Below are 288,358 nucleotides of genomic sequence, written 5' to 3' on the forward strand. Positions count from 1 at the left end.
TACTGTCTTTATCTTATTTTTGTATGGCAGATTCCATTGTCTAATACATTGCTCTAACAGCGATTTTATGCAAAGCTTGACATGCTATGTATTAATAACCTTAAAAAAAAAAAAAGGAAAAAATCCCACAATTAAAATAAATCTAGCATAAGTAAGGAAGGAGAGTTTGCAGACACATCAAAAAAGACAAAGTAATATTAGTACAGATATCCTCACAAGAAAAATTGAGAGTGTATAGACAATATTTTGCTGGAGGCGGGAATGGGATATGTTGATGCCATACACTGAAAGGAATCCTGCCTACCTGTCTGGCCAAACTTCATTACCATGTTTATTCTCCAGTTTTATAACTTTAAATTCTATTACCATCTACATACAAATATATTTTTCTAGACCTCTCTGATACCGACTTTTAGCATATTATCTGTAAATGAAATCTCTTTGACTTTTTTCTTTTTTTTTCAAAACCAGCTTCAAAACAACAAACTTCTGAGACATGCATATCACACAGAGTATAACAAATTGATTAAATTGCCTTCTTCTCAGTCTATATCAAAGCATAAATACTAAGCATATACGACAATTATTTTTAATCTTTACTGATGCTTGATATTTTGCTGTTCACCATGTGGAGGGGTGTCCCTATTTGCCTTATTGTTCCGTGTCCTACTTGTTGAAGGTTAAGCAATCTATACCACTATTTTTTTTCATTATCAACAGTAGCCTGTATCCCACATCTCAGTGTTCCTAAGTTTGTGTATCAATTCTTCCCACACATACAGCATTTGGGAATAATTGAAGGGACCAACCCAAAGGTTTGTTTTTAGTTACTGCCCTAAAAAATTTCTTGCACCTTGTTAAAGTTACTAGCAGTGTATTTTTAAACACATTTGCAATTAAGTCTATGCATGATCATCTTCCAATACTAGCAGTGCCACCATTTCCTTCCTCAAAGGCTCCCACTGCCCCCTTGAAGACTAACAATCCTTCAGATCCAGAGGAAAAAATGTTCCTGCAAGACTTCCTTAACCAGCTGCAGTCTGAATATGCCACGCTGGTAAATCCTGGTGAAATGAGCAAGATATCCCATCTCCTTCTGGCAGAGGGCAAGCAGTGCTTCCAGGAGCAGCTGCCAGATGGAGTGTGATGAAGCAGCCCCTAGAATAACTTGGAACTCAGGAGCAGCCATCAGAAGAAGGAGCAGAGGAAGGAAGCCTCAGCCAGTGCACGCCCTTTCACAGTTTGCACTGTGCTGCTTCTCCCCATGCTGGAGTCATTCATTCACTCTGCTTTCCAGCTTCTAGGAAGTTGTTCTAAGCTTCTGAAGTCCAAGGTTTTTTTCCACTCTTTTTTCTGAGGATTCACTGGCAGAACTAGATGCAGAACTACAGGGGCCTGTCTCCTCTGTTCAGAGAAAAAAAAAATCCATACCTTCTTCAAAGACTTTCCTAGTGCCACCATGCCAGAAAAACACATGGAATGCGCAATCTTCTTGAATGCTTGTTTCTCATCCAGTTTTTCTCCCCTCCCATAGTTTCAACCAGTTTCTTTTCCTTCCCATAGTTTCATAGATTTTCTCTCTGCTTCCATTTTCCTCTAATAAACCAGTGATAACACAGGATCATTTTCTAACTGCAAGTACATGGTTAATTATAGGAAATAAGGAGATTTACTTTGCAAGCCATAGGAAATCAGTAAATAGCTGTGACATTCAACAGAGGGACTGCTCTGTCCTCTTGACAAAGAAAAAGCGAGAGTAAGTAGGGAGCATCATAAGGTTCACTCACCACAAAACCCCCATGTGGTAAAAGAACAGCATATAGCATATGTAGGGAGAGCACATATAGTCTCTATAGGTTTGCAGGAGGCAGAACACCGCTGTGTGCTCTCTGCCCCATGTTTGAGAGTATGTCCTGTTTGACAAGCAGTGGGTATACAGCTGCTTAACCATTTGGTTTAGTTTGGCTTGATATCCTGTGTTGTGTCAATTATTGGTGTGATGTGCTTGGTGTGGTCTGAAAGCAATAGAGGAACCAGAGCTAAGGAGAGACCTCCAATTCTTTCCTGAGCCTCCTCAGCTCTGTGAAGCTGCCCTACTAACACTCAAAAGTGATGCCGACATCTCCCTAGACCTCGACAGTTTCTCTTTATTTTACTTTTAAACTCGTTAAGGCAGACGGGACTAAGTTCCTTGCCAAGATAAAACTTGTGAACTGGGGTCATTCTATCACTGCTTTATTCTCTTGGAAACCCACTAACCTTCAAGCAGCTTCACAAATGTGTCCTGCTTCATAGCTATTGCAATTTAACCAGTGAGTCTTTGAGTGATACAGACTGGCAAGACAAAAAAATCATATTACTTCTTTATTTTTCTCTCTCCAGATTCATAATAGTGAAACTGAGACAAGAATTTAAATCAGTGGAGTCACTTTATTTTTATATTTTTCTAATGCAGGAACTTTTCACCGGGCCAAGAGAAATAGATTGTTGATGTACTTATGAGAGCGCTGCACACAAAGTGTATTCTGATATCATCTTTCAGATTCACCAAAGAACATTTGTCATCACTTCTGATGGAATGAAATTGTGGTTGCATCCAGGGCATTGGCTGAGGAATAAAAATGTGGAAATTCATGCAGAAAATACTAGTACCAACATTAGCATGCTGAAGAATGTAATGATGCAGAGACTTTGTACAGACAGAAATACAGTATAATCTCTGCACAAAACTTTTATTGTCCCCATGCAAATTAAAGGGAGATCAGAGGATTTTATGGTATGGAAGTAGCAGTAAAATAAGGGTAGCATAATAAATCTAAATCTAAAATGAAATTTGGGAAAACTTGAGTACTAGGTAAATTTAAATGTTTTACTTCATAAAATTAAATTATTCTGATTTTGGCAAATTTTTAGGTTTTGTTATCAATAAGGAAAAACAAGCCTTGAAATAGAAATGTGCTCAATTCCTCTCTGATTTCCAGTTCCTGGTCAAACTGCACTATTAAAATTTTGGCCAATCAACAAGTATCTCTTCTCCCTTCCCTTTCTGGCCTCCTTTTTCCCCAAACCAGTAATTATTGGAGGCTGTCAGTTGCCTCCCATTTCTCTCCTACATATTTTCTCAAGGCTTGTCCACCGTACAGAAATTTATGATACAAAGAGCTGTGCTAGGCTTCTAAGGATGCTTGTAAAACACTTCACATCCATACGCCAAAGTGCTCCAAGTGGTTTGTATTTCTGCCAAAAAACACTTGGACTTTACTTGTGCTCAGCAAGGGCTAAACTTGGATTGAGGCCAGTGGGGACAGCACTAAAGGAGATAGGATACAGCACTCATGCTGCAGCCCTACAGAGGCACTCTGTACATTTCCAGAATCCATCCCCTGTCAGAGCTACACTGGGAACTGGGAGATGGCTGCCCAAAGGGCTCTGCAGCTGAAAAGCCTTGGGGATGTAAGCAGAAATGCTCCTATTCAGAACAGCAGTCAGCAGGATACCTCTGGATATTACAAATAGTTAGCATTTAAATCAAGGAACCGAGATAAGCTTAATAAGAACCCTTCTAATTATCAGGGTATTAGTAAGGAAGTGAGAAAATGACACAAGTAATAGAAGGGATTGCTGCTGCTCACCCCCTGCCCTGCCTGTCGTTCTCAGCCATGCATGCAGTGCTCTCCCTACTCTCCTTTCAGTCAAGATCTAGAGAAGCAACATGAAGAAAAGAGGGAGGAGGGGGGAAACTCACATTCAAAATAGCAGCAAAGAGCTCTTCTGCAAAGTGTGTCTGGAGAAGAGATACAAAAAGATAAGAGATACAAAAGATACAGCTGGCAGCTTGCACTGCTTTACTGAAATAATGAGAGTAGGGTTGTACAAACAGCTACCTAAAATGGGCATTATTAGATTTTTTTTATTAGGGACCGGGAGGGAGAGCAAGGACAAGCAGCACTTCCTTGTGCTTTGTTCTTGTCACTTGACAGCTTTTTTGTCCTTGAAATATTCTCTCAGGGGGCAAGGAGTACACATGATTCCAAGTCACTCCAGGATTGGAAGAAGAGGGTGAAGCTCAATGGATCAAGGGACATGTGTCGGCAGCAAATTTAATTGTTTAAAATAATCTAGAATAATTTTGCCAAAAAAGCAAGATTTAATTGTAGAGAAGAATTTAAACTAAAATTAGAAGGGATTTTAAGTGTCATTACTTAATTCCCCACATAACATATTAGGCACAGGACAGGGAATCCTGATTTAACCTAATGATGAGCAGACTGACCAGATTTTCAAAGTGAAATAATGGGATTCCTGTGGGGGAAGGAGCTGTGTTCAATCACAGAGATTTGGAGTGAAAAGCAGTGCAAAAAAGGAAAAGACTGCCAGCTTCCCTTCTCCCATGCTGTACTGCCCTACCTCTCCTCTACTCCATTTGTGAGCAGCACAGATTCCTCACTGGATGAGCCTCATGACAGCAAGTAACAAACAGTAATGTTGATGAGGACAGGCAGCAACGCTGGGTTTGTTGTGCTGATGAGATTAACTGGAGAGGAGGCAGAGCTGAGCCAGGATCCAGTTTGCCCATACAAGAACTCCCTGTTCAAGAGCTGATGGCTGCATTAAGGGGGGCAAGATACACTGGGAGATACCTTTACATTCACACATATCCACAATGTACTCACACAGAATTAGACCAACCTCCTCATTGTGTTGTGCAGGCCACTCCACCAAAAAAGCCTTATTTCACCCTCTAATGGATTAATCATATTCTTTCATTGATAACTATCAGAAAGTCTCCATCTTGTGTGTGCTGACATCTCATGTCAATCTCAACAAACTTGAGATTTTTCAAAAAGCAAAACTGTTGGATTTTGGCCAGCCATCTGAATCAGCATCCTTGTCTGAGGGCACAAGACATCTTCACCTCAAAAGCAGCTGGGACGTGGTGAGGGGCTCTTCAGCTCTGTCGTGGTTTGACATGGAAGTAAATTCTTTCAGGAAGTTGGGTCAAACCAATGAGTGGTCAAGTTTGGATATTGGCACCTAAAGTGACCACTGAAGGTATGGATACGCCTCTGAAAACACAGGGGGTTAAAAGCAGGAGCTCCCAAGAGCTCGCTCTCTTTGGTTCCGGTCAAGGTGCTGTGCAGACCTCCCCTGCCCAGCCATGGGCTGGGTGGGGGAGGGGAAGCCATGAGGCCTGGTCGAGGTGAGCCGAGGGGTAGAAGGACTGGAACCGAGCCAGCTCCTGTGGACGGAAGGGTGGAGAGAAGCGGAGATGTCTTTGTCATCCCCCCACCAGAGGGAAGAGACAGAGAGTCCGGACGGCACCTGTAGCTTTTGAGGAGAAGGAGGGGGGGGAAGGTGCTCAGCCTTGGCCTTGGGAATGGCTGCTGGGCAGAGATTTCAGCCGTCCAGGGAGTCTGAGCTTTTAACCCTTTCCTGAGAAATGAAGGCTTTGTAAAATATTACTCCTCCTTGATTTGAAGTAGAGGAGAGACAGTCTGGGATCTGAGATGATGGAAGAGGAAATTTTTGAGTGGAAGGAGATGATGGAGTGGCTTGTGGCTGGACTTTTCTTGTTAGCCATAGACTGAACCAAATTCTCCTGACAGAGGCTGCACATAGGGGAGTGTGTTGGTGTGCCAAGAGACTTGTTTCAGTGATTAACAACAGAGGAGTGGAGAGAACAGAGGAGAGTTGGAGAAGGTGTGGAGAGGCCCTCTGTCTTCGAGGAAGAAGAAGAGGAGAAGAAGATCTCTGTTCTTGGACCCTCAGCCCCAGGGGAAAATGGGGGGGACTGTAGTCCCAAGATGAGAAACTGAACTGTTGTCTCTTTTGGTCCATGGCAAAGCATCCTTAAAGGAGCCCTATGAGCAGTCTGTCCATGCACAGTGGTGAGAGCACTGTGACATGGAAAGGAGAGTGTCACCATGGCAGATTTTCTCCGGGCGGTTGCCATGTGTGACATGGAAACACAAAGGTGGCAATTGTGTTTCCTGGGGGGTCTGTGGTACGGGAGAGACTCCTGTCTCCCTTGAAGGACCGAGTATTTAAATATCTGAAGGGTGGCAACTTGATCAGGATCCTGGGTGGTGTCTCACTGTTGGGTTTGTTTGGAAATTAGGTGGGAGGAGGAGTGTTTTGGAAGGTCTTCATCCAGGATTTAGTGTTTGTAGTTTTTATAGTAGTAGTAGTTTAATAAAGTTCTTTTCTTTGTCATTAAGCTTGGGCCTGCTCTGCTCTGTTCCTGATCACACCTCACAGCACTTATTTAGGAAGGTGCATTTTCATGGGGGCACTGGCATTGTGCCAGTGTCAAACCATGACAAGCTCTTTCTTCTTTCATTTGAACCAAGGCCTGCTGACCTAGCAGGTTGTCTGTTAGCTTAATGAATCATCCTTCAGAGGAAACTTCCTTATTTCTCTTCTCTGTTCTCCCTTTCTCAGATGAGCCTCTCCTCCCAGACTCTCAATTATCATAGACATTCTCATTTTCTCTGCCTCTTGTTCTGCCCAGGAGACACCTGTCCAAGTCCTGGACTGGTGGTGGTAAATACCTCCATATGCTTTACACACCTTATACTATCTGTCACTTCAGTTGTTGCATAGGATATTGTACATGTTGGATGATAAGCTTTCCCAAGTAGTAATGAAATTTTTATGTATTGGTTTTTTTCCTCCTCTAGTATCCTTCTTTTGCACATAAACAATGAAAATACTAAAGCCTCTACAGTGAACTGGGACAATTTAATATCTAAAAAGAATAAGGCCAGGCTTGAAATAAGGCTTTCAGTTTCTACAACAGATGTAAAACATGGGGGACTGATGGGACAAGCTGGAAATATGTTATGATGGTGAGCTCACAAGTAGATAGCACCTCTGAGACTCATTTGGTATACAACAACGCACTAATGCCATCCTAGAAAAGATACAGCTGGGGTATTTAAAAATGCACTTCAACACTACATTTTGCTGTTTTGTTTTGCCTCCTGTTTGTAAAATCCAGATCTTGCTGCTCTGCTCCCCACAAACACAGTACTTGGTCTCTTTTGCCCGCCCAGGCAAACAACACCACCACCACCACCAACAACAACAACAATAAAAATAATAGTCACAGCAATCACAATATTCACCATTAAATTTACCAGTTCAAGACTTAATTACTGTAACCATACCTTTTTTGATCTCACTAAAGTCCACGTTACTTCTATATGCTTACAAGGATGTTACTGATGAAATCATCCTTGTTTACACCAGTGGTGTAAAACACTGGTGTTCACAGCAATGCTATAAACATTCCTGTTTGAATGCATTTGCCTCCCATTTCTTTGCTACACTGACCCCCAAGTCTGCTTCCCACTGTTTTATCTGACTTCAGTATTTAGCCACTATTTACTCTGAGTATGTTACACCATCTTTGGAAATCCAGAACTCCCACTACTTTCACTGTGCTTGCTGTAACGCTCCAAACACAGACCAGGTCCAGGCAGGGCTCTCTCAGAGACCACCTCTTTTATTTAAGTTCTGCTAGAGGTTCTTTTAGGCGAAAACATGGACTTGACTTGCTCAGCATGGAGAAGGGAAGGCTCTGAGGAGACCACAGAGCAGCCTTCCAGTACCTAAAGGGGACCTGCAGGAGAGCTGGAGTGGAGTATAGTGGGCATGTAGTGATAGGACAAGGGGGAATGGCTTCAAACTGAAAGAAGATAGGTTTAGATTAGATGATAGGAAGAATATTTTTACTGGGAGGTTAGTGAGACACTGGAATTGGTTGTCCAGAGAAGCTGTGGATGCCCCACACCTGGATGTGTTCAAAGCCAGGTTGGATGGGCCTTTGAGCAACCTGGTCTAGTGAAAGTGTCCCCGCCCGAGGCAGGGAGGGTGGAAATGGATGATCTTTATGGTTTCTTCCAACACAAACCATTCTACGGTTCTATGAAAAATGTTGTTCGCTTCAACAAGAGGAAATGAAAAGCAAAAAGAAAGAAAAGACCAATGTTTTAGCCTGAACCAGCTGCTCCCTGACAGTAGATAAGAGTCACCCAAATAAGCTGCTGATTTCTCCCACACTTTCAAAGGCAAAATGTCTTAATAAAAATGCCAATGAAGACCAAGCCTGTATTATTTCTCATACAATTCATCACTGTCACAGAATGGTGCCTAATGGATACAGAAGGGATAAGCAGGAAGAAGTCTATATTTTAAGCTGCATTTTGAATATCACTTGTCATTATAAAAGTTGAAACATTTGCAGTAAATATTTCTTCATATTTATCTGGAGATCTAGATGAAAGAGAAGGAAACATAATCAGGACACAGGACATCTCAATGTTCACAGAATCAAGGAATCTAGCTACGTGAGTCTGACCCAGGAATGTGAAAGCATAACGTTAGAAAAGAAATTAGACCAATCTTTCTGTGATGCACTGTAAAATGTCCGACATTAGGAATTTTGCTATACTTCTTGAAATAAAAAAGTTTAGATTCAGAATTCAGACAAAAACACTTTTCTCATTGTGAATTACAAGGATATCAGTGTTAGGATGCCATATGTTCTTACACCAGAAATGCCTCAGAGTCTATCATAATTTTCAAAAATTCTTCCTAATAGACCATTAGAGTAACAACAGCTTACCTCAGCTAAGTACAAACTTGTCTGCTTCTTTTCACAAGGGAAACAATATGTTTCTCAGAAAATATTATGCTGTTAGTATAGTTTCCCTGAAGACACTCTGAGGGTCACCATGAAGGATGTTATATTGATACAACTGTCTTTGTAAATGTTTTTTAATCTCTAAGTGTCCCAGGCAAATTCAATATTTGATTAAGAGAGAGATACTCAGTTATTTGCAACGTTTACTACTGCCTGAGTAAAACAAAATGCCACAACAATATTGCTGCAAGTACTGGAGGACTGCAGAAATGCCTTCCAAGGACACAAGAAAGATCAGTGATCCAGAGAAGTTCCCATTTTACCATCTATTTTTCAAAAATTTCTCCCACTTTTACTGCTGAAATTAGAAAAAAATAAAAAGGTTGTTTCTTGTAAACTGAAGCATTTTGTCTAACTTAAAAATATATCTTTCACTTTGGTTTGGATGTTCTCATTTGCACATTTTGCATTGTCATTTTTTACTTAATTTTTAAAGGCAAATCCAAATAAACATTAACTAAACATTAAAATATTTTAACCTTCAAATAAAATAATAAGTCAAATTCAGCAGAACTTTCTGAAAGGTTTTAGCCATTCTCAAAAAAGCATTTTCTAGCAAACGCCATTTGACAAGCATTCTCAACTCAAAAGATCTCCATTGCTGCTCTCTGAGCTAGCATCACTAAGAAAACCAATTCACAGATTATCAGCTATTATGAAACCAGAGATGCTCAAAATATCAAGAGATTTGGTCAGTTTCCCTTACTCTTCAGCTGGCAGCAGAGGGAATCCAGCCACAATGCAGTTGGGATAACAATAGATTTTCAGCAAACTGGGCTGCTATGCCAAAGCCCTGCAGATCTTCCTGACCACTGCCGTCACTCCTGCTGCTGAGTGGGTGCCACTGGGAGGTCAGGGGTGAAGAACACAGCTTGTCCCCACATCCATTGCAGCAATGAGCCTCCCTCCCCGTGGCTACCCTTTGTCCCACCTCTGCCCATCCCAGTGACAGGAGAGGATGTTGGCCTGTCCCCACTTTTTCTGCCCTCGGGTAGCATAACTCTGTTTTTGCTATGCAGCTGAGAAGCTGCAAGCTGGCGCTGCGCCAGATGTGCTGTATTGCTATGCTTTGGAGGTTTTCACAAGGATGAAAGAAAGCATTTAGGGAGGTTCCAGAAACGATGCTGATGGCTGCCATGCTAATGCTTGTAATGAATTCTAAATTGGTAATGGGACCACTTATGGATAACTAAAGGCTTATTCACTCCTCTGGATATCTGTATTTTTTCCTTTACTACTCTTTGCTGGATTTAGTGCCACTATTCACTTGGCACTTTCTCTTCTCCATTTTTTTCAAGTCCTTTTACTTTTCTACTGTCATTTCTCATGCTGTTCTATTCCTCTAAAATTATAATCTGTCTGCACTTATTCTAGTGGCCTTACTGCAGCAAATCTATGCCCTACTAATCTCTAGATACCATTCCTAGTTCTCTTTTACCATACGGGACATAGCACTCAAATTGCACGATTTTGAAACAATGCAGTATGGATAATAACATTTCTAGGACAATAAAATTTCATTTTACTTCTACTGAAAAAAGCAGACTTCATTCATACCACCTCGGGATGGGTGGTATAATGACAAGTGGTAAAATAATAGGTGGTACAATAACAAAGGATTGCATTAATGGGCAGAAATCATAACTGACACAGACCTGTAGTTTTTGGATGATGCAGTTTTAAATGATGTTAGTGTTGATTTTGGTGTGTCATTTTGCCTTAGGAGATATGTGTTAAGTATAAAGGTTTGTAGTTAAAATTCTTTGAGGTGCAAGACTTCTCTGGAACATCTATCATGTCAGCAGAACTGCTAAAGTGTAACTCTGGTCAAAAAAAATGACACTATAAAAATTGCATCTATCATGTACCCTATTTATTTTCCCTTGGTGATTTTCAGATTAAATCTGCTCAGTTTAAAAATAAAAGAGACTTTTTTTAAACTGCTTTTTTATCCAACCATCTATGTTGCCTGTTCAGCTTCTGCCTAAAAAAAAAAAATGAAACCATGTTCCTTCTATTCCATACATCATTTTCCATCCACTCACAACAAAAACTCTCCAGCTAAAATACACGTTATATTTACACAGTTATGAAATTAATCAGAACAAAGCATATATCACTCACCTTTCAGATTAAAGTAAAACTTGGGGTTTTTTTTCCTAACCAGTAAGCCACAAACATGTATACATGACATGGAGTGATCAAACTTGACATTTTCACAACAGCAAACTGAAGAATGTTTCACACTAAATATATAACTACATGGTACATGCTACACATTAATACAATATACAAAACATATAACTACATGCTACACACTTAGGCCTCTATATATAAACAGACACACATGTATGTGTATGTATGTATGTATACATGTAATACATGCCTGTGTATTTTATATCCCTTAAATACTTGTGCTGATACCTTCCTAAAATGTCCTTCCACATTTAGGAAAATTTGGGAAAAGTACAGTACCAGCCTTTACCAGCACCAAATGACTGCAGCCCTGCACTACTTTGTCTGTGTTGAAAAGCATTAGGATTATTTGTATCATTTCCTACCTCTCTTATTCACTCACTCATAATTCATTAACTCTGTTTTGATAAGCTGAATTTTGTCAAATTGTGTATCTTTTCTATTTATAAGAGACAATACAGTTACCTAATCCTTGTTATCACTCCATAGAATATGAATAATCATGTTATAAAAGATGCTATACCACAAAATGGATTTGGCTAGTTAGCAGGTATTTTTTAGCTAGTTAGCTGGTATTTTTCACATGGCAAAGAAATAATAAACATTTGTGTATTTGAAAAACAAAGTAAAACAAAGCAAAAAACTACCATAGAGAATGCTGCATTTAAAATACCAGGATTATGGAGAAAGCAAGAAATGCAGGAAAAAAGAATATTTAAGAAAAAAATTAACTCTACTTCATCTTCAGCATTAATGGCTAGAATGGCAATCAGATTATCTCATTTCATGAATGAAGTATAGCTAAATGGCAGTGAATCAACGCAAGGCAAAGGTCATGCAGCTAAACAAAATATACTTTGTACAGTGTGCTTCGCCATGTTTGAGTTCATTTTGGCCACAAGTATGTGCGAGCAGTTGGTCAACCTGACTCAGCTTTGGAGGAGTCCTTTGCTTGTATCAGATTTCTCCACAACTTTATTTGTGAAATGTCTTTTCTATCAATAGTATTTAATGACGTAAATCTAGTGATGGTTCATCCCTCCATCACAACCTAGAGAAAAATGACATCATCATCCATTGTCATCACAACATTATTGCAGGAAGTTATCTGGCCAGGAAATAATCAATCCAATCTTTAGGAAATAATAATAATAATAATAATATTAATAATAATAATAATAAATATTCAGCACACATCCTCAATAATGTAATCTACCATATGTACATTCAATCTGTTTTTCACTCCTTTTGCTGGGTTGCAGTCTTTATTTTCCAGACAAGATTTGGGGTGGAGCCAAGGTAACTGAAAAATCACCTAAAGCTCTCAACTGATGACTAGTGGGTGGTGGTATTATTCTTCAGACACAAGGGCAGTTTTATGACAGACGTAAAGCTTGTCTGTGAAGGAGACACAACTCTTTAGGGGTGTCTGCAGGACTATCAATTAAGCTACCACATGAAATAATGGCCTTTACAAATCTTGCCACTTTCTTCCACAACTGCATGTGATCAATGTTAATCATTTCATTTAATGTAGCACTGGAAGGTGAAGGGGAGAACAGGAGCTGAGATAGAATTTAAGCCTCAATTTGTCTATATCAGTGGTTGGCTTACAATATGGTCTTAATGTATTTGTGTCAGTTAATAAATTGCTATAAAAATTTACAATAAAATTGAGTTAACGCTGACAGCATATATCTGAAATCTATACTAAGACATATTCTTACACTGTTAAAAATTAAAACTGTATAGGAAATAGTTTAATCATCATGAAAAATGTCAAGATTTTATAATCTCTTCCCACACCAAATCAAGAAAAAAAAATTAAGATCTCAAGAATATTCAGTACAATCCAGCTCAATTTAAACAATTAATTCAACAGTATAATAAATTTCAACAATTAACTTATTTAAAAGATTTAATTAACTTAAACATTCAATTGAAAAATTATTGCCTCATAAAATTATCGATTCTATTGTTTTATAGACAGAGCTTTGTTTTGCAATTTTTTAAACTACCAATTTCTTGCCAAAACAGAATCTTCCACGGGAAGTTGCTCTGCTCGAAAATCATGCTCAACAAAGACCTCTGTGTTTTTCTACCCAAATCCATCATACACTATATAGTCAAAATAGAGCTTAGAAGTACATGTACATAAATAAAAAATGCTAAACATTAGTTCTAAAACCCAAACATCAGCTATGGACAACAGAGGAACCAAATCAATGAATTACTGGTCTATGATGTTGAGTGAAATAGTACAATAACCCCAGGTCATAACTGAGGCATTCGTCTGGATCTTCACCTTCGGTGGAATCTTTATTAAAAGAAATTACTCCCCAGAACACATAAAAGTGCCTTTTTCTTCCTCTTTATGGTAAAACAGGAGCCCATGTGGCTGAAGTGTCCATGTTAGACTTCCTCACCACTCGCTACCCTTTCTGTATATCCCCAACACATGCTCTCTTTGGCCATAAATACTCTCTCATAGCTCTTCTCAGCACACTCTGTTTAAGTGTACACCTACACTGCCACTCTTCCTTATCCTGTGTTTCTTACCTCTGCTATTGTTTGAACTACCAATAAAAATACAGGGCTGAAACTTGCTTTCATTAGAAGCAGGTGCTTTTTCTTAGTTAAAAAAAAAGAATAATTCTCCATCAAAATGGCTGCTGCTCCCCACTGCCTCCAGTAACACTGATGCTAAGACATGTATAAAGACAGAGGCTTCCTCCCCTGAAAGAGGAAAGTGTTTTTGGAATGATGTTCGTAAAAAGGAATTAGATGTTGAAATGTGTATCTGCTCAGATAAGTGTAGTCATAGATTCATTCTGGCTGTACTCCAAGCTAGGAAGTTGTGCGTGTGCTTTGGCTTGGCAGCCAGAGAGGCAAATTGGAAGAGTGTTAGTTAATACACTCTGCTTTTCAGCTTTCTGCTCCAGGTACATCTCTAGACCAGGCTGACTCATATTTGGGAAACTCAGAAAGAAAGAAGGGAAAATAGTAGGAAAATCTGGTACAGTTGACCCTCAGCTACAAACAAAAAGATTTCAAGAAACAAGTTCCAGAATTAAAAAAAAGTCCCTGATCTGGTAGGAAATTTATGGCAAATCTCACTGTAATGCACTTATTCACAAGTAGCAGCATATTAGCATTCATAAGAAGTATCACGTTAATATTCATAAACAGCATCATGTCATCTTAAAGTAATTAAAGGAATTTAAGTGGTGAAATTCTTAGAGTTTTAACATGTTAGCTGTTAGACAACTTAATGATAGCAAGAACTGTGGCCCAGCTTTGATTGTCAAGTTGCAACATCTCACTGCATGTGCAAGTGGGGACATTTGTGGGACGCGACTTCAGAGATGACAAACAGCAGCCTCAGAGTGACCAGTCCTCTTAATAACCTCCAGCGTAACCACACAGAGACCCATCTTACATCTGATTTATCTGGGTGGCCCTGAGCTTGATCATCCTCCCCTCTTCCGCTCCTTACTGCGAGACATGGGGATCTGGGAGCCCTTAGATCACTATTCCTCACCTATTTCTTGCACATTCTCTTTTCCTCTGCTACATTAGTTTCCATGGACATAGAGAATAACAAGCAACCCTTGACATATTTGAAGTTTGTAATCATGTCCTTTCCCTGTCTCTTTTCCTTATGGAAAATATCTCACGATGCAGTCTTGCCTGGAACTTGAGGTGTTTCAAATTCCGGATTACATTCATTTTTCTGCTTTTACATTGAGAACTGAACTCAGTCCACCATCTAATACACTATTTTTATTAAAAATACTGCACTTTTCCTGCATCCAAGTATGTACAGCAAGATTTCAATTCCACACCCCTTTTTTTTTTCTTCCTTCACATAATACATTTAGATTTCATGATGTTTAAAAAGAAAAGGACTAATTCTGTGCAATGGAACTCCAAATACAACCTTCCCTGATTTAAAACTCAGGCTTGGGTTCTCTAGGAGTGATGTCCTCTTGTGTTGTTGCTAGTTGGGATGCTTAACCTACCTCCTACTTCTAAGATTAAGAGGCAGCCAAAGGTACACCCACTACCTGGATGAAACAGTATGATGAGCAGCTGTAAGCATTGCTCAGTTTAATCCTCTTGACCTAAGGCTGTCACTATATCACTGCAGTTACACCTAGCTAAATAAAGCACATTGCACAAGCTTAGTTTATTTTTCTCAGACCAAAACTGGGTGCAAGTTGGTTTACCAAGCATTCAAAGTAAAGGCTAAGAGGTAGTTAAGAGGAAATTTGGGTATATGCCGAACCTTTTATCTTTTTCTGCTTTTCTGTATTCTGTGAATGAATGAATGAATGAATGAATGAATGAATGAATGAATGAATGAATGCCTAAAGTTGAGTAATTTTTACCAAAAGTCCTGATCATAGGCTCTTTGACAGGGAAGACTTTGCATTTGCTGAGTATAAATAGATCCATAATGCCAACACTGCTGAGAATAAAGAGCTATGGGACTCCAAGGCTTCATCTTCCATGATGGGTAAGGGAAAACAAGCCTATCACTTAATGGATATCCTAGCAGGATCTAAAGCACAGTTTGTCATGCAACCATACCAACATGCTTGGATTTTCTGTGCCAGACACTTAAAAGAAACTTGGGCTAGTTTGTATGTAGTCCATAAATATCAGATTTCACAGGAAATACATAACCATCTTTCTGAGAGCTACTTGCCAGTGTGGTTTTGAATAATACGAATAACTCAGGTTAAGCACATCAGATGCAAAAACCTTCATGGTAGAGAGATAATGGTGTGATATGACAGCAGTCAGTGCTGATTCAGAGCTGTATGCAGTATGCAGCATCACTGGGTAGTCCACAGAAGCAGATTAGCTGGTAGAGGCACCATGCTCCCCTCTCTGGATAACACACACAACTGAGACGGTCTAATGCAAGAAATTGAGCCCTTCCATCCTCTCAGCAACCTTCCCTAGAGATTGTACATCTTATGTTTCCCACAGAGAATAGATTACCTCCTTAAGTCCCCTTTCTTCATGTAATACTAGAACTTAGGGCATGTCAACATATAAATGCATAATTAGAAAAAAAAGAACATAGATAGAAAAAGTTATTATGCACACCTACCTGATCTCCAAACACTAACAGTTTTGGGTTTGCAGTTTTCTTTTCCCAGACAAATACAAAATTTAGTTTATACAGTGGCTTCTGTGGGTGGAAGGATACAAAAACATGAGTAAAACTGGCTTTCTAACAAATGTTAGATTTGAGGTTGGGTATACTTTAATCTCTTTTAGGAATTAGAAATTCTCCTAGATTTTACTTTGTTGTTGAGCAATAATTTCTTCAGTACAAGATGAAGTGATAGGAAAGTCTAAAAGCAAAAGCAATGTACAGAAAAAATAGTCTTTAGAGCTGAGTTTCACAGCCTCAGCCATCTTGAGGGATGCTGTTTTATTTGCCTTTTTAATATACTAAATCTTAAAGGATTATTACTTCTAGTAACATTATGAACATGACAATTTCTCTGTATGGCAGTTTTATTAGTGGAAAATGTGAAGATGTTTGTGGCAATGGTTGAACAGCATGTGACTGGACAGCCAGTACAGAGAAGTTTATGATATACTGGCAGCAGCCAGAACAGAAAAATGGCCACTGAAGCATCAATGATAAAAAATTTTCTAAGCAAACAGATCTTCCAGGAATCAATAATCATTAAGTTCAAGCATTAAAAAAAATCAACAGTTCAAGAAAAATGTCTGGATTTGATATTTTTAAAAGGAAATCTTATTGCTGCTCTCTTTAGAAATTAATTTCTGTATTGAAAAACAAGACTTGTGAAACTTAGAGAGGACTTCTTCTGATCATATTATGGACCATGTGAGAATATACTGGAAGTAGAAAGGAGAATAATTTTGCTGTTCATCCTTCCTCAAGTTTAGAAGGAAAGAGGGTCTCTTTTTAATCCAGTTGTTCACTGTTTACAACTGATATTTTTTGTAAAGTTGTACTGCATAACAGAAAACTAGAAGAAATGTGAGAAGGTACAGAGGCAATATTGGCTTATTTTTTTAAGATGAATCCTGTGCCTTAACTACCTTTACAACTTTAAAAAGTAACACAAAGTTTCTAGACTCTACATCTCTCTCCTTCAGACCATGCTTTCCACGCCATAGCTCCAGCTTAAACATTTACATTTGCTACATACATGCCAACAAAATCCCTGACAAGTCTAGTGATGAGATGGGAAGAATGATTCAAAGGGAGACTTCAGTGTTTTGAATGTGCTAGTATTTATTGTTAGCTTCTCAATTAGAAAAAGACATATTTCAGTCAAATTGTGAAAATCAGCTTAATTGTTTTGTTATTATAAAAGTTCTTTCTTCCCTATGATGGAAACCTTTCCTCTATTCTGGCCTTGTGAACAAAGGCAAACAGGAGTTTTAAAATCTTTTAGACTTGTATTAAATAGCAGGTGTGTGGAGTGAAGACGGAAGAGATACTGAAGATCTAACAGGCTCACATGTAACTTAAAGAGCTGAGATTAAAGTGGCCTATTTAACATAAATTTTACAACAAAGTAATACAAAATCGTAGCAGAGGTTTTCAAGATTCTTTATGGGTGTTCTTCTGTATTTATTCACTTAGCCGCCAAAAGCTTTTTATATGGACTTGTATGTAAGTTATTTTTTAAATAAAAGTTTTTTATGGCAGTTCCAAGTTGTCTGCTTTTATTTAAACTTCATCAGAGTGTTCCAAAAATAACTGTAATGTAAGTACTTATCAGAACTCAAACAACGTAAGTCAACATTTATTTCAAGTACTATGTCACAAGTGGACTTCTGGAAAGTCCTGTATTAAGTCTTAATGTTACTCTAACTTTTCTAAAATTTGGGATTTATGAAATTTGAGAATACACAGGACGGCATCCACTCAATTTACAGAGCCTCCTTTTCTTGGTTGTCTTAACAAGTTCATTCAACCATAACATCTCTTGTAGTATCAGTCTTAACAGGTCAAATCTTATCAGTCCAGAGATACTCTTGAAAATAGAATCAACATAGTCCCTGTTCACCTTCCTTCTTGAAGATGAATAATAACTTCCTACTTTCACTCCCCTTGTGCAGTATAAAGATTCTTCTTTGTTTACACAGTGCTCAGAACAAAAAGGCCCTAAACTCAGCAGGAGCCTGGTAAGCAGTAATAAAGCAGTAATAAAGGCATGTCAAAAAGCATTTTGGAAAGTTCATTATTAAGCTGCACTTATGTTCCATCTTCCATGGAAATTTTGTATAGTCTTTTATAACTTTTGGATATAAATAAGAGTGGGAGGAGGGAAAATCAGCCCACAATTTTATTTTTTGTTTTATCTAATGCCGAGTTATTTTGGTTTAAGTTCCTTGAGATTTCATTGCATTACAAATACAGTATAGGAAATAGATGGAGAAAAAACTGTGCAGAGAAGAAAACAATTGATGAGAGAGAGTGAACACAGAACATTTAATGAATATGAGCTTTTTTCTATTAATTTGTGACCAATTTTTAGACTTGGGTCAGACTGAAGAACTAATTTTGCTATGAAGACATAGATAGACAGCATAAAATGAGGAAATGGCTTCTTTCCTTGAAGTGTGCTCAGACTAAATAAAGTTCAGTTTGGTAACACTAGAAAGTACAAGAAAGCTTATACTTTTCTCTTGAAGAATTAAGGAGTTCAAAAAAAGACTCCAGGATGCCTGAAGAGACCCCAAGTGTAGGTACTAAAAGAAAAACCTCCATTAATGTTTTCATTTCTATTTCTTGACCTAAGAGGAAAAGTTGGAGGAAAGACTAGAGGCTAGAACATTATGGCACTTTCAGGTTTAAAGCATCTACAACAAGAAGATACCATCTATGAAAATGCACAAAACAAGATAGGTTTTTCCCTTGTTTCTTTTTTTAACCTGTTAAAGAAAAGGTGTCCCAGTTTGAGATGAATTTGTGAGGAAACTGATTTTTTTTTTCTCAGAATGAGATTGCAGATCACTGCGAATTATTGTTTAATGTGAATAGGACCATCTGAAAAAACCCCAACATTCTAGCTAAGCAGTTTGTTCAGTTTTGGTCCACACCTTTCTTATAACACTACTTAACCTTGGTTTTAATGCAAAGCTAGAATATATTGCCTACTTTTATCAAAAGCCAAAAATAACACAGCACTCTCTATTTTTCTGAGCAAATATTGTTAAAGCTGGGAGAAGGGAAATAAAACTGACCTGACCAGAATGAAAAATTGCGCTGCAATTAAAGACACTGCTGTGGTAGAGAGAGAAAATAAGAAAAAGGAAAAATACAGCAGCATGTAAGAAATAAACAGCAATTAGTGAATGAGACTATTCCTGCTTAAAATTGGTATTTAAATCTTGGAAGAAGATCAAGCAACTTTCTTGTAGCATTCCTATATTAACATGTACAATGAAACTTCATATCAGCAAATTGCAGCATAAAGACGTTAACGTGTAATGCTACCATAAAATAGCATGAAAAAGTCTTAGAGGGGAAAAGAAAGGAATCTGGGGGAGAAAGGTTTTTGCAGTTACACAAAATTATTTTGTCTCGTGTATTTGGCAATAAAGATTTAAAATTTAACAATGAAAAGGACTGTTAGTATTGCAGCTAAAGTTCTAAGCAGAGGTACTTATATTACTTAGGTTTCTTCTTATTAATGTTAGAACTCTTTTATTACACAGAAAGAGACAGACAAATCCTGTAGAATAACAATATGTTTGCTTAAAAAGTGTATTTCTGGTATAACAAGAATGCTTCTCTAAGTACTTTATTGACTTTTAAAATGTTAAAAGTGTTCTCTGTTCCAGAGGTAGAAGTTATATTAATATTAATCTAAAATCTTCCTAATATTTATTTTGCTTAAAACAACAAAAGTTGGAAGAGTTTGTTTACTGTAATGCATAATAATACACGTGTCTCCAAAATGTCTTTCAAAAATGTTTTTCTTTGAGCTGGCAAAGCCCCCACTCTCTCTGGCAATTGTTTCAAACCCCATCCTATGTGAAGGCCTACTTTAGCTGATATTTATGTGATTTCCTTCATGGACATTGTAGGGAGATCACAGACCAAAATCCAAGTGTTTGTTTTTCATTCCTAATAGCAGAAAGATTTTAAACATGAAGCAATCACTCTCTTCTTCAAGAAAGGTAATTTATCTCTTCCCTTAGCACAGTCAGATCCTGGAGACTTGCCACTTCAATTCCCTGAGATTTTATAACCCACACTACAATATTCAAATAAAATTTTATTGTATTGTGAAAAGGGGAGGGAAGAAGAAAAACTGTGTTAGCACTGATTGAAGTTGAAACTTCAATCTTGAAGGTCAGGGAATTCAAAATAGCTTCTTATATTATCTTTATTCAGCTTCAGTGTATGAACATGTAAAATTTTCTTCTCAGACAGCTGTGTGTTCATGGAACAAAATACCATTTTAAACAGTTTAAAAATAAACTAATATCAAGGTGATCAGGATTTCACTTTCAAAAAAATTGTGTAAAATGTGATTGACTTTTCCTTATAGATCATTATGGTAAAGCTGTGTGTTCCTTGCCCATGTTGCTTGGCAGGGAAAGTTGGTAGTGCCCAAAATAACTGAATCAAGAAAACTTAGACTTGTTACCAAAGGTATTAACAGTATGATTTCCAGTAAAGCCTGTAGAAGCTGAGATTGTGAAATCCAGACAGCTTATTTAAAATGCACCCATTTCAATTGTCACACATCAAATTGAAAGGTAGCTAAACTGTCTATTAAGTCATCAAAGCAAATCAAATGCCTACTGTCTTAGCATTTCCAGTGTTTTCCCTAAAATTAAACTTTTGTACGTTCTTTAAAGACAACAGTAATCATGTCATTGCTTTTGGACATCATGTCCAAAGCTGAGCATGTTTTTAAAATTAATCCTATTATTCTGTCAGACATCTCTCTCCTTTCATCAGTTGAAAAAATAGCCTCCCGTAGAGAGTAAAATCTTTTTTTTATCATTTCAGTGCTAGCTACAATTAATTTTGTTATTTTAAAGAACTTACCCTCTTACTGAAGAGACCTGAAGAAAAAATGTCTTCAGTTAAAAGGACACCTACTGTCAGCATTGTTAGTCTTTTATGAAAATTACCTCATGTTGTGCCTTTTCAATTTAATTTTTTTTTGTGAATGCAGTATGTAATTTATACACACACATGTGAGTGGCTGGATCACCGTATAATAAATATTAGATTTTATTTTCTGCTATAAACAAATTGATTGCCTATAGCAACATGTCGCTTCTAGACTGATTAAGAAAAAAATAACTACAGGAATCTTTAACACAAAAAATTCAACACCAGCCAGCTGTCCAAGTCTAATCACCTTGGCTGCATTTGTTTAATAATGTAGGAGAGAGTTCCTCATGCTCCATTTGCTCAGAATGTAAGAGATACTTTCAATGGAGTTGAATGAAAATTAGGCTGAATTTAAGGAATTAGGATAAATCCTGGCCAGAGAGGATTAAGGCAAGTGAAGGAGCATCTAAAGGGTAACTAAAGTGCAGTACAGTAAAGGGCATGTTGTTCATTCCCTGCAGCTGGGGCCAGAGAAATGGCAGATTCTCAGGTTGTGACCAATATAAGAAAGAAAGTTAATAGAAGTCCATGGACCCTCTCCTAGCAGTAAATGTTACTTGAGCTTCACCAAGGAGAAACAGGGTTCAAATGTGACCATTAAGTATATGCTCAAAATATTCACCTCTCCTTTTCTTCTGATGACCTGTGGATTTTATTAGCTAGCTCATCCTAACAGTAGGCTTCTTCTGTGAGTCAAATAAACTGCTATCCCAGTGCCTGATTTCCAGTGCATTTAAAATTTCTGATTTTTTTTTCTCTATACAGTGCCTGATTCAACATGTAAGGAAACTTAAGGCTTTTATAATAGAGTATTACCAATGGGAAGAATTTGGTCATAAAGGTAACAATGTAATGGAGGTACAGATTCCCTGGGAAGGCCTGAGACCTTCCCAGCTTCAAGGTTACTAATTTTTATGGTGATTACAGAAGTAGTTTTGGTAGTTCCATGTTTGAGATGTTGGCAAGGCACTTAAAAAGTTATCGCTTAATGACTTTAGTATAACACAAATAATTTTTTTTTTTTTTTTTTTTTTTTTTTTTGCTTTTTGGGAATTTATTTTAAGATTTATTTGCTCTGTAAGGACTAAGGAGATCAATAAAGAGTAACAGAATTGATTATTACATGGTTAGAGATCTATAAAACTATTATGGTTGTGTAGCTAGATGACTGTATTGACTGGCCAGAGTTCTATTTCTGATTCTTCCATCCAACACAAACAGAGAGTAAATGGTTTTTTTTTTTTTGTTTGGGTTTTTTTTTTTTTTTTGAGGTTGGGGAGGGAAAGAAATGTTTGGTTTTAGTCTTTTTTTTGTTTTATTTTGGATTTAGATGAATCATTACCTGGGTGGAGTGCCACATGGTAATAGTATTATTATTTCATTTCTGTTTGGTTTGAAACAAACAAAATCCTTCATTTCCTTCATTGATATCATATTCAATATTTTGCATTAAGTATTTTCTTTAGACCCAGCATGACATCAAGAAAATGAATGCTCTCCTCCAGTTGACACCAGGAATATTTAAATTTTTTGCTAGGATTGTGCAAAACGTTCTTAAAATGTATGGGCACCATACTCCATCATGACTTCATATAGCTAGGATAATGTACATTATTTTGCACTAAACACTGACATAATTCTAGTCAATGGGATTTTGCCTTGTAACAGTACTTAATTGGTGTAAAACCACACTGACTCCAACAGCTTAAATGATCTCACTAAGTGGCATTGAGGTTAATTTTAATCTTGATTCTGTATTTCTGTGGTTTATGGGGCTGTGCCCAGTTTTTAGAAAAGAATGAGCCAGGGGAGAGCCACAGCAGTCAATAAAATAAACTTTCTCAGTAGTATAATGATACTTCCTGGTACAGGTTTTAGCAAACTATATTGGGTAAAAATCATCTGAAGAAATGGTTCACGTTCACCTTTCTGGGGATGCACATGTAATTGACCATACACAAGATGGTCAATTAAAAAACATGAATCAGTTTCAGCAGAGCAATTTAGCAATATCAAACCCAAGTGGGTCTGTGTCACTTTAGGCACCAGCTTAGAGTAGTCTCACGTTAATGAGATTATTTTAATGGTAATTATTTTTTCAAATGTGCCACTCTGTAGTCTGAGAAACTGCACCATGGTACAATGTCCTACCACACACCTCTATCCTACATGTTTTGGTTCTCAGTGGAGGATAGTCCCTGAAGAAAAGAATTTCAAACTTTGACTCAGACTTACACTCTCCTTGTGTTTTTGGTATCCATTAATTTTGCCATTTCTGTTTTTGAATTGCTTTGAGGACACTTGACAAAATCTTGAATAACGCTGTGAATATAAATCTTATTTATACAAATAGGCTGTGCCTTTGCAACAGTAATTTTATAGCAGATGGATACCAGTATTGCAGTATTGTGTACCTTGAGATGTCATGGTCATTTGGCTCATGAAAGAGGAGCAACAGGCTCCCTATGAATTGCATTGTATAGTTGCATTCTCAATTTCATTACAACTTGTAGAGGGATGTATATGACTGACCCTTACAAGGTTTCAAGCCTGCATCTTTTAAAATCTTCATCTACAGGACAAAATATTTTTTCAGGTTGCCACAGGGCCTCATCAGTTATTAAAGAAGGTCCCCTAATATTAATGTGGAAACATCAACATTGCCACAAACTGGGGTTCATCTTCAACAGTGTTCAAAGCCAAGTCTGTTCTCTGGGTAATCTAGATATTAATGTTGCTGAGAATTCACATCTCACTAGGGAATATCTGATTTATTTTCAGTTCCCCAGCATATGGTGCTTTCTCTGTGTTCCACAGACAGCAAAAAATAATAGTTTGGCTTAATTTTGCTTAGTTTAAAATAGGAAATAGCTCTTGGCCCACTTATGGTTAAATGTTGAAATTTTCCCAAGGATATGTGGAAGGAACTGTTTTATTCAGAAGGAAGGAAAGGAGGATTAAACGTTTGCTGTGGGAATGTGCTATAGCCAGTGCTTGTCCCCACAGTGACAGTAGCAAAGCATGGGGCCATCCTGCCCAGCCTTTTGCTGCAGATTTCCATTGGCATAATTTTTCACTCATTTTCTTTATTTTGACCTCTTCCTGACTCTTTTTATCCAGTTTGATCTCTTGGTCCTATCACAAGAAGCCATTTGCTTCTCAGTTGTCTCTTTATGGCTCTCTTAGAGCAAATATAATAATCCCCCAAACAGATCTTTTTTTCTTTCTTTTTCTGTAGAGATGTCTGTTTCTCAGTGGAGAAAAAGGTACCCCCTTTATGCAACCAGCAGCATGAAAGAAACATCCCAGGAACCTGGAGACCTCTCTCCATAATATCAGTGCCAACAACATAAAACAATCCTTTCCCCTTTTCCCACCTCCCTCACAGTTTTTGGGGAGCCATTCCCAGATACTCTTCTACCTTAGCCTTTCGTTTGATATCTCTTGAGAGGCTGAACTGTGTTTGAAATTATTTTCTTCTTCCTAAAGCTTCTGTGAGAGCAGCTGATTGTTCAACCAGGAATGTGTTAGACTGGGGGCTAGGCAAAAAAAAAAAAAAAAAAAAAAAAAAAACCTGCAAAAAAAACCAGTCCTCAATTTAAGGGTTGCTACTACCCTTAAAGCTGTTTTTACTTTTTAGGATGTTACCCCAAGACAAGACTCTCCTGAGACACAGAAGGATCTCACTCAAAGCAGACAAGGGATAAACTGGAAAGAAGAACAAGGGTGCTCTTTATTATGATCTTTTCCCCATCCTACTCTCAACCATAGATGGATTCTAGCTGCTGGAAGAGTAAAGGCAAATACCAAATATCTGAACAAGCACAGGAGAGTTTTTCTTCCTTGGAGTCTGTGCCCTTAGTTTTCAGCTCTTTTTTATTATACCTACAAATAATTTTCAAATACACTGTAAAATTAATTGCATTTTGCAACAGCTGTTTAAGGCCAAGCAGTTTTCAATGTCCTCCAATGTGTCTGAATTTTCTCTGCAATGTGATTTTGACTGTTTATGTTATGGAGCAGATCACCTTGAGTACCACCATGCAGCACAAACAGGACAACCAGGAGATCAGGCCCAGTCAGCCTGAGTTCATCAAAGCCAGGTGCTGCTCGACTGGCCTGATCTCCTCTTATGACAGTGTGACCCACTGAGTGGATGAGTGGAAGGCTGTAGATGTTGTCCACCAATGCTTTAAAAAAGCCTCAGACACTGATAACCACACTATTCTTCTGGAGAAACTGGCTGCTCATGGCATGGGTGGGTGCAGCGCTCACTGGGTAAAAGAACCAAAACTGTTTGGATCTTTAGGCCCAGGGAGTGGTGGTGAATGGAGTTACATCCAGCTGGCAGCTGGACTCAGAGCTGGGGCCAGTCCTGTTTCATATCTTTATCGGGACTGAGTGAGTCCTCAGTCAGACTTAAACAAGTCTATGATTCTATTAAAATATTGCCTCCAGCAGCAAAATTATTGCCAGACTTTTGTTTCCCTACCATTCCTTGAGAAGAGACAATATTGTGAGTAGAGATGTTGAGTCATTATATGGATGTGTGTGGAAAGTAGGAAAAAAGCCACTGAAAGAATTAACCATTTCCAAAATTATATGTTGCTCCAGTCCAGGCTGAACTTTATGGTGTTTACACAGTACCCTGACTCTAGGGAAGCAACAGCACCGAGAAGGAACAGATGTAAAGCAAAGTAATATGCACAAATCTCCAAGCCAATACAAGGCCTGTAATTCTTTGCATACAATGCAAAGTAACAGCCAAGGATCATATCAATTGTGTTTTTGATGGATAACTGAACAATACAGAATTCTTTGGTTTGACACAACTAAGATCCAGACTCCTCACAACTGTGGTACATTCATCATCATAAGTTCTGTTCTCCTCATCCTTCAGTTCTTTTGTTGCCATTTCTTAGCCATTGAGACAAGGACTCCTATTTGGAGGGATTTCATCACTATTTCTGAATGCCTTGTGTGTGTCTACAATTTACTGACTCATCTCCAGGTGGGATTACATATTCTTTTCTTCAAAACTTTAAGATATGTTCAAGCTGAATCAAGGGGGACATGGCTGTTTTAATGGATATGGAAACTCAACATTATTTATCAGCACTCCTGGCTTCCCAAGGATATTTATTTGCAAAGGCAATCTGGTGATGACTCCAAATCAGTGTCAGGAGAGAAAACGGAGACATACAAAGTGATGAGCGTGGGATGGAAGTGGAAGACTGCCAGGAGTGGAACTGCAAAGAATGTATTTACAAAAGCTTCGGTGCAAAGGAAAATGAGGGTTTTTCCTGGCCCAAGAGCAAAGACTGAAGGGCGTATTTCTGAGCAAAGGATATTATTCTGGGAAACTGGTACTGATGGGGGGTCATCTGGTCATCACACTCAAAGCAAGGGTGTGTTGCAAGGGTTAATACGATCACTATATCTGCTAACATGGGAGCACTGAGTAGGAGTCTGGTACATATATTACTTCTGTTTTTCAAATTACTACAGCTGGTGGTAAAATATAGCATGCAGTTCTAGTACCAGTATTTCAAGCAGCATGTTAAAAATTAGAGGGTCAGGGAAGAACTGGAACATTTATTAAATTATTGGGAACTATGTATTTAATGAAATACTCAAAGACTTTGATTTAGTTAGCTTAATGAGGAAAAGCTTCATGTTATCAAAGGTAACTGGTCTCTTCCAATACAGTGAAAAGACACATGAAAAAGTTAACTCTTTCAGTGCTGAAAAAAGTAACAAAAGTGAATGCCTAGAAATTACACAAGTTAGATAAACATAGCTTACTCATTACTTCCCTGGAAGGGTTTAAGGCCAGGTTGGATGGAGTTCTGAGCAATCTAGTCTAGTTAAAGGTGTCCCTGACCACTGCAAGGGTATTGAAACTAGATGACCTTTAATGTCCCTTCCAACCTAAACCATTCTGATTCTATGACATTAACCTGCAACATTTTTAAAGAGAAGGCTAACCATCCACTTAGTACAGGCAACACTAGACTTTCCAACAGCAGCAATTTTTAAATGAAAATCGGATTTTTTTTTGTAGAAAATAACAAATATCTAATTAGGCAGTAACTTCTGCTTTGTTTCCAAAGTAACAATTTTAAGGCAAATCACAAGCATGCAGGAAGAATGCCTGACAACAAACCCTGTGAGGCATTTTCAGTATTTATTTTTCTCCACAAACTATTCTTGGCTATGCAATAGCTGTGGTACAATGTAGGTACCACGGCTGTAGCACAAAGCTCAGCGCTGGACGCAAAATCCTTCTGCAAATCAAAGTGAACACTTGGGTGTTTAGTCTGTGCTGAGCTCCCTGCTGTTGCCTGCAGCTCAAGAACTGTGAACAGACGAGGTTGTAGCAGCAGCAGCTCATAGTGCATCCTCTCCACAGTGGTTCAAAGAAAGGCCTAGGTGGAAAAAGTGTCTGTCCCTGACTTGTGAAGTAAGACTTCTCACAGAAGAACCGCATTTCACTAGGAAAATATAACTAGCAAGACTTGCCACTCTAAATCAAGCTTCTGTGTCTGCCTCAAAAACATTGTCTTGCTCTGCACAAGTTCTTGGCCTTGTTAGGAAAACTACTAGGTAATATTTTTAAGCCTGTTCTTTGATGAAGTCAAAATAAATTATTAAAATGGCCCCTTCTGACTTAAGAAAATATAAAAAACCAATTAATATGATCCACTAGCAGTGGAGAAAAAGAGATTTTATTTTAAAGCCAAAGAACTAAAGTAATAGATTTTTTTGATTAGCTAGTTAGTTGTTTTCAGAATCTGCACATGTATTGAATTGTGATCTTTAACACAAAAAGTAAATTAGGGCTACAGTTAAAAAAAAAAAAAATCAATTCTTAACTTCAACTCCTAAATACTTTTTTTAAGACTCTGGGAAAAAAACAGACCAACTTTCAAACTTCACAAGCCCTCAGGAACTCCCACTGATCCTGAGGTGAGAAGCAGCAAAGGGGCGTTTATAAGCAGGAAGAACGCAGATTTAGGGTTTTGACAAAGGAGCTCTGTCTCATCTTGCCATGACAGTTGTTAACACCTTAATCCAAACAAGGCTCCTGCTCCGTGGCCTCAGAGTCACTATGCCATTTTCTAATCCACTGACTGGCAGCTACCTGGGGGCACCGCTCAGCTCTTCAGCTCATATCGCTGTTGAAGCATCTGAACCAACAAACTGGTGAAGAGGGGTACAAGCACATGTTGCCCTCAGCTCTGAGGATGGAGACCTCTTGGGAAGAGAAAAGGTGGGCAGCTGTCAACAGCTGCAAACCACGGTGCCACAGGAAAAAGCCCTTTTTTTTGTATCTTTGTTTTGTTTTATTTGAAGTTGCAGACACAGCTGTGCCTGCAGAGATCAGACTTTTCACAGGACACACCTGGCACCGTGAGGACAAAAACCCAAGTCTCCAGGCTGCCAAGGGTCTAATGTAACCAAGGGAGAATATTCATCCCCTATGAATAAAACTTTAGAGACTTCATAAAGTTCAGGTTAATGATCCGGTCTTGTAAATTCAGATAGCATTTGGGGATGATTCAGGCTTGCATTGCTGCAAAATATATAGAAAACCTGCAAAATTTCATTTTAAAGATGAAAGCCATTTTTGAGTCTTGCTAATGTAAAAATGATTCAAAAAGTACAAGTATTTTTTTTTAAATCATCAGATTTTTCTGCAAGTATGTAAAATATTTCTCCATGGCTACTTCACTGCATGTCTAATTTTAACTTGGACTGAATTTTTGCAGAAAATTTGTAAATGCTCTTAGTAAGAGTACTACTGTTATTATTAATATACTTGTCAATAAAAACAATTTTTCAGATGCTTGAATCGGCAATTCCCTAACTTTCTAGCTGTTCTAAAATTCTGAATTCTTCTGCAGCTTTTGAGTACATTGTCTGAAAGGGGAATAACAAACACATGAATATAGACAGCACCTACTCTCTCTCCCATGCTTAATCCAACAGGAAGCATTGGAAATTTCAGAGCATTTCTTACATTCTCAAAATAAGGCACACTGACTTGTTCTATGAAGATGGCTTGTTTGCAAAATTTTTGCAAAACAGCAGTTGTTGGGGGAATAGGAGGTATATTGGATGCAGATGGGTCTGTCAGGGGATATGGCTGTGAAACTCTTCTGAACTGTAACAACATAATTTTCGGATCTGTAAAAATGCCAGATTTTGGCCAACTTTAACAGCAATTGAAAAAGGCACAACCTCAATGTAAGGATCATGCTCCTCCCAAAGTTAAGCTCTCTGCTTCAGAGCCTGGAGTAAAATACCTGAAACGGCAGCAAGAATTTTTCAACAAAACAAAAGTTACGTATTTTCCCTGATCTCATTCTTCTAAAAGGACAAAGAATTTTTCTGAAGTTTTCAAAAAGCACTTGGCTTGAAACAGAGAATTAAAACTTATTAACTAAAATAAAGGAAATACTATAGCAAATGAAAATAAGATTTGGTGGAAAATATTAGGTATATCTAAATATAGGAGTTAAAAATTCTACTTAATAATGAAAGTGACAATCCACATGACAGCTCTCACAATTTTATTAAAGCAAATTATTATAATTTCATTAAATTAAATTATTATCTGTCTTTGCTTGTTTACTACAAAAAACTAGGGTTACAGTTTTTTAATTTTTATTACCAAGAAGTCAAGAATAGTAAGATTTATCTTTTGGAAATTTCTTTCTTTCTTTTTTGTAGGTGTTACATACATACCTCTTCTGAGAAGTCAACAACTTCATTCACACCAGTGAATTCTGGTTATGGCTAAAGAGGGAGTCTGGGACTCTGCAGAATGCATAAATCAGAAAAAAAGTCGAGACTTCTAATCCCAAGGCAATAAAATTATTACTTGATATCATTGGAAAGCAAACCAAGAAAAAGGAAATACTAAATACCATAAATAATTTTTTTAAGTATTTACTAAAGCTACCTTTTTAAGAAGCTAGCTTTTTAAGAAGCAAGAACCTGCTGGCCTGATCAATATGAAGCAGCTCTGTGAAACTGTAAAACTTTCTTTTGTGGAGATTAGAAATCATCATATGCCCTTGTTAGAAGTCATCATCCTTTCAGCCAATCATCAGTTACAAGTCGATCATCCTTTCTCACACCATATGATTAAAGCCTTGTTCTGGAAAAGTTGTTTTTCTTTTTTTAAGATATCCCACTGAATAGAGATGCTATGCTGATCCAAAGGTCTCTATCTTGATTTTCAATAGAAACTCTCCATGCCAAACAGCTTGAAGGCAGTGGGCAGTGATGCTAAATGAGATTCCTGGAAGAATGAAGCACAAGCAATCAGCTTGAATATGTTGATCCCAGATCTTCACACTAAGGGTATAAACATGAAGCCAATTACACAATATGCAAGTATACTGTATCACATCTGGATTATATACGCTCAGCTTCTTCTCTGTAGAGAAATGCTCTACAAAATTCATTAGCAATTAACAGAAATATAACTATGGTGACAGATACAATTTAGCTACTAGAAAGGGAAAAGAAAATCCTTTTCTATAAATCACATATATATGTGTGTGTATGTGTATACACATACACACACACACATACACAATGCTGTATATCTCAGAAAAAAGCGATTAATGCTGCTGAGGCTTGCTAAAGCAGAAACAGATCTGCTGTATGCTACATTCTTCTATCCTAACCCAGCTGATTTTCAAATGTGAGCATAACAGCACACTAATGCTGCGGCTGTAGTTACCTTTCCATGTCTTTCATTGCCTTGATGTAAGAAAAAACTGGAAAAATATGTATAGCAATGCATCTTAAGTAATGATAGGGCCAGAAAAGCCCACCAGGATAAACTGTTCAAGTTCGGTAAGGAATTGCAAGATACAGTCAAATAAATATTACTTACTTACTGCTAAGACCACCTTTTTTTCCCTCTTTCTGATATGTCCCTAAATAAAATGATAATTAGAATCTTTTGGGGTTTTACTTCACATAGGTGATCAATATGAAAAAGTATATTAAAAAACCCAAACACTCAGACCAAATAATTCAGTGTCATACTTATTTTACTGAAGTTAGAGAAAGACAGCAGCACTAACAATAGCATTTAAATTATTCTAATTTTTAAAATATTTAAGCTATTTTTGTTTCTGTGCCACTCAGTTTTTCTTACCCACTCGATTCTATCTACATAAAACTTCTTTCTTCTTGGCCATACATGATTATTTACTTCCTAAAGCAATAAATCATTTTCATGTGGTGCCAACAACTAACAATCTTACTATTCAGAAAAATCTCCCTCCCCTTAGGAATTTTCAGCTACGGAGAATATACAAATATGCTTTTTCCCCATTGCCTGTCACAGACTACTCAAAATAAATTTGGAGTCTTAGGATGACAACAGAATCCAAGTTAAAAACCACTGTTTTAAAAGCTTGGATTTTTGTTTTTGTTAGTACTTCTTTCTTTTCTGTTAGGAGAATTTATCTGGATTAGCTGATGGTGTGTGCAGCCTTTGTGTCATAGTAAAAAACATTCACTGCTTTTTCCACCATTGTGATAAAACTCATTAACAAGCATTGGATGTCCTCAGACCCATCAATTGTGTGATATGGTTTTGGTTTTTTTGTAAACAAATAAAAGTATTTCTTCACGTGCCATGAAGAATACAAGAAAACTGGGCAAAAACTAATATGCCCTTATTACTTTTGCTCAATGCATTTACACTTCCATCTTGTAAATACTCAGACATAAGAACAGAGGTATGCCTGTGTGCAGGGTAAGTCGCTAAAATCACATACATAAATGTCAGATAAGGGCTTAAACTGTCGGTAAAGTACTTAATTTGCATAATTTGAATTGAGGAGAAGAGTAGTAGTGACAGTACCTGGCAGATTAAATGTAAGAATAGATTCACAAAGGAAAGGGTCTCCTTTTCCAAAATATTTGAAGCCATGAGCAGTCTAGTATGTTCCAAATTGAAAGCATTCATTTTTTTACAGACTTTTTATGAACCTTAGGAATGAAAATTAATTTGGACAAGTTGAAAGAGAAACTCAACTCCATGACTAACATGGGAATTACCCTAATCCTCTCTTCAACTCAATCATGGAATTTTAACAAGGTTTTTCTAGAAACCCTTGAGATCTCCTAGCTTGAACATTAACTTATGTCCACTATTTTCATACTAGTTAAAACACATAAATGCAATCTGAGGCTGAATTAGGAGATCAACTTTTTGAGTTCTAAATCACTTGTTTGAATCTTAGCCAGAAATTGCAGCTTGCTGGCTTTTGCATGATATACATGAAAAAAAGTTGACGATCTCAGCAGCAGCATGAACTCTGAATTTCCAGCCATGCCTGCTTAACGCTAGATTATTTCTGTGTGGGGAAAAAAAATTTTAAAAAAGGTGTTCTCTTGGGCCTATGCTACAGATTAAGGATTCCCTGAGGAGTCATTCACGTTTGGAAGCAACAAGTTTGTCCTCTGCTCTACCAAACAAATGCGTCTCACCATAAAGAGATGTGGTGCAGAGATTATACCTCAAAAGGTACTACTCACCCCTGCTCTCTTATCTCTTTATCACCATACCCAGAAGTAGGGAACTATGAGCCATAGGAAACTTTTGGTTTTAAGTAAATGAGGGAAGGCCACTGCTTGATTCTAATCTGTTCAAGGCTGGAAGATTCAATAAAATTATGTTGGTGAGAGCAATTTTTCAGCCAGTGTTACTAATCCTGCCAAGTAAATTTAAAGGCAGCAGTAGAACCATAAGAAGCATCAGCCAGAGCTCAGATCTGGTAACTTTCCAGATATGCTGCAGAACCTTTAGTTTTTTCAGGCCTTTAGGGATGGATGGGTTGAAGGATGTGAGGGGCCAGGCTCATTTAGGTGACAGGTAATTATTCTCATCAGACAGCTGGTCTATGGAGTCGTTTATAATGTGTGCTTTGCATTCTGTAAAACACTTGTAGAAGTGAATAAATGCTCAAATACAGCCATTAGCAAATGCTAATATTTTTCCTACCTATCAGAAAATACAAACAGGAATCTGTTACTCAGGGAAAGTTACTGCTTCATAAGCAAATCCAAGCATTTCTCCTTAGAATTGCTAAAAAGACCGAACACATGCTCCGTCAGGTGCAAAATTGGGAAATTTGTCCTTGTTACAGGATATAAACATCAGCTGCGCCCTTCTTGCTTACTTTCCCTCAGGCTTTGGTTAAATCTTAATCCAGAAACTCATGACCAGCCGTAGTTTCCTCCTCTCATTGTTCTTCACAACTCTTAGGATCGGTACAATTGCACGGGCTACAACTTTAAAGAGGGAGCGGGAAGGGAGGGAGGTGGCGGCGGGGGGGCGGCTGTTTTGCTAGTTGAGGCCGCCTCTGCTCGGCTGAGTCTCGTTTGGTGTTTAAGCCTTGCAGGTGGTGTCTGGCTCGCCCGGTGCCCGGGCTCTGCTCTGCCCCGCGGAGGCGGCGGGCGGCGCGGCTGCGGCTCCGGCTGCAGGCACAGGCGGGCGCGCATCACCCCCGCGGCTCCGGGGCCTTCTCTCCCTCTGCCCTGCCTTGGGTGCGCAGCTGCATCGCAGCTCACGAGTGACCGCTGTTTTCAATTCCCAGGCTAACGAAATCGGCATCGTAAAAGCACGTACTTACCCCGCCTTTACCCGACAAAAATACAAAGGCAAATCCACTGTTTCCTTTCAAAACATTGAGCATGACAGTTTGCATTATTTTCTAAAGGAGGGGGGGATGTTGGGAAGAGTATTTTTCTTGCAAATTCGGGTGTAAAGATGCTTTAAAATAAATAATGCACCATTTTGAATGAACGCTTCATGAGATTGCTCAGGGGCCAATACCTGCGAATCCTCCCCTTACTATGTCCCAGGATGAAAGCTCTGAAGCATAGACACAAAACAACTTTGCCGAGGGTGGGCGAGCGAAAATCCGTGCCAGTTCGGCAAGTGACCCAGCACTTGGTACTTGCTTCTGTAACAGCAGCACTCCCCAGCTCCGTTCTGCACGCTGATATTTTTGGACCCGCGGACTGCCAAGATTTTGAAAACATTTGCTAATAAAATTTAGCAGGTAGTTTAGAAAAAGAAACACGGACTGAGCGGGACGGAAGGTCGCTAAAGGAAAAAAAAAATTAAAAAAAAAAAAGAGGAAAGCTAGGCAGTAACAGCTGAGCGGAACTTGCCAAGCCGCCAGCACCGGGCGGCGGGCAGGGCCGTCCCACGGCCCCCGGGCTGGGCACCAGCGGCGCCCCCGCAGCTTCTCGCTGCACCGACTGTGCCCCACCGAGCACGGCGGGGACAGGTCCTTACTTCCCCAGAAAGTTCTCGCCCCCCAGACCATTGCAGTACACCAAGTGTGTGGGTTGGAATTTATTTCGTTCCACCGCCCTTTAGCTCTTGGCGTGGCAGGGTCAACAGGCGCTAGCGCCTACCCCGGTGCCCCCAGCGCCCGCTCTCCGGGGACCGAGGAGGGGCAGCACTATTCGCAGGCACAGCGGCGAATTTCCCCGGCGCTCACTGAGCCGTGCCGTTCCCATTGGCCGTGCGGCCGGCAGGGAGGCGGAGAGGGAGCTACAGCAGCAGACAAGCAGGCAGGCACCGGGCGACCGCGTAGACAGGCGCACGGCAGGCAGAGGCTGCTGGGGTATTGTTATCATTGTGCTTCGGCGGAGGACTTTGCCTGCAGGGGGAGGAGTGGAGGGAGGAGAAGAAAGAGGGAGAGAGAAAGTGCGGGGCGAGCATGCAGCAGGGCTGGGGCCGGCGAAGCGGCGGTGCTGGCGTGCCTGGGTTGAGGCGCTGAGAGGAGCCGCCTGCCCGAGCTCGCTGGGGGGCACCGGCGGGAGGAGCGAGGCGGGCACGATCCAGGCGTGGGGAAGGCTGCCAGCCGAAGGGAGCCGCCGCCGCACCGGCCTCGCAGCAGCAGCAGCGATTACTTCTTTCTTATCTCCCAGCCTTTTGTTCGCCCATCCTCCTCCTCCTCTTCCCTGCCCACCCTCTGCACCGCGGAGGGGGCTCGGCCGAGAGACAAGCAGGCTGACCCAGAGCTGAGTTTCACCCATCCTCCGCCCCCCGCTCTCTCTCCCTCTGCTGCATCGCTGCCCATGAGCTAGAGCGGCAGCCGGCTCCGGCAGGCGGGGGCAGACGCCGACCGCAGCTCCCGGCAGCTGCCGCTGCCCGACCCTCCCCGCCGCTCCCCTCGCCCCGCTCCGCGGGCTCCAGCCGCGCTCCGGAACTGCTGGGGGCCGCCCTGCCGCCGCCCCTTCTCGCCTCCATGTGCCGGGTAGCGGGAGCGCCGCCGCGGATCCTGCCGCCGCTGGCGCTGATGCTGCTGGCGGCCCTACAGCAGGTAAGCACCGCCGGCGGGGAGCGGGCCGGGCTGCGGCTCTTTGTTCCCCTGCGGGCGGTGATGCCCAGGGAAGGCGGGGGAGCCGGGGGGAGAAGGGGGGGGCGGGGGAAAGAGCAGGCAGGCTGGCTGCGCTTCGTGGTGGGGGTCTCGGGTGGGGGCAGTAGGGGAAAGCGGCCCCGCCGCCGGGGTGCCCCGGGGTGGCTCGTGGCCGCTCGTGCAGAGCCACCTGCTCGGGGCAGCCCCGCCACCGGGCTCCGCGCCGCAGGGAGCGAGAGGGAGGGGGGAGCCCCTGCTCGGGGCCGGCTGAGAGGGAGAGAGTGGTCCCGAGACGCGAGAGGTGATGGGGGCACCGATCCCCCCTCATTCCCGAGAGAGCAGGTGCCGCGGGACGTGGTGGGGAGCTGGCCGGTACCCGCGCGCCTGGTAGGAGCACGGGAACTCGGCCCCGCCGCCAGCGCGGGGGACAAACTACCGGAGTGGGGGACGGAGCGAACATTCCCCCCTCCTTCCCGCGTGATGAAGGGTGGGCTGTGGTGCCAGAGAGGTGTGGGGCAGAAAGCAGCCCCCGCGCCTCGGCTACCCCCGGCTCCCTCGCCCGCTAATCCCTTCCCCGGGAAGAATTTAATCAGCCTCCGCCTGGGCGCTGGGCTTCCCCACCCCCTGCCGCTAACGGGAATTTCCACTGGGACGGGCTCGGGCCCCGAAGTGTTTAATTTATTATTACGAAAGTCCTGCTGCTGCCTGCCCCGGCGGCCTTGCCGGGGCGCTCCGGGCGGGTGACTGACGGGGTCCCGGGCAGGTGGTCGTGGGGCAGCGCCGGGCACCGCCAGCCGCAGTGTGCTCCTAGTGGGGTGCAGAAAGTAGAGGTCTGGGGCGAGATGGGAGTGACCGGGAGGATTTGGGGAGGATGGGGAGACAACAAAATGGATCCTGTTGGGGCAGCAGGGGCAGTGCCCGCGGGGTGATGGCTGGGCTCCCCTCCGGCGGCGAGGAGCGTGCGGAGCGGGAGCGGAGCCGGGGCACCCGGTGGGTTCCCCGTTCGTTTTGTGCTCGCTGAGCTCGTATCCGGCGCGGCGCCGGGGGTGGAGAGGGCGGTAAGTCCGAGGGACAGATGGCGCAGATCATCGCCTCTTAATGGTATTTACGACTGGGGCATTTCTGTCGGGCCGTGGGAGCGGGTTGAGGCGAGGCCGGCGGCGGGGCCGGGGTGCCGGGGCGGGCAGGGCGCCCTCCCGCCGCGTCCGCAGCGGCTGGCGCAGCCACTGTCCATGGTGCGGTCCCGCTGCCTCCGCTGCACCGGGGGCGGGAGGAGCCCGCCCGGCCTCCCGTCTCCTCTGCGCTTCTCCGTCTCTGTGACGCTCCTGTCCCCTCACGGGGTCCCCCGACAGTTGAGTCCTTCACACAGTTTCTGAGGCGCTCTCAGGGGCTGATGACTTGCACCAGGCGAGCGAGGTGCTGAAACGCTGCTCCACGGCAGCCGGGGATTTTCCCTTGAGTCCTAGGAGGACGCGCGGCAGGGTGGCTGGCGTGGCACGGGAGTGTCCGGCTGAGCATGAGCGGCTGCATGTGATGGCAAGACACCCTGTTCAGAAACTTGTGTGTGCCACTTACCGGCTGTTGTTGTGTTGGTTTTTTCGTGTGGGTTTTTTTTTTTTTTTTTTTTAAGTCCTTATGTGCTGTTTACTGTATGTGCTTTCAGTTCTATTTAGTCTTCCTATCTCAATAAATCTTTAAAGCACAAAATCTGCAGTAAGCTTTTATTCCATCTTTTTTTTTTTTTTTTTTTTTTCTCCTTACCCAAGGCAGGTTTGAAATTGAAGCGCAGGCTATGAATTAAGGACAGGAACTAGCCGTATTGCTTTTATGTATCATTCAGTGTCACTGGCACGTTATGGTTGGGGAATCCAATTTCCCCCTTGTTTGGGTATCCATTAAATCAGGTTAGGGTTGATTTTTAATAGTGTGTTACAAAATTGGAACTTGAGTATGAAATCAGATTTATAGACCTGTGTCTGTACAACACTTTCATTTTAAGAGCTCTTTTTTCCTCCCCCCTTCTTCCATCATGCATACTGCAAGAGCCTTCAGCAGCTAGGTGCACTGCTAACTTTTTTCCCCTATGTCACACCTACTGCTTTTGGTTTGTAGGAGGTTATTTGTATTGAGTTCTTCTGAGATGTTGAACCTTTTCACTCAGTTTTTCCTCTCTGCAAAACAGCATCTATCCACCTTTATTTTCTAGAGTTATTAATCCATTTATTTGTTAGTGGTGTAAACAACCTGGCATTATGGAATACTTGAAATAATTGTAACTGGAGCCAGATTTTAAGGGCAGATCTGTGGATGTTGTTTATGTACAGGAAATACGACTTAAGAGTTTTGGCAGTGTATAACCTGCACAAGAAAGAAGAGAAGGAAAACTGCACTCTGTTTTGCTGGTTAGTATATCAGTATGAGTCTGGGAGTATTACATGAAAAAAATCCTGACAGAAGGTAGGATGAAAGGAGTGAGTCTCGTTTTTCTGGCTAAATCAACAATTCCAATGCAACAAAGGAATGGGAAAGCCTGTATGAATTTACAGGAATGAAACTATTATTAGAAGTAAACTGGAATGCAAATTAGAAATAAAGTGCTCAAAAAGGGAATATATTTCTTTACATATAAGCTGATTGAATAACTACGTGGATGTTGTCTTTTCTAAATCAAAGGCAAGTAAACAATAAAGCAGTTTTTGGAGCCTTTTGAGCTTAGGTGACTGGTTTGAATTTGAATTATGATGACAGAGGACGTAAGTTATTACCCTCTGCAGGCAATTTTGGTATTATTCCAGGTCTTAGCGAATGTATCCAGGTGATAAAGCTACTAACCTAAATGACACTCCTGTTAAGCTGCCTCAGCTGAGAATCCAGCAATGGCATTTCTTGCCAGCTCTACCCCTCTAGTAATTACCCCCAGCAGTAAAAGTCTCTGGCAGAATTGGGGTGAGGAATAATAACGTAGTTTTGTGTAGAAACAAGCAAGATCCCCTCTTATGGGTACATCTTCTGTGTCTCACAATATACCTGTGTCTTAGATTTATTTTTTTTATCTGTTTAAGCATGAGTTTTACAGTGTCTCTGATAAATGACTCCATTAACAGACACCAACACCATTAACTCCTTTCAAAGTACACTGAATGTAGTGAATTTAATGCATTTTGTAACACGTTCATAAGCCTCTGACCAGAGTAGTTATGTGGAGTATCTCAGGCTTTTTCTATGTAGATTTTCATGTTCTGGTTTACTTTTGTCTTCAAAGATTCCATTGGAAAAGTTAAATGTGGCAGGGTGTTTCAGCAGAGAGCTCTCCAATCCTTCTCTGTCTGGTCTAAGTAATAGTGATACCACTGACACATCCTCAAAATTCAGATAATTGCAGAACTGACTTTCCTTGGATATTAAGCTGAATATATTACCTAAATATATATTTTTTAAATATTTCTTTAAAAACTCCTTTTTGCATCTATTACAGATAAGGTTGTGTAATTCAGTGTGTTTTTTGAATTTTTAAGTCATTGGTTGACAGAACAGGAGATAAGCAGAATTTTTTTAATACACAAAATTATCTGGGCAGATACTGTAGCAAGTTCATGTACCAGAAGGCATATATTCTTATGTTGTTGATCTATGTATTTTTAAGAAATGTTTTTTTAATAAATTAATAAATAGAGAGCCTTCTACTGCTCTCTCTCTTCCTGGGTAGTACTGCTACCTAGGCATGCAGCTCAGTGTGCTGGAAAGATTGATGTGTAGTTTTGATACCAGCTTTTAAAATATTGCCCAAAATGATCATATTTCTGAACTATATCTAGTTAAGAGTGTGTAATTCAAAAACTTCTGTTATTTTCCTTTCTGTTTCTAGAAGTTGAAGGACCTCCCAGAAACATCATTGGAAGAACCCTGTCATGTTCTATCTTACTTGTTTTCTTTGATGCTTTTATATCAATAATGTAATTTATTACTTCTTTTAATAACTGAGCACTAACACATGAGACAGCTTAGTTGTGACAGAATTGCATGTTTATATTTAAAAATAGCTTGAGGAAGCTGTGAGTAAAGTTATTTTTACTCAATACAGACAGTATTGTGTAAGGGACTTGTCATGTGGTAAGGAAGAGGAATTTTTGAATGGCTTTTCCTGCTGAACAAAATAATTTACCAGTTAAACTCTCTTTCTGTTTCTCACTGGTTTTGTAAGTGCTTTTTTAGGGTAACAAAAAAGTTCAGAAAGCTTGCAATAGTTTCAGTAGTTACCAGCATTCCCATTAGGATAAGAGCACAACTTATTTTAAACAATGTACACACACAAAGCACAAGTCTATTCCCAAAGGCTGTGCAATCTCTAGTGTTCCCTGGAAATTTTATTCTAAATTCTTGTTATAAAGGGTAAGAAGAAGAGTAGCCTGTGTGCTTTTGTTAACCTAGTAGCACCAGTTGTGCGTAAGGTTCAGTGAGACAGATCACAGAATAAGCTGATGATCCGATAAGCATCATCAAGTCCAGCTCCTGGCCATGCACAGCACCATCCCCAGGTCTCACCATGTGCCTGAGAGCATTATCCAGTCTTTGGGTGGAGAGTAGTAAAGGCAAAAAGAATACTTGACATCCTTTGCAGGAGCAGTGGTAAAGCACTTCTCACCTGCCAGTGACTGAGACTCGCTCGTTGGCCAATAGTGCCATACAGTGAGGTGAATTCTGAGAGAAAAGAAACATACATTATTGCAGGATGAATTTAAGGAAGATCTGTATTTTCCTCAAGATCATTTGTAGTTTATGAGTGAGCTGAGAGGGACCTTTTTCACCTGGGTGTTGGACCATGTTGCTGTTCACCTTGAGAGGTGTATAATCCGTGTATGCATGATTCATCATTTGATTTGATCCTGCACTTCTTGCTGAAAGATCATGGGAGCTCTGTCTGATAAAGAAGGGAAATTAGGCTATTTTTAAATGCCTTATGAAAACAGATACAGTATCAGCAGCTTCCAGGATGGAAGGTGATTCGTTGCCAAATCTTTTCAGCATTTCACTTAAAGTATTTGGTTTTAGTCAGTATTCGTATATTTAATTAAATACCATGTTTCCAAAAAGTGTGTTTATCCTCTCCTCTAGGCACTCCTTGACATATTTAAGAAATATGTTTTTACCAACAAACTTCTCTAGGGACTCTCTCATTCCTTATAATTAGCATATAATTATCACCCAGCAGCTGAAGACATAGTTAAAATTTTGTGATTCCCCCCCAAAGAGGCCTTGCAAGGCCTCCCCCAAAGGTCAGAAAAATGCAGCATCCTCCTGTATGGAATAGCAACAGCTTTATGGGCTGAGATGTTCAGTGTGAGTAATACAATGGCTGTTACCAAATCAGAGAGATGTAGAGAAATTAGAATGTGTGCTCAAATACAGGATATATTTTTTAAAAAGTTATTATTAAAACAATTATTAAAACTTACACATAAAGAAATTTTAAGATATCCTTCTCTGAGCTGTGGCTCACCTGAAGACCCATGTGTTGTGGAAGATGCAGCCACCCCAATGTTCTCCTAGTTAAGGGAGGGGGAAAGTCCAAACTTGGATCATGGGTTTGAGCTATATGGGGTATACTAAATAATTGTCTCAATTTTTAGTAGAGAAAATTAATATTGTCTCCCATTGAGGGTTAAAAGGATAGGCTGTGAACATGGTTTGTAAAGCTGGGGGATGAACAGATGCAGAGCAGGGCTTGGTGGTGCTGGTGGATGAGAGGCTGGACATGACCAGAGACTTTTTACATGGGCATGTAGAGATGGGATAAGTAAGAATGGCTATAAACTGAAAAACAGTAGGTTGAGATAGTTTCTCTTCACTGGGAGGGTGGTAAGACAGTGGAACCAGTTGTCCAGAGAAGTTGTAGATGCCCCATCCCTGGAAGTGTTCAAGGCCAGGCTGGACAGGGCTTTGAGCAAGTCCCACTGGTTTAGTGGAAGGTGTCCCTGCCCATGGGCAGGAAGGGTGGAACTAGATAACTTAAATGGACCCTTCCAACTCAAGGCGCTGTATGGTTCTATGAACCTTTGGTGGTTTAAGGCAAGTTACTCTAAACTGGATAGTAGCATAAAAGTTGTAGATTCTCTTAATTGGGGAAGGTGCTTGAGAGCTATACGTGTTGGTTTAAGAAATTGGATTTTCTGGTCTAAAATCTTGTGGTTCATGAGGTAGAACACTAATGAGAAGTGAAGCCCTTTCTGCTGTAACTGAATGACCTCTGGGAGGATGTGGCCTGGCACCCACTTTGGAAGCTTTTGGCTTCCAGAACAATTTGAATGAAAGGCACTTTTCTTTTTCTCTGGTTGCACTCTATGGTTGAAAACAAATTGTACTTGACTACTTTTGCTGAAGTACTGAGTACTGTGAGAGCATAAACTGTTGGCAGCTTTGTTTGCAGCAAGTTGGGGATTTAAGAGAGTTGCTGAACGTTTTGAATTCTAGTATCTAAAGCTTTTTGGAGAGGTTTCTATCATCCAGGGTGTCTTTCTTATGCTTTATGACAGTAAGTAGAAACTCGTTGCTGAATAATACCACCTCGTACATCATATCCCATTGTGTCAGATAATGTCTGTACACAAAACTAAAAATGGACAGAACAATCTCAAGAGTTTCTGGAGTCCTCTAGAACCTACATTGCAAGTGAGTATTGGGTATCATCCTGGTTTTCAGGTTAATGAAGAAACACCCAACTTTAAACACAGTCGCAAATGTTTCTGTGATCTTTGCTTAAGTTGAATATTACTGTGGTAGTTGTAAATGAATGTTGGTTATTAAGGAGGAAGAGCTCAAATACCCTGTTCTTGCTTCATCATACATATAATTATATCAGACATTGTTTTGAACTTCACACAATAATGTCCTGTGAATTGGCTAGACTTGGCAATTGGTAACTGTACTGTGTTCGGGTATACTGTGTAGTATGATATTTTCTTTGATACATACCCTATACCCCACTTGGTTTCTCATTTTACTACCTAGGCTTCTTTTCCTATGGAACTAAGTTACAATGATTATAAAATAAAACAGTCTTTCAAAAACAACTTGCCTTGCATTTTGGTACAATTTTTGTTAAGAAATCTTGTGTAGTAGTACATGTCAATGCAAAGTAGAAGAGACTTGGATATTTCAGATTGATAGCTACTACTGAACTCCTGTATGCTGTATGGCATATGCAGAGGAGGTGGTGAGATTACATTTTGAAATACATGTTTCTTTAAATGGATATTTCCAGATATTTGGAATTTTAAAAGTGTCTACTTTTTAAAAACAATGGGAATTGGTTATGAGTCCAGATCTGTCAGTACTTGTGAAGAAATTCTGTCTGGCTTGATTCTTGTTTCAGTTAGAAGCTTTTCAAAACTTTGAGGCCTGTGTTGTTGGAAGACTTTTACTGGTGGTATTTAGAAAAAGATGTAAATGCAAATCCCTTAGATTTATACAGTTGAGATTGTAAGTAGATTGTTAATGGTATTTTTGGTTTTGGGGTTTTTTATTGGGTTTTTTTGTTTGTTTTGTTTTGTTTTTTAAATTAAGCTGGAATACAGCTTTGGAATTAAACCACAGATTTCATATCTAGAGATGAAACTAACAGAGGAGCAGGATGTCAAAACTGCAGGCTTAACTGCCTAACTATATCAAAATGGTGAATTCTTTTAATTGATTGAATAACAGTTTTGACAGAAGACTTAATTTACATCATGTTGCTTCATAAAAGCCGTTTTCCTGTTGCATTTGTATCTGAGATCTACAGTACTGAGTTTATATGCATGATCTGATACCATGTGTGACTATCTCTTTAGCATCTGGAGATGGTAATGCTTATCACTCATTTAGCTGTTAAAAATGGCTAAACAAGTCATAAAGGATGAGGAAAGCAGAATCGTTTTTTAGAAGTAATTTTATTTTGCTGTCGCAGAGTCTTTTAGTACCTGAGAGGAAAATTTTCCAAGTGCTGAACTTGTTTAAAGCTTTGTGACTCGACTGAGCAGGTTTTATGTGGGTACAAGCTAAGGTAATTGCTTTCAGTCTTAAAAAGTTGGGTTTTTTAAAAGTAGTGTCCTTCTGCAGATGAATGTACAAGTAATCTTAACTTAAATTTGAAAGTTTCTTGGGAATTGTACTAATCACAGAAAATCCAGTAAATTATAATAATGTGTCCCATAATCTTCACTAGTTTTTGCCTTTTGCCCCAGATAAGGGGATAAAAATATTTCAGCATCCTTCTTTTCTTAGAGTTAAAATGGTTTAAGTCTTGCAGTACTCTTAGGCTGAACTTGATGTGACCCAGTATATCTGAAGTTGCAACTTCTACTTAATTCAGAATGCTTAACACAGGGCGATTAAGAATTGCTGAAAATTTGAATTCGCCCTTCCCTTGTGTTTTTATTCTTAAACAATCTTTACAAAGGGCTGTTTTTGGAGAGCAGAGTACAGTCTTTTGTTTCTGGATAAAATTGATGGCTGCAAATAAAAGAATAAAGAAGGCTCTCTATTCATGTTCTCCAGCCTTTGTTTCAGTGAGCATTGTTTCAGTTTATAAGAGCTGTTTAGTACATATAGATTACTGGAAAGGCTGAAAGATTCCCAAACACATCAGTGCAGTCTTGCTAAAAATCCAGCTATTTCCTCAGCTGCCCAGCCAGTACCTTTTTGTTTCAAAGATACCATGGAAGACTTTTATTTCCTTTACCACCACATTGCTTTGAAGTCATCTCTTGTGCAGTAGTTTAAACGAGTCTTTCTATTTTTCTTTCAAATTATGGAAACCTTATCAAACCTGGGATTTGAGTTCTAAAGCTGAGGAAACTGGGTGGTTGAAATTCTAGTTATTTTTGATTTGCCATCTTTATAACTTAACTCAATATGTAAATAGATTGTTGGCACATAGCTACACATCCTGGTTCCAGTTTTGTAGGGAACATCGTTCTGTGGTAGGTAAACTGTTGCGATATTTGCTTTCTCTTTAGGGTCTCCATATAAACATACTGAACTATATAAGTTTAAGTTAACCTGAAACTTGATAATTACGAGTTCTCTTACTGAGTACATACTTGGATAGTGCATTAACTTGCAAGTTAGTAAATTTTAAATTTTTTTTGGTTTTGCCAGTGTCAGTGTTGAGCTGCACAGTTAGGATGCTGTTGATGTAAATGCAATGCAATGGGTTACAAATGCCTCCTTGTATTAGTGATAAAACTGTTCCAACAGGGGTTGACACGCTGAGTTTGGCCATGTTTGTCAGTGGAGTGATTACACTTCCACCTAGTCCCGTTTCCCTGAGGAAACCCCTGTCGTTTGAAGTGCTTCTGTCCCACCTCTGCTTTAATGCTCTCTTTCCCTGGGGTTACTAGGGTGAATGGGTGTAACACCATCATCTCCTCTTTCTCCCTCCCTTTTTTATTTTTTCCTGTAGGGCTTTCTTTGCAAGACACAGAGATGCTTACGTGGCCTTGAGTAGGTCTGCTTGATGGAAGCCCATCTGGAAAGCAAACAGTAAAATCTAATTTAAGTCTTGATCAGATTTAAGTATGATATAATCACACATTGCTTGTGCTTTCAAGGCCATATACCACATCTGGGCATGCACATGGATAGGCCTTTGTTTGGCATGTAGAGGTGTGAGATTGTGAGAGGCTATTTGAGATTGTGCAAGGCCTGTCATGATTTCTTGGCTGTATCTCCACCCAGGCTGCAATGGGAGCTGACCTCTCTGCTGTGTACAGTGTGAAAGGGGTTTGCCAACGTATGGTCATGTAGCCACATGTAAGGTGGGCCATTGTCTTGTGCAGTACTAAAGTGAGACAAAACCAATCCACTGAAAAGAAATCTTAGACCTTTGTCACAGAAAATGTTTGGTTTGGTTTTGGTTTTTTGTCCAAATAGGCTACAAGCTGTCCTGGAAAATAGCTTTGCTACCAAAAGTATCTTCTGAACATGGAAGACTACAGAACAAACAAGTTTCCAAATGCTGTATTACATTTCTTAATGGAATGGCATTTATGAAGCTCTTTTAAGAATGATTTGAGGGTAAACTTTTTTAATAAGTGAGAGAACAAGCAGTTTCAGTGGCTCAGCTCTTCCATTGTGCAGATTTAATGAGCTGCTCTCCTTTTAACTTAATGTCTCTTTGAAATAATAGATTGCATTGGAAACATTTGGCTTTATTATGGTATCTGTTTGAACGCTAACACAAATATAAGTTCTGTTAAGTTACTGCAAATGTAACATTTTGTCTTAGTTTACTTGTTCTGGTGCAGCCTCACATAGAAATACTCTAAATAAACCATTTTACACCAGTGGTTGAAATGATCCCTTTCAAACAATCTGGCTGTGAAAAAGTTGGGAAATGTTTTGTGCAACATTTATTTCCAGAGGAAGGAATGTTTTTGTTCCCTTTATGATTCCCCTTCAGTCTAGATGTCTGGTTTAGTGGAAATGTTCAGTTGTCAGAAGAATCAAGATGGTGTATTATTTAGATCTTACCAGACAAGTGGGATTTGTTCCTTCCATTCCAGTTATCAGAAAGATTAACCCTTTGCCCTCACGGTCCTAATTGCAGTCATTCAGAAACAAAGATTCTGCTTGTACAAGACAGCAGCAAAATGTAGTATGTGCCAACTGGAATGTTTCTCTGGTGAATGTGGGTTGCAAGTATTACACAGATTTTGTCTTGTGTTTCAGGCACCGATAAAAGCAACCTGTGAAGATTTGTCATGCAAGACTGGATTTCCTGAAGATGTTCACAGTGCAGTAGTGTCAAGGAGTGTACATGGAGGACAGCCTCTTCTCAATGGTACTGTTAGAAAACATATTTTGAACTTTTTTTTTCTTCTAGTCGTAACCATAAGTTACTCTGGAGCATTTTTATCCTTAAATAGGACACAAACTCTTTCAGGAGAGACCCTCAGCTGCTCTGTGATTATTTCTTGATCACTATCGTAGGACTTGGAAAATCAGTTGGCATTAGTGGCAGCACATGCACCTCTGACTGTAATTTGAAAACGCTAAGTGTCGCAAAACTTCCCATTATTATCCTCTAATTCTCGGCACAGCATTCACACTGATGTTTCTTACTACCATTGACAGTGTGTATGCCATTAGTCTATACTTACAGCCCATGTATGTTATGAGGAGGAAAAGAAAATTTCGTTTCTGCTTTACCTCTCATGGAAGAACTGCAGTTATGCCCAGTGCTAGTGCTTGTGTTAGTGCAGAGATAGTTCCCTTACTGCTTTTTCTGGCAATCTGAGGAGAGACACCTATGGGAAGCAAGTAGTGGGACAGGCAGCAACACGAGAGTGGTTGTCTGTGAGCCCCTGGTCAGTGACTGCTGAGCAGGCTCTGTAAGGAGGTGTGCCAGGAGAGGACAGTGCCAGGGCTGTCTCAGGGACAGTGCACTGCTCTCTCACCCTGGCACCTACTTGCCTCCAAATGGCACAGTGCCCAGGCTGGGGATGACCTGCTCGGTGAGCACAAGCCCTTTCCTCTGCCAGGGATGCCCTGCAGTCAGTACACCTGCCCAGGTTTGTCCAGTTTGGGAATTCAGTTCACTGTTCTTTTTGTGTCTCTATTTTGCAGGGATAGAGTAGGACACAGAAGCAGATGCTCTGAATGTATCCTAGATTTTCCAGCCTGTTAAGTTTCAGTATACAAGCTTGCAGAAGTAGAATGTTTTTTAAAAATCGGCATTAATTTGTCTGTTTTCTGAACCGCTAACATAATTTTTTTAATCTAATTTGGAAATTATGGAACTAAGAACATCAGTTTTAGACGGTTTCAAATACAGCTTAAATAAGGACTAATTTAATTTAATTTGTTGTTTCTTTCACATATAAATTTGGCTACATAGTTCAAGACATTTAAATGAAAAAAATTCTAATGAGTCTGCAAAACAAATGAAGTAAAAGCTGTACTCTTGATTTTATGTGCTGTATGTTGCAGTCTCTCGTTAATTATATTTTACAGACCTGTTTTGTGCTTTCTTAGAAGTAGAATGGAAACTTGAATGCAGGATTAATTGATTAGCTTTAGTATATTTAAACTTGAGTTATTAAAGCTTTCTCTATTCAGTTTCAAGAAAGTGTATTCTACCAGCACAGACTTTCGATTTATTAAAAGATGGCTTAGAAATTTATGTATTGAAGTAAATGTTCTGCCAATTGAGAGAATAATAAAGAGGAAAGAGAATATTCCTCACTTTTCCACCAAATGGGAGTAAATAGATGGATCTCCTATATACTCCTGTAATAGGCATCAGTATGTGATGAACGTGGGCAGGGGGCAGAAACAGGGATGCAGAGCACAGCAGCCAAATGCTTTCCAAAGGTGCCTCCTTGAAACCACCAAATGTTTGTTAAAGATTAACTGTCATACCATCAGTTCCTCTTGAAATGGAGATCACACAAGTTTTGAGATCTACCCTGTTCTGTGGAAGTTCTCGTTACTCTGTATGGACTCAAGGCTGTTTCTGCAGTTTTTCCCTTTTCCCATGGGTTAGGAACCACAGTAGACTGGGCACTAATTGTCTGTTGTCGTTGCTCATGCAAACCTGATGATAATGTCTAATCAGCTTTAACTGAGTCTGAACTAGTAACATAGGATGACGAACTGACTTCCTGTCTCATTATTCATCCCAGTCCCACAGTCCCTTCCTTTGCTTCTCAGAAGTGAGTGAAGCATGACTGTTGGTTTGTCCTTGAATGGTATTAAAATGCATAACATTTTAGGGAAGTAGGAATTGGAAACACTGTATGAGACAAACAGTATGTATCACATCATATCAGCTGGTTGAAAAATGACCTGGGGGAGTCTTTTTCCTACTACCGTTTCCTCAACTGAATTACTGCAGTGGTTAATTCTTTTGAAAATTTTGACATGCTTAAAAGCATATAATTTGCTGGTTACACATAAACATACAGTCCATCATTGCATAGCTTTGACTTAAATTTAATTACACTGTCATTTTGAAATACTATTGTTGTCAAAAGCCTATTTTCTGGTTATTAAACTAGATTCAGATGATGCTGGAAGTTAAGTATAGTTGCATGACATTTGCTTCGTAGGGATAATCATGTGCCTGATTCTGATCTCGGCTGCCTCGCCTATCTAAATGCATGGAATTATTTAAGTTGGAAAAGACCTCTAAAACCATAAAGTCAATCCATTAATCCAGCACTGCCAAGTTTGCCACTAAACCACGTCCCTAAGCACTACATCTGCATGTCCTTTAAATACCTCCTGAGATGATGACTCCCAACAGTTTCCTGGGCAGCTTGTTCAAATGCTTGCTGACCCTTTTGCTGAAGAAATTCTTCCTGATATCCAGTCTAAACCTCCCTGATGGATGGTGATGCCATTTTTTCTTGTCCTATCACTTGTTTCTCGAAGAAATGACCAACCCCCACCTCATTACAACCTGCTTTCAGGTAGTTGTACAGAACAATAAGGTCATACAATTGGCCTTGGCTCACAGATCCTCTGTTTTACCTTCCTGCCCTCCAGCAGATCAGCATTCCTGCCCAGCTGAGGTGCACTTAATCCTCTCATCCCAATCATTGATAAAGATATTAAACAGGACTGGCCCCAGCAGTGAGCCCTGGGGAACACCACTGGCGGCCAGCTGCCAGCTGGATGCAACTCTGTTCACCACCACTTCCTGGGCCTGGCTGGCTGGACAATTTTTGGGTTTTTACCCAGTGAGCACTGCACCTATCCAAGCTGTGAGCAGCCAGTTTCTCCAGAAGAATAGTGTGGTGATCGGTGTCTGAGGCTTTTTTAAAGCATCGGTGGACAGCATCTACAGCCTTCCACTCATCCACTCAGTGGGTCACACTGTCATAACAGGAGATCAGGCCAGTCGAGCAGCACCTGGCTTTCATGAACTCAGGCTGACTGGGCCTGATCTCCTGGTTGTCCTGTTTGTGCTGCATGGTGGTACTCAAGGTGATCTGCTCCATGTCCTTCCCCAGTCCCTAAGTCAGGCTGACAGTCCTGTAGCTCCGCAGGCCCTCCTTCCAGCTTTTTGTAGCTGTGCATCCAATTTATTCACCTCTGATCAACTGTGACCTCCCTGGTCATCCAGGACTGCTGATAAATGATGGAAAGTGGCTCGCTGTGCACTTCTGCCAGTTCATTCAGTACTTTTGTGTGGATCCCATCTGGCTCCATAGAGTTGTGTGTGTCTAAGTGATGCAGCAAGTCACTGAAAATTTCCTGGAGGATTTTACTCTGCTCCCTGTTCCAGTCTTCTAGCTCAGGGGCAGGGTACCCAGAGAACAACTGGATTTTATTACTGGACTGCAGCAAAGAAGGCACCAAGTACCTCAACCTTTTCCTCATTCTTTGTCCCTGTGTTTCTACTCATATTTGATAAAGGAGGGAGGTTCTTCTTAGCCCTCCTTTTTCCTAGAAAGATTGCTTTTAAAAATTGTCTTTTAATATTCATCTGTCACCAGATTATGTTCTATCTGGGTTGTGATGCTTCTAGTTTTCTCCCTGTATAACCTTGCAATATCCTTGCAGATACTTAGACTAGTTTCTGTATGTTTTAGAGATGAAGGCTTTCATTTTCTTTGGTTTTCTGCATTGATACCACCAGCACAGAGGCTTTATGGAAAGCTCAGTTATCTACAGAGTAATTTGACCCTTACTTGATGCTTTCTTGACAACTTGCTTCTTAAAATAATGACCAAAAAAATGACCATATGTTTATCACCTGTCTTGTTTATTTGTTTTTGTCTAGTACACTAAGGGACAGGCTTCTCTTAAGTTCTTTGGCTTCTGTCTTACCAAAACTTAAATAAAATTAGAATTATCGTATGACTTGTTGGTCTCTGTATTCCATTTGTTACAGTAACATAGGATATCTAGCTTTTAAAACACTATTATAAGAATTTTTCCTGCACTGCACTATAGTGTATGTTTTTGAAGAGGTATTTTTTTCATCCTGTGTTCAGGTGGTACTTTTTTTTGATGGCGGATTGGACTTACTCCCATTGCATTTAAGAATAATTCATAATGGCTTTGTTAATTCACATGGCTAGGACACTATGACAGCATCTAATGATTATTTTCCTTTTGTGCATGAGGACATGAGAGGCAGCTACACATTCAGTTCTTGTCCAAGTGTTCAGTTGTCCCAGTATGTGAAAAATTGGTGGAGCAATATATATTCAGAATAACTTAAATTGGAAAAGGGAAAAAACTGCTCCACATTTATTAATGGGAGGGAGGTGGGGAGAGAAAGAGAGCTGCCCTTGTTGCCCTTGGTTTCAGGATGAGGAAATGGAAAAGATGATTCTTTTTGAGAAGTCGCAGAAGTTGGAAACTTCTCGTTTTGTAGGCTGTGACTGAGCTGTGTAGGAGGTAACCTGCACCATATAGGCTGTCCCCTATTGCCTCCTTCTGGCATAGTGTCACCAGTGCCCTATGGTCTTGTGTTCTCCTGGAGCAGACTTCCCTGGTCTTCTGTTGGAGACTCTTTGAAGCTGATACCTTACAATTTGTCTTGTACAATGTCTGGCAAGTCTGACTTCCAAGATACAATATGCTCAGGTCACTAGATACATTTAAGCTAAATGTAGTTTATTAGTCCTATAGACCTAATATTAAATTTGTTTACTATGTTTGACATGTTGTTTCACTTGATAATGGTAGCTTCATTGAAATTACAGTGATTTTTACCAAGGAACTAGGTGAGCTCAGAACTACTACCTTAATTTCTGTAAAGGGAGAAAAAAAATAATTTTCAGAAGCAGAATTAAGAGAAACTTCATTAATTGCTAAAAATTGTCTTAGTAATAAAACCATGGGATTATTTGAGCCCCTAGCTCTTTTAAAATGTAATATACTTTGAAATTCTTTAGGACTTAGATCCTCCAACGTTTAAAAACGAAAATAAGTAATATGCAAAACAGTCTCCAGTCATCAGCTAATAGAAGTTGATATCTAACCCAAATTGAGGGCACAGTATTTAAGACTGGTTTCTGTAAATAAAATGTGATTACTGTTTGGAGAGCCATAAATAAGATGTAGTATTCAGAGAAGAGGAGGTTAAGTCAGGAGGGAGTTATGTTTAATATATTAAATGCCCTTGCTTGCACTGGTTTTATCACATTTTTGTAGTTCATCCAGGGAAAAGTACTTGTGGCAGTTTGATATGTCCAGCATGTTTATCTAATCCTTGTTCTATATCCTGCAAATTTTAAGATACAAATAAAGCGTTTTCAGCTAAAATCATTCACCTCAAAAGGTTACTTGAATGGTTTGCACAATAATTTCTTAGAGATTCTTATGGTGCTAATTATTTTAGCAGTTTCTTACCTTTCAGAGATGTTATTTTAACATTGTCTGTTCTGTTACTAAATGCATGGTTTTAGTTTTCTACTAAGCAAATTCATTCCTAAACCATTCCTTCAAATGCTGTGTAGCTATAAAATATTTCTAAGGTCTTTGTGTTGCACAATGATAAAGCAAAAAAAATGTTTTGGTGTTGATCACAGAGATAAGCAGTGATTATGGGTGATTAACACTGTAGTTTCGTGAGCCATTTAAGCCACAGTAAGCATTAGCTCTGACAAAAAAGGCATGCTTATGCCTTCCCTCCTCTTTGAGCCTGGTACCAAGTGCTCATGAAACCATAAAATAAACAGGGTTAGCCAATTTATCTGGGTAAATTTTCACTCCCACTCCTTTAGACTTTTTTTCTGAATGACCTTGTAGGCTTAAACAGAGCCATGGTGTCCCTGCTGATTTCTCTCCTCCAGCAGTGAAATGCTTAGAAAATAGCATTTGTTTTGATACTTTCAAACTGAGTGGCAAATCTTGATTTTTGCATTCCCACAGACTTATTTTGTACTTTACCATTGAAAATGCCAATTGGTCTCAATCCAGGAATGTATTGTTGTGAGGAGTGTGGCCCTCAGGCATGGCCTGGTGTTTAAGAGTAACTTGCCATTTCTTCATGACGTAGGAGGCTTACGTGGACACTGTCTATCCCGGGTGAAGCTACTTGGCTTTGTTGCTAGTGTTGTTTTATTATTCTGCATATACAAATGTTTACCATCAGCAAAGAATAAAATTGCTTTTTAAAAAGTTGTAATGCTTAAAATTGAAGACAGCAGCATATCTTTTAAGGTGGATTAACTGTAGAGCCAAGGAAAGTGTTCTTAGACGACTTATATTTTCCAAGAGGGAAATAAGTCTTTGCCCAGGAAAAAAAATTTGGCCTTTTTTTTTTTCTTCTATTAAAAAAAAAAAAAAAGAAAATAGTAACCACTTTGTTTGCAGTCTCCTTGCCTTAAGCAAAAAGACAAGTTGACAAGTTCCTTCCAGGCAGACAGCCAAACAGTCTCAGATAGATGGGGTCTCTCTATGAGCAGCTGGCAAGCTGGGGAAAAATTGTTTCAATTCTTCCCAAATGTATTGTTTTCTGAAATTCTTTTCCTGTACTCTTCACTCTGCCCCCTCATGCAAAGAAAGAAGAAAGAAAAAAACAACTACAACATACCATCCCTTTCTAGTTACTCTTTAAGCCTTAGTGGGAGTGATTTTTTTTTCCAGAAGCTTCTGTTGTTAAGATATTTTCCCCCCTGAGTTATGCTTAAGATTTAGTAGGTTTAGTTTTGCCCTCTTCTTTGAGAAGCAGAATAAATTCTATTGCTGTTACATGGTGATGCTGTGCCTTGCTGTTTGATTGCATGTTACAGTTGCATTCCAGTTCTTGGTTTCTTGCCTTTTTAATCCTTTTCATCTTTTTTTCTCAAACAGTTTTCCTGTTTGTAGTCTTTCGATACCCCACAGCATCCTAAGTTCTCCAATGTCAGTTTTGAGCTTGCTATCCTGGATTGGAGGAGCTGCTTCTTTTTGCTTTCACTACGCTAGCACAGTACCTGTTTTGTGATATGAATTGTCTGTTAATGTACCAAGCTCTTAATCTATTCTTAGATACTCGTCCCCTGAAAATTAGCCCTTTCTTTTGCTGAAGCAAGAGACTGCTTTTCTTGATATGTCATTTCTTTATTCCTTTTTACCAACTACTTAAACATGGATTATATTCTAGAGTGTGTATAGCATATCTGCACCTTGCTGAACAGTAGTAATTTACCTGGTTGAATGGTGACTTCTTTTTGCTTTTTTTGTCTGACTTGTGATACCTGATTTTATTTTTGAGTATTAAACTACTGGCTATAAGTTGGTATCATCACATTTCAAGCTTGTATGTTGAATGTTACATACATATAAATGGAGAATAAGCATAAATAAGGAAATGCAGTGATGTTATAAATGTGTACAAAGGACTAACATTTCAGAAACATAATTCTGTTATCCCTTGGGGGATTGTAAAGCAGTATGTGAATCAATTTGTATATCCAGTATCAAAGAATTTATGACTTCAGTTCTAGGTAAGAAGGAATTCTAAAAAAATCTTACTGAAATGTACTGAACAAAATTTTTACTTTTCATGGAATATTTGTAATACAGGTGGAAATATATTTTATAGTAAAATCCCAAATAAACTACTCTGTTTAGTTTTCCCAAAGAAGAAACATGATTCTCCCTTACTCTTTGGAAAAGGAGCGCTGCTTCTGTTTCTCATGTAGATTCTTATAACACCATCTTGATAAAAAGAAAAATACACCTACAGAAATATTGAACAGTTGCAGTGTTCTGGGATCTTTAAATTACTGTCTTAGTTAATTAGTCCAGTTGAGATAGCAATTTCTGTCTGTAGTGCATTTACTTGGAATGCAATGAATTAATTAGTACTTATTCTGTTTTCCTATATTCAGCTGGTTACTTGTGAGGGTCTCAAATGTAGAGTCCTTTCTGTGTGCAGAAATCTGAATTACAACAGCAGAATTGTTAGCTGCCTCTGAGCATGGCTCAATGAAGGATGGCAAAGGAGATGTTTCTTTCTGCCCTCTGAAGCTGGGTCTAGCATTATAGACTTTTTAACACCATTTAGTGTAGCCTTAGTTCAATTTTAAGCTATCCCATCTGGCTTTGATTCCCAAGGGACCATTATTTTTCCTGGAATCATTGTAGTTAGAGCGTTCTTCAGTGCTGACCAATGCTCTAGGGAAGGCTGGGAGGAATGGTGGCTGAAAAGCTGTGCAGAAAACCTCCCCGATAGGCAAAGGTGCCCCTTGGTATGGGTGATTTATTTAGTTACAGAAGAAAGTTGTTGTTGCATGCAAGAGCTGCATGGAAAAAAAAATGTTTCTTTGTGTGGTACATTAGTATATGGAATACATGGAACAGAAACTCAGGTGAAGCCTTCTATGTTAGTATACATAATATAAGAAAATGGTATTTATAATTAGGAATTCAAATTGTCACTTAGGACTACAGTACATCTTCTGTTGACTTGTCATTTTTCTAACAATCTGTAAGACAAATTTACGAGAGCATCCTACTGAGCTGATATTACAGGAAATATCCTTTATTGCAAAACATATTACCATACTAAATACAGATAAGCTCCTCTAGTATTTAAACACTTAAAGACCACATTAAATCACATACTTCTGCATTGAAGACTTGGATGTCAGTCCACAAATCCCAAGTACGGTTTGAGCTGCTCTGATTTTGGTCGAATGCAGTGAGGCAGATTTATTGCTTTTGGTTGAACTTGGGACACTCAATGTGAGGGCACTTTTTTTATTCTGTAAATAATAACTTCTGGAAGAGTTCACGTCCAAGCTTTTACAACGTGTCCTAGGCTTCAGAGCCAGCCTTGCTAAACTCAGGAGAAAGAAGGAGCAGAAACAAGGTGCAAAGAAACAGGGTCAGATTTTGGATGGAAAGGAAATTTACTGGACTTGCTATTATCTTCTAATTAGACTGCAGAAGGAGCAACTGGCCTTTGGTACCCTTTAAATCTTTCCAATTTAACACAGCACAGATGGTTTTCTACTCGTTTCCATATGCCCTTGCTGGTTGATGTGTCCTCCAGAGGGTGGGGAAAATAATGTTGGGGGGTAAATGGAATGAAACACTGGAGTGCAAAATGGAGCTGAGGCTGGGGAAAAGATGGAAGCAGAAGAATCCGGGTGATGAAGGCTGATGAATGGAGGGTAGAGTTATGAACCCTGGTGTCATGCAAGGGGGAAGGGAAAGCAGAGGTTGTCCACAACCCTAGAAAGAGTAGAGAAACTTCACATTAGTTGAAAGAGGAGGCAGAAGCAACCCAAGGTAAAAAGGAAAATATCTTGGAATACTTTTAAATTTCCTCACGGCATCCAGTTTGAGATAGCCATGGGTATCTGATACCCACCCTAAAGGAAATGCTGAGGACCCAGTAGAGCTCACCAGTATGAAATAAGTGAGCATGTAGTGCTGAGAAGCTTTTCTAGGAGAAACCACTAGGCCCTCTTTACACCAAAATGACAGTGTGGTGTCCCACATCTTCCGTTTTTTGTTTTTTTTTTTTTGCAGTTTAAGTTAAAAAACGTAATTATCTGAGTATTCAGCCAAGATCAGAACATGCACAAGGAAGAGCCTTTTGAAGATAAACTGATCTTATAGCCAAGACATGAGGTTAGCTAGAGTACCTACAGCTGCACATTATGACTTGTCCACTGTTTTGGAGGAAACATTGAGTTTGTGCACTAAGGGTCCATCAGTGTCTGTGAAGTGGTATTAAAACCCACTGCTGCTTTTTGTTACAGGTGACTTGGTACCACCAATATTTTTTCCGTTTTTCTCTCCTTGTGTGTATATATGTGCAATTTAAGTGCATATAAAAACACCAGCCTTAAGTAAAGCTAGGAGAGGATATACCCAAAATATAAACCTTTCCTATTGCTAGAAATGCATTGCAATGATATGGCTGCAGGATGAGTGTGCTTGATCAGCAAGATGTATTACAAAACTGTTCCTTCTTTTTCTGGGCTCATTGTCTTCTGGGTCAGGTTAGTTGTTGATTTGCTGGGATCTGCTGTGGAAAAGGAGATAAATTAATGAGAAAAGAGGTGTGTCAGTGGTGATGAGATAAAAGGAGTTCATAACTGAATGAAACTCCACTGTGTTAGAGTCTCTGTTAGGTTTTTTCCCACCCTCTTTTCTCTCTGCAGTGCTTTCTTCCTGCTGTTTTAATATATTCAGGATTGGGTGGCTGAGGATAAGTTCCCTGCCATCCCTTGCCCTTGATGGCCGCTGCATCCCAGCACTACCCAGGCACAGTCGTGAATTGTGCCGACGGTTCTTAGCTGGGTTGCGGATGACGGTGAGCAATCCCATTAACCTGCCAGCCTGGCTGCAGATAATCCCGGAGAACCAGGGCACCCAGTGATGCCCACGGCTGCCATCCCTCACCCTGCTGGCTGCAGCTCCTGCCTGCCAGTAGGCACTGATGCTCTGGGCAGAGGAGCAGCACAGCAAGGCTCAGATGCATCTCCTCCTCCTCTGAGCTGCCTGCAGAGCTCAGAAACTGGTCCGTTTAGATTTATTTTTTCCTTCTTTTTTACCGTCTGCTGTGTTTTGGCAGACCTGTGAGTAGTGGCAAATATCATGATTGTGTCTGCTTGCCTGCAGCTCTTTCTTGTGCACTGTGCTGCCTTTTAAGAAGTAGATTTTGTTTGGTTTTGAAAGTTAATGGCATATGCCTCTCAGGTTGTAGAGAGAAGGAATTATTTAAAGCCCTCTGTGAGTTCCAGTTTAACATTCTGTTAAATAGGAAAGTCAGAATCCCTAAAAGTACAATTTATAACATAAAAGCTATCAAAATAGCAGTGCAATCTGTTAAAGTGTTTAAAAATTTGATTCGCTGCAGTTTAAAATGGGAAATAAATGTACACTAATTGTTTTGAATGAAGATGAAGATGGTGTTTGAAGCCAGTCTTTAAAGGAGTTAGTGAGATAGCACTGCAGTTAATGGTGGAGCACTATTTTCCTGTAATGGGCTAAGCAATGTTCTCTAATTAGCTTGCAAATTGATATTCAAATACAAATAAACTGGCAATCAAATACAAGCAAAACATCTATGTAAGTAGACTTTGACTTCTGCATTTAGTATACCTGTATCAAAATTATGTGTGGGTAAAGGGTAAGCTCTTAGTTGTTTTCAGTATGGAACTGTTATTAATGGTGGCTCACTGGTTACAGTAGGTCATTTTTTTTTAATTTAAGCACATGAAAAAAGGAAAAAGAAGTTCCTTTTTTTTCCCACAAGTGATTGGTTTTTAAACATTAATAACATAATACTAAGTGTGCATGAGTATTTTTCCTGTCTTCATTTCTTCTGGGTTATGTCAACTAGTTGTGCACACATGATGCATAGCTGAGTCAGTGGAAGTTACTCTGTTGAGTTTTCCTGGATTTGGATCATATTTATGTTCATTATTAAAATTATTGCTATATGGTGTAGCCATTTCATTTTCAAGCCTTGTGGCAGAAACTGGATGCATAAACTATTGGTGGTGTTTATGTTGTAAGGTTTTTGGTGGTATGTAGTACAGGTTCTTAAACTTGAATTGAATGCCTGGCACAAGTAGGTTTCTACAAAGGAGAATCATAGAATGGTTTGGGTTGGAAGGAACTTAAAAGACCATCTAGTTCCAGCCCTCCTGCCCATGAGCAGGGACATCTTCCACTGGACGAGGTAGCTCAGAGCACTATCCAAACTGGCCTTCAGCACTCCCAGAAATGGAGCACCCACAGCTTTTCTGGGCAACCTGTTCCAGTGCCTCACTGCTCTCACAGTAAAAAATTTCTTCCTACCCATACAAAAAAACTGGTACATAAGAACTCTTGTTGGGAAAGGTAGACAAAGATCACACATTTAAAATTCAGTTTTCAGGGTCTTCTTAATGTCTGCATTTTCTAATCTATAAAACATCTCTCACTCATTGATACCTCACACACTTGCTAACTACCCTCTGTAAGAATATTGTTTACTGACAGAAGTGTGAACTGTATCAGTAGGTCAAGTATGTGGTTTTATTAACCACCAAGACTCCATGCATCAGCTGTTATGGTGTTTGTTTAGCATCATCTTTTATGCTAAAAGTTCTTTGGAATGTACTTCCCTAAATCAAATTCTTGTCACGGTGCATTCATTAAATCCAATTAATGTTTGCATAGATTTAGCTTTCAATGCTGATGATTGTCTGAATTCTTCAAGGGAGAAAAACTCAAAACCAAAACAAAAAACCCCTTGCGTTAAGTGTTTTCTGTAAAGCAGTAAGTATGCATTTTATACTGTAGAAATAATACTTCAATGAAAGTCTTTCACTTTCAAATTCAGTATGGGCTTTTCTGTTCAAATAACCCCAATTTTCCCTTTATGGTGCTTTAGTGCATGTATGTGCTTTTATAAAAAATTGATCAACTTGATTCTCGGGGGATGGTTAATGGGGGAGTGTAGGTCCCTCAGAGGTCACAGGTTCAGATCAGTCTGTCATCTGCATCCAGTAGCCAGTAACTTATAACTGCTTGGTAGGTTATGCAAAAGGAGCTTTAGTTGATTTGGTTTCTTCTGAAGGAGTCTCTGTTGAAAAAGTACTTATTACTGCTGAAATTAGTGAAAACTGGGTCAGCACATGTGGGCAGGGAGTGCTCATGTGTATGAAGGTAGCTGGAGAAGGTCAATATCACAGTGCTTTCCTGACTGGAAGAGAGAAGCACTGAAACAGAGTGGAATTTTAACCTCTTGAAGTGCATTTATACAGAGCTATGTTAGGGCAGTAGTTTTAACAGCTTGGAGCAAATAGCACATTTAGTGTTTTAGGTACTGCAGGTGTTTTTGCCTATGTGTAATTGATTCAGTGTGTTTACCAGAACAGGAATGAAGTCTGTATCACGGTGAAACTTCAAATACAAATTAAGTGAAACTTCAAATACAAATTAACAGCAAAAGAAATCCCTCTCATCCTTACCCTGTGTGTCACTACCCGCACTTCTGACCATGCCAAGTCTCAATTAATTAAAATCTTCTTCTTGTACCTTGTGCCAATTAATTGTTTAAGAATGATATGTGTCATTATTTATAAAAAGGAATATTTTTTCCTCAGAGAAAGTGATTCTATCAGTTGTTACAGCTGCAAATGATTTGGCAGTTATTTCCTCCTTCCAGTTTCTGAAACAAAGTCTCTGTAATTTACAGATTCATGCCAAAAAGCCAACATAGTGTGGCTAAAATGTAAGATTTTTGTTAGCCTTCCGTGAGTTTGCTGTTTAAAGGAAGCAAAAACTATAAAAGCACAGGTGCACCTGGCTTTAGGAAGCAATTTTGCAAGAGAAATCCCAGCAGAAATGGCTGTTCCAGACTGCTGAGCAGGTCATGGTGCAATGCTGAAGCCTGGCTTAAGGTGGCTACTGTCTCAGGGTCTGTGGGTTTTATATTGCAGCTGATTTAAAACAAAAAGAAAAGTTATTGAGTCCTAACATTATTGAGTTACATGTTCCTCAAAAAACCCAACAATAGTATACAAAGGTTCTTAATTCTTTAAGCCCCATCTATCATGCAGGACGCATAGATAAAATCTGAATAAGCTCTCTCCAAACATTTGCTCCTGTACGTGACTATCAACTTTCAAAAAGTACCTAAAGTTTTTGTAGGGTAACCAAATAAGGTCTTGGAAAGGGCTGCTTTTATAGACTACTTGCTGTCTGCTCAAAGATGGTAAATGTGACTTCTGTTGCAAACAATCAAAAAATTGTGAATGTGAGCCTAGCAGATGAGCAAAATCTTAAGGGCTATATATGTATTTTTTAGTAGCAATAACTTCTTGTAAAGCATTTACACTTTGTAGAAGGGGTAGAGATAGATAAATAGTTTGGTAAGCTGTTATACCAGTGTTTTAATGATGTCTCTCAACCATGTATATTTATGATGCAGAGAATTTTCCAGATAATGGGTAGTGTCAGAATGTCACTGCCGGTCAAAACATGGGGTTTTTTTGTTTGGTTACAGTTCTAATGTCTCTGTATTATTTTTTTAGTAGGAATCTTATATTTGTTATCTTGCATTTTAAAATTTCTGCAAGCCATGCACAGATCTGCATGCACAGGATAAATTAAATTCTGAGCAAACAATCCCATGAACTGAGAGAGAAGAAGGTCACTTTTATGCCATAAAAGCAAACTGTTTCAATAACATTGCTCATTTTGTATGACATACTTTATGTTAAATTTCCTAATTTTGCCAACAATAAAAAGTAAATATTTGGGGTTTTATATTTTATTATATAATAATTCTTTAATTAACAGAATTATAATATTAGACAAGTCTTCAGAAAGACCTGGGGATGCCAAGGGGACAGTGGGGTCTGTAATACTCAATATGGAACAGACAAGGGGTTTTAGATTGTTTCAGAATATGCCCAGTTAATTCTGATAATGTGATTGGGGGATTAATTCTCACTTATGCACTGTTATTTGCTGCCTTTCTCAGTGCATGTGGATGAGCATGGTATATCTCATCTTTTTAACTGATGCTCCTACTAAACATTCAAAATACATTTTCCTCACTATAGCAAATATTAAAATTGAATTTTATCTTGTAAAACGTTTTTGCTACAGGCTGCAGAATTTTTAGTGGTTCTATGACTTGAACTATCCGGTGTTCAGAGCCCTCTAAGGTGGATGTTGCAGGTTCCAGGCACTATCTGTGGCTCTTAAAAAAAAGTTAAATCTCAGTGATTGAAAGACTTAAAGAGTGCTGTCATGGGGGATATTGAAAATGGCTGGGAAGATTAGAAGGCCAATTTGGAAGACTGATAGCTCCAACCTCCCTCATTTCAAGAGTAACAGTTCCCCTTATTTAGAAGGTATAAGAATTTCAGAGCAGCATTGGCAGCTCCCAGATAGAGAAGCATATCTTGCTAGTGAGAGACAAACATAAAACAGATGCACATTAAAATAAAGTTTGCTGATAACAGTCCTACTTGTGGATAACAGTCCTACTGTGATAACAGTCCCTACTCTGGGAGAGTGCCTCACTCTCCCAGACCCAAACGCACTAGGAAATCTCGTGCGGAAGGATTTGCATTGCTGTGGATGAGGTGGCTAAATTAAAGCTTGGTCTCTGTTTTTGGTTCTGCACAAGGTAGTAGGAAAAAGAGGGGTGGGCTGAAAGACGTATTTTGATGAAGGACTGTATGGTACAACTCTCCTGATGTGAGTCACACCCAGTGTGCATCTTCCCTGGTGACAGAGGAGCTCAGGCAGATGTTACTTCTCAAGTCTAAGGTCTAAATCCTGTATTGGAGCAAAGTGATCTAAATTACCATGGGACAGGGCAGTCCCACATCTCTTCCTAGCCCTCCCCAGAGGTCCATGTGCATGTTTTGCACTAGTTACAGTGGTCTTGCTGCCTTGGTATTAATCAGTGCATTTGTCTGATCACATGGCAGGCTTACACTGAAGTAAAAGAGAAGTGAAATTGCTGTGGATCAGCAGGGTGGATGAACTTGTCCCATAGCTGCACTGCAATGGCTCCTGGGAGAAGAGGGATATGGGACCATGGGCTGCAAGACCACATCTTTTAGCAGGATCTTGTGCCTAAATCATTTTAATTGTCATACCAGAAGTGCATCCTAGCTGTGTTTTTAAGTATTGCTCATTTTCTCCTGAGATCTTCATCTCTCACTGGCCAGCCATACTGCTTTGCTGTCCTTTTAGATCTGCAGAGCCAGGGTGGTTGATTTGAGCATCTAGTATGCAAATCAGATGACCTTTTCACTGTGATTACTTTTTTTTTTAATGAATGTATAAATCATGGCTATTTTCACCATTAGCTCAAGCCCTTCTGTGAAATACAAGAACAATGTGCAGCATTTTAATCTTCAGTCTGTCTGGTCTCTCTTCCTCCCTCCCTTCCCACACCTCCACACTAACAATCCAGGAGTAAACCCCTAAGTAAGTGGCAGTCTCTTGAGACAAGAAGAGTCACAGGCTTATTGCAAAGACAGAATGAAGCAAGCAAAGCCGACTACCATAGTTGTAAGTAATTTTTGCATGCGATCCCTATTAAACTCTCTTTTGTCACCTGGGGTGATGTAAAACATGACAGTCTACCAGGGCTGCTTCAGGAGCTTCAGTGGCATTCTCGGTTCCTCCGACTCTTCCACGTGTAGAGATTTGAGGGCTAGCTCTGCTGGAGTCTCCTGCTGTAACAGAGGATGCTGCTGCCTCGGTGTACACATGCTGGCTCTCTGCTGGAGGCTGCCGTCCTGCTGCAGGGCTGATGACTCAGGCTGTCTGTCTGCGCTTTGCCTTTGAGGGTCAAAGCCTCCCGTGAGTTATCAATAAAGATGTGCTGACACCAGGGCAGCAGCAGAAGAACTAGAGCAGCACAAGGATGTGCGTGGCCTTCTGTCAGGCCTTGATCATCACTGTCCTTAGCAAAGTTGAGATCTCAGGTTGGAAGTATTTTGTGGTGGGAAAGTGAAAGAGCCCCAGGGCTCTTGGTCACACGGACCTTTGAAGCAGTCTCCAGGAGTGTTCTACAGTGCTTTCTGCAGTAACTTCCTGTGGTAGCCAGGCTTGCTGCCCTTCTGCTAAGGCTGAAGTCTTGTTCCAGGTGTATGTACTGTGGTAACTGGGGTTAAAAATAGACACATTCTCCATGACTTGTAATAATCAGTTTGATTAAGTTTGGGTTGAAAACAACAGGAATGTTTTCTTTTAAGCTGAAGGCTGTGACTTGTTTTGGACAACTTTTCTAAAGCTTCCCATTTTAAGGGAGGAAAAAAAATAACAAGCCCGGCAGCCTTGTAAACTATCTACTATGAAGTTCTTTAAATAGCACAATCTATCTCTCCTCTTAAATTAGTGGTCAGCTTAAAAGTAATTCATCAAAACCAGTGGATTTATATAAGTATATGGTATAAGAAAGAGGAAAACTAGGTCTGGAGTTTCTGAGAATACTTGAAATCCAAGGCGAATCTGGCTAGTCTAAAATCAACCACAAACTTCATATGCTTCTAGTATTTAGGGGTTTAGACTTTTCATTGTTTTTTATTTTGGAATATCTCAGCTGGAAAAGGGAAATTGTGTAGATCTGCTATGGATCTTGCATTTTAGAAAAGATTTGTAAGTTATTTATATATATCTTAAGTGAATGTTACAGGGAATTACAAGGATACTGGTTTTCTGTTCAGGGACGATTAGGAATAAAGTTGTATCTTGAGATTGTTGGTGTGATGAAGAGAATGTATTGGACGGCATCAGTGTGTTTCTTCAGATAAAGATTTTTTGATATTTAATTTTATTATAATCTGACCCAGTGGTCAGGACTTTTGTTGCTTTTTCTTACGACTTATATGTTTTCCCATAAAGTTGGATGTTCATTTGTACCTTTTTAATTAGAATATTGATGTGCAGTTGCATAATCTAAACATCCAAAGTTATGTTAGTATATCCTACTGGTTTACATGGATTATTTTTTTTTATTTGCCCTTGACTTGTAATGAGCCTATGAGCTACAAGCTATCTGTGTGCCCATAGGCAGATCCTGATTCTAAAAGTAAAAACTGACAGCTGTGGCCAGAGGGGGCTTTTCAATGCAATACAGTGTGGTTTTGCCAATAATTTTAATTTTTCTAAGCAGATTTTAAGGGGAGGGAGGCTTTCATTGTTGAATCAAAAATTCAATAAAGACATTTCTTTTTTATTAGTTTTTATACATCTGAACTATTTTGTGCTCTTATGAGAACAGTGTGAAAATAAATCTGCAGTATTTAGACAGATGCAGTACAGAACGACTTCCTTATCTGAATTCAATGACTGTCTTCCTTGCATGGGTGAATTCTTGTCATGGTGCAAAACTTCAGAAGTAGACTGTAATACTGAAAAAACAGAGCAATTTTTAGGAGTATTAGGAACTTGTTAATGTTCAGCTTTTCTGAGATGCTATGCAAGGTACTGAATATGAATATTAAATTTTAAAAGAAGCAATTTTAATACACTTGCAACAGTGCATGTATTAAGCAGAGATCAGTAAACAGCTCATGATAGTTAATGTGCATCTTGGTTTTACTGCAAATATTCTGTGTGAGGAAGGAGAAGAACACAAGAGAGAAAATTATTTGATTGAGTTCCCCGGGGGTTTTTCTTCTATTCCAAGTCACAAGTTGGGAAATCCATGACATGATAAAACATAGAAATCTGTAGTTCCTGCGTATTTGCCATTAAGATTGGTAATTAGATGTTGTTTCTGTAACTTTTTTGTACTTCTGTCAAACTGCAGTAGATGTGAAAACAAGGGACATCTGTTCTTAAATGGTAAATGCTGTACCTCAATAGTAATTAAATTATATAGGCCCAGCTCTCATTAGGTGAATTGTTTTTTTTTCTCCTTTACATTCTTGAAGCAGCAGAAAACAGTGAAATTTCATCATTTACTGTCATTACAGAAGCTGCGTTCTAAGCTTGAAGTGAATTTTGCTTTCTAGAAACCGGTGGTTAATACCAGAGATAATTTGTGCCCGGCAGTGTTGGACAGTGTCTTGTGAGTTGATTCTAGTGTAGGAACTGCCCAGAACTACCGGGAACATCACACTTTTTTTGGGAGTTATTTCACTTTCTAGTCACTGACACTGTAGGGAGCAAGAGCCCACATCCTGTTGTGTGTCACCAGAAATGCCAAAGGTTTATAGGTGATCTGGAGGTAGAGTCCTTGCTTGTAGGAGAGTTTGGATGGAAGATTGCACTCGCCAAAGGGTCTGTCCCTTTGCTCAGCCACCCCGCTCCCTCGGAACATTTAATGAGTGCTTTCTCCATCTCTCTGTCCTTATGCTTAAAATCTCTCATCCATAAATTTCAAAAGTTGTAGTTTTGAGTATTTGGAAACACTTTTAAAGCGGTATGACATTGGCTTAGGCAGTAAACATAAACTTGGAGGAACAGGTTTTTTAGAGCAGGATGCCAGGAATGGTTTAAAAAATGCAGAGCATTGTTCATAGTTCAGAGCAATTAAGCATGAAAACTTCCCAGTAAAAATGTTGAGATTGGAATGGGCTCTTCAATAATGCAGTAACTCTGCCATCTACTAATGCCTTTGATTTTTATAAAAAAAAACAAAACAAAAATAAAAATACACCCTGGTTTTATGTAATGTGTTTTGCAGCCTTTGTCTTTTGTTTCGTGCTTGTTTCATGTTGGAAAGCTCGGTAAGCAATACCAGTTATTGATACCTAGTTCAGTTTTTCATTTCCCATGGTGATCCTTTGCTTCTAAAAGGATAGCAGTATTGCATACAGGGGGAGAATGGCACGTGGATTAAAAATTATCTCACTAAAGTATGTGTAAGGCTAGTTGGAGTACACCAGGTTGCCTTTACTGAAATATTTTCTCTTTAAATCTTGTAAGTCATCCCTGTATGTCATACTGCTTGGCTTTGCATCATTGGGCAAGGTAGCTTGTGAGTCTGAAGGGCTGATCTGGAAACCTTTGTATTGTGAATGTGGGTAGGAAAGCTTTGGGATCAGACAGCTCTGAATGGAGCCACATGTACTAGGGAGGCCTTGCTTCCCACCCATGGCCATGGTGGCATTTGTGTGCCACAGGGGAGAGAGCACAGTGGGTTTGCTGAGGCACAGTGTACCACCAGTTCTTCCAAGCAAGGCTAATCTCTGTCCAAGGAGATCAGAGCTATGCTCCACCCTTGTACTGGGAATGAAGACACAATAGCAATCTTCAAAGTCTTGGGATTCTTGAGATGCTTTTTTTAAAAGTGCATTTTAAAAAAGAATAAAAAGCAAGTATCAAAGGTGATTTCTATATTTAAGAAGGGTCTAGCTATGCGATAAGCTTCCAGAGACCATCTGAAGCCTTTAATGAAAATAAGTATTTTCAAAGAGCAACTCTGTTTCACCCAAAAGAGACAATGTAAAGAACCCTCACAATAAAGTTTTCTTACGTATTTGAGTGAAATAGTCTTTTATAAAGATAAGTAAGAAAAATGGGGAAATCCTCCTGTCCTCAGCAGAGGCTTTGAGTTGAAATACTCATTGAAGACAGATTTTGGTAACTGCTAATCATTTGCTGGCAGTGTTTTCATCGTGGAGAAAGCTGAGGATGGTGGTTTAACCTTTTGCTTTCTTTTTCCTCTTCTTTTCTTCCCTTCTATTTTTTTTAGCCTTTAATAATTTAGTGTTAGGTTTTGGAGAATGAAGATTTTTTTTGCTCCAGGTACTTTGTATTCTTTGATACAATTCTTACACTTTTGTCTTTATATTCTGCAACTTAAAAAAACAATATCTAATGAGTGAATTTGGAGAGAGACCAGAACGTGCACATGCATCAGACATCTTCTTTGAATGCCACAGATACTGAGGCTATTTTGGGCAAATGACTTAAGAGGTGTGGCAGTGAGCTGATGGCCCTTATCTCTGGCTCACCTCCGTGTCAGATCTCATGGAACCTGGGCAGGCACAATGTGTACTGCATTCCCAGATGCTGTCCTGCCGCAGTTGCGGGGAGGTCAGATGCTGGAGGCACCTCTGGTCATCTCCAGGCAGCTCCCAGGATGGTAATAGCAGAAGGTGTCTGTGGTTTATTTTGGTCCAATGATTCTGTCTACAAAGGAGAGACAGGAAAATCAAAGAGCTGCATGCCTCCAGGAGCCTGTAGTGGGTGTGATTTAAGTTATCTGCAGGGGACAAGGTGTTCTGTAAACTTCCATCATATGGGACAAGGTGTTCTGTAAACTTCGATCATATGGATTCTGGCTGTACTTTCTGCTAGATCTGTAATTAGTTGATAGTCATTATTGCTTCATGCATTAAGTGAAGTTAAGATGTAAAAGAGAAATTTTCAGTCAAAAGTAATGCAAAAATTAAGAAAGACATTAAGGGAAGCAAGCAGTGCAGATTTAAATGCTGAATACTTCTAATAGCAGTGAGCAGCTGAGCATGTTTCTGTGGGTATCCTTTACAGCTAAAAGAGGAAGAATTGGGGTCAAATCCTGCCACGCTTTGTGAACTTACTTGTTTCTCCACTGCCAGAGTCTGTAAAATACAACAGTCAAACATACAAAGGTGACACAAAAAATACTGTTAAAAAAAATGAAAAACCTTAATTAAAAAAATCATAACAATGTGAGTAAAAGTCTCATGTTTCCCATCTGTTTGTCCGTCTACGTAAAATAATGTAGATCTAGTAATTTAAAATTACCAAACAGTAATACAGGAATCTTTGGTCCTTAGAGGGTTGGACTTGACATGCAAGCTGTCGGTATCCTTTGACTAGTAAATTAGCACAGCTCTTTAATAAGCCTAAAGAAAATATTTAAGGGGAGGAGAATACTACACTGAGGGTACAGCCCCCTAAATTGTTAACTTTTATGTACTAAAACTAGAAATTATGACAGTTCTGGCAGTGGGATGGAACATTAACAACAGAAATTTTTTGCAAGTGTTGAGGGGTTTTTTGTCTTTAATGGATCCAGGTTGCTGCTCATATATATTGCCTGGGAAGGTGGGGGTGGATGGCCTTAGAATATTGTTTCTTGTACCAGCTGAACACTGCTAATTCTTTAGAGCCTACCTTGATGTTCCATTCCCTAAAAGAAGGCAGTGCTCTTCATTTCTCATTGCTAGACCTGTGAACCACTAGCAAGTATGGTTCAGAGGTCTCATACAGAATTAATACATGAGGCAATTAATGTTCCAGTGCATTAAAATAAAGTTGGTCTGCTATCAACTTTTACACTCCCCGAGAGCAAAGAGGCTCAAGCTGGCACACTTACTTGCCATCTGAAATCTAAACAGGGATGTGGTCAAGAAGGAAAGTTGAGAGAGAAGCATGTCAGGGATTTAAAGTTCTTTCATATTTTTCCAGGCAGAATTTTGTTAGGAAGGATCTCTGTGGTGATGCTTTTTTTGTTTGCAAAGCTCTCTGACAATGACAAGCCCTGGGTACTGCAGGCTGTCATTATTGCTGTCCGTGGTCTAACCATTGCACACTATGCATATTTTGTGATGTCTATAATCTTCTGACAGGCCAGGGCTGTTGAAATGCCATGTAAAGTTCATTCCATCCTTTTTACTAGTTAGCTGAATTTTCTTCAGAAAGATGGTTTTGCTTCATGGCAAACCTTGGAAGACATTCTCTAGTGTTTTCTGTATGTAAGAACTAATGACAGTGTTACAAAAATAGCCCCAAACTTTTGTGTCATCTTGCTCCACTCTTCATTTGTTTTCAGAGTAGTTGCACGAAGGCTGAATTGACCTTTTTGACTTAAATTTGGTCTGTGCAACAAGAGGCTCTGGAGTTACTTGAAGGGCTCTCAAATCTGTCTTCCCTATCCTTCCACTGTATCCATTCCTCACTGAAAGCAGAGCCCAGCCCTACCCCTCTGCATGTTTTCATCCTGCTTTCTTAAATGCAGACTACAGCATTGCTTTTTCCACAGTTCCTGATGTTGTCCTCTTCTGTATCCCCAACCTGCTGATCCAGAAAGGCCTCATCTTTCAAGTGTGTACCTCAAATGCCTCTTTGTTTCAGCTTTGTCGAACAGGTTTGAACAAGCTGCCAGTTGTCACACAGGAGCTGACAACCTCCTTGTGCATATGCTCAAGTGGTGGCACATCCAGAAGGTGGCAAACTGAATGCTACCATTCATTGCTAGTTTATGCCAAAAAATTTGTAGGTGTAAGGTATGTATTTGAGTGCTATTTCTTTTGACTAGATCACTCAGCAGATAGACCTTTCAGTTCTTGCAGAGTCTTCCCATCTTTTGAGCCCTGTGAGCTGTGTAATATTGGGAGTTGGGATATCAAACCTATGTGAGTTTTGTGTGCTGAGAACTGATCATCTCATAAGACAGTGGAGCAGGGATTGGTTTAAGTTCCTCCTTAAGAGTTATATGTAAATGCTCTGTTGAATAGTAAAATTCTTAACAAGACATGGTGTCCATTCTTGGGAGTGTAATGAAAGACCAGAAGTTCAGGAATTATATAGCAGAGAGGCATAAATGGTTCTGCAGGGATAATGAGAAGTTATGCTGAAGTTTTCTCCTGCTCTCTTGGGATGTGGTGCAAGACCAAAGTTAACTCATTTTCTTATAAGCCCTGTAATTTATCAAGTTACTTAGATGTTTGTGGTTTTCCTTTGTAGGATGCCATTCTATGAGATGGCAGTACTCAAAAGGCTGTGCTCATTTTTAAAGTGAGATTACAGGGTGGGAAGAAGTGGCATCAGCTTAAAAACAGGGAGGGAAATTCTGTCCCCATTTTTAACTTTGCAACAATGATAAGGCTAACTAGACTGAAGTCAGCCTACATTTTAAGCTAGTGATATGGTGGGGAAGGACACTCTTGACTGGTTGATTATACACCAAAGATATCCAGCATGACCAAGATAATACAAGTTTTGAAAAGTTTTTAGATAAATACTGTACCTTACGGAACAAGCAAAGCACACATGTCCAATCACCTTTGTGCTTAGTACAAACCTGATTTTGTAGAAGATCTGGGTTTGGCTTTACTGTCAAAATCTCTCCTAATGGGCTAAAAGAGTTGGGCAGCAACTGGTTGGTTGAAGGCCTGAGCACCAGCCCACTTGGGTGCCCTGGCACTGGCAGAGCCCCAGACATGAGCAGTTCCATTTCGGCTGTTGCTGTTGCAGCAGCTGGACCTGTATAGCTGAATACTCTGCCTCTGTCTTTCTAAAAAAAAAAAAAAAAAAAAAAAAAAAAAAAAAAAAAAAAAAAGAAAAATCCACTCACTTAGACTGCAATTAGGAAAAAAGTTCATGAGCTCATATGTTAGGAATGAATAAATGTCCAGAAGAAGTTTATACTTACAGATGTTTTGAGTGTCGGTAGCATGCAGGGCTGCTTGCCAGGAAGGGACCTCTTGGTCAAATGCCAAGACTAAAGTGTTAGAAAATGAGTTGGTTTATCTCTTCGCCATTCGTCATGCTCATTGGACATATATAGGTTTATTTTTTTTAATTAATTGTCTAGCAAGACCCCTCTCCTCTCATATTTTTTTCTTCCCAAATGCCCCGGCCCCTTTCCATCAGCTGTGGGTTATTGTTTTGTTTGCAGACTGAAACAGTGCTAGAGAATTTTGAATAGCTTCATTTAAAAAAAAAAAATCTTGATAATTGCATTTAATTAACAGCAGAATAATATGTATACTTTAAACAACAAGTTCTTTCAAGATAAATCTTGTCAGTTGCTACAAAAATGACACTGAAGGAAAACCACTATAGCTACAGAAGATGTTAAGTTTGTCTTGGTCTCCTTTCTAGTTTGCAAGCTGGCCAACCAAAATGTACAGAAAAAGTTTTTGCTTAACCCTTCCACCAAAGTATTGCCTCAGAATGAGGCATCTGTAAACAGAAATGTTTGCCTTTGTGCAAGTGGGCTAAAAACATAGGTTATGTGCAGTTTTGGAAATATGCATTGATCAGTGTACATATATAATCATCTATGGCATGTTTTCATTGCATAAGAACTAGAAATTTGCAAACAAGCACGATTTCTAATACAATAAGATAATTTTCTTAAAACTGATTTCTAATTGATGACAAAAAATAAGGATTCTTGGTAAGTTTCTTTTATTAACTATTTTTCACAGCTATATTAACTTTAGAAAAGATAGAAGATTGAATTTCTTTAATGGTTTGTGTTTACAAAACCATTATTTTCACAAGCTGTTGGCTTTCAGTTTGGTTTGTTTTTTTTGTTTTTTTTTTAATTAAACTTTATTAGGAATCCATGGCGGTCATTTTGACACCAAATGACACCAAATCATGCTTTCCTCATCTACATCAGCTATTTGGACATAGTTTAAACTTTCTTGGTTTCCATGAAGTTTTGAGAGGTTGATTGTTGTAAGGCAGCAGCTTAGTATCCATGAAGGAGGTGCCCAAGATGCCATGCTGTGTGCCATTGCAATAACTTTTTCCCAAAGAGCAACCTTGAAATGCATAATGTTAGCTTAGGAAAGCAAGGATCTATTTGACTGAAGACCCTTCCTCCACTCTTTCTTCCCTTTTCTGCTGTGAATCAGATAATCTCATTTCTGATGCTGCTCAGAGCTCCATAACATAAATCTGAGTAGACTAAATGTTCAGCTGCATCTAATGACTTCTGTGTACTTTTGAACTGACTGCATAAATTATATAGTAGAAGATTAATGCACAAAATATACAAATACTGAGTAGCAGTAAATGGGGTTTGTGGATGAAATTCACTCCATGCAGATGGCCCATTTAAGATGCTTCTACTTGACAACCTCTGCCAGAGGTATGTTTATGGGAGGAGGGAGAGTAGTAAGGGATGAAATGTAATTTTGGCAATGTCTAAAAGGACAGTAATTACTGGTAAGCATCTTACTTGACAGCCCATTTAGGATTTGTGGATCAGACAACCTGGGTGCATATGTTTCTCTTAGTTTTCCATTTGTATTGGAGGCTATAAATAAACATTACTTAATAGAAGGAAAAGTAAAATAATGTGAGTTTTGTTTAAAAACTTGGTTGTTAAAGCAGGCAGTAGTTGTTTTGAGGAGTGAACACAAGGTTCTGAGTGCCATCCCTCCAATAGGGTAAAATCTAAGTGTAATCTGGTGTGTGGAGCCAAGGGATGTATATTGAATAAAATTTAAAATTAGGCTTCAATAAAGGAAGTGTAAATTCTGTGAAATGTACCTAAATCAAGAGAAAAAACCAGAGGGGATGGTCAGAGCAGGCTGATGGCAGGGCTGTGGGGGAGCTCTTTGGGACAGCACCCTATGGTAAAACTGGCAGGCAAAAATTGTTACATTACTTCTTTAAATAAAATTGACCTTAGAAATAATTTATTTTTATCGAGGATAAAGCATCATATAAATCTGACATTATTTGGGCTCTTATTTCTATTTACAGCTATTAAGAGATAACTATCACATTTAGAGGAAAGTAATGATGTTTTCTCCTTCTAGACATAATTGCTGTAAGCAGCAAACATCAAAGGTCAGTGTTACCAGAGCATTATTTAGGATATTCAAATAAGACATTATCAGTTAGGAGGCTATGTGCTGAGTTGAAAGCTGTGGTATATGTAGGATTGAGACAGAGAAATTACAAAAAGTCAACAGAGGATGTTCCATTCTGGTGTCCCCCTAAAGTCAATGTCTGTGTGCATGTATTCTGTAAAGCATGTCTGTAAAAATGGCTTTGTACTTCCTGGTGTATTGTTCAGCAGTGAGATGTGCATCAAATATGCTTACTGTGCAAGTTTAATTATGTTCCCTCTAACTGCTAGTCTTGCATTTTCAGTCTGGAACCTAAGTTTAAAGTGCATTTTGCTTCATCATCTTCAATATTAAATGTTGTGTGGATTCATCTAAGCCTTTATTTTTGCAGCTCTAGTCCTGGCAGGTTTGCCCAGTGGAGCTGTTGAGGCCGTACTGTAAAAGATATGCTGTATACTTATAAATAAAAGAAACTGTTTTCTCTTGGTACTTACACCAACCGTCCCATCATCCTCCAGAAATAATTTTACTTAGCACTCCCACAGTATTGGCTTCTTGCATTTGGCTCACAGTTTACAATCAATGCATAAGTTGTTCAAGAAAAGGTTTTTTTTAAGATAGGATGCTATAATGCCATTCTTCACCTTTCCTTTTGTATACACAAAAATCTCTCCTTCATCCTTATGTGTATCCAGTGATGCATTTGTTGTATTCGTTGTTTGGGGCTGTTTTGTTGTTTTATTTGGGTTTTTTCCTGGGTGATTAGGTAACTTTTCTTATTTTTAATAGATTTATTTTTGTATCTCACTCTCTAGTTTAGTGAAGCTGAGAATCACAGGCCCTTTCAAAGACTGGATGTAAATTTGCTCTCCCAGAGTGTTGATGTTGCTAACCTTGAACCTTAGCAGATGCCTCATCCTTGATCTTGTGGAGCTTTCATGAGTGAAACATAGCCAAAAACCTGATCTTTTTCTTTCCCCCTGATAGTTTTTTGAAACCGATGCTAGTTGGAAAGCCGATCTGAGGAAACTCCTATATAGAAGTACAGGAGCTTCTGGGATTTAAGCCTTTCTGTCGTCTGCTCTTACACTTGTTTGGCACATGCCTGAATATGCAGGTTCATCAACCTGAAACCGCTGTTTTGTCTCTGCCCTGTTCAGTGCAATCTCTGGAAAGTGATTCATAAAATGGTTTTATGGATACTTTTCAGATGCTGATGAAAATTATTCTTACTCACCACATAGAAGAAGCAAAAAAATGATGATGTTCTTATTTCTTTCACACAGTTGTCTGTGGTAAGGTGTTCATCCCCAGAGCATGTCAGAGTATTGCCTCCAGATTCTTCTGGGGAAGTGAGTGGGGTGTTTGTTGTTGTTTCATGGGTTTATTGTGTGTTTTTTATTCAAGGGTTTTATTTTTTTTCATGTTTTAGAAGAATTTTCCAAAGGATTTCTTACTTTGCTATTGCTGTTTATTGATTTTATTAAAAAAAATCATCTCTTGTGTGGCCAGTGTCCTGGTTCAAGACAAAATTTAGGAGGAAACTCCTAACATCACCTCAGGACAGCCAGTGATAAGACTTTCTAAATCCATGTTTTATAATTCCTGCCATACCAGCAAAGCCCATGTGGAAAAGCACCAAGATTGCAGAGAAGAAAACAAATCTGCAGGTGAACAACTCAGACTGGCTTCTGTCACATCAGTTGCTAAGAGCTGTTCCCATATGAAAGGTTGTTTTTTTTTCCAGAGCTGGTGCAAGGATTTGGAAGCTACGAGAGTCAGGGGAAGTGTTACTCCTTCAAACATAACTGCATGTTAAGTGATTCTTATTAAAGACTCTTGCTGATATGGTGCTTCCATTGTTCCTATCTTCACAGGCTGGTGCACTCTTGGCACCCTCACGGGTCATGCAGCCTTACAGAATTCCTCATCCTCCTCTGTATTATGTGTCCTTCAAATACTTTGCAGAGGGTATCATGCCTCCCTCAGTTGTTGTTTCACTAAGATATGTGAACCATTATGTTCAGCTCTTTAATCATCCAGTATTAATTGCTCTTGCCAGGCTGCTTCTTATGTTTATTGCTTAATTTCCTTTTGGTTTGTCTTTATCCTTTCTTTTTTAGACTTGGACAAATAACAGATTTGGAATACTAGTAAGGATAATAGAATATGGCTAATGATCACTTAATTATCCTACCTCCAGTCTTTCTGGATGATGTCGCTATGTGTTCTTTTTTCTTACTTTATGCCATTAGAAGAGGAAAGTAATCTTTAGTATCACTTTGACTTAAAAAGAAGCATTGGCATCCTTTGGTTGCAATAAATGTAAGGTGTGGGTTTGTTTTTTTTTTTGATGGAGGGGAAATCGATTTAAAGAAATGTAGCAACTTAGCCATTAGTCCAGTTTTCAGAAAGGAGGTAGTTTTGTAGTCCTTTTGTAGCTCTATTTTCGTAGCCTGGTAACTGGTAGTCGCTTTGTATGTTTGAATGGTGTTTTTAATAAAAAGATCAAGGAGCAGTTGACAGAAAGAACGAATGAAAGAAAGAAGTTATTACAAATATATAAATAATGACAAGTCATATTCCAGTAAGAGCTGGTAAAATTTTTACACCAAGATATGGAAGAAATACGTATGATTTACTGCCAGACATTTTATGTTAGACAATTAAAACTATTTAGGAAATCTGGGTATCTGAAACAGAATTGGAAAGCAGATCAGTCTGGGGAGTTGTCCCATCTGGCAGATGTCTGCAAGAAATCACTGCAAGCAAGGATGATTTATTTTTCTTCTTTCCCTCAAATTATATATGCTATTCCAAATTTAACAGCAGCCCTCTAAGAAATATGTAGTTTGAGTTTCATTGTTCCCACTGTGAGTGCCTGTAAGCATCATTGAGGAAAGACAGATTTCCAGACTGAAGCAAATAAAAGGATTATTGCCCTTCAGAATTGTTATTTGATAGGTTAAATCTCACAGTCCCAGGTTTTTATTTTTTCTGGTTGAGCAGAATTATTGAGCAACCATGACTTTCTTGTCTTTACAGCCAGATGCCTTGTATCAGTTCTGTATCTCAGTTGCAATGAGGATAGCTATTCAATTACTATGATTTTTGCTTCTTGTTTGTATATTTTGGAAGGTTTTCTGTAGGTGTGTTAAGAAGCTCTCTTACCAGGAGGCTGAAGTTTGTTAGATGGATTGATAAATGTCCAGTGGAAAATGGTTAAGGCCTCCTCAAAAAAAAGGGGGGGGGGGGAATCCGACAGCGGCTCGTTTTTGTGTGTTCCTAGCTCTTTTCAGATATCCTCATGCCCATTTTGTTCCCTCCTCTTAAAACTGACTTTAGGACTGTGAAAGAGAAAAAAAAAAAAAGTCGAAAAAGTTGTCATTATGTGTATTCCTGAATTTTTAGCTTCCTTTCTTGAATTAGTGTCATTTTCCAAATCTTTGTTCCCTTTCTTGTGACTTGCAGTTGCAATATAAGAATGTGTAATCACTGACTGGTAGCTTTTCCTCTTACCAGCTTCACTGAGTGAAGTAATACTCCACAACCCTGTTGGAAGTACAATGGGTTTGTGTTTTTTTAATGTAAATCAGCAGATACCACAGTTTATCCAAAATATTTTTCCCTATTCTTGAAACAGACTTGATCGGATGTAAGATGCTGGATATTTATTTATTACTGAAATAATGCTGTTTAAAAAAGTGTATTCAGGACAGCAAAGGTTTTTTTGCAAGCATACCCATTTTGTTTGCATGGGAAATAATTTTTTTTGGCTTTCTACAGCATAATTATTTCCTCCTTCAAGTCATTAATACTGTATTGTATCTACTACCACATAGAGATTAGAACAGTCCCTTATAGTAAAATGATGACTGGTTAGATTTAAAATTATTCCATCCATAAATCTTGGCTTCTTATTATTATTTTTCATGCCTGAAAGAATCAATGCTTAGAGAAATAATTTATATTATATGAGGCAAAAAAAACCCTGGTTAAGTGTGGACCATGTGAATGAGAATAGTTTCTCTGGAAGTTTGTTTAAGTTCAATATTTCCAAGACAAGAGTTTTTCCTTATACTTTTTTTTAAATTGTGGGCACATCACACTAGCTCTGCACAGAGGGGAGAGAACTGCAAAAATAAAAACCTTCAGCAGAAGTTTGGAGTAGTTTCTGTATTACAAAGACTAAATTCTAGTATACATAACTGATCCACGCAATAGTGAGACAGTCACTTACCTAATGTAATAAAGACTCTGTAATGCTTTAAAAAAGCCCTAATCAAATAATATTTAAGCTAGAGAAGAACCTTCCTGGGATACTACTTTTTTCCCCCTCTAAAATAGCAGTGCAATTTTAGAATTAGTTTATTGTGTTCTGTTCTTGTTCCCATGTTGGTGGAAGTCATGCTTAATTTTGGCCAAAATGAAATACTGCCTTTATTTGTCTGCATGTTTTTGCTTCTGAAATGAGCACCAGAGAGAACCATGTATTATGCAGTATATTTCTCTGCCTCAGTCATAAACACGATGTTTCTTGCCCTCACAGTCTCTTCAGGACAAACCAGTGCTGTACTTGGTTACATGAGGAATTTTAGCTGGAGCTATGGGATACCTTAATTGTGATCCAGGATTTATACTGTGCTCTGCAGTATTATGAAAACATTCAATTGAGTCCTATACTCATCAGATTTGTACTGTGATGTGAATTCTGCTCTGAAGGCAACAACACATTCCCTTTCTGAAAAGAGGTTTTGCATGTCTCTGTTAGTATAATTATTCAGAAATTTTAAAAAGGAACAAAAAATCTTTTGATGCACAATGTCCCAAAGTGTTGAAATAATGTATTTTTAAATGTGTTTAGTGTTACATTTCAGACTTTTTCCAATTTTAAGTTGGGATCTCTTGAAAAGCAGAGAAGATTGGATGTTGCAGTGGTCATCATTATCTCCTTAATAAAAGCCTGAGATGAGCTCCTTAAAAGTAGTATTTGGGTTTGATACTGGCAGAAAAGTTCATATTTATTTAAATTTTCTTTTAATGTTGTCATAATGGTAAACTTCTTTGCACAAAATTTATTACAATTTAACTATGATTGAAAGGAGAGGTAATGTTTAAAAGGTGGATCTGGTATCCAGATCATGGATCTTGGCTCTTTACTTAGTATGATTGTGTAAACACCTGCAAGACCCCTTGCTCTGTATAGGAAAAGTACATACTTCCTTTTTTACAGACATGGAAAAATGCATTGGCCAGAGTTTTGATCTTCAGAGCATTTTCACATTTTCTGATGAAACCATATTATGTAAAGATAAATTAATACCATAAAAAAAAAAAAAAAAAAACTGCAAATGGCCCCAAAATGATGACTTTGTAAAGCACTTAAATCTATTTGAAATAAACTGTGTTTCGTAAAGAGAAGCCTTATAAAGCGAAGACTTAAGGGTGTGGAAAACAACACTGATTTTTAATTAAAACTCCTGTCCTCATGTAATGCTGTGGTAGTAGTGATGCACACTTTTTGCTCTGCTGTAAAAAGCTGCATCCATTATTTTGTGAGTTTGGCTTTGGTGCAGCTGCATTGGGGCATGCAGTTAAATCATTTTCGTAGAGATGAAGCCTACATCTAGTTCTCTCCAGCCTGAATTTTTGTTGCTGTTATTGTTCCTGTTGGTTGTTCGCTAAGTATAGGAACAAAAGGGTTTTTATATCCAAGTTAGGAATAGAGTTTCTAACAAGGTGGAACCAATAATTGAGAATTAAGAACTTGGTGTTTGGAAGAGCCAGCAAAAGGGTTTCCCATTTGAAGACACCTATTAACAAAACAAAACACAACAGACAGTTTTTTTAGCAGTGTTCCATTTATCTTTATCTCTGTTTGAAAATATAATTTTCCATAGATTTGCAAGTTTTGCTTTGCTAGTCTGTTAAATAGTAGAGTACATTGCTACATAAATAAAGAGGCTTGAGATTTAAATTGCAGAAATTAATCCAATCTGGCATGTTTGCCTACCATTAAAATTTCATTGACCACCACTTTTAAATTTTAGGAGTAGATCCTTCTTACACACAATTAAACTTTTAGCTACATGAGAATGCAGGCTTTTATATTCAGTTCTCATAGTGAAGGAAAGGTAAGATTCTCACTGTTCTAGTACAGCATGCATTGAAGCAATCTGAGTTTAGCACAATAATGCCATCCATTGACACACTTTCAGCCTGTCAGGGTTTTCTTCATAATTCAGTTTACTTGTATAAATAATGCGTAAAAAGCATTGAATTATAGAGTAGAAAATAATGTGGATCAAATAAATGTTAAATCAAATTTGTAATTATTAAAGTTCTTTGCAAATATGAAGTAGTAAATTATGTGTAGCTTTGTTGGTCAGACTTCTTTTTTTTTTTTTTTTTCAGATATCGAGTCATGCAATCTGTGATGCACATTACACTGAGCTTTTTTGTAGAAATACTGTGTATACTATTTCAAAAATCATCTCTTCCAGGCAACCGTGCACTGGGAATTTCTGAGAAAACATGGTATACTTTAGCCTGAAGCTTATGCTCTTAGCAAGGAAAGTGGTGTCATCAGCAAATTTCCATTTCTGTGCTGTAACTGTGTGCTGATATTGGGGGACAACAATTCTGGAAACAATTTTTCATGTTTGGTGTATGTTTTTATTAGAAGTTTCCCGCCCCTCCCCTTGTCTTTTTATCTGCCCTGTGTACTTATCCAGTAAAAATGCATTTTACATGCAAATGATGATAATCACCTTTGCAAATCCATTTGACTCAGTTTGAAAGGAGCAGAACTGGAATGATTGAGAAAAGAGGAATGGGATCCTTGACAAACTCACTATATGTGGTTCTTGATATGTTATCTTTTTTTCTATATTTATGTGTAAAGAAAAATAGCATGTGGGGAAAAGGAAAATTTCATCTCTCACTTTTGGTGGTTAGCTTTGAAGAAACTGCATTAGTTTTACTAATATACTCATGTTTGATTAATCATATCTTTAATTGATTGGGAAGTTGTATTGCTTCTGAATGCAATTCCACTTACTAACTTAGCTCATTACCAGTATTTATTCAAGTGAAGATTAGTTTTAATATACTGGGATATGCTTAAATTGTTTTCTTCATAGGTTAAATTCCTTTGGAAATTACATTTAGCAAGCCATTAACATGGAAGACTAGTATAGTACATTAACAAAATGGATGTTTGACAAGCATGATTCTTTAAATGTACATTGTTTCTTCGTTTTGTATGGCTGTAAAATTAAAAGTGCTCTTAATGTTCAGTTTCAACAAATGGTACTTTTATCCAGTTGAAAAATAATCACCTTTTGTTTCTCTTAAGCAAATTTAATATTTTTATCAAGTAACTAGCCTATTAACTTAATGTGCCTTAGTTATTTTGACTGATGTGAGAGGAAAAAAAATGTGTAGGTTTTGCTTAATATATTCAATCTGTTAAAACAAAAAACCACTAAAAGTTTATGCAGTAAATAATAATTGCATTAATTTAATAGTATAAAGACTAAGAGCTTTGGATTTTGTCTTACTAGCACAAGTTTGTGCAAAAAAAGTGATGTAGAGGGACTGGGGAGGTAAGTCAAAACAGCTGAAAACTAAATGCCATGCTAGTTTAAGCTTTTGTTCATGACATTTTTAGAGGGGCTGACTTCAAAGTTAGAGGCAACAATATATATGGAAGTATAAGTTGCTGTGGGTAAGGTGATGATACTGACACAAAGGCTAATCAGTGAAAGATTTCTTACAAACTGGATTTCAATATTAGTAACTTTAAGATTTTATTTTGTTTTCATTACTTTGCACTTTAGGTGAATTACAGATAAAAATAGTAGATTTATAACTGTTTCTGTGTCACTTAACATCAGTTCAACATTAAAGAAGATTCTCATGCTAAAGTTAGTTTGTAAAAAAGAGTTTTTAAATCTAATGTTACAACAAGCATATAAAATTTCTTTAATACACAAATAATTCTCAGTCTTTATTGCATCTAGTAGCCCACAAAAGAGTCTGTATTTGTAATTTTCTGTAAAACTAAGCAGGAAGGCCCAAGTCTTTGAATTGGAATAGAAACTTCTTTCATGGATCCATTTGTAGTTGAGTAAGATGTGCAGGTGGAAGTGTCCTTTTGACCACACTTCCAAAGTTATGGTATCTCATATGGACATGGAAGAACAAAGCTGCTTAAGACTGTAGGTTGACAATCTAACTGGCCCTTCTTAAGCTGTTTTCTTGTCTTTCTGCTATAGTAACAAATTAATGTTTGCATAAGCTGTGCACGGTCATCGTTGTCTATATAACTTTTAAAACACGACAATGAAAATATGATAGAAGAACTTGCCTTGTCTTTTGAGATGGATGATATGTTGGTATCTTTATACATTTTGGTTTTTTTGTGTTATTATGGTTGATTCACAGTAACAGTTGCTGCTTTCATGATGTGAGAAGCTCAGTTTCTTTTCTTACGTTTTTGCGCATGCTTTTATTCCTGCACAGTTGGTTTCTTTGATAGCCTTGGTTTACCTCATGACATAATGGTGGTTCATCTTGGATCAGCAGCAGAACTGCTTTATCATGCTGTTCTTTGGGCAGATGTGCAGCTCTTTGTGTGCCTGCCTTCCAACTTTCATCTCGCATTTTGTCTCTGTGGCGTGGAAATTGATCCTTCCTAAAGGGTGCTGTCAAATTCAGTCAGGGAGAAAAGGATACCCTCCCAAAATTGGAGGAGAAAATCAGCAGGTCCCTAAGGATAAGCCTGTTTCAGCATGGCTGCATAGCTAAAATATTGAAGCTGGTGGCTCTGTGTGTGCCATCTTAAGAATTTGTCAGTGTGAATAACCCCCGACCCTCCGACTGTATGCAAAGCAAGGCCTGAATAACAGCTTTGTGCTGCAGGAACTTAACACATGGAGCGGGACTAAAAGCAGGGTTTCATTGGTTATTTCAGACATTTAACATTCAAGTCTCGTAAAAGAAAGAAGCTAGTTCTGACTCAGTTCCGTTAATTAGACGTAAATTACTGTCTTCAGTGCCTTCACATAAGGGAAGGTAATGGGGAGTTCTGCAGGACCAGAGGATACGGAAATTGTAATTAGAATGGGGCTTGGGCTGGGAAAGGGTGGTTGAGCACAAGCTCCCATTGAGCTCGGGGGCTTATCCTGAACAGTGTGTGCAAGGACTGAAGTCAGAATAATCATTTTTTAGCCTCCACCCAGATTTGTTGTGTTTCATTCCAAGATGACTGGTGTGGCTGACTCTGAATGATGTGATGAACAGATGTAGTTCATCTAGTAAAGGTTTTATCTTCTGTGGAAAGCTTTAAGCAATCTCCGTTTTAAAAAGGCGATTAGCCTTTAATTCTTTAAAGTTCAAAGGGACATCCAAAGTATTCCATGACTTCTCATGGTCCTGGGCATAGTCATGGGCTTCTCCTAGTATTTATCATCTCTTTATCATGGGCAGGCTAAAAATATTATGCCTATTACATATTGTCTAGCATACCCTGTCCCGGAAATTTTGGGTTTGAAGCTGAACTGTAGAAGCATTAAGGAGATAATTAATTTGCATGTGATTCTGTTCAGGAAGATGTAATAATTTGTTTTGAAGCTAACAATTATTATATTAGATTTGGTGACTTTTATTCCATTGCTTGCAAAATTAACATTTGTAAAATGTATGACTTAAAAGATGGTTTAATCTATTAAAAGGGAATTCTAAAAAGCATTTTGCAGTTGGTTGATTCAAATTCAGAGATGAAAGGATTGTTTTCCATAGTGTAAACATGGAAACATTTATTGTCCACCTTGATGGTAAATAGCAATAGCCACATTTTTTCTCTCCACTACGATTTTGTCCAGTGGTAGAATTGAACAAGCATCTTACTCAGCAGTAGTTGTAGTTTTGTTCCTCTCTCTAGAGTTGAATTGAGAAATAACATAACATCTACAATGGAGTAGTCGGTTTTTTGAGAGACTGATAGAAATGGAAGTACTTAAAGCATAATTTCATTTCTCTTTGAATGTTAGTATCTAACAAGGAAAAGTTAGCTGTAGGGACTTAATGACAGGGCAGGCTCACCGCTGTAAGATTAATACAGTGAATAAATTTTTGTTCCTGCATTGTTATCTGTCCAGCTGTTCCATGAATACCTTTTAGAGCCAAGCAGTAAATCTGCCTGTATCCTTTATGCTATTTCTCTAAGAACAGTTTTCTGTTCTTGTGATAATAATGTTGGTAAGTAACTAGGCTGGTTATATGTAGTGAAGCTGGGATTTGTGGTCTTGCCTCCTGATGATTAGGCTTTCTTTGTTCAGCAAAAAGCCATTGAAGTATTAATAAAGGCAAAAAACAGCAGGTTGCTCAGCACCAGTCAGAAGCCAACACAGCGAGGAGCAAGGGGGCAGGCAGGGGGAGGACACAGATGGACTTGTATGTAAATACCAAAATGTAATTTCAGGCGTTTCTTGTAAAGAAAATAGTATAGAGTTTAAAACCTATAATGAAATGGTCAGTTTGGGCAACTGGCACCTAGTGTATTACAGAATACATTAAAAGTATTTAGCATTTGGAATGTCACAGTTTGAAATGCAGGAAACACAAATATTACATTTCTGTAAAGGCTGTTGATAAAGCAAAACTATGATCTGCTCCACTCCCAGTAATTCTATTTGAGTTTGTTTTTAATTGGTACTCATTTTCTAACCCTTGAACTGCCTTTGAAGTAACAAGCTAAAAAAGACAGAAACAATTCCACAAACATTAATATTCCAGAGGCAAATCTGACCCTCAGGCCCATACTTATCTGCAGGCATATTTTCTTCTGTGAGTGCTCAGAGTGACTTTTATAGCTATGCTGTTGCAGACTTCTAAACCCTAAACTTGTGATGTGTCCTAGAAAAGTAAACAAAGTGTTTTCTTTGAACAAAGTGAATCATTTTGTTCTTATCTAAAACTGTTTGGATTGTAAATCCCGTTTTAGCCTTTTCAGTTACTTCAGCAAGTTGATAGGGAGAAACACTGTGTTCTTCACTATGCAGTCTAACTCATTAACTGTGGTCACTGTAAATCATTGTCAGAGTGACAATCTGTTAGTGACAGGATGGAAGATACCATGTTCGCCCATGCAGCTGGAAGGGCATAACTGTAACCACTGAAGGTCATTTCAGAATGGAGAAGGAATAGCGGATATTTATTTTAGACAATTTTTGCATGACCAGTGCTAAACGTGTCATATATCCAGATTGTAAGAATGCTGTCTACAGATAAAAAACACTTTATTTTTCTCACTGCAATACTGCCAGCTGAAAATAGCCTTACAGATGTTATTGATGTGATTCTTGTTTGAGGCAGGATGGAATTCTGTGCTGATTCCTTCTGCTCAATCAGTTTACCATGTAGACCATTTAGTGAAACGGTTAATAAATAAACTCTTATGAACCATATAAATAATCAGAGAACCAAATTCTCTAGCAGACCTAGGAGTCTTGCTGGAACAACCTGTATGTCTTTCATGTCCTACCTTCTGCATCATCTGATTTTAATACAGTGAAGTACATAAAACACAAGCTTAATTAAGTCTGTAGTTATGAGATTTCTCTCTGGCAGCCTGGTACTCCTGTGTCCTGGTACATGTTTTTCTCCTTCCTGTTAGTCAGTAAAATAATGATTTCAGAAGAGGTTGAATCAAAGAAATTAAAAACATTAATAGAATAAATGAATTTAATAAAGAAATCTTGTATGTAAAAGACTTTTTTCCTAGTCTCAAAGCACAAATAGCAGGAACACTTCTCTCATACATATTTGGATGGACTGCCTTTCAAGCAATAGATCTTCTGCGGTTAGATATTCTTCTAGAGTGTGTGTGATCTCTTCCACAGCTTGTCTGAAGGGCTCAGCTTCCAGCTGCTAATTTTGCTCCCTTGGGTCTATGTGCTTACCTTACCTCAAATCTCAGAAATTTTTAAAGAGAATAATAAATGCTGTTTCTCTAAAGAAAGAAATGTCTTTATTTAAGACTGGCTTTTATAAGACTTGGAGTGCAAGATCATGTATTTTTGTTAGCTAGTACTGAGCAGCTGGTACTTCTTGGCCTCAAGTGGTGCCAGAGGAGGTTTTGATTGGATATTAAGAAAAAATTCTTCACTGAAATTGTTATCAAGCATTGGAACAGGCTGCCCAGGGTAACGGTTGAGTCACCATCCCTGGAGATGTTAAAAGACATGTAGCTGTGGCACCTAGGGACATGGTTTAGTGGTGCACATGACAGTGTCATATTAATGGTTGGACTCAGTGATCTTAAAGGTCTTTTCTAAATTAAACAATTCTGTGATTTTAAACCTGGATGGGTCCTGACTGGGGAGTGCCTTGTTACAGTTGCTTAAATTCACAGATTTTTTTTGGCTGCTTGGACATTTTAAGAGAAACTGTGTGTTTTCAGTGAAAAAAAAACCAATCAACCCTTAATGACCTCTCTTCCCCATTGATTTCTTTTAGTCCCTTTCTTTCTGTAAACATATGAATTAGAAATTCACACCATCTTCTAACTGATGTTTGTTCAGTCTTAATAGCTTCCCTGCCACTGCATCACCATGAGGTTGTGCCAAGAGAGAAGCAGAGCCTCCATGAAGTGCAGCCAATGCTCCCTGAGGAGTTGTGTGTAGTGCTTGGAGACACAATGTCCAGTCCTTAAATTTCAGATTTACGTTTGAGAGCTGTATCTTTCACAGATTTTGGGAAGCAGAGGAGAAGGTAAAGCAGTCATCAGTCTGTTTCTATTTGAGTATCTTCAAATTTGGACGTGGGTTTGTTGGGTGCTTTGTTGGAAGAACAGCAGGAGCTGGTGACACACTCTGCTGACAGCTTCTGAGAGCCAGTCAGGGAGAACAGTCAAATAGCAAAGCATCATCCCTGTCTATGCAATGAAAGTAAATGCATCACAGGTTAATGACAAGAGGAACCTTATATTTTGTATCTGATTAATTATTCTAAGAATTGCATTGTAATCTCTTCTTTCCATGTTAGTTCCTGTCTGCTTCTGGCTGGCACATCTTCTCATCTTAGGCCTTACACTCTTGTTTTTCAGTCTTCCACTGTTGTTTCTAATGCTATTTCATACTTGGCTCATCACAGTTTTCTTCAATGGCTTATTAAAGCTTCCCTCTGGATTCTTCCTGCTCTGTTGGGCACTGCTGAACAATTTATGGGAAGCTTTTTGTTTGTGCCCGCCAACTGCAATGCAAACTAGAGAAGGAGTTGCTCCTTGTCAAGAGGCTGTGCTAATTGTGACCCACGCTGGGTGTATCATCAAGGCTATTTCAGATCCAGGGTAGGAGCCTTTGCCAGGCCAGCTGGTATCCATTCAAGGTCGGGTCTGGTGTCTGAGTCCCCAAGGGGCAACTACACAGATATCTATCTATAGCTCAGTGAAAGGATTATATCAGATCAGAGACTTTTGAAAGGCTGGTCACCCTAAGATGCTAATTCTCATCTAGACTATTTACCTGTAGGCAGTCTCAACCTCAGAACTGTAAACAAATATTTCAGTAATTTTTCCCTCTGGATATATTTATGTATAAAGCACTTCTGATATGTTCTGACTCTCTCTCCTCAGAAAAACTGCCTAAAAACAGACTCTTGTTTTAGTCCAGTTAATCTTATTTAGAACAAATCTGTTTCAGTGTAACATTATAATTTTTAATCAAAAAAACCCCAAACACCAAACAACCACAAGTGCAACCAAAAAAAGCATTCTTCCTCATTGTAGGTGGCTGACTGTTCTTTGACTTTGTGGAAATATTGTATAGGTGGATTAGACATTTTTGAAACATAGACAGTGTTGGTGGGGTGTGGAGTTTTCTTGTGTCTTCAGCTGATACCATTTATCATCAGCAGTGAGTATGTTTGCTGGGTAGATGACACTAAAATACTTTTATCATTTGAATATGCCCTGCAAAAACTCATTTAAGGCATTTTCACAAGTCTCTCTTTGTTCAGTGCAAGGTCTCCAGAAATATCAGGAGAAGTGATGTAAGCTGGGAAAGGAGCCCACTCCAAATGTACATCTAGAACCACTTGATCTTTGATTTTAGTTTGCTGGTGGTTTGCACGTAGCCCAGGGCATATCTTTTGACTTTGTATGTATGCCTTTCTTTGGCTCCAAAATAAGAAGACTTGCCAGCTGAGAATAACATTGGAAAGATTTTAAAACAAAAAAGGCTTTGTCTGCCCAAAGTCTTGTGTCATTTTTAAAAACTACACAAGTTGGCCCAATGAAATACTTCATCTAAAACTTATCATTCATTGTGAATCCTCTAGACTATGTTGGCTGGGCTCTGGCTTCTCCAGTGAAGAGGGAGTTATTTTTAGATGGCAGGTTTCCCAGTTTGTCTTAACCCTTTAGCAAAGCAATTTGTCTTTCAGTTGAGTACAGAAAGTGTCCAGATTATGTGACACATTTGAATTTGCTACAGTTGGTTGCAAGGAATTCCACCATCTTCAGCTAGTTGTTCTTGTCTTTAAAATGTTTACATTTATTTGATAAATTGGGTAGAAAGTGGGGGGAAAACATGCCAGATAATTTTTGGAAGTCTGTTTCTGAGGATCCCCTGAAGACAGAAGCCATTATATGAATACCACATCAGCAGCATCCCCATGTCAAGGACTTAAATACACAGTTAACTTAGGGCAGAGATAAATAGCACTCGGTGTCCTAAGGCATTGTTATGAATCCATATATATTTTATAGTATGTGTGTGTAGGGCATCATTGTATATATAAACAACACAAATGTCCTAAGATACAGGGAAACCTGTTACTTTACATTCTGAATACATTCTGCATTTTTCTGTATCCCCTAACAATATCAATCTTTTTAAGGGTAAGCTGAAATTCTGAAAATACACTAGCTGATGGTCCTTTTACAATATATGTAATATATGTTCTCTTATGTATCTAGTCCTTGTCTTTGGATAAAGGCCAAAGAAAACATTTCTAATGCGACAAGTTAATGCAAAAAGTTTCAATTCTCTTTTATTCTTCCTTTCTCAGAATGGAAATTGAACTTTTAATATCAGTTACAGATACAGTCTTTGAAAAAATCAAAGTTGTTATGCAGTGTTATTAGCAAATTTTTGACTCTCTAGCTAAGAATTTCTAAGGGATGAATTTGACCACTTTTGAATAGATGTAGCAATAACCTATATATTTTGAAGTCTTAGATGTTGAAATAATTCCCAGCCATCAGAAACCTGAATGACTTTCCTATGAGAACAGAAGGGGTTCTGAGTCTCTTGAATAACTTCACAGGCAACCAGATCTCTCCTGTGAAGTGTATTTAGTTGTGATTTCAGCTGAAAAGAAACTTTTCAGACTTTGTGTTATGAATGTTGCATTTAGAGGGAGAGAGAAGCATTTAATTGTTAATGTATAGTTTATTTGACATCACCGAGTTTAAGCAGTGATTTACCCCCAACTCCATGAGTTATACACACCTATAATTTGGAATCAAATTGGAAGACTGTTGATTATAGAACTAGAGTTCCTGTTGCTTCTGCTTAGCAATTTGTTATGCATAACAGTCAGCATCCATAATATTTATTATATACCAGGATTCCCATTTTGTTTTTCTCCCCCCCCCATGCATATTTGCTGTATGCTGGAGCTTTATATCTCTGTTCCTTCCTGTACAGTAAGATGTCTGTGAGTATCAGTGGGAGTAGAACAGAGCTAGCAGTATATAATTCTAGGGAACTTCTCTCTGCTTTGGTGACACAATCCCACAGCAGGAATACAGGCTTGTTTTGCATTTATTTTTGCATCTGCACAATAGAAAAGGGATTTAGCTGAAGAAAATGGGGAAGGGATATAATGCACAGATTTTAAAAAGTAAGGGGAAAATGAGCTAGAGGAAGTAATGTTCAAGTATAATATTAAGAGCTTACTCTGACAGGTTTGAAGTGATTTTGCTCCTTTGGAAGTAGATGACTAAATAAAACAATCAGTTATAGATACCTTCTTAAGTGTCTCCTATCAAATTTTTTATCCTGCCAGTTTCCACCATAGGAATAGCATGGATGTAAATACCAGCTAGAGCTATAAAAGTGGTGTTAGCAGCAGGAGTGTAAAACTTCAGTTTTCCAGCTGCTGTGAAAATATACTGAGATGTGTATATTAACAGTCCAGGACTGCATCTCTACAAGGATTTATCCATATGTCCAGTTCAAAGTGTATGAATAGTCCACGAGTATTTGTAATAATACAGATTATTTTAGTGTTTCAGGCTTTGTTTTCCAGTGAAGCATATCCTACAATTGACCTCATGGTGTTTTGTGTTAGCTAAGGCTGCAAAATATGTTTTTTGATTGTGTAGTATAATATTTTGTATGTTTACATTACAAATGTCATTCTTCTGTGATCATGCTTTGTTCCTATAATTCTGACTTTATCTGTTACAATGAAGGTTTGGCTTTGGAAAATTGGAAACAGACTTGTGGTTATAATTGTATCCATAAACCATGCAGCCTTTAGTGCTCAAGTCTAAATAAAGAACAGAATTCTCATAAAACAGAGTAATGGAAGAAAGTAGCTTCTACTGCAAAAAAATTAGAAAACCTGTTCTACTTAGTAATAAAAGTTTCAGTATGTTAGTTTGCAAGTATTTATTGTGATCATTGATCCTGTGAAAACTTAGTCTATTGGCTGATTATGGCAAATACAGAAAACATACTGAGATTTATTGTCCAAATGTGAATAGGTTCACAGAGTTTCACTCTCTTTTACGATGAAGGGAAGGAAGAAACTATTTTAGCTTCTGGTTTTTACAGCTCTGTTCCTTCTTGTTGCTTTTAGGTTTTGTTGTATCAGGACATAATAGGCAGGTCATTGATAACTCTGAAATTTTGTATATATCTTTGTATATAAACTGCGTAAAGCCCAGGCCCTTAAAACAGTTCTGGTAAACTGAGCTGCAGTGATTTTGGGCTGGGGCAGGGAGGAATGTGCTTTGAAGAACAAACCTCTAATTTACTGTTTCCCAGATTTGTTATGGTGAAATAGTTTTAATAGACATCCAATATGGCATGTCCACAATGGTACAATTCAGCTATCAGTAAAAGCATATTATCTATTCAGTTTCACTTGCCTTGTAAATAAATGTGGTAGATCTTAATTACACTTTGCCTGAAAAGTAGAATTAGAACTTCTAATTTTTTATTTCTTTTTTGGTCAGGGAGTCGAGATTTTTTGGTGTGGTTTTGAGGTTTTTGAGTTGGATCTACAGAGAAATTCTTCTAGCTAGAAATTTTCTTACTATGAACATACATTGTGGTCATTGCCTAACTGTTTTACTAAATGCCCTTGGATTCATCATGTAAAAACATCTTGTGCCCCAGTTCTGAGCAGCATTTGAGAGCGTCCTCTAACAGAATGAGGTAGGCTGCAGATAGGCATCCCACCTGAAAAGTGATTTTGATACAAAAGCATACACAAGTGACTTCTTTGCTCATCCTCTGATTGTTTTCCCTGCCTGTTAGAATGTGTCTCTAGTGTTAAGTCACAAAATGGATACAGTTGCTCGTTAATCTCATGCAAAATTTCACTTATTTTAAAAATAGAAGTAGATGGAAAAATGATGTTGTGTATTGTGTTCTGCTTTGCTCATCATCATCAAAATCACATGGTTGTGTTTTCTGAGCCTGGTCTTTACTCTTGGCATCAATGTTTGAGATGGTGGTAGCACAGCTTGACTGTTTAGTTCCTATAAACTTCACAGCAGAAGTCATGATTCCATGAGTGCAAAATTCACCTGTATCCATACTGAAGGACCTCTCTGTGGCAGGCAGGGTTTTAATTTTACTAACTGAGGGAACAGAATATTTTTTTCCTCACAAATCATACTGAATTGTACTGTCACTGATGCTTCAGGCACATGAAGTAGCTACACCAAGATAGGCTCTCCAGATGAGAGGTATTCTGTCTTGATGATGTTTGTCGTAGTCTGGATATGCCTTAGCTATATGATGCCTGAAATGAGATTCAAAAATCCATATTGTGGTATTTATAAATAGTGGTCCCAAAAAAACACAGCTGCTGTCAGCAATTCAGTTAATTCAATACACTGCTTTGCATTTAGTGACAAAACAAATGAACCAGAATTAACAGAGTTGGTTGTTTTAGCACTACTTCATTTCATAGGCACCTCTGATGTGGAAATACACCAGTAGCAATTGTTCCCACCAGGTTGAGTGTCTTTTGCATCATTTGACCCAGGTTTTCTGCTCTTGTCAGTCAGACATATGAGAGGGTAGCAGTTATCTACTACAGATACACACTTTTGCATAAAGACATTGAGAGATCTTCTAAGATGGTGTTGATGCTGATTATGTCAATATCCCTTTGTCAGGTGCCTATTTCCTATCTATTTTATAGCTCTTCTGAAGAGGCTGGAAAGGCAAGGAGTTATCACCTATCTGTGTAGCTTCACTGCTTCCCTCCTCTTCAATCCCCCATACAGACAAAAGAGAGGAGCAACATGAGAGGAGGTTATGATGTGGAAAACTACCAGTTTTTTCCTGCTTCACCCATCCTACTGTCACAACTAAATGTTGATATATCATGCACAATTTTCATTGTACTCATAGAATTTGAAAGTGGGCATATAAAACTCAGCAGCCTGTGAAATCAGGAAATTTATAAACTTTCATGCAAGCTGGCGACCTGTGGTAGGGTGAGACTCTTCCTGTGAGAAATAGTTACAGCGCATGCACTCTGTTTGCAGGTAAGAAGTCAGTATCATGCTTGTCCTGCAGGAATTTAAGATGTAGAGAGAGGGAGGCAGACCCCCTTGCAGCAAACATTGCACTATCAGCTAAATAGTCACACTATCCAGCTAGACCTCAATGTTACAGTGCTTAATTTTCAAGGGTTGACAGATGCATGTGACTGTGTACCTAAAGCCAGTATTTACTATTATTGTCATGGCATCCTCTAATGTAGTCTAAATTGCATTATCAGTGAAAAGTATTACAAATTAAAAAGATTCTTGTACATAATGCACATACTGCAGTGCAATATACTGACCAATGCTATCTTTTTACAAAGCTAGAATCTGACAGTCTAGTATGGGAGTTACATTTCAGCATCACAAGACTTACTTGGTTATTGGAATAAGAAGCATTCACTGCTCATGGTCTCTTTAAAAAATAAATGTCTGTCAAAATTCTTTCCTATGCTTACCTCAGTTACACTGAGATAGAACTTGGAGTTTTCACACTTACAGCCTAAATGTCACTAGCTATTTCTCTGCTAGTTACCTCAAGGTACTTTGCTGGATTTCTGCTTCAAAGTTTGGAAGGAGCCTAGCAGAAGAGCACTTGAATAATTGGAGAGAGTCCCCAGAGCTGCTCTAGGGCCCTTGCACAAACTAGGAGAGACTGCTTGCTTTATTTCTCTTGAAGACCCTTAGGTGGAAAGGTTTAATGCTTGTGCAGGGCTAAACCTTCAAAGTGAGCAAATGTGAGTCTCATTTGCTAGAGTTTTCATGTGGAAGGCTCCTGTTCCCTGGGATAAAGGGTGCTCTGAGGCTGCATGAAACCTCTAAGCAAGTGCAGATCTCTACCTCAATAAGCTGGTCCTGCTGCCAGCATTCCCCGCATACCCATCCCAGGGAGGCCCTCCTCCATAAACTCCACATGAAAGAGAGCAGACTAAAAGCCTTAGAAAGTGCATCCAGCTTTTTGTTTCCTTTTGTCATCAATACAGTGTGTTCTGGTGTCTCCAAGACAACCATGTCTAAAAGGCTGACTGCATCTTTCACTGCTGCTCTATAGCGAGCTTGCCGAGATCGGCTGTGAGGGCCAACCTCTAGACAGTTTTTATCCATGTGTTTTCTGGGTAGTGCCTAAGTTACTTTATGTGCTTGCTTTGGTTTCAGTTTTATTGCAAGAATTTAGCTTTGTTTTATCAGATACTGATTTTAAAGATACTGTTTTGGGGTTGTCCCAGCTCATCTTTCTTTGAATAATTGTAAGGAGCAGCTAGGATGTTCCCAGTAACACATGCAACAATGCTGGCTTTCTTTGCATTTCGGGTCCATTCTGCATCTGATAATAGATGCCTTCCTGCCACTGAATAGAGACGTACTGAATCTTGCTTTCTGCCTGCTCTTTTGTTGCCCATGTGTGCCGCCTCCTTGAATGATTACTGGTTTCAAATTTAAGTTGAGAGAGTCAAAATACCTGGTTTTCTGATTTCTGTATAGTTGTCTTGTCAGTTTTGTCAGTTTGCAGATTTGCAAACCGGCAGACTTGGGGGGAGGAGGTGAGTGCTCACTCATGGTATGTGTTCTCTGAGCAATGTCATCACAATCCTTTCCCAGTGTTCAGCTGCCCCAGATCTGTGGCCTCTGTGTCCCTTTCTGTGTAATGTACTTCTCTGCCACTTGCTTAGAGAAAACTGGTTAATGAAATACAGTTCTGTGAGGTCAGGGGCTTTGGGAATTACCATTGTTCTGTTTCCTTACAGTTGTCTAGGAGAAGCAGAATCCAAGGCATGTTTCTTCCAGCTGAAGTGAAGAGTAATTTAAGATAATGTAATTATTTGTGGTTTACAGCTGCCACAGTCAAGAACATCACCCCTTCCCTGCCATGTGCTTTGTCAAGGTTAGTTAGCATGGCTAAGCATATGCTTCACTCTTAGAGCAACCAACTGTTGCTATCACTTTCCAGAATGACTAAGACCCACATGCTTAGACAAAAGAAAAAAAAAAAATTTTCTCATAGCAAATTCCAGCCTGAGTAGTGACAATTCCGTTTTCTTGGCAGCCTCAATGTACTGTAGAAAATACATAGATAATATATTGTAAATATATGGAGATAAACATCTAGATAGATAACTTTTATATATGTTGGGAAATCTTTAAATGGATGCATCATGTTTTTAATGGTGTTTGTTGTAGGCTATTATTTTATTTGTATGTCAGAATCCAGTGTCTTAGAGATAAATTGATTTCTGCAAGCGCTGCATTGATGTACTTGAAAAGGATAAGCAAAGACTGGCCTGTAGACAGTAAGAAAGGACTGTGTGAATAAGACAGTATTGGTGGAGGTATAATCTGCAATAGAATGAATGAGAGCAAGCTGTGGTGCCTGTGACCAGGGCCATGTCTAACTTGGCAGAAGCATTCCCCCCTTGCCTGCATGCAGTTGGTGAGACCAGTCATGTATCCCCTTAGCACTGTGTTCAGAAACATTTCCTCTGTTTTTTGCTGGGTCTCAGCAGACCAGTGAAATGGAGAAGCAAGAGGATATGGTGTAAAGGAGGAGGAGACTGGTATGCTCTTCATGCTTTGGGAGCTTTGATTCACACACACACACACACAACCTCCTCCTCCCCTTTTTCTATTAGTCATCAGAAATTTTAGGAAAAGCAACAGGAGCAAATCTGCCATTGGGTGGTAAGATTCCAGATAGCAGAAAATGTGTTGGAGCTCCTTTTCATTTCCCTAGGATGCAGTCTTGCAGTTCTCCTGCAGGCCAAACCCCCCCCAGATCAATACCAGTGTGTAATATGGAGAGTTTTCTGGTATCCACTTGTTTCCCTTTAGCACTTTGCAAACACAGTGACTACTCTGGAAAAGCTGGTCCTTGGTTGTTGAGATTTTATTTATTTACTAAGTATCAAGTTGAGATGCGTGCTCAGAAAGATGTTTTTGTTCAACTTTCAAATTAAATCACAAGTGAAGACTCATGCATTTTTCTGTAGCAGTCTGTTCATTTTTTCCTTTTTTTCCTCATTTAAAGCAAGAATAAACAATACCAAGATTACTTTAATGCTTTCAGTCTTTGAGGTGGTTGTTTTGTTATTGTTGTTTGAGTTTTAACAGCAGTAGAGTATATAATACCTAAAATTGGAGATGATGGGAGGACACATGACTTTTAAAATATTTTCGCGGAGACTTAAATTTTATAAAGAATTGCAAGAACTTAAGATTAATATGATTGGTCTTACTATATTAACAGGCTGTGGCTGGTTGGTTCGATCTTTTCAGATCTTGCTTAAATTCACTAAATTCACATTCATTAATAATGTGGCTGACATTCCTTTTGTTGTTCAGTTGCACCATAAATAATTTGTTTCACATATGTGTAATGTTTTCAGTAAATTGATTGATGTGGGTGGGCATTGAGTTATGTAATAATGAAGAACTTCAGACTAAAATTAGTTTTAATCTACTGTGCTATCAAAATAACCTGTAAGTCAACGCATTTCTCTCTGAGTTACTGTTCTAAGTTGCATTTACTAATCACAATTCATAATCTGTTAAATATTTAATCATTTCAGTGTTTCATGTTTAATGTTTTCATTTGAAAGGTGGATTGTTTCTCTGTAAGTGGATCAGTATTAGCTGAAGTCACCTTCTTCTGTGAATGTAAAAATTTATAATTGACTTCAGATAAAGTTTTGGGGGAAAGATAACTGATTATCTCAGGTTAGTATGAAATTATTCCCTGTTGTCACCAGCTGTAACAACAGTTTCTTATTTTACATCTACTAGTGGTACAGCATAAACTACACAATGGCCCACAAATAAACTTTACAAATCGTGCTTCTATTTTTATCATCAGTAATGCCTGCTAGTGGGCTCTGTCACTTAACTTCTGCCTTGCTGTAAATAAAATTATTTTTCAGCCATATTTCGCTTCCTTCAACTTGCCTTGAAAATCTTTAGCCTGAGAGAAATTTTTCTCATGAGGAATCTCTGTGGCATTGTGGTTTGCTATGAAGGCAAGGGCAGATTCTTGCTCCATTTGTAAACCTTTGCAAAAACAGCTTGCTAAGTGGTTTTGGAGGAATTTGTTTGCCTGCTTTCTGTTTGCCTTTGAACTGGCATGCTTAGCACTCTTGCTGGACATGTTATGTAGAATAATTGTGGGGGGAGGAAGGAGAGAAAAAAGAATGTATGCCATATGTAACCTAGAATTTGGCAGACCTGATAAAGAAACCGACCTAAGACTGCCCATTTCCCTGGACACCCGTCAAGTACAAACATTTTTGTAGCTTTCACTGCCCAAGGCAAGCTGGAAAGAATTGCCACCCCTCCTAGTCAAAAGCCACTTGCACCGTAAACAAAATAGTCACTAAACAATTTGCTGCCCTTAATATTTTGCTGACCTGCGTGACCCCTTGTCCCGCCTGTGTGGCACAGCTGTGCCTGCAGCAGCGTCACTGCAAAACTCAGGGCTACAGCATTTGGGTGGCGTTTGACGTTGTATTCCTAAGCTCTGTTTGTGGGTCAGAGCATAAATTCCTCATGTGAGCAGAGGCTGAGATGGCTCCTTGTGCCTGGAAAGATAAAGGTTTGTAGGAATTATAGGAGGGGCAGAAACTGCTTGTGTATAGGCTCAGATGGTGCTTTCCCTGTGCAGGGTAAAACTGCCCAGCTGAGCTGTGCCACCAGAAGCAGTGGATCCTCCTCAACTCTCACCTCCACTTCCATCTGCAGGGAAACTCCTCCTGTTTGACCGGGGAGTGATGTTCCTTGGGGTTACCCAGTAAAGCAGCATTAATAGGGGTGGGGATAGGCTCATGCTCTGCCTCCTTTACTGGATGGTTTTATTTACCTTAGATCATGCTTTATAGTAGCTGCATTTGCAGCCCTTAAAAACTACGGGTGTTGTTTTTATTTGAATTTATTATTTATTGTAAGAAAAGGAAATAGTCAAACCATTACTGTATGTGCATGATGTTTATGAGCAGATGAGAAATGCAGATTTGGTCCAGTAAATGTAGTAAAGTACTATATCAGGAAACCTAAATGCACCTTTTAAAAACTTGGTTAATTTAATTTTCGGTAACAGTAATAATGAACAACACCTCATTAAGCAGTATGAAAATTGTGTTTAGTTCTGATGAGCCAGTTCTCTAATTCAGATTTATATATGTTTGTTGACCAGGCCTTCTAAATATGTTTCAGACTCAGATGAAAAAAATAAAGGACAAAGCCACCTTTTTTACTTTAATAAGAGAACTCTCAAATCTCAGCCTTCTGCAGCTGATGACCTCAGTGAAGAAGAGTATCAAATATTAGAAAATATTTAAAAAATAGAATGTGCTACATGACTGAGAAGACATTCTTAGGAAAAGATGCATCCTTTCCATTTGCATCTAGAGAAATTAGCTGACTTTTTTTGATCTTAAAACATATACTTTTTCCTTCAGATAAATGAGAATCACAAGCTCACCTGTGCTTTTGACCTGATGAGACTACAATGAAGGAATCATTCTCTTTGACAAGAGCGGAAAAATTGACACAGATCATACTCATTTATTTTTTTTCTAATAAAGCAACAAAGATTTCAGTACATAGTTTAAGTGGTGACAGATTTTCAGGACAGTGTTTTAAGAGTAGTGTTGTGTTCCCTCATACATTTTTTTAATTACTCCAGTATGACTTGAAAATTTTTCTTTACAGACTTTTGTGCTGATTTCTGATTCCTTTATGGAAGTTTTCTGAACTTAGGTCTTGCCTGCTTTTTAGAATTAATTTAAGAATAGTTTCTGATTTTTTTTTTGTAAACACAGCATGAATTGTGTTTGCTCTTAATCCATCATTAGATAGCAGCGTCTCTAGTTGTGATGGGGAGAATGCGTTTGATAGAATAGCAGAAAGAAGCGATGTGTCCCCTAAAATACTGTGAGTTAAGCTTTCGCAGGTGACAAAGACATTGCTGTTTGTCTTGGCTCTGCCACCCTGCATCAAGATTTTGGGAAGACCATGGGGTCTTCTACCTTCAGAGACTTTTCTTATTCACTCTCCGTCTTTCCCATTTGGTAGAATAATAGAACAAGAATTTATGTGGCAATAGTACTGCCCTGAAAAACACGGACACATTTTACAGCAAACACCTCTCAAAGACATGTAGTTGAAAAATGTTAAGGCAGAGAATAGGGTTGTGTCATGTCTAAGAAGGTAGGCTAAGAAAAGACATGGTGGAGTCAAGCTGTATTAAGGATATTAATTAATACTAAAACAAGTTGACATTGCAGTACTTGGCAAAAGTGCAGAAATCTGCTGGATCTGGAGGAATTACTATAAAAACAGAGTTGTGTAGCATAGAGAGACATGAGTCAGTTGAATGTGATCTGAAGACAGAACTGAATGCAATTACTGATTTTTTATCATGGGGGCTTGTTGAGAGTAGCGCAGATAAATCACAGCTTGGTGACTAAAATTTCACATCTCAAGTTCCTCTTGTTACCTTGGTCCTCAAAGAGAAATTTGAATTGTTTATTGGAGACATCAAGCAATAAAAGAGTTTAGGAAAAACCATGTAGATTGGTTATACAATTTGTTTTGGAAATCTGTAAGTTATGGCTATAACGTAGAAAATGCCAACAGATGTACATTAAAAATGACATTTCTGAATTTATAAAACAAAAAATCCACACTGGAGTGAACTTTATAAATGTTTTAACTTCTAATAAGGAGCAGCAGCCATGTTGTGTGCTTGTGAGCCAAAAATCTTGTTAATTTTCCCCAATTGCCTTTCTCAATACCCAGGGTACCATATGTATTTCATTTGTGGCATCGTGTGTACGTTCCTTGATTTTTTTTTTTTTTATTTATGACACAACTAAGAATGAATCTGTTAAGAACTTCACATGAATGTTACTATTTTGTGACATCATAGTATGTTGTCTTTTGTAACAGCCTTAAGCTATGTGCACAGTACCACAAGGATTATTGAAAAATGGACAGGACCTCAAAATGAGGTTCAATTTTCAGTGGCTCTTTGCTTTCTGTTGGCAGCATATCAAAGAAAAGCAATAACATTTCAGTGCCAGTATTTTAAAATGTAGCTCAGATGTTTATTGTAAGGTTAGATCTGTTCCGTTTCACTTGCCGCTTCCTCCTGCTGTGGGAGAGGCTGCCTTTAGTTTGCAGAAATCCATTTCTCATGGGAAGGTGAGCTTTAGATACCATGATCTTGAGCCCTGAGAGGCAAATCAAAATAACATATCACTCATTTACTGTAGGCATTGCCTAACTTAATAAGTGTTGCTCTGGACTCTGAGTGCTCAGGTGAGATGGGCTGATCAAATTGATTATATTGCTTGCTAACCTGTCTGATTACCTCATCAAAGCGTTGCACCAGCCATGTAGACTCTCTCCACTGGCAGGAAGGTCTGCAGCACAAGGACTGTGAGCAGCTTGTCCAAACAAAGGTGAAGACATGACACCACAGGTTCTGGATAGTGCCCTTTGGACATCTACTGGGCCTGTGTTTGCAGGCTCTCAGGCTGTGTTCCTTGGCAGCCTCCTCCTGAGGGTAGCTGAATTCCTCACCTTTACTATAAAATGGGGTAGGGTGGTGTGGATATGGATCTAAGTTCCAGTTAGAATGCCTTTTAATAGAAAGTACAAAGTAGTGGAGAATATCTGCAATAAAATTGCTTGAATTTAATAGAATGCATTTAGTTTCAGGGACTATTTTTTTTTTTCATTTCCTGGGTGTGCATGTGCGAGGGGACAGTTTGTTTTGTAGCTTTTTGTGTTGGATTAGTTTGTGGGTTTTGGGATGGGTTTTTGTTTTGATGAGGTGGTTTTTTTTTTGCTTTGTTTGGTGTAGTTTTTAGGGTTTTTTTAAACTTCCTAGAACACAGCCCTAAATCCTAGTGAAATAGATCCTAAATATTGCTGCAGAGGCTCTAGTCCTTGTCTACGGATGCAAACTGGCCTCACCTGCATGCAGATGGCTGTCAGGTCCCTCAGACAGAGGTGAGAGGAGAGAGCCGTTTTTTATCTGCTACTGATGAACGTCAGACTCCCAACATCTGATGACAGGTTGCTATTTCATGCTCTGCAGTTTTGTTTCAACAGAAACTCAGTATGCTGTTTCACTGAATGACTTTGTGATCTCCCTGCTGGTGACACTATTGCATTTATGGACCGAAAGCATATTCACATGCACAAAAAGACACATCTGTAGTATAGTATTAGAGAGGAACTGTGCATCATGCACCACGAAAGGAAAGAATTTTGCCATGAGTAGCTTTAAGTCTTTTAGATAGATCATGAATCTGCTTATATTAGCCATCAAAGCACAGCATTTCAGTGATATTTGCACAAGATGTTCATGGTAATGCTTATCCTAAGGAGAAGTATCTCTGGATCAGCAGTCATTACTGTAGAACACATTGGAGAGTATTTTCTGAAGTATACAGCAAGCGTAGAGTGGCTTTCTTTATTCCCTTCGCAAACTGGCATTGTTTTTGGGAAGAGGAAGTGAAAAGAGATGTTTGTTCTTGTGAGTGAATGCCACAGGTGTCTTTTTGAGGAATTCAAACATTGAGGAAAATTGAGAAGAATACAGATGGCAGTTGAAATAGCCATTGAAATGTTAAAATGTTTATTACAGTGGGGCTTTTCCATTCAAATTCCTTTCAGAAATGAATATTTAAGTGTTCTGGTAAGCAAAGTAAGGAGTGCCCTTCTATTGGAATAGCACAGTACTTGGGTTTCTAAAAGATTTAGTTCCATTTTTGTGATGGATTGATTCTGCAAGTTACTGAGTGTTTCCATTGTTCAGGTATTTGTATTATGTTTGATTCTTGTAAATGTCAGAAGTTACCCAATTTTCATCTTGTGCCTAGGACTCCCAGTCAGAGAGCAGTCCTGTTACACCAATTGCTGTAGAAATAATCCCCAGACATTTGGGATGCAGTCTGGGCATTGGGAGGGTGTTGCTGTGTAATCTTTACTAAGAAACTTAGAATGTTGTGACTAATAATTGAAAAGTCAAGACTGTGTAGAGTGCAATAGCTCAATGCTTCTCAGCAAAATAGTCTTGACTCAGACAGTAATAGGTTAATTGCCACATCCAGAAATGAATCCTAATGATTCCCTCTAGGAGCCATTATCACATGTGGGGTTTTCACTGGTATTTATAACTGTAATCTTTGGTCTCAAAGCTCATGTAACTGTTCAATCCAGCAAAGGGGTTCAGGAAGGTAATACCCTGCTCTCATCCTTAGGCTTTGCTAAAAGTAGAATTTTTCAGTTCTAGTTCAATCAGTCAAGCCCCTGCTATTTTCAGGCATTATTCCAATCTAACACAATTTGAATGTCAAGTGTCTTGTGTTTTGTGCTCACATGGCCCACAGGAAAGTCTAGACACAAAAAAAAAAAAAAAACAAACCAAAAACCTGCATTTGTCATAGGAAGAGTATCTTTGAATATATCAGAAGATCTGTCCTTTTCCTTCTCTGTTCTTCTGTGGCTAGACTGAATCACGATTGTAAAACAAGAGTCTGTTCAGCCAGGTCTGTCTCTTCTCTTTCCACCTGGAATAAATTGCATAAATTTGCACAGCATTGCTTTGGCATAGAATCCTGAAGTATGTCTTAATTTAGCAGTACTGAAAGTTCCCTCTTGAATGAAGTCTGTCTGTATTTCTCTCATTTGTCTGCAAATTGTATCCAAGGATTTATTTTCTTTTTCCCCCTTCTATATTAATCCTGGTAGCATGTTGTGCTGCTGTCATGCTTGTCTGCATTTTGCTAAGAAAATGGCTTTTTAATCTGTTTTTTTCCTGGTGTAACGCCTCTTTTATTCCTGTCAGTTCTATTACTGTCAATTTGAATTTGAGGGGATTATCTGAGCCTCGTAGTTTTGTAATCCCTAGACAAGATATTAAAAAAAATGGTAAAAGATGTTGAAGGAAAGTAGCATCACTTAAATTTTGAGTTATACTGTGTCACATGTACACAAGTAACCTCACATTGGTCATTTTAATGAGTTTGCATTGTATGGTGCAGTCAAACATGAAGCAACAGTGCTACTTCTGCTTGCAGTCGGTGTTTGTCTAATTTACCTAGAGTCAGGTGGGCCTTACATGAAATAAAAAAAAATTTGAAAAAACTCAAGTCTGAGGTCCCCACTCTGCAGCATAGACAAAAAAAGCCCAAGTTTCTCCTCCTCTTTTGTTTTTCCTTTTGTGCTGTTGATACTTGGTGACCTTACAAGGATGGGTGGTTTTCATCTCATTGAGAATATGGTTTAGGTAGTCAACCAAGAAGATAAAAATAATTAATAATCAGTTGAGAGCATTTACTAAGCGCCAATCACTAGAAAGTATTCCAGCACTGGATTTTTTCTTTCTGATAATTGTACTGATTCTAGCTTGTGAGGAAAAATTCATAATGTATGTACTAATTACTCTGCTCCCTTGTGTGGACTGATGACAACATTAAGGTTTCCCTACGATGTTGCAGTGTTTTAGGTGAACTTCCATAGTCAGCAGTGTCAAGTAATTTCCTACATATTTCTAATTAAATCTAATTCTAATACTAGTGGTTCTTCATCTTTTTTAAAACATCTGCACACATATATTAGATCGAGGGGGAATGTGAGGCATATTTGGAGAGATGCTACAACAAGATTCTATGAACAATCCAAATAATAATCTTAAAATATGTGAAATCAGGCATTTTCCTGATAGTTCCCTTGTTATTTCACCCTCTTTAGTGTTAATCAGCTAATTAGCATGTCACCTTAGCTATTTTAAATGTTGAAAGCAATACATGGAGGGAGTGAATACCCATTTAGGGGTTACTTTCAGCCACAGGTACTCCCTCATAATATGACAGACATGTAACTCTGCTTTGTTATGGGCTGCACTGCTGTGGCCTGGCTGTGAAATACTCTCTACTAGCCTGCACCAGTCACAAAGAACTTTTTCTGAATTTTAAGGTCAGATATCTCTGTTTAAGAATAATAATGATGAAAACCTGAGGTCTGACTAGATACTAACAAGCTGCCATGCCAACTAGTTTTCTGCCTGAGGCCTACTGGACATGATCCAGTGATGCTATAATCCATGGGATTTATGGTTTTTATTGCTCTCTAACCACATCAGTGTAAATACTGCTGGGCTGTCTCTGCTGTCTTCTCCACCCCCTTTGGCAACTGGCAGGTTTCTTTAATACAAAAGCACAGTGTTCAAGCAGGGTATTTTTTCACCATTATCCATTTGCTTAGGAAATGAGCATCCCTGTGTTACAGGGTGGTTCTGCTTTGAGATCAGCCATGCCTGCTGTTTGCTGTGGGGATGCTGGTGCCGTTGTGTCCATGTCCATTGGCTGGAAGGTTCTCCAGGTTCCCTCCAGAGGATAACAACCTTCGTCTTTTAGCAAAGAAGTGGCGCTCAGAGCTGTCACAGTAACTAGAGTATGACTAAGGACCTTTTAAAAGTCATAAAGAATAATTGCAGCTCAGACCGTAGCATGCCCAGAGGAGTGACATGTGGGAGAGTGACAAAAGCCACCAGTGTTGGGCAGACCAGACAGAGGAAGGAAGGAAGCAGAGGAAAATCTGTACTGGTATTTCTAGAGGGTCATTGCATTCAAATATGTGCTAGTTTGTGAAGCTGAAAGACAAGTTTAGGGAGAGTTGTCCCCTTTCCCCTTGAAGCATCCATAGCCACGTGGGAGGAACTGCCAAATGTGATCTCAAGAAACAGGTGGTATCCTGGGGTATGCAGCAGAATACAAAACATTAAGTGTTCCCACATCTGCTTCAAGACTTTTTTATGGTTTGTTGAAAGGAGTGCTGCCATTTTGTCAGTACTGGGAATTTTTGTTTGATGCAATGCAGTTCAAATACAGCACTCAGTCCTGCCTGAGTAGTCCTGTAATTTAATGAGAAAAATCCCTAATTTTATTTTGTTGTATTTCTTTTCATGGTAAGAAGTGACACATTGCCTAAAAGTGATATATGCTTCTCTCCTATGTTCTGTTGTTGTTCCTAAACCCCTTTTAGTGTGGAGGCTTAAGGCACTGTTTAAAGCTGCTGAGTGGTTGAATTTATAAAATAGATCATCAGCTCATTTGTAAGTATTCCCCCATTTGATATTTCAGCAAGTTCTGGCTTTTCATGGAAACTCTAGCCGCCTGGATATTTTTAGTTTGTTAGATATATGTTTATTTTTGTAAAGACAGCCTGGGATGGTCTTTTTGCCTAGGTGTGCTCCAAGCCCAAGCTGCAGCCTGAAATTAGCGATACTTTGACACCTCAGCACCTCTGTCAGGAGCACAGTTGAAAGAGGGGACAGGAAAAATTGGAACATCAGGGAATAAAGTAGGTTTCTTTAAACTAGAAGACAGAACACCTGGAAAGGCAGGGAGAAGGAACAATAAAGAAGAAAGAGAGAAGAGCTAGGAAAAAAAACCTTGAAACCTGAAGCCTAAAAGGACTTCAGGCCAAGAATAGTTAGCACAGAGACCATATAAAAGCATCTATTCTCTGTTCTCACTTTCCTTATTGCTAGTGAGGGAAAAGTAAAAAAAAAAAGCTAACTTTTTTGGCGTTTTCTAAAGATAGAATAAAAGACAAAGCAGCTTATCCAGTTTTTTACTTGATATTTAAGTCATTACTGTAGCACAAAAACTGCCCTTTAATTGCTGCACTGTAATTGTAGGTATTTGTTTCTTACGCTGCTTAAGGTCACATAAAAACAAATAGAGGTAAAAATAGGTTTGTGTTAAGTGCCTCAATTTTGAAACCATTTTCTGCTAGCTATCTGCAGAGACAGTACTTTCCCTTTAGTCTCCTGGTTTGACTACTCAGTAGATACATTTTTTAATTACCAAATTGGATTTTAGCAGGTGTAGTCAGTTGATGCATTATGGGTATAAGAGATTAGTGTTTAATCCTTCTTTTTATTACTGTGTAGAATGGTATACTTGGGAAAGTATTAAAGGTGCATTGCATACTCCAGAGTACAGAAATGACATTTATTACTGAGTTTTCTTTCAGCTAGCATCATTTAGAAAAAGCTAGTGCAGAACTCTGCAGGGGCCTATAGGCTCATCTATAGAGAAACTGCCTTAAACAATACAGAGTGGAGGAAAACCGAAAGAAACCTTTTTGTGTTTTAAAACAAAAGCAGTTGTCAAAATACAAATACTTTCTCTCTTGAAGATGATTATTCTCTTTTTCTACGTTTTATTTCTTCTAAAATAAAGACAAAGGGGTGTGAAAAGCACAGATCTTTGTGCCAGTGAGTGGTAGAGGCAAGGACTGAAAGGAGTCAGTGAATCAGATATAATTTGGACTCTGTTTGAGATACCAGTCCTGTGTTTTGCTGATGGCTGGTATTCCCGTACTGAAAAGCTGCAGAGGATTTCTATCGAATAGAAAGAACATTATCCCCATTTTCATTCTGGCATGCCTGTTACGACTTTGTTCTGTAAACAAAGAGGATTATGGGAACTGGAAACTAGATGGCATTTTATTGAAGAACTGTGTGAGTCTTTCCCTGTGAATGCAAGAATTAGGCAGTCTGGTGATAGCTACCTATGAAAGAAAATACTTTAAAAATAGACCTTAATTTTTGAATTATTAGAGTTCATAAGGAGGCAGTCTTCATGAATGTAAGGAAGGAGCTTTAATATTTCCCAGTTGTACCTTGCAACAAAATACTTTAAAAGAAAAACTTTCACAGTAATTGTACAAATTAAGAATTAAAAAGAGTATGTTGCAGAAATAGGGAGAGGGAGATTTATGTCCAGTGTTCTTCTGTCATGTAGACTGCCAGATTGCTTTGAAAGTAGGTTATTTTAGGAAACGTGCATATTTATCTATGTAGAACTACCAGTCTCAGGAGTGGGGCAGGAGAGAGAATTGCACTGAATTACGGTTGTGGTAACCAGTACAAATTACTTTTACCAGCATAACATACAACTGTTTATAAAAACTTAGGAGTTTGTACAGTAGACTGCTCAACATACTATTTCCCCAGAATAAAGTCATATATCAGTACTAGGTTTTACCTAATACCTGCTGCAGATCACTTGAACTGCTTTCAATTAATGAAAAAACTGTACAGTATGAATTAAACCTAATTCTTGCAAATCACCTTTCCTTTTAATTATTGTTTTCCTAACTGAATAGACAATTCAGCAAACAGTTCAGTGTGGAAAAGTGGGAAGTTAAGCTGCTATTAGTCAGATCATGAAACACCTAAAGTTGGTAAATAGCTTCAATACATCCTCAGTTTCATCTCAGCTGAAACCTTCTGATGTGACACTTCTTTGCCGCTTGAGAGCTTCATAACCAGGTTTACCCATGGAACCAGGCTGTAAAGATGTTGAAGACAAGTGTAAATAGGATTTAGAAGCAAATGGGCTGTATTTGGCCCTTAGTAAGTGGCAAAACTCCAGTTGGGCTTGCATGACCTGCTGGAGCAGTCCTCTACTCCAGGGGGGCTGGGGTGGCAGAACACAGGGCTCAGTAGAATGCACAGGTTTTCAAAAAAAATTATTGAATTAGCAGGCTTTGGTAAGAAGCTGTCTTTTGACAGGCAGCTTTCTTTTCAAGTGTCACAGCTTGGTTACTGCAGCGAGGCTCAAAATGAGAAGCACTTCGAGATTTTTTGGATGGTCTGGAGTATGGGATAAACTACAGGTCGTAAATATAAAAGCAGAGAAGAAAAAGGGATTACAGAAAAAGACTAGAAGAAACTTTTAGAAACAACGCTGATGTATGGAAATGTCTCTAAAGGATATAATGACAAATGGAATTACAATACAGGTAGGGAAATGCCATTGCCTGAAATAACCTGATTGTATTTAATATTTATTTTGACCCAGTAATTTCCATAGCTAATGTTCTCAGTTTGCAGATGCAAACAACATTTTTCTGGATGATGTAGACAACCCATATATCAGAAAATCAGATATTAAATAATATTTCATAAGATTTTGAGATGGTTTCAGGAAGTTCTAAAATCAGACCAAATTTAAGGGTGGTGATGGAAAAGGCAAGTTAGAATGTATTTTAGTTCTTTGTGATTATAACAGTTCGCCAGGATGTCAAAAACCCAGTTCTTATTGGAGGTCATCTATAATTATAGTAAAGGATGTCTCATGGGCATTACACATGCCACTTCAACAAGCCATGAACTGAAATATGAGCATGTGCACTGTGCCAGTAGGACTAACAGATCATCTTACAGATACAGAAGTAACCAGTATGAATAAATTACTAATTTATAGAGTAAGAGCATGGGGGGGGACATTATATGGAGTTTCTCATATAGTTTTCTCCAGCTTCTCTCTCTGAGAAGTAAAGACTTGTTTAATACACAGTGTTCTTGGAAAGTGTTCAGATATTGAGTATGCAGATGGCTAGACAGTTCAAGCAGAATGTTTCCATATAGTTTCTCCATCTGTCAAAAGGTAAAAGTGGTATCTAGTAGGTAGTTGTACCTAAGGTACTTTCTTATTCTGTTTATTTTGTCTGTTGCAAAACGATCCCAAGTGGATTAAATAGCTGTAGGTTTTCTGGTTTATGATGCACACTCTTAACTGTGTTGCTGAAGAACATGTGTTGTTAGCACTTGACATGTGTTGCAATTTTCCGTGATGTCTTACTAAGTGAGCCTGTGCCTTGAGGTTGGTGCTTAGGCATTGAGAAGAGCATTCAAGAGGAATAGTGTTCTAACAAATTTACAGAAGGAAGCACACTAGTGTGCTTGTGTGCATGTGGATCTTATCTAGATGTGAATTGAATTATTTTCTAAGTGCTCAAAATCCACATGACAAACTCAGTCTCACAATCAAAACGAGTAATTAAAATTTTGTATTAATATTCTATGTTGCACATGAATATTTATGTTCATGAAATAATGTACAATGGGCTGTATTATTAACATCAGGTTTTTTGCTCAATCCTTGTTTGGTTCAAGTAATTCTGATATTATTTGCCTAGGACACAAAGAGCAGAAGCATGTTGTTGAAGAGTGCAAACCAACATGAGTAGCTGTATTTTATAGATATTATAAATCATTCATCTCATTAGACCTGAGCATGAGTGGTGGCAATCTCTAGTGCACTTTAAATGAATTTGCATGTCTAGTTCTTAATGTTTTGTACACTACACGTGTATGCATAGGTTGTAATTACTTCCATGCAAGAGTGTTAAACTGAAAGCTTCCTTTAATACCATGGAGCTGTAGGCTTTCATTTTGCAATGTCATAGTCTCAGAGGTCTTCTTTTATTCTTTATTTAAAAGAATATACTTGCCTTGGTTTTAAGACAAGAGAAAACTCAAATTAGGATATGAATGGTCTTTTGTCTTAGGGTATAATATTTAATAGTAATTATATGCTAATACTAAATACAATTTTTCTTCTGTTTGAAGCCCCAACATTTATAAATCCTTGTGTACAGCCCTGTTTTGAGCATGTGAACTGAATGCATTTACTCCCATGTTGCATATTATTGCTTTTCTATGACCAAAAGTATTCTCTTTAAAACTGAAACAGTTGTCTTTGAGTTTGATTGAATACTTCCCAGGGCTTTCAAATACAATACTTATAAAAAGCAAATGCTTTCAGAAGATGCACAGGATGCTCAAAAATACTTAAAAATATGTGAGTTATTTTTACAGATTATGATACTCTTATCTAATCATTTATGCAGAGTGTTATTAAAAAGCAGTAAAATCAGATACTTGATTACTCTATTGCATATAAAGTGACTAAGATTCTGCAGATTATATCTAGTAAACCTTTTTCCAAGTGGGAAAAAAATCTGCGATTGATCTGTCAACATAAAGTGACTTGTGGAAAGTATGCCTCCCTTTCCTGTGGTTTTTAGAAAAGAACATGGTTGCATAAGCAGTCATTAGTCACAGTAAAAAAAATATTTCCTGTAGCATTTTTGCAAAAAAAGTCTTTGCCTGAAAACCTACTGTCAGAAATCACTCTTTGTTCATACTAGTTGAACACTGAAAAATGAAGCAAAGTGATCTAAATCGAATTTACAAGACTGATAACCATGTGGTTGGGGGGAGAATAGCTACTGCACAACCTGTACTCTGTCAAGGGAATTTAATTATAGATGGTTATACTTGACTGTAATTCGTTAATGTGTGCTCCTTGCAAAGGGAGAATAATTCTCACATTGACAATTTTATATGTTTTTACCAGGATACTGTCAGAGGAAGGGATTTTCATTGAATTTCATAATACACAGTCGCCTGGGGAAAGAATATCAATGAAGTGGCTAGCAGGGTGGATTTTTTTGTTTTATTTTTGTGCTACTGGAGTCTGTATGTAAGGAGATGGGGGGAAAGAAATCTTCTTCTTTATGAATTTGAATATCTAAAATAGGAATATATTCTGCTACTGTGCAATTGTTAGGAAATATTTTTTATAAAATATTGTTGTGATATTTTGGTCTTTCAGACCATAATGACAAATATTCATTTTAGCTTTCACCTTTTTGAGGAACAGTAATGATCAAAGTTTATATTAATCTTCATTCTCTTTCCCACTCTTGTACTTTTCGGAAGTAAGTCTGAGAAGAGCCAGAGGTAGAGCTGGCCTTGCTGTTTGTCCTTTTGGTCAAGACACTTTTCTGGAAAGCAGATTTTGAGAGCAGTTGTAGTTGAGGTGGTTTTTTTGTTGTTTTTTTGACTTATGTGAACTGCTTCTGAGAGGTTTGTTTGTGAACAGTGGTGGCATTTTGAGGATGCCCAGCTTCCTCCATGCTTGGGGTCTCAGTCATCTGTGCCTCTGTAACAAACTACAAATAGCACTGTTTAATAGTCCAGTCATTACATTCTTATATCATTAGATGTGGTGACTTTGGAGTAAGCTCTTCTTGGACATCTTTTTATTTCTGTGCTGGGTAAGAATTACGGAATTAGAACTGTGGTAATTTCTACACACTGGAGTAGTTTCTTTAAGTAACAGCTTTATATTCTTGGCTTAGTCATGCATGTTCCCATTTGGCTGTTGCATTTCAACCTAGCGTTGCAGTGGACTGACTCAAGCTGCAAGGCCCAGGTTGAAAAAAGTGGGAAGTCAATGGGATGGTTAACATCTGGGAACTAGAACTTCTGCCTGTCAATTTTCTCTTCCTGTGTGAACAGCAAACCAGAGGATCTGTCATCTCCAAATTCTGCAGACCTGTAGCCTGTAGATTATAGGGAAGGAAGTCATTGTACCTGATAAAGCAGGTAGGATGGACTTGAGGTGCCATAGGAATTGCTTAAATATATGAAAACTTATACGAGAGGCTGAATATTTAGTAGAGTTTTAGAAAACCACTCTCTTTGCTTATGAGGAAGACCAGAGGCAAACTCTCCAAGGATCATCACAGGAGTAGCCCTGCTGGTGAGGCTTCAGCCTTTTACCCAGGCAGATTTGTTCTTTCAGGGCTCAGTGCTTTGTGGCCATGGCATGCTCTTCTCCCCAAGGTGCTGCTGGCCTTTCACAGGAAAGACCTTTAGACTCTGGGATCTGTCTGGAAAGAGCAGTATCCCTGCCCAGTTCAGCAAGATTAAAATTAAGAAGGTTGATGGTATATCATTTATTTAGAATAGTGCTGTGCTTTGTCTCCTTTTTGTATCTGATGGACCCTTTTAAAATTCAGTCTTTTCTGTCAGGAGAGCGCAAATGGGGAATTCTGGATAACTGAAAGGGTGCAATAAGGAAAGAAATTTAGTCTGATATCTGAACATCAGCTTGGTCCTTAAAGTTCAAATACAAAAAAGCATGATTCTTCTTAGTACCTTGCTGAAAACAGTGCATTACAGAAGAAAGCATATGATGCATGACATTTAGTAGTGATTTTTCTTGAGAGGGACCTTTAGGTTTTGAAGCTAAATAGTTTTTGCATGGTTTAGCACAATATAAAAAGTGCGATAACTGAAATGAGGCATAAAGCCTCATTTCGTCTTCATCTTCACTATGTGGATTTCAGCACAACCTTCATAATGGTATTTTGCACTTCTATTGCCCATACAATCAAAATATTTCATAATGCTTTAGAAACATTAAAGACTGATCATTGGTTATAAAAGCACGCTTTCATTTTTTTACTTACTATTATTTGCAGTAACCCAGAAGATAAGTGGTGGTGAAAAGAATTGGGTAGAGAAGGCAGTAACCTGTTACCAGTTCTGTTTTGTGCACAACACATCGTTATCTCTACATTCGATTTTGCTGACTTCCTGTTCCAGTGTGTGTCTTTCAGGCACAACAAAAGGAAGAAGGGAGGAAATTAAACAAGAATAGGTAATTCCTAAGTAGATAAAGGGACATGTGTGGTACAGAATATAGCTTAAAAAAATACAAACAAACAACCACGAAAATCCAAACCAAAAGAAAAACTCAAGGTCGTTAACTTAAGTTTTCTCTATGAGGCATTTACTGCCTCCTCCATCTTGTCAGTGAGGGGCAAAGAAACTCAATCCCAGAACTCATAAGTAGTCTTCCTGAGATGGCACAGCTGAATCACAGGCTGGTGTGGGCACAGAATTTAATATTTTTAACATATTTCAGGGTTTCTGCCTTACTCCCATTGGCAGAGAGAGTGTGCTGGAAACACAGTTGTGTTTGCAGTTATGGTTGCAGTGTAACTAAATTTATTGAGTGTTTTTAATTAATCAGCTTGACTGGGTCTTTGTGAAGCTTGAGATGCAAACCCAACTCAATGTACCAACAGAAATGTACCATAGGGCATGGAAGGAGATGGTTTTCTTGCTGGTGGTGGGGTAAATTTGTAGGAGGGAGGCCATTCCTGTCTACGGTTAAAATTTCTGCCTAGCAATCCACAGAGGAATAACATTGTTAGGTGGCATGGACTGACTGGTAAAGTGCAAGTCCTTACTTGTAACAGCATGTGATAATAGCAGCAGCAAGTTAAGTATCTCTGCTTTTGAGTTTGTTCTTAGTGCATTTGATGTCATAGTGAATTCAAGTGGGCCACTTTATCAATTTTTTTTGTTTGTTTGTTTGCCATTTTATGTCTGTTTTACAGTGAAGTTTCGAAGCTGTGATGGAAACAAGAAAATACACTTCGGTAGCAGTGAGCCAGAAGATTTCAGAGTAGGTGAAGATGGTGTGGTCTATGCAGAGCGAAGCTTTCAACTTTCAGCGGAGCCCACTGAGTTTGTCGTGTCTGCTCAAGACGAGGAAACCCAGCAAGAATGGCAAATGAGGGTGAAGCTAACCCCTGAACCAGCCTTTACAGGGGCTTCAGAAAAGGTAAAACAAGAGCTTAGCGCAGCCTGTATAAATGTATCTCCACAAAGAGGCCTAAAAATAGGGGTTTAATTTTGCCTGTCTTGAACTTCTCCATAAACCAGCTTATTAACGGACACCTAGTGCATGCAGAGCTGGAGCTTTAGAAGGAACTTTGATTGTCTTTTATTCTGTAATTTTGCTAAGGCATGGAAGGACATGCCTGTTTAACTATATAGGATTCTTCCTGTTTGAGCTTTTTGTTTGTATAGCTTGAGATTTATACCTGAATTTAAGTCTCACACAGCCATTTCTTTATTTTAAATTGCTTGAAAGTATTATAGTATTTATTCAAGCGGTTAAATATAACCACAAAATAAACAAATCTCTGATAGAATGCATCAGTTACATTTATTAGATGGGAACTGTAGATTTACAGCAGTAAGTAGGAAAGCACTTCAGGCAGGAATATTGGCTTTGTCTTGTCCCGTCATAATCAAATTGGAGACTGTAAATTATTCATGATTCCAGCACTACTTGGTAAGGAAGATAGTCTCCCTCTGCTGGAAGCTGCCATAGGATAAACCATGTACTGTAGCAAAAATCAGACATAGCAATATGCAATTAGCAATGTATTTACTTTAGAAAAACGTATTAGGTTGTTTACCTTTTTCTGTCATATTACTTGTTGCCTGCTGTTTCTTGCCTTCTCCTTAGTGAAGGAGAAGTGCTTAGTTTACACATGAAGAACAAAATTTATTCACAGATTAACATACCTGTAATAGGTACACATTGAAGATTTAAGCATAATGCTAAAGTAGGTAATGTGGTTATGGAATACATTTTTCCTGAGAACACACTGGAGACCACTGTTGTGTAATCCTGTTATTTGTTTGCTTACTTGGTGATTGTGTTAAATTTGTTAAGGCATAATTTTAACAATGGAAATACTGTCATTTTGTTCATGGAAGCATAGTAAAAGAGCAGATGCTCAAATGTGCCAGCACATGCCCTGTTTATTCCAAAGACACTATTCAGGTGTCCTTACCATCAGCATGTAGAGGAGTAGAATCTGGCCTTCAACTGGGGGTCTGTTCATACTTTGTGATGTAGTTGCTTAGATTAAAAAAAAGTTATTATTTTAAAAGATTTGGAAGATGTTTTTGACACCCTTCCAACCTTAAGCAAGCTAGCAGTGTATGCTGTCATCCAAAGGATGAAGTGACTGCAGATATAGAAGGGAATAGGAAGGAAATGTTGACACCCAGCAGAGATTAATGCCCAGTGTGTAAAGTGGGTCATCAACTGCATCCATCATGGCTGACATAGGTTTAAAATAATTACAGCATTAATTCTATGGGATTTAATAGGGTCATAAATATTTGAGACATTCCTTACCAGTATGTATTAAACTTCTCTTGGAACTCAAATTACATTATAGCACACCCAGATCTAAATTTAGAGTACAGTAGTACATTACCTGAACTGAAGCTCTAGCTAATGAGAAATACATAAAGGCATACTATTAAATTCTGCAAAATATTAACTACTTCTCAGAAAGTGCCAGATAGTTTACACAGTAGTGCCATGTTATAAATGGTTTATAATTCCCTTTCTCTTCCTACTTAAGTGAGGAAAAAAAGGGTTCTTATAATTTTGCAGTGAAGTCATAAATAATATTGTTTTTTTTTCAAACTGCACTGTGAATGCAAATAAAGCAGTTCGATGAACATAGAGGTAAGACAGTCTTTCAGTCAATTATGTAATTGTACCTGAGTTACTTTATAATGTCTGCTGGTAATTCTCCTTCTAATATGTGCTTAATTTTATCTTGTACCTGGGAAAGGACCAAAGGAAAATTGAAGAAATCATATTTCCATGGCAACAATACAAGCATAGCAGCTCTCTGAAGAGGCAGAAGAGAGACTGGGTTATTCCTCCAATCAACCTACCAGAAAATTCCAAAGGACCTTTTCCTCAAGAATTAGTTAGGGTAAGGAAGTTAATAGAAGTGTGGTTTTCAGTGTCCCTCAGAGTGCTCTTGAAGAGATTTTGTGTAAATGATGTCTCGTTCATCATCCAGATAGTTATCAGAGTCTTTTGGGTTGGTTTCTTTTTGCTACCTCTGCATTGCATGCTGGGATGCATCTAATTTCCTGGGGTTTAACTTGTTCCTATGCATCTCTGATGGAAGATGACCTTGCTTTGGGTGTTAAGTGTTAAGGGCTATCTGTGCTGGTTCGGGAGTTCTCCAGTCTCCTGCACTGGAGTTCTTTGCCTGGGAAATGGTGTGGAAGTGAGCAGGAAGCAGAGTGCACCAGGAGACCAAAGGAAATTGGATCTCATGGGGTGAGGACAGCAGCTCCTCCACAGGATTCTGTTGCCCAGAAGTGGCTACTGCAAGGAGCCACTGCAGGAGCCAGCCTCTTCTGGGCTGACTTCCAACTATGGTACTGGCTGGTCGTGATCAATTTGTTGAACTTGGCAGAACATTAGCCCAAGTAGATAGGACACAGTTTCACTCTGTTCTGTTTTATGTGTGCCCTGGTGATTCAGCTGCTCCTCACAGATGCACTGCCCCTCAGTTGTTTCCTTGGAATATGAAACAAGTTCAACGTATAAGCAAAAATAGCAAGTTTCTAAAGAGCTGGCCTGTCATGGAAGAGAGCCTGTAGCTTTGGGCTGAGAAGGTATAAGAGAAGGGGAGAAACACAAATCACACTTGTAATTTCCTGTGTGATTTTATGATACTATATGTTTTCTCTAAAATCTAAGCAATTCTGCTTAAAGTATTTCCTTGTTTTTGTTTAACACAAGTAATTTTTATTTTGAGGAATAAACAGGGATAATTTTACATTTCTGAATGTCCTTTGGCCAATTTCTAACAAAGAGTGCTGTTAAGAACTTCAGACTTTATACCAACAGTGTACCATTTCCAGAATAATTGTTTTTGCAAGTACATCTTAGGGAGCAAGGAGAAAATAAATAGAGCTGCTGCTTGTCTCAGCAGCAGTCCCATCCTGCACTTGTTTGTAGCTAATGTAAACTTCATCTTTTTGACACACAGATTAGGTCCGATCGTGATAAAAGCCTCTCGCTGCGGTACAGTGTGACTGGCCCAGGAGCTGACCAGCCTCCAACAGGCATCTTCATCATCAACCCCATCTCAGGACAGCTGTCTGTGACGAAGCCTTTAGACCGGGAGCAGATTGCTTCTTTTCATGTAAGAGTTTAATTTACCACAAATCAGATTATCAAATTGAAGATGAACATCTGCTTGAACATGACTTGAGCAGCCAGCATTCAGTTTTGTATGAGATATGATTTGAAGAGTTTGTAGCAGATTTGTATTTATTGTACTTAATAAGGCTAACTCTTACTATATTTAAGCAGCTTAAATACATTAACATATGTAAACAGTGATTAAATGTATTTAGGTAAAGTAATTTTAAAAGAATGAAATATGGGTACTGTGGCTTATATTTCAAGTGCAGGCCATTGATCACAGTCTCCACTGAATTGTATACTTTCCAAAAGTTTATTTTTAATTCAGCAACTTAAATTAGGATGTGACTGCTATTAGAATTGCTGCAGCTGTGATTTGAGAAATGGATGGGATGAATAACGTACCAATATTTATTTTAGGGGCAAATCTAAGCATTTTAATAGAATTGTAAATTAGGCCTATCAGCTTATGAAAATGATATTCTTTGCTCTAAAAAAATTGACAAAGTAGACCACAGATTCCAGTACCAGTGGAAAAGGAAAGTTGCAAGGAAGAAGGGGAGAGCAGGCTGTGACCTAAAGTTTGCTGTGCTTCTGGGAAACCATGCTGAAATCACCCAGCTCCTGGAGAGAGTTTTCCAGCCTGTTGTGGATTAAAACACTCCTTGCCTTGTGCTCTGGGGAGCCCTTTGAGTGCTGCTCCCAAACAGAGGGCTCAGCAGGAGGCATTTGGGGGGGAGGTGTGGGTGAAAGGATCTCAAACAACAGCTCTGGCATGCATAAGATTTAAGCTGAGAGTTTGACATTGGCTATTCAGGAATTGCTGACTTAGGAATTTACATTTATATGAGTAATTTCCAGTGGTGAGTTAATAATGCCATATTGCTTCTTTCTAGTAGTTTTGTAGCCATAAGGTATGTGTATATATAGCATGGGCATCAGCAGGACTGCTATAGGAGAAAGTTGCTCTTTTCCCTAGCAATGGCCACACTCTGGTCTAAATACAAAGATTTACATTTAAATCTGCGTATTTTTAGAGAATGTTTTCTAATAGTCATTATTAAAACCAGAATTCTGTATGACAGTAGGCACTAGTAGTAATCAAAACTGCATGATCTAACGTAATTTTTATAAAATCAAAAGAGAAAATCTGCATCTTAGAATAGTTTGGAAGTCTGAACATCAGTTCCGTTAGCAACTTGGAAATGTAAAAGGTCAATATGAGGGAGCAGTGGCAGATAACAAAATACACTGAGCTAAAAATGTCTGGTCTGAAACTTCTTGTCACTATTACTATATTTATTTGCACCTGTACGTTGTGCAAATTCTAATACTTTTAATGATTTTTGCAGCTGAGAGCACACGCAGTGGATGTAAATGGAAACCAGGTGGAAAATCCTATTGACATTGTTATTAATGTCATTGACATGAATGACAATAGACCTGAATTCTTACACCAGGTTTGGAATGGGACAGTCCCGGAGGGATCAAAGCCAGGTAATGCAAATGACTTTTGGGAGGCAGAGGTATTATTTTGAAGTATCATATTTACAGTACATTTTGAAGGTGTGATGAAGGGAGTGCCTTCAGACCTTATAGTACTTTGAAAGGTGTCTTGAGTGTGATGAGCAAAATCTCAGATACTCTATCTTCTTACTTCACTCTATTTTTAATGCACTTTTTAGCATGCTGGGATTCATTTCCAAAAGGCAAAATTGCTATGTGCATGAACTAAAACCAGGGGAGGCTTTAAGTATATGACTTCTGGTTCATGGTTTTGAAAATCCTAATTATAACATCACATTTCTTACATTTATTTTTATGATGGACATTGATGTTCATTTACTTGACAGGGCAGGGTATAAGAGACTTCCAAAATGTCACTAGATACAGTTCTAGTTCTGATTCCCAGAAGCTTTGCAAATACTGGGATTTGAAATCAGTGTCATTTGAATTCTTGAGAAAACCTAAGTGTTGTTCAGATCTCATTAAAATTCTAATCAGCTCAGACTAAAGTTTGCGCTATGGTTGAAGCCACTTCCTTAATTTGTCAGAAGTGCAAAATGAAAGGTTAGCACCAGAAATGTGTTTATGTGTTTTCTAACTTTGCAGTGTTTACTTGGCATTTGAGATCTATCTCAAAGACTTTTGAAAGAGTATTATTTATATTGATTTTCAGTCACTATCAGTATGTCCACCAATTCTGAACAATAAGTATATTTTCCTTGGCCCAATTAATAACATAAGTATCTAAACATTAGATGTTCTCTTGTTACAGAAATGTTATTTGTGGCAGAACTGTAGGGTTTCATTGTTTATGTAGCTTCTTCAGTTATAAGCAAATCTAGTCTTTTATAAACATAGAGTATTTTTATCTCCTCTTATGTATTTTAATTACTCTGTTGGTGAGTCTTGATTTTAGCCAGTTTGTTTTAAGTAAAGAAGGAATGTGCAGATTTTACCAAAAGAAATATGTGCTATGACCACTGCTCGTAAAGTGATACTGTATAATCTGAGTGTAAACTGTTTATATAACATCAATTATTTATCCTGCTGCTAGGGACCTACGTGATGACTGTTACTGCCATCGATGCTGATGATCCCAATGCCCAGAATGGGATGCTGAGATACAGAATCTTGTCACAGGCCCCGAGCAGCCCCTCTCCAAACATGTTTACAATCAACAACGAGACTGGTGACATTATCACTGTAGCAGCTGGGCTTGACAGAGAGGTAGGGCAGGTCTTAATCCCATGGGCTGGGTTGCACTTAATATTGTAAAGATGCATGACTCGATGTGGTGGGTGGATGAGAGGGTGGACATGAGCTGACAGTGTGCACCTTCAGGCTGTCATACCCAGGGTTGCATCAGCAGCAGCATGGCCAGCAGGTCAAGGGAGGTAGTTCTCCTCCTCGGTTCTGCTCCTGTGAGACCTGGCGTGCTGCATCCAGATCTGGGGTTCTCAGCACAGAAATTAAGTGGACCTGCCTGGAGCAAGTCCAGAGGAGGGATGTGAAGATCATCAGAAGTTTGGAGCGCCTCTCCTATGAAGATATGCTGAGAGAGCTGGGACTGTTTAGCCTGGAGAAGAGAAGCCTCTGGGGAGATCTTATTGCTGCCTTCCAGTACCTAAATGGGGCCTAGAGGAGAGCCTGGAGAGGGGTTTTTAATCGAGACAGGGCAAGGGGAGATGACTGTAAACTGAAAGCAGGTGCATTTAGATCAGATAAAAGAAAGAAATTCTTTACTGTGGTAAGACAGAGGAACAAGTTGCCCAGAGAAGTTCTGTATGCCCCATCCCTGGAAGTGTTCAAGGGCAAGTTGGATGGTGTTCTGAGGACCCTGGTGTAATTGGACATGTTCCTACCCAGGGCTGGGTGTCTGCAACTAGATGATCTTTAAGGTCACTTCTAGTCCACACAATTTCGTGATGCTGTGAAATATTTCTCCCCCTCCTCAGTCTTAACTTACTCCCTTGTCTTAACTTACTCCCTTTCTTGACCCTGTTGGCACCAATTGTTTTCCTAGTCCCAGAGTACAAAATCTCAGATGAGAGAAAATTATGTTAGGGATGAAAATTGGACTTATGTATTCCATACATGTAGTTACTCTTGGCTCTCTGGGGTCATGGAAAGGATCTTGTCCCATAAGCCTGTTTGCTCTTAAGAAACAGGTACGCACTAAAGCAGAGCAATGCAATAGTAATAATGATAAAAAGAAATAATCTGTCAGTAATTCATTGCTATGTGCTGAGCAAGGTCAATCCTATCTAGACAGTTCTTCACTGTGCCCACCCCTGGAGAAGGAGCATGCCAGATCCTCTGCTCTGATTCACTCATCTGTGTTGGGAGTAAAAATATTTCCCTCCCAACTCCAAATCTGTCAAACTAACTGTGCTTTTAAACCACTTGAAAACTTCATAAGAGATAAGCATTATTTTATAAACAAGCTATAAAATCGTAACAAACCCCTTTTGAATACATCTTGTTTCAACTTCTGTATTACTAACCTCATTTTAGCTCATTAAATCCCAAGTACTATATTTGCTGTTCATCTTTTAGCTGCTTGTTTATACTTATTTAAAATGGAGAATAAAAATGCTTTCTGAAGTTCTGCGTTTGCTATTAATATTCTGATGCATTTCAGTTTGAAAGGGGCAATCAGAAGATTTGAAAAGCTAAACAGACTGTTAGATATTGCAATTAATTTTTGAGGTTTTATTAACATTCATTCTGTTTAAGTTGGTTTTGAAGAGAAGGGATTTGAGCAAAGGAAAACCCTGAACTTTACAGTATTGCCCTATTAAATTAAAAGAATGATGGGCAGCTTTGCCCTTGTTTTTAAAATCCCCTGGTCATCTTTGACAGATGAACTTTCGGAAGGACATAGCGATAATTCTTGAGGTTTTATCACTTGGTGACTAGCTATACTGGAGGGATTTAACTCGGAAGAAACCAGCTGCCTGTGGAGCTTAGACCCTCACATGAACAGCCTTGTCATTCACCATCAGTTTTCCTGATGGATCACTCTGCTGATACCCAAATGGGTATATATAAACATTTCTTGAACATGTTGGATATTAATGATTAACGTTAAATCATTCAAATATTAAATTAGACTAATATGAAATAAAATGGTTTCCTTCCCAAGCTTTGCTTCCTCCATTTCCTGAGTCATTTTGTGGAAGTCAATTAAATTAAAATCACTGGGAGTCTAGAGAGCCAAAGCTGAATCATCTTCTGACAGTGGGGCTGGGGAGTGCTTTGTTGTCTGTGTACCCCAGATGGTCTGCCCACTTCTGCCTTTCCACTCTTTTCTAAAAGTCTTATCTCTCTTGATAAAGCTGTCATTAAAGTCATAAAATACTAGACAGAATTTTAAATTCTTAAATAATGTGACACATTTTTTATGGGAGCATAAGTGTTATAGGCATTAAAAAAAAGTGGTTCCTCTGATAGCATTCCTCATCTGCTGGTATTTTAGATTAACATGCACAATGCATTATCTGTGCTAACATGCACAGGAGGAGATTTGCTTAGGTAAGGAAACTCAGCTTAAGGCAGAAGAAATCTTTCATTTGTTATCTCAAAAGATGCTGTTTCATGAGATCCAGCTGCTCTTATTTCTTTCGTTATTGCTGTGGAATTCACTTCAGCATTAAAACATCTGCCTTACTGCTGGAGGTGCTGAAGAAGTCAGGCAGGGTACTTAAATTTACACACTGACATTCCTGCCTCACGTGAGGTTAATTCAGTGAAGTGCTCTTTTATTTGGCCTGTGTTGAAGTGGAAAGATGTGAACTGATGAGGTCTGTGTTCTTTCTTGAAGCTGCCAGTTTGCTTTTAGATGTGTTGCTGCTAAGTCTCTGTGCAGGCTGCTGACACATGCTGCACAGCTCATTCCTGGCTACTTCTCAAACCCCACCTCCCCCAATTTCCCCATGCCTAGAAAGTTGTGTGCTTGTTGTTTTCTGAAATTTCACTCTCAGCAGTTGATCTGCTTTATGTGGGTGCTGGGAAGAGGGGAAAAAACCAAGGGACTAAAAAAAACCACTGATTTGCTGCCTTCTGGGGCACGTTCTGGGGAAGTTTTGTGTACCAGTTCTCTTGGAATTAAGTAAGACGATTGTAAGGAAGCTGAGTCTCTGTGTGATAATAATGGAGTTTCCTTAATGAAATTTGCTTCTTGGGATCAATGTATTAAGACCCAGATGAATCAGAAGCACCTGCTGTTTCAATAACACAGAATCATATGGCAGTGAGATTTGCTTCAATACTGCTTTAGATTTTATTGCTTCACAGTAAGTAAAGTATGATTTTTTCCTGGATGAAAGTGGTAAAAAAGCATTTCCTTGATTCCCTCATGACTGCTGCTTTTATTGGTGTCATGAAGGAAACCTTTAAGATGTTTAAAGCATTTGAAAGGTCAGTTTGCAAGTATATTTTCCAAGCCAGAATTCATACACATATATATATATATATATATTTATTTTTGCATTATTAAACATGTCTACTGCATTTCTTTAGACTTTATACTAGTCTCGCTTTTTTAAAGAATTGTGGGATGCATACATAGCAATACACATATGTAGCAATACCCTTATGGTGTCTTGTAAGGATTTCTTTGTGAAAGAGGGCATGAATATAAATCGTTATATTCAGTTGAAGATAAAGATCTATACAGCTTATTTTAAAAACTTTCTATTCCATGACTCATTGTTGCTGCTTGGAAATGTGCAAACCGTTAAACCTCTCATGTCTATCGTACTGTCCAGCCAAAGTTTGAAAGAAAGCTAAATGCTCTCAGTGGAATTACCCTTGCTTATTTTTTGTTTCAATACCTGTAATTCCTTTTTATTAATGGTGTGATTCTAGGGGTGTCCTTCTTGGGGTCAGGAGTTGGACTCTCTGATTCTGATGGATCCGTTCCAACTCGGCATGTTTCATTATTCTATAAATTGTTTTTGTGAGAAGTAATCTGTCATATACCCCACTCTTTAGAGAGTGGAAGAAAATAGTATACCAAGTGGAAAAAATATCCCCAAAACATAAAAATAGGCCCTTCTTGAAATATTTTTATTTTGCCAAAAGGTTTTTGCCAGTGTTAGTAAACCATTTGTGAAAGTGCTGTTTCAAAGTAATAGCAGCTCCTTATGTTTGTGTCCTTTCTTTTGGGAAGAACTGAATGGTAACATTTCTCTGCAAGGAAGGACGATGAACTGGAAAAATGAAGGAGCATGCACAATATTTGAGAGCAATGATTTAAAATAATCTTTTTCAGCAATTCTGTACAGAAAACATCTTTATGATGTTGGGTTTTTTTTAACAGAACCTTGTTGATGTTGTTTTAAGCAGCTCGCCAGGCTGAGGTCAGGTCTCCGCCAGGCGTTTCTGGTGCTTAGGGACCCTGGCCCCACTCCAGCTGTGAGGGGGGAGTGAGTGCCCGGATCAAGGGCTGTTAGCAGCAGTGGGAGGAGAGGGGGCCCATGGCTGCCATACTCGGCCAGGGTATTTATCACTTATGGAAGTAAATGGTGCTTCCCTCCCCCTTTCTCCCAGTGCCTTTACTCATCTCTGTTGGCCTCGACATCTTTGGTTTCCATAGAGATCACAAGAAGTTGCAGCAGCAGTTTTATACTCAGGCTTGGCTGAAACAAAACCTTGGCAGTTGTGGCCGTTTGGCCAAGAAACCTACCTTGGCTCAGTGCTTTCAAATGCTTTTGAGGACTTTCCCTGTTTTAGTATAAAATGCACTCTGGCTCTCTTTTCGCCATTTGAAAAGCATTGTTAAACCTGTGATCATGCATTAACTGTCTAAAGTGGTTTGATTTATTAGAGTAGGAAGCAGTCAGCCTGTCCTTACCTTGATGGCCTTTGAAGAAAGTTAAACAGTAGTTCACTATAAGCAACCTGCTGCTGTATTCCTGTGGCACAAACTTTGCTCCTGTCATTTCGGGTAATGCTAACTAGAATAAACTGTGTGATAGGTTCCATTGCTTAGCAGAGTGCAATTTTGGGAACACCTGCTGTCCTGTGGTAATGTTAGTTTTGTCTAAAACTTATGTTGTCATTTTGTGTTTTAGAAAGTACAACAATATACATTAATAATTCAAGCTACGGACATGGAAGGAAACCCAACATATGGTCTTTCAAACACAGCAACTGCTGTCATCGCTGTGACAGATGTCAATGACAATCCTCCAGAGTTCACTGCCATGACTGTAAGTACAGGATAGGAGTTACTGAAGGATGTGCATATTTATATCCGTTCTCTGTTTCTCTCATTATATCCACAGACAGTAAATATTTATTACTTATTAAATACCATACTGGCAGGCAGAATCAAAATATGTGCAGAATAATTATTCCTTACATGCTGTGTTCTGCTTTTGACCAAAAGGCAAAAGCTGACAAGAGAATCAAGCCATTGTTTCTCTGGGTGGCCTCAGGTAAACTTGATTAGATAAATTGTCAGAGCTCCAGTGAAGAGAGATGGGCTGCCCCACTTTGATGAATGTTCAGCCTGGTGTGGCTCTTGCATGCTCCTCCAGATGAGGTGAAGTGTTTCCATGGTTTTTGCAGTTCTACGGGGAAGTACCAGAGAACAGGGTTGATGTGATCGTGGCAAATCTGACAGTGACAGATAAAGACCAGCCTCACACGCAGGCGTGGAACGCCCTGTACCGAATGACTGGGGGGGACCCGACGGGCCGCTTCACCATCCTGACCGATCCCAACAGCAACGACGGGCTGGTGACTGTCGTAAAGGTAAGGCATGCTTGCATGTCAGAGAGTTCAGCAGAGATGGAGGAAGTGAGAGAACACCCAGTGGGGGAGAAATGTGAATTCCTGAGGCCAGCATGAATCTGGAATAAAATGGATGCTCCCTTTCTTGTGGAATCTAGTAATCTGTCTCTTCGAATGTTACCTTGCTTATGCTATCAATAGTATTCTGCCTGCTCAGTTTAAAAATCAGGCTAGGTTATTAAAAATTACAAATCTTGAATCTTTAAATCTTTATGTGCTAAAAGTTAGAAATTTCTCTGTGAAAAGTGTCTGCTTTTTTTTCTGCTAGTCTAAAGAACAACTTCCTACCTCCTCAATTAGTAGTCATGCATGTTGTCTGCACATTTTATGTCAAGATGTCCCATTAAGGAACAGATACAAGCAGTCAAAGCATAATCAGAGAGGAAAAAATGATAGGTGGGAGGGTACTTCTACAAGAGACATTTAAAGACTGGCTATTTTTAAAATCTCATTTAAATACCTTTTATGGAATAACCTGTCTATCTTCATTCTCTAGCCAACACAGCTCTGTGTTGAGGGATGATTTATTTCAAGTGATAATAACAATGTAGTTCTATAATTAAAACTGCCAGGCAGTAGCCACCTTTCCTCATGACCCACTGATAAATGTCTCATCTCTGAGTTGGCCTGCTCTGGTTTTGGCTGATCCATTTCAAAGTCAAATGTGTGATGCCAGTGATCCCATTTGGAAATTAAAAAAATCACTCTCTTTTTTTCTCTCTTTTTTTAAATTTGTTTTGTTTTATTTCATGTAGTTTTGTTTTGTTTCATTTAATTTAATTTCATTTTGTTTGATTTTAATCCTCCCAGTATCTAGGTGACAAAAAGATACAACCTACATGCAGCATTAATAGTAATTCACATTAGGTTTTTTTAATAACTCTCTCTGGTTTATAGCTGCTGTTCCCCGGAGGTACCAATTGTTGCATTGCAGTCTTCCAGGAAGAATTATGTGACTGCCTGTACTTTTTAGCACTCCTTTAAGTGCCCAGACATGGGAAAAGTTGGAAACCTGCCTACAGTTTTTATTGGCAGCGCAATGAGTTGATCTGTCAACCTGTAATGAAGATTAGATTGTCTCTTGTCACTTACTTCATACTGTTACATGCCAACTGCCCCAGTAAGGTACAGGGTTTTCTTCCAATCTGGGATCTGTGTGAGTAGTACAGTGCATAGTACAAAGGGAAATCCTGTCTCCAGGAATGCCTCAACCCTGTGCAGCATGACAGAGGTGGAACTCTAGATTCCCACTGTTTTTACTTCTTCTTAAATTGGACTTCTGGTTCAGTGAGGAAATCTCCAAACAGAAGGTTGTCATCACTGTGAAGATGGAAGCCTTTGGTATATCAGAAATCAGGTTGACTGGGATTACCAAGAGTCTTTCTAGTGAGATGTTGAGGACATGAGAATCTCTGATCTATGGGAATAGCTATAGTCATGAACTTGTTTGAAGGAAACTTCCATCCTTCCCCATGAGAGATCATCAGGAGGTGCATGTGAGTGCCTGGCACAAAGCTGGGAGCTTCTTCATCATTTTGTGATTAAACTGTTCGTTTCCTCATTTGTTTCTAATGGCTGTACCAGAGTAGGTTAAATCCCAGAATGACAAGGTTTCTAGGTCTTCTGACTTCAAAACTGCCGCTGCTGCGATGTGCAGAACTGAAACTGCCACATGCTGCTAAGCAAAGCCCCAGCGCATGGGCTTGTGTTGAGGTGATGTTATTATACTCTCTTCAGACTCAGTGCTCATTTTTGAGAAAAGCTATACAGTAATCTTCAAAAATGTGCTTTAAACTTAAAATGTAATTATGTGTTCATTGCTACTGTGAGTGAACATTAACACTTCCTGCTCTTTGCTCTTCCCAGCCTATCGACTTCGAGACCAACAGGATGTTTGTACTTACCGTAGCTGCGGAAAATCAAGTGCCTTTGGCTAAGGGGATTCAGCATCCTCCTCAGTCAACAGCAACCGTGTCCATTACGGTTATTGATGTGAATGAGAGCCCGTATTTTGTTCCAAACCCCAAGCTCGTGCGTCAGGAAGAAGGGCTGATGGCTGGTAGCATGTTGACAACTTTTACTGCTCAGGACCCGGATCGTTACATGCAGCAAACATCTCTAAGGTCTGTATAAGCATTTTGCAGTATCTGTGTTATGGAATGGGTGGGGAGCAAAGAGGTGACATGTGAAATGACTGCATTTACCGTAGCAGGCAGCTATCCCAGCACATTCTGTGGGTTTTGTGCAGCTCTCTCCGAAGAAATTTTTGGCTGTAGAGAAGGTGAACTGACCGGTATTCGTAGGTGTGTAAACTGGGTCATTTTCTCATCCTAAGTCCCATTCCATCAAGACAGAATGCTGTTATGCATCTGTGGTAAAGTGTATGTTCTATCCCAAAAAATTCAGTCAGAGCAGACACGTGCTTCTGTGAACTAAGATCGTTTGCAATTAAAATTCACCAATACTTTTCACATGGCAACAAAATTGGATTGTTGGTGAAATCTGAAGGGTTTTCTTTTCATTTTTTCTCCAGTAATGCAAAGTGGTGGTGTTGTCTGTCTGCGAATTCTTGTACTGACAGCTATGATCATAATTTGATCATAATTTTTCTTATGTCTAAAACTTTTCTAGAAAAGCATGCCTCATGTAAAGACATGGTCATTATTTGCAAAGCTAAGTCTTTGACTGCCCATGGGTCAGAACTCACTTTATCCAGCTTTTTTTGTTTTTAACCCATGTAGAAGAAACTCATGTTCTGTCTTTCCTTCCAAAATCAAGATTATTCCAATTTTATTTTCTCTTGATTTTTTGTTAGCTGTTTGTAATACTTTGCTCATTTCTGGACATAACCATCATAGAAATGACAGCATGAGGACTAAGATAGCTTGCACTTGATTAATGTCAAAGAGAAAATTTATCAGATAGAAGAATGGTTTTGAAAAACACTTCTCTTTCAAATTCAGATGAGAAACATGCAGTAAAACCAGGGCCTCTGAAAATGAAGTGATACTGAAGTGCTAGAACAATGTGAGTTAGTGCAACTAACACCATCCATTTTTACCTCTCTCCTGCTCTCAGCACTCTGACAATATGAAAATTAGTATGAATAGCTCTGTAGGTGTAGAAAAACTAAGAAGGATCCCGACTGAATATTTTGAGTCTGAGTGTTAATGGTATATAGTTTATGGTAATTATATGATTTCCTCCAGTTACATGATAACTTACAGGGCAAGGCACTTCAATAATCAAAATGCAGGACTGGTTTTAATATGCATTTCCAAGAAATCTACTGACAGGGCTTGATAAATGGAAATTTGTAAAATGCTATCTTCAAATTCCAAAAACATCTTCAGAATACAAATTAAAATACTAAGACTGTCTTTGCTGTCAATATTTATGTTGGCAGATAAGTAACACAACTTATGATTAAATACACAGGTACTCAAAACTTTCAGATCCTGCAAACTGGCTGAAGATTGACCCTGTTAATGGACAAATAACTACTACAGCTGTTTTGGACAGAGAGTCAATATATGTGCAAAACAATATGTATAATGCAACATTTCTTGCTTCTGATAATGGTATGTATCAATATTGTGTATTTTTTTTAAAGCTTTTAATCTTTGTGATTGAATGGCATTCAGTTTTACTGGGGCAGAAAACAGGATATGCTTAGAATACATCCCATTGGAAATCTGTATTACCATCAAACTACTTGGGAAATGGCTGAAGAATAATTCTCTGAGTTTATAGAAGAATACTGTCTTGGTTGCATTAGTTGAGTTGACAGAAAATTGAAAAAGCCCTGCATAGGAGTGTGGTAGGTTGAGTGAATGCACAGCATGAGTGGGCTTTATGGGGAGCAATGTGTCATTGGAGGGGCTTTGTATTTTCCCACATTCAGGCTGGAGCAGTGCAGAGGGAAAAGTATCTTTTTGTTACCAGTTTGTTAATGACAATTAACACTGCTCAGAAATGAGTCCTTTGATTTCAGCTGGAGTGCTGTACTGTTCATAGCTGATAGCAGAAAGATGAACACAGGCACAGTTAGGGACATTCTCGCATTATAAGGGAAAACTGAAACACTGGGGCTATTTGCCTTGGAAAGAAAACATGGTAAAAATTTCTGAACTGGAAGCTAGATCATCTCTTTCCATACTTTGGCTCTGGTCTGCAGAAAAGACATAAATGGAACTGGAAGACTATGGGAGGTGAAATGAGAACCATTGCTAGTTATACTGAAAAATTCAGTGCCAAATGATCACATCAGTGTGTGATTCCGGCAAGATTTATGGAAGCATCACACATTCGATATAGACGGCAGGAATGTCCAGAAATAGCATGATGAAAACTCAGTATTAGAAAGAATTAAATAGCACAGTTATGGTAAAGGGTGATTTTAAGCCTTCAGAGTTTGGAAGTAATTTGTCCAGAGGACAAACCATCCCAATTTTGCACCTTCTTTGAAGTCTTTGATGTGGACCATCTCTGAAGAGTAACTGTCTGTCTGGTCAGTGAAGTGAGTGAGTCTGTGATCTATGGATCTGCAGTTATTTTCTGAATTTTGCTGAGTAGGGCCATTTTTCTGAGCACAGACTACATAACAATTATTATGTTAGCAGGACCAATGACAGATTGGTTTTGTAAAAGATAGAATCCCAAAACTGAGGTAAACATGTAAGTGTGTTGGTACAGCTTTGTTTAAATAGCTTTGCAACTGGAAACAGGCTTAATGCTATTTCATTTTCTTTTAGGAATACCACCCATGAGTGGAACTGGCACACTTCAGATATACCTGCTGGACATCAATGATAATGCCCCCCAAGTGCATCCAAAAGAAGCCACAACTTGTGAAACACTGCAGCCTAATGCTATTAACATCACTGCTGTAGACCCTGACATAGATCCAAATGCAGGCCCATTTGCCTTTGAGCTGCCTGACACACCTGCTAGTATTAAGAGGAATTGGACCATTGTTCGAATTAGTGGTAATTAACATTATGGACATCTTCATAATTTTAAAGAAACTTTTGCAAATATCTTCTTTTTGGTATTATTTCACAACACACATGAGTTTGGTTGATATCAACAAGAAATCACCTTAGTGTAACTTCCCCAGAGAACAAGAAATTTTAAGGAAACATAGTCACACCAGTCAGAAAGTCTGTTACCCTGAGTGTCACATAGCAGTTTGAGCAAGAAGTTAATGCCGAGCTCAAACGTGAGCTATTTTTGCTGATGCTATTTTAATCCCATGTGAACAATACATTACTTTTTAACCAGTGCCTTATTTTCACACACAGGCGATCACGCCCAGCTGTCCTTAAGAATCCGGTTCCTGGAGGCCGGTATCTACGACGTGCCCATAGTAATTACAGATTCTGGAAATCCACATGCATCTAGCACTTCCTTGCTGAAGGTGAAAGTTTGCCAGTGTGACTTGAACGGAGACTGCACAGATGTTGACCGGATTGTTGGTGCAGGGCTGGGCACTGGTGCCATCATTGCAATTCTGCTTTGTATCATCATCTTGCTCAGTGAGTAGATAGCTCTCTTAGTTCTAACTCCTTTACTCTTATTTTGCAAGTACAATATTATGTTTCAGTATCAGATACCTTCACAAACACAGGGGAGTTATTAAAGGCTCAGGTCCAGGAATTGTTGCTGCATGGTTTGGTGTTTTGGAAAAGTATGAAAACTTCCTGATAGTACAGGATTTGGAGTTGGACAAAGTACAGCTAGCACCTGTTTGGCAGTCAAGCCCTGCAGTGAGTTTGTGAAAGAGATTTTCCACTTATACCCATGGACACTTGTAGTGTTACGTCAATGAGTGGCCAGGTTGAAGATGTTATTCGTCCCCTGGCTTCTAATCTGTCTTGTGCTGCCAGTACTGTGCAATTTCATGCCACCCAAAGTGGGTAGCAATGCTTTTAAGGAGAGCTCTGATGTTGCTACTACTGTGCTTCAGATTAATGCAAGTAGGAATTACTGTTGGAAAGTAGTACATCACAGCCTTTCACATAAGGACTGACAAGAAAGGCAGGTGTTGCAATGATGTATATGTTTAAGTACTGCATAAAGCTGTACTATTTTATTTTGTGTGAAGTGCATTGAGTAAGGGAAGTTACTAAAAATCATGAGTGTGTGTCCAGTGTAGTAAATTAGATAATTAGATTAGCTAGCTCTCCTACACATTATACTTAACTGATTGCCTATTGTGGTGGAACACAAGGGAGAGATTAGCCTGGTCATAGTACACTATGCACCCATCTAGAACATAGAAAATTATGGAAAGGAGTAATTAAAAAAAAAAAAGAGCCTGACTAAGCATGTGATTCTGCACAAGCACGCAGTGTATTTACTGTCTTGCTAGAAGATAATTTTTAAATGCTAGGTATGAAACTAACAGAGCCTTATAGAGAGATTTCTTTCTGAATATACTGGTTTATGAAGCATAGTCTTCCTTAATTCTTTTCATGGCAAGTTTATTTTGCAGATGTGGAATGGATTTGTTACTTACAACCTTGAATATGTAATTGATTTCCAAACCAAATTGCCTATAGAGGTCTGAGTTTAAACATCTCTGGCTTAAGCTGCCTTCTGTCAAATTATTAATTAAAAAAAAAAAAAACTGTACTTTATCCAGAACAGTCAAATCCAACTTCATTGCTTTTTTCTTTTTTTTTTTTCCTTTTTTTAAATCTTGACATTAAATTTCTACAATTTTCTGTGGCTGTATTTCAGAATTAAGATGTGGTTTTGTCTTCCATTTTTGCATTATAGTTTTAGTTTTAATGTTCGTGGTATGGATGAAACGCCGTGATAAAGAGCGTCAGGCAAAGCAGCTCTTGATTGATCCTGAAGATGATGTGAGGGACAACATTCTGAAATATGATGAAGAAGGGGGTGGAGAAGAAGATCAGGTGAGGAAAGGTTAATGGGTTTTATGTATAGATTTACACTTCTCACTGCACTTATTTTGTTTACATTGAAGCACTCTGGTAGGTAGCTAATTTTTACATAAAGTACTGAAGGCAATGACTTTAAATAAAACATTGCTTTCTCTCTTTTTTTTTTTTTCTGTGCCATTGTAGATATACCAATTGCTTGCCATTTGGATAAGATGTAGAAACAGTATCTTGTCCTCTTGCAGTAAAAGCATTCGGACCAGATTCCACTAGGGCTGTTACATTTAAATGAAAGTTAACATCCACTGTCATTGCTGTCTGTAAACTTTCCTCACTCCTTGTCTGGGAACTTGTACAGCATCACGAGTGCAAGGTGCCTAATATCATCTAAACCAAATACAGCCCTTTCTTGGTGGTAGGTGAATGCCTTTCTAGATAAATAGTAATGTTGGCTATTGACAGATTTGCCACCACTGGGATTTCAAGCTTGGAAAGCATTTAGGTTTCAAGTAGCTGTCAGGGCACATCTGTGTTTATTCAAATACTTTCCCAGGCAGGTGCCGTATGCATTTACTCTCATGTCACCTCTGGTTGAACCACTGCTGATGTGTCAGAGGACTTGGAGTGATGTGTATATGCTAAGAATAGTGTCTTTTCCCCCCTCTCTCTCCAAGTTAGTGGATTTTCAAGCAGTGTGATTTCCTTCCTTCAGAGGTCGTTTATTAAGTGCTTTATGAACATGACAAACAGCAGATTTATGCACATTATCAATGGTAGAAGTGAGTGTAGTAATTACAAAGAGAACAGTGCGTATAATAGAGTCTAAGAAATTTTCCAGTTAAAAGCCTTGAAAAATTAAGTGCAATTCTTCCACACATCCCCAGTCTCAGTCATCTGGCACTTGAGTTATCTGAAAAGTGTCTCCCTTCACTGGTACAGACTTCTATAGTTTCTTTCTGCTCATTTGTTTGTTTATCTAAAATTTGTGTTCCCCTTAGTAATTTCCATGCTTCCTGCATTTCTCCAAGTACTGTTCCTACTTCCTGGCTTTTCTGCATAATGTTCTTCTTAGGCAGTTTTCAAAGGAAACTTCGGTTTATGCAGTTTTGGAAAAATGCTTATGTTAAATAAAGTGAAAATAACCCTTTAAGTCTCTGCATGTATTCCAGTTATTTGTACATAGTTTCAGTTACAATAACTGCATCCTGTTTGTGCATCTGTTATTGTACAGGAAAGTTGCAATCTTAAAATTGGGAAAACTCAGTCCCGTGAGAAGTAATTTTTCAGTTCACATATTCCCAGCTCTTGTTCATCCCGAATTCTCTGGAGGATCTGTTAAGCAATTGTCAGGGATCTTTGAGTTTTAATTACTGTCCATGCAACCCTCAGGACAGAAGTGAGTTAGGTTCTCTTGAGTATAGTCCATTGGGAAGCCATAGGTGATGGTAGGGTAGTGTTGAGAGGGAGTGTGCTGCAGATCAGAAACATTAAGCATTGTAACAGTGTACAATGAGAGCAAAATGGGGATGGCTCTGAAGTCTCTCTCCTCTGCCCATCTTGTGCTGTTCTCCTCTCCAGTTGGCAGTGCTGTCTTTGTGAGAGGTTTTGATTAGAGTGGTGTGGCAGGAGTGAGTGAGACATCCTGTGAGTGCCGCAGAGATTAGCGCAATGTAAACTGTCCATAATCGCAGCCTTTCGCCAGCAGTGAATGAATGTGCTGCACACAGTGAAAGGAGAACTGCCGACAGGTGGACTGGCAGAAAAACAGGAAGGAATGTGAAATTAGGGCTGTTTCCTCTCACAGTGGGCATAGAAAGCATCTAGACCTAGAGAATTTTAAGGGCTTTACAAAAGATTGAATGATTTTTAGTCACAAATCCCCTTCTTACTTTCTAAAGATGAATTTTAAAGCCACTACTGCGATTTAGTTACCTTCACTGCAGTCACTTTGTTCAGGTACACAGGTCCCTTTTTTGATCCATTGACAATAGGCCAGTCTCTGAGGATCTAAAACACCCTTGCACACTCTAAACATAGAAAACATGTCCAGAAAAGAACAGCTGTACAAAGTGTATCAAGCTTTTATGACTACTTCTAATGTAGCCAGTTTTATACTACTAGTAGGCAAAATGGGGGTAGGTTCTCCCCTAGTTTCAAAGCTGGGAATTTGTTCCTATGCAGAATGAATGAAGAGAGAGCACAAACTTTTCATCTTATTTTCTTGTCTACAATGGATGATGTATATATGTTCTGTCTTGTTTTTCAGAGAGATTATTCTATTTTGGTTAGACATTTTTTAAAATCTAAATTCTGCCTGTACTTAACCAGATGGTAATAATTTCTAGGTTTTGTTTCTTCTTGGTTCCCTCCTGGCCCCCCTCATCCCCTGTACCCAGGGAAAAGAGGGAGAATTGTATTTCTTCGTTGGGGTTTATTTGGTTTTGCACACATTTTATGTGAGATTTCAGAACTTAGAATGCAAAGCTTTTCAAATGTCCCAACAAGTTATCTGCAAGCAGTAATCTCATTTTTGTAAACCACAGCTTAGCAAAATACTGCATAAGCAAAGCTGTGTACAGCATTGTGGGCAAAGGGTAATGGCTGTAAAGATCTTCGCATTTTTGTCAGTGAAAGTATTCAAGTGTCAAAGTGAGTGTTCTAAAAAAGTATGGGGCTAACATCACAAATGTAATTTCACCATGATGCCTCACAGGCTAAAACTGCTACTGTTCTATTAAAATCAAGAAAAATTTTTTCATGTCAATCTTGGATCTATAAGTCATCAGCAAATTACAGGAAAATGCTCTGCATCAATATTATTTTTTTTTACGGTGCACCATCCCTAAAATCCTGAGGACTCATTAAACAAGCAGCTTCAGTAGGAGGCAGTACACAAGGTGACTCAAACACAGAGCCATCCAGCCCAGGGTGCATCTCGTGTGATGAAATAAAAAGGAATTCTAAAGCCTCGTGTGCATCTCAGTGAAAACAGTATTTTAAAAGCTTCAGACATTTTCATAAGAGGTAAAATTACTTTTATTTATAGCCAGCAAATTACTTTTTAAAATCACATGCTACTCTAGAAGGACAGCTTGAAGATTTACCCTGTGTGACATGATATTTCCCAGATGTTTAGGTTATTTGAAAATAATGACTGTTAGGGCTTGAAGGTAAGTGATAGAACTTAGATCTCTCTTTATCCTGAAACAAATTAAACTTTGGAGGTTTTTATCTTAAAATAATTTTATTTATTTGATAGCTTTAATTTATTTATTTTGAAACTATATGAGTTGGGTTTCTTAGCTGTCATGGCCAACCCAGAAGCTCCTAAAACATGTTCAGCAGGTTCCTTTCAAACTCTCTGCACATTCTATCAGAGTGATGTCTCCTGTAAGAAATTAGATGAGTTCAAATTCCAGTTAGTTCCTCTGAGTCATAGCAACTGCCAGAAACAAGCTGGAATTCCTGTTTGGTTTTGTTGGTGTGTTTGGTATTTTTTTTCTCCTGTGCCAGCAATTCCAAGGAATTATGAAGTGAAATCTGTAATAAAAGAGCAGTTTACTCCATCGTGAAGGTCTTCTGTTAATCCCATCTGAGGCCACCTTGGCCTGCTTTGTTCAGTCTGGCAGACTGAATGCTTGTCAAGAAAATTGAGGATCTTGACTGATTCATAGTTGTCTTCTACTTCGGCATGATGTACACAGGGTCGTGTGATCTCCACAGCAGCTGAGAATGCTATTAATTCTCTAAGCCAGAAAAGCTTTTGATCTGTGGGTCATAACTGAAGTCAGCCTGCTCGCTTCTGAAGAGCATTGTCAACACTGGAAATGTTTTGGACTTTTTTCACCTAGAAAAAGCAGGCTGAAAAACAGGCTCCAAAATGTTTGCAGTACTCCTGTCGTTCCAGGCAGCAGCTGTCTGGGTTTTGTGAACAATGACTGTAATAGGAGAAGTTGGGGATAAGGGAGGAATGAGAGAAAGCATTGGATTCAGATAGATAGAATTGGATTCTATCTATCCAGATAGAAAGCTTTGGATTCTTCTTAGGATTCTGTTTACTATTTTCTACTTCCAATAGTTTAGCTACCTGACTTAGTGGAGATAGGCCATGAGAGGGTTTGAGTCAGCATCATTCCACAGAAATCAATGTGACTGGTTTGGGAAGGGGAGTAATGTTGGGGTTGGGGATTTTTTGTTTTGTTTTCTTTTCTTTTGTGTGTTAAACCCTAGTATTTCGTTTTGTTTTTCCTAAACTTGTATCTGAATCTTAATCTCTTGGGGGTGGGGAACAGTATAGTTTGTTACATTCTGAAACAGAAAGTTCAAATTAGGAAACTGTAGTGAGTGCCTCTCTTGATTATTAATGAACCTCATTATCTGTAGCTTGTAGTTGTTCAGCAAATGGGGAGGTGTGAGGTGTAAATGGTGAATATTCTTTCCTGATATAATGTGCTCTGAACTTATAACAGCAGTCTCTGTTCCAGAGACCCCAAACCTGCTGCTGACTGAGTGTTGAAGCACTTAGCATGTCTCTGCAGCATAATTCACACACACAGCACATCACAACCCATAGTCATCACTAACTTATTTTGTCACGTATCTTGGGCCATTTGTGTTACTTACATCAAGGTGGTGGGTGTTTGACTGGGATATATGCAGCATATGTCAGCCTGGTAACTGTGATACATTTTTTTTTTCTAATTGCTTTTGTATATATCTCATTGCACAAGATGATTCTCTCCTTTGAGTTCATTTCTATAATGTTTTCTGAATTTTAGTAGTACTTGCTCGTGGACGTAGTCCTGTTGAAGCAAGTTGTTGGAGCCAGTGGGTGGTATGCTTTTAAAGGACTGCAGATGAGCTGTTTTGAACATGTAGGATAATCTAGCCCTCAGATCTTTTCAGCACAAGAATTTCAGTGCAATGATTTTACTATTATTCAAAGTAGTTTTTTTTGCTGAAGAGTCTTCATTGTCCTTCCTACATCAGTTTTTTTTTTACATTACTCAATAGCCTGCTTTTTGTCATATTTTTTACATATTTATGTAAAGAGAGAAAATAGTAGCATTTATTTTAATGGTGTTAATTGCATTAAAAATAACAGCTGGTTTATTGTTATGTGTGCAGGATCTAAATTCTGAACAGAAATTGCTCCTTTATGAAAGGATAGCTGTGTTCCAGCATTTATGTGTCATAGATAAAAACAAAATTAGGTAATCCTTCTGAATTTTTGTGTATGGGTTTTGGGGTTCTTTTTCATATCGTCATACCTTTCTGTATGCCTACATTTTGAGATAACATTAGTCTTCTGTGCTGGGTCTTTTTTACCACTTGTTGTAAACATGATAATGGTCCTTACCTACTCCATGAACTTTATAAATCCAAGAGATTAGATTTTCTTTTTCACCACTCTGAGTGTTAATGAGATCATTTGCTCTCAGTTTTTAACCTTCATTTTGCATTGCATTAAGAATAGAACATGTTTTATGTTCTGAAATTTCAAACATAATGAATGAAATAAAGGTTGCTATGATATTCCCCATGAATATACAATACTATAATTAAAAGGTAGTTATTTCAGAGATTGTGTTTGCTTACTAAGACATTAGCTTCACTTTTTTGAGTAAGTGACTCATACAGTGCTCCTGTGGAGGAATTATTGTCATTCCTTGGTGAATCTTTATCTCATGATATGAAAAGTAATGTTCTCATAATTCCATTACAAAATTGTTTTGTTTTATTTTATCATATCTGGAACCTCTGCCTGTTACTGCATTGTATCTGCAGCTGCAGCTTAACTTTCACCTTTTTATTATGAAAAAGATAAGATAGCTTCTTTGTTATCTTGAAAATTATTCACTTGTAGTACTCCAGATGCATCTATAATAAAAACAAATGGAAAAAGCAGTAGGACAGAAAGTAATCTAAAAGCAGGTGAAAAACCTAGAGCAACTGTTGGTGTAGGCATTTTAACTATCCTCGCACCTGCAGCCTACATCTAGTCAGTCCTCTATCTTTGCTTTTTTTGAAGTCTCATAGTTTCAGGAAATGTTAGATTTAGGGCAGTTGTACTCTTTTGCTGAACTCAGGCGATATTGGAAGTGGAAATTTCTGATAGGTTTTTAGGGTGATGTTTGCTGGGTTTGGGGGTAGAATATATAGCAGGATTGGTTTTCACGGCCTTTTTTTGGTTTGTTTTTTGCTTTGTAAGATTCCAGTGGGAACATGCAGAAGTAAAATACTTATTTCCTTACTTCCCCATCCCATTTATCTATTGGAGTAAACAGTAATTGCCTTTGGAACAAAAAGTTAAAGCAGAACACGTGTTTTATCCATAGGTACTTCAGAGTCATTATTAGTTCTCTTCGGGAAACAAAAACCCTGAGTTTATACTAAGGCTCCATCCTCTAAAAGGAGCAGGTAAAATTCAAATGTCTGCTACTTTTGCTTTATATGCACCTAAACCACTGCAGCTGATGGTGTTCAGTGAAAGACACTTACAGGTCTCACCATCAAATTAAGTCAAAGTGATCTGGTGACAGTTAAGTTGATTATTTCTTTTATGGAGGTAGAGCTGAACTTTCGTATTTCTTTGCCAAGGGTGCATCCCTTGAAAATGAGAAAAAGGTACAGTGGTTTTGTTACATTATTCATGTGTCCAGTCCTATGTTCATGGCTAGCCAAAGCTTTCATTCTGTAGAAGGTGAAAACCCATGTCATCCCTAGGAGTGTATCACACAGTCTCATGAACAGACAGGAAATAAACCAAGAGCTCTGAGACAGCAGAGAAGCCAGAGTCGTAAATCATTAATGAATGTCAATCACATTCCAGGCACTAGGCTGTGGTAGTGGAAAGCTCAATTCAGATGTAATGTATTAAAATATTTTCTGAGTTTTCCTTTCTCAAAAAAGTCCATCCTATCTCTGCATAGCATTTTATAGTTTTAGTTCATTGTGGTTGCATTCTGTTGTTTGCAGTTCTGTATCATAATGCTCCAGAATACATTCCTGTAAGGCAGTTATCAATTAATGTAAACATTTTTTACTTTGTTAGGGTTTTTCCCAAGAACTTAAGTAAATCTTCTAATTCAGAACAACTAATGAGAATGAAAAAAAAATAAAAGATATTTGAAATGTCTCCTGTTGTAACCGATCATTGCTCTATGCGGGATTGTTACTCAGGTGCTGTTCAGTGAATGGCTGCCTTGCCTAAGAGGAAGTTGTTTAAGGAGGAGATTTTTGAAGGCTGTATTATCTTTTTTTTCAGTGATTATTAGGGAGTGTGAAATGGCTTTTTCTTCTATTCTGCATGTTTCATCTGTTCAAGTTGAGATACTTGAACTGTGCTTTGAACTACTGTGTAGATGTTCTTAAATAAGTGCTTGGGGGGGGGGGGGGGGGGGTTAGAGCCTTCTGCATATATTTCTGGTAATTTTTAGGGCTTGGCTACCTGATTCTGACATTTAGCACTCTTCACTGGGATTGCATGTTTCAGGAATGTAGGGTTTGAACTAATAATGGTTGAAGTATTTTCTTAAAGCTGTTAGAACTAAGTGAAGAACTAATAATGTCAATATTGCAACCATCTTTGAAGGAAGGGGACAGGTGGTTAGTGGGGTTTGAGGATGGGCAGTGAGATTGATTGATTTCACAAGATGAAACTTCTGATAAAATGCTCTTCCAGCGCATTAAGTTTGTCATCTCTTTTACCATAAGTTATTGAAAAGGAAGCTATAGTTTCTCCAGTGGTAATAGATCCGTTCATAAACAAGCACAAAACCGAAAAATCATTCAGCTTGCTTCACTTAAATCCCTATTGTAGAATGTGAGGTTTCTGTTTCCGTGTTGACTGTAGGTTTGGATTATCAGACTAGTCCAAGTTTCTCGTTTCCAAAGGCCTTAGTTTTTCTAGATGTAAAATGGGAGAAAACTTTTATGTCTTAGCAATATTACAGTTGAGAAAAACTAAGTAGATTCTCTTTTTCATCAACAATCATAAGTTTGTCCAGAAGTTTGAGGAGGAGAAAACTTGAACGAAGCATCTGTTTGAGTGTGCTCAAGTCCAAACTGAAGAAAAGAAATCTTTTCTAGAATTGCTGGAGTTAGGGCTAAACAGCCCTAACTAAATAAATACCTCTGACAAAAATTGGCAGCCATATGAATCAGATGCTCACAACTCTCGCTGAAGTACATTTCCAATGGAGGGCTGAGACTTTTTCCCCAATGAGCTGCCAGTAATCCATAAGCAGATTTTAGCTATTAACTGGTTATATGGGAAAAGACTGGAGCAAAACCAAAACACTGTAGAATTGTGATCCTGAAATTAAGAGTAAAAATGATGACCCAGAATACTGATCAAAGCTGTCTGTCCCAACCTATCACATCATGTTTTGTTCCCTCTTTGATGTGCCAGTTTTCCATTCAGCTGTCACTTCTACAATTAACTATCTTAACAAACTCTGTTTGAGGCTAACCTTTAAGTCCATTCAGAAGCTTTAGGTAGTATGTGAAAAGCTTTCCCACTTTCCTGTCTTTGAAAGTAGCGCTGAGTGAAGACATGGGACCTCAGCACCTATAAACAGTTTATGACCTGCCATTTTAAAACATTGTTCCATGTTCTACTTTGCAGTAATTGAGTAGAATTGACTTTAGACAGAAAGTTGAAACAGCTGGTGTGGTTGCATGGTGTCTAGCACTCAGCTGGTTTGGGGAGATGCTGGATGAGTTGGCTATACCCCACTGGTGTGCAGTTAGTATTGATTTTAATGATAGGAGGGGTTTGAGAGTCCGAGGTAATACATGAAATGGATCTTCTTTTCCCATCCGGACACTGTTAGACCTGCAAGATAAATTTCCTCTGAGAGAAGGCTAAATGACAGTGTCATAAATTACCCTAGAAAAGAAAACCAAAGTGGGATTCCACGTAAGGACACGTTTTGCACTGCTGTTATCTCACAGATGGCTACCTTTGCTGACTTCTTAGCTATTAGAGTCTGCATATGTCTCCAACTATTAAGTACATACAAAAGGAGGCCTTAGATATGGACATAATAGACTGATAAACTTGATCTATATTTCTGTATTACCACTAACTGGTAAAAGAATTGTATACAAATGTGTGTGGGTGGGAAAAAATTACAAAATTGAAATGAAGAGAAATGCTCCTCTGGTTTAAATACATTGTTATTTAACCATACCAATTTGAATTCCTCCACAATGAAATGTTTAGATTTTAAAAAAATATACATATATTTAATTTCTCCCTGTTGGTGTTTTCCACCTTTATCTTTTGGGTGGGTAAGAAAAGCACTCATGTTACATATTTATAAATTCTAAAAAGTACACTCTTCTCTGCTTGGTAGGATTTTCTGGTAGCATGTCTCTAAACTATTTTGATTTATTTTACGTAATAAAAAGGGAAAGGATAAAAAGTTCTGTTCTGTTTACTTTTCTCTGATTCATACTGCTTCCTGGAGATCACTTATTATTCTGTTTGGTACATGAAGTACCGAAGAGTATGAGTTAAAGCTCTGCCCCAAGGAACTTGTAATCTAATTAAAGCATATGAAACTGCATTCTCAGATCTCAGTGGAGCTGTTCCACCTTTTTTGACTATATATTTGTGTGCAGTCATCTGAGAACCCAAGTAACAAATCAGAAGGTGTAGTGGATTTGATAATCAGTTACAGTTCTCTCCACAAAATACCATCACTGCTGTCAAAAAGAGTTCTTCTTCTGTTGAAAAGTCTGGGTTTGGGGTCACAGGAGGTCATAGTCTCAGAAAGGATCTACATCCCATGAGATAACAGCAGCCGTAAAAGCTTGCACTCCTTCCCTTAGGAGCCAGTAAGGAACTAATGAAAATAGTCTGAACAGATAACTTCCAGCAAGTTGAGATTATAAATAAGATTTTTACCAGAACAGCACTGTTGAAAAACTGATATTTTTGATGGATAGAAGAGCTTATTTAGGATGTTTATAACTGTTTGGATTATTTGTGGGGCAGGGTATGTGGCATACAGTAGAATTGGCATGAGCCCCCATCTGCTGATAGTTCCTGAATGCCTTTTTTTTAAGCCTTGAAGTGCAGTTCTTAATTGTGCATTCTCACCAATGCCCTGTGTAAAGGCATCCTAGAGCATGACTTTCTTCTAGACATGGCAACAGTGAGGAGAATGACAATGATGGAATGCATCACACTGTGTAAAGAGAATTCAGGCATATCTATGTTCAATGCATAAACATTGATCTAATTAAATTTTTCACGTACATACATACGGCTTATTGGAATTCATACTGCTATGCTAACTTCATCAGTCTGCCAGAGTTTGAAACTGCAGCATCAAGTACTTAATGAACAGATTCATGAGTAATCTCTAGAAAGTGCTTAGAATTAAGGCCAAATCTGAGGAGCTTTGTACTTCTTATGACATTTTCCCCCCTTTGGCTTTCATATTATGGAAGCCACATAAAATCAGCAAGGAGTCTTAAATTCATTCTTTGAAGGTATTAGAAAATACTGCAGAACACTGTGCTTGCTTTTTTCCTCAGAATGTATGGTATTTATTTTCTTAGAAAAATAAAAGTTGGATTTGGCATCTTTGCTCTACGCTGTAAATCATCATTACTAGGTAAAGTGTTTAGTCCCTTAATAGTACTACTCAAATCCCTGCTTCTCTAGGGAAAACTTAGGAGAAGCTCCACAAATCTGATGGAATAGAATCAAACCAGGAGATTCAGGGAGTATAAATCAAATAACATCCTGTTGGTATGCAAATAACAGTGTTATTGACTTATTCTCAGTAAGCAGTACAATCCTGAAAACAGGACTTTGGGTGAAATGGTACTTTGCATTTTCCTTTTTTTCCTTCTCATGTTTCCCCCTGACAGATATTGTTTGAAATTCTGCTAACGTACTGTGTCTGTTTCATATTTTGCAGGATTATGACTTGAGCCAGCTCCAGCAGCCTGACACTCTGGAACCAGATGCCATCAAACCTGTTGGAATCAGACGTCTTGATGAAAGGCCAATTCATGCAGAACCTCAGTATCCAGTCAGATCAGCTGCTCCTCATCCTGGGGACATTGGGGACTTTATTAATGAGGTAAAGAAGCAAAACAAGGTTTCCTCCTAAGATCTGATAATCTTTTATATTTTGTTTATTCTACTCCGCATGAGTAGCTGTTATGTTAGAACATAATAACTTTTTAAAACTTCCTCAGACAATTAAAGTTGTCTCACTAGACAGAAATAAATATGGTCTTCTAAAGTGCAGACAAATTTAATTAACTAATTCAAACAGAAAGGCAAGATATATCAATTAACTTCTGTGCACTCGTATTAATTACATTCATAGTACATTATCAGCAGCAACCACAATATCTCCAAGCAGGATTATGCAATGGCTTGCAAGTAATAAACAGACTAACAAAATTGTAGTGTAGCCTAAATTCATTTATTAATTCACAGTAATTTAATAATGGAAGAAGTTCATTTTGATTTTCCTCATACATTACCCTTTGAATCCAGATAATAGTGGAACTTCAGAACCTTCAATAAGACCAAAAGAATTCCATCAAATACGATTAGTGAGCAGGGCAGCTAAATTAAATGTTATGTAAGTGCTTTTAATACTTGTCTTGTCATAGAGCTTTCAAAGATTTTGCGTTATCTTTGATTTTTCAATCTAATAAATGTAATTGAGATTCAGACTATACCAGAGTACTGATAGCTCTGAAAGAAATTATCCTCATTATTTCTATCACTGGTCACTCTTAAATCATTGGTGTTGTGGTACTTAGGATAGAATGTGTTTCTTGTGTTTGCTGGTTATAGAAAAAAAAAACTAACCCAGGATTTACTGCTATTTTTACTTCATTCTGTGCTGAATTGTAGTAGTTAATTATTTTCTCTGCTTTTCTCATATCTTCCTTGTCAGCTGGAGCTGGACACATATTGCAGAGTATTGCAGAACAGTTTCTGCAAATGTGTTTACTCTTGTTTGCCTTGAAGAAGAGTCATACTAATATACTAAGGTCTTTCGTGTTAGAAATCCGCAGAAAATTGAATTTACCCCTTTTAAGGTATACAGTGATACAATTGTAAAAAAATTTAGAGGGGAGTTGACTAGCAGGAAATGTACAAATATTCCTGTAAGACGTCGTATTTTTAGAGACTCCAGTTTTTGCTTACCTTACACTTCTAAATATTACAGTTATAATTGGCTTTTGGAAAATAATGGAGGCATGGGACACTAAAAGGCCCACATTGTCAGCCAAGCCAGTGTACACACAAGAACTTCCTTCTGCTTCCAAACAGTTGGAGATTACCATCCTGTTCTCACACAGCTGTGACCAGATAGTGCCCCCCTGACAGACAGTAGTGAAGAACCCTGGTTTTTGTTTTTCTCAAAGCAGCTAGGAGGCTCTGTTATGGAGCAAAGGCAGGGAATGGGTCTGATTCTGCTGGAAGGCCAAAATGGCACCAGAGGTTGTATGGCCTTCTACAATTTTTTAATGACTTAGCAAGCTGTTCTCGCAATATTATTTTTCAGTAGGTTATCACTCTTGAAGATGATAGCATCAGTGTGTACAGATGGGGCTGAAGAAACAGTACTTGCTGTCTTGATTTAACCCCGTACCTTTATATTGTACTACAGACGAGCATGAAGTTGTTTTCTTCCTGCTGTCTATTGTATTATATCAGTACCTCACTTCATGCTTTCCCTTGCCATCCACCAAAAAAGAAGGCTTCTCCCAGCTATTCATACACAGTAAAATAATGTCATTTATGTCATTGATTAAGAAAATATATGGAAATATATATGAAGTTAAAGAAAACATGGCAATTTTCTTGTCTGCAAGTTAGTTCAGAATTAATTATATCCTCTGATTGAAAGGAACTGTGTGAGGTAGTTTTTATGCTTTAAGGGTTATATATTTAGCTTGTCTCCTTCATAAGGATTTTTTCTCTAGGCTTTTACAGAAATATATTGTTTTACTGTGGGGCATTCCACCTAACCCTCTCTCTAGCAGACAGTAGCCACCCAAAGATTGTCCATGCTCTGTTTTCCCAGAAGACTGAGCAAAATGGGAATTTTATTTCTCTAAATTAGTGTCATCCTAACTTGTGTTTTCTGTAAAAAATTTTCCTTGACTGATGTGATTATAAATTGTCTGCTGGGTTTGTGGGGGGAAATGGGTCTGTCTTTCATAGAAGTTACAGTTAAATTTCAAAATTATCAGTGTCTACAGCATAAATGTTCAGGCTGCACAGGTTTTCAGACTCTCCAGAATATTGCATCTGCAGTCCTGGTATGATTAAACCCAAGAAACTTGGTAAGTTTCTCCCAGTTTTACTTGAGGTAAATTGAAAAAATATCTTGAGTAAAACCTGCACCAGACATTTCTTAAGGCAGTTCCTACAGAAGATAAGCTGAGCTGTGGAAACAACATAGCAAGATAAGAAAGAGCAAAGTTCATATCTCTCTGCATCCAACTTCAATATTATTAGACGTAATTCTTCCCTTGGGCATCTCTAACCCAAACCACCCACCAAACTAGCCCAGTCCCTAGCTAAGGAGGGAGAGGCTGCTTTTGAATTGTCAGCATTTCAGTAGCAAAGTCTGCGTTGGTTTGCAAAGTCCCCTTGGTTTGAAAAGATGCAACACTTTTGGAGATGAGTTCAGTCTTTTGGAGGACTTGACCCTTATTCCAGGAGATTTGGGTCAGTATGGTCTTTTGGGATGCTGGTCCACATGTGGGAATTCATTTAATCCATTGAATGCTCACCAACACCTCAGAAACACTCTTCAGATTAGTTTCTGAATTTAGCTTTTGACAAAATACTGATTTCAGATACTGGAAGGTTTAGCTCCCATTTCCAAGCAAGCATGGGGGGTTTCTTTTATTTTCCTTACAGAGCCATAGAAACAAAAAGCAAAAAAAGATCTAGTGGGTCATTTAGGTTTTTTTTCCTTTTAGCGGTACTCTGTTTCTTCTGGTATATTATTTTCTACCTGTCATCCCTTGTATTAAACCTACTTAACTCAATGAGACACATGTAAGTAAGAGTATTTTGTAGTGTTCTAGTGACTTCTCAGTTGAAAAACGAGATAAAATTACAATAAAAAGTCATGCATTTTTATAACACAAAGTTGAGATAACATGTGCAGAGCTATAAACTGTTTAAAATAGGAAGGTTCCAGAGGTGTCTGATAGTCAAAACAGGTTTTGCAGGCATAAGCTAAATGACCTCAGGGAGTTTCTTGTTTTGTCTGTTTCAATGGATAGATGAATCTGTAATTTAAGAGGGGAAGAGAAAAACCTCCTTTTATTCCAGTCCAGTGTACAAACAAGTCAGTGGAATAACTCATGTGTTATTTAGAATCCTCTGTAGATTTTGTTTTCCATTTTGAGCCTTTCAAAGCCTAACCTGCAGAGTGTGGAGCATAATTAACACTTAGAATAGTCAGGATTGGCAGGACAGTATAAATTAGACCTGTTGGAAGTAGTTTTGTTAATGCTGTTTTCAAGACCCACCTATATTGTCCCTAGAAATCTCAAGCAAGTTATATTGTGGTGGAGAGTTTGTAGCAAAGAATATATTTATAATCAATAGAGGACATAGCCTGAGGCAAACTAAATTTAAATTGCAAACTAAAGGTCTCATCCCGTAGGGACATGGAGGACCCTCAATTAATTCGTAGTAAATGGTTATTGATGCAGTGCCCCTCCATGCAGAATGGACTCCCTCGATGGTTTCAGATATAAACCAATTTTTTTTGTATTTCTCTGAAGGACTCTGTTCTCCCTTTCCTTCTCATCAAAAGTCTGCTCAATCTATTTACGTAGTAGGATTAATGAAAATAGAAGCATTAGATTTTGTAATGTTCCATGTTAGTTCAAGATTTGAAAGGGTTGCTTTCCTTTAGCTTGAGAGAAATGGAGAATGCTACCTGTATTAAGACAAGTTTACTGTTGTTCCTCAGCCAAGGCACTGTAATTTCTCAATTTTGTCCCTTATCACCTCCTTAGTGAAAGCTCTACTATTTATAAAAGAGGAAAAAGAAAAAAGTGAGTCTGTCCAAGGTCTCAGGCTGGCCTCTCTATTGCTGTGGCTCTTCTGTGACTGCTTGTTGTGCACTGGTGGTGTAGCACATGCAAAGAAATGTGACAATTCACTGTCCCAATAGGTTCCCCTGCTCCTGAGGATATGCCCCAGAAATTCTGTTGTTGAATGAGCTTCTCCCTCTAATGAAAACTTCAGGTTTTCAGATCAGGAAACTGTAAACCAAGTACCGAAGTGACTGGCAACGAATGCCGTGGCAGCAAAATCAGTAGAAGCCACTCCTGGCAGCCATTTGTTGTCCTTTCAGTTGTGCAGATGCAGCAGGCTGTGTAGCCACACCACCTTCACCCACTGAAAGGAACAGCATAATAAAAGAAAAAAGGTGGCAGTGCTGAAACCAAAGGGAGCTTCTAAGCTGATGGCACTGCCAGGGCTGTCTGGCATGCTGTAGAACCCAACAGCAAAGCGCAGCAGCACACTGGGTATGCTCAAAGAATCGGCTTAGCAGAGGGAAAGAGAAAATATTGTAGTACTTCTTTCTCATTTTAGTATGTAACTTGTGACACAAATATAGCAGAAATCTTGTCATTTGAAGAGTTAGACACTAAGTTCAGTCATTACACTGTGAACCAGAAGATAGGTGAAAATGTCAGTGTAACTTGTGCTGTGCAGTTGAATCAATACTTCCAAAACATGACCGGTAGCTGCGTTCTCTGAATGAAATGGATTACACCGCCAGCACAACCTTTGAGTAAGTGAATTTGTTAGTGAGATCCTATCTTGTAAGTCAGTAACTCAAAACCAGTTTCCTTTTCTGAAATGCTATCATGATAGCAGAAGCAAATTGAAAAAAAAATTACAACTTCCCCTTTGGAAAAACAGATGGAAAGAGGCTGCCTTCTGCCTTGTCATGGATGACTGATAGGTATCAGAATTTTTGCAGTGATGTAGGAAAATGTTTTGTTCACTGATTTTTTAAAATAAATTGGTATCCCATGGTTCGCTGGCTATTAGTAGGCAGAACTGCAGGGAAATAACATTTTGTCTCCAAACCGACTTTCTAAATGACTTTCACACATGGATACTTGGCATTCATACCTCAGCACTCCTTAACCTCAGCTGGTATTTATTCTCCTTCCCTGTCACCTGCGTTCCAAACACATGGGTGTCTCTCACCCAAGCAGGCTTAAGGAAAGATCTGAATACCATAAGGCCAGTTACTGCCTAAGAAGTAAAGTTGTCTTTGTGCTTCAGCAGCAGAAAATAAGAGAAAGCCTTAGAACTTGCCCCTTGGAAGCTGGATAAGGGATGTCTTTCAACACTTGCTGTTGCCTTTTCAAAATCTCACATCTTTTTTGCTTATTATGGCCACCAGGTTGGAAAATGCCAGAGAGAGATAACAAACATCACCAATTATTCTTATCTCATAATTCAAAATTGCACTTTTAATGCAGGCTATTAATAACCTGCTTGATGTTGTTGTACCACATGAAATGATCATTTCAATGCCAAAATTTGTTCTTGATTAGAGGTCATTAGCTTGATAAATATGCTGTGCTTTTCCACCACTGATTTGGAAATTATTTTAGGTACATTTTGCACAATTCTGAATTATTTAAATAGGTAATAAAGAACCGGGATTCACTTCTACCTTATCAATGCCAAATGCTTCAATTAATGGGTTTACTAAAATGTAGGTACTCCATAATAGATATTTGTAAGAAAAATCAGCTTCTGTTCCATTTTGTCATATTTGGACAAAACACAATTGAGAGTGAAATGTACTTTTCTAAAACCAGAATATGTTAAATAATTTGAAGGAGGCACACTCATTCCTTCAAATAAGGAGGAGTATAATAATGCTATTCTTTAAATAAATAAACATTAAAAAATTAAAAGTAAAACCAGCACGAATATCACTGGTAAAAATTAACAGCAAGCAATTTAAAATCCTAGCACAGCCTTATGGAATTCTGGAAGATACATTATCCCTGTCAGTGGCCAGAGTAGATCCTATTCAAAATGGAAGATCTTGAAAAGTGGTGTTAATCCCATGGATGAAACTGTGAGGTTAAAATATACAAATCGTAAGAGGGTTTTTTGCTTTCAGGCTTTTATATTCAGCTTGTAAATCTTCCCCAGATAAGCACAGAGAAGTTGACTCATATTCTAGAGTTAGTTATTCATATAAGCGTTTAGGTTTGGACTTATGTAACAAAACAGAGAATGCAGAGGCTTTGCTTTGGAAGAAGTGTGGTTCTTTCCTGGATTTTCCTCTTCATTTTCCCAGCATTTCCTCCAATTCAATTTGTGTTACTTTTAATTTTGTCTATTCAACTCCATAGACTGGAAATGTAAAAATGCTGATGGCCCACTATTCGTGTGTTGGTAACTTCAGTACTTTGAAATGAGGAAACAAAAACAGTCATCATCTTGTATTCAGCTTTGATGTCACTGTGTGTATTTTTTGAAGAGCAGGTGGATTTCATGGGTGGATGTAGCAAAACATAAAAGGCTTAAGACAACGTACCATATATTTTTCTCACAGCAGCCTACAGAGGTACATGAGTTTACAGGACTAACTAAATATGGGTTTTGGCACATGCAGATGGACTGCAGGCCAGAAAAGTCAGTGGATATGCTATTGACCATGTGAGATGGCTGTTGAAGTGAATCTTCGCAAACATGCTTAGTTCTCCTTCCTCATCTGTCTAACCATTCCCACATTGCCCATGGCACAGGTTGTGAGCTGTGTATCTTTGAAACTGTTTATTTACTAGCTTCAGTCCCAGTGCCATGACTCTCTCTTAAGGTTTTGTTAGGGCTGCAATTGCAGCTGCATTCAAAATGTTCAGTGCTGCAGTGCTGGAAACTTGGCCATTCTAAAAGGAGTTACAAAAATGTAAATCCTGTTTTGCACTGAATGGTAGGAGAGGCAGAACTTTGTTTTCTCAAGTGGTGCTTGATAGATAACTGCACTGCAAATATTCCGGATATACTTTTGTCTCTCTCTCAGATACAGAAATTTATCTTCTTTTCTCCCTCTCCTTCTTGCAGGGACTTAAAGCAGCCGACAATGACCCTACAGCCCCACCGTATGACTCCCTCTTAGTCTTTGACTACGAAGGAAGCGGCTCCACTGCTGGATCCTTGAGCTCTCTTAACTCCTCAAGTAGTGGTGGTGAGCAAGACTATGACTACCTAAATGACTGGGGCCCGCGTTTCAAGAAACTTGCTGATATGTACGGTGGAGGTGATGACTGAACTTCAAAGTGAACTTTGGTTTTGGACAAGTACAAACATTTCAACTGATATTCCCCAAAAGCATACAGAAGCTAGGCTTTAACTTTGTAGTCTACTAGCACAAGTGCTTGCTGAAGGCTTTGGCTTAGGCTGCAAACCAATTTGGGCTCCGTGGAATATCAGTGATCCAATGCTGTTTGGAAAAAAATATTGAGCTCAGTTACACTTGAATTTTACAGTACAGAAGCACTGGGATTTTATGTGCCTTTTTGTACCTTTTTCAGATCAGAATTAGTTTTATGTTTAAGGCTTTAATGGTACTGATTTGTGAAATGATGCATTAAAGAGACAAAATATGTTGGGGTGGGGAGGAGTAAGGTGAAACACAATATACTTCACAATGCTTTTGTTACATCGCATTGCTTTTATTAAAATAAGGAGATTAAAAATAAACAAAAAAATCCTCATGGAACAATTTTATTATCTGGGAGAGAGGACCATGAGGTGGAACAATGTACATTACTTCTAGTTTTAGATGTTAGGGGACTTTTTTCACTAAAATTCTAAAAATTATGCAGCTGGTTGCAAATAAAGGGAGTTTTCATATCACCAGTTTGTAGCAGAATTGATTTTTTTTTCTTATGCTAGAATGTTAGACACATTTTGGTCTTAATCCATGTACACATTTTGGTTTTTGTTGGTTTTTTTTTAATTTCTAGTATTTTTTCCCACTTCACTGTAAAAAATGGTATGTGTACATAATGTTTTATTGGCATAGTCTGTGGAGAAGTGCAGAAACTTCAGAACACGTGTATGTATTATTTGGACTATGGATTCAGGTTTTTGCATGTTTATATCTTTCGTTTATGGATAAAGTATTTACAAAACAGGTTGCAAACAAGTGACTGATTCAATTGTTGAACTGTAGTTAGAGTACTCAATTTTTTTTTATTTTTTATTTTTATTATTTTTTTTGTTTGGGGAGGGAGAAAAGTTCTTAGCACAAAAAAGTTTTACATAATTTGTACCAAAAAAAGGGGGGGGAGGGGAGTTGGCCTGATACTGGTGGCACGAGAAAATATACAGTATGTTTCGGGGTGGGGAGGGGAGGAGGGGGAAGGAGCTTTCAAACTGGAGAGACTTCTGAGAACAGCTTTGCCTCTGTATTGTGTACCAGAATATGAATGATACACCTCTGACCCCAACGTTCTGAATAAAATGCTAATTTTGGATCTGGTGCTTGATTCGGCATTTTTTCTTCCACCTGAGCAGCCCTGACTACAGTAAATAAAAAGTACCCAATATGTGTTTGAGTTCTGTGAGAAGTTGTGTGTGCTTCTTTGGCATTTCCTACTGCTGGACTGAAAACAAGCAGACTGTAGAAGAAAGCCCAGCACTTGGAAGGCAAGTTCCCAGGTAAAAGCAAAGTGATCTGTGCTGTGATTTCTGGGAATTCACAATTTTCAGTTCTCCAGTGATGAGTAGCTCTTTGGTTTAATGTGCACTATCTAAATAAGAACTTGCATCATTTTTGGCTCATTTCTAGACTGACAGTTTAATGAATGTGTGATTATGCTGCAAGTTGCATAAATATTGTGGCAGTCCTCTGCTGCCTGAACTTTCTTGTGCTGAAATGAAGACAAGCCCCTGCTCAACTGAGTGCACATCAAATCATGTCCTTCTAGGATGTGCTTGCGGTCAGGGAGTTCTATCAAAAAGCCCCATTAGGAGATTTGTCATTAGTAAACACGTTTCTGACCTGTTACATGATATACTTGCAAACAAAGCAGGCATAGTAGGTACAGCAGTTCCATCTTTGTTCTCATGTAGCAATCTGCTGAGGTTTAATGCCTACATTTACAGACATTAAGGACCTAAGTGTGAACAGTGTGAGCCTCAAACAAAATGCCATCAGTGGACAGGGAGGGGAACTAGGCTCTGGCAGCAAGTTTATCTGGAGGGAAAGCTCTTCACCGGTGCCACTTCATTGCTTCCTCAGCAGTCACACCATAATTTACATAATTTCACTTGGGGACATAAATCCCAAAATCAGATTTGGGGAGCGTTAGCGCTGCATGGGGGATGTCTCCTTCCTTTTTTCTTGCTCCAGATGAAAGGTAGCAATCCTCTTAGGCTGGGATATACTATTTCAACTTCTGCACATCTGGCTATTATTTATATCATGCATTTGCAACTATAACTTAATGCTGTAATATAGCCTTGATTTTTGAATAATGTGTCAAAGTTACCAACAAGCACCATTAAGCTATCCAAATTCGATTTGTAGTATACAGAACAATGGATATAGATCAGGACATGGAAATAAAGTCTGACCATGAATAGTTAAGTAAGGAAAACTTTCATAAAGGGCAGATTGTAAACTGTCAACACATGTTAAATAAGCAGAAGACAGCTTTTAGCACAAAAAATTATACAAAAATGTATTTGAAGCATAATCCATTATTGTTACTTTAAACCAACAAACTGGAAACGCTAAATGAACTTTATTAATTGACATTGAATGTTAAAAGACACACTGGGGGAGAGATCTGTGGAAGATTTCCAGTTTGGGCTCTAGCACACAATTTTTTGTTAAAAGTGGACAGAGGTCATCTTTTATAAGCACATGGCTGTTCTGCACAGCACTAGGAGCTTTATCTCGATCAAACTGCCAGCTCTACAGCTCCTTTGAAATTGTAGCAACAGTTCTCTGACCTAGTGATAGTTCAGCATTAGGTCTGCTGACAGAACAAAAGGCAAATTATTTTTATGCATCTCTAATGCTTATAGAAGAAGAAAAAAGATGTTTGAACTGATCATCTTTCATCAGGTTTCAGATTCATCCTTATTCTAGAAATGTGCAACCTGGTTTTGTACCCGTGGTACCTGTTTCAATGCCCATCAGAGGGCTGCGCTGAGAGGAAGATGGCTGAAAAAATATTGTAGATGGCCCTACAATATTTTTGAAAAACAGAAATTTTAGCAGCCTAATTTGTAAATGGCATTTGGTAGCGGCATATATTCCCTCTGCTTTGTAGACACTGTATCCCAGGGAACTTACTGGCAAGAAATGAGGCTTTAGCGACTTTGACCTTTCAGCCTTTCTGCAACCTGTATTTTCTTTCAGTGATAGTCTTTCATAGCCTATATCCTTCTCAACTTCAGGGCTGATAAAGGTGGGAAAGAGTGGTTTCAGGAAATAAACATTTGAAATGGATACTGATGGCCTTATGTGTGGGTGGGTCTACCTTACTGCATTTTCTCTGGTATTGCCAAATATTGGTGAATATATGCTAACACTCACCCCGTAACAGTCGAAAATGTACTCAACATGCTCCCTCCAGGTAGTTGAACTCCCAGGTGGTTAACTTGGTACCAGTGTGGCAAAGTGACTAAAAGCCATATGAAGACTGCTGCTTGGGAGTTCTCTTTCTTAGTATTCTGCGTATTTCTAGTATTTTTTTTGACTAGACTCCTTACCCAGAACATTTACGTCTACTCTGCCATGGTCCCATTTATCTTAACACCCAAGGGGAAATATCTTCTGACAGGTGATGGGACACACAGTCCCCCAAAGGTTCTCTAAAACCTTTCTGTAGTTATTAGAGATGTCTCATGTAAGCCACTGCCAATTCTTTCTTTACACAACTACTCCCACCTTCCTAAGGAAACTTCCTGCTAGCAGTGCTAGCATGATTTTGGCAGATTTACCTTTCTGGCTCAGGAGTGTGAAAGTTCCTGCTTTTACTTTAGTCAATATTTATTAGTCAAATAAAAATCCGAAAAGTCAGTCAAATGCTTAAATACCTAATCCACAGTGGTATATTTTATACACAACTTTCAGCCAGGGATGATCCAGATTTGTATGGTGTCCTTATTTTTTTATTTGTTTTGCATTTGCTTAAATAAACTTTAATGTTTAGTCTCTCTCTAGACAAGGATCTTTACTTGGAATTTCTTTAAAGCATAGGATAATTTCCCTTTACTTAATATATGTCACAGGAATAACAAAAGTCTTTCCCTTTAGCAACAAAGCCCAGCTGGGAAACAGAAGTGGGGAAGAAAGGCTAAAGAAAAAAGGCTAAGTGCTCCCCACAGGGACCCAAGGTGCTTTCCATCACACAGGGAAAGAGCATCCCATTTGTTAGGGACCCTTTAATGAACCAATGCAAGACATTCTTCAGCCAACCTGTGCCTCTGTACTGGCCAAACATCTTTTTGAGTGTAATGGAGAATTTGGAGATGTCTCTTCTCTGGAATTCTCAGTGTCAGTACTGCTTCCTGTCCTGCTGGGTTACATTCCAGCACTGTGCTTTCCCAGTTTTCCTCCTCAGTTTACCTAGGTAGTTGAACAGTGCCAAAACTCACACCAGGTTTTATGTAATATTCAGTTTACAAGCCACAAAGAATCAAGGTCTTAAGTCTTGTTTTGGTTTGGTTGTTTTGCTGCAGGCTGGAGGACACGTTCTCCACACAGCAATAGCTGGGGAGGCTTTGTCTTCCTTTTCAAAGTTCAGTGTCCTGAACAGTATTTTACCCCCGAAACCTCTGTGGGTTTCTAGGACATCAAAAATGCAGCAATTGCCAGTGACACCCTAGGCACTTAAAATCAGACTTCACATTTATGTTCTCTCTTGACATTTCTGCCACAGACGGACATATCCTGTGGTGACAACGTGACACTGCAACCCCACCCAGAGAGCTTTTGGAAAGATCAGTCAGGGTGAGGTGGTGGACATGTGCTCCCTGAGCTGCTCTCCTGTTGTTTGGCTGCAGAGAATGCATTTTTGTGTGTGCAACTGCTGCCTCTCAGAAGATTTATGCATAATTGCAGGTCTCTTGCTGCTCTGCTCTGAACACAAAAAAAACTGCCCATGTAGGACCCCTGGAATGTACCCACACATCTCATCTCCCGCATTCCTTTGCACCTTTACAATCATTTACTGCCTCAACAAGATGGTCATTATTTTCTATTCACTTCTATCTTCATTCTTCTCCCCCAGCTATGTTTCAGAAAATACCTGAGAGCATTTGTCTTTCATTAACAAAGGGAATGCACTCTGGTTTATGAATATTCTTGTTCCTTGTTGCATTTCTCATCTAATATATAATTTTTAAATCCTTTTGCCTTCCATAAGCAAATTCTACTTTCTTAGTTCTCTTGGCATGGCTGAGAAAATGCTTCCACTTTTGTTTCTACTTACCCATTTTCAGTTTTTGTAACAATCTCTTTTGCTCTTGTTTTCAGACCTTAAATCAATAGTCTGTGAAAAAACAGTGACCAACCTCTTTTTCTTTAAATTGGCTATTTTTTTCCTCCTAATAGAGAACATGCTTGTAGAGTGACTATTTTCCTGTGTTGCACTCAGGAAAAAAAGTTAGATTTTTCATTGTTCAATGGATTTTATTTATGACTATTGCTTAAAATATATTCATTTTGAGAGACTTTTTTTTCATATACTAAGGCATTTTTAAACCTCATGGTGGTACACGTTTATGTAATTTCATGAAACCACCTTCAGGTGGTTCATTCCCTCCCAAAGAACCTAAGTACTGATTTTGAAAGAAACATATTTTGCTCTGAGTATGAATAATGAATAGTAGCATTGTGCAAATTACTTTTATACTCCTGCTTCTGAAGATAAAATGTGTTGATATGGTATGGGTATATACAGACAGACAGATCCATGGGCCCACCCATTCTGGGTTCCAAATGACAGAAGTTTGATTATTACATTACATTTGTTATCTGCAGTACTGCAGAGTGAGCTTATAAAAACACAGCTGTCTCTGTGCGCCATAAATCAAAAGTAACGGCCAGATAATCAAAATTATGTTCCAATTCTAGAACATTCATTACTGGTGGCATTGTGTGAAGCAGTTATAAAAACAAGCAGTGAGCTAGCATGATTAGAGGGAATTACACTAAAAATGTAGAATCATTGCTGGTATGTTTTGACTTGAAGTTAACAAAGAGCAGTTTGCTCAGTAAGGATATTTCAAGATAAACTGAGAAATAAACAAAAATTTATCTTTTAGCCTGACCTAGTCTGGAAGCAATATTCAGAGCCCTGTCTTTCTGAGAACTGATTTTTCCTCATTTGGGCAAAATGAAAGTAAACAAGAAAACGACCAAAAATAGTCAACCCAACCCTTAAAAACTCTTCATGGAATGGGAGAGGCAACTTCAAAGACCTACTCTGCTGTCATGTTTCATAACAAAGAATTCCAGGCTACTGCCAAGTTTTTTGATCTTCCCATTTTTGTGTGTGGCAAAAGATCACACTGACTAGAGACCAAATTATCTGACTGTAGAATGTCTAAATCCAAGCTCTAACTTTGTTATTGGTGTTTCCTATTGTTCCTTCTTGGAATGACTAATTAAATACTTGCTATATCTAAGAAAATACTGTAATACCTGAACTACTGTTTGGGATGTAAAAAAGCCCCAGCCCACACTCAGGAACTATGCCTTGTTGTTTGATATGCTGAGTGAATGCCATTATTTTGAAACTAATGAGTTTCTATTAAAATTATTTTTCTATTAAAACTATTTCTATTTTCTATAACTAATGAGTTTGCTATTAAAATCTCATGCAAATCTCTAGATTTTATTGTGAAAAAAAAAAAAAAACAGTTCACAAATCCTTTGCATTTATTCCCAAAATGAATTGTTTTCTGGACATTCCCACTCAGCCTTCAGCTATTTGAAGGCAAGACTTAAATGGCAATAAGATGTTCATATGGGTTGATGACCACAAGGAATCCTTTTGAGCCCTAGGCTTCAGGTTTGTCCTTTAGAGGCTGGAAAGCAATCCTTTTGCTGAATAGCAGTCCATAGCGTCAAGTTCTCATGAAAAATGTTTCCCCTTTGAAACTGAGTAGTGTCAACATATATACTGGAGCAGTGCATTACAGGAGGTAAGTGAGAGTGGCAGAACACAGCCCTTCCAAAGCGGGTTCAGACCCAAAGCTCCTGAATCAACCAAGATGCTCCCATTGGGGATGTCCCCCAAGCATTCAGCTCAGGGAAACCTTTACATCTGTATTATTCCTGCAGCCACATTTGATAGCATTTGAAGATAAACAACCTTGAATCACCAGTAATGTATGCATGAATACACTTCTTTCAAGAAATAGAGACTGACATAACAATTCCAAGTTGCTATCAATTATCGGTTGACTTCCTTTTGAAAAATGTGGTTTAATGACTTCATATTTTGTAACAACTCACTGTATTCACTAAGGTGCTGTGTTTGCTGAACTCTGGACTGTGTTGTGACGACAGGTGACCATGTTTAAATGAGCTTTTCCAGAAATCTATTTCTGAACTGAGTATTTGGAAGAGAATTTTCATGGCAATTTTGCTGGCTGATGATCTCAAAGACCACTAGACACTCAGACTTTTAGTAGCTGCCACAGGAATATCAGATCAGCTGCCATTCTAGAAGAAAGGGAGAAGATGATGCTGTGAAATTAGATTTTAACACTGCTCCACTCATGAGTACAGTAGGAAAAAACATAAAGTAAAAAGCTGGGTCGTGAGCTAGATGCTGTGTAAGTATTTATTGTAGGTCTGTGGGCCACCTGCACAGTGATGGTGATTTTGCAAGGATAGGATTCATAATAAGTCTCAAATAAAATATCAGGCTTCTCTGAAGATCATCACAAGGTTAATTGTCCTTTCAATTCACATGAACATGTTTTATTTCTGCACAATTATGCATCTTATTGCAGTGGAGATTTTCTCCACTACTTGAAATTCCTTAGTGAGTCCTAAGTGTAAATTTTTGTTAATTGAATATAACAATATTCAATTTGTTTACTGAATATGGTGGAATCCATGACAAAAAGAAAATGTTTGTGAATGTCCACTTAACAGAGAGTATAATGAAAGTAGGTGAAAGGACAGATTATAATAGCACCCCATGAACAACACTATGTAAATTTGCCCATTGCAGGCAACTGAAGAGGTTTTTCATAGTAGCAGCATCTTATTGTGACTTTTTTTTTTGAAAGAGTCAAAATGGGTATAATTTTAAATCTAGAGAAGTAGGGTTGGAATGAGCACTTATTCTGTGGTCTTGAAGATTTGGGACTTGTGACCCCCCTCAGTGAAAATAAAATTGCTAATGTCAACCCATCTTTGGCAGACAGCACCTCGCATTGATTTTATACATAATTCAGCGCAACTGACAGCCTTTTCAGGACAAGCATGAGACTGATATGTTATGGAGGATAAATTGCTTCTCCGTTCTGTAAAAGGGGATCTCTAGAGGCCATGATTTGTGTTTAATGGTGTAAAGACTTGGAACTGTGAAGAAGTTGGACTGTGTTACAGCTGATGTGAAGATACTCACAGTAAAGCAGTGGCATGGTAAAAAATTGCCTCCACCGAATTTATTATTCTCATAAGATATAAAAAGAAACCCTTTTCTCCCCTCTGTCTTGCCCCAAACTGTAGCAAAAGAAGTGAGACTGCATTACCCATGTTTAGTTGTGCACGTGCAGTACGAGATATATTATCTGTGCAATCATCTGGCAGCCCAGCCATGGTGGGACTAACCAGCAGAACAGCCATGGAAAACAGTGCAGCACCCTTGCTGATGTTCTTCTGCTTTTGTCACCTGTTGAATTGCTCAGGGTAATGAGCAGCTGTGGGCTAAACCTAGGCATAAAACTGAAATTTATTCATTTTCTCTAACTGTCTGTGTCTGAATTTCTACCCGGGCTCCTGGATGTTTTTTCTGGGATCTTTCCAGGGTAAGAGCAAGTGTACAAGCGCTTCTTCATAAAGTAGCTGCTAATCCTCATCCTTCTTCATATCACAGGAACAACGTTATTAACCCAGATCACCCTCCAATGGGCTCCTTGTACAGTGGCAGGGGCAGGCATATGTGAAATAAGACAAAGGGTGCATTTTTTTTTTACTTCATCATCTCTTTGAAAAATCTTTTGACTCCATGGAGCACCTCCTTTGCCAAACAGCTGGTGCAAAGCTCTCATCTTGGTAGCCACCCAGACTGTCCAGTCTCTGGCAAACATGCACCTTGTACAGGGCCAAAACCAGAACAGAACAAACTTCTGTTCCTGAGCTGGATGTCCCCAGAATCCCCACTGTTAATCTGAAGTACTAATAAAACTGTCTCACAGTTTAGGAACAATAGTAGCAGAGACACATTGTCCTATCTTACTTTCTTTTTTTTTGTTGTGTTTATGTGAGTCACTGACGCACACAGTCTGTGTTCATTGATGGTATGCAAAATTCAGTGCATGCAAGAAACTATTCTTGAAGTGTAATCAGATAATTAGATGTTTTGTCGCTGTCTTGTGCTGTTTAATATAAAGTACTTTGAATGACAATATGGCAGCTCCTTTCCAGCAAACTTTACAGGCTGCTTGTTGCAAACTGCAAGTTAAACTTTAATTGGGTGTCCTGAGATTTGCTACAAGGAAGATAACCTCAGCACAATAACTCAAAGCTGCATCTTTTCACTGTTGTCAGTGTTGTAAATAAAGGCTAATTTTCCAACAGACTCACTTTTTCTTCAGCAATCAGGTTTACCAAAAGAGGTAGAACTTTATTCCATAATTCCTGCAGACTGTAATATGCAAAGGCATGAGCAACCCAATGAGGCGTTGTGTGTGAATGAGTATATGGGGGTAGGTACTGAGAAAGGAGAACTACATTTTGAAATAACAACATGAATTTTATCAAAAAGGCATTGAATTGTTTGCCTTTTTATTTAGCCTTGATGATAGCAAATAGAAATAATTTGATTTGCCAACAGATTTAGAAACGTGGAGGTAGAAAAAAAGGCAGCCCAAAACCTCAGTGTAATTTTGAGTCAAATGAGGTTTGGATCAAACTCAATGCAATTTATTTTTATATACTGTCCTCCATGCAGAGTATTACAAAGCAGTTTACAGAGAGAGTTAATCATCAGAAGCTAAAGGGAAAAGTAAGGTTTCAAAAGCCAAAAATTATTTGGTAGCAGGGAGGAATCATGGCTTTTATTAGCGTTCTAAGAGAAATGAGAAAAGTTCCAGGTAAAGCACTTTTTTTCTGGTTTTTGGAAGACAAAGTCCTGTATTCAGTTGTGTCAGAAAACGGCACATTCTTTTTAATGACACTACATTTGTGTGGCTCATCTTGTCAGAGAACCATGTCAGTGTCACCCAACCTGAGATCTGTTCCAGTTCTGCTCTTAAAAGCTGCTACATAGACTACTTGCCATAAATAGGAAAGAGTATTACCGAGATAAGAGCTTCATACACTGCAAGAATTGTTCCTTTTTTTTTTTTTTTTTTTTTTTTTAGTAGATAAAACCTGGTATCCTCAAAATATCATCAACTTTATCCATTTTGAGGTTGAATTTTTGAATTTAAAAAATATAAAAACAGAATGCTGCTATTGTATTATGGTCCTCTAATAAACATACCCTGACATGTATTTTATATTTACTAATTTATTAATAAATTAATACTACTCAATATTTTGTATATTGGGAAAGATTCTCTGATCTCCCGCTTCCGTTTTGCATAACTGCTAAAACTATTCAGGCTAAACTAATTTACACTAGCTAAGAATTTTATTTATTTCACTTGCTTTGTGTTTACAAAAATCAGTTCTCTGTATCATTCAATTAGTGTCTCTCACTGTGAGGTTTTAGTGATACAGGATGTAGAAGGAGCAACGTAGTAACTACGTCTAGCCCCACAATGATGCGTACCCTTGAAGTCACAACTCCCTAGCTGACTTTCCCTTCAGACTCTCATGGGCACTCCAATACACAAAGTGCTTTTCAGACCTTCAAAACACCTCAGGCAAAACAGAATTTTCACCTGCTTGGTCTTCTTCATTATCTGAAAATGTTCTTCCTTGAAAGATCAAAATAATTTGTACTGCTCTCTATGTTATGTTCACTGGTTGGTCTTTGTCTTACACTGACAGCTGAGCCTGGAACATACCTCAGAAAACAAGAGGAAAACAGGTGTGAATGCTTTCAGTTTGGTTTGGTTACCTTAAAATTTTAACCAAGCCAAACATTTGTTGCTTGTCAAGTTCTCGAAATTCTTCTAACATTTCTATTTATAAAGTGGCCTGTCAAAGGATTTGATATATGAGTGTCAGCTTGATGGGGAGACAGGGTCCTACCAGAGCCTGGAAGCTATTCAGCCACTTTTTAGGAAGGGAAAGGAGGTGTGAAATAGTCGGGACCAATTACAGCCCCACCTAAACAAAGAAAAGGAAAGGGAAGAGGTGTAAAGCTGCCCGCAGTGATGGGTGTACAGCAAGGCAGGGTGCTGCCTCTTAGATAGCCCTCCATGCTGCACCCCGCTGAGCTGCTTTATTCCTGTGTGTGAGTTGGAATGTGCTGCATTCTCACTGACCAGAAGCATGGGGTAGGGTATTGCAATAGAAAACTATTAGTCTAGATCACAGAATAGCTAAGAAGATGCAAAATGCTTTTTCTTTTGTGTGCTTTTGTCAGTCATTCATTAAGGGGGTCATTTCGGGAAGCACTGAACACTTTTAAAGACTAGTGTGATTCCATTCATTATTCTTCTAAACGACAACCTCCAACGACACAGTTTTTACACAAATGTAATTTCACAGACCTTGACATTCATGTTTATCATCACGAGGCAAATGTTGCACCCACGACCATCCATGTAAGAGAATGATGATGACATTAGATGGTGTGTGATATTGTGTTACAACACTTGTGGATTATTATAACAGCAGCCTCTGGATGTTGAATCTCTTCTTAGTTCAAACTTTTTTTCTGCCAAAAGCAATTTTTGCCTGACCACCCAAAGCCTGAAGGTGCTAAGATTTTCTTTTCGTTCACACATTTTCACTTAAAAATAGAGGTGCCTATTACAAAAGTTTGCAGCAGTTGGGAAACAAAAAAGTTTGGCTGTAAAATTCAAATAAGGGAATGCTTACAATGAATTTTCTAGTTCAGAAACTTCAGAAAACTACTGCTGCTTCATATTTATTCTGTGATCACACAGATCATGTGAGGTCAAAGATGCACAAAATGCTTCTATTTACTTTTATATATATGTTCTTCTGATATTTCAGCCCTTGCATCCCTGTCCCCTATGTTTCCTTTGCTTTTCAAACTCATGAGCTTCCAGCTTTGTTTGTATCTAGTACAAACAGATATTTAGGAAACTGGTAGGGCCGTGAATTACCTATTCAGGAGAACAATCCTTCTTGATTTAACAAGAAAACCAGACACTTGTATTTGCTTTTGTTCTTAACCTTCTACTTTTCTCTTAAGATTCAGCTCACAGTGTTTTGATATCAGTGACAAATCAGATTTCCAAGATTTTCAAAAGCGTCCTTGATGGCCACCACATTCCTAACCAAATACTCTTTTGAATCTTAAAAAAAAAGCATTTGGTTTATGCTGCATGATTTTGGTAGCAGGGAGGACAGCAGGAGTGGTCTCTCTGAGAAGAAACCAGGAGTTGCCCTCACGTGGGCCAGAGACATTTCCAGCTGGCTCCAAAAAGGATCTGCTGCTGCTCAGACCTGAGCCCCTCAGCAACGCTGGAGGCGTCTCTGTGATAACATAATTGCAAAGAGTGAAAAAACATGGTGCAGCAGCTGCGTGAGAAAGGGGAGTGCAAAAAATTTGCACAAACAGCCCTGCAGACCCCAAGGTGAGGGAAGAAGGAGAGGGAAGAGGTGCTCCAGATGCTGGAGCAGACGTTCTTCTGCAGCCTCTGGAGAAAGATGTAATGGAGCAGGTTGTCCTCCTGCTGCCCATCAAGGACCATGGTGGAGCAGGTGAACATGCCCTGAAGGAATCTGCAATCAATGGAAAGGAGCCCTTGACAGGAGCATGCTGTCTGGAAGAAGCTGCTGCCCATGGGGCACCCATGCTGGAGCTGCTCTTGAAGAACTGTACATCATGGAAGAAACCCCATGATGAAGCAAGGGAAGAGAGCAGAGGAAGGAGCAGCAGAGATGAAATGTTATGGAATTACCACAAGCCCCACCCTCCATTCCTCCCTCCCTCCCTACGTCCTGCAATATAAGAGTCAGGAGTGAGGGAGTGAAATTGAATTTAGCAAGAAGGAGGGATGGGGAAAAGTGTTTTAGTTTTGTCTGTTTTTCTCACTATCCTACTCTAATTGGCAAGAAATTAAATTCATTTTCCCCAGGTTGAATCTATTTTGCCTGTGACAGTAATTGGTGAGTGATCTCCCTGTCTGTATCGCGACCCTGTCTTATTTTCTCACCCATCTGTTGAGGAAGGATAGTAAAAGTGCAGCTGGGCAGGCACCTGGTGGCCAGTCAAGGTCAGCCCACCACAAAAACATATCACCAATAATATTTGAGTGGCAGTATCACAGCATCATTAACTTTTTCAAACATAAACACACACACACACACACACACACACACACACACACACTTATCCCTTAGTTCTCTCAGCTCTGTGCAGCATTAATAAAATAGTGAAATATCCCAGGAATTTTGCAACTTTAAGCATTTGAGAGAGGAGAGGCCAAGAAAAAACAACCCTGAAGGGAAGCTGATGAAACATAACAGGAGATTGAATAGGTTTAAAAAAACAGCAAGTGGTTTAGAACTGTAATGAAGAAACCAACCCTTTGGTTCAAAAACAACTGCTTTCTTGTCCATTTGCAGGATAATCAATATCTCATCCTAAAACATCTGTGAGCAAATATAAAAAAGAAAGACTAGTGTATTCTGGAAAAGATTTGCTGACCAAGCCCAAGTTCCATCAGAAATGGAAGCATAAATAACTTCAAAATATTGATAATGATTCTTAGGGGAAAAGAGCTGAATAAACAACACTGAATAAAATGTAAAATTGCATTTTATCTTTCTGTTTTCTTGTAAAACTCTGTGCTAGCAGACCTGGACTGTGCCTGCCTCTAGCATTTGATCAGAATTCTATCTCAGTCAGCCTTTTTTATTTCCCTGCCTTATTTTAAGCATAATTATCAGATTGATAAATATGTGCATCAAGCATCACATTAGCAGAGCCTGTGTTCTGAATTACTGTGGCATTGTTTCTTCTAGGGAGCAGAGACAGTTTAGGACCAGAAAATGAGCATGTTTCACTGAACAGATTATCTTTTTCAGCTAATAATAATTCATATCAAATACCATTTTGTGAAAGATAGAGACCAACTTGCACACTCTCTGTAAAAAAAAAACTAAAGTGGAAAATGTTCCCTACAGAACTCACATATTACAGAATCAATTTTGCCTTAAAGGAGAATTTTCAGAGTAGTTTCAATCATAAAGTAGGTCTGTATGTTGCTGGGTCCTTATATATTTATATCATAGTGAGCAGTGCAAGGTCACAACAGTGCTCCCATTTCAGGCCCTGTGTAAATTTCAACTTAAACTCACAGTAATGAAAATGGAGACTGGATTGTTCACAGCCTGAGATTTTTTGTCTTGAAAGTTCCAGTTATATCTTACAATACATGCACCAGCTTGAACTAAACATTTAACTCTTCCTGGACATCAAGTTACTTAGTCTTTGTAGCTCCATTATAAATTCTTGTTGAATCTGATTTCTTCTTCACAAACCAACATTCATTTCTACAGCAGTACTCCTAAACAATATCTTCTTCTCCTTGGTATAGAGACTTTCCTCGAGGCAAGCTTAGCTTTGCTACTTTTGGGAATAGTTCAGCCTTTTTCTTGTAGAGGGCAACAACTTTATTGCCAAGAGAAAAGGATGAGCTATCTGAAACAACAAGCTACATCTAAAAAGCTCAAATTCTGTACACACTCTGGTACTGGACATCATAATGGGATAGGAGGGTGGCTTTTAGAAAAGCATCAACTAACTTCATGTTTCTCATGGAGTGCTCCTTCCCTCTGGTTTTTATCATGTCAGATGGGCAGTGACGACAGCTGCTCGATAGTTGTCCTCCAGCCCCTTGGTGCCTGCAGCACTGAGCTGACTGAGGGGGGTGGATGCTGGCTGAGAGCTGAAGGCTGCCCAAAAAACATGAGAAAAAGAAGTTTCTGAAGGAGACCTGGGTGGGCCAATCCCTTTTTATGTTTTAAGCTGCTTAGTCTAATGAGTGCAGCGTTTCCAACCTAAGCCTTTCACAGGGCCATTATGCTCACGTATTCATAGAATTGTGGAATCGTGGAATCACAGAATGGCTGGAGTTGGAAGGGACCTTAAGGAACATCTGTTTTCAGTCCCTCTGCATTGGCAGAGACATCTCCCACTAGACCAGGTTGCTCAGACCCCCATCCAACCTGGCTTTGAACAGTTCCAGGGATGTGGCATCTACAACTTTTCTGGGCAACGTGTACCAGTGTAATATCACTGTAAATAATTTCTTCCTAATATACAATCTAAACCTATCCTCTTTCAATTTAAAGCCATTCCCCTTTGCCCTACAACTATCTGCCCAAGAAGTCCCTCTCCAGCTCTCTTGTAGCCCCTTTAGGTACTGGAAGGCTAAAGAATTCTATCTGGAGGCCTTAAATGGTCCAGCTGCAAAGCCTTGGAAAGGTGTGTGCTGCAAGATTGGGGAAAAAAAGTTTTTTGGATGTACTGCAGTCACATACAGGAGTGTCTTTTGGAAGGTTTCAGCTTCTCCCATCGCTGGGCAAGGAGAATAAGGTATTTTAACAAAGAGATACTGAGCATTCTCAACCACTGGGAAACTGTTTGCAAGCTTGTGTCCCTGACTTAAAGCATTGTTGTGTGTTACAGGAAAAAGCAGAATATCCAACAATACTGTTCCTGCTCCAAAAGGGTTTTGCATTCTCTGTAGGTTACATTCAGAAGCTGCACAGACTTCAGTTGCTTGTGCAGCCCTACAGACTGTATTACTGCACATGTTTTCCAATTATCCAACTTCTCTGAGAACAGAAGGTCAGAAGACCATTCTAGATAAATATTTTTGTCACCTTGCACTTGATAACTAAGCTTTCTAAAGGGTAAACAACCAGGAATTCATCATCAATCTTGGAATGACAAGGTTCTGAAGTGCGTGGAGTGCATGACATGTTGCTCCAATATCAGGGGCAGAAGATGAGCATTGACAAATGGGGCAGAGGGTAATATTTTGATTGATTGTTTGCATAGGAACTTATTGGTGAGGTCTGAGAGCTTTGATAAAATGCAAAGATTAAGATACAGAATTTAAACTCAAGAAATTATATTTCTGTTGCAGCTCTGGCAAGAAATGTGCATGAAAGAGAATATTGAACAGTACAAAAAGACAAAATTCTCTAAGAAAGTAATTCCAAATGCAATAATAAACTAATTAAACACTGTTAGAAATATAATGAAACTAGCACTGTCTCCTACAGGCAACCCACTGTCTTAAATAAGCATTTTAATAATCCTCCTCCTGTGGATTTTGGTAGAATTTTGTCTGACCTTTAAATAAAGACCACCAACATAGCAATTGAATATGATTGGCCAACCTGTGTGAATTGTTTTTAACCTAGAGTCAGTTCTCTTTATTTTGTTGACTACTTTCTTCATCTTTACTTTTAAATACAGCTGTCCTTTCAGGGGACTTTTTTTCTTCATCAAAATCTGCTACATTTTTCTATCTTTCTGTGGCTATTGGTCTCTTGTTTTGTTCTCCCTAAAGCTTTTGTAGTCAGCTCTTGATATTTAGACTCTTTTTCTTTGTTAGAATCAGCTTTTAAAACCAAAATATTTTTATCACTCTTGGAAATTAATTTAATACCTATTAAGAAAATAGAGTACTGAATTCACTCCCTGTATAGCCACAATCACATTCAATGTACCTTGTGGGAAGAAATTTTTTGGTACTGCAAGTGTTGTCCCCTAGCACTGCTGCTATATCTGGACCAAGAGTTGAGTGTCCATGCTGAGCTTGATGGAGGTAGGGGTTCCATCCTTGAGAACTTGCACTCTGCCCTGTAGAGTGCAAGACCTGTACTGTTGAACAAGGACAGTTGTTGCAAGATGAGATGAGCCAACTTGAAAATACATGCACAACTGTGTATGGAAAGTCATTATCTTCCTGGATTTCTTCTTTAAAAGAAAAAAGGTGGACCTTCCTTCCAATATCAAATACTGTTCCAAGCTTAACAAACTGCAGCTGACAACCATAGCCACCACAAACAAAAATGATCTGTCAAAAGGTAAGAGATTTTGGAGTAGTAGTTCTTCAGCCCTAATTCATACTTCTAAAGAACAGGGATATATACAGCTGCTTTGCTGCCAAAGACATGAAGATCTGGAAGGTACCTTTTTTCCCTCCCACATTTAGCATATGTTTTAGCCATGCATACGACTTTTCCAGAGTGGAGGAAGCCTAAGAAGAGGAGGAGGGGCAGGGAGGAGGCAAAGTTTTCTTCCTTTCCAAGATGCAATCTGAAGTGATTCTAGAAATACTCACTTTAACTGTATATATTTTTGAAGATAAGACTTGTTCATATCAATCAAAGCAGAGTGGCAGCAGCCGAGTGAATTGCTTCAAGTAGTTCTGCTTTTCACAATCTGATGCAGCCCTTTGATATGTTTGTTCAGTTGTAGAGGGGCTCTAATGTCCCAGGCACAGCTGGTTTCCCACTCCACTATCACACTTAACAGTGGGAGGCTCTCCTCCACTGCAGCTGCCTCCAACATCAGTACCATCAGTATTTCCCGGGTTTTCTGTGGGCCCATCATCTCTCCCATTTCACCTCCATCTTACTAAGCTGATAAACTGTTTCTTTTTTGAAAACTTAATTACTCAATTCCAGCCACTGGTGATTCCAAATGAACAGGCTCTTGGGAGCCAGCCATTTTGCATGGAGATATTGCAAATCTATTAATGGTAGAGGTAAGCAACGAAAGGTGGTGGAACCAGGAGAGACCTGGACAAAAAAGTGAAAGCAGCGAATGACAACCACGTAGAAAGTGATGCAGAGTTAGTCATATAAAGAAGCAGAGGGTGAGAGTGGCATGTGAAATTCCAATTTTCTGCTTTCTGAGCTTATTTTTACCTGTTATACACAGTGCTGCAACTGTTAGACCTACTAAGCCACTTCCACTGACAGCAATGCCAACCATTGCTTCCATGAGAATACAGCTAGGCTGATAGAAAATAACTTTACCCTAGAAAACAACATTTTGAAGCACTTAATTTACATTTTTTTTAAGTGTGTTTTGTGGATGAGTGGTCTTTGTTGACATCTCTTTGTGTTTCAACTAAAACTGAAGCACACCTAGTTTTCTGTTAAGATTAATTAAACTCTAAAACATTTTTAAATTAGAGAATTAAAAAATTTCAGAATCATTTTTCTGCCTTGAGTAATATAGAAAACATAGACAGTAATATTTTAATAGCTACCTTTTTTATTTTAAACTCATGACTAGTGGAGGTTTGGTGGCAATATTTTCGGCAAGTTCTGAATTGTCTTATATCTCCTTCTGTAGCATAAGGTGAATTAAGAGATGGCTATATATAGTTTTTATCTATACCTGCTGAGAGTGGACAGTCAGTAATTGCCATAGAGAATGGTTTGGTTGTATTTACGAGTCAAACGTTAACTGTTCTGGAAGCAATGTCTCTGTATCCACCATAAGCAGTGCTGGTCATTCTTCAAGATCTGAATATTGAACAGGTCAGTCCTGAGACTGGTGCAGAAACACTCTATCCTGGACTGACTTTCTTGGCTTGACGACAGTAGGCTTCAGCCTTGCAATGCAGGATCCACCCTCTCATGAGTACTGCTAAAATTCCACAAGGAAGGAATCAGGACCACTGTCCCTTGTGACAGAGAGTGGCAAACTCGGGTGGCCAGATAAGTGCAGCCTACAGAAATAATGGCAGAGAGAGCCTTTCAGCTGATAGGGAGATCTGAAGTACCTTCAGATATTGTAAGCAAATTAGCCCCTAACCACATATAGGCAGAAATCTTGGAGAATAATCTTGGAGAAAGCTTGAGACATCCTCAAGGCAGGACTTTCAGACTTACTAAGGACAATAAGGCTTCTTTTCTGAAAAGCATTGTAAATTCTCTACCATATGACATCATCATCAAGGAGGTACATCTATGAGTGTGTTCAACAGCAAATTTAGCCAGAGAAACTTGTGCATGCCATGCAGCCACAATCTCACAGGCTGCTTATACCTTCCCACCTGAAAGCTGCTCTTCAGAATGTTGTTTTATCACTTCTTCCCAGCAGCTGTGTAAATCCTACAGTCTGATATTCTGGCACAGGAGAAAGAACTTGAAGAAGAGGAGGTGTAGACTACACTAGTCATTCAGTGGATAAATGTGTCAGCAGTGGAGTGCATTAAAAATTATGTCTCTGGGAGGAGTGCTAAGAAAAATAGGTATATTCTGGTGGTCTGTAGCTCCTCAAGGAGCTTCTTCCCCCCATCAAGATGCTGCAAAACAAAGAATTTGCATCTTTGGAACAGAGAACCTGGGAGTATGGTATGGTCATAAGAAGGTGTTACAGAAGCTAGTGCAGTAGTTCCCAGTTTCCACATGGTTTTAGCAGGCAGACAAACACAGCTAGTTTATAATTGGCCTTTCCTGGAACTCAGAGGCAGGCCCCAGATTGTGACTGCCATTTGAAAGTGCTGCAACACATAATAAAAAGAGTATGGAAAAACTGCAGCAATCTACATTACCTGTGACATCCATACAGTGGCCATTTACAGAGCCAGAGAAATTAAAGTAAATATAAGAGGCCTGCCAAGTTGTTCCGAAGGAATGCAGATATTCTCAAGTGTTAGAAACAGACAAAAACATCATATATGGCAAAAAATAAATAGATTGCTCTAAAAAGTGGTCATCAGCCTCTCTAGGAGCAATTTAGGCTAAATTCAAGATGCAGATGGCATAATCTCCACCATGATCTTCTGGAAAGCTTTGACAGAGGTGGGTGCTTTGTTGACTGTTCTTGCACAAGGTCACAGAGCTGACCATATGCTGTTAATGTCATTGTGAAAAAAGAAAGACATCAGAAGGAAAAGCAGGTTCTACATGACTCCCTCAGTCACCTATCCAATTAAAATTATGCTAGATGAAAAATTATCAGGCATCCTCTATAATGGCTGTAGACACTTGGAAAAAACCCAGTGGGATCCTAGTACTTTAATCGTACTATTGATCTCCCTTTACCTATATCATTATGGTATTCTGGATTTTTTTTTGATCTGTGTGGGGTTTTTTTTTCTTTTTTACACAACCTGCTAAGATTTTGCATCCAGTTTCTGCATAAAACACAGAGGACCAAATCTGTGATCTTTTGTACAGCTACACACAGCCCACACAGCATTAAAATGACCATCATTTAGCTAGTCATGTCATGTGTGGGTGGCAATATGTAGAATTATCCTTTAAAGGCTAGTCTCCCTAAGTTAACCCAGGATGGAACAGTAGACCAAAATGAATAGCTATGTTCTATTTAACATTTCTCAGAAAAAAACCCTATGATAAATTAGAGAAATGACATCATGACCATGGATATAGCAAATAAATAACTGAAATGCATTGTTTTAAGGCACCTGGTATATGTTGCTAACTAACTAGTTCACTATTTCATATTTCTGACACACAGAAGTTTCTGTTAAACATCTAGACCACCTATTTCTTCAGTTAAGATGTGAGAGCTAGCAGTACATATTTTGTGGCATTTTAAATAAGCCCTTTAGCAGGCTACAAAAGATCAAAAACCAAGAAGTAATATAGTTTTACTAGGAGGTTGTTCTGGCATTTATACATCATGTTGAGTACATCAGAAAACAAAGACAGTTTAAGAACAGTTCTGTTCCTCCTAATGCACCAAACAGGGCCTGAAATTATTCACTTTAAATTCAGTGAAAAAGCCCCATTACATTTAATGTGTTGTATCAAATGTTGTTGACTAAAATGTCAATATTTACAGTTGCCACCAGGAAACATCAAACTGTCACAGCACTTGCCTTTTGACAGCAGAAAACTAGCTCTCCTTGGTTAACACCACATGGAAAGTACTGGGAATAGCAGTCACAGTAGGGATAACAAAACGCTTGATGAAATCCAGGCACTGAAATCCACAGTGCTTTTCTCTTCAGAGGCACTCCTAATGCAATAGGTCTACAGAGGCACAGTAAGTAACTCCCACATCAACCTCTATTCCATAAAATAATTAAGTCTACATCAATGATTTGGAATAAGAGACCATTGCCACAGGATCAATGTTGTGCACTTTGAAGAAGAACAAACCTGAGCTGCATCATGCCATTTATTTTCCATAAATGCTTTGGCTTTGCCTTGCTGTTCTTGCATCTGCAGGAGCCCATTATCCTGGATAATATTCTGTTCCATTGACAATTATATCTTATTTCTGTCCTTTAAGTAGCCGCTGCTTTGAGGATCTCTCATTATGTGATGCAATTTTCATCACTGAACCTCCTTTAACTTTTACTGCCAGGAGTACATTTTTATATTAACCCCTGCAAGTATCCAGAAACACCAGCTTGGAGTCAGCAATCTGGTAGAAATTTGATGGCTGCAGCAGGATGATCACTGCACAGAGCTTGGGAACCAATTGATTTGTGTTTAAGTGGTCAGCAGGGACAGTAGAAATCCCAGCACTCCGAAGAAAATGAGTAGATTTAGGCTTTTCCCACATGCTGTGCTCTCAATAATACAAGCTTTCACTAAAAGAAAAAAAAAAAAAACCAAAACAACTTCTAGCCCTTCCAATTGCAAAAATAGTCTTCACTAAGTAAATCCCATCGCTGCTGTTTTGTTGAGTCTGCAGCTAGCTAGACTGAAACAATAGCACCCAAAGAGCCCACAACTCCCTGGTTGCATCTTAATGGGCTGTTTGTTAACTTCAAAGCTGACCATTTAAATGCTAACATTATTAGGCAAGTAATACAAAACATAAGCACCCAGCTTGAATCATTAGCATTTAATTGCCTAACATTTTCTCTTGTTTAATCTACAGCACTGTGCAAACTGGTCTTAATTTTGGTATTGAACAGTGAAGCACTCACTGTTATGTTGCCCTGTGTGGAGGGACTCATGAAGAAAAAGCAAAATATTTGATCTTGCAAAAACCTGTGTCTTTTAATACCACAAACAATGCAGCTTTACTCTAAAGTTTTCTCAGCTCTTATTTTTTTATTTAGGTTCTTTTCCTTGACTGGGATGCTTATTACCGACTCTGGGCAAGGACTGTTGTTAAGAAGGGAAGATTCAACTGCTAATGAAAGAGTTCAGAGTTGTTTCCTTTATTCTTCGCTTGAGCAAATGGGAAAAAAAAGCCCTTTCTACTGCTTTTTCAAGGTGGTGTAAAGGTCACTGACAATAGCTCCCCTACAGATGCCAATGTGTGACATTTTGCCTGAGTAAAACAGAAACATGATAAGCCATGGAAAAATTCAAATTCTTTTCCAGATAAAGCTGTTTCTGAAACGTGACTTGTTCCTTAAAATAAAGTACAGAATTTAACTCTTATCTTCAAATCTTATCTGAAGCTTAAAGCATGTCCTCTGAATGTAAAAACCACCAAAAAAGGTGAAGTAACACAAATCATGTAAAATATATATAATGAAACCTGGACAAAGACTAGTAGATTAATGTCTAAACTGATGATTAAAGTAAAGTGATGATTTGAAATTTCAGTTTTTAGCAGCTGAGTTCAAGCCTGGAGTGTGAGAATGGAAATTCCATCAAAACCACCCTCATTGAAAAATAATTCCCAAACTCCTCTTTTATTACTGAGATACTTAATTATACTGAATTAACTTATTGTTAATTTCAGAAGTAATTAGAAAGATGACATAACCAAGCAATTGCGATGCATTTTTGACATTTTGTCCTCTGAGATTTCCATTCTTCTGTTACTTTTTTTGCATGCTTCTCTGGTGTCTTCATTGTTAAAAAACTGGGGTTTTTTCTCTCATTCTGGGAAGTGTTTTCTATCCCCCCCAAAAAAGCATAATGAAAACAACATTCCAGTTTCACTCCAAGGTAAATTTACCTTGACTAACACCATTTCCCCCATAAAGTTAAGACTTCAGTAAATTTACCTGGCAGGAAATACTACCCAAGTGACCCTCAGTGGTGCCGTGTCACTTCAAAATGCAACTTTTTTGGTTTGAAAAGAAGCCCTGAGATAGATAGACATACTAAACCCATGTATAAGGAGAACAAATCTGCCAAGTGGCAGGTTTCAATATTTTTTTACATAGTATTTTCACTCAGGGATTAATTTATGGAAGATTATTTTATATTAAACATGCAAAGCTCCCTGGATTCATCACTACACAATGTTAGCCTGTAAGCGTGACACTGACCCTCTTGAAGAATTTTGTCTCTGGACAAACAAAGCATTACTAGGCAAATTTACCAAAAGAGTTACAAGGTGGAGATTCCGGCCATCCTTCAAAAGAAGCCAAATAAGATTCCTGTAAAAAAAAATTTGAAATTAGTGACTGCAGGATTGGAGTTTGGACAAGAACGCAGACAGATGTAAGCAAAAAGGATGGAAATGCAAAAGAAAGGCTAGAAAGGCAAAGGGTCCTAGCGACTGGACAGCAAACTGATTAAAGTGTTTCTTCATCCCTGGCTGCCTGTAGACCTTCTCCTTTCTCTCATCCATAACAAGCAATCAAACAAATCCCTCAATCATTCTGTAGCAAGTTACACTGCATGCCAATCCCTTGTCCCATTCTCAGGCATGGCTTTCTAAAACCTGCTGTGTGGTTCTCCTGGAGAAAATATGGGCTGAACTTTTGCAAACTAATCTCAGGCTCTGGTGGTTTCATCCCAGTTTGGCCATTTTCATTACATTGATATCTTCAATCCACTCTTTTCTAAACACAGTCATTGGAATTTTATGAATCATCTTGTAGAATAACGTAATATTGAGATGCAGTAATGGAGGGTGCCAGCAGATGGTGACATATGTAGATTTCTATAAAGATTATGTGCAACAAAAGAGTCTTTAGAAGGTGCAGATACTTCATGTATTTCTACTTCCATTTCTTGTAATGCTCAGGGAAAAAGAAAATCTTCTTTTCATTATTTCTATCTTGGCCTGCTACAGCTGGTGGCAGCTGTTTAGGGACCTATTTCTACCACTCAGATAATTTTGTTTGGCATTGATGCCTGGGTAGCTTCTGCAAACCATCTTGGAAACTCCTACAGAGTGTGTCTACATTATGCTTTTTTGCTGAGGGTTGTTTGTTGGTTTGTTGTTTTGTTTTTTTTTTTTTCTTTTTCCTTTGGAGAAGTTATTACCAAGTGCACTGTTTACTGTTTATTGTCGATATCACAGGGGAGCCAGAATGCAAAATAGATGTCTGTAATAGCCACAGGGTAGCATACTGGGGGCCAACAGAGGAGAAATGCTAATCACATTACTATTTCCTGGCCCATATGGTCAGGGCTTCAGTACACGATGGTTTGAAATGCTATTATGAGTACAGGCTAATATCGATTCTACAGAGTAGACTTTGGCAAATCTATTACCAACTCTCTTAAATTGCACCTCACTAACAATTTAGGGTAGCCATTCATCCAGAGAAAAGAAATACAGCTGCGGGCTTGCTTAACTCAGAGAAGAGTTGACCTTGTAGGAGGAAAAACTTTGAAAAGTTACATTAGTGTTTTTTCTTGGCAAGAATGAACTGCATATGTGGGGGAATGACTTGCTCAAACTGCAATCCTGTCCTTGAATCTCAAACAGGTCTAGCTCACTCATTCATTGTGAAAACCCTTTTGGCCACAGAAGGCATTACTGCCTCAGCTGTTATTGTCTCCCAACCACCAGAGGCTTTCACCCCAAAATAGAAAGGGCTATGTGTCGCCACACCAGTCCTCTCCAGCAATCTTTCCAAACTTCCCTCTCTGGTAGATCAGATGAACATGTAGGACTGTGAAGGGGGTACCATTGAGGGACAGGAGTGTTCTCTGAGGCTTTGGGGTGGACAACTGAAGGGCAGGGCAGGCAAGCAGAGGCAACAGTTTGCCATCCTGTGCCAAAAGTGGTCCCAGCTCATCTGCTGGAGCTTTGCAAGGCTAAGGTGGTGCTGACCACAGGGCTGTTCTTCTGTGTTAGCACTAACTGGTGCCATTTGCAAAGAGTGAAGAAAATAAAGCTAGTAGCCCATGCTAGCTGAGAAACTGATACATTCTGCTGAACCAAAGAAAGGTTTGTGTTCCTACCAAGTGTTATCCCACATATTCAGACCAGGGAGAGGAAGAACTTGAGGACAATCAGTAAACAATGGAAATGGACTGTGGCAGTATACAACATTAAAGCAACCAGAATGGAAACAATTTTATTTTCAGACATGGTCAGAGTCAGCAGTGCACACAGCCTGTGCACAGTCCTAATGTGAATTAGGCTGTTTTAAATTCACTTCTCCCAAATCAGCTACCCTTCCTTGCCCTAAAAGATGGTCCCTTCTGGTACTAAGCTCTACTGGCTCCACAGCTACCAGATATGAGCAAGAGGTATCCTCAAAAATTCTTTTCTCTTCAGGTTTCTAAGCCATGCAGTCTCCTTCAGTCTCCATTTGGCCATTTGATGGGAACAGAAAGTCCTCCATTTCTAGGTAGCCCTTGGAGATGCAGGTCTTTTTCCATTCAAGAGCACAGAGGGGCCTGCCACTGCTGCCATTTTAGCATAGTGGTAACAGCAACCCTTTAGAAGAGATTTGCTTTGAAAACCTGGCCTTAAATGCTTATAAGGTGTGAGGAAAGTCAAATTTAGAAGAAAAGCATGGTGATCTAAATCCATCCCTATTATTGGGGAGTGAGTAATTTTCAGCCTTTGGGATTACTTTTTCCTTAATAATACAAAGTATATGCTTTCAGATCTGGAATTATTCTGTCTGGAAAGATGTTTTTGCTTTGCAGTCACTTCTTACAGTCTTTTGTATCTCTAGTTTGACTTTTAGGATACATTTTTACAATATGGCCAAGCTGATGTACAAGTTCACCAGTGACTAAAAGAGGAAACTGTGGTAACTTTTCTTCTGACTCCTCTTTTCTCCATCCTCTCCTTTTTCCTTCCCAATCTCTCACCACAGCCATCAACTTTCCCTAGTGATTCTGTTACAATGGCTCATCTGATCTCAAATGAAACTGCTTTGTCTTGTCTTTTTTTTTGCCATCTGATTGGGCTGCTGTGTCTTGATGTGTGACTTACATGAGTATGAAAGTCATCTCAAAGTGAGCAGTGGGAGAGCATGGCTAAGAACAGGAAGGATGGCGATATTCAGGAGTGGAATATCTAGACCTGCTACTTATGCAGTGTTATGCTATTTGTCTCAGACCATATCATAAGAGCAGACTCTAATTGTGCCATGTCAGAAATCTTGTCATTAATTTGGACATTTCACAGTACAATAGTCACTGAAATCAGTTGGGCTGGAATGGACCTTGGGATGTCTTTCAGTCTGCTCACAGCAAGGTCAAAGGGACCATTAGAGGTCTCTTTGGTTAAATGTGTGCCAATGGACTTCAAGAAACCCCATTTTGGTTGCAAGATTTGCCTGCTGACAATCTGTAGAGCATAAAAGTACCTAGACTGAGATGAAAGGAAGTGAGTGGATTCAGCCTCCCTGCAATTTCATGAAAGACATCTTCTGTGAAGTGGTATTCATGGCCTCATATTCTCCTTCTGAATCTGCAGGTTTTCAGAACAGTTCTCTTGGTACACACTTTCTTTTATAAGGGGCCCCTTGAATGCTGTTTTCCACAGTAAATCCTGGCAGATTTCGCTGAGAGAGAATGCAAAGATACCTCATACCTCATAAATACATAAGGCAAAGGATGTCAGGGAAGGGAAATATTCTCCCCATTCTATAAAGGAAAGCTTTGCTGGATCTTTTTTCTCCTCCAAAGTCCCAGACAACATGTGCAGCAGCATAGCAATGGGGACACCAACCTCCTGAGGCTCAGCCCTGTACCTTTCCCGTAAAACTATTTTTCTTCAAAGCTGTCATCTAGGAGGATTTTGTTAGCTGTTCATAGCTCTGAGATTTGTTGGGGACTTTTGCCTAAGCTCATTCTCTTTCTTGAATACAAGTGTGCATTTGTTTCCTTGATCTGCTATCACACAATTTCCTTTTAAACAGAGCTTACTGTGCAATCTTATGTCAGCCTTTGCATTTGTTCTTGTGCCATGAACAGATTTTTCTTTGCCTAGTGTGACTCCACGCACTTTATAGAGATTATAGCTGCTCTAGTTTGTGCTATCACTGCCTTACTCACCTCATTTTTCAAATAATTTGTAAATCCATTAGAAATTATTCTTTCTGTAGGATGTTCTAACATCAATATGAAATATATTTGAAAGGCTGTTACAAAGTAATCAGATGCCTTGCCTTCCTTTGCCAGCTGCTGGGAACACATGATGACTAAGTGCAGAGTTTTCTCTGGGTGCAACAATCTTCTAATGGTTAATTGGAATATTTATTTTATTCACTCTGTAAGTTCAAAGGTGAATGAATTTTGTTAATCCTATTCTCCTTCACAGTGTGAGTTGAGATTTTCAATTGTTCTCTACTGGAGACTTTTTTGTCTTGTGCTGATATGCACTGAAATATTCTGCCTGGCTTGTTCCGTATTTCCCTAGGAGTCCCTCTAGTCTTAGCTGCTTGGGTGGATAATTTCACTCATTCACTGTTACTGCTCTCACTTACCATCTGACATCCTTTGCCCATCCTCATTTACATCCTTTTTGCAGCTAGTATAGGAAGAGACCCTTTTTACTTCTCATGTTTGCCAAAGTTCATGAGCTTCAGAGCTCTGTGTTAGGAGTAAAAATGGATGAGAGAGCTGGGTATCTTTTAGGTAATACCTTTCTACTCCTATGGCCTTCAATGTTGAAAGAATTAAACACTGGGAGGCAAGGCATTTGCTCATAGTCCAATGTATGTTTCAGTCAATATTTAGCTTCAAGCTCTTGATTTTTTTTTTCCAGGCCAATGTTTCTAGGAAAAAAAAAGAAAGGAATGTGGGTTTCTCCTTGTATTGCTTCACAGTTGCCCTCGCTCAAAACCAGTCATACCCAACCATGAAAAACTTTTTAGTGACTTCATCTTTTTGTTTCTGTAGGGTGGCAGAGATCCATGTAATGGTTGGAAAGAAAGATGTTTTTTATGTGAGAAAGATATGGCTTTTTTACCACAAAGGAAAAGCTGCAACTGAATTAATTGGAGTCCATGACATTTTCCCACCCTTTAACTATACTCATAGTGCACCAAGAGTGCCCCTTTTGGGACACATCTACAGTGCCCATTCTAAAACACTAAATTGTTGACTATATTCCAGCAGTTTGTTCAAAAAGGCAGACAGATTCTCCAGTATTTCACTGCGATGGAGCAGCCCCACTTTCTGCAGCTTTAATTAACAGTAATATAAGATACAGAAGCAATAACACAAGTGCATCACTGGTAGAGATAGTGACATGGTCTGGCTTTTCAACCTGACTGCTTTTTCTGCTCATCCTTCCCGATGCTAATTCCCCAAATTAACTTTGCAATGAACATTTACCACTCTGGTAATATGGCTGCATCTGCACTCCCAATTATCAGAAGGTGTGGCCAAACATTTCCTGAATCATCGCCTGGTGGCTGTGTTAAGGATGTGTGAAAGGATTTTGGAAGGTCAGACTCCTTCTGTGTAAACAACACTGAATGTCCTAAAATACACTGTCTCCACTGTGAATTCAAAAACTTTTATTCAGCACTTATGTTAGCAAAATTTACTTGCTTAGAGGCATGTGAAAGACAAAGGCAAAGTGGGTTAGAACATGGCCAGACCTAATTCAATTTTGTATTTAAGTGATTGTCCTCAGGAAATTTTTACTTAGTACTACTAATTTTAAAATTAATTTTTTAGGAAAGAGATGGGGGGGAAAAGTAATTTTTATGCAACTCAAGAACTACTGTGGCACTGGGATAAAGCACAGTGCAAAGATGTCTGAGCACCTTGTTTAGTGCTTGTAAATAGACTGAATCCTAACTCATGCTTTTCTTTAAATGGGCTATTCCACAGGTCATATTTTTCATTTTCTGCAGCCAACTTGTCACCTGGTTATATTGCAAAGATTTACACTACATTCACAAATGCCAGTTTAATGTGTCAAGGCTCCTTTAAAAGAAAAATAAAGTTAACCTAGGCAAAATGAATAATACATATTTTATAGCCCAAAAGTGGATTTCTTTTAAGTTTCAGAAGAACTGTGAGTTCCTGCAGCCTATGATTGCAACAATATTTTTTTCCTAAGGAACAGAAAGCATTTATACCTTGATATCCAATTCCTTAAGCTATGCCTATACTTATAAATTTTAGTCTATTTCTTCTCCATTCATTGTGTACTCTGGCAGAAGTTGGGAACTATGTAAATTTTTACTTTATAGCTGCTGAAACACAAGCAAACAGCATCACCCCTAACACCTCCTGTGAAACAACAGTCCTTGATTTTTCTCCAAAATGAAACAAAAATAAAACACTTATAAATTGGTGCCCCAAATTCTGATAGAGTTTCTTTCCACAAGACACCAGTGTCTCACCACTGCAGTTCCTAATGACCATGCTGGTTTACAAACATTGTCACACATGACAATACTTGTAGGCTGAAGATCCTGTAATGTAATGTAAATCTCATTTTTAGATTTTAATTAACAATAAAGATTGTAGAAATGGTAAAGATGAATGCAAATTGCAGTTCAGTTATTTTCAGTTGATGAAAGGTAGAAGCTCTTATCAAAGCAGGTAGTACAATGCCACTCATGGGCTGAAATTGAAATTTTCAGTGATTTGGAAGATATGCAATCCTGTTGTTCTGGGATAACATGACTATGATTCACTGCCTCAAAAGCAATCACAGATCAGCAACTCCTTTCTGCCCCCAGACACTCTATCCCATATCAGAGTGAAGGTCACAACGATGTTCAGCAGGCTGATGAATGCCTGGGGATTTTGTGGCTTGTGTTTGTCAGGAGTATGTGAGCACAAGTTTGTCATCCAGTTTGCAAGTACACAGGGCTTACATCCATAGCTATTATAGGGTAAAAGTAGTTAGGGAAAGCTGTGTCATGGAGCATAAGAGTGCACCCCCTCTCTTTGTCCAAATATAGTTGCATTTGTAGACTGAAGGTCCCATGGGCAGAGTGAATTTAAGAGGGCATCTGGACAAAGCAGACTCAGGTGAGAAAATTTTATTTAATTCATTGCCAAAACCAAAAAATTACAGTTGAAAGTAGAAAAGAATTTGAGGACTTACAAACACATAGGTAAATCATCCATTTGGAGTCTCTGCTGACCTTGTGAGGCAATGGGCAGCACTGGAGGTGGAGAAGCAAAGCTCTTCTGCTGCTCTTTGTCACCCACTCATTTTCCTGCCAGGCTGTTTCTGAGTGTCCCTGTTCCAGGGTGGGTCCCTCATGGGTAGACCTAGTTAATTTCTGCCTTTCACAGAGAGAAGGACTTCAAAGGGAAGAGGGTAAATAAAGAAGCTGTGAAGAAGCTCTTTTGGAAGGAGAATATGTCTTCCAGACTGTGAGAGCTGTATCAGTACCGAAAAAGCAAAATCAGAGGCCAGAGTGATTTCATAAAACCATGTCATGGAGGGACACTTAGGGAGGGTGAGGAGAAGACTGGTATGAAAGAACTGAGAAGGGGACGGTATAGAGCAGCAGAGTGGAGGTGCAGAAGGCCCAAGAGAAGAAGATTTAACTGCTGATGTGCTTCTTGAGGAGAGGGATGGCCCCAGTGCTGCTGAGGGAAGACCACCAGCTGTTTGGAAGTGATAGGTTTAGCTCTGTTTTTGTGGGTTTGTGTTAGGCCTTGGGTGTAAATACCTAGTGGTCTCCTTGCAGGTTGTGCCACCTCATCCTGTTGGGATGGATCAGCTAATCTGGGGTATATGAAACAGTAATCTATTCCCACGTGTTCTAAAGGCTATGGAACACTTACCTCAGTGGATACTACACCCTCTTACACCTTGAGACACACTGATACTCTCATTTAACCTCCTCTGGAATTTCTAGTTTCATTAGTCAATTTTTCAATTTTTTAAATTTCCTCCTGCTCCCCACGAAGTGCAGTCTAATACTGCTGCTTCAGTATGAAAATCAGTGGGTGTCCCAGGTCTGGAGCTATCTGTACATGACAGAGCTCAGAGAACTTGTGCCAAGGACATCTCTTCGAACTTAATGTCTCCAAAATTCAACTAAACTGCAAAAAATTCCTTGACTTTGTAAGAAGTAGTTGGAAACTTCCAGAACTTTTTCAAAATTTTACTGGTCTCCCATTTCTATTCCTTTCTGAAGAAAAAAAAAAAAAAGCTTTTTTCTATGTATTCTATGTATTTTCCTATATTGTTGGTTTTGCTATTTTTTTGTTTTTTGGCAGAACATATATCCATGCACATCCTTTGGTATAAATATTTAAAATTTTTCCTTTGAAGTCTTTGAAGTAAATGCTAATATGTACACTTGCCCCCCTCATGAATATCAACTTTTATATGTCATACTTTTATGTTTATTGCTACCATGTGGAGTAAAAGTCATGCAAAAGATATAAAAGAAGAAGGCTCTAATATAAAAAAGCCAAAGCAGAAGGGAAGCAGTAAGAATAACCAACTACCAGCTCTGAATGGAGGAAAGTTCCAGAGAAGCTGACTACAGAAGCAGTAGAAAGGAAAGCAGAAAGGGAATCCCATTTTATCCCCCAAATGCTCTGTGAAGATATTAGAGGAAGGAGGCAGAGAGGCCTCCCATCAGACAATAAACACAACATCCGTGTTTTCTGCAATGCCATCTGTTTCTACATCTTGCAGTACATTGCTACATACAGCTGCTGCCACCAAATGCCCAGCTAATTTTAGGGTACTTATCCGTGCCTGAGATTGGGTAAGTAGTCTCTCAGCCTCCATTTGTAGGAGATGACACATGAGCTCTCCCACCTGCTGTAGATTTCTTCACAATTGTCCCTTGGGAGACCATAAAGGGAGCTATGTAGTTGTGTGATGAGAAAGAAGGGTTATACAATTAATTAGAAATTGTGAAGTTGTCAGCAGCATAGGCTGTAGTAAGCAGTTTGTTTTCAGCCCAGGGAGGGGTTGACTTGCAAAATAAATTTAAAAAAACCCATCTCTTTGACTGGAAGGGCGCAGCAAATTCATCAATGTTTGTGTAAAGAGGCAAAAGAGGATAAAGCAAAACTTGTGAACAATACTAAATAGCATAGTTACAGGAAAAAGAAGAATTACCTGGCTTAGGAACACAGACTGTGCCAATCTCTGGACAATGAAGCCCCTCACTGCTGTGTAGAGGAACTTACTGCTGAAACAAGCAGTTGCATCCTGGGAGCATGGAGATCTGTAGGTGTAGGTCTTCTGCTTGTTTTCTTGCTTATTCGTAGGCATTTGTAGGCATGGAAGGGGAAGAGGTATTGCCCACCTATACATTCAATGGGACTGTCACCTTAGCTGGATGGCTGTGTGGAGAATGCCCTAAACTGTACTGGGGAACAGTTGAAGGAAGGATAAACTAAATGGGAATCCAGCCATGATTTGGTGTGTGGATGAGTACCATTGCTTCTCCATGTTTGACCCTTTGGGTTGAGAAGGGCCTGTGAAAGAGACATTTAAATCCAAGATAAAATGTTAGTGCTCAAGGAATTTGAATGGAAGCAAATGGACAGCAAAATACTGAACCACAGGAAGACTTATGAGTTCCATGTGGCAGAAAAAAATATAAAGAAGCCTTCATCAAAGTCTCCTTGATGAAAACCACCTGTTGATGGAATCCAAGATTCAAATAAATTAAACAAGCCTATCTTAAGAAAGTAAAGGAATGCCACTAAGAATGTCTCATAATGTAAACTGGGAGTGTACATTCACCTTGAATACTGCTTACAATTCTGGGCACAGCACTTCAAAAAGGGTAAAGCAAATGGATCCAGAGAAGGACAAGAAAAAAGTATCAGAGGAATAGCAAGATGTCTCCTGTGTGCATGGTGATTATAAAGGTGAATGCTTTAGAAAGGAGCAAATAAATTGTGACATAGCATAAATATATCCAGTACTGTCTAGAACAAAGAAGGTTAGACAGAGGCACCTGTTTGCTTTCATACTAGAAAAAAAATTAAAGAGACACCATAAATGATAAGAAAACCAATTAAAAACTGTTAAAAGGATAGTTCTGGAAGCATGAATAGCATGCAGCTGTGCATACACTGCAGTAAAACACGACTGAGAAAAAGGGATCAGGATTCCAAAGAGTCCTTAAGACCAGATCTCCAATGGTATTCAGGTGACTAACACCTACTGAAACAAATGTAGTAACTTCAATTAGTTATGAGCTCAGTTTTGGGAAGTTCTGAGCATGCTAGCTGTAATCCAGTGAGACTCGGTTTGCTCTCAGCAGGTGAATATTGTCCCTGATGAGCACAGCAGAAATTATACCCCTGAGGTTAAGCACATACTTATATTATTTGCTGGACCTGAATGAGCATGTTGAGTACAGAGCTTTTCATAAATAAAATGCCCACAATTATTTATCCTAGGGGAAAAAATTGCTTCATTGAGGAACAAACACCCAGTGATCTGTATACATTTAGCTGTAACAATAGAACTCATATAATAATGTACAAGAGCTGACTGAAATATGAGGAAGAATTGAGCACCAACTGGAAATACATGCTGGTTGTTTATTTCACTGGCAAGAAAGATGTTACATAAAAGAAAAAAAATCCTTAACTTAAAGCTGCATTTCACTGTCTGACACTCTATTTTGGAAGAAATGAATAGTGTCTTGTCAGTATGCCTTAGTGAAAAAACAAAAGAGAATATATTTTTTTTAAATATACCCCTTCTAGATTATTTAAAGAGTCAAATACATGAATCAAATATAGTAATAGTTTAGAAGGTTTGAAGTTCTGATTCATTGCTGCCGAGAGCTGTTGAGATTAGTTCCATGGTATGTGTTCCTTGGTGGCAAAATGAGCTGCCCTTCCTCCACCGCCCTTCAGCCCTTTATGCCTGCTCCTACACTCATTGAGATGTGCCAGCACAACTGCTTGTGGGATCATTTCATGGACCAGATTAGGGAGATCTGTACTGAAAAGCAAGCAAACAAACAAAAAACAAGAACAAAAGCCTTTTTCTCCTGGTGTTTTTCTTTTTGCTCTGGATTGTATCAAGGGTCTGAGACACAGAGTGTTCGACAAACAATTGCATTGCCTCCATCAAGGAGACAGCAAACTGCAGCAGAGGGGCAGCAGTTGGGTCAGGGCAGTGCTGAGGAACTTCCCAAGGCAGTTTTGTCAGCAAAAATAATATTTAATTGCTCCAAAAATCTCTCTCTGTCAATTACATCAGAATTTAATTCCAAAATTGATATTCAGCCCATCTCTCTGTAATTTTACTTTTATAGATATGTATATATGCATAGAAATCGATATTAAAATTTTATATATATGTGCATGTGTATCTCTAAATTTTGAAAATATTCACTAAGCTGTGAGATTTGTCTTCCTTGAGGTAAAAAATCCCCAAGAAAAAAAAAACACACAGGCAACCTACGTGTTTAGAGACAGAGCTAAAAATGCCTGGGAAAATACAGTGCAATGTTTGTAAAGACCTATACAATAGAGTCCTAGCTGCCTGCCACACAAACATTCCTCTCTTGTGAATGGATGCTTAACTATGGAGCAACAGACCATAAGCGTGGGCAGAACAGCAGATGGCAGGTCACTCTATTAATATGGAGAATTCAAGCGATTCCAAACATTTTGCTGTGCTTTTACCCCCATGATGTGAAACTGTATGACAATGAATTGAAGTTCCAATGGCTCCATTTTAGGGACGAGGAATGTGGAGATAGACTTAATTAGATATTACCCATTTACTGCCAGCTCCTTTTTACTGTAACCAAACCACCCATTCTTCCCTGCTCGCTGAAGTGTGTTTGTATCTGTCAGCAAGGTACTTTGTAGAGCTTATGCGTGCTGAGATGCAGAATCAGTCTGTGTGCAGACATTTTCCCTGTCCCCGGGATAAATGGCAAAACAACATGCCCAAGAAAATGAAACAACTGATGGATCTAGAAAGACGACTTTGGTCTCCAGGCCTCAAGACAGCATACTGTGTGCTGGCCTGTGCCTGTCACTGGAAGGCCTCATGACTAAAGTTTTCTTAAGACACAATGAGAATTGCATCCTCCTTTAAACTGTTAGATGACCTGCACTTTAGTGTGGTTACCCTTAACCACATTAAGTGGTTTTTCACATTCTAAATCTTCTTAATATTTTGCTACCTGGGGAGCTTTATTAGCATTCACCTGTCTGAAAATGACTGGGGAACAGAAATGCAAATTACTCCAGATAATGCAAATACGTGGCATTTTGCAAATGAGCCTTGAAAAGCTTATGCACATGTTAGAGCATATTCCTGATGCAGCTTCTGTCCTCAATTAAGCTGGTGATGACCATAATATATTATATTGTATGTCAGAGGTTAATTGTTCTCACCTTTTTTTGTCTTTATCTTTCCACCTTCTCCCTTCTTCTCTCCTGACCAGTGACAACAGCAGTTGGAAGCAGCTGTCTTAGTTTGCTGTCTTGTGTCAGATGTGTTAAATGCAGGGCTGCTGAAGGTGCAGTTCATGTCACTCCAGGGGAATATCTTGAATACCCAGGTCCTGAATTTGGGTGCTAGTCTTCTGCTTTTTCTTACTTCTCTATGGAAGTACAAGCAGTCTTGGAGGGGCATTCTGTGAACTTTATGATGTCGGAGCTGCCCCCAGGTTTTCTGCCTTCAGATTGTCTTTTGTCCTGCCCTCACTTCTCTGAATTAAAATAATGTTTGTTCAGTACTTCAGATATGATAGGCATTCCACAGTGAAAGAAATGAGCAGCTCTTCCCTGGAAAAACTTCAGAAAAATAAATAGATACCAAGTCCCCACTGAAGGGCCGATCTTCAGATATAATTCTAAACTGGAACATACTGTTATTTCCAGACACAGCTCTACCTGACCACTGTTAGATACACTCATTGTATTCTGCATTGTACTGCAGAAATGGAATCTTGGTAATAATGTATGTAAATACCACTTTTCAGTATTTCATTTCTGCTTCTGAAACAATACCATCCTCAACAAACTCTTGAAAACTTTCCAAACACTAATACTTATTAAATGGACCCAAATCTTCCAGGTTGATATAATGAATACATCAAGAATATCCCCATAAGTAGACCCTTAAAGTATTTTGATTTTACATATACTCTTCCTAGAAAATTATATAAAGGAAAAAATTTATTTGAATGTCAGCCATTGTTGTCATTTAAAATTGAATAGTGTGTGCAGAAGCAAGAACTTTTGCAGATAATCAATAAAGGAGAGAAATCTTCAATTTTTTTTTCACAAAGCATCTCTGGGTCCTCAGTTGCATACCTCAAGGGAGACCCATAAATCTTTTCAAATAATAGATATATATTAAAATTTGTAATATATATAAACTCCCTTGGTTATTCAAAAGGACAATAATGAATATATTGCATTATGTGTTATTCCAGTCAGCCATCAGACCCTATTTTCATGGACATGAATAGTTTCTTTCTTGTGCCTGTTCCATAGGATCTGTCAACTCTCTTCCTGCTGATGTGTGTCACATCTCTGTCACTACTTTCCTCTCAAGTGATCTAGTTAATTAGCAAAATTCGATTAAGCTATGAGCAAATATATAGAAATTGTTTTTTAGCTTCCTTTTCAAGGTGATGCTTCTTACCAGAGTTTATAAAAGGACTCCAAAATCTGTACTTTTTTGTTTTGTAAATCTAATAAAAGTCTAGGTCTTAACAAAATGCTAGAGAAAAGAGTCAGTCCTAACAATTACATTCTGAAGATCATCAGTGTGAAGATGTAGGAAATGGAGCAAAAGGGTTTTTTTCAGATTACAGTGCTGTGGAATATTTGATGGTGCATCTGCATCAAGAAAATACTGTGTTTGGCTTTTTAATTAGAGTAGGAAGGTGATTTCTTCTGCCTACTGATTTGTCATCTTTGATTACGGACAGGTGCATTGACCCTCATACTCATCTCTGCATTGGCACAAGAAATTCAGTTAAAGGCTATTACAAATGCCAGTTAACCAGAAAGAGGTTTTTGTAACTAAATATTGCCTATGCTGAAATGTAGAACAGGAAAGAAAATATTTTCAAGTGTATTTTCTGCCTCCACTGCTGTTCTGTAGAGAAGGTTTCCGTGACTTAAAATTTAGAACTCCAAGTGATGGATAAGATCATTGGGGTGTTGAAAGACATTTTTTAACCTTTTGACTTCATTAGGCTTTGCATTCCTATTTGGTGATCATTTAAGAAATAACTCCCCATATTTTAGATGCATACATGTATGAACTGGTTTCTTATTCTGTCATCTAAAAATCAGAATAATCTGGGGAAAATATAGGGGCTTCTTTTTACACCACAGAAATAACTTCCAGTGCTTTTTAGATCCCTCCAATAGTATGTGCAATATGGGACAATATTTCCTTATTAAAAAGGTCACAGAACACTGCTTTTAAGTGAAAGACCTTCCTTGAAAATATATTAGGCATATTTCACTACAAGTTTCTAAGGAATCCATTGAAGGAGTGATGAAAACAGTCTTTACTCTTGCCCAATCCATGAAGGAAATAGCTTTGAGGAAGAGAATGGTAGAGAGGGAAGGGAAGGAAGAAGGAAAAACCCCACAATGCAAACAACCTAATATCATTATCTCTCTCTTTTTTCTCATTGTACTTTTGCACATACACTTTGAAAGTGTACTTGGTGGACTTTCCTGGCTTTGCCTGAACTGAATATCACATCAAGCACCCCAGCCCAGCAGTGGTTTCGCAGCCCTGTCTGATATTCCCTTTGTGCCTCAGGCAGAGGTAGATTTTGTTTCATGCATCATTCATAAACTCACTGCTGAGATTCCACAAGTTGCTACATCTCCCAGTCCTATTTACGAGGCTTAAAACAGGAAGAGATGATTGTACTTCTGTGGAAAGTGGGCACATGTGCCACATCATAAGATGTTGCTGATGTCAAAGATGACACTTATTTTGAATACATGGTAAAAAATTTAGCTCTTTACTGTTGCACCCATGTCTTAGAAGTTTTCTTGAGTCTTATTGTGTGCTGTGTTGCAGTATTATTTCACATGCTGACAGAAGAGACACCGGTATTCCCAGCACAAAGAACAAGATAAATAGAAACTTCTGCTTTATGTGGAAAGCTGCTGCTTGAGAACGTTGGCAAATCACTTAATCATCCAGTCAATCATAACCTTTTCTCTTACCCAGCTATGTCACAGTAGGACCACCTTCTGTTGAATTCAGCCAATTCTCTGCACCTATTTGGCTTCTTTCCCCTCTTTTCTTCTTTTTATGTCTCCACAGTGTGTGGTAGATCCTTTCCTCCTGTTTTTTCCATCATCTGGAACAGCCATCAGCCATTATGTGACTGATTGAGTTGGGCTTATTTCATATTTGGTGTCACAGGACATCGATTGTCACTGGTCTATGCCTCCTTTCTCAGCTAGGAAAAAAAAAACTAAAGAAAAAAAAAAAAACTAAAGAAAAAACAAACAAACAAACAAACAAACAAACAAAACCCCACAATACCACCACTACCAATAAAAATAAAGGCAATCGAACTTTCAATTATTGAGCTTTTTTACAATCCCAGTATGAAAGCCTCTGAAAACCCAAGAGGCTGCAGCACTCACCCTTACTTCTACCTAGACTGGGTATAAGATCCATTTTAACAAAGAATATCTGTATTTGTGCTGATAAATGTAGCCCAAGGAGACATGTTCTCAGATGTTTTTGGTAATGACATATATAATCCATCACAGTGAATTTTGAAGCGGGACCTCAGGAAGGGTGATAAATCCCTGGACTGAATTAATTTATAGCAAGGCAAATGTGTACTCCTGTCTGTAGCCCAGAAACTGTTCCCTACAGATGGCTAGTCACATCTTTCACTGTGTTTTCCCCTGATTAGGCAGAAGCATAGGATGTCCCCGATGGGGATCCCATTCAATCAAGTGAAACAAAACAGGAATTTGATGGCACCCAGGAGACAAAGCCCTTGCTCACATTTCTGACTTCACATTCCTCAAAGTTCCCCAAGGATGGGAGGACATCAGCTTTGATCTTACAATGGGCCTTGCTACTCTCCCTGTGACCACCCCCTCATCTTAGACACATGATTGCTCTTGTTTATCAACCACAATTTGTGCCTAAATGTTAACAGGACCAGAGCAAAACCCTGAAACATGTCATGCTTTTCATACCATTCTTCAATTTTTTTTTTAATAATGTCTTCCTCTTCTAACCTTATAGAACTTGAAATAAATTCACTTTTCAGTACACTAAATTACAGAATTACAAGAAGGATTGGAAGGAAGATCTGGGGAGCTACACTCTGATCTCAGTGCTGGAAAAGGTCATGGAGCAGGTCATCTTGAGTGCCACCATGCAGCATGCACAGAACAATCAGTGGATCAGGCCCATTTGGTGTGAGTTTATGAGAGGCAGGTCTTGCTTGACCCACTGTGCCTCCTTCTATGAAGCTACTTAGTGGATGAAGGAAAAGCTGTGGATGGTGTCTACTTGGACTTCACTAAGGCCTTTGACAACATTTTCAACAGCATTGTCCGGTAGAAACTGGCTGTTCATGGATTTTGTGAGCAGTCTTTGCTGGGCATAAAACTGTTTGGATGGCCAGGCCTGGAGAGGTGGTGAATGGAGTTACATCCAGCTGGCAACTGGTCATCACTGGTGTTCCTCAGGGCTGAGCTGGGGCCAGTTCTGTTTAGTATCTTTATCAAAGATCTGGCCAAGAGGATCAAGTGTACCTGCAATCAATTTGCAGATGACACTGAACTGGATAGGAGACTCCTCCTGCTGAGGAGCAAAAAGGCTCAACAGAGGGATCTGGACAGGACAGATCCACAACTTGAAGCACATCAAGGTCCTGCCCTGGGGTCACAACAACCCTGTGCAGCACTAGATGCTGGCGGCAGTGTCTGGAAATCTGCTTGGTGAAAAAAGAGTTCAGGGGTAGCGTCAGGGGAGATCTTATCACTCTCTACATCTACCTGAAAGAAATTTGTACTGATGTAAGTGTTGCTCTGCTCCTGGGGAACAAGAAATAGGATGAGAAAAATGGCCTCAAGTTGCACCAGAGGAGGTTTAGATGAAATATTAGGAAAAATTCCTTCACCAAAAATGTTATCAAGCATTGGAATGGGCTGCCTAAGGAAGTGGTTGTGTCACCATCCCTGGTGATATTTAAAAGGTGTGTAATTTGCCACTTGGGGACATGGTTTCATGGACTGGGCAGCAGTAGGTTAAAAGTTGGACTTCATCATCTTAAAAGTCTTTTCCAAACTTAACAATTCTATGATTCTATGATAACACACAGTTCACTCTAAAAGTCAGCAGAAGAGTATTGGTATCTAGTGTAGTACAACTAAAGGAGTCTTCTGAAATAAACCAAAATTAAGAATGTGTCATGGAGGATGAGCTCAGAAAGATGCTCTGCTCCTCTCTTGCTCTTCACTGAGACGGAGATGGCAGTTTCTTCCTGTTAGGGAGCTAATAAGGACAAAAGTAATAATAAAACCAGTATTAGTTTTGTACTACCCTAACCTTTCTGCACTTTTTGCTTACTGACCATTCAAGGAATTTAAAACAAACATATTCACTGATGTCACGTTACCAAGAAACCTAGCCAGACATTCAAGAGCACAATTGCATAGGCTTTCTCCTTTTTTCCCTAGCTCCCATTTATCTCAGATCTATTTGGGGAGGGAATAGCGATGGTCCAGCTGAACCTTCAGGAAGGTTTTCAAGTCAGGTTGAGGAATGCCATGACTGAATAGTATTTACACAGTGCTGAAGATTATGTTTTGAAAAGCTTTTAAAATATTTTTCTAATTAGTCTTCTGCTAAATTTTTGGATAGATGAGATATTACTTGGATACTGATTGTCCATACTACCGCGTATCTTCTGAACTTAATTCTGGTTTCTTTACATGCAAAATCCCTCTTAATCTGTGGATGAATTCACGTTTTTTGGACAAAATGTGCAAAAATAAAATAGGATGGAGGCATGCATGGGGGGTGTGTTATTGTGTTATTGTGACAGATACCATGTTTCCCAACATACAGTAGAACTTGCTGTCTGTTAGTTTGTGTACAACACGCTTGTCATTGCTGTCACAGTGAACCAAGGATGATAACACTGCTGGTATTCAGTACTGAAGAATTCCTATCTACCATTTTGAGACATCTCCATTCATTTTATATTAAAGGTGTGTGAATTTTTTTGTGTGATGATAGGATGATACATTCTGCTATCACATAGGTCTTTCATTCCAAGTGCCTGTGCACTGACTTTAAAGGTTTATGTGAAGTCTGTGTTTTGCTCTAAGTGGTTGCCTCATTCCTGAGTGTTCCTCCAAGTGCTGCAAAATGAAGACATTTAGCTCTTGGCCCTAGGAATTAACAGCAGCCTTTCACTCAGCTCACATTTAATTTCTGTGCAAGTTTTTTTCTGTGGGTCCTTGGACTACATTGTGTGCTGGCATTACCCTGTGCAGAACAATTTGCATAACACAAAGTATCAGAAGGTGTCATTTTGATTTAGTCTGCTCCTGCTGAAGTGTAAACAGCCACTCAAGATGTAAGGCAGGGGTATTCTCTGTTCCTTCCTTGCCCTGATTCAGAACCTCAATGGCTCTTCAGGCAGACAGGTCAATGTTTTCCATAAGGAAAACGGAAGGGCAAGAAACACTACAAATCCCTCCTTAAAGCTTGTGTGGTATGTGAGGCAACTGGAGTTTTTCACAAAGCAGTAACTAAAACGAAGCACATACTTGGTGCAAGTAAAATTACTGTATTAGAACTTTAGCCCAACCTATTTTCTCTATAGTATTTGTTACTATAATATGCCACATCCAAAACAGTAACTGTTGGTAAGGTTTTGGTGCAAAACGCTTTGTGTTTTCTTTGTGAAAGGACTGTGTATATTTAATTAATTTTAGGTCTGCTGCTATTAGTTTTCATGGGGGTATAATAAACCCTTTTAAATTTTGTAAAGGACAAGGAGAGAAAGGAATTAATGGGAAGGACTCAGTTTCTGTCATCATAGCTCAATTGACTTGCTTTCTCTGGTAGCTATGCTGCATCAGCTCCTTGCCAAAGAGCCTGTCTTCCCTTCATTACAATTTTCTAAATCTGCTCCTTGCCTCCTGAACTGTCTAGCATTTTATCTGGAGGACATTTCAGTTCAAGGAAAGGGACAAGACTATAGAGATTTCTCTCCCTGAAGAAATTTAACCTTTGTGCTGGATTGACATATCTGTGCACTTAAAACCATTTTATACCTAAATCATGTACAAGTCAAATCCCTCAAGCCCCAGTATTTTTATCTTGAGGGAAGGGGGGAAATTTACATCTAATTCTGAGGGGCTGGTGAGAGGAACTGTGCCAAGAAAGATGCCAATTATGAACAGGACAAGCTGGTTTTCACCTGCTTGTTGAGGTATATGCATAAGCAAATCCTTAGCTGCTGTAAATCAGTGTAATTCCACTCACATCCAAAGACTCTCCATGTTCATTATCTGGATCTTTATTTCCAGGTACTGTGTGTGCTACACAATTTCCTTTGCAAAGTAATTTGCATTCAGGCATGCTCCAGCTGCATGATTCTATGATATTTATATGCCTGTCATTATAAAATGCTGAGTGAACAATAACAGGAGTATATGAAGAGCAGAAAAGACTTGGGATGAAGTGTGTGTCTCACACAGCTATTCAATGTGTTAACTGCTTTATTATTTCTTAGCTAGACATAGACAGACAGTCTGCTGTAGTGGAAAAAGTCTGTCCAACATTTAGAAGACATTTAAAAACTAAAGCTATGGCACAGCTGCTTTTTTTTTTTTCCCGCTGCAAGCGCTGAGAGAAAAATGCACTTTGAGGCTAAGCTTTTCAGTGTAGTAAAAAAAAAAAAATACAATAAGGTTAACCCTGAAGGAAAAAGTTATTCACTGCAGTGCCCAAAACATTTCCTTGCTACCTGGTCTCTGTGTTTTGCTCTAAAAAGCAGAAAAACTGATGAGAGAGGAGCTGGGAGGCAAAAGTGCAGTAGTCAGAAGGACCAAGTGAAAGTAGTCCTCAAGATGAGAACAGGAAAGAAACAAAGGAAGAGAGAAGCAGCACTAGGAAAGCTTCTGTTCCTTTATGCAGTCGTTTGCAGTCTCCCTTTCTGCGAGGGTCTGAGGCATGCTGAATTCTGGCTGTCAAATCAGCCCAACAAAAACCAACAAAAACCTCAACATCAGATGATCTATCCTACTGGCCACTGGCCTTCAGTGGGAATTTGTAATGTTGTCATTTGAAAGCCACTGCCGATGACAGATAATGAGTTAACAAGAGTCATCATTGATAGCTCCAAGTGGTTTTAACATCTGGGTTATGAAGTTTACAAGGGAAAAGCATTAACCATTCAAGCACTGTCACAATGTCTTTCATCCTTCAGCAAAATGTATAGACTTCTGATTAAGCTATTAGTGCAGTCCCAAATACAAGTAAAGTTGAATTTCGGACAGAAAACATCAGGCAGCTCACAATCACACTTTGCTAAAAAGTGTTAACCTTGAAAAATAAATCAGTCCTTTGGAGTGTTGTGTACTCAAGAACAGAAAATGCTGGGTATCCAAAGAGCTCTCTTGCTTCTTACTGTCTAAATTGCAACACTTCTGCCCTCCAACAGAGGAAGCTGAAACAGCCTCTACCATCCAGTTAACCAGTCACAAAGCTCAAATAACCAAGAGCACATTGCTTAAGAACAGCCCCCATTTTGGGACAGGATGTTTAATGGATATTTACAGACAAATATTGCAAAACAAAACCAGATTACTAAATTAAAATACCTGAAAATATGCAAGAAAATAAACATGTATGATGAAAGAAATTTAAAATGGTTGAGCAACATTGAATTCCAAATTTGAATTATTACCACTGAGAATAAACCTAAGAAAATTCAAGGAAGCAAAATATTTTAAAGAGAACACCGATACTTTAAATACACATTTAAGGTCCAGTTCCATCTGACCCCAGGGAGTTTTCCTTCAAGCAAAGTGGGTGGACCAGAGTCAACCAAATAGACATTGAACATTAATAGACATAACATGTTCTTGAGGGACCAAGAAGGATTTGAGAATGAGGAGATGAACAAAATGTACCCAAATAAATGGATTATACAGTATAGTAGGTGTGCATCTGAGCTCAGACATGTTTTGTTCAGGCCCGGTTCGAGCTAGCACTAGAACTATAAGCAATATTTCTGCATCTGGACCAATAATTTTCCTCTCTAAAGGAAAGAAAGTGGAAACAAAATTCTCTTTAGTGAAAGACATGTAGCTAAGTCCCTACACTTTAGTCTTCCTTCATTTTTAACCATTTGAATGTGTCTCAAGGTTTTGAGGTCAAGAGAGGATAACATTTTTATCTGTATTGGGTTTGAATGGCCAGTTGTTGGTAGCAGAAGGTCTACAAGGGGGGCTTCTCTGAGAAGCTGCTGGGAATTACCCCATGCCCAATAGAGCCAATGTAAGCCGACTCCAAGATAAACCCACTTCTGGCTGAGGCTGAGCTCATCAATGACCCTGGTGTTTTAAGATTTGGGTTTACCACTCATTATTCTCCTTTGCTTTGGTAGTAAATTCCCTTAATTTCTCCAAGCTGAATCTCTGTTACTGGTGATGGTAATTGGTGAGTGATCGCTCTCTGTCCTTATCTTGAGCCATGAGCCTCTCATCATAATTTCTCTTCCTCTCCCAGCTGAGAAGGGGAATGATTGAGTGGTCTTGGTGGACATCTGGCATCCAACCAGGGCAGGGTCAACCAATCACATTATCTAAAATGGGAGCATTCACAATTAGATGATTCTACTCCAGTCATTTTAAAGACATGAGAATTGACCAGAAAAACAGAAACCTAAATCCAAATTACTCCAAGCATGCTCTGTGTTGTAAAGTGGGAAATAATGTTTGAAATCCAAAACTCACAACTGCCCTAATTTTTAATGAACCAACCAAAAACCCAAGATCTTCCAGATGTTCCAAGAGTCTGGGATTCAGATTCCACATATCAAACCACTTTTAAAAATAAATATGAAATGTGGTACAGATTTAGACAATTTAATCCAGTAGAGTTCCACTCATATCCTGTACAGACAAGTTGTTTTTTCTATTCCCATCAGTAATGACTTTTGTAATTGGATATGCTGTGAAATTCAGCTCTTCTTCATAGCTCCATCTATTACCAGTTTCTCTGTTCTCTTTTTGTTGCCCAAATTATCTCATATTCATCTGGACTTTGTCAATTCAAAGCTGTTCTTATTACTAGCCTTTGTTGTTTCTTGACTTGATTTTGAGTCAAAGTCCTTTCTTGTAAATATGTATCATTAACATACTTGATTAACTTATTAAACATTGCAGCACAAGCTCATTATGTATTTGTCTGATGTGATTTAACTTTCATTTGGAGTGAGTTCATTGCAACAGAAACGCTGTATGATGCAGAAAGAATGCAGGGTACTGCATAATGCTCTCTCCCTGTCAAGCAGTGGTTCAAATCCAGTCGCTTCAAAAGCAGCTTTAATTATCACTGTCTAACAGTTTTGAAGAAGGATTTTTTGGTAGCTGCCTCATAAAACTAGGAGTTGTTTGCATACAGATTTTGTTGCAAAAAATGAAGAATGACAGAAAATGTGCTTTCTTCTTATATTGAATGAAGGACTTAATTCTCATAAACTGTTATTCCCCTTTGCTTCCCTTGTTTCTTCTCTTTTTACTGCACTGTAGAATTTCTGCTGTGAACTTTCTCCCACCTTCCCCGTGCTTGTCTTCTGCCTATTAACTAAAGGAACAGTAAGTCTCTTTATGCTACAGTATGACCCTGGGCAAGTCACTGTATGAGCATGCATCCTTTTTCCAGCTGCAGCAGAAGTGCCAGCTGCAGAGGTTATCAGCCCAACCCTTCGTACTAACTACCCATCCTTGCCAGAGGCAAAACAGCCTGAGCTGCTTTCAGGAATGTACCAGAATCCAGACGGGGTAGAAGAGATTTACTCATCACCCTCTCAAACAGGGCCCACTTGTCTGAGCTGGAATGGGTTGGGGAGCTTTTCCATGAGCAGCTGAAGGAGCAGTAGGTTCTGCTGTGAGAACAGTGATTTGCAACAGCACTGGGAGAGCTGCAGCAGCTCCTTCTGTCACCTTAGGTGTAGGTAAAAGGTGACACATGTCTGCACACTCTTGGACAGCATGTCTCCTGTCTGTAACATGGGCTTGATGCCATTCTCTGAATTTCATGCAAGGTAGAATTTATCACCTGTGCCAACCCCTCCAAGAACAAGGATGGAAAACAAAAAGAAAAGCCAAAGCATGATTAAGAATTGCTATGTCAGATTCTAACAGAGTGATGGCAGGCATAGCTGCTGCATTTTAGCCATGAAACAAAGTAAATGGTTTCCATGCTAACTATTCATGGCAGATAAGAATTCCATCTCCCAGTGTCCCTGGAGGAAAGGCTTCATGTGTCTTTCCAGCTCTGTGTGAAAAGTGCATGCCAGACTATAGGTCACAGCACCCCCCTCCACCCCCAGCCCTACGCTAGAGAGGAGATAGGTCATTTTTGCCTTCTAGGCTCTTCTATTTTCTCGTCCATGCAAGCTCAGTTGAGCTTGCTACTATATCAGGGACAAGAGGAATGGCCCCCCTGTCGGCCCATTTACTGCATAAGACATGGATTGTTGGTCTCCTGTAACAAGAAAAATACCCGAGGGAATAAGAGATTTCTCTACCTCCCTACCATGCTTCTCTACAGGGATGGACAGGACAGGTCAAAATGTGATTGTTCATGATTGCCACATCTTTCTGCTGGTGCCTCATCAGCAAAGAAGCTCCAGGGCTCCTGAATGCACTTGGCCATCACACTGCCCTGCAGACAGGCAGCATTAATGCACAATTCCAGGCATATCAATTTTCTTCTGCCAGAATTTGTAATACAGTTTTATTGCAACCCAGGGATGCCCTTCCAGCAGAGTAGAGCAACCTTGTTCTATCAGGTTTCTGATGTGGGAATTTGCAATTAAGTCAAAGGTGTAATTTCTTTGCAGTGTCTGTGTACTGAGAAAATCACTGGAAAATATTCCTGGGAATAAATCCACTCACTCACTGTGATATTCTCAGGAAGACAGTAGGAAAGCTGTATCTGTGTTTGGAGGGCTGAGACACATTGTCTATATTAATTAAGAACTGAAATTCATACTCTCCAGTAGACATACCTGTTTCAAGATTTACTCAGTGCTGGTTGACATGGTCCATAAGGAATCTAAGAATTACTAAGGAACTATTCAGATGTTGTTTTGTCAAAAAATGAGGTGACATGGCACAAGGTGACACCATCCCTTTGCTGTCTAAGAGATAAAATAGCTCTTACACTCCAGGAAGAAAAATTGTCTCCTTTGGAAGAAATAGTGAGAGAATGTAGATGGTCTGCATTGTGTTGGAAATCAGTCTTGATGATTACCACTGTCTCTACTGGCTTCAAGCTTGACAGTCTCCACAGCTGATAGTCTGGGGTCCTGCACAAGAGCTAAACTAGTCCTTAGGAAGTGTAGAGCCGTTATTTATGATATAAACCACAGGACAACCTGACTGTGTGATGGCAGCTTTTCAATTTGCAATATGCCCTTTATAAAGAATCATGCTTCATTTTAGAACACACCGGGAAAAATATATTTTTGTGTTCATCGAACTGTTGGAGCTACATGACAACAAGCAAAAAGTCTGGAAACCATGGAAAAGAGGGCATCGTAATCCATAACACTGCATAATTAATCATTTTTGCAAAAACATAATCTTAAAAGCCTTGAAGTGTTTATAAGCTTCCAGTGGCCTATTAATAAAACACAGTCAAAATGGAAATTAACTCTTTAAAATATGATGGTGGATAAAATTAAATTTTCCACAGAATAATATTAGTTAGAGGGCATGCGTGTCTTTGTTTCCTGCTCTTTTAGAATGAATCACTGAATAAATCTAACTTTTGCTTTAAACTCAAGGTATTTACAATAGTGGATGGGATGGTAATTAGTTCTACAGAACAGGAAAAATGTTAGCAGAGAGCCATATAATCTAAAAATAAAACGGTTCCAATGGTTTAGCAGAATGGCTAAACAACACAGTTTATGACAGCAGGAGCTATCAAGAAATTCAAGCATTTCTCAGTGCTTCATGATATTTTTACATAGCCTATCACAGTCTCTTTTTAAAATAAAGCCTAATTGGTTTACAATACATACTCATCATTTCATGTGCCAAAAATACCGTCTATTAGAGGAACATTAAGGTGATAAAATAATCCCACAGAAATAAGAAAGACTAGTTGCAGATTAGACCTCTATGGTGTAATACAAAGGGCACCACAGGAAGACATTAGTGTGGAACCTAATTTTGGAAACTTAATGATAATTATTATTTTCCAACAGGTAATAAGAATAATCGGCATTTATGCTGGTGTCTTGCCTCCTGTATGATCTGGATGCATTCAGTATGGCTGAGGGGGAGGTACCTTTTGGGTAAATGAAGGAAGCAGGGGGGAAGCAAGTCCGTGACCTGCTGTAGAGTAGGGCTGTTAGGAAGGTTTCACACAGCTGCCCTCCAGTTGCCATGAAAAGGCCAGGGATGTTTATGTGGACAGGTGCTGAACTTGGGGAATTGAGTTAAAACAGTACTGAGTGCCTTAGAGAAGCTCAGGCTAATGTTTACATAAAGTGGGGGGAGATAGGAGTATGAAGATTTTATAGTCTTTTAATTTCATTTGTGCTTGGGGAATGTTTTTTATTTCACTTTTTTAGGTAATTTTCCAGCTTTTATTATGCTAAGTAAATACTGAAAAAAGCTTATATTATTGATTTGGTAGTCACATAATAACAGTAAAACTAATGTAAATTTAGATACAATTTTGTAAAAAGGACATAAAACCTCTTATCAAGCTTCAAAGAAAGAAGCTGAAGTTGAACCATATCAAAGGTTCATGAAGTCAATCAGATCTTACACTATTATGCATTGGTCATAGCCTGAGTCAAAAACTGAGTTCCCAAACAAACCCAGCAGATTACAGAGTGATGCTGTGCATCACTAAACCATCACACCTGAATTTTTGAGCCATCGATCCTTGTACACATTAAGTTGCCTTCAGCCAGCAGCGCTGTTACAGCAGATTACTCTGCACTCTCCTCTGCTTTGCTCTTCCACAGGACTGACATCAGATCTTACTGGTGAATGAGGCCAAAAGGGTTGAGGCAGCCAGAAGAGAATAAGATTGGGCAATCAAGCAGGCTAAAACTAGTTGGGAGGAATTTTTGTCCATTTTTTCCCCCTCACCTCTGGGTTGGTTTTACCAAGGATCCATTTTCCACTCCATACCACTGTGTGTCTCCACTAGCACTGATGCTCTCTCCTCAGAGAGGGAAGGGCTGTTAAGCCACCAGCTGTCTGGGTTGGGGAAAGAAGTTGTGTTTCATTGGATGGAAGTGCTGGAAGCATGTCTGACATTGTCTCACACATGGCATTTGCTCTTCCCCTGGGAACAAAGCTCTTCCCCTGGGAGCAAAGCTGACTGCAGGTGGCACATTCACAGTGGTGACCTAGTTAGCCAGGATCTTGACCCAGATACAAGCTCATTTTCTGTCCCTAGGGTGCCTGGTTTCAACATTAGACAGGTAAAAATGGAAATTGGGTTGCTTATCTCAATGTAACCCTTCCAACAAGTCATGCCACAGTTTGGCCCAGAAAGCATTTTCTCCCCAGGCGCTATCTATGCAATCACATATAGATGGCCACAAACTACCTTCTCCTGTGCTCTACATTAATCAGGTGTGAGCCAGAAAATGCTAGTTGCATGGTTGTGCTGAAACCACAGTTATACTGAGGAGAGCTTTGCAGGAAGTGCTAACACAGCCAAATGTGCACACTCCATCATGGGGAGCATAGGCAGAGTCGGGTCATGAATAATGACATCTGTCTGGCCTGCACATGCTCAGAGGAGTAAGGCAGGTTATGAATCAAGTTTGATAGACACTGGCACCAGCAAACTCCTCCAGTACCTGCTGACTAAAGGCTGGGCTCTAAGCCGTCAAATGCCATGGGAATGGGATTGAGTTACTGCATTTGTGAGCGTTAATCTTGAGTTCAGACGAGTTGTGTAAGATCATAACTGAGGGCTTGGAAACTTCTAGCTTACTCTTTGCCTTTCTCAGCTATAAAATGGCTGAACAATTTTTTGGAATTAAAAACAAAACAAACAAAAAGCACTGCTGTGCTAAAATCTGTTTTCCAGATTATAGTACAGAACATATTTTTACGGCTGAGTTTAACGTAGAAATGTGGGTGAAATCTTAATTAACAGATTGCTATAGGACTCACATTATCAGTTGCCAATAACTATCATACTGTTTATGGTTAAATATCACCTTACAAGCCTGCATTTAGAAATATCCCTGACATTTAATGTTTCGTTTTTCATAAATGCAACAAAGCCCGTAACACATAAGCTGCATGGAACCTTATTAACATGTTTACCATGATATTCTGATTCAGTTTCTCTCATTCTTCAATTAAAGTCTGTGGAGAAAAAGGAGATGAACCCAGGGTACTTTACATACACACATTGCTATAACTGAGGAATCAGAGAGCACACAGCAATCCAAGTTCTTTGAAAAATATTGTTCCTTGATTGTCTGCACGTGAAATCAGAATCACCTGTGTGGATATGAAATTGACCAAAGATGGGGTTCTGATATTAAAACAAAACACAAATATGGGGAGAATTCAAAACATGACCCTGCTGAGTTTTATTCTATCGCATTGCCACATGTTTAAGAGGATGTAGTTGGGTGAACAGATCAGAGTCTGTAAAGGGAATATATTGGTTAATGAAAGTTCGTAGCACATGGGGCCAACCTCATCACAGGCCTAATTGGACACAACAGCACCGATCTCAGTGGTGTTGTACCCACATATGCTGGCAGCAAATCTGGCCCCATGCCTGTAAGCAATGAGCAGAAATGTTAGAGCAAATATGAAAAAGCACAACTCCACTAATGATTTTGAACTGAGATCACTGGTGACACAGTTCAATTACAGCATTAGTTCCTGGTGTCAGAGAGGGGTTAAAATGGAATGTAATGACTCTTTAGCAGATAGATTTGGAGCAATTAGTAGTCTGAAAATGTCTCTCTGTGTAACTAAAAATATAATTGCTTTTGAATAGCTAGGCTATAGAATCTTTTTTCTTCTTTTTCTTTCTCTTTTTTTCTGCAATGAAAACTGTGATTTTTACTCCTATTACTCATCCTCATGGACTTAATTGACTGAGGTTCTAAACCCCAACCCTCTAGTGAGTACTGATGAGGTTTTAAATTACTCTGAATTGAAGCACTTTAAAATACAGGCAAGGAAGTGTGCTAAGGCAATACAACATATGGAGTGAAATGTGGTTTTAGATTATCTTAGTTTCACATCTCTGCATGGAACTCCACTAAGGCTACCTTGGAAAATGCAGCATTGTCCACTGTTAATCACTGGGTACTGTTCCTGTGCTTCTGTCTGCAGCAGTTTCCAAACAGCCACCAGAAGTGTGTGTTTATTACCCCTGGTCACAGCATTATGATGACTGAGGCTGAAATATTTTCACTGGAGGACGATCCTGTTGTCCCTTCTATATTTTAGCTGAAAAAATGCAGGTAGGGAAGAAATGGGTGGGAGTGGGAGAGAACTAGTTTCATGTCTGACACTGCCCCACCCACTTTCTTCCCTTTTGCCTGGCTGCCTTCTACATCAAGGTCCTGACCAACAGACCATACTCCACAGCAACCCTTTGGATAACTTTCTGTTTTAAGGACTTTATTTCTGGACCTTCTGGAAGAAGGAGTTTCTGGGATCTTATGATCACAAAAGGTCCAGGTTTTGATGACCATAGCACCCACAGCAGGAGTTTCTGAATGTTGAATAGAGACATGTGCATTGTACTGAAACAAACAGGAGTGCTAATAGAATACAAAGCAGTCATACCCTGTGGATGGGCTGTACTGAACATGTATTTCAGGCAGCTTTTCAGTCCAGTACCACTCTTTTGCAGTGCTATCATGCCTTTAAGGGAGAGAAAACTCTTCTAAATTCCATACTAAGATACTCTGAGGAGCAGTGTTTCCACATGACAAGGAGTTGTAGAGCCAGATCTTACACTTCTCTCCTTCCACACCTCAGATGTGTCTGACTTCAGGAAAAATGCAAAGCCAGAGAGAAATGTCTTTCAGCTGTCAGGATGTGATCATAACCTATGGATGCATAATAGATCCAGAAGTACTCTTATGAGGATGGGAGTCAGGCAAAGAAACAAGGAGCTCTGTAAATGACAGTCGTGCACCTCAAACGAACTAAGGCGGGTTGCTCCTGCAGGAACTGGTGAGATGCTGCTGCTCTTCCCCACCCTCCAAAGAATCTGAAAGTAAAACCACTGGGGAAGAAACCCATTAGAGGGCAGTAAGAGAGGAGCTCAAAACCTCTAGTGCTGCAAAGCTGTCCTCTTTTCTTCCAGGTTTGTTACTCATTTTCATTATGGTGAGCAAACCTTGCTGATGGACACAATGACAGAGGATTTCCAATACCTCTCCAATAAAGAGCTGCCTCTTAGCTCTTGGTGCATGAGACAAAATCCATATTGGATTGGCTGGGCCATCTCTGCCTGAAATCTGATAGTGCTGCCAAGCAGCAAGAGATGACTATTTCAGTATGCCCATGGTTCTGTTTTGGACATAAGGAATTGTAGAGACCAAGAAACCATTTGAGCTTAATCTTAAACACTGAGAATAGCAGGTTTTCAGAACATTGACCCAAAATTAAAGCAGAAGCTCAATGTCAACATGAAGAGCTAAAGCAAATATGCATACATTTATGTCTTTATTATGGCATTACCAGATGTTCTCCCTCATCTTCTACAATGCTAATGTGGGTAATGAGGCTGTCTGGAAACATCAGATCACTTGACCTTGAGTGGAATTTTCCTCATACTTTTGAACAGCAAGGTTGCATTTGTTAGCTAAGGAGGCAATGAATGTTTATGCCCAATTTAAGCAATTGCAGACAGCACCTATTATGTTTGGAGTAATGGTTTTTAACTGCAAATTTGAACGAAAAAAAGAAAGTATAACTGCTGTTTTATTAAGACATAAATCTATGGAGGTTTAATTGGAAGGAGACAGGTAAAGGAGTGCAGTACTCTGCCTTCGTCCAGAATTTCTCCCACATAACATTCCCAGCAGAGCAGTAAGTTCCAACATATTCCACCATGGAAACAAAAGGAAGAAAGTTTTTATTACAAGCAGTCTTCAGTGGATGTTCAGTGATCTACAAGTAAGATATTATTACTGAAGCTTGTAATTTCTGAGACTTGATTAATTGTTCTGAGGGTGTCAGATATATCTTATCAGAATCCAGCCTGTTTGTTTAAGAAGTGATCAGTGTTGGATGCTTGCTAATGATTCCCAATAACTCAATTTTTTTTTTCTCCTGAGCACATTTTTAATTTCCACCTATGCGACACTTATATCAATTTTTAAGTGATATTATACCACTTCAGAGTTCCAGGAGACAACACAGTCAATTGCAGAAAAAGTCTAATAACTAGAAATTCCTGGATTCAAACTGTGATTAGCCATTAACCTATTGTGTGACCTCAGACATGTCCCTTAATTCTCTTTTCCTTCAGCTTAGCTATCTAATATTTTTTCACAGAATTACAGCACCTTGCCAAAAGATTAAGAGCCTCCTGTGAATCAGCTATTATGAGAAAATGGAATTAGAAAACAATGACAAAAGAAGCACAAAAGGGAAGTGAAGGAGGCAATGGGTGCTAAAATAGTTCATTTCCATTGTGTGAGTGCCTTCTACTATACAAAACTTTTTCTAAGCAAAGTCATCAGCATTTGCTTCTGAGGGATTTCTTTTACTTCTTCCAGATTTATTAACTAATAAATCTGGCATCCAGGCTCCTTTTAGAATTAAAGTAATCTTATGACGAGAGCAGATGGGAACAAGCAAATTCCCATATCTAGAAAAATCAGGTACCTCCCAAACTGTTCCCTTCAACTGTTTTCATCAGTGATTCCCCTCCCTCATCCCCATGTAAAGTTAATCTGCATAGGAATTAAAAATGTGTGTGACATTGTTTTGCAAATGATGTAAGCTCAGTTCTGAAATCCTTTTGTACCATTCCAAACACAAAAAGATTTTTGACATGAGGAATTGCAAGCATAACTACATGCAACACCTGTTTGCACTGATTTAAGTATGGCCTGAGATGCAGGTGCTCACAAATTCCGTTGTTCTGCTCATTTTGGTAGAGCACAGAGTAATCTAAGGACATCACAAGTGTACAGAAAAAAATTAATTTCAAGCATGGATACGCTCTAATATCACACTCCAGAAGAGTCCTGGTTGCTTTAGTTTCACCACATCCATAGCTAAACCCATAATCTTGGTAGAGTAGGGATTACACCATATCAACCATAATGCTTAGATCTTTATTTCCTTAGACATTTTTCTTGCAGAGTCCATTTTGAATTGTGTGGCCTGAATGCTGTCTGTTTCTACTTAATTCCCTGCACTTTATTGTCGTGGCAGACCAAGAGCCACAGACCAGCCTTTGTACACACTTTAATGCCTGTTTCCAGATGCAAATTCACCTCCAATGGAACAAGAAATGCAAGCTCATAGTTAAAAGAGCCACAGACCAGCCTTTGTACACACTTTAATGCCTGTTTCCAGATGCAAATTCACCTCCAATGGAACAAGAAATGCAAGCTCATAGTTAAAATATTTTCTATCTGGATTGGTTGCATCTTCTCCCTTTGTTACTACGCTGCTCTCATTTCCTGTGGCTGAGATCCCTGAAGGGGGTGGTTGCTGGTCACACACACTTTCCTGTGTGCTACAAGCCATATGATGATCTCATGTTTCATCCTTCCACCTCTCCACCAGCTAGTCCATGGCTCTGACAGTCCTCCTCCATCACCACTTGAGTCTTGCTAGTGTCTTTCAGCACTCCTTGCTCTGCTGAAACTCACTCTGCTGCATTTTCTCCTGTTCCTCCTTGACAGAAAGGGATTCTTACATATATATATTTTTTTTTTTTCCTTAATGCGAACTTTCTTTTTCCAGAACCTGAAGGGAGAGAGCTTGTTTGTGACAGTCTAAGGCCACAGACAGAGCAAAATTTGTGGTGCTGGCATTTAACAATGTCATTAGTACATTGTAACAAACAAGCTCTTGGGCATAGAAGTTCTTTTCCAGGACAGCTTGTCTATAACACTTTTCACTGGCAGGCCTCAAAGATGTTGACAAATGAAAGCATTGTCATTTTGCAGATGGGCAAAAGAGGTGTGGAAAAGGAGCCTAGCACAAGAAAGGCACACGGCTTTTAGGAAGCACTGAAACGTAAATAATGAAAAGAAAGGCAGAAGGCTGCATACCTCACCCCTTCACCTTGGCATTATGCACTAAGCTCTCCCCTGCCTGACACTGCCAACACAGAATTATCTTCCATGAACCAGTTGGTAATTCAAGATACAGAGTTTTAATTATTAATAAAAGACACTTGGAGACATCATGACCTATTAGAGACACCTCTTAGAGTGAAACTCTGCAGATGGAGCAGAATATAGTCTTAAACAGTATGATTAATATTTATGCAGCTTGATAAGCTAGTTTAGATCCTGACCCTCACTAGATTTCTGTGGAGATGTGTCTCTGCTTGCTTCCCTACCCTCCCTCCTCTTCCTCCTCCTGTCCCCATCCTAGTGTGGCTGCTGCTATAGCTCTCAGACTTCAAGGTCAAGTTTTGAAGTCAAAAGGGTCCTGAATAAAATTGAACCTTAAATTGGAGCTCCTGACCCCTTCCTTCTTCCCCCTTTTCTGCATCTCTTTGCAAGGAAGAAGAGGGGGATCAGCTGGCATTTATTTAAGAGCAAACAGGAGCTATGAAAGCACAAAGCTCAGGCGTTCAATCTTGGATTAGGATCCCAGTTTTAAGTTTTGATAGGGTTTTAGGTGATGTAGAGGGAGAACAATAAGAAACTCAGTGTAGGGAAGCTCCTGTAAAAGATTAAGTGATCCTGTGAAATGGTTCTGCAAGATAATAGACCACGAAGCATCATTTCTACATGCTCTAAAATTTAAAGACACAGGAACCTGACATGTCTATCATGATTTTGTAAAAGGATGGTTCCCCTATTTTTTCCAGTTATGTTGAGTTGCCTTATTTTACCTCTCAGTGACACTATGAGCCTAGGGCCTATCAATACATCACAGTGGGACCATTCACTCATGGCACACTTTAAATGAAATATCCACAAATTGGATTAGCGCCCCAAAGCACTCCATAATTCATGATTTCACTGCATAATAACAAGTGTGCTTGCATAGGAAAAGCAACATGGAATTTAGCATAAAGCCCTTTTTTTCCAATTTTATGTGATGAGAACAGACACAAAACCAGTGGTTTGCTTATTAAGCAATATTAACCTCAAACCTCTCCATTCACAAGTGAATGCAAGGCTGTGAGCATTAGAGGGCAGCACAGTAACACTTTCCTTCCTTCAAGGAAAATGATTTTAGGATGCCATCATTTCCAAGTGGTCCAGTTTAGATAGATTTGTCAAACCTCTGGGAATTTCATGTACCCCCCATTAAGAGAGCTCTTTTCTTAAAGAGCTGCAGAACAGAGGATGTGTCAGTCCAAGGAACAGGTGAAAAATCTGTACTTTTCACATTTTGGCTGCTGATAAAGCTCCTGACCTTACAGTCTCTCTATTGGCAAAGACGTATTTATCCACTTGCACCTTGCTTTCTTAGCTCACACTTTATGTAGCTTTTAATGCTGTTTCCTGGGCCAGGGCAGAATCAATGAAGTGCAATGACCAACAGACCAGCTGGGTCTTAAATGAAGCATTTTGTATATCCCAGACACATAAAAAGAGTCTGTCTTGGGAAAGGGCAAGTTTAAACAGGAAAAGAACTAATGATCTATAATAATGACAAATCACCTCTTTGTTATCTAATTTACTAGTGCCAGGTACCTTCACAATTTCTATGCTATGAGTAGAAGACTGGATCTTGATAAATAATCCATAATTACACTAACGTCAAATTGGGATTGATTCAAGAAGGCCATTTTTATCCTGCATGCTGATAGATTTATTCTTTTTCTGTTTTTTTTTACATGACTATGTCACTTCAGTTGTGACAAAACAAGTCCTTACAAGACAAGTCCATACAGTATTGGATATACGCACAAATGTTACAAAACTCCTCCATTGTCCAGACAAGCCAGAAGACTGATCCAATTATAACAGGATGAGACAGTCCCAGCTCTCAGCTAGGTGTCATGACAAGCCCAGATGGAGATTTAGACCAACATGTGACCCCCAGACTGTCATTCTGCAGGCCAGTGGGCTAGAAACAAGATCAAAGAGGAGCTCATTGGCTTAATTTCCAAGCAGCCAGAGTTCTCATTCCTGCCTCCTGCCCACCCCATCCTCCTCATGGCACAGCAGCTGGCTCACAGAGGACCAGCACTGATCAGAGGAAAATGCTGAGCATCTCACAACTTGCTGTACTAGGCTGTGAATGTCCTGAGGTGATATAGCTGGGGGAGGTTTAGGAGGCATGAGTGACACAAAAAAAGGCATGCCCAGAACCAAAGGGAGGCAAGAAAATTCTTTCACAACTAATGAGAGTGGTGTGGTGTCCTAACTCCATCTTTCAGACAGGTGAGAAGATTTTTCTCCACAGTAAGAAAAAGAAAGCCTGTGAACAGATGCCTGAGGCCTGCAACCCACATTGAAAAGACAACGAGGAGAAAAAGCAGTAGAGAAAAAAGTCTGCTTGCATACTTTGAACAAACCAGCTGAGTGAAGGCTTGTATCATTGAATTAGCTTTTAAATCAACCAGACCTTCCATAGTCAAGGCCGATGTATTAATTCTTGTACTCAGTTTGACATCCTTTACCCACTCATTCAAACACTACCCGCTATCACTGAACTGTGCTGCAGGGTGCTTGACAAAACATTGAAAAAACAAAAACATACATAAATGAAATTTGGCATGGTATGTCTTTCTGCCTGTGTAGATCAACAACTTTGCCTTTGTTGTAAATTTCTTCAAAACAACTTCCCTTTTCAGAAGAGAGTAATTTAGTATTGTCGAGGGAAAGCTCTCTTATGTCATGCATTTAATTGTACCACAGATGACTGGAATCTGAGTGAGGAAACAGACACTTATGTGAATAAACTGATTATGAACAGTCTTCTAAAACTTGATTTGAAGAAAAAATGCTACAATGGCTGATTCTTGATTGCCTGTTGGAGCCAGCTCTGGCTCCTGTTTGCCTCACACATGATCTCTCTGTATATGTGGAGGCCAGGTTTTCTGGAAGGAAAGAGTGTGTCAGGCTGGTTGTTACTTTATGTGGACAGGGGATTTAATCAAATACATGTATGGATCATGCATATGTTTGTATTTTTATATATATTATATACATTACATACTGAGCAACCTGATCTAGTGGAAGGTGTTTCTGCCTATGGCAAGCAAGTTGGATCTACATGATTGCTAAGGGCTCTTTCAATCCAAATCACTCTATGATTTATGATGATTACATATATATATGATTAAACTTCACTTATACAGGCGACCCTGTTGTACCTACAGATCAGTGGTTCATAGAGAATACCAGCACCACCCACTGTATGGGGCTTTCTCCAACAGGATTTACCCCTTTGTGGTAAAGCCTTTGGAAATGCTAACAGAAAACTAAGTAAAACCCAAGCACGAACATCAATTACTATGAGATAAATAAAAAAGAAATTAAAAAGTGGCAGCTGGGGCAAAAGGAAGAAATTTTTGTCATGATAGTCTGTAACAAGCTCCTTCACTCTGGGTCAAAAATACAGTGGGTATGTATCTTATTGGATATTTTCACTCCACCTTCCCTGTTTCACTCATTGCACAATTTGTTTTGGTTCTCTGTGGAGTCCTTCAGTTTTCTACAAGATTTTCAAGAGCAAGTGATGAAACAGTGTAGGCAATGAAGGAGCTGAGGTCCACAGGGGATTCAAATAAACTACCTTCCACCTTCTACACTCTGATGAGAACAATTAACTGGTGTGACAACATAATATCTGAAGCCATGAAATGTCTTATTTCCAGTCTTAGACTGTAAGGATTATCATCAAAAGCCTTGAAGGTAATCTAAACATTTATTAAGCCCAAACCATGGCTGTGGGTCAATATTTCTAATGTTGGCCTGTGTCACAGGCCACTTTTCAGATAACTTCAGCTCAAGCCATCAAGTGTACAAAAATCAAATCAGGAGCTTCAACTACGATCTGGCGGGACTATGGATTCTCTCCCAACTTTTCCTGTGGAACTGGTTTGCTGAACATTGCCCATTTCCAGCACACATGAGTGGGAATTCCAGCAGTTTCTTTTTCATTTAGGTCCACAAAAAACCCTTAAAAATAAAAAATAGTATAGCAATGCAAAGAAGCAAGCACCAGTAAATGGGTTACTAAAAGTCTACTGCTTCTTTTTGGGAGGTGAAGACCCAGCTGCCTGCACCACCCAAACAGATGGGCTTGGCTGACCATATGCAAGGTAATAATTTGTGTGGATCCTTTCTAAGGTACTGGAAGAGGTGAAAGAATCTTTTATATGGGACCAGAAAACTAAATGACAGCAATTCAAGCCCACAAAAGGACTTCTGTTCCTAAGACTAGAAAAAAGTCACGCCTAAAGCCTGTCTTATTCTGCATCTGAAAAACTGTAGTCAGTTTTGTTTTCTTGTGCAAAATTCTCCACTGCTGCATCCAAATTTAACATCATAGCCTTAGGAGACAGTTCCCTGATTGTTCAGACAAATAATTTTTATTGCAGCTGCTTGCTGGTGTGTTTCTGTGGTTGGAAGGCACTCTGGGCTTTTTGTTGGAAGGCTCCCTGCCCTGGAATTTGAGAACTCATGCATCTTCAGTGATGAAACTCCCAGATCTTCTGCTGTACTAACCACTCCACTTTAGCAGCTGTCTCCCACCTAAACCTCATCACAAGCCAAAAATGTGGAAGTTTTGTGGCCAGCTTCCCTGATATACCTGCTTTTCACATTTATGAGAAGTGTTGTGTTATGTGTAAAACACAGGGACTCTGGCAAACTTTTCTAAAAAGCATTGAAAATTTGAATCCTGCCTCCATTTAATAGAGTTCAATGGCTGTGGTAGCATTCATCCAAGAGATCTGGCAGAAGTACATTTTTGAAGAGTTAGTAATTTCAAATGCTTGCCTCTTTCAAGATGACCTCAGCAAACAGACTGTTTTGGAGATAGTATTCTGCCTCTCTTGTTGAATAATGAAAGAAGATTTCTTGGAAAATGTGACTTTTTACACAAAGAACAAGGCACGAGACTGGGAAAGGAGCTTGCTGCATCCTGATTATAAGAATACAATAGATATGCTTTAGGCAATGATTTAATAATACAGATAGTACTGACATTGCTTTTCTTCTTAGCATGGACATAAATAATTGTAACACAGTCATTCTCTTGGTAATTCTTTAATTTTTATGTCCATCCTGACTTGGAGAGAGTTCATGCTATTGGAAGAGACAGCAAAAGACACACTGACTCTCTTTTGGTGTCTCATTGTGGTCTTCGTGACTTGCCTGATGATGAGTTTGTACGGCAGTACTCAGGCTTTTCCTTTGGAGTTCCCTGGAAGAATGTATGGATGCATGATCTGATGTGGCCTCTTCCTCTGTAGACTTCAATTGCTTTGTATATCTATCTTGCCATCTGCATGGAGCACCTTAAAAGCCTGGGACCAACTTTTGGATGAATTTTCCTCTTATGTGAAATGTAGCTGAGGTGGGTGCTATTGTTTACATAGGTTTTCAAACAGGTAATATTTGTCCTTGTTTAGGTTGTAATATACTTTTTCCCCCACCTTGAGTAATCATCCATTTGTGGAGGTGATAAAAACAGGTGTAGTTGTCCCACAGAAGCTACTGAGTAGAAGAGCATGTTTCATTGTTTTTAGGTTTTGTTTGGTAAAATCACACACAGTGCTTGTCTAAGACATGTGGGTTGTGTATTTTGGTGATGAGATTCCTGTATACTGAAGACCCACAAACCTTTTCTACTCCACTGAAAGTACATGTTCCACATAAAGCATTTATGTACTACAGACTGAGGGAAAGACCTGACACTTTTTCTTCTCTTAAGCTGAACACACATGTCATTCATAATTATGGAAGCAAAAACAACTGGTAAAGACATACCACAATGAACTCTGCTGCAGAACCACAATATATGGTTCTGGGGAAAAGATATGCAGCATTTATGCTGCTTCACTTTTAAGGTGAAGCTTCCCTCTTGTCATGGTTTGACACTGAAGCAGGTCTCTTGGCCTACCACCGCATCACCCTAAATGTAGTCTCTATCAAGAGAATTTGGTTCAGTCTATGGCTAACAAGAAAAGTCCAGCCACAAACCACTCCATCATCTCTTCCCAACTCAAAAATTTCCTCTTCCACCATCTCAGATCCCAGACTGTCTCTCTTCTACTTCAAATCAAGGAGGAGTAATATTTTACAAAGCCTTCATTTCTCAGAAAAGGGTTAAAAGTTCAGACTCCCTGGACAGAGGAAATCTCTGCCCAGCAGCCGATTCCCAAGGCCAAGGCTGGGCACCTCCGCGATGGCAAAGTTACAGGTGCCGTCCAGACTCTCTGTCTCTTCCCTCTGGGGGGGGACGACAAAGGCATCTCCGCTTCTCTCCACCCTTCCGTCCACAGGAGCTGGCTCGGTTCCAGTCCTTCTACCCCTCGGCTCACCTCGACCAGGCCACATGGCTTCCCCTCCCCCACCCAGCCCCATGGCTGGGCAGGGGAGATCTGCACAGCACCCTGACCGGAACCAAAGAGAGCGAGCTCTTGGGAGTTCCTGCTTTTAACCCCCTGTGTTCTCAGAGGCGTGTCCATACCTTCAGTGGTCACTCCAGGTGCCAATATCCAAACCTGACCACTGATTGGTTTGACCCAACTTTCTGAAAAAATTCACTTCCATGTCAAACCACGACACCTCTGGGGTATTGGATTTATTTTTTCCTTGAGAACATGCCTGAAAATATCTCCAGCATAATGTAATCTATCTCGTTAGGAAGGCAAAGAGAGCTCATCAGAAGTATATTTTATGATCTCCAAGTATAAAAGCTCCCTCAGATAGGGACAATATGACAGCTGGCAGACAAGCAGCAGCCTCTGTCAGAGATGAAGAATGCTGCTCAACTGTTCTTTAAATTGAGTGGTAGGACTTTAAACAAGCAGGGTCTCCAATCCCCATGACAATACGCTTAGTGCACATAGCTCTGCCATCACCTGTCTTTGTTTGAATGGTACACTGCTTCGATCAGTCCTGTTTTGGTTGAACACACGGTCCTCTTCTAATCACTCACTTGCAGAATACCATGTGTAATTCCTGGATTTCACGGTTCCACATGATCCAGTTGGGTGTTGCTCTGTGGGAAGGCGACCGCTGTGCGTGTGAAGTGTTTGAGTGATTGGGGTGGCAGGGCATATCTGTGCCACCTGCAGGAGATGGGGAAAGGTGTGAACACAGCATCAGCTGAGGGACCCACTGCTCAGGAAGGGTGAAACCAATCAGGTGGAGCATGATATTTAAGGGATAGACAGAAAAGGCTTGGAGTGACTGAGGAGAAAAAAAACACATTGGGACAGAAAGTGGGTCCCTGTGGGAAAAAAAAAAACCCTTAGAAACTTGTCCTCTTGTGACAGAACTACAGTGACATTAGACATAATGGAATGAAACAACAGTGAAGGAATTTCTTTTAATGAATCTTAGTTTATAAATATATTTAAATATTTCTGTTCTGATCTGTTCTCCACTCATCACTTTTAGGACAAACACCTAACTTTTTAACTACTCAATCAAGACCTGAATACAATTATGATGAAATCCTCTTATTCCCTGGACAATTGTAAAAAAGGAAAAAGAAGGAGGTAAAAAGAAAAACATGTGCCTTTTGCAGTACAGCAACTCAAAGTCTTACAGTTGTTTAATACCTGTCTTTATTTTCTCTCTATCAGTCCTTTTTGCCACTCCTTTACTTACTGCAAGGAAGATGGCCAGCTGCCTAATTGGGCACAGCAGTTTGAAATGCAGTTGCTTTATGCCAAGGATCTACCTGAAGTCCCAGCCCCTGCAGAGCATTCAAAGAGAAGTTGTTCCCTTGGAAGTTGCTAGCCTTCTCCCTACACGTTTCTCATGAGGAGGTGAGAATGCTCCAGACTCCTCTACTTTATCTTGCTTCACTGTTTCTATTCGTGTTATGATCCTTACACTCTCCTCATCATTTTTTCCCCTCCCTTGTGACTGATTGTTTTCTAGGCCTGTGGCAGATTCTCAGTGAGGAGACGGGCAGTTTATTTCTCATGGACCATCTCTAGCATATGAATCTGGCCTGGGGAGTTTTGATATTGGCTAGAAATAAACCAGCATGGGAATCTTGATTGCACAAGGCCAGGCTGTGCTTTGTCTTACTTTTCAGCTTTCTGCTAGTTTTCCCTTTGCTAGTTCTCATGAAAGTTGTTCTCTTTCTCTTTCTCTCGCTTTCGCTTTCGCTTTCTTTCTCTTTGTAAAGGAAGACCTGACTTAGTAATTCCACCAGGAAGATGGGGAAGGAGAACAACAGCATAAAAGGATCGAGTGTTTCAGCAAACAAGTATCTTGCAGGGAATACTGCATATACAACCTGCAGGAATACAGCTTAGGAGCCTCTTGGCCAGTGAGGCTATTGCATTCCTTGTGTCAAGGACCATGTGAAGGACCATCTACATTCATCTTTCTCAACATGTCGGTAAAAACCATCTCTATTGCCTCAAGTTAAATTGCATTTGCAGTGCTGCAAGCAAGGTGGTAGTTATGAGGAAAGATTGCTATCATCTTTTACATGGAGACTCATTAATTTCTGTGATGTGTTAAATCTGCTCACTTGCTTGATGGTTAGTGCAAGTATTTTCTAATTGCTACCCATAATGCACTTCTAACCCCAGAGAAGCTAATTTAGCAGCCTTTATTTTCATCTCCTTCCATTTTTAAGTGGTATTATGTTGATATCATGTAAATTTATAAAAGGAAATGATTTCTGCTCTCTAAAGGTACTCTCTGAACATCCACAGCAGAGGCAAAAGCTTCAAATGCTTATGAATGGCAGCAAAGTCAATATGACAAATTTAGTACAAAGTATTCTTCCTCTTCAATACTGAAAATATATTGGCTTATTTCAGACGCTATTCTTTCTTTGTGCTGTCCAACAAAGATACAGGTCTAGGCTAAATATATATCTCAGCACTTTTCAAAAGTGCCTGTTTTTTCCCTTCTCAGTCTTTTAATTTTTGGTGGTAAATTCTATCCAGAGATATCTGACAGAATCAATTTTTTTTAGAGAGATGGATCATTTTTCCTTGCCGATGAAAAAGCAAAAATAAGATAGGAAATAATGTCCACATCTGGGACAGTTGGCTTTTCTCATGGCTGTTAGCATGGGTACAAGAAGCATGAGTCTTCCAGATTGCATTTACTTTGAAGAGTCATATCTCTGATTTGAGTCAAAAATGAATGGAGCCTCCAGCCTAATCTAAACTTGCATTAGTGAGCTGCTGTCTGTATTGGTGAAGAGTTTCCTGCTATATTTTCCCTTCTTGCAACATTCTGTCATGGGGTCAGATGAACAGTCAGAGCTGATGCAAGGGAGGAGTTTGCAAGTACGCTGGGAAAACCAGGGATTGAATTTTCAGTATCTGTTACATCAGTTTACCAGTAATATGAAGCTTCATTTTACACCCATCTCATCAAGCAGTTAAACTTCAGCCAGACCACTCCATAGGCAGATTATGTTCAAGATTTGAAGGGCCTCCCATTTTCATGTGTCTTGTTACACACAAGCTCATTGCTGTTAGCCTTGTGGGCAGAAAGTTACTCTTCCAAAGAGTGCAGTGTATTGCCTCAGTTATGGCCCAAAAAAAGGAACAATGAACCAGGACCCAGAAGAAAACTCAAGCACCAGGTATAGGAAAATAGTAAAGTTTAAAAATGGACCGCCAAAGGTACTGGCCTGCACTGTAGTCTTTGTTAAAGGATTGGTCAGAAAACACTGGACACGAGTTTACAGTATCATTTGGGCACAAAAAAACCAATTCGCTTTGGAAGAGAAAAAATAACAGAGATGCTGTGTCTCCTCGCCTAGTTTTTAGGGCTGCAGGCAATTGCACCTCTGGCTGGTTCCTGCCCTGCTATTAATCCAAAAAAGTGGGATGTTCCGTGGCAAAGAACGGGACATGACATTGGAAATTACTAGATGTAACAAATAACCATGTGAGGAGCTGGCAGAAGTTAGCGGTAGCACCAAGAGGGATGGATGGATGGATGGATGGATGGATGGATGGATGGATGGATGGGTTTTGCAGGTGGCTAAGGAGGGTATACATGAGGAATGGTCAGCTTTCACAGATAACCGAGCTGAGGATTGCTGGGACCTTCCTGCTCATACTCCTGCAAGGTCACCAGTGCCTAGGTAACCACACCACTAATACTTTATTTGGGTGTTGATGTAACAAAACTGGCAGCCATGGGAAAATAAAAAGGCTGCTGTTTATTTGGGAGGAGGATGCAGTAGGCAAGGAGAGTTTTGAGGATGGCAGAAAGGAGGGACAAGGAATAGATAATAAGGTGCACAGATACTGTGAGCTGTCTGGGGGATACTTGATGGCCAGCCCTGCTCCAATGAGATAAAGCTGTTCTTCTGACTATATCACAGGGGCCAACACTGTGGCTGTGAGTTCCAGGATGGGGGATGGTGTGCTCTTCTGATCCCACAAGGGGATGGCTGGGTGACCCAGAGTGGCATCCCAAGGTCCCTGTGCCCATGCCCGTTCAAGACTCGAGCACATTGGCAGCTGTCGCTTCAGACAGCTAACACTGTCAGAGACAGTCCCTGGGCTCCTTACCTGGGACAGTAACAGATGAACCCACTGGCCCCAAATTGCAAACTGACATTTTGTCCCAAGAATATCTATGAATAAACAGATAGTAATCTTCTTTCAAATGAAAACGTAGTCGAGATTGTTCTGTAAAACGAACAACAGTGTATCAAAAAAGAAAAAATAACCCATAAAAAGTTTGTTGGGAAAAGAGCATTTATTATTTTAGTGAGGAGCAGTGGGGTTACTTAGGGACAGGAGTGCAGCGGGTTAATTTCTCAGTCTTCTTACACTGATCAAGAGGGAATGCTTGGAGGACTAATCATAAATAATCATAATCATATCCTGCCTAGATGGATATGGATTTAAACATAGATACAGTTGCTTGAAAATTATTCTGTAAAGATACTGAAGGCAAAGAGGGGATATGTGAAATTAACAGCAGAATGGGCTAATTAAGATCTTCAGATAGGTGCTTAAAACTGGGTTATTATGTAGAATGTTGCTTACTTGAATGTGCCTTTTAAAAATGCTGTTTTCTTGAGTATTTTTGTTGTTGTTTTCTTTAACTTAACACCCCCCCAACCCTTCTGTTTTGACCTCTCAGGGACACAGAGGTGTACGGGGCAGTTCTGAACTAGTGAGCTGGAGCTGGAGTACGCTCATCCAACACTGCAGTTTCTTGGTCCCGCTTCCTCTGTTGTATTTTACTGAGGAAGCCTCTGGGAACACATTGGCACTGAATAACATTGAAAAGAAAAAAAAAATACTTTGAAAGCCACTTGTTGTTGTCTTAAGGGTCACTGGGAGAGTCTCAGTCCTTGCATTCTGAACATTGCCTTCTGAGTGAGCCTGAGTTAAAAGCTTGATTGGTTAAATACTCCTTACATTTTTTCCTGAAAATATGCTGTCTCTCTTGTAGTTTCTGATTTCACCCAAGGGTCTCTTGGCTAGCTCATGAATTTGTTTAATAGAAGCCACAGGAAAGCTAGAAGAAAGTGGACAAGAAAGAGCCGCAAAAAAGGCATTGGCTGTGGCAAAGGAAAGGAAATGCTGCGTCTCCACATCAGCATTTCCACATGGAAGGATAAAAGGTACAGAGCTAATCAGAATTCATCAGCGACCCCTTTTCCATAAATAATTTAAATTGTTCTAATTTTTTTTTCAGAAAAGAGCGATTTTCTTAAGATCTGAAAGTGTTCTGCACTCATGCCAAAATTGTTGACTCTTCCCAGACTTTCTAGGAGAACAGCAGCCTTTTCACTTCCTGTGTAACTGCAGGTACCATGTTGGCACAATTATTTAAAAACTACTTGTCTGGGACAGTACTCTGGAAAGCAAATGTTTGCATCTTTCCATATGTGAGGGTTCAAGGCTCAGCTCCCAAGGGCAGGCAGCAACATTAGAGGGAATGTATCTCCCAGCTGCTTTGCTACCACTGCTTTTAATGTGGAAACATTTTGCAATGCTCCCAAAACACAGGTAAAACACAAGCACAAAAATTCACATGCTGCTTTCAGAGCAGATGCTTTTTTTCTTTTTTCTTTTTTTTTTTTTTTCCTGTCAGCTGTGCCCCTCACAAGAATTGATGGTTCAGGTTGAATGCATGTTGTTATGCTATTTTTATGTGTGGTTATTGGGATTGCTTCTTGTTTGTGTGTCAGTAGCTGCCTGCCAGCTGGTGGCTACATTCTGCTGGACAATTAGCAATTTTCCCCATCTGGTGAATAGATTTACTCCACGTGCACCTTGCATGTGATGACATCTGGGGTTCAAACAGAGACATTTCGGTGAAAGTCTGCTCATCCCTGTCTACAGTAGGGCTTTCTGCTCTCTGCTGCTCATGTTTTCAGAGAACTATGGCTTTTAAGGGTGATGGAAGTGTGGTTTATGTGGTTTGTGTGCTCCAGTTAGACTCTGGTGCTTGCAATTCTTAGAAATAAAGCAGAACTACAGAAATGATGTTTCTAATTTGATGAATAATAAATTTGAAGGATTTTTTTCCTTTTCACACAAACTTTCTTCATAATGGGCTTTATTTTTTGTGATGTTCTTTGTTTCCACCTCCTGCACAGCTCCAAATTAACAGATAATGTGCAAAACTTATTACTGCAGGATTGAATTGTTTCAGAGTCCACTTCACTACATCTCATCCATCCTACCAGATTCTAACTGATCGTAGGAGTCATGCTGTGCACCCATTTCAATTGAAAAGCTTACAGGGTCGGTTGGGCCATTTCAAAGTTTGCCGAGATTTAGCTTTAATCCTCTTAAAATATTAGGCCATGTGACCTTGCATACCATATTGTCAGTGGGATAAAGATCCCTTTGATTTTTATTTACACTTCATCCCTTGGGAGGAGGCAGGTTAATTCGTTTCATCTCAGTGCCACCTTTGGTTCCCTCCCTAGGTCACTCATGTGGATGGAAGAATGCTTCGGCAAGTAGAGTTTGCATTTTTCTGCAGCTCTGTGCTCCAGTTTGCTCTTCAGAGGCAGGCTTAAAAGATGTCAGCTTTGCAGGCAGATAAATTGTTTTATTTCTGCATAAAAGATGTCCTTCCATCTATCTTTATGAAATGGAGTTTTTCACAATAAATGTTTCATGCAGACAATTTCTACAATTCATGTACTTGCTTTTACTTTATAACTTTTCAATTAAACAATGGTTTCTGAAAGCTGGCAGTTGTTCCAACCTGCTGTTGTTATGAATTTTGCCTTCAAGTTTTGGGATTTTTTTTAATGTTTACTGTGTAGCAAAAAGAAGGCATAAGGACTAAAGAGAAAAAAAAAAAAACAAAACAAAAAAAAAAACCCACAAAAAAACCACACCACTGTAACCATGGAGGATAATGGATTTGAAAAAAACACTGAGTACATGGAAATCCCACAGCCTCTTTCTTCATCACTTTGCATAGCTATTTACACACATGCAAAAGCAGTAAAAAATATTGATTTACTAGTGTCCTTGGCTAGAAAGCTAGGTTCCATGGAAGGAAAAGTATAGGTCTTTCTGTCTAGAGAGGGAAGGGCAAGGAAGAGTTTTCAGAGACAAATTGAGAGAGCTCTGGTGCTATCCAAGCATTTAGTTATTTTGACAATGACAAAAAAAAACTGCAAGAGGAGGAGTACTTTCTACAAAAACATCCCTTCAGCCTAAAGCTCATTTTTTCCATCTAGTACTGCACTCAAAATTTGGCTAAGATTGTTTCCCTATGGTCTTCGAAAGCCCAGGGAAGGGTGGTAAAGCAGTGATGATTTCAGGCCTAGTGCTAAAATTATACAGTTGGTTCATAAAGTTAATGAGTTCAAATGCAAAATATTAACCTGTCCTGCTGTCTACTAGTAGTCAAGCTGTTCTAACACCATACCAATATTACAGACTTTGTGCATTTTCTCTTCCTACATATCCCTCCTTATTGAAGAAGTAAATCCTGTTACTTCAGTGACTCAGTACTTGCCAATGCTCCATGAAGAAACAGCAAAATTTGTAAATTATTTAAGCACATTCAAGCCCATTAAACAAAGAAAATTTACAAGGTGATCTAATTTACCAGGCGATCTAATTTACCAGGCAACGCTGATCCAAACTTTTTCTCTCTACATTTCCAAATGACAATGACCATTTCAACAAAAAGCTGTACATTCACAGTCTTTCCCAGCGGTGACAATCCATGAGGACTTCTATGGGATTTAACACCCTGTCAAATGTGCAAAACTCTATGCCAAAGAAGGACATCTTCCAATTTAAATACCACCTTGATCTAAGAATTTTCCAGCTTTCATTACTGCAAGTAGTATTTACATGCTCACACCAGCAAAGGTAAAACAACCCTGTTTTTTAATGCTGCTGTTTATTTTACACATTCAAACACTTTTTCTTTTTTCAGGTGAGTTTACCATATATAAGTATTTAGAAGAAATACTTTCATTTTGGGGGTCAGGGGCAGGAGAAGGAAGCTAGACAGATAGCTATAGCAATTTGGAGCCTCAGCTCAATTTCTGACTGAAAAGAAAGAGGTCACATTTAAACCACTGGGAAAAGTCTAAAGGCTTTGGTTCACTTTTCCTTTCATATAGCTGCAGCTAAACTGATTACCTTCTCCCCACCACATCCACCCCCAAAAGCAGGAGTGAGGGTTGTAACAAGGGCAGCTAAATCCAAGATAGATGATGAGTCAGAGGCTTCAGCTGTGATTTGTGCAGCCTGGCATATTAATGTAAACTGATAGCAGCTTATAATGAGCATCTGCTATTGCCTCCTGTTAAAGATGAGGTATTGGACTTGCTGGACCTTTGATGTGACCCAAGTACAGCTGCTCTGGTGTTTGTAAGGGCTCAAACCATTAGTGCTGCCGCTCAGGAGAAGTTAAAAAAAACCAAAAACGCAAGGGGTGACTGTTGCAAGTTCATCAGACATCTCTCTAAATTGACAGAGTTTGTGAGTCCAGTTCCAGAAAAGTTAGAATTAGGGATTAGTTTCTGGGGGAGGAGGGGAGGGCATATTCTCAGAGAGACTTGAAGCTACAGATGAACTGCAGCTCTAGAGTGGGGTTACATTTTTTAACCTAAATTAAGGTTTGGTTTCTATTTGGAATCTGAAAGCATCAAAAGTACCAGATGCAGAGAAGTGAACTCCAAACAATACTGTGAGAACAAGTCAAAAGGGAGGCCAGCCTGTCCTAGGTATATGTGAGAATGACCACTCACATAGCTCCTTCCTGCATAATCAGTTTTAATTTGTTATCTTGCATGTCTTATAGTCCAAGAAAGGTGATATCTGTGAGAAAGGGGAAAAAAGTGTCTAAAGAAAGCAGAGGTTGAAAATTTGCAAAGAGATTTGGGATTGGATGTGAAAATTGAGTCTCCTTTTAATTAATTTAAAATAGCTGAATGGTGAGGCAATGCTATTTCTCTAAATGTGTAGTTATAAGCTGAAAAGATACAGAGCACACATCAGGGCATTAGATCTGTAGATCACTACTCTGGAATGGTATAAAACCTGAGCTGAAAATTAAATGTCATCCCATGTTTAGTATTTGATAAAGTGAAATATGGCTTTTGAGACCTGGGTAGAGAACTGAGGACTAAGTGAATACTTTGAGATCCTTCTGTTGCCATGTGAATGAGGAAGGCTAAAGAAAGGTTCATGCTGTTGTGGGTGGGGGTGCCAGAGCCTGTTCCTTGCGATGAATTGACTGGATTAGACAGTTTCCACATAAACAGATGTGGGGAAGGTTATTACTCTCTGAAAGCACTAGTGTCAGGCAGCAGCAATGTGAGAGAACTGCTGGGTTATAAGCAGAAATTTTTCTCAGGATTCAAGCTATTTCTTTCCTAGTTTTATTTCCTTTCTCCCTTCTGAAAGATATGATGAAATTATTAGTTGCTGTGATAGGTGATAAGTGAAGAGAGATGGGAATGACACTGTCTAGAAATTCAGAATGGGCTTTATTTTTTATTTCCTTCCAAAACTGCTTCTTACTCTTCAACCCTTCCTCCCTTTTCCTCCGTACAGAGGTTGCTTTCTCTCCCCCTTCTCCTCTCCTCTTATGCCCTTATCAGCAAAACTTACCCCTCATCTCCCTTTGCCTGCAGGCAAGCAGGGCCCTGTTGTCCCACCTGCACTGAGCTGCATTCCCAGCTGCTGGCTGCATGGCAAACCCCATGCCCAGAAATGCACCACAGGTCCTGCCATGCGCTGCTGCAGCTGTCCTGGGAGCAGCTGGGCACTGGGAGGGAACAGTCTGGTTTATGGGGTGAAAAAAAGAACTGAGAGCAAAAGAGAAGGTAATTTCCTCACTGGGAATTCTGGCTTATTTTGGGAAGCTCAATAGCTGCATGTTTTGTTATTTTGTGATTTATTGTGTGATGTGGTGCAGGAGGGAGTCTCGCTTAAGCAGTACATAAAGTGTTTTGTTTTTTTTTCTTTCATTTGGAAAAGAAAACAAATTCAAAATTGACAAGTATAAAAATATGCCCCAAAGTTTGTGCTAGAAATACAGGAAGTTAAAAGGAAAACCACACTAAATATCAAATTCATCAGGTCCTGGGCAGAATGACCTGTGGATCACCACTTCCATGGAGAGGGAGTTGGCAGATGCCCCTTTACCCCTTTGATGTTCGCAGTCAAGCAAAGAAACCTGGAAAAAAGGAACTGGAAATGAGTGGAAATCTTGAGATTAGATTTCAAGGACTGAGAGGACAAAGCTCATTAGAGATGAAGGAGAAAGAGTAGAAAGGGAAGAGCTGCCAGATCATACATGTTGTTGGGCGGGAACTCGTCAAGTTGTGCGGCAAATGCTGCCAAAGAAAGGTTATTAGTGAATCCTTGCTCTAGCATAAACATCACCCAACAGGCTCTCAGGAAAAGGAGAAGATCTTACAAAAGTACTTTTTGTCTTTTGATTGAGAGTGGAAAGGGCTATGGGTATAACAAACACAAGGTGTTTTAATCCAGTGCTGCTTAAGAGGTGATTGCTTTAAGTATAGCAATGCCTCCTGGCTGTACAGGAGTCCCTGAAATCTCTTGAATTGGTTTGAAAATGAAAAGTGACTGTTGTTCAGTGCAAGGCATTCTCCCTAAAGTCTCTCTCTGACTGTTGCAAGGAAGCAATGTGATAGCTGAAGCAAAATGTTCCAATAAACTCAACTACTCTGGGAGTGAATCCCTGTGGCCAGCAAAAACAACACCCAGACTGCTGTGTCAGAAGGTGAAAGCAGGTTAAATTATAAATGCAATAATAATTACAGTGTTGTTGAAAACAACTTCACTGAACATGAAAAATTCAGAGGATACAAAGCAGTCAGTAAGGCTGTGAGAGACTGCTCTGACATGTGAGAGTAAAACAAAAAAGACTGTCGCCGGAAGAATACTGCGTCTAGAAAAACTAATGCGACAAAGCAGGCGATCAGCAGTTTCAGGGAGAAGATTCAGGCAGACAAAACAAAAAAGAATAAAAGATAATCAAAGATCTGAAAGGGAAAAAGGGTCTTCCATGTCCTCTGGGTGAACGAAGTAATGATTGTGAAACAGGCATACTAATGAAAGGCCTGGGAAATGTGTGAAAAAAGTTCCACTATGAGTGCAGCAGATGCTGAGCTAAACAGATGCTTTTTATTTATGCTCTGCTTGGAAAACAGACAGCATGGAGAAGGCTCAGGGTCAGACTTGGTTGGACAGGATAGCATTAAAAGGGGTGAGCCCTGGAGGACAAAGAAGAAGTGTGCATGGCTGTCAGGACACATGGGAAGGGCATCCTTGCCTGGGAGGGGATCGACACTTCTGTGTCTCAGAGGCAAGGAAACATCTATGACACCTCCTCCAGAGGAAGTGTGTGGTTTTTGCTCCTGATTTAGTTACCAAACGGACAGGTCATTACTGAGACCTGTTTGCTGTGAGCTGAGGTGCTGGTGATAGTGGTTCTGGCCCCAGGGTACCAATAACCTGTGCTGCTAAGGCCAGGGAGCTGCTTGAGGGGGTTTACATCTTGCTGTGACATGGCTGCATAGCTCTTCTGCACAAGCTCCTTCTCCATTGCAGGCATAATGAACTTATTGTTCTTAATGTCCGTGTTGTAGGCTTCAAGTCACTGAGAAGTGTCTGATCCACTCTAAAGATCCTGTATTTTGTATGCAGACACTCCTCCATTTCAAAAAAAAATGCAGGACTAAATATAGCAGCAGACAGGCTTGGACTGTGCTCATTAATTCCCTGACTGGACATCTTGGAGATTTTACAACTCACACCAAAATGCTGAGTTATGGTTGTACCTAAGATCAAGAGTGGTTGACTTTGACAGTGCTGAAGTAAAAAATCTGAAAACCTGGAGCCTGTTTGCTTGATTCCTGAGAAATAGCTGATGGCTTTTCCAATTCACCTCACTGGCTAATGTATAAGCCAGGGGTGCATGGCAGTGGTGGCTGCATGTGCTGTGTGGCAGCCCCACATCAGAGGGGTGAAGTGGAGGTGCCTGACTCTCTTCTCACATCCCCCCTTTCAGGGGGCAGACACCCACACCTGCCTGCACACCCCAAGAGAGGTGCGTGCACATGTGGGGGGCGTGAATGGATGACTGGAGGAAACAGGGCGCAAGGGTACATTTTGGTGGGTTGCTGTGCTTTGTAAGTTCAGCCTCACTTCATCAGCTTCCCATCTTTAAAATGGAGGGAATATAAACTCCTCTCCAATTTAAAGATAAATTAACTTCTGTTTCTGAAGCATTCAAGTGGCATATTGAGAAGCACCACAGGAGAGTCCATGAAGAGATAAATTATTTTATGCAGAGGGAAGGAATTTGGTTACTGTACAGTTAAGCAGAGGGTGGAACTTGATGGTAGGTGAAGGAATGAAACAATACACTGCACAGCTGTGCATTGGCACCATCTATTGCACTGAGTGAGGCACAGGGTTTCATCAGAAAAAATAGTATGTGGCCTTATAATGAAAGGCTGTGTTGTAAGTGAAAGGGAACTGGAAAATCTTAACCTGCCATTTCCTAGTCTTTAAACAGTTGACTTTGCACCCACAATGTTCTTTCACTGTTGTTGGTTTTGCATGCAGCACAATACAAAGAAGAAAAGGCTTTTATTTTTAAACAGAAGTGACAAGAGGATATGTGGAACCAGGCTGCACAGGAATGTAGTACAGTCAGCAGTTCAGTGCATGATTGTTTAATCCAGGATTTGGGCAGTCTGCAAGCAGTAGTCCAGCACTGCACAGTCTATGTTCATCAGCTTGCAGATTAGACAGGAGCACTTCAGGACTGCATCCCTATATTTCCCCTCCTTTCCCAAATAATTTTTTCTCACAATGTACCAGTTTTACCACTGTAAATCAGGTTAATACATGAAGATGAAACATTTTGCTTTTACCTCAGCACACTGTTCAAGAGGCAAGCAGAGTATACACTGACTTCAGCATACGGCTTCCACCATGTGCTTTGTGCTCTCTTGCAGTACCCTTTTTTGTGTTAGACAAGGGTGAAATGTTAACATGAGGATAGTATAGAAACAAGTTGACTTTTGGTGCTTAGAAGCAATAATAGATGCTTGCCTTGCTATGAACTTTGTGTAACTCAAGTTTAACCTTTACATGCTTGCGTAGAATAAGAGATAGATTAGGTTTGCAAGAGAACTGAAGGCTAAAAAAAAAAAGAAAGACTTTAAATCCCAAAGGCATGGAGAAGAAGCCAGAGGTCTGATTGCATTGTGTCAGATGGCAGTTGTTCTCCTCTTTGAAGGAGTCCTGATACACACAGGATATTGTAATGCCATGGTGTTACAGCCTCCTCTATTCTGTGAATCCACAGAAAATGTTTTAAAGGAGCAGGAGATCCTTGGCAAATTTTAATCTACAGCAATATCCCCAGTTTCTCAGTCTATTATTTTATGTTTTCTTTCAGGCAGTGTAAGACTTGTGCCACAGCCAGATGAAGCTGTGCCATACTCAGCCTTCTGGTCCTGCCTCTGCATTACCTCCTGTCTTGCATCCCATCAAAAGATAAAATTACATGCAGGTGGAAATGAAAAGCCCAACTGGGCAGACAGATCTGCTGCACTAGTAATTGCCTGGTGGCAAGACAAGTTTATGATGAATTAAGACCTAGAGCCACATTTGTTTTGTGGACTATCATTAAGTGATATAAACCACCAGATCTCTACAGATCATGGGATGAAATTTGCTGTAATGGATGGGTCAGAATCAGTATTGAAGAGAATTTATAAATAAATTTTTACATTAATGAAGCATCCCCAGGGTGATAGGTAAATGCAAGTACGGGGAACTGCAGGATTAGGGGTGCACAGGCAAAACCAGTGCAGTTGCCCTTCTGTATTTCCCAATACACCTCTCCTCAAGGACTGGGGGCACAAACCAGCACAAAACCCTACAATCTTCTCAATGTTATCAGAAGCCTGGTTTTAAAGTCTGAGTCAGACCCTTCCTTCAAGGTGCACATTTGTTTGCATTTGGAGACATGAGGAGATCATGGTGAGGTGTGGGGACTCCGATGTATGTTGAAGTCTCTCTGTCCTCCAAAAGCAGTGTAAGAGTAGGCCCTGAAATGAGCAAGAATGCAATGTTATGCAGCATAAGACAGTCCAAAACAGAGCTGCTCTGATTCTGCCATCTCTTCTGACCCTAATTGTATATTCCCTCCCTTCCTTTTTTTGCTGCTGCTTGTAAGGTCATGGCATGAGATCTGAACTAACTGAATACTTCTGAAGCTTTTTTCTTTCGTTTTATACAGTTAGTTTCATCTCCCCAAACAAGCTCTTCATGCAGCTGTGTGGGTATCAATCCTGGTGCAAAGGAGTGGGCAAGAACACTGTTGGGGGCAGAGCTGCTGGATGTGATGTTGGGCTGGGGCACAGCTGACTTGGACCAACCTCATTTACTAAGGAATTACATCTTCGTTAAATATTCTGAGTGTTTAATGTTGTTTCAGGCCTGGCAGAAGTGAGCTATATATAGCCCTTGATTACAGACTATGCCTAAATAATTGTCTAGTCCAATGACATGCTTAGAAAACTCTATCACTCCCATGGATCCAGAATGAAAAGCCCCTTAGATCTTGCCTCCAACTTCCAAAGTGGTCCTTTGGAAAAGTAGTGTTTGTTGTTGCTTGCAAGTATTAATGCTTATAATAATTTTGAGCCTTTTCTACTCCTCATGTGGGATCCTAAGAGGCTGCAGTATAAGTGTATGGTGTGCTTGTACTACAGGGATTGTGCAAACTAAAACTAATTCCAAGGGATTGAGAGAGTGCAAGAAAAAGGAGGCAATGAAGAACTAGAGGAGGAAAGAACACAAAAAATTAATTCCAAGCCATCTTTATAGATTAACCAGTATATTTACAGCTACTGTTGAGAGATGAGTTATTGAGTGATACCTGTTTTCACCCTGGCTACAGATTTCAGAAATGCATGCAAGTACAATTATCTTCACCCAAGCGGTAAACATTTGGACAGTTTTCAAATCTAAACATTGTTTATGAATTGATTTTTGCTTCCTTAAGTTCAGCTCAGCTATCCTTGCAGCATACCAAGTGCCATAACCAGCCTGATGGATCACTCCAGGGTTATGTTTTACATCTGGAATCCTGCAGCACTCATCCTGGAGAGATGCTTTCAGAATCAGCACTTGGAATGGGAAGAAAAAAAACAGTCACAGGAACATGTACCCGTCTTCCCTGTAAATATAAACTAAAGGCTGTGTCCTTTAATGTCAGTGCTTTGTTACTGTGCAGATAACTCTAGGACTGCTTCTGTGTTTTCACTGTTTGTTAGTTTCATACACTCTGAGGGTAACAGGGACTCGAAATTTTCTTCTAGGCCAAATCTGATGGTCAACTCTCAGTCTTAACACGTGCAAACTGAATGTGAAAACTGCAGGGATTTGTCTGCATACAGGTATTCACAATTCTATTGGCTGTAAAATTGTTTATTATAAGGACTTTAGTCTCTGAAGAGCCTGTGCTGGCTGCTGTCAGGAACAGAACGTGCTTTAGATTGGTGAAGTAATCTGATAATGCAAATTCTTCATATTTCACCAAGGGAGCATTTACTCTGCAGTCCCAAATGCTTCTTGGCAAAACAAACTGGCAGCACTGATCTCTGGCAAGATGGCAATGCTCTTATTTCTTCCAGAAGGCAAGAATGAAACTACCTCCCCTCCCCTCTGGGAAAGACTATAAATAGAGGTCTGCTGGGATCCCAATCTCACATTCACAAAGGCAGCTGCCATCTAGGATTGCAGTTGACCCCCTGTCCCCTCTTCATCTTCTCTCTTTCTTCTTTGATGATATTTGTGCAATTTTGAGGTGAGCTGGTCCAGGGAATTGAACCAACTGAAAAGTGATGGTAGGAAAATAGGAGACTGGTGCTTGCACATATTGCACATTGCTTCCTCCACATTTCTGGCTACCCCCAGAGAAGCTGACTACCTTCCACAAGACTTTCTGAAGTGCTGGGCAACAAAATAAACAGCATGTGAGGTGACCTAGGGATTTAAGCTTAATACACGTCTGTGGAGTAAACTGTCAAAGAAAGGCACATATTCAAACTGGAAAATATCAATCATATACTATATACTAACTGCAGTCACAGTTACTATTTCTGTACCAGCAAACCACAAAGAGAATGAAACCTTGTAGGTTAAATTAATAGAAACCAAGACAGAAGCAAAGCAACTAGCTCAGAACTACCAAGCTGTACTTAACTCAAGAGTCACCCTGAACTCGTGAGCCTTTGCCGTATCCCCGCCTTCCTAAGAAAAGTGCTGTGTTTCTGTGCAGGAGGGAGTGTGTCCGCAGGGAGGGACACAACCTGAATGAGAGCAGGAGCTCCAGTTTGGGAAATAAGCAGTGAAACAGATGTAGCCAGCTATGAAGATATATCTGTTGCATAATTTTTTCCCTAAATGTTTAACCTAAGAGCTAGTGCCTAATAAAACTGCAGAATGATATTTTTTTAACTGACCTCTACTGCATGTGTTGGAAGAAACCTTTACTAAAGATGCCCGTGGTGCCATGTACTTTGCTGGAGGGACCAAGTGACATCTGCTTCATCAAGATGCAGGAAATGCCATTTCCTGTCTAGTCAGGGGCATCAAGCCAAATACTGGTCTCAGTTGTCAGCCAGTCAATTATTTGATTATGGATGTACAGCCAGCTTGTGTTTGTAGATCATCTTCCAGCTAGACTGCAAAGATTACATATATATACATTTGACAGCCAATGTGATCTTATTTTCAGCTTAAAACCATTACTTATTAACACAGAAGACTGGCCTCATGAAAGTGAATTGTTCTCAACTTCCCTGCTGTTAGAAAAATTTGATGTGCACTGATGAGTTTGCTCAGATCCTCATTCTGTGGTTTTTGCAGAGACAAGAATCAGTTTCTTCTCAGTAAGATGAAAGAAGTAATATTTTTTTCCCTATATCCCAAAATAAATTAAGGTTTTCTGGCAGTGGTGCTCATTTCACCCCTTGGTTTTGAGAGACACTATTCATCCTGAGAAAACAACTCTCTGTCTGTTGGCTTGAGGATCCAGCTGCTTGTCATGTTAAACCATGTGGAGGCTGCATCTGAGTCCATCTGTATTGCCAGGATCAGTGCCCCAGGGACTCAGCACAAAAACACTTTGATCCCTCCCAGTGACAGGGTTTTTGCTAACAAGCCTCCAGACATTTCAGTTGGTATGTCATCACCCTTGCTAAACTAGAACAGAAGGATGAAACAAAAGTATCTCCAAAGACCTTTAATAACAATCAGTCGAAGGGGAATGAGTAAAGCATCCCAGGTGAGACACTTCTGTAAAAAGCATTAGCATTGGCCATATGATTGTAACGAGGACGGAGACGCTTTTTTTCCACACCTTTTTCCTTTTTTCTTATCCTTTTCTTCAGAGATAAAAGAGACAATGGGAGCTATGGACTGCGAATTGCAGGGAACAAAGCGCTCAACATCCTTTAAATAGCTTGATAGGGTCAAAGTAAGGCTAAAAGTCTAAAACTCATAGAAGAGAGAATGAACCTGAAAAGTCTTAATATGTTTTATACTGAGTGGACCCCCTGCAAATTGTACCTCTTGGTGATGGCCTGATTAGTCCAAATTTTTCACACACTTAACAGCAACTACGGTACAAACCTCCTGTACACCCTGAGAGGATTGATGCTTTTAATTCCCACCATTATAGAGCTGCAAATATACCCCATTGCTTTTACCTTTTAAAATCCAGACTGCATGTGCAGTGGGCATGTGATTTGTGCAGCCAGAGTTTGGAATGAGTGCTTCAAAATAGCAATCACCTGATGCCTCTGCATTTGGGCAATAAGTAAGAAGTTAACTAATGCCTTGTGTTGATGAAGCACTCTGGTCAGTGAATAACTTGCAGGTAGAGTTGAATTTTGTGCTAGACAATTGAGACCTAGGATTTTTACAATTTAAGTGCATTACTTGAGCAGAAATCAGATTGTCAACAAGGCAGTATGTGATTAGTGTCAGCAGGGCAACTTTCAATAGATCATGTAAATGAAGCAAGGAGGGCAGCAAGGCCAAAATCCTTGTCTTAATTAACAGAAAGCATACTTTGTAGATGATTGCATTCCTTAAAGAAAAAGAACAGTGAAGAAGAGAGAGCATGAAAATGCAAGCTAACGTGCCCAGCCACATTCCTCCCCCTTCTGCAAAATAATTTCACAGAAAACAGGCAATTTGATCTGAAAGCCCAACTCTGTATCCAAAGGCAGGGGAAGTTTGTCACTTGGAGAATGGAACTTTGTGCAGACAAGTAACAATCCAGCATGACTTAGTGGACCAGAAATATTTAAGTAGCTCATCAGCTAGGCTATGATTCTTTAAACATATGGTATTAGCAGCATCCATTTCTGAAAAAAAGAGCTACCTACAAGTCTAGGAAATCAAGGCACAGGTATCTTTTCAACAGTGTGATAGAGTTGATTGGTTCATCTTGTTAAGCACCATTCAAGTAGTTACCTTGACGATTCATTATTTAAAATGTTGTTCTACTTTGTGAGCATTAAAATATATGTAAACCAAGCTGCAGATAATTGGTCTCTAAAAAGCTGATGCTTCTGGAAATGTACCTTTCATCTTGTTTCTAAGATTTTTTATTTGAAAAGTTATTTTGTTCTTTATAAACAGCAAGCAACCTACCCATCTACCTCTTTCCTCCTTATCTTCACCAAAATATTTTCTCCTCCTCAACAGCACCAAAACATTTCTATCTCCCTTTTTGTTGCAATATGGAACTGCAGAAGAGAGAAAACTCCTTGAAGCACTTACTTATCCTTGCCATGCAGGGCACATGGAGTCCATGTTTCTCCTGACACTCACTGTTTTGGCTCGTCTGTGGTCTCATTAACATTCCTTTTTTCATCCAGAGCATCTCTGTGTTTTCAAGCTGGGTAATGTTTGCATTACAGTTAAAACAACCCAGAAAAGTTGGATTGCTTGTATCATATATTTCTTAGTGAATGGCACCCTAAGAAACATTTTCCTGCCAGAGCTCCCAGCTGTCCTCTTGACAGAAACTCTTGTGGCAATGAGTGCAAATAGCTCAGTAAGTGGTTCTAGGGTAAACGTGAAAACTCTCCCCCATGCCAAAGGGAGATTTCTCAGGAGCATTTCACAGTGTCACTCTCCACAAACATCAAGCCATGCCTGATGGCAACCAGGCTGACATTTCCTCGGTATTCCTCTTCTCTTGAGAGTACTTCGACAGACTGTTTAGTTGTGGCTTTTTTTTTTTTATTTTATTTTATTTAATGGCAGCTTTGCAGGCTTCATTTATGTTAGCTAAGTAGCAATGTGCCCACTAGTGTGTTAGCCAGTCTTTCCTGCATCGGCAAAGCAGGGATGCAAACAGCTCTGCTACTGTGCTTATGGTACACCCTGATCAGAGTTTGCTTCCCTGTGGTTTTATTTTGTACTATTATACTTGTGAATATGGATACATATCAATCATGTCGAGATTCCTGAAGACTTTGTATCATCCTTGCCTGTCTTTTTGAGCTGCAAAACATAACAGCATCATTATATACTGCCCTCCTACATAGGTCAGGTGATTCAACTTCAGGAAACATCTGAAATATATCAATCACATTGCTGAGCTGTCCAATATTGTTTTACAACCAAAGAAGGAAAAAAAATTGCGCCTGAGAAGTCAGATTCATGTATCAAATGACCTTCAAAAAGATCCTGGTGACATGCATTCATAGAGAAGAGAGAGATAGTTAATTTTTCCTTGCAGGTGTACCTCATGCTTTGGCCTGAGTTGAACAATATCCACTCAGTCAAAGACTTCTGAGCTCATTTTCAAAGGTTATGGATGGATTTTTAGTTCCCTCCTGCTTGTTCTATCCTAGTGTCACAATCATCAAACAGCTCTGGCACAAGTAGAAAGCAAGAGCCAAGGGGATTCTCCTCCCCTGTGTCTCTAATTCATGTAGATTAATGGATGCCCTTTACCTTTTGATTTGTACCCTGAAGAGACACCTTGGAGTTTGCTCCGTATTAGCTGAGGAATACTTGCCTATTGTCCTGTTCTTCAAATTGTATGATATGCATTAGGTTTCCTTCTTTCAGTGAATGAAGCAGAACTTGGTAGCTTACTGCCTGTGAAGTCTTTCAGCACTAAGTCACTGCTTCCTTCCTTAGATTTTGATAAGTGCTGCTGTTTCTGATCAGGGGTTTGCAAGAATCTAACATTTTTAATGAGAATCCTTTGGTAACAGTTGTGTTTATAGACAGTAGATGAGTCAGCTGAAATACCAGACAATAATAACTGCAGAGAATTTGTATTTAACTAAAAATTCCAATTTTATGTGAGCCAGAAAATATTTTTTCATCTTTCCCCTGAAGTACTGTGCATGTTCTCATTCTAAGTCTATCCCTGAGAGGATCTAAATTTACTCTTTCCTGGCTTTTGAGAAATACACAGCAAGACATCAACTATTGGTGGGTAGGAAAGCTCTGAAATGCGGGAAGAGACAGAAGCTTACAAAAGAAAATTTCATGTCTGTATTTACTTGTTTGCGATAGCAGTCTGCAGTGTCCTGGGGGTGCACTGGCAGAACTGAGCACAGGAAGTGCACTGTGCTGGGGGCAGGCTGGCTTCGAGTCAGCTGTCACACGAGAGCCCCGCGATTCATCACGCATTTGCTACTCTTGACTGTGCCACCATCACACGACTGGCGCCGCTGTGTGCCTTCGCAATGGGAATGTGGTCATGGCTGCCCAGGGCAAAGCCCAGCACCCCGTGTGTGTATAAGGGGGGCTGTGCATGGGAGGAACCAGGGCCTTGCACATGTCTTTTGCTTCCACATGGCCTTTGTGAGGAACTGTAACACCAGCGTGTGCCAACTTTCACTTTGAGACTCCTTTCTTCTGCCGCAGAGGTGCGAGGGCAAACCTTCATTTACACAGAAACCTCTGTGAGCAGCAGGCCCTAACTTTTATAATGGAAGTGCATGCAGAGAAGAAAAAAGGAGTTCTGCTTTTATGCTTTTGTGTAACCTAGGCTTTACTCCTCAAAGGCCTCCTCCTGCCAATAAGAACAAAACCCTACACACAAATGGCTATTTCTACCACCTTCCCCAGAGGTGATGTCTCCTCTGTCTGCTCCTGGCTCAGGATGCATGGGCTACTGTGAGCACGTCATCATCACAACAAGTGCAAGAGCTTCCTTGACCTGTCAAGCTGATTAGCTGCTTGGGAGGACATGGTGATGGGGAAGCTCTTCAGAGGAGAGATTCTGAGTGTCAAACATTTTCTTGTTTTTGGTAATGGTTCAATCTAACTGAAGAGCTGCAATTATTAGAGATTTTGCAACCATCACTACATTTTTATGAACTTATGGCAAGTTGCACTTTTTTCTTTTTCATATTTTTATTTTTTCATTTTGATTTTTTCCCTTTACTTCCTTTTCCTTTTCATTTCTCTTTGTTTCTCTTTCTCCTTTTGACCCTTTTTTCTTTCCTTTTTTTTTTCTTTTTTCTTTTATCCTTTTTTTTTGTTTTTCTTCCTTTTTTTTTTTTTAATTTTCTTTGAAAAGAAAAGGCTGGTTGTGTTCTTCTGACTCTCAAGTTACATTAGGACAGTGGCACAAAATTCAACACCCTTCTTTTTCTCTCTTTCAGGCAGTTGGCTCCAAATCTTTTGTTTTACAGATTCTAGAGCCTTATTTGTTTACTCTGCTTTAACTCTGGTGGTATAAGAGCTCCCTTTCCCAAAAATGTGGACCTTGAGATAAAGGTCCTACACAAGTTTTGAATGTATCTCTAGTGGCATTTCTAACTAACTAACATGAATCCTGTATTAAGTAGTTGGTGGTGGTAGCAGCAGAAAGGCCTAAGGGATAGGGCAAGGATATCAAGGTTATAACTGTCCTGTTGGGATTTTACTAGCAGAACCACCTCAAGTATAAGATGTGAAAGCCATGGTGATATAGCGTGCTTCACCTCGCGCAATTCCAGCAAAATACAAAACTCAAGGCTGTTGCAGCTCCAAGCCTTGTAGAGTGACAGTTTTGATGTGCTGAAGTGATTCCACCGTCCATGAGGACACCATTGGTTGTTCCTGAGAGCACAGCAATGCTTACCTGAAATATCAGTGATGATAACCTCAGCCCAGCATGAAGTTAATGAGAGCATGTGGAGTCGGAGATGGAGAAATACTGACGTCAATTTATAACTGAAGTTGGATCCAAATACAGAAGTTATTCCTATATATTCCTATACATCTGGAAATACCAATCACATTACAATTATAAATAAATGAAATATAAATAAATTAAAGAAGTCTCTGTTATCAATGGCACAGGTGCAGACAGGGAAAGATTTATAACTGATTTACTTGCTTGCCCATGAGGGAATTGGCAGATTTAACTGCATTCAAATTGGAGAAATTGTGCTGGTTTTAGTCATTATAACTAAAGAGCCTGTTATACTAGTGTAGATGAAGATTTGAGGTTAAGACATGCTGAGGGACAGAACATCACTTATATTCTCTCTGTAGTTAACAGAAAACATACACAGAAATTAAAACCTCTGCATTAATAATTTCCATTAATTTACTATGTCAAGTGCAGAATGGAAAGTAATTATATTTCCACTGTACATCACTCTAGTGTAAAAAGTTCATAAACCATTAGGATAATGGTTTCTACCATTACTTGTCAGTAATGTGTGAAAAGATTTTGTTATCATCCATTTACATTAATTTCAACATGCATGCATTTCATCAGAAATGCAGACTTTTTGAAGTGCTTGCTTCCCATTGATTAATGTAGCCAGAAATTTCCTGATTTGCCAAATGTCACGGAATACTTTATTAATGGTGCCTGTTATGCATATAAATCTTTGCATCAGAAGAGGTTTCATCTATAAATTAGTAAAGCTTAGAAATATTCAGTTAAACAAGAAATATTTCTAGTGTCGTTGCTGTGTTGGGGACTCACTCCTAGTGCATACCAGCAGTGATCCTTTGCCTTGGGATGAGTGAAAAGTGTGACTCTTAGAGGCTGAGTTTATGTAGTCTCTAAGGTAAAGAACCATTTGGATATAGTGAGCCATCTGTATGCAATACAATTTTGAAATGCTGTTCATCTTCTTCTGAGAAGGAACAAGCCCTGCCACACTTACATCCATTCAGGACTGGATGTCAAAATCCACAGGTAAACTTCAGTCTGGCTGTAAGGAGATTATGTTCACATAGCTCACCATCTTCTCCCTTTAAAATAGCACCTCTCTGACAAAACTGTTTTTTGCTGGGTATTTTTGATTCTTAAACACTAAAATTTTTCAAGGAAATAAGGAGTTTCCAGAAAGAACAAGGCACATATCCTTGGATAAAAAATTACCCTACACTAGAACAAGGACCAGGGATTTAAATTTTCAGGGTTTGACTTATCAATTCAAATCAGTAACACAAATCTCTGCCACCAGCTGTGTTGTGACAGTGTCGACTCAGGTCTTCCTGCAGCTGCTCTGTTTTGCAGAGTTAGAATGGTGTCTGAGACTCAATGGTGACTAGTTAGAATGGTGACTGATCCCCCATAAGTGGAGACCCTCATTGCCAGTTATCAAGGCCTCTTTTTTATCCCAGTTTGAAATGTTTTCTTTCTCCCCTGAGAAAGGGGAGATATTTGAAACCCTTAATTGAAGGCAGTAAAAACATTTTCTGTTTACTCAATAGAGTGATTTGAAAGCAATATATGCCTCTACTCCTTTTGTTTTCTCTTTCTATGAACATTCAAGTGAAAACGATTTTGTCCTCCATGTTTGTAGAAAAACAATTTTAGCAATTTATTTTAAAGTGCCCTTGGAAACCAAATACTATATTTTGCCAAGGTAAGCACTGTTGCTCAAGGAGCTTGAATATGCACTCATCTGGGTAATAGGAACAACACCATGTGACTAATAAAATCAATGTCTGCTAAGTAATGTGGTTCAAACTGGAAATGTTTTCGATCACTCCAGGGGCATGTTTTTCTCCTGACTGGAGAATAAAATAGAAGTAGTCTAACAGCAGGTATTTTCCTATGGAAAAAGTTAATTTTTATAAAGCAGGATATTAATAGATCTGAGTAGCTCGCCATGAAGAAAGCATCTCTGATTTGATGCCATCTTAACTTTGTCAAAGTAACATTAGCCCTTGCCTTCATATAAAGTGTTCAATTAAGCCAATTTCTGCCCTTAGTCCTGACACAGCTTGTTGTTAAAATGCACTTTGAGTATTGAAAGGCAGACTAACCTGTCATTAGACATAGCTGGGAAGAGATCTGGCATAATTATATACTTTCTTATTGCTGAAGTGATTGCTCAATATTAGCCCTGCAAATTGCTGGCAAACCATGAGGCATTGGGGCACTGCAAATGTGGAAAGGGAACCTGAAGGAGTAACACTGATAGACTGAAAGAATTCAAAAGCTTCTTCAAAGTCAGGTGAGGGTATTTCATACCCAGGCTTAGAGGACGCCATGTGCAATGTGGCTGAAGAAGAGGCATTCCTGACCTGTACCAAAGTAAGAAAGAGAAAAACAAGTTAACAGCTTCGATTCACTGAGAATAATCTGGAAATATTTTTTTCTTTAGAATATGTTTTTTTTTTTCATTTCTAGTCATCCCTCCTGCTAGTAAAATACACTAATTTCAGTCCAGTTCCTCCATTTAAGGACTGTAGTTTTTATTCCCATGAAAGCAGATGGAGGGGAAATCTCTAGTGTGTAGAAAATAAAACAAGCTGTCCAATTAAATCACCACACTGATTCCTAATTCCACTGTGGCCTGTGTGAGAAGGCCATTAGGAACCAAAAACCTCTCTGAGGAACATTTTTTCTGGCACTTTACACTCATGAGGAAGGTATCTGCAGGCAGCCAGGCATGCAGAGTGCCTGGAAAAGGGGGAGATGCTTAGGAAACTGAAGTTCTGCGGCACTCTGCAGCATTTCCTTGCAATGGTAAGGAAAAGTAGAAATTATTAAATAGAGCAAGCAATCCCAAGCAGGAACTGCTGTGATTAGGGTGAGACCTGAGAAGATACTCAGCATCAGACCCCCACCTCTTTGGTGCCTATCACTTACACAGGGCTGTGGGGTGCCCAGCAGGCAGGCAGGCAGCTGTGGGGCACAGGCAGGCAACTAAGGGGCAGAGGCAGAGAGCCATGGGGTGTAGTAGGCAGGCTCTCCATAGTAGGCTAATGAAACACTCCTTTGTAACTGCATTGAAGAGGGAAAAATAGTATTTACTTAGCTTACTATGAGGCTGCAGTAAATGCCTTCAATACATAATATTATACAGGCAATTAATAGACAAACATTTCTGTATCTAAAAATGTGGTGGAATTCAAGTTAATCCCCACTGGTACAAAGCAATAGCACTAATCTTATTAAACTTCATATCCAAAGGCAGTAGGTTTGCTATAGAGCTTTCATATCTACCAGTGAAATTCCAGGCAGTTATAGCTTTTAATTTTAAGGTAAACACTGATAGATCCATCATTTAGAAACAGTCAGTTGCAGACTGAAAATGGAGAAACAAAATACTGTGGATGAAATGTGGTGCCTGTGTGCTCCCCTCTATCACCATATAGCAGGACACTGTTTCAGAATCTATGAGATTTGGCAACAAAAAGGAAGATTATGGAGGAACACATTTGTTTTATGGGGAAATGCACTCCAGAGCTGTGTACAGAGTAGGAAGCCAAGCTAGTGAATTTCTGCACCAAAGTCAACAAATAAGCTGATTGACAGTGTGTGTTGATAACAACCACAGTCTCTCTGTTACACCCAGCCAAAGCAATCAAAACTCAGTAACCATGAAGGGACAGTATGAGTAAGATCTACAGTTAATGGATGAACAACAGCAGCCATTCAAGCTTAAAGAGAGCCCGCTCACCAGAATTTGAATGCTCTTTCTGCTCCTGGTAGCAATAGAAGTGGTTTCTTCCTGCAGCATAAGGGATAACCCTCAGGATATCTGGTAGAGAGTGAATGTTATTCCTAGGGCTGTTTTTACTGTGTTTCAGCTTGTTTTCTTGGCAGCACTGCAAAGTTTAATTCTCTGAATCATGAATAGGATTCATACTAGCCAAACTGACCTTTGAAATTGCAAGTAGGCAAATACATCAGAAGAAATTCAAGCTCTAAGAAATAAGCTGATAAAATGAATGAATTATATTTATAGACCCTGCCAGTCTATTAAGAGGTCACTTTGACAGCCCTGGAGGTCCAAATGTGAGAATTTCCACTCTCTCCTGCATACCTGAGCAGCCATTCATACATATTTAGTAACATGGTCCATTATCACTATTTTGGCTCTTCATGTAAATAGCTCTCAGATAAGTCTCTATGTAGAATTCATTGTGCGGTGCAGAAAACTATGTATATAGAAAACTATGTATTTGTGGGTCTGAGTGTTCATGAAGTTCCTGAAAACCTTAACGAGACCAGCCAAGACAAAGAGGGGGAGAGATGAAGATTATGGCATATGTCTAAAACCTTGACAAAGGGCTGGACAAGGACCTGTTTTGAGCAGGCAGCAACACCCTTTTCAGCAGTTCCTGCCAACCAACACACCCCTGGGTCTGTGCAAGCACATGGGAGGAACCCAACTGAGCAGATGTGGCAGTGAATGATATAGGTGCAGGACATGACCATCAGCATAGGGTAAACTTCCATCAAAAGAGACTAGAGTGTCACTGTTTTTAAAGTTTTTATCATTTAGTGACTGTAGACAGTTTCAGCAACACGGTTTGAAAGACCTACACCCTAGCTCAGGTTTGTTTTGTGTGAAATTGTAGACTCCAGTAGTGCTGGACGAAATTTAAATAATCTCTGAGCCTGACTATTTTTCTAATCAAGGGATCCTTGACATGAGTTGAGAACCTGACCTAACATGATCCTGGAGCCCATAGCTCCATGTACAGTAACAGAGTGTTCTTCCAAGCACCCCAGGCATAATCTATATCATTAGTGGGTTTGCAACCTCAGTTTTTAGTTAGGCATTTAGAAAAATTGGCACATGCAGCTTGTATACTTCTAAAACTGTGGCTTCACTCCATAGCTGTATTTGATTTCTGTATATGAGCCCTTAAAGCATTTTGGAATCTCTCTCTAAAAGAGAAAAGCAATTTGATATAAAAATCTCTTTCCTATTTCTTATTCCTAACAGCAAGGTAAATAAGAAGTGTTGAGAATTGCATGTGACTGGAAGATTTGAGGTTCCCTTAGAGCCATTTCAGTGGTTATTTTGAACCTTCATAGCAAAACAATATAATTTCCTTTCTTCACATTCATAACTTACCACATGTTTACATTTTCAGCTGAACATTTCCATTCTTGGCGGCGCTGAAAGGTGATACTCTGTTTACTGGATATAACACTGAGCAAAATCCCTTCAACCTTTTAAATTACCTCAGGCTGAAAAGTATAATCCATTATCCAAATATTCTCCCAGTGTTTTTCTAGTAGAATAATATAGCACAACTAGTTGAAGATAAAAGCTTGACCTGTATATAGCAATTGCTAAGGATTTCTTTGGCTGGAGATGAAGGAAGAAGGTTTAAAATAAGACCACCTCTGTGTGTGCTCAATGAGTGTTTTGCTTAGATTGCAACACTGTGCAAAGCACCATTTGCATCCCTCTCTATAAAAATTTCCTCTGCCTATGTGGATAAGAGGCTGGTACTGAGACCACCATGCTCAAATTGCCGTTAGCAATGAATAAACACTATGAAGATGTAAATCCAGAGTCCTTTAATATAATTTAAAGGAAAAAGAAACAAACAAACCCAACCCCCCCAAAAAAAAAATTTAAAACCCATTGCTTTGATACAATGTGAATTTAGACATTAATGTGTATATTCTTATAAACACGTCATGTGTGTGTGTGCATGTACACATACCCACACATGCACAAGCACACCCTTCCTCTATTAAAAAAAAATAATAATTTTAAACTCTTCAGCACTCTGGTCTCCATTATTCTTCATATTAAATTGTCTGCCTTTCATTGTGAGGTTACAGCCGTGTGCACAGATAATTAGTCTCCATGCAAATATTAGTCAAAGAGGGGACATTGCTTATTTCCTGGAAGATATGAGCTTTACTGAGCTATTGGAATAATTTAAATGGTATCCTCTTATTATGAAGAACTTGTGTATAACTCATTATTCATTTTTTCTTTTAAATAAAAATAGTAAAATATAAACTCCTTCATTTCTTTTTAGCTGCATTTTAAGCTGTGCAATGTAACATGGTCACATGAACTCAGTAGCATTTTTTGTTTTTGCCTAAACATTTTGTAGAAAATTAGAGAATCAAGAGATCATCCCATCTATCCTTTTACCCACAGTAGTCAACTGTACATTAGCTGACAGATGCCAATCTATTTTGGGAGGCTTCCCAGGAAATCTATCCCTGTGTACTGCTATATTTACCACTAGAAAGTTTTTCCCTGACATCTATGCCTAATCCCTTGTGTTGCAAGCTGGGCCTATTAATATACACTTTCACTCTTCTTCCTACCCTCCATCCTTTTTCTTACAGACTACCTCAAAATGTAGAGTGTTTCATCAGAACTTTTACAATTGAAAGAAAATAAAATTGTCATTTTCTTGCAGGTTTTGGTCCTGTTCATACAGTGCAATAAGCTTTATTTTTTGTTTGCTTTTTTTTTGACAGCAGACTGATATTATTCACTCAAACAAAACATACGCCCAGGTTCCTTACTGCAAAATTCCTATCTGTCCAGAAGTTCACCAGGTGTATTCATGCAACTCAGTGCTTCTGCCTTGTTTAGAAACTTCTACATGTCCTTAAGACCATGGACTCATTTTGTGTTTCCAATTTGTCAGAATTTTTGTTCTTTCTTCCCTTTCTCTCTTTCCATGTTGGTACCCCGTAAATTTAGGAATCATTATCCTTTCCATCACCCAGCTCATTAACAATAGCATGGAAAGGTGGTGGACAAAAGACAGATCCTTACTTACACTGTATTGGTGCCATTAGTAACTCCCCTGCATATAGTTCAGCCAATTTTGTATTCAGAGTATTATTTGCAACTTTATCTGCCCCTAATGGTTTTGAACCTATGTCTCAACCTGCTGGTTAGCTTCTGTGGGTGTACAACATGGATCCCAGTCTGAAGCTGGGATTGGAATCTCCCCCAAGAGACCGACAGTGCTACTACTGTGGCTGTATGAATTAGTCAGAGAGTCACTAAGGTTGGAAAGGCCCCTAAAAGTGTCAACTCCACCTTTTGATGCCAACCATCAAGTCTGCAGTCCAGCTGATGCAGATAGTGACTGGGGGAATCAGGTTAATGTCACCAGCTACCCCTTCTGAATTAACACTTACAGATCCATCACAAGAGGAGGTCAAGTACTAGTAGTTTTTATGGAAGTCTGAGGTTTAGTCGAGGAGTTTAATCCAGCTTTTGTCAGTATCCCAAGGTCCTGCAGTTACAATTTTCCATGTGTGTATCTACATCTCTGAATGAAAGTGATAAGAAACCTGCCTCCTTTCCTCTGTCTCCTCCACTTCTGGGAAGAAGGGCACAGCTAGATAAGGGCTTCATCTACCACAAAAGACCCGCAGTCTGTGAAGGGAGAGACACCACTGGGATTTCTACCTGCTCACAGCTAAAGGACATTAATCTCAACCCACCACATACACAGAACCACTTCACACATGTGAAGGACACAGAGGTTTGTGTGCTCCCTTCCTTTGTTTAAAAAAGAGATAGTAGAGTGGTTCTGTTTACTTTTTCATGGCAGTGCTGCATTAAAGTTCATGTACTCCCTGAAGGTCAGAAAGGCTTGCTTGGATCTGGAGCGCTCTGGGTCTTCTCTAGTGTGCACATGACACCTGATCAGGCTTAACACCACACAAAGGGTCACAGACTGAGCAAAGACTGCAAGTCTGTTGGTCTACCAGTCTCTAGTGATGGCCACCTGTGAGACTGACCTGTCTGAAAGCCACTCCTCCTTGTGCTCACAGGGAGCTTACACAGCTTTCTTCACTCCTCACTACCTCAAAGTTTTACAACATGCTCATGGGGGATTGGGATGCAGACCCTCTCCTAAGCAGTTTTCCAGCTTGGAAACACCTCATTTGCACTCTCAGGGGTAGGGCTGCTTGCAACTTGGGTAACACTGGAGGGAGACTGATGTGTCCTTGCCCTACATCTGTCACTGTTTAGCCTCCAATTGGGCAGACAGGTACATAGGGTTGATTCAGGGCAATCTTAGTATAGACTAATGCCACTGTCAGGTTTTTTTTTTTTTTTGCAAAGGCAGCCTGACTGTGAGATTATCTAAAGCCTGGATTGCTGGATGTTGTTCTTCCTGTCTTCCTTCTTGTAATTCCCAACAGTAATTTCTTATCTAAATATTATACAATGAAAAAAAAAACAGGAGATTGGCAATGGTAAAATGAATAACAAGTTATTGACAGTAATTATTCTGCAATTTATCTGTAGTCCACAGCCTCACTTCATCTGATGTTTATTTTTTCTGGTCCAACCTTTTGCTCATTTGTTTTCTTACTTGAGTAAAAACATCCTTAATGACTTTTTCTTGTCCAGAAAAAGAAAGTTCTTTAGCAGAAAAAGAAAGGCTGACCAGAGAACAGCTTTCACTGGCATATTTGTTTTGACTGCTTCTTACTTTATAACATATGTGGGAATAATATGTAAAGCAATACCACTAATGATAGGATCTCCTACAATAGCAAGGTAAGCAAGTTCTATGATACATAGGAAAAATAAATAGACAATAAAATAAAAATTTGCCACAATGTGTCAGGGTAAGCTCAATAAAACAGCTGGGACAAATCTAGCAGCTGTTAATGGGTACTGATGATACACTGGGACATGAAGCTCAATAGGAAAAGAGCTGTGGAGTGAAACAGCTGAAATTCTTAATGTAGACACCATGACCAAAGAGATGAAGCAGAGCAACGAAAAATGAGGAAAGATATTAAATCTAAAAAAAAAAAAAAAAGAAAGAATAGCTGAGCTTAAATTGTTGCAGCATGCAGTGAGGCTTTTGCTGCTCTGGATGACAGAATGTCTTGTTGCAGTGATTTCATTAAAGTGGCAAACACACAGCAGCCCAGTGCTACTTAAGGACACCTTCGAAACATCTCAGGCTATTTAGTTTAGATTTCAAGCACCTGTCCTGAAACCAGGAAATTCAAAATAATGCCACCACAACAGAGCTTCAGGTATGGAGTCAGGAAAACTAAAGTGGAAATGAAGACATTTAATACATTCAGTGCTGGGAACATGAAACCAATTTCCTGAAAAATAAAAACACACAAAAACAAGCACCCCATATAAATCTACTACCTCTATTTCTATTTTCTGTTCCACAGAGTCATATATTTCATTCACAAGAATAATCTCTGAGCATTTTTCCATATTGCCTAAGCAACATGTCTACCATCTTTGATCTAATTCTTTTGTTCTTCTGCAGAGAAGCATGGACAGTGGTGTCTCTTCTTTATGTCTGGTTTCAAAAGGATTTTTGATTCATTTTTTACATGCAAGCTACTATAAAATTCCTAGGGGAGAATGAAAGTGCTAGGATTCATGATTGTCTGTAGTTCATTGGAAAACCTATTTAGATAAGCTTCTGAAAAAGTTCTGTTCATTGAGGAACACACACACACACACACACACACACACACCCTCCCCCAAAACCGCTAAGAATTGCTGTTGGATATTTTATCAAGCTGCATTAATAAAAGCCTTATACTTTTGGGGGCAGGTGGGTATCTCCTACACCCATTGCCTGGGAATGAAGGGAAAGAATTGCAGAGTTTTGTGAAGATTAGGATGTGAAGGGATTCTGTAGTGTAGCAGTGGCCATTTTCTCCCTTATGCCTTCCTTATGCTTTTCTTCTCAGGTTGCTGCTACCTCAGTCCTAAAGACAGAGATGATGACACTGCAGTGAAGAGCTCAAATTTTCCTTAAAGTAAACTTGTTTAGCTTGTCTCTATTTGATAATCTTCTTCTGTAGCCATACTGGGCAATCAGAGGAGTAGTGAGAAGAATGGGGAAGGTGCAAATGGGAAATGAGAATAACCAAGTGCTTAAGGCTCTCTCTGACCAGCTGTACAAAACCAGCATTTCCAGCCCAAGAATCAAGGAGGGAGAAGTGGGCCTGGGATGTGTTTGTAATCTGGAATGAGAAGTAGCTCCTGTTGCCAAGTGTTTAGATGGAGAAGGGCATGTTCTGGGGAGTTTGTGTGCTGAAATAACTCGAGTTCCCCAGCTCACAAATGCTAAAACAAGGACTCCCCCAGCTGTTCAATCCAGCTGCCTTGGAGAGCTGGATAGCTACAAACCTCATGAGCTTCTCCATCCTGCAGCATGCCATGAAGCTGAACAGGCTTGCTAAGCTTTACCTCACCATTTATGTTGCATGTACCCTGCTTCCCCAGCCACATTGCTTTGTTTTAGTGAGCTGGCAGGAAATGGAAAATCTGTGTAGGATTCGTAGATGTTTTCACAGCTGCCTAGTTACAAATATGACAAAGTGTAACAAAGTTCTCATAAGTACTAATCCTTGCTGTGACAATATGCAATAGCCAACTTGTGTTTGTTCTGCAGTTGCCACTGCTGTCATTTCTTTCTCCATGAAAGGTGGGTCCTCTGAGGGTACTACAGGAGCACCTGTTTCATCAAGGCTGAGGGATGCACTGAAGCACCTATCAAACACACATAAGGGAAGGCTGATGTGGAAAGTTATGTGTGCTCTAAAGGGAAGAGTCTAAACTCAATGTTAAACAGTGCTGAGCAAGGCCTGTTCCAACCTCATTTTCATATTTACACTTATTATTTAGCCATAAAATACTGCAGCTTACAAGTGGTTGTGTTGGCACCATTTCGGAGTCCTGGCATTAATAGTTTATGCAACAGGCATTAAAGCTAACCATGGAAGTATTTTTAAAGAAGCAAACATTAATGTGCTATAAAGCACATGATGGAGGACCTAATCAGCTGGAATGTGTTTTGCTTATGATGTGCAAGTCCAACCTAGCACTGCAAGTTTGAAAGCCTAGAATTCCTCAATCAGAAAGTTTGTTGTTGCCCCACAATGCCTTTCTACATTTTCATTCCCAGCTAAAGGGTGTAATTATTCCTTTGTAATTTTCACAACTAAAAATGAACATTGCCGTGAGCTCACAGAGACAGAAAAGCTCTTTAAAACCCTAGCCTCAGCCATGCAGACTGCTCCTGTTGTTATCAGCAAGTTTCACACAGCTTTTGTCATCACACTTTTCTGTCTGTCATCAAAGAAAGTGTAAGTTTTGATTCTTTTATTTAGCAACTGTAGATGCTAGATCTTAGCTGTGATTTAGAATACTCTCTGTTCTTCTTTTTTGTGAGTAAAAATTCCTGCCAATACAAAAGTAAATTTATAGAACTAGAGGAAATATTTAATACTGGAAGGTAATAAAAGAAGGAGAAAGAAGCTAGGAATATTAAAGTTCTAGCAGGAACCTAATTTTTTATGTGATACCTAATATAATCCCCCTTTTCAGTCCTTTGTCTTCCCTACAGGTTTTACTTACTTGATCTGAAGAGAATCAATACACAAAATTGTCCTTGTGTCATGAACCGTTATTGGCCTTCCCTGTTGCATTTCTACCTCTGTTCAAATACCTCTCCTGGTTATGTTGCTATGTCAGGAATAGTCTAATAAGTGATAGCCAAGGCTCAGGTGTGAAGGAAAAACAACACCAGCAAAAAAGCAAACAGGCCCACTGCAATGTTTTCCCCTGATAGCTTGTTTCATTTTCCTCTGCAACACCTTCACTGGAAGAAAGCTTTGTAACTGTGACTTAGAAGCTCCTTTTCATGTTTTGTGGTTTTTCCCTCTCATCTTTTCATATATACACTATAATTTTGTCCTAGCAATCATGTATGTTTATAATGGCAACTAGACAAAAATCTGGGAATTTATCATCTTCTTTTTAAAAGGAACATCTAGCTCATTGGGAGCTGTGCATATAAAGGGGCTCTTGGGGAGCTGTTCATATAGAGGGGCTCACCAGTCATTCTGGCATGATTCATCCACTAAAGGGCTACAATTTCAATTTAGCTGAGCCAGTTAGTTGAATCATTTGAAGAAGCAAGTAGATCTTTGCACCTAAATGCCTTGAAGTTGCTTTCCAAAATTAGTGAGCAGTCCTGCAAAGGAAACATCTTCTTATTCTCCTTTCCTTTTGTTTTGACAGATTAGATGTGTTTGCCTTTTCCCTAACTGATTACTCTTTGAAATACAATATGTTGTTATCATCCGTGTGAGTTATTGTGAACAGATCTGAAAATTGCTACTAGCTTGAGAAAAGAGATTGTATATCTGCATTTCTGTAAATCCAGGTTTCTATGTCCTCATCACCTGCACTGACACCCAGAGGGACACCTTTACCAGTATAGATTAGGTCACTGTCAATCAAAGTCAAGCCCACCTGGAATGGGAACAGGATTTAATGTCAATACCTGCAGAACAGTGTATGGATGTGAAGGGTCTGCAACACTTTTGATTATAAGGAAAGCAAGAGAAATGCACCCTGCCTTCAGACTTGTAAGGGCACTGATCCTCACTCTGTAGTGCGGGGATCTTTGTGTCTTAAAAGCTTCTGAGAAATCAAAATGCCAGAAAAGTTCTTTTGCACATTTAATCCAGTCCTGTTAACTAGGAATTTTGCTTTGAGAATGTAGGCCAGGTCTTGGAAATATAGATCAGAGGTCTTCTACATTTTAAATCATTAATTTTCTATCTGTTTACTTTCTACAGTCATTGTGAAGTGGTCTCTATGAAGCATCACAGAAAGAACCTTGCAGTTTGCTAGAATAGAGGTGATTTACATGCAAGTATAGAGAGTGAGGAGGGACAAAGAAGGCAAAATGAGTCTTTGACACCTAAGAAGTGATGGCAGGTATGTGATGAGTGGCACGTCACATAATAAATCCTAATAATGAACACCTGTTAGCATAGTAAATTGAGTGGAAGAGCTACGTGTTGGGCTGAGCCGGTGCATAATTGGAACCCTGGAATGTATTTGTGCAGCCTGCAGCAGGAGTCCAGAAATATGTGGACTTGGCAAAAGCCATCAGTAGCGTCAAATAATTATGAAATACTTGAAAGCCCAGGTAAATAACCTCTTCAGAATTGGCAAGCATCAATGGGTCATTCTGTTCTTTCCTTCTTTATATGGTGAGCTGTTGTAAATCCCCAGTGGAAAATCCAGTGAGGCACACAAGGGACAATGCAATCAGCAATCCAAGCAATAAGAACAAAAAGAAGAATGGCACTTACAAATTTTCCTATAAACACCACAGTCCTTTCCAGTTCCAATCTGATAGAAAGGATTTAGCTGAGTAGCTTGGCTGAGTGAAGTGGAGTTTTTACAAGTCTAACACAAAAGACCAATATATTTGATTTGGTGGATGTGTAAGCTCTAACAATAATATTCAGCAAATTCAATTCCTTAATCATTATGACCATAAGAACCAAGTGTTTGTAATGTTCTCAGTACGTGCAGCGAGTAATTACATCGGATTTTAATAAGACTTGCTGTGAATTGTTGACCAATGATTCACTATGGGGGAAAATTAATTAAATTTTAATGTGAAAAGTTATTGTTAATTAAAAGTTGTATGAAAAATAGCCATAAAAAGTAGTTAAGGTGTACAGATTTGGAATTACTAAAAGGGCATATAAAGAAAAGGAATAAGACGTTTTTGAACTGGATTTTACCCTACAGGTTATATACCTAAAAAGTCCAATCCACATGCAAATTCTCTTCTCAAGCCATGAAAAATCTGCCTCAGGAAGATGAACACCCTGTGACAGATGATAGTGGCACCTATGGCTGTAGAGTTAGGAGTGGACTGTGGGATCAGTAGGTGGGCTGGAAAGACATTTACTGTCCCACACTCTATATATTGGCCTCTGCAGAGCCTACAAAGAAAAAGACTGTGACAGCTAAGCAACCAGTGCAGGAACACTGCAACTGGAAATAGTGTCACTGCAGCCTTGGGGTGCATTCCACTCTAAGCCCCCACCAGATATGCCACTGACTTCATCCATGTTTCCATCCCCTATCAGACTTTGCTTTCCAGTCCCTCCAACATCCTTTTTATAGAGCCCTTTAAAAACACCCCAGTTATGCAGAAGCTGGAGAGAAAATGCCATAAGGAAACTTGGGCACAAATCCCAAAAGTGACTCAAGTATATTTTATGGATCTCAGTGAAAAATTTTGATCCTCAGGGTTGCAACTGTGTTGCTGCCCAGCTCCACTATAGTTGGGCTACTGCAGGTTCCCCCCAAATCAGGACCTGCATTTGACATGACCAGAATGCAAAGAAGATGTTGTTAAGAGATGGTAAGTTCAGAACCCAGTTAATGAATAAATCTGATTAAGATCAATGTTTTCTTCATTTTCTGAGAAGCTTGGACAGAGCCTGGTACATTTTTGTAACAGCTACTTCACCAAAATTAATGAAATGAAATAACATGGCTTTTCTCCTGGGTTTTTTTGGGGAGACGATTTTGTGCAGGACGTTTGAGCTGATTGGGAGGCTTTTTGTTTTCCTACACGTTGTGTTGTCACTCTAGGCAGTGTTGTGGGCCATGCTTAGAGGACCAAGCACTGAAGTTAAATAATGTAACACCAGCACTGTGGAAATGAAGTCCTCTTATAACTCCAGACCTTTGCATTTTCCTCCACAACAAACCTTTGAAGGATCAGCAGGGTCTCAAATTGTTTGTGTGGACGGCATATTGTGACTCCTTTTGTGATTTATTTTTCCTTTTACAGTCGAGAGATTCATGTATTTTAAGTTACTTTATCATACATGTCTCATTCAGATCATTATAATGAAATTAGCAAGGTTAAATCACGCATTACAAAGTGCTCTTCCTTAATCATTAATTCATCCAAAGGACAGACAAGTGAGCTATTGCACTGGGTAATCCAATGCCCATTTTCACCTCAAGGATTAGGATTTATTTACTCACAAATGACAAGCATTTACTATCTCATTTTGATGGTATTTGTGCAAATGAAAATTTAAAGTCTTCCCCATTATGTGGTAAATTCGTACAAAAACAGCTTCTTAAATTCTCAAATATATGCATCTTTATAGTCAGCTTTAAAAAATCTCAGTTCAGTGCTCTGAAATATATTGGAATATAATACACTATAGGTGGTGCAAATGCGTGACAGTAAAATATTATTCACTTAACTCTACTGGGGGGTCAGTGACCAAAAGAGGAAATATAACTGCAGTCTAACTACTGAGATTCAGTTTTCTGAACAAAAATGAGCTTGAATTTCTTCCTAATGCTCAATATTTCTTAAAGGGCAAATAAATAATTAGAATTCAATCTCCGTTTTAATTTAGCTTTGTGAATACTCTACTTGCAGTCCTAAAAGAAACCCATGTGGAGCTTTTAACAGATATTTGCAGAAACCTGTACCTCTTGATTGCTGAAAGCATCTCTAAATATTAAATCAATAGACACATATGTATGACCTTTCAAAGAGCAGTTTGTATGTCATTCTCAGTAGCCCCATGAAAACATTCCAGTTAAAATGTCAACAGCAGGATTGCTTTTAGCATCAAAGGTTATTCTTGCTACACAGTTCTATGAAGATGGTGACCCAAGCCACACATGCATAGCTGCACCAACAAATTATAAAATTAACCAAATGTAACAATTTATTTTATCATTATGTTGTTGCCTAAATCACATCCTTGTGTGAGTACTAATAAGCACAGCTGAAAAATAGAATTAGTGGAGAGGTTATCTCACAAAGAAGGATCATGACTGCCTTCATGCAGCTCAAAATGTAGAGCACGACCTTTGATAGCAAGGAAACAGTTGAAGGCAAATTATTTCTAATACTATAATTCCCTCAAATATAATAAAAAATCCAAGAAAGTAATTTGCACAAAAATTAATGGTTGATCCCTGATCAGTGTACACTGGCGTACAGCTATGCAATTGCACCTGACCTACTCGTGGGAGCAACTGCAGTCCCAAAGGTTTTGGAGCATGTGGCCGCCCAAGCACTTCTTCTCCCATCCCTTGCAGACTTGCTGTGGGAACACAAGAACTTCTATACTGGCACAGAGCTGCCCCTTTGGGAACTAGCTGTGAATGGGGCCTTCCCAGAAATGTGGAAGATAGGGGAGAGGAATTTTTTTTTTTTTTGGTGTTGTTTTGACATTAGCACTTTGTTCCTGTGTTGTGCATTACCTGGAACTAAATTCTTTCTTATTTTGCCTGATTCTGTACAATTAATTCAAGCCATGTGTAGCTGTTCTCCACTGGCAATGAACTGTCAGCCACTGCACCCATTTTGTGACAATTCTGCATTTGAATGTAATCATACTTCTTAGTCTGACAAGTACCTAAATATCTAGAGTCTACTCACTTGTCCTGTGCCTATAATCAATAATTCATTCTCTGAATAACTCCATAAAAATGACAAGGATGATGAATATTTTTTTCTCTCTCAGTTTAAAATAAAATCCATATTAGTTTCATCAACTGGCAATTATTAGTGTACCTTATTTAACCAAGAATTGATTTGATTCTGACAAGTTCTTAATGTCTTTAAATTGTGGTAAATAATTGCTATCCATATTCAGCAGTTTAGTGTACCACCATAAGATGATCTTGCTTTAATGAGAGACATATCTGTGAAACCTTGAAGAATATCAGGTAAAAGCCTTCAGCCACCTGTTTTGCTTGAAAGCTTGTGCTGGACAGGGTGTAGGGGTAGCTACAGCAATAAATGGAGGCTAAACAAAGCTTGGGGCTCAAAACTCAGAAGCAAAATCAAGCTGTAGATTTTTAGGTTCTGACACAATATATATGAAATATCTCGTCTCTATTTCTATTTCTATTTCCTAATAACCTGGAAATTGTTGTATAAATGCCTACCTTTTAGAATTCCTCACAGGTTTGGCATACTTATTAATAATTCAGGAGTTTGGAAGAATGGCCTGTCTGTGACATTAGCTGGTCATAAAATTGTTACATTTTATCCTGTGGATATGACTGTATTACATATACCTCATATGCATAATTTACTTCTGTGGCAGATATTTAGCTCAGCTATTTAAACTTCTTTGTTTAGTGCCTTGCCTCTGTAAAAGCCAGTGAAACAACTTGGAAAATACTGATAATTGTAAGAACAGACTGTGGGACTGTGGGTAGGATAGGTCTGGTGGGTAGGTGGGTAGGATACAATTCAGATAAAATCTGAATTGTCAATCGACTGTGGAATAATTAAGTAATATGGTTGAATTGGGAAGTGTAGCCAGTATAAAGATCTCATGGCTTTTAGTTTCACTACTGTCTTCCATTTTTGGCTGATGTACAGCTGCATTTGGCTGTCCAGTGATCGACTTCTGAGTAAAGGATATTGACCCTAAATGTTTGAGGTTAAGTACAAACTTTACAGTAGTTGACTGAGGGTTCTTAAATCAAATGAAGATTCCTATACTGAATGTGACCTTGCCTACCAATCTGTCCCAGGTCTTGTTCAAAGTCACTTGTCCCTTCCTGTTAGAAGAAAAGCGTTTTTCATTTCTCAATATCCCAGCAATGAGATTTATTGGAAGGAGCTAAGCTCATCGATATAAGGTGAAAATCCTTGGAATGAGGAAACTATGACTTGTTAATGCTTTTCCTTTTTATGGACGGCGTTAACCTGCCTAGACCTCGGGAAAGTAACAGTGATTAAAAAAAAAAAATCCCGTTTCAAATTCACAAAATGCAGGTAGAGAAGTGCTGCATGGATTTAGTAATTTGTTTATTTAAAATGGCACTGCAGGCATGAATTTCAGCCATCCCACCAGAGTACATTATACTAAAGTGGGCTACAAGTGTTGTTAAGGCCCCAGACATAAGCTTCTTCCCAGCAGGATAGCTTACACAAGCTTTCTGGAAAAATGCCTCTATTCAACAACAAATCTAAATTCACATTGAGAAGTAAACCTTGGTATAGTCTGAAAAGAAGAACAAACAAAGCACATTTTGTAAATATACCCCATACAGATACAGGAGCTCACATTAATCATGTAAGCTAGGACCTTTCTAATAAGTGACCTTTTCTAATAAGAAATGAGGCAACTAAAGCAGCCATTAAATTTCACAGCAGCCCTATTTAATGTCTGTGACATTAATCATCACACAATGTAAACGTCCTCAGCCTGTCAACATTTGCCAATCATCCTTCACTAAGAGGGAAATTGGTCTCAAGCTTTTAGAGCGCAGCTTCCCAAATTCTGGCAATGCCAAGGCCATTCTAACTCCTTTTCAACCCTAAAATGACAGAGAGCAGCTGTTTAGCCAGCAAGGTTAACAAACCTTGGAAAAGCATTAGTGCTACTATGGTTTTAGCACTTTACAAAACACAAAAGTTGAAAATTACTGTCTGACACAGGCCTGCTACTTTTGCAGGAGTCAAATGCACAAAATCACTGTTAAGACATCTAGGCTTTGTCTTTCAATAAAAATGTTTATGCTTGCAGTTCTAATACATGAAGGGTTTTCAATAAATGAAGGGTGATATATACTGAGATGTAGCCACTGCTTTAAGCTTTGTGGTTAATTTCAAACTCTGGACAGAGATGGTAATTACAAATGCTAGAACTAAAGATACCATAATTCAGTGTCCAGGGAATACATTTTCTTATTGAGCTCATGAACTCTCACTGTGACGTTGAAATCTTGGACATCTACTACTCTGCCAAGACCATCTTTCACTGGCTTTTTTTTTTTTTTTTTTTTTTTTTTTTTTTTTTTTTTTTTTTTGCTACCCTTTTAGGATTTTCAGGGTTTGAATTTAGCATTTAGCCTCAGGCCTTCTCAGCTTCACAGAAAAATGATGTTGAAACAGCAGTTTTAGGATCCTTCAGGTCAGGTAGGAGCCTTGAAACCATCCATGGGCTTTCTTATTTTCTTTTTTGCCTGGTTGATTTGCCCAGTTCTTAAATGATATCCCCTTCTTCTGGCTAAGAAGTCATCACTGACATCAGTGCCCTCCACAGCCCCAGCCACCTCCTGTTTCACATCAGTATTGAGGAGCTGGTGTCAGGCCAAGTTTTGCTTCACTGACTGCCAGGGAAGTTTCATGCTGGTCTATGTGTAGAGACAGAGAGTCCTTTGCCACTGATACCTTAGGGCTATCAGCAGGTAAGCTCTTGATGTTATAGCAAGTTCTAGTCCTGTTCTAGCTTACTTGGCATTTGATGCAGCTGACTCGCCTGAGAAATTTGGGAGAGTGGGGAGATCTCATCTCTTTCAAAATACCTTTTTTCTATTCCTCTCTGAAAGGTCTGAGACTGTTAGGGACTTCCTCTACCTCCTTCCCCATCAGCTCTCACCTGGAAAACATCTGTTGAATGCCACTTTCCCTAGTTTTGGTGAGCTTACGTGTAATACAGTGTCACAGAAGATAACGTCCATTTATAGTGCCATAAATGTCAAACATGGATGGTATCCTAATTCACTGAAAAATGGGATTTGAGATGAAAAGGACCTGGCTCAAGGCAAAGAAATGAGAGCTGTAACTTCTTTAAAAGGGGACATCACTTTGATGAGAGGAAAGAGCTACATGAAAAGCCTCACAGGTGGACTGCTGCCATCCCTTTTTTAGGTTATAGCACTGGATTCAGCAGCTCAGGCTTTCCTCTACTCTTGAGTGCTTATGACCAACACTGAAAGGAATGCCTGTGGATGGCAAGGAAATCCAGCTTTGGAGGGGAACCAAGTCTCTGTAATTCAAGTTTTGGGTTTTTTATTATATGGATGATTGCAATCCTTTCTCCTTGGATGTACCAAAACCATCTCTGTGAAAGCTTAGCTGGTCTATGATGCAGCTGCACCTCTTCTAAACCAGACTGCTAAGACAGCTATCAGTCCAGTAGCCCTTTGCTTTTCTTGGAACTATATGCAGTTTTGCTTGTACTGAAAGTGTTTTGCTTCAGTTTTAAATCCTTGAAGAGAAAGGTCCTGGTTATGTCAGTGTCCACCTGTTTGCCTGTGGGTTGTGGTGGCAGTGACCAGCTACCAGACTGCATTCACTGGTTTTCAGTGTCTGTGGGCAAAACTGAGTTTATCTTTAAAGGCCTGGGAATGCTACAGGCAAGATGTAGCATTAATCTCTTTATGTCAGTATCTTTGACAGATTGACAACGTGTAAGCCAATGGTTATAAATCAAAATTTCCACTTATTTCATAAAGGCAGTATGAAATAACAAGAAGGATTCAATGAGCTTCTAAATTTAGGGCAAGAGTAGACAGTTTGTGTGTTATGCTTGAACAGCTCAAATGCAGCCTATATGCTTTGTCCTCTGCTAAGCAGCAAGCTGTTTTTGTCCAGGAGCTGCTGGAATATTCAGACTTCAGTCATGAAGGAGGCAAACTACTAATGATCACCAGGTCACCTGCATCATCCCAGTCCTTTCCATCCTGGGGAGATATGAGATGGATCCTGGGAAGCCTGCACTGTAGGACTGCAGGGAGACAGCATGATTTTCTTGTCCAGGAACCACTGATGGTGCTTCCCTATTGCTTCTCAGCCTTAAGAATGACTGCAGGGAGATGGCAAGAACCTGTCAACCCAGTGTATGTTTATAGAACCAGGATCCTCTGTCAAAAGGAGAGATTGACAGAGGCTTTGCATCAGCTCGACATAATGTTTGATAGTATTTCCAATAGTGGTAATCGCAATTCATTGAAATGAATGTGTGCAAATACTGACCACAGACAGAAAATTTGATAATTAACTGAATGAAATGTTTGGGTTTTTTTGCAAATCCAAAGAATTAGATTCAGATACCTTTTTTTCTTTTATCTTTTTTTCCCTATTATAGTGTGCTTGCATTTTCCTCTGTGGCTTGGAAATACTAGCTGTGCATCTTCTGTTCCTACTCCCCATGGGCAGGGATTTCACTGAGGAAAAGATGACATATGATCATCACTGTGGTTCCAGTTGGTTGTTGTAAAAGAAAGCAGCTGCCTGGCTCCAGCTATGAAGCTTCATTGCAAGACTTCTGAATAAAAGTATCTGAGTTCTGTACGACCTTTTTTATACCAGAATCCCACTTACTGGCAGAACATGCATCATAAAGACTTTTTTGTTAAAAGGTAGGAAAACATTTTCCAGACAGTTAACATTTTCCAGACCTCTGCTGTTTTAGGTGAAGAGTGACAAATAGCACTACATACCAAAAGACTATTTTCATTTTAGTTCCCATTCTTTCTGGCTTTTTTTTTCTTTGTCTCTCTGCTCAAAATAGAGAAAAAAAAAGCATCACTGGCCAAAACATGGGACATCAGAGGAAGAAAGGCTATCACAAAGCCTTTATAAGGAGAGAATTGCAGAGACTGGCTATAACTGTGGTAGAGAAAATACCATTCCTTATGAAAGATTCAGTCACTGTATCCATGCATTCCTCACTATAAGCCACAATCCCCACCTGTCCTCGAGCACTGATTGATGTAAACTTGTCAAAAGCTCAGACTTTGAGCTTGACACAGAAAGCAAGTCCTATGTCCACATGCAGGGTCTGTCAGTGTTGTTTTGCACTATGAACATTGTTTTCAGCTTCTATCTAATTAGTCCGTAGAGAGATACTATTTCTATGCACAGGAATTTCTTATTTTGTAAAAAAATAGTGAGAATTCACTGCATGTGAGTAATGGTAAATTTTGTCTTCTAGCCCACCCCAAAGGCACCTTTCTTTTAAATATTTATCTGCAGTGGTGATGTTCTTCAGATCTTTATGCAAGGGATTGCTAAATTTGAAATCAAGTTATTTAATATAAGATTAGATAGCAGAAAACTTCTTTGATTTGCTCCCTTTGTTTCCTTATATTTTCAAAACATATTTTAAACATGTTAATTTAGCACCATTTCTTCTTAGCACTGGAAGAAGCTCAGCTTAGCCTTCAGTTTCGTTGTAGAGAGACCATTTTTCTTCTGACAAGCTTGTGAGCATCCTAACCTATAATTCACCCAAATTTGTGAGACATTAATTCTCTCTGGCAGCTCAATCCATTAAAGACAGTAAAGAATTTGGATCAATTAATACATTATTTTGACAGATGCAGTAATGAAATTGCTACTTCCATTCTATTTGCCCTTTGATGTACGAGCCCAGATCAATCCCAAGAAGTTATGAGGGACCATTTTTATGTCTGGTCTCCAGCAGTGACTCTATTCTCTATGCATTCTTGAATTATGTCTCTGGGATTATTTACATAATATATATCACACTAGCATATTAATGCTTCCAGAATTGTTCCCAATTTCTAGATGTAAAAATTTGCCATTTCACTCTTCTTGCATACGGAAATAGTACTAGCCTCAAGGCAGGGAGAGGTGCAAAGTAGAACTGTCTTCCTGCTCTTGGTGGCAGAGTGTAGTTCTGTGTAGCTCCTGAGGTGCAAGACTGTTTACAGGAACAGTCTACTTGTGTCTGAGTAACCCAGGAATTCCCCTCATACCTAGGGGCCCATCAGCTGAATTTCTCAGAATGGAGAAATAGAGGGCTCCAGCAGGCAGGACATAAAATCATTTGGCATTGTGGCTGGCTGCTGGACCTCCCTGGCCTCCTTCTCTGCTCCTCTGCTTGCACAGATATCATTCATAGCTAGATCTAACAGCAGGTCAGGCCAGATGAAGTGCTCATATTAGATGTATTCTCGATAGTCAGGCAACACATAAGAATGTTTTTAGTACTGTATTTTTGCCTCTTTCATAATTTATTTCCCTAGGTTTTTTGGGACTGAATTAAAATGGCCTTTAAACTCAAGTCATAGGGGAACAGTGGTGTTGTAGACCTTGCTAATGATTTATAAACACATACAGTTGGCTTTGCTGAGATTCACAGCATGTTTATTTGTGTTCACCTCCTTCCCAAATCCCTGAACTTCTGTACTTCATATGCTAGAATTTGATTTTAGAAGAATTCAAGTTCTTTTCTACTATCTTGTTTTATTAAAGATAGAAAGTCTCATATACATTTGTGGTTTTTGCTTGGTTTTTGTGAAGCCCACTTGAAAGTTTAAGGCTAAACAGAGTGCTGGGAGAAGGGGTTCAAGTGAACAAATATTCTTTCCACCTAATGCCATTGCTGGAAATGTAGAAGTCCCTTATTTTTTCTTTAAATTTAAGTAGATCAGTTCATCCTGATACTGATGTGGTGACACACTTTTCTGTAAAGGAGCAGCCATCAGGGTAACTAGATGTGTGGCAGATTTTTAACTTATACAGTTATGATGGTAGACACTCAGAAAGGGAAGTTGTTACAAAGAAGTTATTTGTGGTCTACCTCAAAGGTAGGTTTTAGAAGCTCAAAGCAGGAAGAGGTAAATGCATTGGCAGTGACTACACGTGTGGATGACACAATGCAGGGAGGTACAGGCATAAGCAGCACTGGGCGATGGAACCAGAATCACATGCACAAAAGCCAAAAAACCTTGAGAATTAACTAAGAAGAGTGAGATCATAGATAACAGTTAGGAATTCATCAATTAATTGTTGCAGCAACATCTAAGCTCAAAGTCTTATCAATTAGATATAAGTGATCAGGATCTGCTATAGGGAGTGAAGTAAATATTTGGACACATTATTTCTGGCAGTGATAATAAAAATCATCATGTTGTTGTGCAAGACACTGGCACAGTTCATCAGAAAGGCTGTACACAGTCATGGTTTCCTGCATGAAGTGTGAAAATGGACACGTTCAGAAAAGAGCTATGAGCATGACCTAACATCTAGATCATATTTCACAAGATCCTGTTTTGCTAGAGGACCACGTCAGATACAGACAAGCTGAGAAGGGAGGTCACTATTCATGATCCACAGAAGTAAATTCTAAGAAAGAAAAGTTATTTAAGGTAGCAGAGAACTTTGGCACAGTTTTCAGAGAAAGACTTCAGAACAGAAATTAGAATTAACTGACTTCTGGTAAGAGAAATGAGGTCTGGTATGGTCTTCTATTAAGAATAGGGACTAGGGGAGGAAAAAAAAAATAACTGTTCTGAAAATAGTTTTTACTAGTTTTAAGAAAAATATATTATCATATTTTCTAGGACAGCAGAGTATTAGACCTAACAAACTACATCTGTTCAAATGCATTTTCTGTACCCATAGAAGTTCCCTACGCTTATACAAGTTATTTTGGTTCTTGAATACAATCAGCGGACTCATTTACATCTACACTCATACTTAGTGCAAAGTGTAATTGTACTTGAAATTAAGATACAGATGTTTTACACACAGTAATCACTATTTTGCAGAGCTAACCCTCAGGAATTGTTACAGATGGTTTAAAGATTTATTTTCACAGCAGAAGTTTGCTAGTTCTTTCCCTTTTTTGAGGGCAGACAATATTTACCGAACAGACAAGTGAAAAAATCCCACATCTATGGGTACACATACTCTATATTTGCTTTTAGATTTCAGACTCATTCAGACTTTTACTCTAGATTTGTGAGATTCATTCTACGTGGAAACCAAGCTAGTTTTAAATGTTAAAGCTTTTAAAATTCTAATTTATTTTTCCTGTTTTGTATTTTTATCAAAGCATAACTGAAATGGCATTCTGAACAAGACTCCATAATGCTGCTCTTTGCCTATTGAAAAGACATTCCACATATTTTGTACATTGGCTCAGAAAGCCTAATATTAAATGCATTTTTCTCATTTCATTGTGGGAATGTACATTATAAAATGGACTTAGTTTCATTTTCTGAATAATTCTGCTCAGAAATAGCATTATAATGAACAGTCTGCCATCTTTATCACTCATTGTTAATCCATCTCCCACTCAGTTCTCTATCTGTCTGGCATTTCATTTCCATAGACATATTTTGCTCTTTGTAATACTGCTTGCACAACTTTATATGTGCAGTCTACTTCAGATAACAAGACACACTTTACTCTTGAAAGAGCATTTTAATAGATTACAGAAAATCTTTCAAAGTTACAGAGTCCTGACAACATCTTTTAATGAACCAAGGGCCATGTTTCACTGTCTACTGGACTTTTGGACACATCTGGATCTTTACATTTTACATTCAGCAGAAACATCTGAGTGTGTTAGCAGTGCAATATTTGTCAGTAAGAAATCCCAAATATGTCCTGGATTTAGACAATAGCCCAGGAGGGATGAACCTTAGAGACAGCAGAAAAAAATCCTTCCTTTTTGTGTGTTTATTAACTAGCTGCTTTTTTGCAGTTCAATGCATGAATTTCAACAGGGAGTGAAAATTTAAAATACCATGGTCATAAGCAACACTGGGTGATGGAACCAGAATCACATGCACAAAAGCCAAAAAACCTTGAGAATTAACTAAGAAGAGTGAGATCATAGATAACAGGAATGCAACAATTAATTGTTGCAGCAACATCTAAGCTCAAAGTCTTATCAATTAGATATAAGTGATCAGGATCTGCTATAGGGAGTGAAGTAAATATTTGGACACATTATTTCTGGCAGTGATAATAAAAATCATCATGTTGTTGTGCAAGACACTGGCACAGTTCATCAGAAAGGCTGTACACAGTCATGGTTTCCTACATTAATTTCAATATGGAGTGAAAATTTAAAATACCTTGGTCATATTCGTCCTGAAAATGCCATTTCCTTTCCTTTAGTGTGTCTTTATTTAGTACCAATCTAAACCTTGAAAAGAGAGTCTTACTACAATTGCAAATTATCTCTATAATGTAAATAACAGTGAAAATAATCCTCGGTATGTATTGATAAACAGAGTGCAAATATGATTTCTAGCCCATGTGTCTATTTGGTAAACGTAGGTATCAAGAAACACTGATAATACCTTTTAGGAGGTTGTGTGATGATCATAAATAGAAAACAGAGTTTTCTATCACTGAACCTTAAAAACTTCAGCTAGCTTCACCCTTGCTAGCTTCACCCTCGCTCTAGAGGGTGAGTGAGGCAATAGATCAGCTATACTTTTGGCACTGGGCTTTTGTTGTCTATCACCATTTGAAGAGAGAGCATTGCCATCTTTCTCACTGAACACTGGTAATACAGATAAGCCTTGCCACATTACACCCACAGTGGCTTTGTAAGCTGAGGGAAACTGTTCAGTGAATTTCACAGAACCGCAGAATATTCTACGTTGGAAGGAACTCACAAGGATCATTGAGTCTAGCTCTTAAGTGAACGGCCTGTATGGGCCTCAAACCCACAACCCTGGCATTATTAACACCACGCTCTATCCATCTGAACTAATCTCAGTGGCATATATGAGAACATATCACAAAGATGGGATCTTGAGAATGAATTTGAACTGGTATGGGATTGAATTCTGGGTTGTACGACAAAGGAGATAAACTAGGGGGAATGTACTCGAGAATAAATTAGCCTCTGAAGAAGCAGGCACTTTGTGGGAATATGTGAGCAACATCCTGGCCTTGGTGGGATCCAGCCCGGAGGTCTTACCCGACTTGGAAATGAGTGAACTGATTAACCAGGTGGTCTGGTAGTTTTGTGAAGTGTGTGGTGGCCTCTACTGGTGTATTGAAACGTTGCATGGATATTTGTGCCGTCTCAGAATTCTGAAGAACTCTGGATAATTACAAGAGATGTTTAATATTCAGCGAGCAGCCAGTTTGGGATCCTGTCCTGGTTGTTATTTCTGCTGTAATGTAAATTAAGTCATCTGTTAGATTATATCTTTTAGTCCAAGGGGTTTCCTCTCCTCAACTTGATATGGAGCTTGATAAGTGGATACATTCTCTCTTATTGGTGAGAAAGGCAGTAGTCTCCTTCAATGAGTGTTGATCACATCTGACATGGCCATGCTTAGCAGAGGATGCCATAATTTGTCCTGTTGTGTTTTTATGTCTTTTGATGGATCATGAAGATAATGCAATGAAAAATTATTTCAGACTGTTCTATGAATAATTTTTTCATTGCAAAAACTTTGTGTCCAGTTGCATGAATTAATTTTGTACCTCTTACCTGTGCATCACTTGTAAGATCATTTAATATTCAGGTAGTTCTTACATGGTCTATCATAATTTATTATCAATGAAGCAATAGTTAATGGGCATTTAAGAGGAGGTTACTGCTTGTGCTCAAACTCTGCTAACATTATTTGCTCCTTCATTGTTAATCAATTTGCTATATCTTCACAGAGATACCACTGTAATGCAATAGAAGTTTGGTCATAACTATAATTAAATAGCCACATTTAATTTCAATTAAATAATGAAAGCTTAAATAAACTGTTAATTTTTTTCTTCTCTGATAGAGCTAACTTACCATGAAGAAGCAGCTTTTCATTCTATTTCAGAAGAGCCAAAGCTTCTATAGAAATAGTATTACCAAAGGGCTTGCAAAATGAATGAAGGCTGGGACATGAGACAGGGAAACAGAACTGGAGCTTGTTAACTCTAGGATGTACTCTTGCAGAACTGGTTGAAATAAGGGTGTTTTCTAAGACATTTCCTTCAGTCTTTCAAGTGCTCAGATTTCAGAATTCACACTCTTTTAGCACTAATCACTGGGGCACCAGCAAAGATACAGGGATACAGGTTTCACTTTTGTCTTATGTAAAGCAAAAGAAGGAACTGATAATAAACAGTTCTTTGTAAAACATTTTGACATTTATGAATAGCATTCCAATGTAATTCCATTAATTTCTACATGAAAATTGACTCATATTTTACCATCTACATTTGGACTTAAAAGTGTCTCTTTTTATTGCTCTTCTCCTGTCTGCATGTGGTCAGTGCTTTCACTTTCTATCACATATGTTTATTGACTCGCCTGCATGCTGTATTCATGTTGCTTTGAAGCTCCCTTCTCTACAGAAATACTGGAGCCTCAATTCAAACATTAACTTTTCAGAGTTTTGAGAGGAAGGAGAAGCACAAAGGAAGATTTGAGTTGTTTGTCACTGAAAGCTTAACAGGAACATTGAGCCTCAGCCCTTTCTTCATAAGAACTGCCTGGCTATATGGTATTTCTCATTTAACTTCTACAGGCCATCGTTTGAATTCCATTAATGGACTTGACAATAAAATCATTAAGGTTGGAAAGATCTCCAAGATTGTGTCCAACCTTTGACCAAGCACCATCATGTCAACTAAACCATAGCACCAAATATCACACCCAGCTGTTTCTTGAACACCTCCTGATTTCATGATTCCACCAGCTTCCTGTTTCCAATGTTGCACAATGCTTTCCATGAAGAAATTCCTCCTGATGTCTAATCCAAACCTTGCCAGTGCAGCTTGAGGCTATGTCCTGTCACTTAATGCCCAGGAGAAGAGGCCAACACCCACCTGGCCACATCCTTCTTCCAGGTAGTTGTAGAGAGCCACAGCTCCCTCAGGCACTCCTCATAAGGCTTGTGTTCCAGACCTTTCACCAGCTCCGCTGCCCTTCTCTGGACACACTCCAACACCTCAATGTCTTACTTGAAGTGAGGGGCCCAGAACTGGACACAGGACTCAATGTCAGGGTTGGCTACAATATGAGATGAATCCTTCTCAATCACTGTTGGAAGTCTCCCCTCTGTTAGGCTAGTAGGACACCTAGGTGAGTTCTCGAATAACTCGAATAACCTAGGTGAGTTCTGGGGTCCTCTTTGGCATCCATGTCTAGATGTTGCTTAGACAGCACTCTGGTGACCTGAATGCTGGCTTTACAAATTATTGTATCTTTCTGTGCCAATATCTCTTTTCCTAGGGCCTATTCCTTGTTTTGCTCCATCACACCTAATACTGTCCTAGGAAATCAGGATTCATGTTTGCTTTGCTGAGAGAAGGTTGAAGAAATTGAGTCCAGGTGTCTGTCAACTATGAGACATTCTGTGATTCTGTGTCTCAAGAAGATGATTCGAATTCACTAGTCAATAGCTTAAAAAAGATAAAATCAGTGTTCACCAAGGGCTGGTTATCCTGTCCTTCCTGTCAAGACAGGAGAAGGATGTGCAGCTGGAAATGCCTTGTTACCATACAGGAGCTGGAAGGGTGGATATGCTTATGTAAGCTTTCATAAGCAGATATGTTCCTTAATTTATTTCTTAACTGGCAAGGTCAAAATACCTCCTGAAAAATTAAACACACTCCCTGCTGTGAGAGCTGATAATCACCTCCAATCGTACCAACATTAGTGAATATGTCCCCATTTCTTTGGTGTGGCTGTCAATCTCTGCTCAGATTCCAGAGCCAAATGTTCGTGTTGACAGCCTACTCTTCTGTAACCTTCTCCCCAGAATAAAGGTCTTGTTGCTGTTTAATAAAGACATCTTTATCAAAGATACAGTCTCAAAAATTCTAACAATTAATAAGGTTGTTTGTAAGCAAAGCACTGATAGTGATGAGTTGCATGACTGGAGCTCTGTAGCAGGGATACTTGATCCTTGCTTCCAATCTTCCTACTCCCCTTGTTTTCTTTCTGCCATCTGCAAGGCTTATCTAGCCCTGCTGTGAGCCAGTGCATCTAGCTAAAGGCAACATAATAAAGCACTGGGTAGATTTTTGCCATTCTAGTGAGCTGAATTGACTCTGCAAAGGATGGACCAGTCACTGGGGTCAATACAAGGGAAGCAGACTCACCAACACTGATGGGAGAGCTAGAAGGCAACAGTTTGGTTTAGCCAGCTGGAGGAATTTCACCCAAGCTGTTTCTACTTTTTTGGCTGTGGTTTTGGCAAAATTCATGACAGGCTTGGGAAAGTCCAGGGATTGGAGGTATCTTATACAGTATAAATTATTTTGCTATTTGTTTTTAATTTTTTTCCCAATCTACATACTGTGTCATTCCTAAGGATGATGGAGGTTTCTGCTGGAACCTGCCTTATGTTCTAGCAATCAAACAGCTCTATTATTTCATGCAAGAGAAGCCCAGTAACCCTACAGAGCTAAATTTCTCCTCCCTATTTTTGCATTCCTACATTGCTCCTTCTCAAGAGGATGTGATACAAAACAATGTTTAGCTCGATTTCCTCTGAACAAAATGAAACCCTACCTGTCACAGAAGAATAACTCAGTGCAAAACTGAATATAATGAGTATGGTCTGATGAGCAGAAGTCTCTCAATCACAACATGCTCCCCACAGGACAGCATATTAACAATACTGCATTGTGAATTGTCTTGAGAAAAGGCTTCTGGCCAAAACATTGACATTCACAAGCAGCTGCTGCACTCAGAGAATGTAGGTTTTAATTATCTTGGGTAAAACAATCAATTTGGAGTGCAAGGCAAGTTAGACTCCTGAATATTACTGATCACCTGGAAAATCACAATGAATGTATGCTTTTCTTCTCAATCTACCTTTCAACCTGCAGTTCATTCCCTGGGCTGTAACAAATGCTTTAGGTTTTGCTTAGCAAAGCAGTACCACTGAAGAAAATTCATGAAATTAAACTTGAAAGAAAGTGGATTATTTAAATGAAAAGAGGTATGATATTGCTAGTCACCTGCTTCTCACTCATTTCCTGGGGATTTAATATGCTTGCAAGTGATTCCAAATCAAATAAAACAGTCTATCTACTGATTGCTTCATACAGACAATAACTGAACAACCAGGGTTATTTCTTCTTGTTTCCCACAATTTTTTATTTTTCTTAAGGTCATGCCAACACGATGCCCTAGATAGCTGGGATTAATATGTACACACACAAATATGTACATACACTGCCATTTCCTCTATTCTTTTCTGCCGGAAGCCATCAGCACCTGTCTTGGGACTCCTAGTATTGCAGGCCAGGTCCATTCCTTGCTCCCAGTAAATGCAGGCTGATGCTGGCAGAGTAACACCGGGTGGCAGCAGTGGGTTTTCAGCCGGTGAGTTGAGCTGTAGCGAGGCTGTTGTCACAAGTAATGAAGACATAGAAATTAATTTTGTTTTGATTTCCAAACTGAGTGCTTGGCATGTTATCCAACTCCAGATTTCTTCAGTTTGTCATTTGTTCATGCCTCACAGTCCTAGATCCCTTCATTTTGCTCAACCTAACATTGTAATTGATGCATGAATAACAGACTCATTGGGGATTGTGATACTGGAGGATGTGTGGTGCATGTGTCATCTGCTGAGAATTTGGGATTGTAGCCAGCTGGAGGAAAATTTGACAGCTATTTGTCTTTAAGGTATACATCACGTTTGTCCTGGTCTTTGTCCTACTTAACATGTCAAGAGTTGTGACAACCACAATAGTAGAAACCCTTTCAGATACATATTTTGCAATTACTGCAAACTTTGCTGGGCAGATAACAGACCTGGGCAGCAAACTGCCTGCTAACCACTATCTTCTCATAGGGGGTTTTCATCACTTGACAAGTCCCCTCTGAGTAGGCATCACCTGGAACTTGAGAGCAAAGCCCTGGGCAAAAACAATTTGTTGGGCTGTTTTCTTTTTTCTAGGGAAGTTTAAGATGAGGTCCATCTCCAAAGCCAGCATCCTATTGCTTTGTCTGACATACATGTTGCCTATCATACTGATGGTTCCCAGATGCATTTGCTTTTTAGCAATTTAGAGACTAAAATATACTTCTTGCAGGGAGACAAGTGGGGGGTGTAGAGTTTTGAAAGCCCACACCTCAGAATACATCTTGACAGCCACCTTAGCCATTAGTGAGGCACTCTCACTGCAAACTTGAGGCACAAACAGGATCAACTCTGTTTCTTAATATTAGTGGTACAGTAGCATGACTCAAGATACTATTTTGTTTGGGGCTTTTTTCTCCCTAAGAGTAGGCAAAGATTTTCCAAGTGTCTTAGGCTCAGATTTCTCTATTTGATTTAGCTGAGGGAGCTCAAAGGAGTAGCATGTTATGTCTTGCTTGCTTTCACTGCTGATTAATGCTCAAAAACCTTGAGTCCCAGCTGAAAGTAGTTACGACAATGACCTCTGCAAAACCCAAATGTTTTCATTTTAACAGGCTCCTGTTCATGCTGTAAATTCCTCTTTAAAATACAGGGCTTTTCCTGCGGTCATAAGATAGTTCAAAAGCCAATTAAGCCTTCTTTAAAAGATTGGTAATGTGTCTGTCGGCAGTGAAAATCTATGTGTTCAACAGCTAATGCCTTGAAAGTAATCCACTGATTTCCAAAAATTCTTTACTCTTTTCTCTCAAGAGTCAAGGAACATAATCTGGGGCAGCTCAGTTCATGGCAGTATTGATAATCCTGTATCTTAAATGTCTTGATGGTGCACACAATTAGGTGCAATATGCATAAGCGTAACATTGGCAAACAGTGATACAGCGCCAGTGGTCAGAAGTATAAACAACTAATTTTCTGCAATGGCTGTCAAGATTTAATGATTTAATATGAAGATGAACCCCATTGTTTGGTTTTTCGAATATTGAGAAGCAAGTGTGTTTAGAAGATCAAACTGGACATGAATAAATTGAATTTAGTTATTTTTTACCAGCAGCAACATCAAAAGTACATGCACTGTGACAGCTGGATGCAGCCTTGTGTGGGAAAGCTGTTCTTGCATATCATGCCAAAGTAAAATCTGAGGATGGATTTCCATTCCTAAAAGAATAGAAATATATACTGTGTAAAATATAATAGTATACATGGCATATATGTAATTTATATATCAGTTATGTGGCCAACTAGAAATGAGAGACAAGTCTTCTCCAAAAAAAAAGGCAAACATTGCAAAATATACATTGGACTGTGATAAAGCAGGGTAGAAGGGGATCTTCTCTCTTCCATGAGAAATAACTTCTCTCTTCTATGTTGCTTCTGCCCCCTGTTTGCCCCCCTCAGTAGCAGGTACACCCTGTTCCTCTGTGCCACCTCCCTGCCTCACCCTGCCATCTGCTTCAGGTACCACACAAACCCTCCCACCCGAGGACCCCGGGAGATTCACAGAAACATCCTCCAGTGCTCTAGACTGGTACCTGAGACATTTTGCTGGCAGTACCACCAGCCTCAGCCACCTCTCCTAGAATCATTTTTCTTAATATTTCTCTGTATTTCTTTACCTAGGCTTTGCCTATTCTACCTTGTTTTTACTGTGCTTCCCTGATGATCCCTACACATGGTGATGTCTCCTCTGGGGTGCGAATTACTCGGAAGCTGCAGATCCCTGAACCCCTGGTGCCAGGAAAAATGCTGTCATGAGAGGTGGGAGAGGGATCAAAGCCTCACTAGTGTCTGAAGAGAGGAGGAGTTAGGAAAGGACATCTTGAAGGATAGGGAGAGAGGATCTGTAGCAAGCCAAGCTTTAATCAATAGAAACTGCTGCATAATCTGCTCTAAATCTCCATCTTCCCACAACACCCTGAAGCAGTTCACCCAGTCATAACTGCTGACTGTTCTCAGCACTGGGGAAGCCACATTGATCATCCGTAGTACATGTTTATATGAAAGTTATTTACACAAATGCAGAATGCAGCAGCTCATTAAATAATTTTTCATGATATGTCACTTATGGAGCAGAAGTAAATTTGGCTGCTACATAGCAGCTTCTACTGAAGTGGCTAGGACGTAATGCACTGACATTAAGCAGAAGCAATCAGCTTGAGAAATTTTGTATTGAATGCATTTTGAAGAGTAATTAAGCTTCCTAGAGTAAGCAATGCTTGTTAAATTGTGTGTTAGTACTCGTTACTTAAAGCAGATAACACTACATTGTTTTAAACAGCCTGTCTTATCTTCCCTAAAGAATAAGATTATCTCCTCTGTCTTGCTCTTCCTGATCTCTCATGAAATACTCTGTGTGTGTGTCCCTCAATCTGTTTTTCACGTGGTCTCCCATAGTAATGCTCAGCTGTCAGAGCAGCAGCAGACCAGATAGAGATAATGATATTCTTCCCTTTCTCAGGGCCTGCTCTGCCACTCTTGCTCACACAGGTTAGTTTCTCTCATTATTGGGAATTATGGGACTGCTCACCTGGCAGGGACTGCTCAAGGAGTAGGAGCCATGGAGGTACTGAGACATGGGTAGGATGCTGCCCTAAAAATGAGAGGGCAAAGACCTTGTCATGGTGAGACACTGGCCCAAAACCAGGCAACCACGACAGTCATTCGCTCACCCTCCCCTGCCACAACTGGGTAGAGGAGAGGAAAAAATTAAAGAAGGCTTCATGAGTGAGATAAGGACTGGGAGAAAATACTTCAAGGGCAAAACATGCTCAACTTAAAGTTGCAAAGTGAATTTTTTGCTAACAGAATCAGAGAGGATAATGAGAAGTAAAATAAGACCTTAAAACACCTTATTTCCTCCCAGCCTCTCCCTCCTTCTCACCAACAGAGCAGGGAGACAGGGCAGGGGAGTTTTGGTGAGCTCATCACTGGGATTTTCTTCCACTGCTCTGGGAGAGTAGTCCTTCCCCTGTGAGTCCATGGAGTCCCTCCCATGGCAGACAGACAGACAGACATTGCAGACTCCATGAAATTCTCCGGTGTGGGTCCACTCTCACAAGCAGCAGTCGTACTGCACCTGCTGCAATGTGAATTCCCCCCATGGGCAGACAGTCCTCCCAAAATTGCTGTGGCATGGCTCTCTTCCCACGGGGCGCAGTCCTCCAGGGACAGGCTGCTCCAGCCTGAAAGCAGGGGCCTTCTCTCCACCGGGTCTCCCACTGGATCCCAGCCTCCTCCAGGCATCCACCCACTCCAACATGGGCAGTTCCTCCACAGGCTGTGAGTGGATCTCTGCATCCCCTGTGGAGCCCCATGGGCTGTGGGTGGATCCCTGCATCCCCCGTGGATCCCCACAGGCTGCAGGGGCACAGCTGCTTCACCATGGTCTGCACCACAGCCTGCAGAGGAATCTTGGCTCCAGTGCCTGGAGCACCTCCTCCCCTCCTTCTCCACTGACCCTGGTGTCTCCATGTTGTTTCCTCTCACATGTTCTCACCTCCTCCTCTTCTCTGACTAGAAGCAAAATTCTGTGACTTTGTTTTGATTATCTTCTCAAATATGTCATCACAGAGGTGTCACCACCATCTCTAATTAGCCCAGCTTTGGCCAGCAGCATGTACATCTTATGTGCCATCAGGGATTGGCTCTGCTGGACATGGTGGAAGCTTCCAGCAGCTTCTCACAGAAGCCATCTCCGTAGCCGCCCCACTGCTACCAAAACCAGGCCATGCAAAACCAATACAGGCCTGCATAATTAACATGAATTACCTGGTTAGTCAGGGCAAAGAGAACAAAGCCTAAACACCTTGATGAGTAGGGATCTGCTGTAGCCTCTGTATCTCATGACTTGTTTATCTAACTTCAATGCCTGTATTTATTCTTATGCTCCAGGACCAGAATGTGTATAAACACTAAAAAAACCAAAGTTTACTGCTTCTCCCGTAAAACATTTACTGCTTTATTTTAAGGCTATGTTAATGTGATTAGAATTTTCTCCATACTAGAGGTTACATTATGAGGCACCTTAAAGCATAAATGACACTGTTCTTGATATGCAAATATGTATTACTTGATCGTGCATTATTTTTAAGCCCCAAAGGAGCAATTGAGCCAAGTGAGCTAATTCTTCTGAGCAGGATTAGTATATCCCATGAGAAGCCACATCACATTACAACTGATCTCTTACTTTTTTTTTTAAAAATGCAGTCGCTGTGGTTTCTAGGTACCATATATGATCCATTTTCTTACATTTCAGCTCTGCATGGCAGTCGCTAGGGAGAATTTTTAATCTCATGACGTTTATTGAAACACAAGAGCAGAAGCATAAACCGCATTATTGCTGAAGGAAGTTGGTCTGAGAAGCTGTATTCCCACATGCATATGAGTAAGTGAATTACAAGTTAATCCACGTGCAAAAGAGTTTTAGTGATCTCAGTCTGCCTTCTGCAACTTCAGCTCTCTTTGGAAAAATGAACCAAACATCACTAAAAACACATCTTTTTCCACTGTCAAATATTTCTCATTCCTAGACACTGTCCCTTGGCACCTCAGTAACTTTGTCATTCTTTGAGTGGATTACTGGTCACTTAGGCAACCAGCACAAATTCCAGCGTCTGAACAGACTTGCCCTGAAAATCTGCCAGCTAGTCAGTGAACAAGTGACTTCTTCATGACTGGTAGAAGGAATGTCACATGATCTCCTTTATTTACATCTTGACAGAAGCTGCTAAAGCAGGGAAGATCTGAAAAGTAATCCAAGATTATCAACAGCTTAAGGCAGACACTGTGTGCAGCAGTTCTCAATTTGAGTGTTTATCATCATGCTAAGCTTTTCTGAAGTGTAAGAGTGACTGGGAGTCAAACTGACATTCTTTTTTGGAAATTTTCATGCTTTCCCCACATATCAGGTGTAATGTTTGATTGCTCTAGAAATATCCCGTCTTTTTGCACTCTTGTAAAGTCACTGATATTTTGGTCATGTTGGCATGTTCACATATGACATAGAGATTTCTCTGCAGGATCCCCACTTTCAAAAGAAAAGCTTAATTCTTTAAGACAGCATGTGGGCAAGTTCTTTGAGGAGAAAAGGTGTTAAGTTTTTCCTGACTTAGGTTTTCAGCAGGATTTCCTATTTGGTGGTATAATCTTTCCACTGATTTTCCTCTGCATGGCCTGAAAGGTCAGATACTGAAGTAATGACTACTACATCATAAATTATTTCTGGTCAGAAATGTCTTACAGGAGAAACTGAAGCTCACTGACCTGATTTTGCTAATGGGATATTCTGGACTCCCATGAAATAACTTTGGTGAATGCATCTGGAGTAATTCCCAGCACACTCTTGTATCTTCCAATGTATTTACTAGTAGATATTCATTTAATGAAATTTAGAATAAAATTCTAACTGTCATCGCCAAGATATTTTATCAACATTCATGCTTCCAGAAATCCAAAATGTAGTGATGGTCTATGCAAAACTGAGTCTTGCTAGCTTTTTCACAGTCACCTCTTACATACCTCCACCTGTCGCTGGTGCTTTTAGGAAAAAGCATTGCAAGGAGCACAATATTTCCTGCACTTGTCTTTCCTTCTGTATAGGCAAGGTTAATAACATGAGGGACTTTTCAGGGTTATCTGTAGCCTGGCCTCTTCTTTTTCTATGACCTATAAAGGTTCCTTGGACAGGGTGTCAGCATTGACTGCAAATGTCCTCAGCTTAAAAACCTAGAATAAAGAATGCATAGCCACTGGAGTTTGTATTTTTTTTTTAAGTACACCTGTGGCCAAAATTTTACTTTGTTTTTCTTCCTGTACCTTACCGTGAAGGCAGGGAATGAGATTTTCCTTTTTTTTTAGCATCAATGTGATTTGCAGCCAGTTGGTTTCCAGCTTTTGCAAGGCTCACACTTGAGATGATGAAATGAGCGGATATGTTGGTGAAATTTGAGTCAAATATTCATAGCGTTGATGGTCTCCAGTCATTTCTATAAAGGAGCCTGAGACACTGGATGAAGCCTAGTGCAAAGATTACAGTCTTGACCGTTTGCATTTCTTATTACATAAATTGCTTCTTTCCAATCTAATATCAGTGGCATGACATTTTTTTAGGTATACTGAAATACATAACTGAATATATGGATTTGTGTCACCCAGCTGGAGTTCTGAGCACAAAGAGAAGATTACATTAAATGAGAAGTGATCAAGAAAGATCAGAAAGAAAGAGACATCTGCTCAAGCTCAAGACCATCTCAACTCAGGAGTTTCTGCAGCCATGAATGTGGAGAATTATTCACCAAGAAAAAAAAAACCACCTCACTGTCTATAACCTCTTGGAAATTTCCTGAGTTGTGCTTTGTCTTTGAGAACTTCCCTCATACTGAAATGAGGCTTCTTCCCAGCCTTTACTAGAAGTCAGTATTGAAAAGCACCTTGGAAAAGCCCCATGATTTGGGCCAAGATTCTCTAAATAGCTAAATGCCTAACTTGTCTATAATTCTTTGGGAGATAGATTCCCAAAAAGGACTACCTTTCACAATCACATTTTTGAGAAGGACAGAGAAGACCTGTAGAGCACTAATCCATACAAATGAAAAATTTTCATATTTTTGTAGGAGTCAGGAAAAAACATACAGGGGATCCTCAAGGCATGTTGAGCAAGAGTTCAGAAAATGTGAAGTGCAGTAAGAAAATTCCAAGAAGTATTATTTTATGAGTAAAGGCCAGTGATATTTGTGCCATAAGTTATATAGATCAAAGAAAAACATTGTTTAGCATTTTCTATACATGTACTTCAGTGACTTTGCATTAAAACCTTCCCATATATTTAAAAACTTGAATTGTTTCTGGGCTCCCTCATAGTCCCTGACAGAAATCTTCCCAAAAGTATGATTCAGTAAGAAATACAAGAAACAAACCCACAGAAAATGTGATGTGAAAGTTTTACATTAAGAGGATAATAATTATGTTGAGTAATATCCACTGTCTGTTAGACACTTCAGTAGATACTTCATAAGGAGGGAAGCCTTAGCTGCAAGAAGCTCACAATCTGATGACTTCGTATTCAACCTTTATGTTTTATTTATTTCCTTTGTTTTGAGTCTTACTGTGAATTTGAACATTTTCTCAGCATAGTTAGAGGTTTGGGGTTTGAAATACATAAATATGCATTTGAATGATAATAGTGTTATTAATCTAAATGCTTTTATCTCAGAAAATCAATAATATTTACTCTATAAATAAATATCACAGTGCTAGATATATACAAGCAATTTAATCTGAACGCTTAATTTGTGGTCTTAGCTAATTAAACTTCCCTGGCCAAACTATGTATTTAGTATATTCAAATCTGCAAAAAAGAAATCTAAGGACAGACTATCAAAAATTTTGGGACCTGTTTTTTCAAGGTGCTGACTCTGAGCAGCTGACCACACTGGAAATTTGGGAAGCAGAGCAGACTTTGAAGGAATTCCATACTGCTAAAGGGGGAAAGCATTGGTTATGCTGATACTTTGTAGTGTTGAATACAAAACTGTCCTCTGGGGTATTGTTAAGTTGAAGACAAACACATCCATATCTCTGCTGCAGCTCTAATACAGCAGGGAGCATACGTTTTGGTTCAGCACTGTCTGTCTTTTTGGCTTTGCTGCTTAGACTAGGGATGACAGCATGTGTTAAAGCATTACAATAATTTGGATCATGCTGTCTCCTTCTGCTAATACGAGTCTTAGGTCTTGTTTTACCCGCTTTCAAGTCTCCATGTGAGGGTTGGGTCAGTGCACAGAGCCCATGCTGAGAGCAGTGTGCTGCCACAACGAGGAAGGAGAGCAGCAGTGTTCAGCATAGCTGGCTGGTGGCAGCTACAGCTGTGTCGGTGACACAGAGGCCTGCAGAGTACAAAGTAAGGCCCTGGTAATGACAGCCTGGTAGCCATTTGTGACACTCCACACAAAAGGTGGTCCCTAGCTCTAATCATCCTTTTAGTCTCCTAAGAAGCTCTTTGCAGTAGATTGAGGCAGTTCTGTTATTGATTCTGAACATGTTCCCCAGTGGGGAGTTTCCTTCTCCATTGTGAATTTTGGTCAAATTAACAGACTTTAAATTTGTGCCTGCCCTGCAGGCATGGCATGAGAAGAAATCTGGCAGTCCAGGCAGATGCTGTTTCACCATCCATTTCAACTCATGTTGGTGCAGGTTCCTCCTTTGCCAGCCTCAGTGACGTATTTTGGACTCTCAAGAGCATCATCAGATAATCCTTTACTTATACGTGATAGCGAGGAACAAAATCATAGAATCATAGAATCACTTAAAAAAAGACCTTTAAAGATCACCTAGTCCAACTCCTCTTCAATAATCAGGGACATCTTAAACTAAATCAGATTACTCAGAGGCCTATCTAACCAGATTCTGAATGTTTCTAGGGAGGTGGCATCTGTCACCTCTCTGGGCCACTCTTTCCAGAATTTGACCATCCTCATAGTGAAGAATTTCTTCCTAATGTCTAATCTAAACCTACCCAGATTAAAGCCAGCCTGTCTTGTCCTGTCACTACATGCCATTGCAAAAGGTCCCTCTCCAGCTCTCCTGCAAGCCCCCTTTAGGTACTGGAAGGATGCTCTAAGATCTTCTTGGAACCTTCTCCAGGCTGAACAGCCTCAGCTCAGACTGTCTTTATAGGATAAGTCTTCCAGCTCTGTGATAATCTTGATGGCTTCCTCTGGACTCACTCCAGCAGGTCCATGATCTTCTTGAGCTGGAGGTCCCAGAGCTGCATGCAACACTCTAGTTATGGACTTCAATAGCAGAGCAGAGGAATCACCTCCTTCATCCTGCTGGCCATGCTTCTCTTGGTGTAGCCCAGGACGCAGTTGTCTTTCAGAGCTACAAACACACATGGCAGGTTTATGAGCTTCTCATCAACCAACACCCCAAATCTTCAGGGCTGGTCTCTCTCCATTCACTGCCCAGACTATATTTGTGCTTGGGATGAGCTCATCTCTTAGCTTAATTTGCTTTACTGCACCTGGTGTATCCACGGTTTTGTCTGTGTATACAAACACAACAGGTGATTTGGAAGTAGATTTCCTCCATTTTTTTGGAGGGCTTAAATAAAGCAGTTTATCCTGGTGAAAAATAGGGATACACATTATTTCCTGTATTGACAGGCAACATACTTTGAACAAGATGGAGGAAAAAACTCCATGTCTTTCACTCCTCCATGGAGGGAAAAGTTTGTGTTTTTCAGAAATTGTGAATCAGAGGTTTGTAAAATGGTTGCAATATTGAATTTACAGATGTATGACAACTGTTTTTACTTTTTTATTCTCTATGCAGTGTATTTCCAAATAAGCATTCCATGGTTTTAACTTCACTATATTTCATTAAAAATTTACAATTAAAAGGATAAAAAACCCTCAAAATGCTAAAATACAAAACTGTGAGATGAAAAAACCCTAAGAACTGATGTGACTTATATGACACATTTTTCATAAGAAAATCACAAGAATAAAATTGTGGAACTTAAGAGCTCAGGATAGTGTAAATTATACCTGCTTACACAACAAACAGTGCTCTCTAATACTGCATATCTTTGTCAAAACAGGACCCCACTAATTTGGTACAGAGCACAATCTCAGAAGGTAAATATGCAGTATATAGAGAAATTGCCATGCTTATCTGGCTTGCATAAAAATCTACATAGATTCTAAATTTATAGCAAAGTGATACAGCACACCTCCTTAGCAAGATGTTTAAAGAAGTATTGGCATATGTTTTTATATGATTTGTACTGACAGTTGAAGATCCCCAGTTACTGGATATTCCCCAGTTCAAAGTGTTTCAGGGGAGTATTATTTGTGTCCCATTCTGAAGGAAATGTCACAGTATTTCAGAACAGCGTTTTTAAGAATCATATCTATGTTGTACATGCATCTAACAACTCAATAGCAATATAGAACTTTTAACAATAACAATTTGGTTAGCTGTTAATTAAATTTCTTTCAACTTCTTAGATGTTGCATATTTTGTCAGAAAACATCTCAAAACCAAGTTCACTAACTGTAGCTTTTTGAAAGATTACAATGTACTCTCATGTTAATTCAATTCCATTTCATAAAGATAGAGTGACTGCACTGGAAGCAAGGATTGTGTTTTATTATAAGGGGAACCAATATTTAAATTAGTTCATAAGCTCAGCATCAAAGAAAAAAATGTTGCATGTAATGATTTGCGTATTACTCTGTGGATGCATGATAGCAACTAGAAGAAACAGTTCAAGCAAAGTGACTGCAAGCTATAGGGATAGAGGGTATAATCTCTCGGTACAAGTGCCTGAAAGAAACAGAGTGCTGTCGAGACCTACCACTAATTTATAAAATCACACAGAATGTGTGTGGGTGAACAAACACCAGAGACTAAGAAATGCAAAGCTGCTTTAAGAAGAAAATGATACTTGTGAGGAGGCCATTATCCAAAGAGAATACCACGGTTTTGTTAAATTCCTTTCTTTATTTGTAGATTCCCCAGTGCTGCATGTTTTGTAATTTAAGAATTAGTGAAGAAAGTGCACATCACCAAATGAGAAAAATCTGCCAAGAACTTGAGTGTGCATGATGATTTAGACAGAAGTTGTAAATTGGTATTTTCTGTTGATTTTTTAAATATTATTTTGATAATTTGGTAAAATTATTTTGATAATTTGTATTAACAATCAGACACATTATTAGAGGTATTGTGAATGCTAAAATTAAATATATTAAAGCATATTGCCTAGAAAGTTGCCTAAGAAGAATTAACTAATTATTGGTATTCAAATTAAGGAAGAATTAAGTAAAAATTTGGTTCCCAGTTTTGTTTCCCGAGAATTTAGAAAATGTTCAGAGTACGTTTTATTTTTATGATTCTAGCATATCTCATCAGTGAATTCACATTTCTCCAGCTGTGGTACTGTTATCTGCAGGTTTAGTCTGAGCAGTGATTATCCAGCTGAAGGAAATGACTTCACTGAAAGGAACTTGCTTATTGTACTGTATAGGTCCTTAAGGATTTCTTGTGGTCTAGTTTACTAAGGGAAGAACAGCTCTGCTCTTCATTTCCCTCTACACCTCTCCTCGGGTAGCAGTTGAGCACCCAGAATAATTTCAAGGGACAAGGGGACAGACCCAAGCAAGGATCATGGAGCAGGTTCAGCTCTCCCTGAGGAGCTGCCTCTCCCAATTGCTGCAGACATACTCACAGCCTGGCCCCTACACAGGCTTTCCTTTGCCCAGCAAAGGGAAGAAGAAGGGCATCACTTCAGAAGAGTTTGTATGAGAAATATTCACAGTTTAGGGCTTGGCTGTGCACATTTTTGCATATGTGTGTCCTTCTCCTGGGCTGTGGATGGTTACACACTGAACCATGAAACCTCCTCCTTTTCTGATCCCATGAACAAATATTCAGGATGAATGGGGATGAGGATGTAAAAGGAAAACGTGGCAACAGAGAATCAAATCTGCTTTCTTCTTCACAGTGACTGCCACTGCAATCCTTTAATATTCTCACTATCCAGCTGTATTAAATTCTCTTCCTTATTCCATGTAACTTCGTTGGATCGTATAGGCCCCTCCACTAAATACACTGAGACTTTGCTGGTGCTCTTGGCATGGTAGGCTACAGACTGTCAGTAATCACTTTTGCATTTTTGGTGTTTGTTTCTCATAAGATAACTGGACCAAATAAGTGAATTAATTTTTAAAAAATCATTGAGCTAGCAAAGCCAACTGTAAATCTGATTCTTTAGTCTTGTAATATGAGCCCCAGCATGGGGTGATTTGGGCTCTACCTCCACTCCTGATGGCAATTCTGGTAGAGAAAACACACAGGCAATCTGAAAAATACATTGTCTTCTTGCATGAAGGCAAATAGTGTTCATCTCAGCCTTTTTCTGGGTGTATATCCTTTCATAGGTGTGGTCCCTAGGACTAAGTCTTGTCCTAGCTGATACAAGGATTTAGTATGACTGCATAAAAAATACAGCAGCTCACACTCGGACATCCGATAATCATAAGTTTGTGCAGCAAGAAACACTGTTATTTCCCTGTTTCCTTTAGGTCTACAGGCTGCTGGAGATGTTGGTTTGTGTGTCCCAGCAACATAACAGTTTTGGTCATTTTGAGGAGCATTGAAAAGAGGAAGGCAATTGGTTTTATGGATGATGCTTCTTTATGCTGAAGGAAATTCCTGTAATATTTCTAACAATATCGTTTCTCTCCTAGGTTGTTGCTTAGAAATATGAAAAGCAATGTTCTGGACAAACGGTAGGCTCTTGCTTGCCCTGTTTTTGTCAGTCAAATTTGTACAGAAACTGAGTACAAACTGCCAAATATTTAATAGTTCAGCTTTCTTAAAGGAGATCATGAGGATTGTCATAGTCAATGTTAGGGGAAAAGATAAACTTTCTTTGTCATATATCTCAGATTGAACATAGTCTTTTTTATTTCATATTTCTTTAATATGATACAAACTTCAGTATTAGCTGTAATATATAAAAACATATTTCCATCGGTCTTAAAGTATGATTATTCTCTAAGTCATCCTTGTCCTAGGTACACATGTGCACAATTCCTGAAATTAATGTCAGCACATCTCCAGTGTCATCACAGGAAATTTGAAAGCACCATTTCTACAGAGACATTTACTTTCTTACTTTTCGATGGCAATGAGTCTGTGCAGTCCAGCTTATTGAAACCTAGAAGAGCAGAAAGGTATTTCATATCCCAGGCACTCAATGAATGAGATGTGAAATGAATTTCATGTGGATCAGCCCCCCGGAGGCTTGTCACAATAGATAAGGAAAAGTGGATAGATGCTGCATTAGTTCATGTATGCTTCTGAGTAGCAGAGCTAATAACTGAATCACAATTTCACTTCGGGACACGAGGCTACTATATACTGTCCTCCTTTGATCTCTTCACCCATTCCAGCAAGCTAGGAAAATACCATAATAAAACTTCCTAAATACATGCAAGGAGAAAACTGGTAAAACCTTATAAAATAGCCAATCTACTCCACAAGCAGCACTTATTATTAACCCCTTTTAACAGAAAAGTGCCAGACATCATTTTTATTTCTAGTCCTCAAGACATGTAAGCCTATTTTCAATTATTTGTATATGGAATAGCAGTAAAACTTCATATATGACAGACTGTGTTTCTATTTGACAAATCCTCCCATTTAACTCTTGTTGAGAAGCTGATGTGGAGACACCTGAGCTGATACTTCAGGGGAAGAACATACTTAGCTCAGACCACAGAAGCTCATTTATTTTTGTTCTTAATGAGAGATTAAATACGTAATGACTGGAGTAGTGCTGAGGTGTTGCTTTTCACCAGCTCTCAGAGGCTGTGTGGGAACAAGATTTGGTTTTGGCTTCTATTAGCAGTTGTGCCAATGTTAGCACTTCCAAAGACCTGCTTCCTGCTCAAATGTCTAGGTAGGAAGCACCACTACTGGCAGCAAACATCAGCTTTGCAGCTGACCAGACCCAAAGATTTAATATGCGAAAATGCCAGGGAGTATCAGCTGATCTGGTTTCTCTTCCTCCCTGTACTCCAGAAGCTGTCTCCAAAACATGTTTTACTGTAATCCCAAGAAACATGAATGAGCAGTTCTACTTGAGATATTCTGTTCCTCCACATTCTTTTGATTATTGATGCTGTCTCTGTGCAAGTCACACACCATTCAGCTTCCCCGAGTCTTCCTTTACCTTTTTGAGGAAAAAAAGTACACAAGTGGTTTCTTCTGTAATTAAGGATTTTAAAAATTCCCTAAAACTTACAAGTCTTCAAGTTTTTTTGTGAGTTACTCACATGCAAAAACTTACCACATTTTTAATTTTCTAGAAATTATAGGTAAATTATGAGCTGAACATTTTAATGCTATGACTGTGAGTGTGCGTGTGCATGTGTGTGTGTGTGTGTGCGCGCGCTCATTCCAGCTGTTTTGATTCACTTCTGCACCACACAGAAAATCCCAGCACAGAATGCATTGGCAGTGATTTTAGATTGTAGGGCATTTTATAACTCAGCATTTCAGCTGAACAAATGAAGGAGGGATAACACATATGTTATTATTGCCTTTAATCTGAACACCCAAAAAGTGACTCCTGAGGAAATCACTGCCTTTGCAGTGAGAGGTAAAATTACAAACCATCACCACTTATAACTGGCTTCTTGCTGTGGTAACATAAAGGAGGGAAAACAAAATATCATCTCAATGTTTTTTATTTAGTATAAATTCTCCAACAGGTGGATTTCTGTAATAATCACAATCTGTGAATCATGATGTAGATACAAATGAGATTACTTTCCAAACCATCTGCAGCCATACAAGTTAATCGAGTTCTAGTTGAGTCTTTTTTTTGTGAAAGCTCCGTGAATGCTCCGTGAAAGAAGTAAAGTGTGTTCCTTGACTCTGAATAAAAGCACAATGAAAGATGATTAAACAGTGATTTTCAGGTGAAAGAAAATAATATATAAATGAAAATCCCTCTTGCTCTTAAGAAAAATGAGATCTAAAATGCTTTTGAAACCAAGTTCTGAAATCAGAATGCTCCAATAAGTCATAATTTGAGAGATGAACAATTTGTTCCATATCACCAGCCTGTTTATTTCTAATGAGATGATTGACATTATAATACCAATTGTCCACAATTTTGCTTTGGTCTTACAGTCATCTTGTTACCACAAGCTGAAAATTCCCATTTCAAAAGAAATCCTCAAATCTATGTTAATTTTTATTCTGTTGATCATTATTTGTTTTCTGGTTTGTGTTAAAGCACAGATTTTCACTTATATTAACTACATTTTTTTGAGAGTTTAGATGACATCTTTCTACTGAGTTGGGAAACAGGCAGATTTCTGCTTGCCAGGTTCTCAGGTCTTTGTTTCCCAAGTCATAGTTGTTTGTTCTACCACAAAAAAACCCAGTTTTTTACAACTATTTCCCATATAACTTAAGAACTTTAGGGGTCTATTTCTCTGGACAATTAACTGCTGTGTGGATAATTTGCACACATCTCTGTTGATAAACACCATTTCTGCAGTATTCCATTTTAACAGTGAATTAAAAATAACCCCTAAGACCTTAGGAGTTACAACTCATAAGGAGAGACCCCTGCCCGTGGTTTTACAAAGAGAACTTTAATGTATATGAAGTTTTCTGTAATGTTGCTGCTTTTCATTTCTCTAATGATTACATAGGGTCTGCAAAGTGGACACAGTTTCCTGCTTATGTAGTGGTATGGCCAGTACTTTTTCTGTACCCCAGCATAGATGGTTCATTACACACAGAGCCCCAGGATTTGGTCCTTTATTTCTAAAAGGTAACCTTTTTTTTCCCTATCAATGGCCCTTGCTTCATAGGATACTGCTATACAAGCTTATTCATTTTTCACTGATCTAGATGTTGCGCTGAAATTAGATCACGGGTAAGTGTCTTTCACCTCTCTGGGGGGCACTCTGTAAACAGCCATTAACTAAAATGCACACAAGCAGGTAGGCATGTAAATACATAAACACAGATCTTTTGAAAAACAAAGAGATTCTTTTCTCCAAGAGAATTTTCTTCTGCTTCTCTATTTGAGAGTTTGGAGATATGAATATAATTAAGTTATGAATGAATTAAACAGAATGAGTAATTAAGATTGTTTGTTGTCCTGAGGCTGAGCTCTCCTGGTGACCTGGGTGACCTGGTTATGAAGTTCCATATTTTTCAAAATCCAGGTGGTTTTGTGCTCACAGTGGTAAGGACAGGATTCTTATGATTCATGGGTTACTGTCACTGTGCATGCCTGCTAATGGAAAACATATAGGATACAAGGAAATGTGCAGTAACTCGGGTGTCTAACAGCTTGGAAAACAGCCATTCACTTGTCAAGTTCTTCATGGAGAGTAGCTGGAAGCCTTGTCAACCACATTTCGTTCTCTAATGTACCTAAGCTTGCTTTATTGCTGCTTTCTCAGATAGACAGGTACAGCTCAACTTGAATCATGGTTTGTTTCTGTTGTTGTTGCTTCAGATTGGAGGGGTTTTATAGTTTTTCTTTTAGTGCAAGCAAACATGTCATCGCTGTCCTTTTTCCATCTCTAGTGCACAATCTGAGATTACTGGGATAGCATTTGTGGCAACAGAATGATCTTAAACAGTGTTAGTGATACAAACCATTTTAACTTGCCAGCAATGAGTTAGAAACATCTGGACTTTAAATCAGGCATGTGGCAGTAGTATAGAGCATGCATGCTGCTCAGGATGTCCTGAGGGCTGTGAGATCAATTCAGCTTTGCTCAGCCGTGTCAACAGCGACTATCTAAAGATGCTGACATGGCTCAGCTTGATAGGTTGAAGAGATTTAACTGCTTTGATAAGGTTAAAGGGGGAATCCAGGCAAGAATAGAAAACAAAACAAAACACTGCTTAGAAGCTTGACTACACACTGCAGCAACCCACTGACAACTGACAATACAACCAGTGTAAATTACCTTTCCTCAGGAAAAAAATAATTAACCAGTTGTGTATGGAAAAGGAATCAGCTGGTTTCTACAATCCTTCCTACTCTATCTAGTGTCAGGCAATGACACCAACAAAACCAATTACATAGCTGTTCCTGTCTGTATTATAAGGCCTTAGAGCTTCAGAAGAGGCTGCCTCCAAAATGCAAAATTTTATACTGACTTTAAAATTTTCTACTTGAGAAGAACTCAACAAATAGGTTTGGGGATTTAAAACTTTTTTTTTTTTTTTTTTTTTTTTTTTTTTTTTTTTTTTTTTTCCCTCTGGAAGAATTAAAGTAGTGGCTTATCACAAAAAAAAAAAAAAAAAAAAAAATTATAGAGCTGTAGGGTGAAATTGGAAGCCCACCTAATCAGTGCAAGGGTCTTCATAGAAAGACCTTTGATAAATTGATTTCAAATGTCTTTTTGTATGCACACTGCTCCAGTATGCTCTTGAATGATTTAAAGAGTATATCAGTTTGTCAGTCTATTGACTTGTTTTCTAAATGAAAGTTAGTTTTTGCTGAAGAACTTACTAATACAGTGTTACTCTTGAAATTACTTTTGTTTGCATTCCTCCTTCAAAAATAAAAGAAAAAATACATTCTAAAATTTGTCTTTTAAGCCACCCACCACACAATGAAACATATACACAGGAATATTAGGCATCTGCCATTACCAATTACAGGAATTAAGCCTGTCCAGAATGCTTAATTTCTTTCATTTTTCACCAAAGCTCATGTCTTTTGAACTATTTCTAGGTTTTGTGGTCTGCAAAGAATAGCAAGCAAAGAAACTATGAAGCATTTGATGCTTGTCACAGACCAGGCTGGCTTTTGTGAGTCCTGACACTTTTTCCTTGTCTGACTAAACATGGAACATGGAGAAATTCTAACCAATAGGAGGCTGCTGAGATTTACAAAATTGCCATTAAATGGGAAACAAAGTTTCAGATCAAACCAGTTGCTAAATTCAAGAAGAAATGAGTGCTTAGAGGGATTGAATAGAGAAAAATGTATGAAGTGCTGGGAAAACCTCAAGATAGGCTAAAAACCTTCAATTTTTAAGAAGTTGCAGGAAAGGTCAAGTAGCTGTAACCCGACTTGGGATAACTAGTAAAGAACTGTGGGCAATGCAATACCTTCTGGATAGCAAAGTGATAAAAACCTGTGCTTTTGAGACTGGACTGGATCGGATAAAATTATGCAGAAAAAAATATGGTATTGGCAGAGATTCAGGGATCCAAGCTAATGTCTTTTAAATAGGTCTATGATGTGAAAATCCTTGTGCATCTAACAAACTCAAGTATTGAAAATGTAGATTAATAAGTCCTATAAAAAATTAGAGTTGTTAGGCAAAAATATGGATTGGAACAAAAATGCATAGGATCACACAGTGCATATTTTGTTCAATATTATGTTGAGGTGGCTAAATCACAGATATTTCAGAGTTATGATAAAATGTCTTTAGTCATGCTGGTTATAATTTGGGAGAGTGGTTCTTTTACTGATATAAGAGGTTGATGTAGTGTTTTTGTACTGAACTATCAGCTTAAATTCACATGGTGCACACCATCAGCCATTTCAGACTAACTTTGATAGAAAGGTTTAGGAGCTTATTTGGTTCATTTTTCACTTAAAGATTATTTTTATTGCTTCTTTCAATGGACATTGTGGCATAGGAGGGAACACTTTAATTTGATAAATTTTAAATTTTTTGGCTGATTTTTTTTCTACCGGAAACTCTGAAGCAAAACAGGTGGCATTGTTCTCTTGAGATCTAAGAGAACCAGAAACTGAAGCTAAACATGGATTTGTTAGAATAAATTTTAGGAGATATAGCTCAGAAGGAAATTATTCTTGTTTTGTTGTCTTCAGAATAAAAGTTGCGATGGTTCATATATTGAACAAAATGAGTGTATATCTCAAATGCAATCACTTTAAAAAAAATTTATTTTATGACAGTGTGGTGCTGACCTTCAGAAAGCAGGCTGGATATCTAGAAACAGGTGCCCTTGTAATTTGAATGACAACCTTGCCACTACTTTGAAAAAGCAAGAGATGTTTACAGCCACTTTAGGGAACGCATCTTATAGGGAAGCTTGACCCTGATGCCACATCTCTTTTTGCTGGGTAACCTTTCAGGCAGCAAAAGTTACAAAACAGAACAGAATATGCTGTGACCTTGTCCTCTGAGGTTCTTGAACTGGTTTTCTATTATTTCCTACATTGCAATGACTCTTCTGATATTACACTTAAATGCCCCAAAGATCAGTCAGTCTTCTCACCCAAGAAAATACTGATGGTATCAATATCACATTTATCAAAATGTTTATGTTTCATTTGGTCTCGAATTTCTTGCTACAAAGAAAGAAAACTGATGAGGACATCGTCATTAGTCCTAGATTAATTTTTCTTCTTTTTTTTTTTTTTGTTTTATTTAAATTCTTACCATTCCCACATCAAAAGACTACATTTTTATATTGGTGTCATTACATTGTTTGTTTTTCTTTGCATGTAGCATATATTCTCATGTTGACTTCCCATAATGTTAACCACTAAAATAATAATGCAATTATGACTTAGTGTTAACTCTTCAAAAATGTTTCAATACTCCCAATTCCATCCTGAGCTACCACTGGTTTTGTGAATATACTTGGTTAAACAACTTCATTGCTTTTCATGTGATATTCCTCTTGCAAATTGCAGGTAATGATGTCTAACCTCTTTTGCTGAAGCTATATTGGAACAAGATAATGTACATACATACTTTAAAAATGGCAAAGGCTTGGCATTCTTACAGCTAGGAATTTGAGGTGCAAGTAAAATTTAAAATGTAAAAATCAGTGAGGAAATATGGCTGGAAATATATTTAAACACACTTACCTAAAATATAACATGCAAAAATCACAGAAATCACTGCTGTCTGGATTTTATTATCTGGGATTTTTACCTGAGACCCTGGAGATGTGCTGCAGGAATTCCTGCTTCTGAGAAAAATTTCGTTCTATATGTAATCCCAATCTCTTTATCTTGATATGTGTGATTCTATAGGGACAAAAATGCATGTACAGCTATCAAAATTTATAAAAGTAACTGTCAGGAGCAGGGGGTGCCAGTCACATCAACACACATTTTTGTTTTGTTTCTATAATCCTTTAGACAATCTTTGTTTATTTGTCCAATCCTGTGCATTTTTAGGGCTCATATAACACTTCTCACTGTAGCAGAACTGTGGCATCCCAGCACACTTCCCGTTAATTTTAAAGGAGCAGCTGTATCAGCATTTTAAAAACTTTATCCACTTTTTTGAGAACCTCTCTTATCTTTCTTTTCACTTTCATTTGTTTATCCCAGATGAAGAGGTTTCTGTAACTCTTGTATTTTATATCTACCAACTTCTTTTCTCTAAGTCAAGATTTCTTAATTTTTTTTTTCTATTTTCTATGCTCTTGTTGATTTGGTGTAAAATAAAATAAATTGTGCATTTTTGGAAGTAAGTCCAAGATATTTAATTTAACATTGTACTTTGCCTTGATTCCACCTCTCCTCCCACATAATGTCATTATTTTGAGTAGATGATTTTAACAGTGTCTTGAGCTTCCTAGTGCAGCAATTGTTCTTTTGGATGATGCAGCACAACTCTGAAAGTTGTGAAACTGCCATTTAAACAGGCACCAGCTATGTGTGTACCCATGGGCACCAAAGAGCTTTATGAAAACTCTGGTTGTTGAGTCTCAGATAATAAATCCAGGAGGAAAAGAACATGAAAAATTGCTTAAATGATCAAAACAGAAAAGATGAATAATGACACAACAGTGAGAATTTCTGATTATTGAACCAGTAACAAAGCACAGTTCTCAGTTCTCCTCAAACAGACCCTGTCAGGAAAACAAAGTAAGTCAAAACCAAGCAGCACAGAAAGGTCCTTCTCCCAGTTTTGATCCTCTGCCTGCTACTTTGAAGCGTGAGTTGCATAATAGCTTGAATGAACTGTTAGCATTTTAATTATTTAAAAGGTCATCAGTGCGTGGGAGAGCTACGCTAAAAGCTAGAAAAGGTTTTTCAAATCAAACAGAAAAGGCAGAAATAAACTACAGGCAAACCCATAAAGGATAGCTAAAGAGAAGGACCATACCTTATGGAAAAGTCTGCAAGAGACCTCTGCCCTTGACTCATTCACTTGTCAGCAGCATTGAAGAACTACTCTGGATCTACCCATGTTTACAGTATCAGCACTCATATTTCCTTATTTAATAGAATATAACTTGTTTAAATTTTATCAATCCATCTGCTGATCCACCGATTTAATATCCAGTTACCTTTGCTAATTTTAGAAGCCGTATGGTAAAGTTATTTTTTCTAAAGAGGAAGGACGACCTATAATTCTGACTTGTGTCAGAGCATGTGGCAGTTTTAATTAGAAAGTAGGAGTTAGTTCAGAGACCAAAGTATTCTACATGTCTAGGAAATGTAAAGTAAATTAAAAAAAAAAAAAAAAAAAAAAGAGAAGAATGTTCAATTGCTATAGAACTGAATTTCAATATTGCCATAGAGTAGATGGCAGTCCTCCCCTTAACTAGGATGTTTGCAAGAATAAGATCATGTTTTATGATATAAGTAGTGCAGCCTGATACTCTGAAATACCTCAAAACCATAGAGATAGAACTTTACATAGTGCTTGAAAGAACTTGCTAAAGAGAGTGCAAACAAAGATGTACTAGAAACTCAAAGTATCAAATAGAAGTATGGTATTACAAACACAGTTACATAACAATGGTAGTTGAGTCTGCATATGTGTGAGATTCCAGTATTTTCCTTACTTAATAATCCCTGCAAAATAAATTTAAACCATTATTTGGTTTCCCCTTAAGACTCAAACACCATTTTACTGGAAGAGAGGCACAAAACTTATCTATGCTTTCCTAAAGCTTTGATGTATTTCAGGTAGTTCCAATAGTCAGCTCAAGCTGAACTCATTCCTAGAGCTCCTCCACAAGCATGGATGTTCAGCATCATTGCTTCAGGTCTGGCCCATCTAAGTGTCACAGATACTATTTTCTTTCTGAATTTGTTCCTGAAAAAGTCAATGACTAGGGGAGAAATATTTCCCATGAGAATTAATATAATTGCAGGGAGTGAGGGTGGGATGCACAGAAGGTGCAGATAGTTTAAGAGAAGGATGAGGAGGATGGGGAAAGCAGGAGCAGGGCCATGTTCTGGATTCTGAGCAGCAGGGTGTTTTGAGCAGATCACAGAGCTGAAATACCTCAGAACATACAGTTGTGTGAATCCCTCAGAATAAGCACTTCCGTGTCTCTAAGTGCACTATGGCATTTCCATAGTTGCTATCATCTTCTTCTGATGAGCCATGAGTAATTAAGAGCGCAGGACAGAAAAGCAGGGTAATGACGATGATAACAAACTCGACAACAAAGAGATGCCAATGATATTGGGGTGCTGTTGCAATGCCATTGCTTGTCTGTGCTCCTCTCTCCAAATATAAGCCCATTTAAAGCTCTATTTTGCTCTTGTATCTGCATTGCAGAAGAATAACAATATTTGTCCGGGGAAGGAAGTCAGTTATCCATCCTTTTCAATTCAGAAAACTAAACACAACTAACTTTTGTGGTCTTCCCATTTTGGACAACTACCTGGGTCCTCCCTTTGCAGATGGCAGAGTCAGTGGAGAAGGACCTTTGCAACGGATCTGGGCACACAGATCCCACCAAACCTTTTATAGAGTGTCTTAACTTCTCCAGGTGTTAGGTCCAAGAGAATATCTCATTTGGAGGTTTCCTGTGAAGAAACCATAATAGTTTCATAGGAATTTTTGGTCATGGGTTTTAAAAGCAGGTTGGTGTGAGTACTGCAGAGAAACAAAGTGCTGTGTGGGAAGTGGAGAGTGAAGAAAGGCTGCAAATTTCACCAGAATGAAAGCATCATGGGTGAGGCATGGGAATTTGGAGGAGAATTTAGAGGTACATAAAGGAAAATACAATATTTTGTTATATACACCTGGGTTTATACTATGGTAAGCATCCACAACTAATACTAAAAAAAGTGTCCTGCATTTTAATTAAAAAGATGACACACAAGGTCAGAGAGGTCTTGTTCTTTGCCTCTCACTGTTTCTGGATGAATGACCTATTGGAAGGTATAAGAAGAGTATAGATATTTATCTCCTTACAGACCATGTATGTCTTAATCCTTCTGTCATAGACTATTGTGCCTAGGGTCTTATCAATTTCTTTTTCAAGGTGAAGCTGCCTTTCTTACAATGAAATTTAAAAATAGTCATGAACTTCTTACACTTCCTTTCTGGTAAGCAATCTTGCACAGCTCAGTGGGGTCATATTTTCCAGGTTCTAAGAAGAAGCTTGATGTGCACAAATTTTCTGCCGTTAAAAGCGAAAACCTTGCACCTACATCTGGATTGTAGAGCAGGTGTCTTATTCAGCTCATCCCATACGCCACAGCCTTCCAGCAGTGCATGAGAGGGAGTGCAACACAGGTCCCTCCCAGCTGCTGTGTTCTTCCCCAGGGAAATCAGGACAAGGAAAACAAGGAGCACCTGGGATTCTTCCTGGCACAAGGACAGCATGTGGCCGGCAGATATCACACATCTCATGGGACAGATGTAAGAGGGAGTGAATGAACCCTGCACTGTAGTTGTGTCCCTGTGACTTTGTACGATCTCAGGCTTCTGCTGATGCAGCTTTGCTATTTAAAGATGAATATGCTCCTAGTGTCTGCCTGCCTTGCCTTCCTTCCAGCTCAATTCAGACACGTGTTGCAGGAACTTGATTTTGTTCAGCTGAAGCAGCTGTTCCAAAAGTTAAATCAGAAATCTCCCCTTGTAAGGCATGATCATTGCCCTGTGTCTGCACGGAGGTGTGCATACACACCCCCGGAAGCCTCCTCTGTCAAGCACACAGACACTGTCCCTCTGTCCCCTTACACTTCAGCCTAAACTTGCCTAGAGACTTGGACAAATATTCTGACAGCATCCAAAAAGAGATAACACACAGGATACATGGCAGAAATATGCAGTGGCATAAGAAGAGTGGCCCATTTACAAAGTATCAGAACAGAATGATACCTGGATGGGCCATCTGACTCCTGCTACCACTGCAAAGTTTTGCAATAAACGTTTGTGCCTGAAAAATATTGTCTCCACTAGCTTTTGTTTCAGATTTAATAAAGGAACAGGAGAATTCGGCTTGCTCCTGATTGTCTCCACAAGTCCATAACTGAATTTTTAGAGGAAAAGCTGTCAAGTCTGGAAAAAGGTATTTGTTTCCTGACATTTGTGTCAACACTTGAATTCGTGCTGCAGCATATACGACCAGCATTTTCCATGGGAAGAGAGGTTAACTATTGTCTAGAGGAGTTCAGGAATGGAGTATGCTGTGCCAAGAGGGATGCTGAGAGATGAAATGGCATTGAATAATTACACATATGTTGTACTTTTACACAAAGCAATAAAAAGTAGGCATGCTCACCAAGGAACATGCCTTGTGGACCTTCTGTGTAATGGAGATAATTAGGAAAAACTGCAAAGCAAGAAAATTAATGACTGATCAATTAACCTCCCCATTGTTATCAAAATTAATTACTTAAACCAGGGTTCCACTCAGTGCAGCAGCTGTGGGTAACAACTATTTCATATTCAGCTTGCCAAAGACCTGGAAGGGCTGGAGGGTTCAGAGCTCTGAAGCTCTGAGCACCTTGAAGGCCAGGAGCAGTCAGTGTGGGGAGGTGGCAGAGATGATGGCAGCCAGCACCTCAGGACATGGTGCTCACTGCTGGGTTGTCTGGTTTCTAAAACACAGCACCATGTTCTGCCTCTGAGCTGATTTCCCTTATGCAATTCAGGAGAAACGTGGTTTCAAAAACTTATTTAGGTTTTTAAGTCCCCTTGAGATGCAAAATTAGAGACCCCTGTTTTTTTAATTTTTGTTTCTAAGCAACACTTT

The 288,358-nt window shown here is 39.1% G+C and overlaps 1 protein-coding gene and 1 long non-coding RNA gene across 5 annotated transcripts; both read left to right on the forward strand.

The window, feature by feature from the left end:
* Window positions 1-34,764: 34,764 nt before the first annotated feature.
* Window positions 34,765-149,438, forward strand: CDH2 (cadherin 2). 4 transcript variants are annotated; one of them, XM_068190046.1, is made up of 16 exons: window positions 34,765-35,419; window positions 46,163-46,274; window positions 111,251-111,477; window positions 113,300-113,446; window positions 114,521-114,676; window positions 116,031-116,175; window positions 117,239-117,411; window positions 122,262-122,399; window positions 122,761-122,946; window positions 124,852-125,108; window positions 126,424-126,566; window positions 127,740-127,973; window positions 128,289-128,522; window positions 129,769-129,908; window positions 140,834-140,998; window positions 148,021-149,438. In XM_068190046.1, the coding sequence occupies exons 1-16, from the start codon at window positions 35,345-35,347 to the stop codon at window positions 148,225-148,227; spliced, it is 2,739 nt and encodes a 912-aa protein (XP_068046147.1). In that variant the 5' UTR covers window positions 34,765-35,344; the 3' UTR covers window positions 148,228-149,438. The 4 variants fall into 4 exon arrangements, with proteins under 4 accessions (XP_068046147.1, XP_068046157.1, XP_068046161.1 ...); XM_068190056.1 differs by lacking the exon at window positions 34,765-35,419 and adding an exon at window positions 36,539-36,556; XM_068190060.1 differs by lacking the exons at window positions 34,765-35,419; window positions 46,163-46,274 and adding an exon at window positions 55,476-55,533.
* On the forward strand, window positions 47,800-51,747 carry LOC137473942 (uncharacterized). The gene is made up of 2 exons (XR_010999074.1): window positions 47,800-49,862; window positions 50,238-51,747. It is a non-coding gene; the product is annotated as an uncharacterized lncRNA (long non-coding RNA).
* Window positions 149,439-288,358: the final 138,920 nt, after the last annotated feature.

This window comes from Anomalospiza imberbis, chromosome 1 (assembly GCF_031753505.1).
Source record: "Anomalospiza imberbis isolate Cuckoo-Finch-1a 21T00152 chromosome 1, ASM3175350v1, whole genome shotgun sequence".
Lineage (NCBI taxonomy): Eukaryota > Metazoa > Chordata > Aves > Passeriformes > Viduidae > Anomalospiza > Anomalospiza imberbis.

Excerpts from the sequence above, each read along its gene's own strand:
- CDH2 (XM_068190046.1), top strand. The coding sequence starts at position 35,345 with ATGTGCCGGGTAGCGGGAGCGCCGCCGCGGATCCTGCCGCCGCTGGCG. Across the intron at positions 126,567-127,739 it reads ATTTCTTGCTTCTGATAATG|GAATACCACCCATGAGTGGA; the intron begins GTATGTATCAAT and ends ATTTTCTTTTAG. Across the intron at positions 127,974-128,288 it reads GACCATTGTTCGAATTAGTG|GCGATCACGCCCAGCTGTCC; the intron begins GTAATTAACATT and ends TTTCACACACAG.